At 43.4% G+C, this 288,358-nt stretch overlaps 1 protein-coding gene and 1 long non-coding RNA gene across 4 annotated transcripts; one reads left to right on the top strand and one right to left on the bottom strand.

The window, feature by feature from the left end:
• Window positions 1-46,815: 46,815 nt before the first annotated feature.
• Window positions 46,816-216,341, bottom strand: LOC129783150 (E3 ubiquitin-protein ligase UHRF2-like). Of its 3 annotated transcripts, XM_055792985.1 has the most exons (17): window positions 215,781-216,341; window positions 169,255-169,497; window positions 112,060-112,322; window positions 95,109-95,327; window positions 92,543-92,652; window positions 88,590-88,709; window positions 88,419-88,473; window positions 85,346-85,469; window positions 84,890-84,997; window positions 81,455-81,559; window positions 67,373-67,479; window positions 64,670-64,832; window positions 59,698-59,835; window positions 58,753-58,876; window positions 58,214-58,374; window positions 55,875-55,973; window positions 46,816-54,234 (listed from the first exon to the last, which is right to left on the bottom strand). In XM_055792985.1, exons 1-17 carry the CDS (start codon window positions 215,931-215,933, stop codon window positions 54,088-54,090), a joined length of 2,439 nt encoding a protein of 812 aa, XP_055648960.1. In that variant the 5' UTR covers window positions 215,934-216,341; the 3' UTR covers window positions 46,816-54,087. The 3 variants fall into 3 exon arrangements, with proteins under 3 accessions (XP_055648960.1, XP_055648957.1, XP_055648961.1); XM_055792982.1 differs by lacking the exon at window positions 88,419-88,473 and having other exon boundaries at window positions 88,523-88,709; XM_055792986.1 differs by lacking the exons at window positions 88,419-88,473; window positions 169,255-169,497 and having other exon boundaries at window positions 88,523-88,709.
• Window positions 216,342-232,565: 16,224 nt separating this feature from the next.
• Window positions 232,566-239,015, top strand: LOC129783171 (uncharacterized). Its single transcript, XR_008745145.1, has 3 exons — window positions 232,566-232,656; window positions 232,717-233,171; window positions 238,816-239,015. It is a non-coding gene; the product is annotated as an uncharacterized LOC129783171 (long non-coding RNA).
• The last annotated feature ends 49,343 nt before the right edge of the window (window positions 239,016-288,358 follow it).

Below are 288,358 nucleotides of genomic sequence, written 5' to 3' on the forward strand. Positions count from 1 at the left end.
GTCCATCCTCTAGAGAGGTATGGGGAGAGAGGCTGCCAGTGAATATTGAGGCAAAAAAGTTGTTGAGTACCTCAGCCTTTTCCTTGTCTGTTGTTACCAGTTTGAAAGTCTTGTTCATCAAAGAGGGTACACTTTCTCTGACCTTCCTTTTCTGGCTGACATACCCACCTCCAGGAAGGATTCTAATGAGACCTCTGTCTGTCCTCTTCTGGTGGATGGAAAGAGTTCAGAGTCCACAGTCCCTGAAAACCCTTAGTCTGTGATGTGGCACCTAGGCCTTGGAAACCACTTGCAACGCACACACAGAAAATGTTTTCCTTATACCCAGATGGGGCATCGAGAGGGCAGGAACCCAAGGAAAACACCTGCATTCTCTTGCCTGGTCAAAAAAGTAAAGCAAGGGATTTCCTCCCCTTCATACCCCATTGTCTGCTCTGTCACTATAGGTGCGATAAACTGAAGGAGCCTCCCTCGGTTGGGGGGGGGGGGGGGGCGAGAAAAACACAAAGGGACCTCATTAGTACCTGCTCACTACTGTGGGGAGTGGGGAGGAAAAGTATAGAAAGAAACCAGAGTTGGGTCCAGAGCCTTTTGTCACGCCAGGCAGCTTGTCTTCCCTCCTTGCCCCTCAACACCTCCTAGGCTCAGCGAGGGGAGAGAAAACCAAAACAAGAGATCCCAGTATGGGAGGGGATAAGGAGCTTTGCATGCAGTCACAGAGAACAGAACATCAGAAGGGGAAGATGACATAAAAGAGAAGCTCCCCTCCATCCCTACCCACTAGGTCTCCACCTCACCTGCTTGCCCCTGTAGAAGAGGCGCTGGCGGTCAGGGCTCACACAGAAGGTCTTCTGGATCTTCTCCCGCAAACATTCAATCTTGGTGAGACGGCTCAGATCATCAATAGTATGGGTCTCAGTGCCGTCTATGGTACGAACTTGGATCCACATGGTGTGCGTCTTTCACGAGCTCAGCCACCCACGGTGAAGGAGAAGTCTTGCTCTCCAAGCGTGTGATAACGGAAGACAGGACAGATTCCCTCACTTCTTTGTTCAGCTCAATGGAAGCAGGTTTTTTGAATCCCGCCGAACAGGCACAAGCCTCCCCGCCCGCAGGCCTCGCTCAGAAATGCGCAGAGAGGTAAAGGAGACCTGACCCAATCCTCATCTACTCCCCAAGTGTACTCCGTAATCACACAAACAGAACCATAAGCTCTCCAAGCCAGCACAACACGAAGCAAAGACTGGCGGGAATCGCCACAGGCAGGTCTAACGAACACCACCGAGAGCCATCACCAACCCTCAGAGAGCGTTTACTAGCCGCTACCGCTCTCGTACAGTGGTCACGGCGCCAATAGTGATCTCGCGAGAGCCCTCAGCCGTAAAGAGACAACATTGAGAAGGCGGGGGCGGATAGATAGCATCGTCACCTCTCCTTCCGCATTCGGCTTTACACAAAGTCACGCCCAGCTCAGCCCCACTCTTCGAGCGTTCTCTGGCTGTCATCTTTTTTTTCCTTCTTGCTCAGTAGTTGTATCAAGGCCAGGGTGGGCTGGGGTGCAGTTTAGCGCACACGTAAAGAAGCGGCCATTATCGTTCCTATGGGAGGCAAGCGGGAGCGTCTTCTCGTTCCCTCACAGGGCACAGTGTCTCTAGTCTCAGGCCTGCAAATTATACTAATGACATAGGAAGTGACTTTTTTCTTCCACCTTTACCTTTCAGACACACACAGAGTCAGGACTCGGCATGTCAGGTGTCACAGTGACACAAAAGCATGGACCTGAGATGGCATAAATAAAAGGCAAGTAAAAATGCTTTGCATCCACTGATGAAATTTAGGCCCCAATGTTTCCCAGTACAAAAGTGCCATCAAAACCTCAATTCAGCCAGATTTAGCTCTGCCTAATAAATCCAGAATAGTTCTGTCTGCTCTTATCATATTAGAAAAGTGCAGATGTGGGCCAGGACAAAAACATCAAGCTTCCATTTTTAACACAGATCAGATGTGTGGGTTTTATTTGCTACATTTTTGCTCAAGACTCCGAGTAACACTGAAAAAGTCTGGAGTTTTCATGTATACTGGTAAAATGGTACTATAAAAACATATCTGATGCAGTACCCGGTGAGATTCAGCTTATGGATATAGGTCTCTGTGATGCTATTATACCCTGGGAGCATTGAAGCCTACATTTTTGGGCAGAGTTCGCAGCAGCTTTGTTGCCTGAGTAGTAAAACTTTAGAGACTGAGATAACAAACTGACAGGTTCTAGATGAGAGAGATGTGGGTTTGTGACTTTTTTGTATCAGGATGATATCAGTGATCCCTATATATTATTTTCAGGTCTGACCTAATTCCCATTGTGGCCTTGGTTGAGTTACTTTTAAGGCCTGATTTATGGGCATTCCAGCACTTGCAAAGGCAGCTGAAATAAATGAGAGTTGCTTAATGCTCCTGAAATCTGTTCCCTGCCTTTTTATCTCCATTGCTTCATCTCTGTTGCTGAGATAGCACTCACCTTCCTGTAACTATACCTACTACAGCACGACACCAGAGTGTCAAAGAGACACAAGTTCAGAGTTTGGTTTATAGCTTGGTGGTGGTGTTACAAGCTCCAATTCAAGTAACGTAGTGCACATAACCTAGTCAAATCTTTGTGTGCCAGCCTTCTTGGCTTCCCTGAAACACTCAAAGATAATTAATGCAGAGGAATACAGTAGGAATGTGGATTAATAGTCATAACTAAAAATAGATAAATCAAGCTGTCTTCAGCTTTGCCCTAGTTCCACTCTACCATCATAGTAAAGGGAACAGAGTCCCAATATAACCCCTTTGCAGTGTCTTCTGTTTTGCAGATCACAATGTTTCTCTTGAAGCTACTGCTAACAACAGAATGTGCCTCTTTTCTGGAGTAGGGAGAAAAAAGTTCTAGAGGGGCTCTGAAATGGGGTCAGTTTTAATAGGTTGAGGAAATAGAATTTATATTTTGTGGGAGCCTATGTTGAAAGCACAGAATCAGCTTCCTGAAATAGGAAACACCTTTTGCTAGAGAGACAGAGACTGAAAGGGGATCAACCTGCTACAAAACCATATCTGGAAATCCATTACCTGCTCGGGGTTGTAAAGAAACAGAGATCAAGTTGCTGGCACAGGAGGTTACTGATTCGAAAGATCACATTGTTATGGACTGATTGTAGGTGGCCTGTTTTGTAACATGCAAAGTAGAATTAGAAACTAGAATATAAAGGGAAAGAAGGAATGTGAAAAGTATTTGACTGGTAGTCTGTGAGAGAATGTGAAAAGGGGAGGTTAGAGGAAAAATGAGCTAGTTATTTAGCAGGTGATAATGTCTGCATTGGGTATGCTAGTGACAAAATTATGTACTGATAAAAGAAAAATTAATTGATCAGCACAGTATGCATTATGGACTGGAATGAGGGTAGCAGAGACTAATTTCTCAGCAGAGAAATTACAGGACGGGCAGATCAGATGGCTGAGCTATCTGATATATTAAGCAATAATGCAGTTAGGTGGCAGCAAAGATAAGGATTGAGACAGTAGAAGTTATTAATAGAGTTGTTTTCTTGCAAGAAAATCCTATAATTGCTTGGATGACTGAAGGGGGGGATCTTCTTCTGCAGATGGGTCTGTGTGGTGTGCTGCGCATGGGTCAGAGCCCTGTTCAGTGCTACACAGATAGCAAATGGCTTGGGTTATCTGGCTCTTACAACAAGGCCCCAAATTATGTCAGGCAGTGTGTGAGAAAGGCATTACCCACTTCGGCTTAAATTTCCTTCTTAGGCGCTGGCCAGTTTTACCACTGGTTCCTAATATGATACTGTTTATAAATTGGCAGTACTGATGCTTTCTGTTTTCAGTATTTTATTTCTTCCCATGTTAGAAATACTTAAAAAGAAAAAAACCTCACACTTCAATACCTTAGTTTCCAGTATATTCGTCATAATTTTTATTCTATTAAATTTTGAATAATAATAATTTAGTTCATAAAGTTATAAAACCCCTTTAATGTATTAGCTAAAGAACATATGCAATTTTATTCCTTAAAAAAGTTCAGTTTCTATAAGAAAATAAAGTTTTGACAAGCAAGTAACAATCATAGAGTTTTCAACTTTTCCCCACATTTCAGTTTTAAAGAAAAAGTATTTGTTTTCTTTTTCCCCCTACATTTCTGGAAAAGGTATATCTAGACTAAGTTCAGTCATCATTATTTGCATTTTCTCTGTCTAACATATATCTGCTAACAACTGTTTCAAGGGTGCTAGTGGTATAATTTTTTGGTAGAGATCAGTGTCCCATCTGAGATAGGCAAAGACCTCCATAATAAAGAAAATACTCCCAAAAAAAGCTGTAATTCTCTCTCTTTTTATTTACTGCTACTTAGTTTCCCTCTTTTTATAGACAAAGGATGTAGACATCTCATTAACTCAAATGGAAATGAACAAGATTATCTCTTTTTCAAGTATGTAACATACCTCCTGTAAGCTGAAAATATTTTGTTATTAAATTGCTATCAGCATTTCACAAAGGTGCAATAAAATGTTATCAGAAAGTATAGGAGTACATTCAACAAGTGTTCTATAATATTACTTATGTAGATGTGGATGTGGTTTTGATATAAAAAGTAAACCATACCTTCATGGGACTGTGAATCCTTGGTTGATATTTCATGATGGCCATCTTCATCTAAGTCAAAATGAACTGGGTTTGAGTCTTCTGTCAGTATAAAACATTTCATTGTTGCTCACAGACTAAAAGTGAATTGTAAATGAATTTTCGTTAGTTTCACTAATAGTAGTAAAAAATATAAAATTCCCTACTAACAAATCAAGTGTATTCTTATAGCAACCTTTGCCTGATAATCTCTATGTACTTCACCAAAACTAAATGTGCCTTAGAGCAGCACAGGCATCATTGCAATGAAAAACATACAGTGGACATAGGCAGCTGTAGTTTTGGACTCGGTTGTGGTGTCAAAAAAGAAGAGTTCTGTGCTTGAATGTTTATGTCAATGAAGAGAACAAATGTATGCTGAGCCTTGGAGAGTTAAGGTATGTTAAAGCTCACAGTTTGAGAAAGTGGCTTCCAACTCAAGAAGGGAGTTAAGTCTGAGGAAAAAGTGTATAAAGCAGGACTCGAGCTTATAGATGGCTGTGTTGGAAGAGACTGATGGGGCTGAGGGACTGAGACACAGAGTGTACCTGAATTAGCAGTTAGTTGGTGAATGATGAGACAGAGGAAGCACATACAGTGTGGGAGACACCATTGTGTGGAGATAGAATAAGAGATGGATTGCACAAAGAAGCTTGTACTTGGAGAGAAGAGCAAAAGAGCTTGAGAGAAAAGTTCCAGTTTTTTTCATTCTGGAGGGAAGGGGGGAAGAGGTGAAACAGGAAAAAAAAACCAAACAGCCCACGTTTCTTACTGTTTCCAGGCTAGATTCCTCTGTTTCATAACTACCTACTTGCATATTTCCCAATTTTATACTTTTAGATCTGTCTATAGGGAAGGATTTTAGGGTGCATATGGCTACCTATAATACCAGCATTTATTTTGGACACCAGTCATCTCTCAAAGAGAAAACAAATCTTGAATAAATGCTGTCAGAAAAATAATTTAACTATAAGAAACATTAGGAGAATCCCCAGCTCCTGAGCTATACATATATGCTGACTCTTGGGCAGTATACAAGGGATTAACTGCATGGGTTAATAAGTGGCAAACAGACAACTGTACAATGAGATGTGTGAATTTATACCTGTGGGTTTGACATGTTGATATTTGTGTCACCTGGAGCATTGGGGAATAGAGGGAGCACAATGCCACAGTTGATCACTTAGCTCAAATTATTAGCACTACTTTACTTCCTGATCCCCTGTTCCTTGATGCTGTGTCTCCTGATGAGGAAGCCCTTGCTCAATGGGCCCATGAAAAATCTGAGCACCTGGGTGTCTATGGCATACATAGATGGACTTGAAGCCAGGGGATCCCGTGTACCTGAGAAGCTGTTTGGGAACTAGTACAGCGGTGTACAGTCTGTAAGCTTAAAAGTTGCCTCATCAGCTTTATGGGCAGATGCAACGAGGCCCTGTTCCTGGCCGTACATGGCAAATAGATTACATAGGGCTCTTACCAAAAGCGGTTACAGTATAATAAAAACAAAACAAAACAAAACAAAACAAAACTTTCTTAGCTGAACGGTTTACTAATATATTCTGTAACTTCTAAATATCTTTGGGAAGGGTAAACTGTATGTGAATCAAGGGGTGGAATGTAGTGATCCTGACCAGAAGAACATTGTATATTGAGGAGTTAGTGACCCACAGTACAGCTAACCTGATTAGGCCCAGGCCTGTGCTGCGCCGCACCTTGCTATACTACACATACAGCATGGCTTTCAGGCCTGTGTTGTGCTGCACAAATCCTTTGGCCGCAGGATAAACTCAGCCAGCTCATTGTAACAGGGGCCTGCAAGCAGCTCAGGCTTGGTACTGGTGATTCAGCCACCTGCGTGTCCTTGCCTTTAACAGTGCAGCAAGACGTTCTCATGAGAACTTCTTTTTGTTTGACAGCAGAAACGATAAACAGAGCTGTTTTCTTGCAAGAAAATCCTATAATAGTGTGAATGACGGAAAGGGGAGAATCTCTTCTATGGATGGGGTCTGTCCAGTAATGCTGCACGTGGGCTGGAAGCCCATTCAGTGCTACGCTGCTCAGGGTTCCCAGCATGTAGAGGGACGTAAGAGTGTCTGTGCTGTTCTCTCCTTAGAGTGTTAGCTCTAATAAATAGCATTTTAAATGATATTTTACAGAATCTGAGTGCCTTTCTTACTGGGATGATAATGGACCAGCACCTCCTGGTGCAAAACACTGAGGCATCAGAGATATGGTAAGACAAGAGTGTAGAAATAGCACTGAAATTGCTCAGAAGCGCGGCAGTTTGCAGGAAGTGTGCATTATTTCACTAGCTTCCTTGTTGCTTCTTTCATCATTGACTAGGAACGTCTGGTAAAGGCTGAGGGATTTGCATATGACCAGAAGATGGGAAGGGAGGGGAGGAGAGACTGTCCATACAGAGCAACGTGTGGTAAGACTGAAAGACGTGCATGTAGGAATGTATTAATGTCTGACATTCCAAGTGCCTAGGATGTTGGTTAAGGAGAGCAGTACTGACAAAGAAACAGAATTTATTGAAAATGCCGAAGCAATCCTGGTCATCCAAGCTCAACAAATTTTGAAACAATGTTTTCAGTATTAAAACAAGTAATAAAACTGTAATTTGAGAAAAATAAAAAGCAAGGACAGAAAGCATTTGCCTTACGCCACTTCTGATTTTATGGTTAGGGTATTTCACTTTTTGTTTCCCAAGTATGGTGTCAGCTGCTACTAGACGCAACTCTACAGCTTCAGATAGGACCTAGGTCTTGTCCAGTACAGTAGATTGAGCAGTGCCTTCCTGGAACAAATTTGCTGCTTTCAAATTCAGTACAAACCCTATACATTTGTGAGTCAATGCAGACCTATAAAGTAAACAAGTCCTATAAGAAAATTTGGCCTTTATTGGCCAAAAAAACAGGCTAGTGAAATAACAGAATGCACTAGCAACAACACAATGTTCTGAGAATGCTGGGCCTGATCAATCACTTCTTTATTCCCGTTTTACATTGATGACGTTCTTCTGAAATATCTGGGGGTTAGCAGTTGTTTCTGGGAAGCTTTCTTTCCATCCTCTCTGTTCAGGTTGAGCAGAAACTCTGTACATAAAATAAGATGTTAAAGTATGCAGGCAGATGACTAGGCCCTGGCCTGAGGTTCAGCTAACTGAACAGGACATGGAAAAATAATGTGACATGAGAAATTGCTGGACATGACAGATAACAGTGTGAGAAGTTTGTTGCCTACCGGGAGCCCTCATTCATGATGTCGCTGAGAGGCTGCCGAGCCTGGTGAACCCTACGTATTATCATCTGCTCCTACTATTCCAAGTAGGGTCTAATGATACTGCGACGAGGCAACTTAGAACCATCAAAGGAGACTATATGTCCCTCGGAACAATGTTAAAAGGATCAGGAGCACAGGTGGTGTTCTCCTCTATCCTCCCAGTAAGAGTAAGGGTTCAGGAAGGAGGAGATGAATTTAACAGGTGAATGCCTGGCTGTGTGGCTGTTGCCATACTTAAGGTTTTGGCTTCCATGATCATGGATCTACCTTTCAGAAGCTGGCTCTGTTGGGAGCTGATGGAATTCACCTGACCAAGTGGGGCAAGAAGGTCTTTGCCAACAAGCTGGCCAGATTTATAAGGAGAGCTTTAGACTAGATTTAGTGGGGGGAGGGGGTGTGGTTTTGAGCAGCAGAGAAGAGCCAGGGGCTTTTGATGTATTAGGAACAAACAGGGAAACGCCTCAAAGGAATTAGGGCTTGTTACACTAAAAAGGTGACAAGGTAGGTAGCCCAGCTGAAGTGCCTCAATACCAATGCACACAGCATGGGTAACAAGCAGGAAGAGCTGGAAGCCACTGTGCGGCTAGAAAGCTATGATCTGATTGTTGCCACTGAAATGTGGTGGGACGAATTGCACGACTGGAGAGCTGGAATCGATGACTATAAACTGTTCAGAAGGGAAAGGCAAGGAATGAGGGGTGGGGGGTTTGCCCTCTATGTAAAGGAATGGAGTGACGGCACAGAGCTGTCTTTGAAAAACAGCAACAAACAGGTTGAGAGCTTACGGGTAAAAATTAGGGCCCAAGCCAACAAAGGAAACCTTGTGGCTGGTGTTTACTACAGGCCGCCTGATCAAGGGGAGCCTGTTGACAAAGCGTGCTAACTTCAACTATGGGAAGCATCACGCTCGCAGGCTCTGATCCTGCTGGGGGACTTCAATCACCCTGACATCTGCTGTACGCAGTCCAGGAGACTCTTGGAGTGTGTTGCGGACAATTTCTTAATCAAGGTGATAGACAGCTTGACTGGAGGAGAAGAGTTACTGGACCTGTTGCTTACCAACATAGATGATTTAATTGGAGAGGTCAAGACTGGTGGCAGCTATGGCTGCAGTAATCATGCCTCATGCCCTGGTGGAGTTCATGATCCTAAGGGATATGGGCCAGGTGAAGAGTAGAGTCAGGACCCTGAATTTTAGGAGAGCAAACGTCTAGTTGTTTAAGGAATTAGTGGATGGGACCCCCTGGGAAACTGCCCTCGGATAAAGGAGCTGAACAGAGCTGGCATCTCTTCAAGAACATTATTCTCAGAGCACAAGAACTATTGATTCCTGTATGTAAGAAATCAGTCAAGGAAGGCAGGAGACCAGCATGGCTGAGTAAGGACCTCCTGGTCAAACTAAAGGTCAAGAAGGAAATGCACAGGCAGCAGAAGCAGGGGCATGATATCAAGGTGGGTGGAGGATGAACAAGCATTGGAAAATGGAGAAGGGAAGAATAAAAGGAGCAAGCTGCTGCTCTGTATGCTTATGTGAGCAAGTCCTGCATCCAATCACTGCAGTCTGTCCTATCTTCTTACTAAACTCTATTCCTAACTGTTTTCTGTGTGAGCTCACCCTCTATTCTGTGTATGTCTGTAAGCATACGTATATGTTCTGCTAGCAAATTTCAAGTTGGGCTTAGCCAGCAAGTAGGAGAACAACATCTGGAAATACCCATGGCCCGTGACTAAGTAAAGGGCCCAGGGTCTGGGCATGGCTACTGGGTGGACCTCAAGTCCAAGCCACTGTTCAAGGGATCTGCAAATGAAAGTATGAGGGTTCCACTACTGAACTTTAATCCTGATCAATCCTGTCAGGGCCCCGAGCAGCCTCGCCATTTGCCTCCACCTACAGCCTCTGTCTATGACCCCAGGAGCTGCATTTAAGCTCAGGCCTGGGCCCCTTGCTTTCTGTTTGAGCTATGTTGCAGGAGTAGTGGTCTCTAGCTCAACTACAGCTTTGCTTGTGCCTGGCTATCCATTGGGATCAATCTGGACCCTGACTTGTGGACTGATTTCTTTGTTTGGCATCAGACATATTATTGCTGTGGACCTGCCTGGTAATCATCGGGCTGTATCTAACCCTGTTTACCCTCACCAAACCTGATTCTGATCCTGGCCTGTAGATTAACCTTTTGGGTGTACTTTGGATCTGGCTCATCAACACGAACTTGCCTGATGATCTGGACTCTTGGTTTTATCTGGATTCCATCTCCAGGTCTGCCCTGCTCACTTTGCTTGCATACTATGGGGCTGTTCCCTAACTGGTGAGGCCCCTGCTCTGCTGGCTGTTACTGTTTTCTGTGCCCTATTCCTTATGGAACTGACGGCCCTTGCTCCTCTCTGACACTGGAAAGGAGGAACAGGATGGAGTGATCCGTGTTGTTTATGTGAGTGCTGCTGGTGCTTATGTGGGTGCTGGTAAAGCATTTGCTGTCTGCTTGTTGTGGTCTCTATGTGGTTGGTTGTGTCTATACTTTGTGTGTATATATTGCATTTTTTGAATGATTCCTTTGTGTGTGTTAGCCTTGGCTAACAGCCAAGCTCCCACCTAGCCACTCACTTCCCCAGCCTCCAGTGGGATGGGGGGGAAAGGAAATAGGAAGAACAGGAATGAAAAAAGCTCATGGGTTAAGATCAAGACAGGGAGATCACTTGCCAATTACTGTTGCAAGCAAACCAGACTTGACTTGTGGAAAAATATTTTAATTTATTGCCAATTAAAATATATTTGGATCATGAGAAACAAAGACAAAAATTAGAACACCACCTTTCCTCCCCCCTTTCCCAGGTTCAACTTCACTCCCTCACTTCAGACTCCTCTACACTCCCCCCCCCAAGCAGACCGGGGGAATGGGGGCTGTTTATGGTCAGTATGTAACAGTATGTAACAGTAGTTTCTCTCTGACGCTCCTTTTCTCATGCCTTTCCTCTGCTCCACTGTGTGTTCTCCATGGGCCACAGTCCTGTCAGGAAAATCTCTTCCAGTGTGGGTTCTCCATGGGCAGCAGTTCCTTCAGGAATATCCATCTGCTCCAGCATGGGTCCTTCATGGGCTGCAGGATGTGCGAGAAGTGCTCCATGGTCCTCCTCCTTCTCACCTTGGTGTTCCCTCTGTTGTTTCGCACACTTTTTCCCCCCCCTCTTCTGCCTGTCCACCATTTTCTCCCCTTTCTTCAATATGTTTTCACAGAGGCACCACCAACTTTGCTGATAGGTTTAGCTTTGTCCCACAGTGAGTCTCTTGTGGAGCTGACTGAAACTGGCTGTCCCTGGCACAGGGCAGCCCCTGACCTCTTCCCACAGAGGCCATCCCTGCAGCCCTGCCTCCCACCCCCAAATACCAAAACCTTGCCCTGTACACCCAGTCTTACTAAGTGCCTGGGCCTGGAAATGAAACAGCAGCAGCCTCCTATCTAACAGACTGGGAGGAGTAGAAGTCCACTGGATCTTAAAGTCCATTAGATTCAACTACTCCCTTAAACAAAGTAGACTAACAAAGCATGTCCTGAGTGCCTGAGTTGCACTTTTCAACACTGACAGGTTTGACACACCCTGTGTTTCACCTTTTTCATGTGCTAGATGGATCTATGCATGTGCAAACAAAGATCTTTCCTAGGTTGTCAGACACCTGGTTACCAAAAATCCAGAAAACATAGATTGTTTTTGTCAAGCAACAAGATAGGATCACAGGTTAAAAAAATTAGTATAGCAGATATTTTAAACGAAATCCCTACCGTATAATAGCTATACCATAAAACTATAATACTCAAAATAATAGGATTAGCAGACCTGTTGTGTTGCTTACTTCCCTCCAGTGAAATATAGATGTAGTGGGTTTGCGTGGCAAGGTTTGGGGGGTGGGGGGGGGTGTGTGTGCGCGCGCATGTGTGTGTGTGTGTTTTACAGGGGTAGTTTCTGTGAGAAGCTGCTAGAAGCTTCCCCCATGTCTGATAAAGCCAATGCCAGTCGGATCTAAGATGGGCCTGCTACTGGCCAAGGCTGAGCCAATCAGCGATGGTGGTAGCACCTCTGGGATAACATATTTAAGAAGGGGAGAAACCCCAAAAACCTGTGGGAACAGTAGCAGCAGAGAGAGGAGTGAGGATGTGTGAGAGCAAGAACTCTGCAGACACCAAGGTCAGTGAAGAAGGAGGGGGAGGAGGTGCTCCAGGTGCCAGAACAGAGATACCCCTGCAGCCCATGGTGAAGGCCATGGTGAGGCAGGCTGTCCCCCTGCAGCCTATGGAGGTTAACAATGGAACATATATCCATCTGCAGCCCATGGAGGGCCCCATGCTGAAGCTGGTAGATGCCCAAAGGAGGCTGTGACCCTGTGGGAAGCCCACACTGAAGCAGGTTTGCTAGCAGGACTTGTGGACCCATGGGGGACCTATGCTGGAGCAGTCTGTTTGTGAAGGACTGCACTATGTGGAAAGGACCCATGCTGGAGCATTTTGTGAAAAACTGTAGCCTGTGGGAATGACTCATGTTGGAGAAGTTCATGGATAACTGTCCCGTGGGAGAGACCCCATGCTGGAGCAGGGGAAGAGTGTGAGGAGGAAGGAGCAGCAGAGACAATGTGATGAACTGACTGGAACCACCATTCTCTGTCCCCCTGTGCTGCTCGGGGGGAGAAGGTAGAAAAGTTGGGAGTGAAGTTGAGCCCAGGAAGAAGGGTAGAGAAAAGGTGGTTTTAGATTTATTCTTATTTCTCATTATCCTACTGTCCTGGTTTCCGCTGGGATAGAGTTAATTTTCTTCTCAGTATCTAGTACAGTGGTGTGTTTTGGCTCTGATGTGAGAACAATGTTGATAGTACACTGATGTTTTTAGTTGTTGCTGGGTAATGTTTATACTAAGTCAGACTTTCTGGTTTCTTGGGCCCTGCCAGTGAGAGGGCTGGAGAGGCACAGGAAATTGGGATGGGACACAGCCAGGACAGGTGACCCAAACTAGCCAAAGAGGTATTCCATACCATATGACGTCACGCTGAGTATATAAACTGGGGGAAGAAGAAGGAAGGAGGGGACATTTGGCATTGTGGTGTTTGTCTTCCTGAGTAACTGTTATGTGTGATGGAGCCCTACTTTCCTGGGGATGGCTGAATGCCTGCCTGCTGATGGGAAGTAGTGAATGAATTCCTTGCTTTGATTGCATGCGCAGCTTTTGCTTTATTTATTAAATTGTTCTTATCTCAACCCTTGAGTTTTACATTCTTTTCTGATTCTCCTCCCCATCCCTCTGGGTGAGGGGGGAGTGTGCGATCGGCTGCATGGTGCTTGGTTGCTGGCCGAGGTTAAACCACGACACCTACTTTGTTTAATTGACAATAAATTAAAATAATTTCCTCAAGTTGTGTCTGTTTTGCCTGTGATGGTAATTGGTGAGTGATCTCCCTGTCCTTATCTTGACCCACAATCTTTTCATCTTAAATTCTTCCCCTGTCCTGCTGAGGAGGAGAAGTGATAGAGCAGCTTGGTGGGCACCTGACAGCTAGCCAAGGTCAACCTTTCACAACCTGTTATATATAAACTGCTCCAGATACTTAATTTTGTTGAGTTGTGCTTAATATGTCACCTTTCCCAGATTAAATATGTTTCAGTCATAGGAAAGAAATGCTTAATTTCTTTTTCCTCTTCAAGAGCGCTCTCTTATTCCTCAAATGAGATTAACTTTTATTAGGTTGCCTTTTGCTGGTAGGTGCTTCATAGGGCTTTTATTATCCTGAGTGCAGCAGCATTATCCAAGTGGTTGAGTGTTGGAAGAAGGGTTCGCCGGAGTCAAGAAGACGCTCAATATGAGTTATGCATCTTGCTCAACTTTATTAGTATCTAACACTACTTATATAGAATTGATACATATGCATATTCGTAAAGCAGAAATATAATTGGTTAGTAGTCTCTAAATGCGCGCGGTTCTCACACCCCTAATTATCATGACTAAAATAAGCATTCTATCCATGTAGCTAATTGTGTTGCTGTGCTTCAGCCTTGTAGTTTGTTACTCCCTATATTCCCACTCCGCTCCCTATCTTTCTTGGTCCTGCACCTGCTTTCCCAGCAGCTGTAGCTTGTTACAGCCACTGCCTGTTGGCACAACATAATTACTTGGTCTCAGGATTCAAGAATAGCTCAAGGCTACCTTTCTTGTTAACTTCAGCACAGCAACTTCAGTACAATTCTGATTACAGGCCTATTCTAATACCAGGCCTGGATTGTGCAGATCTTCAGAGATTCTAAGGCCACGCTTCTTAGCCATTCTTCTACAGTTGAGAAATCCTGGTAACCCAAATTGCCACTCTTTCAATTCAAATGATGGTAAATGTGTCATGATAATTCATATTTCAGATTACAACCAAGTTTATTATATATATACCTTTGATTTATGAAGTTCAAGGACAGCAAGATGAGTTGTTCATTGCTTGTATGTTGTAAGCCTTTGTCCTGAAAGGAAAAAGTGTTGTTTCCTGAATGATGGTAAGTTAATTAATTTCTTAATTTCCCCTAAGGCCTAGGAGTACATGTTTAAGCTGTGTTAGTTGGATGTATTTTTTAAAAAGATTTTCCCTTGGATAAAATTTCAATCACTTGTCTTGTTGCTCACTTAGATAAAGTAGGTAGATTGTGCCAGCTGGACCGAAAAAAAAAATACACCTTTTTGTCCTTCAAGATAGACTTTAGGACAGGGGTCCTCAAACTACAGCCCGTGGGCCGGATACAGCCCCCCAGGGTCCTCAATCCGGCCCCTGGTATTTACAGACACACCACCACCACCACCCCGCCGGGGGTTGGCAGGGGGAAACCAAGCAGCCGCAGATGACTGCCTGCCACTTCATCCGCGCGCTGGCCCCCTGTTTAAAAAGTTTGAGGACCCCTGCTTTAGGATAACTTCTAAAGCAGTCATAAGAAATTAATCACTAGCAATAGAGTAGCATGCAATGATGCCAACTTCAAAAGCATCATACTGACTTTAAAGAAGTGCATTTGCATTTGCCATGCTGTATTCTTAAACTGAGTTTCAAAAAAAATTTATTGGTGAATGAAGACTGGAGTTTCCAAATCCAAGGAATATATTAGATTTGTTTATAAATACTGTAGGTGAGAAAAACAAAAATCAACTTCCTACCATTAACTCATTTATATTTTCAAATGATTAATGTATTCTCTATAATTTTAATCATTTGAATTAAACATACACTGTATAGGTAGAAGACTATTTGGAGAAAATAACTACAAAAAGAATACTCTTGAGTTTGAAAGCTAGAGCTACAGAGTGATTTAAGTATTACCTAGAATAAATTATTTAGGGCAGGGGTCCTCAAACTTTTTAAACAGGGGGCCGGCGTGCAGATGAAGTGGCAGGAAGTCATCTGCGGCTGCTTGGTTTCCCCCCCTAACCCCCGGTGGGGGGGTTCTGTAAATACTGGGGGCCAGATTGAGGACCCTGGGGGGCTGTATCCGGCCCGCGGGCCGTAGTTTGAGGACCCCTGATTTAGGGAGAAGTTGGTATCTAAGAATGGAAGCTACACTGACTTAGGAACCAGATAATAGAATATAGGTTAGACTATTCCCTTTTTTTCAGAAGAGCCCTTACTTTGGATTGCAAGAACATTAAGCACTCTCCTGAAATTACCTCTGTCAGGGTCCTGAGTGCACTGATAGGTGTGAATTGTCCTGACTGTTCTCACCTGGAGCCTCTTCCCAGGGGCCTCACTTAAGCTCTGGCCTGGGCTTTTACTCCTATGACATATCTCTAGTAGGACTTCTGGTTTCCAACTCAGTTTTTACTGTTCCCTAGCACTCAGATAAAAGGTGATAATGACAAAATACAGGCTGAAGAACACATAGCTTTGGTTTTCTGCAGTTCCCTAGTGAGTTTGTTAGGCTGAAGAGAATAGGATGTCATGTGATGTGTGTAATTTAATCTTTTTACTTTGTATGGAATAATTAAATATCAATTAGGCCAGAGAGCTCATGACCCTGACACTAGTGTAATGATTTTTTCTGTGAAATCACATGTGAAAGAGAAGTTGTGTCTTCCCGTCTTTGCAAACTTTCCTATTAAGTATTTATCTAAAATTATAGGAACAAAGCCTCTCAATGGTAACTATAGTTACAAGACTATACAGTGTTGTCAGCTCCTGCTGAGCTAACCAGGTTCTTTATCAGGAATATTCTTACAACACAGTATGCAGAAAATGGTAAAACCTTCATTTAAATAAAGCTTTAGTATTGTGGTGTGTTAACTTTGGCTAGCTCTAGGTGCACTCTCCCACTCCCCCTCCTCAACAAGACAGGGGAGAAAATAGGATTAAAAAGTTTAGGTGCCAAAATAAAGACAGAAATTGGGAGAGGTAATGGGCAAAACTGGACATTTCCAGAGAGTGGAATAATTGTGGGGAAACTTTTGTTGTTGTAATGCAGAGAAGGGACAAGGAGTAGAGTTTTATTGTGTGAGTGAATTGTCCATATTTGTTGGTATTATGATGTTACTTTGGTGTGGGGGAGGTTTTTTTGTGCATAAGTGAAGCTTGTGATGAATGTATATTTTAATGATAGTTCTTAAATATGCGTTTCACAGAGATGAGGGGTGGAATGTATTGGGTTTACATGGCAAGGTTTTGGTAGCAGGGAAGCTACAGAGGTGGCCTCTGTAAGAAGAGACCAGGAGCTGCCCCTGTGCTGGACAAAGCCAGTTCCAGCTGACTCTTTAACACACCCACTGCTGGCCAAAGCTGAGCTAGTCAGTGAAGGTGGTGGCACCTCTGTGGTGCTGCTGAGTGAGTGTCTGGCAGCCAGCCAAGGTTGACCCACCACAAGTATGATCAACTATACTAGTATATTAATTTAAGGTGCCAGTTAATAACCCTTGGTATGTTACTGGTCTCTTGCAGACATGATGCTGGGAAGGGATATGTGGATTAAGGCTAGCTCAGATCCATCACACCTCTCTGCAGCAACTTTTGATCTTTAAATATCCAAATGCTGGGCTGAACCATGTGTACGCCTCCTGGTTGGCCTGTTAATTAGCTAGGGGTCACAGATCTAGTACTTTTCCACTCACAAAAATAACTTGTTATGATAAAGCATTTTGAAGGATGCCAACATCCCCACATAATTATCTTATGTGGTGGAGTGGGGGGTAGGGGCTTTCAGCTCTCTGATGTTACAGGAATAAGCTAATTTTGTGGACTTGCACATACTGATTTTTCAGGAGAAAAACACAATTCCTTCTTTTGTGGGTGCACAGTATAAGAGATCCTGGAGCAGTCATGAGGGTTAACAAAGAGAACTACTAGCAGTGGATGAGGATCAAGTCAGGGATTACTTAAGAGAACCTGACCCTTACAAGTCCATGGGAGTTGAGATGATGCATCCAAGGGGGTTGAGAGAACTGTCTGATTTCTATGCAAGGCCACTCCCTATTATCTTTGAAAGGTTGTGGATATGGGGGAGGTCTCCAACAACTGGAGACAAGGTAAATGCAGCACCCATCTTTAGTAAAGTTCAACCTGGGGAGCTACAGACTGGTCAGCCTCATTTTGATTCCTGAGACAAGCAGGGAGCATGTGTCAGGGCTCTGAGTGCACCAAGTGGATGAGGTTAGTCATCCACTTACATCCTCTGCTTATTGGTCAAGGTACTCCATTTAAACTTGGGCCTGGTTCAGATTGTGTGGTAGGTTCTATTTTATTTACTTGAGATAGAGTGGCTTTTTTTGTAGTAGTAGTAGTCCATGTGTTACTGTGCTTTGTATTTGTGGCTAAAGCAGTGCTGATAGCACACCAGTGTTTTGGATATTGCTGAGTACTACTTGCACAGTGTCAAGGCTTTATTTTCCCCTCCCCCTGTCTGCCCTGGTTCCCTATCCAAATGAGTAGTCTGGGAGCAGGCAAGAACTGGGGAGGGGATGCAGCTGGGACAACTGACATGAATAGACAAAAGGGATAATCTGTACTATATAACGTCATGATCAGCAATAAAACTGGGGGTACAAGAAGAAGGGGGGGATGTCTTCTGAGGTGGCCATTGCTCAGAGGCTGGCTGGGCATTGGTCTGCTTGTGGGAAGTGATGAGTAACTGCTTTTCCATCATTTGGTTGGGTTTGGTTGTTTTTTTCCACCCTCTTTATTTACTAAGCTGTCTTTATCTTGACCCATGAGTTTTCTCACTTTTGCTCTTCCTATTCTCTCCTCTGTGCTGTGGGGGAAATGAGTGAGCAGCTGTGTGGGTACTCAACTGCTGGCTTGGGTCAATCTACCACATAGATATACCTGTCTCTGGTTCTGATCTTGGCTAGACCTTGAACCTATGTTGTAGGTAGCTTATCTCTGGCCCCATGTCGTAGTTTAACCCTGGCTGGTAATTAAGTACCATGCAGCCATTTGCTCACTCCCCCCTCACAACAGAGAGATTGGGGAGGAGAGTTGGAAAGGAACTGCAGCCCATGCTGGAGCAGGGGAGAAGTGTGAGGAGGAAGGAGTGGCAGGAAGGAGCTATTATGTACTGACAGTAATCCCCTGTTCCCTCTGCACCACTTGGGGCGGTGGTGGTGGTGGTATAATGGGTAGAAGAGCTGGGAGTGAAGAAGTGAAGTTCCCCTGGGAAAAGGGGTAGAGGTTGAGGAAAGGTGTCATTTTAATAGTCATTTTTCTCACTACCCAAATACATTTTAATTGGCAATATATTAAGTTATTTTCCCCAAGTTGAGTCTGTTTTGTCCATAACAGTAACTGGTAAGCAATCTCCCCAGTTTTATCTTGACCCATGAGCTTTTTTGTCTTATTTTCTTCCCCTGTCCTGTTGAGGAGGAGTAGTGAGTAGCTGGGAGGGTGTCTGGCAGCTGATCAACATTAAGCAACCATGCAAGTGGAGTACTGCAGGGGTCTCTCCTGGAACCTTTCCTGTTAAATATAGAATCATAGAATGGTTTGGGTTGGAAGGGATCTTAAAGATTGTCTAGTTCCAGCCCCCCTGCAATGGGCAGGGACATCTTCCACTAGGCTAGGTTGTTCAAAGCAAAAACTAGCTTGGCCTTGAACACTTCCAGGGATGGGGCATCCACAACTTCTCTGGGCAATCTGTTCCAGTGTCACCACCCTCACAGTAAAGAATTTCTTCCTAATAGCTAATCAAAATCTACCTTCTTTCATCTTAAAACCATTGCCCATTGTCCTATCACTACAGGCCCTACTAAAAAGTCTATCCCCATCTTTCTTATAAGCCCCCTTTAGGTACTGTAAGACCATAATAAGGTCTCCCCAGAGCCTTCTCTTCTCCAGGCTGAACAACCCCAACCCTCTCAGCCTTTCTTCATAGGAGAGGTGCTCCAGCCCCCTGATCATCTTCGTGGCCCTCCTCTGGACTTGTTCCAACAGGTCCATGTCCTTCTTTTGTTGGGGGCCCCAGAGATGAATGCAGTACTCAAGGTGGGTTCTCATGAGAGCAGAGGGGGAGACACACTTCCCTTGACCTGCTGGACATGCTTCTTTTGATGCAGCCCAGGACACCTTTGGCTTTCTGGGCTGCAAGCACACATTGTCAGGCCATGTTGAGCTTTTCATCCACCAGCACCCCAAGTCCTTCTCCTCAGGGCTGTTCTCAATCCATTCTCCACCTAGTCTGCATTGATACTGGGGGTTGCCCCGACCCAGGTGAAGGACCTTGCACATGACCTTGTTGAACTTCATGAGGTTTGCATAGGCCCACCTCTCAACTTTGTTCAGGTCCCTCTGGATAGCATCCCTTCCCTCAGGCATGTAAACCGCACCACTCAGCTTGGTGTCATCTGTAAACTTGCTGAGAGTGCACTTGATCCCACTGTCCATGTCACCAACAATGATGTTGAACAGCACCGGTCCCAGTACGAACCCCTGAGAAACACCACTTGTCACCAGTCTCTACTTGAACATTGAACAATTGACCATGACTCTTTGAGTGTGACCATCCAGCCAATTCCTTATCCACTGAGTGATCCACCCATCAAATCCATGTCTTTCCAGTTTAGAGACAAGGATGCCATGCAGGACAGTGTCAAATGCTTCGTACAAGTCCACATAGAATGACATCAGTCACTCTTCCTTTATCCATCAATGTCTTTGTTAATGATCTGGTAGGAGGTGAAGGAGCATACTGTTGTCTTGTATTAGACAACCTGGTCTGAATTTAGTATTGACCCTGTGCTGAGCAGGTGATTGGAGTAGAGCCCTCCTGAGGTCCTCTCTTTACTGAATATTTTTGATTCTAAAAGGGGGTATCATTTTGTGATCTTTTGTGGCTCAGCTCTCCATTAAGTCTAATCTGGCAGGTAACCTCTGAAAACATCTACTGTATCAGGATCTGTAGGGAATGTAGGTACATATATAATACTAGTCTGTGAGTTTTGGTAGAGTTTTGCACCTAGCTGCTCAGCATTAATGAAGCACTTAGGCCAAGTTAAATCTAGAGATGCCCAGAAACAGACATTTAAATCCCTACAGAACAAGTACACTTCTAGTTTGACAGCACCTGCACATTGGTTCTGAGGATCTCCTCTGAATATAGGCATCTAGTAAAGCAGTCAGGCAAGAGCCCTCTACTGGCTTTGCCTAACTCCAGTATGTTAAGTAAATTTATATTGAAGTTAGTCCTAAATACATAACACACTAAAACATATTCTTTTCATTATATTTTTCCCCAAGATTACTTAATGACCTATACTGTGGTCATATAGACTAGGGTCGTAGTTTTGGTTGCATGAATCTCAGCACAGTGTAACTGTTCAATTGTTTACCCAGGTATTTGAAAGTGGTTTGCAACCTATTCTGAGCTCTGCACTGAAATACCTGAACTGCTACTGATTATGTGAGCTAATTTAAAGCAGATTTGTCCTATCTCTTGGACCTCATATTTAAAAAATATTAAAAATCTAGGCTGCATGGGCAAACTTATTATTGAATTTTTTCTGTTCAATAGGATTTATCTACCTACATCCATTTCTATATCTTTGCTCACCCATTAGTCCATTCATACATATTAAAATTATTTTAATAAGTGAATCTTCAGTATTACTTTTAAAGGAGTGAAACTTTTAAATGTTCCATTAAAATGTATAATGGAATGCATCTAAAAATAATTACACTTTTCTGTTTGTCTGAATTTCCCTTTTTAAAAAACCCCAAAGTTTGGCAAATATTAAATAAATATAAGCATTGGTGGCTTTTATTCTGAAAAAAGAAAAATTAAGGAATTGCAGGAAAAATGAAGGAATGGAACTACTGTTTCTACCTAGTCTGTCAAGGAACTGTTATGTATTACATATATTTTGTTTAGGAAATCATAGAATCATAGACTCATTTAGGAAGGAAAAGAGCTTTAATATCATCAGGTCCAACCATTTACCCAGAACTACCAAGTCTACCACTAAAACATGTCCCTAAGCACCACATCTACACATTCTTTAAACACCTCCAGGGATGGTGATTCCACCACCTCCCTGGGCAGCCTGTTCCAATGCTTGAATACCCTTTCAGTGAAGATATTTTTTCTTATATCCAATCTAAACCTCCCCTGGCGCACCTTAAGACCATTTCTTCTTGTCCTGTCACTAGTTACCTGGGAGAAGAGACCTACCCCCACCTGTCTACAACCTCCTTTCAGGTAGGTGTAGGGAGCAATAAGGTCCCCCCCTGAGTCTCCTCTTCTCCAAACTAAACAACCCCACTTCCCTTAGCTGCTCTTCATAAGACTTGTGCTCTAGACGCTTCACCAGCTTTGTTGCCCTTCTCTGGAAATGTTCCAGCAGTTCTACGTCCCTCTTGAACTGAGGGGCCCAAAACTGAACACAGTATTCGAGGTGTGGCCTCAGCAGTTCTGAGTATAGGGGTATAGGGGGACAATCACTTCCCTTGTCCTGCTGGCCATACTGTTTCAGATACAAGCCAGGATGCTATTGGCCTTCTTGGCCACCTGGGCACACTGATGGCTCATGTTCAGCCAGATGTCAACCAGCACCCCCAGGTCCTTTTCGGCCAGACAGATTTCCAGCCACTCTTCCCCAAGCCTGTAGCATTCTGTGGGGGTGTTGCAACCCAAGTGCAGGACCTGGCACATCTCCTTGTTGAATCTCATACAATTGGCCTCATCCCATTGGTCCAGCCTGTCCAGATCCCTCTGTAGAGCCTTCCTACCCTCAAGCAGATCAACACTCCCCCCCCAACTTGGTGTCATCTGCAAACTTACTGAGGGTGCAGTTGATCCCCTCATCCAGATCATTGATAAAGCTATTAAACAGAACTGGCCCCAATACTGAGCCCTGGGGAACACCACTTGTGACTGGCTGCCAGCTGGATGTAACTCCATTCACCACCACTCTTTGGGCTCAGCCTTCCAGCCAGCGTTTAACCCAGTGTAAAGTACACCCATCCAAGGTCCAGGTATAAAATATCCACAGCCTTTCCCTCATCCACTAAATGGGTCATCTTGTCATAGGAGGAGATCAGGTTCCTTCAAGCAGGACCTGCCTTTCATCAACCCATGCTGGCTGGGCCTGATCCTCCAGTTGTCCTGCATATGTCGCGTGATGGTGCTCAGGATGACCATGACCTTCCCTGGCACCAAGGTAAGGCTGACAGGCCTGTAGTTTCCTGGATCTTCCTTTCTGCCCTTCTTCTAGGGTGTCACATTAGCTAACCTCCAGTCTTTGAGACCTCCCAGAAATGTCTGCTTTAGTTCATTAAGCCTTCACTTGGTTCTGTCCAAGCATGTGAGCCAAATAAACAGGACATACACTTTGTGGCAAGAGCCACAAAGTTCTGCATGGAACTTAGACCTCATTTATAAATAACTAAGAGACACACTTGCGTTTCATATTTATAATTGTGGTATAGGTGGGTATCAGGGCTGTGCCTATGTGCACACTCAGTGCATTTAGTCATTAATTTTCACAATTAAGTATTTTTGACTAGTTGGTGCAGGAGGTCTTCAGGTGAAAATTTCAGACTGTCCTGAAGATGACCCATGGCAGTGCCTGCTGTGTACAGGCCTATTTCTATGCTTAAATGTGTTCAATAACATCCTGGGTGGATAATCTGTCTCTTCTTTCTAGACTCCCCTAGGTAGTTCCTGCTTGTAAATGGTCAAAAGAAACTTTTTCTGCAGATACAGAAATGGTCACAAGACAGTTGTTTGCGCATACTTAATTTTTTTTTCATTTTTTTTTGTGCATACATATTTTGTCTTTAATCTAAAACAATCTATAGTGATGGATAATGCATGTATTGGAGTATCTGCGTATAATCCATCTGGCCTGTGGGTCCTAAGAACTAAGCAGAAAAATGGTTTGAGTCTCAACCTATTCAACTGAAGATGCCATTGCAAGGACTCTTGCAATGGAGGCTCCTGTTACCATCTGAGCAGTGACCAACAGTTTTCTTTGAGAGATTTGTAATCATAGAACAATTGAGTTAGAAGGGACCTCTAGAGGTTTCTAGTCCATCCCCCTGCTCCTAGAAGGTCTAATTCAGGGGTCCTCAAACTACGGCCCGCGGGCCGGATACAGCCCCCCAGGGTCCTCAATCTGGCTCCCGGTGTTTACAGACCCCCCCCCGCCCCCCCCCCCCCCCCTCGCCGGGGGTTGGGGGGGGAAACCAAGCAGCCGTAGATGATTTCCTGCCACTTAATCCGCGTGCCGGCCCCCTGTTTAAAACGTTTGAGGATCCCTGGTCTAATTAGTCAGGTGCTCAGGGCCTTGTATAGCTGAGTCTTGAACACCTCCAAGGATGGAGTTTCCACAGTCTCTCCAGGATGCTGTTGGTATTTGAACCACCCTCATGGTGTTTAAAAAGAAAAAAAAAAAAGAAAGAAAAAACCCAACCCTTTCCCTTATATGCAAATGGAGCTTCCCATGTTCCGACTTGTGTCTGCTGCCTCTTGTTTTGTTGTTTAGTACCTCTGAGAAGAGTCAGGCTCTGTCTTCTCTCTCTACCCTATGGTCACAGTACTTGCAGACGGCAATACAATCTCCCACAGGCCTTCTCTTCTCCAGGCTGGAAAAAACAATACAGTTTCTCAGCCTCGCCTTCGATATCATTTGTTCCAACCCCTTGACCAGCTAAGCATTCTGCTAGACTTGCTCCAGTATGTCAATGTCTGTCTGGTAATGGAGGGCCCAAAACTGGACACAGTATTCCAAATGTGGTCTCACAAGTTCTGAATAGAGGGGAAGTATCATCTCCTCAACCTGCTGGCTACGCTCCCTTTCCTAATAATAATATATTATTATTTTACTTTTTTTAAGTGCATGTCTGTGGAACAGTTCTACAGCTGACAGGAAAGAGAAATTTACTCAGACAGAAAAATGTGGGCATGTTGTAGTGGCCCTGACCAGAGACCAATGTATGTTGAGGAGTTAGTGGTCCATATAACAGTTAAACTGAGTAGGTCCAGGCCTGTGCTGTGCTGCTCAAATACCTTGGCTGCAGGATAAACTTAGCCAGCTCATTGTAACAGAGGAGCCTGCAGGCAGCTCCCACTTGGTACTGGTGATTATGCCACCTGTGTGGACTTGCCTTTATCTAGCAAGAAGTTGTCATGAGAATATAGTTTCTGTTTGTCATGGTTTAACCCCAGCCAGCAACTAAATACCATGCAGCTGCTCCCTCACTCCCCCTGCCCAGCCCAGTGGGATGGGGAGGAGAATCAGAAAAAGGTAAAACCCATGGGTTAAGATAAGAACAGTTTAATAATTGAAATAAAGTAAAAATAAAAATAACAATAATAATTGTAATGAAAAGGAGAGGGAGAGAGAGGAATAAAACCCAAGGGAAAAATAAACAAGTGATGCACAATACAATTGCTCACCATCCACTGACCGATGCCCAGCCAGACCCCGAGCAGCAATTAGCAGCCCATGGCCAATTCACTCCAGCTTATATACTGATCATGATGCTCTATGGTATGGAATGTCCCTTTGGCTAATTTGGGTCAGCTGTCCTGGGTATGCTCCCTCATGGCTTCTTGTGTACTTGCTCACTGGTAGATCATGGGAAACTTGAAAAGTCCTTGATTTAGAGTAAGCACTACTTAGCAACAACTAAAACATCAGTGTGTTACCAACATTATTCTTATACTAAATCCAAAACACAGTACTGTACCAGCTACTAAGAAGAAAATTATCCCTGTCACATGAAAGCGGGGGGGTTGGGGGAAAGATTCCCTCAGCCCTGGGTGTTTGATCTGTCTATTAGCACCCCAGGAAAGCCGAGACCCTTGTGCCTGACCAGTCTGTCAGTGTCCCGTTACAGGGATCCTTCACTGAACAGTCCCACTGGATCAGAGAGCAATTTGACTGCCTTGTTCAGGGAAACATGCCAACAGCATCAGGGGGACCCCTCAGCGGGTTTTCCCACTTTATTTGAATATGTTACCCACTGCCGGCAACTGCTAGCACCCACAAAGTATTAATACTAACAATTTATGGAATAACACTTTTTATTAATATAAAATTGTGACAAATTAAGGTTCGTGATTGCCGGTGATAGAGACTATCTGCAAAAACAAGCTTGAAATTATATGCAACCAAACCACATTCAACTAAACTATAATCACTACTAACAGCTAGTATGAATTAGTTATTAAGCATGCATAAAACAAAGTTCTTACACAATAGACATCCCTATGGGGGGAGAAGACAGGTTTAGCCCGACCCCAGAAGTTACAATGGAATCTTCCCCTCACTTCTCCCCTCCTCTGTCCACTTTTTATACTTCATAGTACATTGCACATTCATTTATCATACACAGGACTGGTTACAAGTTTCTTGCTTCTAATGCAAATTAGTATGCATCCTCAGATAGCACTACTAAAGTTCTCTGCTAACTATGCATGCTCCTCAAGAGGGGTTTTGCCCTCTTTTGGGGGACTATTTGAGTTGGAGGTCGTGATCTCCCACTACCACAATTAACATTGTCCTATTTTCAACTAATTTTCTGTTGATGTCAATGGATTGCAACACCTTATGACCCTGCTTCCTCTTGTAGCTAGAACTTGCCTCACTTGAAGGCTTCTTTCTGCGTACCTTAGATAATGGTGTTCTTTCCACTATCTGTTCTGTGTTTCTCATCTTCCCCAAGGCTGACTACCTTGATTAGAAGTCCCTACATTCATAACAACTTTAGAGTGAGTCAGATAGACCTAGCTTTGTGAACACTGAATCAGAACTGGGTAATCCAGGAGTTTAGGAACCAATTCCCCCTACCCTGGACTTATTTTAGTCCAGGACTAGTTCATTTCCACCACATTTAGGTGGAGCTTGAGTGACTCTAGTCATACAGATTGTTGTTACTAACTGGTATCATGTGCCCAGTGAGGTGCAGTAGTACCTTGGAGGCAGGTAACTTTGAGATGGAGGTGTGTGTTAGTATTACAATGAGATCATTTCATCTGAGGAGAGTAATTTCAGCACAATGGCTGGCTCAGCCATGGACATCTCATGGATTCTTCATGTGACAACTTCTATGCAGCTTATCAGCTGTGTGATGTCATCAAGTTCCCATTCTTGCAGGGAGCATCACAGAGCATGGCCGCAGGGTCTCCGCTCTGCTCCACCCTCAGTCACTCCTATAAGTATGTGCTGAGTTGGCAGGATGTGTTGCTTAGGGAACTGTGGTGATGTAGACTCCATTCATGCCAACCACCCTGAAGGAGATAGCTGTATTTTACCCTAAAAACCTTTCTGTAATACTATGCTTCTATGAGGACCAAATTTTTCTCTAATTCCCCCCCTCAAGATGATTTTCCCACATAATCCACCCTGTGACTATAATCACTCAAGCTTCACATGAGGGCATTTAGAGGTGTCCTGGTTTCTGCTGGGATAGAGTTAGTTTTCTTCTTAGTAGCTAGTACAGTGCTGTTTTGGCTCTGATGTGAGAACAATGTTGATAGCACACTGACGGTTTTGGTTGTTGCTGGGTGATGTTTATACTAAGTCAAGGACTTTCTGGTTTCTTGGGCCCTGCCAGTTAGAGGGCTGGAGAGGCACAGGAAATTGGGAGGGGACACAGCCAGGACAGGTGACCCAAACTAGCCAAAGAGGTATTCAAAACCATATGATGTCATGCTGAGTATATAAACAGGGGGAAGAAGAAGGAAGGAGGGAACATCTGGCATTATGGTATTTGTCTTCCTGAGTAACCGTTACGCGTGATGGAGCCCTGCTTTCCTGGAGATGGCTGAACACCTGCCTGCTGATGGAAAGTAGTGAATGAATTCCTTGCTTTGCTTTGCTTGCATGTGTGGCTTTTGCTTTACTTATTAAATTGTTCTTATCTCAACCCTTGAGTTTTACATTCCTTTCTGATTCTCCTCCCCATCCCTCTGGGTGAGGGGGAATGAGCAAGCAGCTGCATGGTGCTTGGTTGCCGGCCAGGGTTAAACCACGACAAGGGGTTAATATTACGTGGAGTGTCAAGTGTATATATATTGGGAATATCAAACTTATGCATGCGAAATAGAAATAGCAGGTAGGATAAATGTTTCATCATACTCCAAAATTTTACGTGTAAAGCCTTCATTAAGATAAAAAGCAAAATAGTATCAATAAAACAACAACAGGGTGAAGCAGTCTGTTGAACATTCCAGTAGCAGCTGTTGACTGTCCAAAAAGTGTCCCACCATCAGTGTTCTCCATCCTTCTTCATTCTTTCTAGGACATAATGGATGTCTTCTGTATCATGATGGACTGTAATCAAAGTATTCTGTCCATTTTTCTTGATTTGTTTTAGCAGTTGAGTCAAATCCTCATGTTTTAGTAGTTTTCTCAACAACATAAGGTTCATTCCAATGGGGGTAGGTGGCAAATCTTGAATTAGTGCATAATTAGACTGTAACAGTTGGTCAGTTGTGATGGGAGCTGAATAATTAAAGTCACATCCCATAATCTTAAGAAAATTACAAACACAAATATTAGAGTGATTACTTGTATCTACCGTAGTGTTATCTACGACTAAAAAGGCACAAAGTATTCTCATACAAGCACATCCTTTACCAATATATATAAGTACAGTTTTAGGATTTTCATCAGGATATATTTCAAAATGACAAACGTTTTGTTCTGTGCCAAGACAAATATCTTGAGCTTTGATGGTGTTACTTTCACAAATGAATCCTTGTTGTTCTCGTACAATGCATGAATTGACATCAGCAGTTTGCCATTTATTCCCATTTCGTTGGGCCCATACTCTATGCTCGAATGGATAGAGTACAGTTTCATTGTGGTTCAGTCCTAATGCAATGATTGGGTATATGGTATATACCGAAGCATTGTGTATAGTCAGAACAAAAGCTGTGGCTATATTGCTGATGGGGTTATAGGTGAAACTGACCAAATACCACCAGGATTGGAATTTTTTTTCAAATTCAATTGCGTTATCCCAGATTACCTCTTGAATTTCAGTGGGCAATGTACCTTCTCCACCTTCCCTTATGATTGTAGCTGTCATTGATTGTATCCACAATTGAGCCTGGATACAGCTAAGAGCCAAAGAAACATTACTTTGGACTACACCAAGTGCATCTACCATCAACTGGTGGTCCTTTTGATCAATTCCCTCCCACTGAGGCAATATGTCCAATAAAAGCCATTGATTAGTTCCTAAAGCCAAAAGGGAAGATCACATTGGATGTTTCAATTTGTTTAAATCACTGGTTACTGTAACCAATTTGTTCATTAAGACTTCTGAGTCTATACCATTTAGAACTCCCAATCCTGTTCCCAGGATACCAGTCACATCTCTTTTTGGTCTTTTTGGGGGAAAGAGGGTTTGATTGTGCAGCCATGCTATCCATCCTGCATAAGAGGTCTTCAGGAACGGTGCACAAGCTGGGTGGATTGTAGAAATGTTAATTTGCATTGACAATTCTACTCTTTTGAGGGACCTTGATGGGTTGAACAACACCTGCTGTTGGCCTGTGTTCTTGATCACATATGGTCCAATTTTAGAAATTTATGGAGACAAAATGTCTTTATCTGTGGGTGTGGGATCTAGTATTGAGAGGTTTGGTATCAAGGTCAACACTGATGAGGTGGCTAGTGTTGTACTAGTCTCAATAATATCTATTTTAAATTTAAATGACAGTCCCACACCAAGCTGAGCCCAAAGGCATACTGTAAAAACAGGCTGCACTAGGGTAAAATTGTACCAACAGTCCAATTGTTCAGAGGAACAGAATTTTGTATCCTTCATTCTTGGGTCTGATGTACAATTAGATACTGTGACTTGGGTGGCTTTCTCATGTCTAGATCCATTGATCAGTCTACATCCACTGAGGATTTCTTCTCCAGCTGTTCCTACCAAGCGGGGAACCCAAATTTTATTACTCCATTTACACTCATGTCTCAAATATACATGTCTCTCTTCCAGAGAGGTCCTTTTGGCCGGTTGTTGTGTACAACACCTGTATAGCCCATCAAGGCTTCCTGTATGGCTGTTGAATGTCTCAGGAGCCACTCATAATCATCACCACGGACTGGAATACTGATATCTGCCGGTTCAGTCCCATCAATTTCAACAATCCTGTCTCTTCCTTTTCTCACCAAGGCTGCTACTGCTTCAGGATGACTTAAAATACGATGTATGGGTTGCAATGGCAAAAACAACCACTCTAAAATGATTGCCGTATTTTCCCCCTTTTTCTTTTGCCTTTGTAGAATAAGGGCAAAAGGTGAAGTGGCAACGTTACAAACCAAAAAAGATAACGGATGATTCACCATTCAGCGACCACACCAGCCAGTCTGAATCTTGTGGGACACAACTTCGAGGGCAGCCCACTGTTCTGGTGAACAAGTTCGAGGACAGTTGGCTTCAGAGCCATGCAACCAGGATCGGAACGGTTGCAAATCATCGTTAGTGAGTCTCTTTGTGTGTCATCAGGGTGTAAGAGAATCGTAAAAAAGACAGAACAGTCTTTCAAGTCTATCACAACAATTTTCCAAATCTGAGGGATCATCATAAAAGGTGGAAGAGCAGGTTGCAACACTCCCATTGCTAAAACCTGATCATTAACCTTCCATAAATCATGTCCCAGCTATGTGCATCAAGATTATTAATCAGTATTGGACAAGCTAACGAGCTGGTCACCTGCCACTCTCCCTCCAAAATAGCATCACGAATAACACCACACCAACTCTGTAAAATTGGATCTTTTCTCGAGTTCAGCATCGGTGGGGTAGTTGGGCTAACTGGAGGAATTACAGGTATTGAAGTAGTAGGCAGGTTCATTTTAACTCGCTTTTCCAGGTTTCTTAATTTATCTATTACCTCCTGTAAGGATTTCTCTGTATTGTTATCACAAAGTTTCTCCCCGCCTTCTTCCTCAAACCCGTCCGATGATGTTTCAGGACGAGGAGGGTACGACGTCGCACGGCGCTTTTGCCCGCCCTGACGTGATTGGTGCAGCAGGACTCGCTGCCCCGCCCTCCTGAGGAGGCTCGGCCGCCTTTTCCGGGTTCGGCTCAGTCACAGCAGGCTCTCGAGGAGTAACTTTCGGTTTGTCCGCTGTCTTATCTAAAAGCTCCGGCACTGTTGAACACGCAGGGGCGGACATACCCTTCATAGGATGAGTATGCCCAACTCCGAAAAGTGTAGCTAAGAGAGAAGGCTTAGGTGAATCACCCTTCTGCTCCACCGGCTTTTCTACACATCTCTTCCCAACGCTTCTATGGCTGCCGCCGCTACTTTTTTTTTTTTTTTTTTTTTCGCTTTCATAGTTTCCAGAGTGTTAACTATCGACCGCCACCCCAGAGGCAATTTCCCACTTCTCTCCATTCCCTTCTCTCCATTCCGCAATACTAAACAATAAGGCGGGCTCGGCGATCTTATTCTTTTTTCGTGCCCAGCGAACTAAGGTCTCCACTTCTGTCTCTTTAACGCCCTCCCCTCTCCCAAGGAGGATGCCAGTTAACAGTTTAATTGCCGCGTCTAATTCTATCGCGGTCTTCTCAGAGCTCTCCCCTTTCACAGAAAGGATATCAGCGCGGAGAAGCCCTGCCGCGACTTACTCGTCGCGGCCTTCCGTAGTGCCCCCCCCCCTCCCCCCCGAGAGGAATTTAGCGTAGAGTCCTGCTGCGATTTACTCTACGCCGTCTTACCACCGGCGGGGGTGCGATCTGCAGCTTTACACCGAACTCTGGACTCCGCTTTTCTCCAGCAGCTGGGGGGATCCGTGGCGGTGGGTGGGCGGGCGAGCGGGGCACGGCACGGCACGGCACGCTGGCGGGGCGCGGGGAACTGTGCTGGTGCAAGAAGAAACCTAGCCAGCGAAGCACAGTCACCGGGTGTCATAATTTCCGAGTCAAACAAATAATTCAACAAGTGTTTGACTGGTTCAGATTGTAATCCATATTGTGTAACGGCTTGTCGCAGCTGCTGCATAAATTTCTAATCAAAAGGTTTCCACGCTGCGGCTGCTGAACCATCTGGTAAAGTGGTGGTCCGCACCCGACATGCAACAGCAGAAGCAGCCTACCACTCTCCTTCCAATATAGCGTCTCGTATAACCCCACCCAACGACTTTCGGGAGCGGCCGGGTGGAGGATAACACCTTCCTGGGTCAGGATCGGCAGTCGGCAGATGGCATTCAGTCAATTGCTGCTGCAAGCGGTTTAGGGTCGGAGGGTTTGGTTCGGGGACGGGGGATCGGGGCATGTGCAGGTGGGGTGGGTTCAGTGTCTTTATCAGACTCTGCGTTCTCATTCAGAGGCGCACTCGGACCCGCCGTAGTACCCTCGTCCTCATCTAACAGGGGGGGTGGCTCTCGGTAGCTTTCAGGTCGGCACGGAGCACCCGTTGCGGCGGCACCCTGTGGTGTCGGTGTCGGGTGTAATAGCTCTGTCGCAGATTTTCTAATGGGCACAATTATGCCTTTTGCAGACAGAGCGCCTAGACCAAATAATCGGGTAGACTCCGACTTGGTTTCCCGACCGAGGAGGTCTGAGGCAGCCATAGCCGTTCTTTTCTCCGCAACCAGGGATCGTAAATGGCTTATGACCTCCCGGCAGGCAGTCCCCAAGTCCTTGGCTGACTTGCTGCCGCTAAGGTTCGCATTGCAAAGGGAATCCCCGACCTCTTGCCACTCAGTCACACTAAACAGCAATTGCGGGTCTTCTAAGTGTCGGTTTTAAGCCGCCCACCTACAGAGCTCATGGAGCTTCTTAGTGCTCACGCTAGCCTCTCGCTTAGCAAGAATATCAGTTAATAGCGTGAGTGTCGCTTCTCTTTCCATCATTGAGGAAAAAATGGTCTTACCGGTGCAGGTCCGCGCACAACGTCAATGCCAGATTCAGACGCCTTTACTCCTTACGGACGTCTTCCTGCTCGAACTCTTCACAGCGACTCTCAGTTTTGCAAACCCATACATCGTATTTTAAGTCATCCTGAAGCAGTAGCAGCCTTGGTGAGAAAAGGAAGAGACAGGATTGTTGAAATTGATGGGACTGAACCGGCAGATATCAGTATTCCAGTCCGTGGTGATGATTATGAGTGGCTCCTGAGACATTCAACAGCCATACAGGAAGCCTTGATGGGCTATACAGGTGTTGTACACAACAACCGGCCAAAAGGACCTCTCTGGAAGATTTTAGAACATTACCAGTGGATTGCGAGACCGTTACGCTCAAAAAGACCAGCTGAAGGGCCAATGGTGTTTACAGATGCAGGACGAAAGATGAAGAAGGCTGCGTGTGTTTGGCAATCTGATAATCAGTGGCAGAAACAAGTGATCACCGGTGAACCAGGGGACATCCTTCAAACCTTAGAACTTAAAGCAGTTGTTGAAAGGGCAAACCGTACCCTGAAGGATTATCTTCAGAGACAGAAAGTATCGCAGGACATAGATGTAACTAAACGGTTGACTAAGGTGTTCTTTACCTTAATCTCTCCCTTATGGAGGATAGAGAGGGACCACCTGTTGTTATACATCACCAAACTGCACAAGGGAACCAAACAACTACAGTTCCTGGTTTGAATCTTCTGTATAAAAATATGGCTTCAGGTGTATGGGAAGGACCTAATACGGTGTTATTTATCGGTAGAGGTTATTTTTGTATCTCCACAGATAAAGGACCTATATGGGTCCCTAGCAAGTTTGTGCAACCTGTATGTCAAGATCAGAAGATGGAAGAGAAGACTCAGAGCGAGCAGAGGGAATAAACGTTCTATGTTGTATGGGATGTAACCCGTGGGTATTGTGCCGATGTATGCTATGTGGGGTAAAACGGTTCTGTAAGCCAAAGCTTAAATGTAAATGGTGAAAAGAGTGTATGTGTTGATTAGTAACTGGGCATGAAACAAGAGAAAGCATACGACTAGTGTAATACCATTCTGATTGGAGACAGTATACATCATCAGAATCTGTGAAAGCACAGATTTGTAGAGTGGAATGTAAAAAAAAAAAAAAAAAAAAGGTGGAAATTGTAGGAGTAAACATGTTTGAGTGGTGGACTTGGTTTATGGTCTTGATGGATTTTTTACCCATTGGCCAAAGTATTTTTTGACATCTTGCCTAGGACAAACATATGGGTGACATGGGCAAATATCACGGGGGTAACAGACTTTTGTTTATGTTTGCAGCAAGCAGACAACCCCTTTAGAACTTGTTTAATTGGTATTCCCCTGCAAGAGAATGAAACAAATTTTGATGGTTTTTGGAATGTTAAAGCAGTGGATCTGACTTCCAATCAGAATGGTACATGTATGAGTCCGAATGGGCAATTTGTTTGGCCTTCTATGCGTAATGCAGCGTGGCAGAAAACGGTTATTGAAAATTTGAACCAACCATATCATTTGCCTTTGCAGGAATTAGACCTTTTAGGTAGCATTACACCCGTTAAATACGTTAACGTGACTGCAACGGGAATGCCAGTATGCAAGGACACGGTACCACTACTTCAACCTGTAAATGGCACTGGAGTAATTTGGTTTGGTGAACCATGACGATTGTGGCTAGCACGTCAAGGTGAATGGGAGTTTGATACAAGGTTTCAAAATTTAACCGGTTCACCTAATTGGGGTGAACTGAAAACTGGAGGCTTACATGTAAATGTATCAGGGGGCTACCAGTTGCCACCGGGAGTCTTTTTGATATGTGGAGATAGAGCATGGCCAGGGATTCCTTTGAATCCTGTCGGTGGACCATGTTATTTAGGGCGTTTAACCTTGTTTGCTCCACGTATGAAAGACTTATTGAAAATGACTCCACAATTTCATAGATCACGGAGGGCACTGCGCACCTTTGATGAAACATGTAATGACCGAGTCAATCTGCAGTCTGTAACAACAAATGTCTTAGCCTCCATATTTATGCCAGTAGCAATGACAGCATTAAACGCTAAGAATATACGAAGGTTAGCGTTTTGGGGAGAGAAGCAATTTAATCTTACATCGCAGATTTTAAGTTCGTTATTGCTTGACATAGATAGTGTTAGGCATGCTACATTACAAAATAGAGCTGCAGTAGATTTTTTGTTATTAGCACATGGACACGGTTGTGAGGATTCTGAAGGGATGTGTTGTGTGAACCTTTCCAATCATTCCATATCTATCCACAAGAAGTTGTCACAACTGCAGGGAAACATGAAGCATGTTCTTGTTGATGATAATCCCTTTGATGAATGGTTGAGAGGATTGGGGATAACAGGTTGGTTAAAGAGGTTATTGATGGAAGGAATATGCTTTGTTATAATCATTGTTGTAATGCTTTTAGTTTTTAGCTGTGTTTTTTCTTGTTTAAAGAGAGCAGTTTTTAACATAACCAATCAGGCCTGGCTTGTGCAAAAGAAAAAAGGGGGAACTGTAGAAGAATGGCTGCAGAAGCATGGCCTTAGAATCTCTGAAGATCTGCACAATCCAGGCCTGGTATTAGAATAGGCCTGTAATCAGAATTGTGCTGAAGTTGCTGTGCTGAAGATAACAAGAAAGGTAGCCTTGAGCTATTCTTGAATCCTGAGACCAAGTAATTATGTTGTGCCAGCAGGCTGTGGCTGTAACAAGCTACAGCTGCTGGGAAAGCAGGTGCAGGACCAAGAAAGATAGGGAGCGGAGTGGGAATATAGGGAGTAACAAACTACAAGGCTGAAGCACAGCAACACAATTAGCTACATGGATAGAATGCTTATTTTAGTCATGATAATTAGGGGTGTGAGAACCGTGCGCATTTAGAGACTACTAACCAATTATATTTCTGCTTTACGAATATGCATATGTATCAATTCTATATAAGTAGTGTTAGATACTAATAAAGTTGAGCAAGATGCATAACTCATATTGAGCGTCTTCTTGACTCCGGCGACCCTTCTTCCAACATAATACTACATTAGCATCTACATTAAAGACAACTATGGACATTCAAAGTGCCAACAATACTGACTTCTTTTGGATTAACATTATACAGAGGTAAGCAGTTACCCCAAATATCAAGGCTTTCAGTAAGATCCTTCATTCCCCAAATTCTTTGTCAAGGTCATACATTCACTTTTTCGCTATAATATCAGTTTCGAGGAAGGGCACATTAAACAAGGACTGGTTCAGTAAGGAGGCCACACCTTAGTGTTTGAGTTGACTGGCGGCAGCAGTGTTCCCACTATCTGGCACGCTAAGCTCAGGCCGCACACAGCGAGCAGGTATCCATCGCGGACCTTCATCTGTAGAAACACAAGCATAACCTCTTCCCCAAGTTAACAATTCATGCGGTCCTGACCAATACCTGGTACAAGGGTCTTTCATGCTTTTGCTTCTTGCACCTTCGTGCTTTTGCTGCTTGTCACCAATTGACACAAAGTGCCGCACAATGGGAGGCATGGCATGGTCAGCAGAGATTTTCAAACAGTTCAAAACATAACATGCTTTCTCTAATCATGACTCTGGGGTCATTCCCTTCATTCCCCCCCCCCCCCCCCCCCCTTTTTTTATTTCTTCTTTCTTTGTTTTGTTTCTTGGGTTTTTTTTTTCTCATAGCAAAATATATTTCAACCGCTGTAGTACAGTAGATTATGAACAGCTTTTCTGCGTGACAGAACACAGTCACCCTGTACTGTGAAACAGTTTTTTGCAAGTCCTGTATTACTTTCCAAGCAAATGGTGTATGAACATTAGGATTACCAGCAGCTGCATCTCCCATTATAACAGGTTATGCATGCGGCGCAGCGGTGGAAGGAGTAGTAAGACCAAGGAGTGGTCTGCCTATCAGTTCTACTAAATCCCAGTTTCCCTCTTTTTGAGCCCCATCTCTTATAGCCTGCCAAAATCGCCGAGGGTCGCGCGTCATTACCGTAACACTGGAAATTGAATTTTTACCATTCCAACTTCTTCATTGCCTGTGGCTGATAACGTTGTTGTAGCTGGACCCGAATCTGGGTTTTTGGCATTTCCATCCTGCATCGGAAGGGGAGGAGCAGAGGGGGCAGGCGAGAGGGGAGAAGAAGCCTGAGGAGGGAGTGTGGGCTGGCACAAATGTTGGGGGGAGTCAGGGGGGCTGGGATCGATCCACCGAGGTTTCTGCTTGTCGTCCTCCTCCTCGGAATCGGTATCGAGTATAGGTCGATGCCGTTTGACAGATTTAGGGTATTCAGGGCATTGAGGACTGGCGTCTGGTAAGGGGCACAGACTCTCCCCCTCCCCCACCCCCTCATCCTCTTGTCTGTATTCTGGTGGGGGATACAGGGGAGGTTTGAATGATACACCCCTGTGATAAATAACTTAGTCCCAAAATAGGATTACATTCAAAGTTTGCGATATATTAAGCAAATAGAGGCAAGCAAACAGCGCTGGGTGCCCCGGGAGTCTCCACTCCACCAAGACGCATGCTGTACAAAATTTATTTTCGGTTTATATTTCCTAAACTAATACATATTCATAGTTATTTCTAAGAAAGGATTGGTTTATTTAAATGGGTCCTTGGAATAGGCGTGTACTTCGTGGCACATGCTCTTTCTATCTCTGAGGGTCTTTTTGACTCCTATCTGGTGGTCGGTGGATGAAGTCAGCAGTCTTCCTCGGCTCACCCTTAGGATGACCCTAGATTTTACGCATGTGCCCTGTAAACTTCTCTTACTTAAGACGATTCAGTTAGCAGCTCAGCCTGCATATCAGGGTGTGTAACCAGATGTCCTTTGCAAGATACAGGAACTATATACATTGATCACTCTGTTTTTCTTAAGCGTGTGGTTATACAAGGGTATGTAAGACAGAAGGTTACATTTCATCATGCGGTCCTAGCATTGTTCTATATTGACACAAATCAAATGAACACATTTCACAATCCCCCATCTTCTTTTTATGGTATTGATTCATGTTTTCGTTTCCAATCGAGTCAACACTTGTCAAATTGGTATCAATTTTGGATCTTCTTTTGTTTTTATTATCATCAGGGAATGGGTTTTCTCTTTCCCTGGTTCTGGGTCAACAGGTACCACAGATATTTGTATCCCTTGTATATCCGAGTGTATTAAGCTGGTAAAACAAGGTATTAAACATGAAATGATTAGCAATCCTCCACATATCCCCAATACAATTATCCCAATTTTTGTAAGCCAATCACCACCCATAAATTTTCCCCCTAATCCTCCTAGATTGATTCCATTCCAAGTTTGAACTGTGACATGTGCAATTTTCTTCATTTCTTTTATCAGCTCATTTACAGCTTTTCCTTCATCATAAATCTCTAAAGAACAATTACTAAGGTTAAATTTTCCGCAGACGACTCCTTCTTGTGCTAACAAATAATCCAGAGCTAAGCGATTTTGATCTTGGTATTTTTTTTTGCAATTAATCCAAGTGCATCTCTGGTTTTATTTACAACTATTTCCACTACAGCTTGTAACCTAATCATTCTATTAAGCATATATATTGGGGTCCTATAACCCCAGGATCCGTCTTCTGCCCATGTAGCTGGATCATAATAGGCAATGATTCTCTCAGGAGGCCATTCATTATCTTTCCAATTTCCAATTTGTAAGCTTAATTTATGGCGCCTTTTTCTTAGCTCATCAGCTTCAGCATATACTGGGACTCCTAATCGCTCTCCCCGATTTATGGGTAACAGGAAAAAACCTGCGTCTTATAGTTCCTAATACACAGGATCCTGTCCAATTCCTTGGTAAATATGCATAGGCTAGTTTGCCACAAATCCAATAATGTCCTTCAGGAGTTGGCCAACCATTTGGTATGTTTGTTCCATCGGTCCAATTCTTAAATTGATTATTCATTTCCAGTGGGTTTCCCCATTTATCCCAACTATTCTGAGTTTCATTCCATAGGTAAACTCCTTCACACTCCAGGTTACCTACTTGTCTTCCTTTGTTTTTTAGATTTTGCCAACAACTCCTTCCAATTATACTCGTTTGGAGTACCCATTGTTGTTTTCTATTACCCTTTCTCATTGTTTCCCATACTTGGGGATTGCTTATGTTGCTCTCCATAGCCTCCCATGGCCATCGTTCACCTTGATTTGTTCCACCACAAGCATAACAATTAGTTATATTCAATGACTTAGTAATGTTTTCAGCAAGATTTATAAATAGATTTTTAGCAACTGTGGAAATTTCATATTTTACTCCTGTTTCTATTTCATGATAAAATGAGTTGAATAACAGTCTATGTTGCACTGACTCTTTTATCCTTTCTTTGATTTCAGTATTAATAACTACACCCAGGTCTTCACCAGGTCCATATATCTTAAGTCCAATTTTGGTTACTTTCTTCTGTTTCCAAATCTCTAAATTTGTAAGAGTTAAATTTACTAGATTGCAGGTACGGGTTGTACAATTACTGTCTGTTTGTACCCTTGTGATTGAAGCTTGTAAATTCCCACATTGATTATCATATCCCCAGCCTGCAGTATCCCAACATACACAGGACCATCCCCTTCTTCCACATAGGTGTGCCAATTGATACCTTGCTGTTTGACTAGGTACATAATCAGGGTTTATTTGACATTGATGTCCGCCGGGGCAGATGTATTTTGGTTGATTACTATAGTACCGTCTCCACTCTAAACTCCCACAATTAGTGTCTAGATCATCATCTATAATACCACATGCATCAAAGATTACTGACACTGATGTGTTCAAATTGGTTATAACCCCACTTGTTCCAATTAATCTACCTACTTCCGAATTTGTCTTAATTTCCACCCAATATTGATAAGGGAGTTCTTTTGGATCATAGCATACGGTCTTGTTACCTTTTCTGCACAGAGCATACTGGGTTTGGTTATGAATGCAGATTCCTATTTTCTGGTCTCTACAGTCACAGACCGTATGATGCACCAAGGTTTGGGAACTTACCTGTTCCCTTCTAGTAGTTACTATACATTGATTGCAGTTGTTTGTCGTAGCCTGTGTTAAGGAACTCACCCCAAGTAGAACTAGAAGAGGTCCGGTAAGGGCCGTAGTGATCGGTGGTCATAGCCCAAAGGGGTTACAGCCCTTGGCAGACCTTCCAAGCCGCAGCACCGGTTCCCTATCCGGTCTTGCCCTCTTCTTTAATCTTAAGGGATCGTCTCTTTAAAACAGCCAGATGAGATAATTTGTATGCTATGTCCCAAAAATTTTGGTATATATTGTGGATAGCTTATTATTGTCTCTTATTTCCTAAAAACACTTCTTGATTAAATCAACTATAAAACCTTACCCAGGGTAGGTTATATAAGGGGATGGTGGCTTTGCATTGAACACACCAAAACTCTAAGCTGTTATTTAGATAGTGTTCCTGTCCTCCTCCTGGGGAAGTAATATACTTAAAACATTTGGAACACTTAGCCCTTAAAAATAAACAACACTGTTTACACGATGGACAGGCACTAGTACCAGCTCCTCTCCAGGGGCTTGAGAGGGTATGACTTTTTGTCAATCCTCCTTATACGTTAATACATTACTGGCTCTTAACTGTTCCTGGTTACTACTTAATTCTACAGGAGTAATTACAATGAAATTCCCACAGGAATTTAGCTTATGCTCTTTGATGAAGGCTTCGTCAAGTTCTTCTGATGGTTAGTTTAGTTCTTCCTGGTTCAGATGTTATTTTCTACTCCTTCACCGGACCTTTTACTCGCGAAACATGTGTCCATCCTTTCTCAGCAGTTCTTACAGCTGTTTCTGTAGTTAATAAAACAAGAAAAGGTCCTTCCCAGAGGGGAGATAGGTTTTCTTCTTTCCATGTTTTTATCAAAACCTGATCTCCTGGTTTCAACTGATGAATTGCAAAACCTAAAGGTGGTGTTTGAGCCATCATCCAAATTTCTCTCAGCTCTTTTAATCTCTTTCCAATGGTAATGATATATTTTTGGATACTACGATCCTCAACTACACTGTTTCCTAGAGGTATCCCTTGAGAATAAGGCATGCCATATAACATTTCATATGGCGATAATCCAGTCTCACTGTGTGGTTTAGTTCTTATGTTTAAAAGTGCCAATGGTAAGCATTTCGTCCAGGGCATTTGTGTCTCAATCATTAACTTAGCTAATTGTTGTTTTATTGTTTGATTCATTCTTTCTACTTTCCCCAAGCTTTGTGGGTGCCACGGAGTGTGGTATTACCACTGAATACCTAATGATTGACATAATAATTTTATTATTTTGGAAGTAAAGTGTGTGCCCTGATCAGAATCAATGTACTGGATTATCCCGTATCTAGGTATCAAATGCTCTAATAAAATTTTTACCACCGTTTGTGCCGTAGCTCATTCTACAGGATAAGCTTCTACTCATTGTGTTAAATGATCTACTATTACTAATAGATATTTTATCCTCCCTACCTTGGGCAATTCAGTGAAATCAACTTGTACTTTCTTGAAAGGTCTGTAAGCTGTTTTTCTCCCCCCCCCCCCCCATGGCTACTTGTTGAAACACTTTCTTATTTATCTTCTGACAAGTTAAGCAACCCTGTGTGATTTGCTTTGCTATTTCAAAAATCCCAATGCAGCCAAATTGTTTAAGGAAATGATCACTTAACACCTTTGTACCCCAATGTGTTTGTGCATGCAAACGTTCCAATATTTGCCTAGCATAGGCTTTTGGCAACATCTCTCACCCATTGGGCAGTGTCCATTTTCCTTGTTCTAATTTAGCTCCTATTCTCTCCAATTTTGTTTGTTCCTTAGGGGTAAGCTTCTTTTCTCCTTCCTCTTGTCTTTCATCCTCCTGTACTACATTAATTTTAGCGACCTGAGTCCTCAAGGCTGCTTCCTGGGCTTCTTTATCTGCTAAATTATTTCCTCTGGTTCAGTAATCTAATCCCTTTTGGTGTCCTCTCACATGTACCACTGCTATCTTCCTTGGTTCTCTTAATGCCTTTAGAATTCTTATTATTAATTCCTGATGTATAATATTCCTCCCTTGAGTATTAATTAAACCTCTTTCTTCCCAATTTTTTCAAAAAGTGTGGACCACCCCATATGCATATTTAGAATCTGTAAATATAGTCCCACTTTTCCCCTTTAATAGTTCCAGGGCCCTACACAGGGCATACAGCTCACAAGCCTGAGCTGACCATGATGGACTCAAAGGTCCTGTATCCACAGGTTCTAGGTCCTTATTAATTATTGCATATCCTGATTTTCTTTTTCCTTCCACTACTCGAGAGGAGCCATCTACAAACAGTGTTTCTCCTTTCTCCAATTCAGTATCCCTTAAATCTGGCCTCACCTTAGTCTGGGTCTCAATTACCTCTAAGCAGTTGTGTTGTAATTTCTCCAATGGTTCTCCAAACAAAAATTGTGCTGGGCTCTGAGCAGAGGTTACCCTCAGTTCTAAGCCAGGGGAGTCAATTAGTATTGCTTCATACTTCAGGATCCGGCTATCCGTTAAACATTTTTCCTCTTTCTGTTGTAAAACACTTCTGACATTGTGTGGAGTATACACCTTTAAAGGAGCACTAAAGGTACTCTTCCTAACTTCCTCTATTAGTAATGCTGTAGCGACCAAAGCTTGGAGACAAGCAGGCCATCCTCTACTTACTGGATCAAGTAACTTAGAACAATACCCCATGGGTTTCTTAATTCCTGCCCAGTCTTGAGTAAGGACTCCATACGCTGTCTGGTTTGATGTATTCACAAAGAGAAAGATTTTCCCAGATCTGGGAGGCTCAATACAGGTACTTGTATTCATGTCCTTTTTATTTCCTCAAATTTCTGATCATCTTCTGTGAACCACTTAAGTTGGTTATTAGTTAATTTCTCATATAAGAATTTTACCTTTTTGCTGTAGCTTTCAAGCCATGGTCTACAATATCCTAATAATCCCAATATCTGCCAAATTTCCTTTTTAATTTGTGGGATTCTTAAGGATAGGATCCCAAATACCCTGTCAGGATCCAACTTCTTTCTTCCCTTACTCAGCCAATGCCCTAAATATTTTACTTCTTGTTCTACAAACTGTAATTTTGATTGAGACACCTCTAATCCCTTTTCTCCTAGAAAATTTAACAATTTAATAGTAGCTTCTCGGGTTCCTTCTTCAGTTTCTCCTGCTACTAATAGATTATCCACATATGGCAATAATTTTACCTCCCTGGGTAATGTAAAATCTTGTAAGATTTTCTCTAAAGTTTGCCCAAATAGATTTGGTGACTCTGTAAACCCCTGTGGTAGCAAAGTCCATCTTAATTGTTGTTTTCGTCACATTTTGGGGTCCTCCCACTCAAAGGCAAAATAATCTCTGGATCCCTCATCCAGAGGGCAGGCCCAAAAGGCATCTTTCAAATCTATTACACTATACCAAGTATGTTTGGGAGATATATGGCTCAGTAAAGTATAAGGATTTGCCACCATGGTGAATTTAGTGATTGTTCGCTGATTTACAGCTCTCAGGTCCCGTACCATCCTGTATGACTCATCCAATTTCTTTACAGGGAGGATGGGTGTATTATGAGGTGACATACATGGTTCTAAAATTCCTTTATCCAGAAGTCTGTCAACTACAAGTTTTAATCCCTTTCGACCCTCCATTGGTATAGGGTATTGTTTGACTCTAATTGGATAATGCGGATCTATTATTTGAACATTTATGGGGTCCATTTCTATCTTTCCAGTTTCCCCCTCCTTATACCATACTGAAGGGTTAATGGCTTCTTCATCCTCTTGTGTTAAAGTGTATAATTTAATCTGCAAATTGTCCCCTTGACTCTGAATGCTCAAGTTTAGTTTCAAAATCAAATCCCTTCCTAATAAGTTGTACTCCGCTTCAGGGAGCAAAAGTAAATCATTAAGACAATTTTTTCTCTGTCTCTACTTCTACATCCTTCAAGACAGGTACTTTAAAAGGCTCTCCTTTTGTCCCTACTACTGACATATAACTCTTCCCTTTTTCTACTCCTTTTGGAAGTTTTTGAATAGTGGATTTTTCATCCCCTGTGTCCACTAAGAATAAAACTTCCTCCTTATGGGGACCAATTAATAATTTTATCAAGGGCTCTGTTGATGTTGAAGTCCCCAGATGATATAGCCCCTGACACATCTATTCTTCTTACAACAGTTGCTCTGAACATGTCCCTTCTTGTTGCAATAGTAACAGATGGGAATTGTGGATCTTTCTCAATAAGATTGTCCCCTGGGTATTTTTCTCTATTCCTTTTTCCCTTCTCTCTTCAGATGGGGTCTTATTTCTCTGACTTTCTCTTACTGCTGCTACAAAGATTTTGGCTTTTGCTTTTTGTTTTTCCTCATCTCTCCTAACATATACTTTCTGTGCTTCCCTAAGTAACTCTTCTAATCCTCTCTCTTGCCAGTCTTCCAGCTTTTCTAATTTCCTTCTTATGTCCCCCCAGGATTTAGCTACAAATTGTGTTCTAAGGAGTGCAGTTCCGGCCACTGTATTCAGGTCAATTCCAGAATACATTTGTAGGCTTTTCCTTAATCTCTCCAACCATTCTGCTGGAGATTCATCTCTCCCTTGTTGTCCATTAAATGCTTTATTAATGTTTTGCCCTCGGGGAACCGCTTCCCTTATTCCCTGTATGATTAACGTTCTCAAGTCCCTCATATTCTCTCTTCCTTGGGGTTGTTGATGATCCCAGTGGGGATCCACATTTGGCCATTTTTGGTCTCCCAGGGGTCCTGCCTGATTCTGTTTTTCCCAAATTCTTATTCCAGCTTGCCTAATCATTCCCTTCTCAGCAGTAAATAAGATCCCTAAAATGGACTGTATTTCTTCCCAGGTATAAGTATTGGGGCCTAGGAATTGGTCCAGTTTTTCAGCTACTCTGAGGGGATCATCTAATAGGGTCCCCATTTCTTTCTTGAAATTTCTTACATCTGTAGTATTTAGTGGGACTGCCACAAACCCGATACCTCCCTGATTGCCTCCGAGGGGTACCTCTCTTAAGGGATATAGAGAAGCTCCCTCAGATATGGCAGTCCTACTTCTCGTACGTGCAGCCGGAGGTCGATCTAATTCCAGTGCTGTTGGTGGTGGAGGCAGGGGCAACGGTGGTACTGGTGGAGATACCACGGCCACCGGAGGGGGAGCTGCCGCCGGGGGTGGATTGTTAAGATATGGAGGTGGTAGGTTATCCAATGGCTCCCATTTATCATCTTTTTCTTTTTCCTGTTTTTCTTCTTCTGCTTTTAGTGTAAGTATTGAGGCTGGAAAAGGATGTGAAGTCCTGATCCATAATCCTGCATAATCACTTTCCTCCTGACTAAAAGGTTCCTTTGAATTAACATGTATATTTAAGGCCTGGCAAATCCAGTCTTCAAAGGAACCAAAAACAGGCCAAAAGGCACGTGGTCTTATAGGCTCCTTTGGCCATTCTACCATACAATACTGGATCATTTTTAGTTTACTTTTTCCTTTTCTGGGGCCCCTATCGTTCCAATTTCTAATCATTATTCCTAATGGACTTTCTGATGGTATGTCTGGTAATTTGCTCCCTTTCTCCTGGTCCCTGGTCTTTGATTTTGTCTGACCCATCTAGGAATTTTACTATGGCAATTCCTACAGCCCTTGGTTACCTTAGTAGGAGTGTCTTGCGGGGGGTTTAGGACCTATCACCCACCCGTGAATCCTATAGGAATCGCTTCGGTCCTTCACCGGCCAAGTCCCTCACAGGAGATTGGAACCGCGGTTAGAAGACCTCCACAAGCGCTTCAAAGCAAAGTTCCATCTCAGTCACGCTCTTACACACACAGGCAACCGAATCCCACCCAACTGAATGGTATACGCCTTAAATACTCACGACTCTGCCGTCTTCATTCGGATCTTCGCGCGCAGAATTGTGGGCAAAATATAGTGCTGCAGCCGGCTAGGGAGCTCATAAAAAAAAATATCATATTCTTTGCTTGCCTTTATTCAGGTTCAAAATGGTGTTAGTCCCGACCCGACTCGAACAGGAGCCACCAAATGGTGGGGCACCCCTCTTTGATCAAGTCAGAATTCAGGAACCAAAGCCATCCCGGATGAGCCCCCAATTGTAATAAATAACTTAGTCCCAAATAGGATTGCAATCAAAGTTTGCAATTTATTAGAGCACCGGGAGTCTCCGCTCCACCAAGACGCATGCTGTACAAAATTTATTTTTGGTTTATATTTCCTAAACTAATACATATTCATAGTTATTTCTAAGAAAGGGTTGGTTTATTTAAATGGATCCTTGGAATAGGCGTGTACTACGTGGCGCATGCTCTTTCTATCTCCGAGGGTCTTCTTAACCCCTTTCTGGTGGTTGATGGATGAAGTCAGCAGTCTCCCTCGGCTCACCCTTAGGATGACCCTAGATTTTACGCATGCACCCTGTAAACTTCTCTTACATAAGACTATTTGGTTAGCAGCTCAGCCTGCATATCAGGGTGTGTAACCAGATGTCCTTTGTCAGATACAGAAACTAGGTATGTAGCCAGATGTTCTTTGCAAGATACAGGAACTAGGTATGTAGCCAGATGTTCTTTGCAAGATACAGGAACTATATACATTGATCACTCTGTTTTTCTTAAGCGTGTGGTTATACAAGGGTATGTAAGACAGAAGGTTACATTTCATCATGAGGTCCTAGCATTGTTCTATATTGACACAAATCAAATGAACCCATTTCACAACCACCATTCTCATTTTGCTGACTTTTCAAGCCCCCACTCGCATTTTTCTGATTTTGCAAGCTCCCACTCACATCTTGCTGACTTTTCAAGCCCCCACTTGCTTCTTGCAGACTTTGCAAGCTCCTGCTTGCATTTTACTAATTTTGCAAGCCCCCACTCGCATTTTGCTGATTTTGCAAGCCCCCACTCGCCTCTTGCTGATTTTTGAAGCCCCCTACAACATGTCTAAGCAGTCCCCATGTAGGCAAAAGCCCCGGTGCCTTTTTGTCCCCTTTCTCCAGAGCTTCTGACAGTGTTGATCCTAATTTTCCCAGGTCAACACACTAAGAGCAGTCGTGGGGGATACTTCCACTCCATGTGTTTTGGCCCACAATAACATATTTTTTAACCAAAGCCCATCTAAAGTAATTCCACGCTTCTCTAATGCTAATTTCCACAGTGATAGCACTATGGTATCTTCTTTAGATAACTTCATCCTCATGTTGTCCCTGGTGGCTCACCTTACCGGTGTCATGTTCTCCCAGGATCTTGCAGCTGCTCGCTGCGCTACTCTGCTTCACCAGGCTCTGCCTCCCCAGCAACCCGCTGGTCACAGTCTCAGGATCTGCTCCTAACACCCCTTACCAGAGTCATGTCGGCACAGTCTCAGGGTCTCTTTTTGATACCCTTTACTGGGATCACATCGTCACGTCGGAGTCACCAAATGTGGTGACGCAAGTCGAGGTGGACTGAAAAAAACACTATGTCTGTGTGGCTGGGTTCGGACAAAATGGCCTTTATTGTTTATACAAACTATTTATATATCTTAGACAGTGCAGGTGTCAGACCCTGATAGGTTTTTGTGTCCTTCTTCTTGCTTGCTATTTGCTGTTGCTGTAGGTGCCCGTATGCTGCTGTTCTAAGTTCCGATTCTTCACATCCTGCTTACATACCTGACAATTTGTGGCTGTCTTAAAGGTACACGACTAAGTCTTTGAAGTCAACTAACTTGTCTGCAGACCCGCTGCAGACCCTAACAGCCAGTAGCCCCTACAGCTGTTACATGTTCATGACCCAATGGAGTTAAGTCTTGGTTTAATACTGAATAAGATGTCCCTGTATCCACCAGAAGTTCTATTTCATCATCTTTGGTCCCAGCTTTATTTTGACCAGTGGATCCACTTGGGTAGATTCCCCAGGTCCCTGTCAATCAGATTCCACATCAGCAACCATCACCAACTTGCCCAGTCTTGGGCAATCCTTTTTCTAATGCCCCATTTGCTTACAATAAGCACACTGATCTATCAGTTGTGCTCAATTTCCCTTAGGTGGAGCACCTACACCACATCTCGCAGCCTCTCTCCCTCCACCAGTGCTGCCTCCTGATGGGTTTTGAGGGAGCACCCAGCCTCCCGCGGTGTGCAAAGCAGCCACTGTAGCATTCCTGCCCATTGTTCTCTCCTTCTGACTATCTTCACTCCCGTACACTTGCCATGCAACCTCCAACAATTTCTCCAAATCTTTCGAATCCACTCCTTGCACTTTCTGTAACTTTCTTCTGATATAATTTCTGGCCTCTCTTACAACCATCTGCTTTTCTAACTCACTAAACACCACATCCAACATATCCTAAACCAACCTTTAAACATGTTTGACCAATGCTACAAGCCAAGCAACATCTTTTTAACTTCACATTCTTATTTTTCTCTTTTTCTAACACCAGGACCACAGGGTCCTGGGGTGCTAAAGTAATTCTACATTCCTTTTGCCACTCTGGGTGATTTCACAGAGTAAAGAACATATCTGCATAAATCACTTCATCCCATTTGCCTTCTCATCTTAGAAATAGCATAAGTTGTAACAGTATTATAATTCAGAGTTCCGTTTAAAGGCCATTTTTCTCCATCATCTAACTTATATAAAGGCCATCGCTGATTGCAACATTTTATCAGTTTTATGGTTCACACTCCCTCCAGGTGGTCCCCTGATATCTTTCCAATGAGCCAGAATACAGCCTAAAGGGCTCCTTTTCAAAACCTCACTCTGTTAGTTTCCCATTCTGAAATTTATATAACACAAGGACAGGGACTAAGACTCAAACACTTAAACACAGAGCTGACAATTTTTGTAAACACAACAGCTAAAACTCGACCCACATCCTCTGATCACACCACATACATTCCAAAATGAACAGAGGTCTGCAATTATTTTCTGGATGTGATGAACACTTCAGGTCCCCACACTTATTAATCACTTATCCTTTCTCCAGCTGTTTCCCTTGCAGGATAACAGAACCACAGATCAGAGCTCCGCACTTGCTTCCTACTATTCGTAGGTCTCTCACACACGCGCACACACACACACACGATCCCACAGTCACACTTAGCACATTTAAAACAAAACAGACCTACAAAAATCACACAGATAACACTCATAACTATTACAGTTGAAAACACCATATGCAATACCATTTTACCATTATCAATAGTATAAGAGGGATTCCAAAGTCAAAATGCCAATAAGTCAGTTAGCAAAACCAAATGTGTACCAAACTGGTGCTAACAACTGGGTATATGCCTTCCTATGGGAAACAAAATTCACATTTTACATAAAGCTTTACAAACAATTAACCATCTCTGTGCAGACATGCAATAAACAAATATCTGGGCTCTGTGTGTGGATCAGCTCTTGCATACCAGGTTAAGAACCCAGATTTGGGATAATTGGAGAGTGATATAAGAGTTAAAATAATTAGTCAATTATATTTTTTTTTTGTGCTAGCCATTTTTGAAATCTGAAAACAAGTTTTGACCTGCATTGATTACAAGTATGGAGATAAACATCTGGTTTGCACTTACCCACCAGTAAAAGTCTATTCTAAACAAAAGAGAGCATCTTCATAATATTGCTTCCAACTGTCTGGATTCACCTAATTCAGTCTACCAGGATGGCTTTCTCCCCCAGACATGCTTAGGTGATGTATATACTGTATATATTTCTGGTAATCTTTGTATTTATTAACAGAATCCCTGCTTAGATAACGTAAATACAATCAGTATATTAGATGAAAAAAACCCAAGTTGGTTCAATACTCATTTTCCATAGTAGTTGATGTTAAGGTTGCCTCAAATGCATGTTTTTATGTCCTTTGTGCTAAAACTTTAATTATCAACATCGTTTTCAAAGTGGTGTGTGCACTGGGACCCTTGCGGAAGACAATGTATTCAAGTTAGTTATCTTGAACAAGCCATGTCTTCTCTATTGGGCCTTGTACTTAGGGCTTGAGAAGCCTGTATGTTACTAATATAATCTGTAACTTATAATATCTTTGGAAAAGGTAAACTGTATGTGAATCAAGGGGTGGAATGTAGTTATCCTGACCAGGACACCACTGTACATCAAGGAGTTAGTGATCCACATAACAGTTAACCTGAGTAGGCCCAGGCCTGTGCTGTGCTGAGCTGCACAGCAGCACATCATGGCTTTTAGGCCTGTGTTGTGCCTCACAAATCCCTTGCCTGCAGGATAAACTTGGCCAGCTCATTGTAATGGGATCCTGCACACAGTTCCCACTTGGTACCAGTGATTAAGCCACCTGCATGGCCTTGCCTTTACCTAAAAGTGCAGCAGGAAGCCTTTATGCGAACACCCTTCCTGTTTGATGGTAAGAAAAGCCTATAATAGCTTGAATGACCAAAAAAGAGGAACCTTTCCATGGACGGGATCTGCCCAGCATGCTGTGGGAAAATCCATCGAGGATTGAGCTGATGCTGCATGAACTGTGGTTTCCAGCATTTGAAGGCATGTAAGATTTACTATCTGTATTCCTCTTGTTATTCTATCTTATTAAAACAGCTATTTTATTAAGCCATTTGTCGTCAGGCCTTTTTTATTGAGATCTAGGTGAACCCTGAACCCTCTCCCCACTCCTTTGCAGGATGCAAACCTTTTTATTCCAGATGCATCATAAGGCAATAGTAATGAATATCAACCACAGCAGTAATTGTTTATTTTCTAAAGACAGATGTATTATTTAATACACGTATTACCACTAGCATTGCTAGTGTTGATATTTCTTACCTGCTTTACCTACCAAATTCCAAAAAAGTCAGCCAGAATTAAGCATGTCATCTTTTGAACTCCAACTTTTAATCTTTAGCTAACAGAAGTATAAAATCTTTATGCCTTTTTTGTTTGATACTTCAGTTCTGATTTTTCAGAACTGCCACAGTAGCAGTAGGTTCTACACAAGGTAAAATACTGGCAGAATGTAATATTAAAGATCTGTGGGTTTTCCCCCACAAGCTACAATGTTCAGTTTTTACTGAGTGTCAAACCTATCTTTTTAAGTATCACATAATTTTTTCCTTATAGTTCCATATAAACCTCTCTTTCTAATCCAGGTAAAGTATGAAACAGCTTTTCTACAAATACTGAAATTGAACTTCTTATTCTGAGTTAAATCTCATCTAACAAAAGTACAATATTTTTACATGCATTTTTTCAGACCTCTTCATTTGAATAATGACTCTGGTTTAGACAGCATGCTCAACTTGCCTTTTTTCATTACATGGACTATAGCTTGCTTAAGATGGCTTCAGAACTTAAGCTCTGGCCCTCCAGGAATACTGAATGAGCACTTGAGATCAGACTCCTATTGCTCTACATAATGCCATGTAGAAGTAAAAAGTGGCCAAGACTGAAACCTTGAACAGGAACGTCTTCCCATCTGTTCCCATCAATCAGTTTATATAACAATTTGGCTTCTGAGACAGTCCATATAGTTGGTGGGATAGACTTTATATGTGATAACTTTATGATCAAGACACCAATGTAGAGTATTTGAAAGGAACACAAGAGGTTTTCTGGCATGTCTGTGCAGATACTTGAGTTCAATCGAGTTCCTTTGTAGCTGAGTTAGTCTGTCACTACATAAAGTAGTAGTGTTGCAGATCAGGAAATATGTACTGTAGTAGTATTTAGAGTAGAGAAATGACTGCACAATTTTACATCATATAAACAATAACCTCTAGAACTTTATGGTATACAGGCACATGAATGCCTGTAGACTTTCTTTGAAGTGACAAAAATGAGGTTTGTATTAATAAAGCTATTTTAGCTATTCTACTTTTGTGTCCTTTATGGTAAAGGTTTTGTAGTTGCAATTCTTCATTACATACTTAGTGACTTCCAATGGGAATTTAATTTGACAGAAGTTGCACCATCATATGAAAGTAACAGGAAACAGACAAGCCATTGTTGTATACAGAGGGAGATTCAGCATTAGAAAATTTTAGACTTCTTCAATAATATTGAAAAAGACATTTAATAGTCATCAGTATAGCACTAAGGGTTTACAAAATTACGAAATACTACTACAAACCAGACTTTTAATACAGGTGAAAGCAGTGGATGTGTTTGCAATTGCCACTAACTATGCAAAATCTTGTCAATCTGTTCATTACAAACAATTGTGCTTAAACCATTAAAATGGTCTGAAAAAAATAGTTAAGCCAAAACCATAAAATAATTTAGGAACTTCCTACAGTTGGCCTTAAACTTTGTGACAAATGGTACATTAAAAGTAAACTCACTGAATTAATATAGACTATGGAAAAAACTAGGTTCTCTAGTAATCAAGAGTCACTAATTCTTATGAATAAGAAAAATAAAAGTTAATAGTTGGAACAGTTTCTTGCTAAACATTTAACAGAGAAGGTGAATAGTTCCGATTTATATTTTCTAGATATTTGTGTGTTTTGATGAATGTTGCCAACCTCATTTTAAGACTCAGGAATCTAGATTAAAAGCTGCTCTTTCCAAAGCAGTTTTGATAAGACTTTTCTAATTAAGTGGTGCATTTATAGAATCTTACCTCACCAATTCAGTTTGGTAGCTTTTTACCAATTCAAAGGCCATTAAAAGGTATAAAATACTGTAGACTTTTGGTAGGTGCATATTACACAGATGCATGTGTTGATCACAAAGGTATAATTTTTGCCATAAAAAGCATTGGGTTACAATTTGGGAAATCTATGGACTGAGGAAACAGTCTACAGTACTCAAACTATATGCTTAATATTAATACAGTTGTTGCATAGTGCCTGAAACCTCATTTCCTAATAAGTATAGAAAAAGATCAAAAGCTGAAGTTTTAACTTCTGAGTTGTTCAACAATGCATGTCTTCAATATTATGTGATTCAAGATGCTCCCAACATTAAAGCGTTATGCATTAATACAGTGTAACTGAAATTCTTTGGCTAAAACTAACTGGGAAAAAAAATTTTAAAAAAAGCAATTACATACATGTGTCTGATTCATTATAGAGGTGAAGGCAAGGTTTTGAATCAGAGAATGTCATCATAAATGTGCACATACTTCTCCAATATGAATGTACATGTAGACAAGCACTCAAAATGGAATTATCACTTTACATAAAACTATTAACAAATCAAAGATAATACCTTATTGATATAATGCAGCCTCAAACAATATTTAATAGTAAACAATAAATAGTATTTCAAAGGTCTGAAATGAGAATTGACACAAAAAATAATATCTAGTTGTTATTTCCCTCCAACATCATGGCATATCTCCTTTGTACACTATACACTGTTAGTATCACCCCATGACTACTTAGACAACCCTTTTACCGATCACTGTGCTGGGATCCCACAACACACAATGCTAATGGGAAAGAAGAGCTCTCTCCTGCAGCAGGTCCCAGGACTCTTGCTCTGATATATAGAGCCAGGGCTACTTGTGCTTGTCTCAAGCATAGGCCTGAATAGCTGTACCTGTAGCACAAGCACTGCTACAAGATAAATATATCTCTGATATGTAAGACCCTGAATCAGGTTAGAATTTTTCTTAAGGCATGGTTGGGGGGGGGAAAAGTAGCTTAGAAATTCGTTTAAGCAAACATTCTTCTGTTTTCTTGATGAATGAATTAAGGTATATGAAGATTCAAGTTTGTAGAATAAGAAGCCTGCCTAAAGGAAATACACTGTAGTCTGAAAAAAGTGTCTTAATTTTAAATGTCATAATTTGACAAGTTTGGTTAATATAAACCCCACAAAATTAGCAACATTTCTGAATCATAAAATATTTAATAATGTATATTTTGGGAGGATTTATTATATATAAAATTTCAAGTCACTATATGAAGCAATTTAAACCCTTTTCAAGCTAGCACTGTCTTCAATGCTGTATAGATTTATTGCCACTGATACAAGACCTAGTAAAAGCATACATTTTAAGCTAATACAAAAGTGGCACTTTTTAATATGAAATTTTTGTACACAACTAATGTCTTGAATATCTAAGTGCAAAAAACCACAGATCACTTTACACTACTGTAGCAACTATGCATTCATATTGTTCATTAGTCCTTAGTAGTTAGCTTGCATAAGATACAAGAAAAAGCACAGTGAAGCTCACAAAAATAGACTAAAAGTCAGACTGTTCTTGCAAAAAAATACACTGTAATGGAAGAAAGACAAAAAAAGGACTATGTACACCACAGGTTTTGCTGTTCTTTAATCCAACTGACTTAAGTGCTGGGTTTCTTTTGTAGTTTTATTTTGGGTGTTTGGGTTTTTTGGCTTTTTCTGTTGAATCAAACCACATAGACTAGACACAAGTAAAATTAAGAAAACAGTGGGTAGCTAAAACTGTATATACTATTTTTTCTCCCCATAATTTGTTTTCCTCTACTTGAGGTAGTTACCAAAACAAATCATAACTTAAGCACCAGTTAGAACTCACCACTTAGACCTAAAGCTTCTGGTTTGGGGTTTTTTTTTCCTCCCTTTAAAAATTCTTTGTCAGCTCACCAAAACTACCTTTGATGTTAAAGACAGCAGAGATTTAGAGTTCTCACTACATGAAGAAAGATGGCGATGAGGAGGAAGAGGATTAGCTGATTCAAAAGGTGACAATAGATTCACTTCCATCAAGCTGGCTGTTTTACTATTGACTTTCAGATATTTATTCTCCTTTACTGTCTATAAAGTCAATGGGAGAAGTATGAAAGGATGTGAACACATCATCGTCCTTTGCTGTAACCAGGGAAGAACTGATCAAGTAGTGTCTGCAATATCTTGTTAGGAACCATGGTGTAGCTCTTTCCAAGGTCATAGCGGCAGGCAGGACAGGTAAAGACTTCAGCTCGGAAAGAGCGCTGTAAACAGCTCTAAGGCATACAAAGAAAAAGAAGTAAAAGTATTACAGCTTTTGCTTTGCATTGAACATTTAGCTAGTAAATATTAAGCAATTACTAGGAACCAAAGATGCAGTTTCCCACATTTCCAGAAACAGCAAGCTCTTATTGAGTTCTCTTGCCATATTTCTGCCTTTACAACTCAAATGATATACTGGGTCTGGCTGGGATGGATTTAATTTTCTTCATAGCAGCCTGTATGGTACTGTGTTTTAGATCTGTGATTAAACCAGTGTTGAGAATACTACCAGTGTTTTAGCTATTGCTGAACAGTGCTTGCACAGCATCAAGGCTTTCTCTGTTTCTTATTCTGCCTCCCCAGCAAGTAGGCTAGGGAAAGGCAAGAGGTCAGGAGGAGACACAGCTGGCCCAAACCGACCAAAGGGATATTCCATGCCATATAATGTCATGCTCAGCAATAAAAACTGGGAGGATGGTCTTTTCAAAGTACCCATTGCTCAGAGACTGGCTGGGCATTGGTCTGCTTGTGGTAGGTGGTGAGCAAATGCCTTTGCATAACTTTTTTTTTCTTTTCCTTTATTCTCTTTACTTATTAAACTGTCTTTATCTTGACCCGTGAGTCTTTCTTGCTGTGGGGAGGACTGAGCGAGCAGCTGGTGGGTGCTTATTTGCTGGTTGGGGTCAACCCATCACAAAGGACTTAACCAAAGAAATCTTGATTAGGAGGTAAAGCACTGATTTTGTCAGGAATTGAGTGTGTTACTACTGAGAGACTTCATTTTCACTAATGTGTTCCTGTGGATCAGTCCACAGTTTCTTTCTAGCATTTCTGTTAGAGTGCTGTAAGTATTCCAGAGCTTCATTCCAAGATGTAGCTGAACATACAGGTGTATAGCATTTTATCTAATAAGTCATAGCTACTTCATCTTTATGACAAGACTCAGTGTTTAAGCCTCAAAGACATGAGTAGAATAAAATAGGTTTCAGACTACAGTATCTAAAAGATGATTATTAATGTTGCCTTCTTTTTTTTGTTTTCCCAGACTGCAGACAGCCCAAGCATATAAGTTAAATATGAAATTTTTATGAGGATCGATCTTTGCCCAAACAACAACACTGTCTGTCAGTCTATACCTTTAAAATAGTAATTGGCTGTTACTTTATAATTAGCCATTGATAGCTTCAGATTCTATGCTTTGAAGTTGTTGCCATTAAATATTCTCCATGTTTTTTCTGACACTCTATATATTAACCCCCTCATAATACTTTACCTCTATGTAACAAGCAGTTCTTTGAAGGAGCAGTCTTGCTCCATTCTCATTTCTTAACTATATAAAATTAACTTAATCTTATTGTACCAACATCTAGCTCCTGGAACAAACCGATCCCTAGCATAGCTCCACTAATTACAATGGAATGATAAATTTGATACATCAGATCTATAAGAAATTATACTAAATACATTTCCACTTCTTTTTACATAAAATTAAGACTGATTATATGGCAGCCACGCAACTGGAAGCAAGCATGTTACATTTCTTTCTCAGACTGCTAGTCAATAATTATTGTCTTCCTAAAATATATGTTGGTTTTGGTGATCTGTGTCTCAGGGCCAAGAACACAGACCAGAGCAATACAGCGATTATTCTTACTTTACAGACGTTGTGGAGGCACTCCGTTGTCACTGGCTGGTAAACCAGCTCCTGACAGCAGACACACATAAAAGATTGTTCCAATTTCTTCAGGAAATTCTAGTATAGGGCAATATAAGAGAAAAGTAGAACTATTAGAGGCACATTCACAAATATGCAAACAAAAAAGGCCATTTTATTCAAAATTATTTTTTAAAAACCGTTTTGCCTAACTACTGTAATTGTTACCTATATTTAAATTAACATTTCACACCCAAATTCACAGACCTAAATTGAGTAAAAAATTTGGCCTTCATAGTATTTGGTAAACTCAGAGATACATTCATGAGATAATTGCTTAACACCCTTGTTACTCTTCCCAAACACACAGTTAGCATGGTCTAATAATGTTACACAACTGCTAGAAGTTGTTAAATCCATTATTCAGTGTGATAGGACAGCTTGATATTGCAAAGATTGCTTACACTGAAACTTTTCTAGTGTGATCTTCAGGTCTTAGTCCAAGTTACAGATTTCCTTCCAAAGCCTACCAACATTACTCCTGTATTCATGGACATTTACATACATTCCCACACCCTCTGCTATTACTTCTACCTATCTTCTGTTCATTCCCTATATTATTATTGTTCACAGCTTCTTGTTCATTCTTATTTCCTTAGAAGTGAACCTCTATTGTGTTTAATGCAAAGTATACATTTAATAAATTACGCTTATTACATTAATTTTTTTTGAAATCTCATCTTATATCCTTCACATTCATGAGAAGTAGTGTGGCTAACAAAGTATTTTGAAAGCAAGTCCATGTACAGTTAATTTCCCTGCTTTTCTAGAAGTCTGAGAACTAAGGTTTTGAAGGTTATTTGGTTGTACATTATTATCATTAAAAACAAAACAGAAGGCCCATCAAGCCTTATTCTTAGCACAAGTCAGAGAATTTGGACACTAATATTTGTATTTAGTGATCATCACTAGAATTTTGCACATCCATGATGGATAAGTGATTGTTGCTGTTCTGCAAAGGGAAAGCAAAGTACTGTATACCTCTTTCACTAAGAAATTCACCTCTGCACCTGCCGGAGGTGTTTAATTGGTTTCTTGAGTCCTCAATCTGAAATACTGTGCAATAGGTAAAAGAACCTTCCTTATTTCTCAGTCTTCTGTGAGCAACTCTGAAGAATATGGGATAAATTTTGTGCCATAGATTTTACACATACAAGCATGCTTACAGAAACCTTATTCTCTGGTATTTCATTAGTCTCAAGCATATTCACTCAAGTATAGAAGTGTAAAAAACAGATCTAAAGTTATTCAAAATACAGTTCTTTTCAATAATCTTTATAATATCAGATTCATCTCAACCCAAAACTTACAAAGTGGAAACATTGTTTCAAGCATTAAGGTATATATTTTCATTGCAGCTATCTAATGATAGTTGTGTGATTCCCATTGAAATTTCTATATGACTATCACCAAGTGCAATCAAAATTATGGGCAGGAATCAGCAGGAAAATAACTTTCTAATAACTGGATTTCTCTTAAAATACTGTTTTCTGTTGCTTTAGAAATGCATATCTACTGTATTTTGTCATATAACTAAGAGTTGAAAGTCTAATTACTTACAAACATCGGACAACCCACAGATAAACTTATAACTACAGCATCAGCTCCTATACAAGTGCAATAGTATTATAGCAATAGTAGTACTGTAAGTGGAAGAACAAGGAATTACCAGATGCTCTTTCTGTCAAAGAAGCAAAGTAAATAGACCCTGGCAATTCTCTAATGAAGTGATTTTGTACATTCACTTTTTAGGCATCCATTCTCCATCTAATATCTTTGTTCTTTCACTGACTTGATAGTGACCTTTACCATTCTGATATCTTAATTTCTTTTTTTCCTGCAAAACAGCTAAAATAACTATGAATTGGAACATCAATAAAGCTAATGTTCAAGGATATTTTGGAGTATATTCCATCAGAGACTAATAAAAAAACAGTCCACAAGTGTCTTCAAACTTGAACTATCCTTGCTATTTTCTTGACATCTGGGGGAGGGAAGTATTTCCTCTTTTTTACTTAAGATTCTTTCTATAGTGAGTGGAATAATCTGCTAAATTTGAGTTAAAAATATTTTCATTTGGTATCTAAGTCTCAATATGACATTATTTCTTCTATCTCCTTAAGTGAATGAAATTACATGCCCCATCAATTGTTTCTGAACAGATAGTATGTATTCAACATTTTTAAGCAAGTGAATTAGATTTTAACAAAGCCTTATTTCTCCTGACTCTATATAAAGTATGGTTAAAAATGAATAATTTAAGCAAGCTGCAAGCATACTGGTCCTTCCTTAAGAGAAGCAAGTACTTCATCCCACAATTTCTGGTTCATACAGTCTTCTTTAATCAGCCACTGCTGTTGCTGGGTCAGTTGGAAAGCCTCTCCTTTACCTCCATCTCCCATTCTCATGGCTTTGGATGTATTTTTAGTCTCCTCTATACCTGTTTAAAATTATGACAAGATACAGTAAAAGTGGTAGTTTGAACTACTAAAAAGGGAAGACAAATTTCTAGAAAGCTAAAACATTAATCACATCTATGTAATGATGCAATAAAGATCCAATTCAAATTTCCCAGCTTTATTTTGAGCTATAGATCATAACTACATAGAAGATTGTTCATTTTTCTGTGAAGTTTAAGAAAAAGAAACCTTACAAATATGGAACAGCACCATAAGATCCCCAGCTTCCCATTTTATTACTGAGCACTTAACACTTTACATTTGGATTCCAAATGACTTCCAACTTCCTTGTAGTTTTCATGCTATTGGCTTATTTATAACTTTACAGAGCTCTAACACAAAGAAGTAAAAAGAAATACCATCATCAATTGTCCTTTTCTGGTTTCCATTACTCCGGCTAGTTGGCTCCTGTTTCATAGTTTGCTTCTTAAACTTATCCTTTTTCTCTTTACTAGCCATGGCTTCCAAATAACCTTCTGGATACTAAAAAAAACCCCCAAAACCAGATTTAAAACAAAATCCACTGGCATCTTGGAAGTCCCAAATACTGGCAAGTCTATTTTCTAAAAGAATGTAAACCCCTATGACTACATATTTAAATAATATTAAAAATATTTTTCAATACCCTATATAAACAGGAAAAGTTTTAAGTTAATATATTTTTAGAAAACTCTTGTTAAGTCAAAGGATCTGATCTAGAATAGATTTTATTAAAAGGCATCTTATATCCATATCTACAACTCAAACTACACAAATCACAAAAGCTAAAATTGAAGATGATGTCATGTAGCAAAACAACCCATCCAAAGGAAATGATTGGTTTCCTGAGGAAAAAAAATACTACTTTGATTCTTCCTGTCTGCCACAAATTTCATAGTGCCAAAGTCCCTGCCTGAAATGTTATCTATAAAAGTTCCTCAATCATAGATTACAATTATAGAAAAATACATAAAAACATATATTTTTTAAAAATTCTAAGAGACTCTACTATTACAAGAGTTACTTTTATAAATCTTATCCAGCATAAGGATCACAAAACTGTATACAAAATCATAATTTTCTGTTCCATATATACAGTAATTTCCTGTTAAGGCAGAAAGCTTCATCCACAACTTTTTCTGCTTTGCCAATATCATAGTTTTTCAAGTTACAGATGATCTAAAATATTTTTTATGTTAGACCCTGCCTCATTGTAGTATATGAAAAATGGAGCTTAAATTTAATTCACATTCCTAATTTTACAATTTAAGACTCCATTTACTTGAAGAAAATATCAGAGCAACTTTGTGAACACTAATTCTGACCTGTACACTCAGACCCAGTTTCTTTGACCGTTCCATCCCTTCTGAAGTCCAAGGTGCGGGTTCAATATCATCTCTCCTCAGAAGATAGCGCCAAACTAAGAACCCACATTTCCCAATTTCTGGCCAATATTTTACCACCTAAGGATAAATAACAACAGGTTTATTCTTTTGCTATCACAGTAGATCCTCAAATCTAATATAAGAAATTCTACCCAAAAGTTCAACAGATATTCTACTAGGTATTCATTATTTTACCATAAGCCAAACACACGCAGGTAGTCATAAATTATTGGCTCAAGGCAAAGAGGAAATTTGAATGATATGTTACTATTTTAAAGTATCACTTCTTTCAGTTGGGAAATGTTTGCATTTTGAAAAATACAATGATGTTTTAAAAGATGCACATCTTTATTCCAGATGCTAAGAAGACATTAAGAATATGAAAAGCCAGAAAGGGAGCTGGAAGGAGTGAAGAAATCAATTGATTTCCAGGGATGAATATGACTCAGTGAGCACACACAAAAATAGATTACATATTCAACTTGATATGTCCTATTATAGATTGTGTCCTACTATCACTGCTCTGAATAGAATAATAAAATCATAGAACAGTCCAAGTTGGAAGGAACATTGAAAGATCATCTGGTCCAACATTTTGTGGGAAAGGAAGCCTACATGAGATTATCTAGCACCCTGTCCAATTACATCTTGAAAACCTCCAGTGATGGGGACTCTACCACATTCCTGGGGAGGTTGTTCAGTGAATGATTGTTCTCACTGTAAAAAAATTCTTATATTAAGATGAAATCTCTCCAAGTGCAACTTGTTCCTGTTGCACCTTGTCTTTTCCATGTGGCTCCTTGTGATGAGAGTATGGCCTGACAAGCACTGACTGGTATGATCAAGTCTCTGTCTCTGTTAATAATGCCCCTGCAGATGCAGGCCAAGATCCAATTTGCCTTTGTTGCTGCAGCAGCACATCGCTGACTCACGTTCAGTTTATTGTCCACCAGGACCCCAGGTCCCTTTCAGCAAGGCTGCTCCCCAGTCACACAGATCCTAGCCTGTACTGGGATATTTTGTTATTCTGAGCCAGGTGCAGGATTTTGCACGTCTTTGTTGAACTTCATACTGTTCTTGCTAGCCCACTCTTCCAGCCTGTCCAGTTCTCTCTGTAAGATGCCTCTCCCTTCTGATATGTTCACCTCACTACCCAGTTTACTGTCATCTGCAAACTTGGTGAGGGTGTTTTCAATCCCATCATCCAGATTATTTATGAAGATGTTTGCATTGGGTCTGGCTGAGATGGTGTTAACTTTCCCCATAGTAGCCCTCCTTAGTGCTGTGCTTTGTATTTGTACCTAGAAGGGTCTTAATAATAAACCAATGTTTTGGCTACTGCTGAGCAGTGTTCCCACAGCATCTAGACTGTCACTCCAATCACTTCCCACACCCTCACCCACAAAAGCCAGTAGACTGGAGTTGGGCAATAGGTTGGGAGGGGACACAGCCAGAACAGCTGACCCAAGCTGACCAAAGGGATATTCCATACCATGTGACATCATGCTCAGCAATAAAAGCTAAGAGAACAGAGGAGGAGCAGGAGGCATTAATTATTAAGGTATTTCTCTTCCTAAGCATCCACTATGCATACTGAAGCCCTACTTCCCTGTAAGTGGCTGGACATCGCCTATTGATGGGAAGTAGAGAATAAATATTTTTGTTTTCCTTTGCTTCCTTGCATAGCTTTCTCTTTTCTTTATTAAACTGCCTTTATCTTGACTCACAAGTTTTTTTATCTTTTTTTCTCCCCCTGTCTTGCTGAGGAGGTGGAGTGATAGAGCAGCTTGGTGGGTACCTGGTGTCCAGCCAAGGTCAACTCACCACAATGTTGAACAGCATGGGACTCAGTATCAATCCCTGGGAGGACCTCACTTGTGACCAGCTGCAGCCTGAATAAAAAACCGTTGATCACCACCCTCTGATTGCAACCTGTTAGCCAGTTTCCAATCCACCTTGCAGACTACCCATCCAGTCTGTATCTTGCCAGTTTGTCCAGGAGAAGGCTGTGGGGAAGTATTGAGTGCTTTGCTGAAGTCCAGGTAAATAACATCCACTGCTCTCCCAATGTCAACAGAAGATGTTATTTTGTTGTATAAGGTGATCAGGTTAGTCTGGCATGATTTGCCTTTGGTAAATCCATGTTGGCTTTTCCAGTCATGTGCTTCATTTGGCTGGTGACATTTTCTAGGAGGACACGTTCCATTACTTTCCCAGGGACTGAAGCAAGACTAATAGGCCTGTAGTTTCCTGGGTCCTCTTTTGGGCCCTTCTTGTAGATGGGTATGATATTTGCCCTCTTCCAGTCATCAGGGACATCACCCGATCTCCATGACTTTTCAAAGATTATGGACAGTGGCCTTGCAACAATGTCAGTCACTTCTCCTAACACCCTGAGGTGGATTTTATCCAGGCCCATAGATTTATACAGGTTGAACCTGCAGACCAGCCCTTTCTCCACTACTGGTGAGTCAACACGTGCATTGTTATAGCTACTTGATCCTGTGATTTGGGGCCCAGCTACGCTGATAAAGACAGAGGCAAAGAAGATATTGAGAATATCTGCCTTGTCAGCATTATTAGTGACTACTTTCCCCACACTGTTTAGCAATGGGCCTATATCTTCCCTGTGCTTCTGCTTAGTGCTCACATACCTGAAGACCACTTTCTTCTTGTTGACATCTCTGGACAATTACAGTTCTAGCTGAGCCTTAGCCTTCTTGACTGCATCTCTGCATGCCCTAGCAAGGTTCTTGTAGTCCTCAGTGGCTATTTGGCCACCTTTCCATAGCCAGTAAGCTTCTCTTTTTTGCTTTTAAGCAGTCAAAAGCCCATTGTTAAGCCAGGGTGGTCTCTTGTTCTGTCTTCTTTCTTTCCCTTTGCAGGGGATGGACTGTTCTTGTGCTTCCAGGAGGCTGTTTTTGAATAATTCCCAGCACTTAAAAGCTCCTTTGTCCTCCATGGACACTTCCTATGGAAACTCTCGCAGCTGGGCTTTGAGCATCTTGAAGTTGGCTCTTGTAAAATCCAGGGTCTTTGTTCTACTACTGGTCTTCAGTGTGCTCGGCAGAATCTTAAACTCCACAGTGTTGTGGTCACTGTATCCAAGGCTACCATTGGTAGTTGTGTTGTCAAGTAAATTTTCTTGGTTAGTGAGCAGTAAATCTAGCAATGTGCTGTTCCTAGTCAGCATATTCAGCACCTGTAGCAGGAAGCAGTCCTCAATGCATTCCAGGAACCTGATGGACAACTTGTGCATCACTGTGTTGTTTTTCCAACAAATGTCTGGGTAATTGAAGTCACCCATGAGGACCAGGTTCTTTTGGCCCAAGAATTCCTTGAGTGGCCAAAGTAAGGTTTTGTCAGCCTCATCACCCTGATTCGGAGGTTGGTAACAGATACCTACCATAAGATTGACGGTGACCATAATACCCTTGGTGACGATCCCTCCAATCCTGACCCCAAGGCATTTGATAGAACTTCCGTGGTCTCCATAGCTCACCTCCATACACTCAAATTTCTCTTTTACATAGAATGCAATTCTATCTCCTCTTCTTCCCTTCCTTTCTTTTCAAAAGAGCTTATACCCATCCATTGCAGTCTTCCAGTCGTGTGAGTTTTCTCACCAAGTTTCTATGATTCCTATGATGTCATAACTCTCCGACTGGACACAGAGATCCAGTTCCTCCTGTTTGTTGCCCAGGGTATTTGCATTGGTATACACACACTTGAGGTGGCTGGATCTGCATTGGTACTTGCATTGGTGAGCACTTGAGGTGGCTGGACTTAGGGTTCTTGCCTTTGGAGAGGGTTGGGGAGCATTCCTCACATCCTGGATCTTGGTTCCTGGCAAGCAGCAAACTTCCCTTGACTTTATATCAGGCTGGCTGATGGGAATGCCTCTGTGCCTCTCAGCAGAGTCACCCACTACTAGCACTCGCCACTTCCTTTTGCAGCTTTTAGTATGTGCTGCTGGTGTGGTTTCTCCCTGTGAATCCTGCTCATTGGTTTTGTCTGCTGCCAAGAGTTTGTATCTGTTGCTGGTTGGTACATATGAGGAAATGGGGACAGAGATGATATCCTGCTGCCATGAGTCACCAGAGAACATGGTGCCTCCTTCTCCAAGGTGCTGTCTGTCTGCTGTTGAAATTCTTTGGTAGTCTTTGGAGGTCATGGCCATGGGGCCCTAATATTTTTTGCAAAGTCTTGAATATACTCAATTTATTGTTCCCCCTCCCTTATACAGCACAGCCTGCTAGACTTCCTCCTGCAGCTCCTACACTTGTTGCCTGAGTGACTCCACCAGAGTAAACCTTGCACAGGTGGAGCTTGCACCCTCCTCCACCCAGGAGTGTGGGGTGCAGTCTTTGCAGCCCTCAACCTGGACAGTAACTACCCTGGTAGGAAGCTTTGTCTGCGTGGCTGTCTTCACTCATTTCAGGCTAGCCTGGGTAGGTAGCTGATTCCTGTTTGCTGCAGCCCTTGCCTGTTCTCTACCACTATGATTCAAACAATCTCAAAGCACTGCCTAATAAGCCCTTCTAATTCCCTGGAGACCTCAAGCTGCTGGGTAGGCTTGCACAGCCATCAGCTAGCTGGGGTAACCATCCAAGCTGCAGCTTAAGCCTGTGGGTGAGCAGAGCAGGAAGCAGCCTGATAACTGGCAGAGTATGCGGCCCTTCCCACACATAAATCCATGTGAACTGCCATGCAATCAGACAATGCCATGATTGAAATGCAATACTTCCATTTCATTTCACTACAGAACAAGGTAGGCTAAACTGTCCTCATGGTAACAAAAGAATTATTCCTTCAAAAGCAATAATCAAGAGTTTGCTATGTAACACAAAAGACTTAAAAAACACATCTTAAGAAAAATGTAATGCTCTATATACAGTAAAAATCATAATACCTTGTAAATACCATCATATCTGTTGCCTTCCTCTGGGGCATATTTACTGATCCGTCGTCCTTTTGAACTGCGTACTACTCGAACTGGCTTACCAGCTCTCCAATTCTTAGACTCTGCTCCATTTTTATCATCCAATGCAGCATCACAGTTAAGGGCCAATGCCCTGAAAATCACATTAGATATCTTCATAAAATATATTGCTTCATATAACATTATATTGAGAATCAGTGTGACAAAATCAAATTTTTTTGCCTTATACGATTATGTTTACTAAGCAGAAGAATTTGCAGTGAATTATTCAGTAGACTGCAATACCAATAGAAGAACTGAGATCAACTCTACCATGTGTGAGAATAGGTATCGGAATACAATATATTTAGTTCCAAATGTTGACAATGAAAATTCAGCTAATATAAATAAAAGAAACCAATCCCTTCAGGTTTAATATTTTTTAATTTTTAAAAACAATTATTTCTCAAGTAACATGGAAGGATTTTTAAAAGTTGTAACAATGGAAAATTATCTGACTATTCCACATTAGTGAATATTTTTAGGATTTTAAAGTGTGCATGAATTGAGAAACATTATGAAAAAGTAACATGGAAAAAAGTCCATAGCAACTATCCAAAAATATATCTGTAGCAAATATTACTCTTCTTAGTCCATTAGCTACCTAAGTTTAAGAGTTACATGCCATGAACTAATTCAGAGACAAGTAAACCATAATGTTCTTTTCTATGTACTTTGATCTAGAAGAGTATAGATGGATCATCAAAGAATCAGAAAAGAATAAATATCAGTAAACACCACAAAAATATTCTTCCTTGTTTAGTTGCAGCATCTCCCACATCACACGTTAGCTTTAAGAATGGATAAGAATAAGAAGTTATATGCATGAGGGGGGGGGAAGTATTGTTTTTGTCAGGAAGTTAAAATCTTTACGGATGAATCTTTATCCTTCCAAAAGTAACACAGGGGAATAAATCTCATGGAGAGAGCTGGCATTTCTTAGAGGAAAACTATAATGAAGAGGAACATAAACAACAGTATTTATATAGTTTAAATTTAGCTATTTGGATCTCCATGCAATTGATGAGCAGAAGTAGGCTCCAGCTTGCTCTCTCTCCTGAAGCATTCACTTTTATCCACTATTTATATAGGCATCCTATTCTAGACACTTGGAGTAAGATAGTATGAATCCCTCCCTGACTAAACAGTTTGAACATAAAATATTTTTATAGCCATACATTGATTTGAGTGTGGATGAACAAAAGTCTCTGGAATCAGGTTCAAACCCAACCATGGACCACAAAAGAAACAATGGCCCTCGGAAAAATATGGCAAAATTTACAGCCTGTGATATACAGAAAAGTAAGGAAAGGTGAAGTAATTCAGGTTTTAAAAATATTTCTTTTGCACAGGCAAAATAAGAAAACATTCTGGACAAACAAAAAAATTTTGATTCTATTACATGCAACCATACTGTCTGCCTTCAATCATCACAAGGGTTAAGAACATTAGATCCAAAGCACAGACTACCACCAGCCAATCAAAATGGATAACTGGTAGCACCACTTTATACTCCATGCACCTCAACTACTACAAAGCAACCAGACACAACACACTTTGCCAATGGCTTTCACAACCATTTGCTGAGAGCAGAGGAACAACAAGACTAAGGAGCCTAGGTTTTATTCCAGGTTCCAATAAAAAGTTTGCTTTATGATTAAAAGCCATTATAAACCTGCTGCCCAAATCTATTTTTTGTCTCACTCCTTTCCATGCTCTTGTTTCTGTTACATCTCCTCCTCTGTCAGTATCCCAGTCAGGCTTTTCTTCTTTCTCCTCCAAGTACCAACACAGAGCCTGAAAGAATGCCTCCCCACTCAATTTTGGTGCTTGACAGAAGCACAGTGCATCCAATGTCAGATCTGATAGAGAAAGTCCTAGTTGAACTTAGTACCCCATAGCCAGTGCACAGTTAGTTGCTTCATGCAGATGGTATACATATAGAAATGTAAAGGTATTAAGAATTCCTAGAGTTTAGGCAGGCTATTTATAGAACATAAATATACTTTAAGCAAATGTCTAATTTATTTTTTCAAACCTTTTTTTTTCTTCATTCAATTGTTTTTGCCTACAATTTGACAAAAAAATAGGCCAACTATTATCAGGGACATCAAAACACACAAGGCAAAGTAATAGTAATTCCTTGTTCTTCATACAAAATATGAAGGCACTAAAGGCTATCAAAAATATGTGAGATTTCTTTTACTATGGGCAAATGAATGGTTCTTCACACCTAACTTTCATAAATTCTTAAACAGTTTAAGATGAATCTTTATAAGAACAATCTGAGGCAAACACCCAGCACAGAAAATTTCAGTTTAAGAGGTTTAAGTTTGGCAAACTTATCAACTGAAAACCAAATCTTCTCATAAGAAGTGTTGGACAATTTCAAATAGATATATAGCCACCAGCTGAACCTGTAATACAGCAATATATTTTCATCAGTTACAAATAATTCTTTAAATCAACATAACACTATGTTTGACAAAATGCCTCTAAACAGCAGGAGGCACCACTGTTTACAGTAGCAAAAGATGCATAAGAGGGAACAAATTTTGCAAAATATAATTTTTAAATTAAAGGAACAAAACTCAACTCTGGATTTTTTTTTTTAATTTAGTCTTAAAACCTTACCTGTTCATGTGTGTTAATGTTTGATCAAATGTATGTTCTCCAATTCTTTTATTTCCAGAAAGATCTCTACCTCCACTCCCAGTATAAGTAAATTCATCTCCTCGGTCCTGTGTAAGAAGAATATTCTCCATTTTAGCATTCCATATTGAATCATCTTAACTGAAAACCTGCTCCTTCATTGATTCTATTTATTCAAACAAGAACAATTGTCTAAGGCAAAAAAAACATGTGCTCATTTTTAACATCATTCTCCTTTCAGAATAAGCAGACAGCAAAAAGTTATGGGTTCACATGCAACATATTAATCAGAAAGTGATTATAAAAAAATACATCTGCTTTAAAAAATTATTTGAACTCCTCAAGCATTGCTTTTAGTCACACAAATACTTCTGATAGAGGGAATTAATTCTAGCTAGTGTTTACTCATTCTCTAGCTTCATAGCTTACAAGAAAATCCCATTTGGAAAATATGTAATGCATCACTCAGAGGCCTCACTTCTGCTTGTTCATGGGACAGCAGTAATATGGCAAAGCACTTTGTACTTAAGTACAAGACAATGTATTGGGTCTGGCTGAGCCCCATAGCAGCCCTCATAGTGCTGTGCTTGTATTGGTAGCTAGAAAGGTGGTGATAACACACTGGTGTTTTGGCTACTGCTGAGCAGTGCTCCCACAGCATCAAGGCTGTCTCTCCAAACTTCCTGCCCCGCCAGTAGGCTGGGGGTGGGCAAGATCTTGGGAGGGGACAGAGCCAGGAAAGCTGACCCAAAATGACCAAAGGGATATTCCATGCCATATGATGTCTGCTCAGATATAAAAGCTAAGAGAAAGGAGGAGGAAGGCAGGGGGCATTCGTTATTTACAATGTTTGTCTTCTGGAGCAGCCGCTACATGTACTGAAGCCCTGCCTCCCAGGAAGTGGCCGAACATTGACTGCTGATGGGAAGCAGAGAATAACACCTTTTGTTTCCCTTTGCTTCTGCGCATGTGACTTCTGCTATTGTGTCATTAAACTGCCTTTATCTTGACCCACAAGTTTTTTCATCTTATTTTCCCCCTGCCCTGTTCTGCTGAGGAAAGGAGTGATAGAGTAGCTTGGTGGGCACCTGGCATCCAGCCAAGGTCAACCCACCACAGACAAGTACTTCAATAACACTATACTTATTTACTGTCAAGTAAAAACATTCAGGAAAAAAAAACAAAGAAAAAGTAGGTGGTTTTGGTTCTTTTTGCACTTGCAGAGGTCGTCCCCACCTTGATTTCAGTTGTTCTGAACTGCTAAGAGCTTAGAAGGCTCATTCAGATGCAAATGTTATGAACTGATACAATTCTGTAATAGTCTATATATATGATGAATTACATGAAATTGAATGAAGGTTGATTAAACGTTCCTTTAAAACAAATTTTTAAAATAATGAAAATATACATAGTGCTTAAGTGAAGCCACAATTATTATTTTATTTTTAACCTATCACAAATTCACAATACTCATAACAAATCCAAATATTTTAGAAAAGACACAAATATATTTATAATAATGTCTCTCTTTTAAAATGCAAATCTTTTACAAAGTATGAAGAACTGATATAAATGAATACTTAGCAAATTAGTAATTTTCATATGAAGTTTCAGAGCAAAAAAACTAAACATAGTGGTATGCAGTAGTAAAATTCAGTCAATTTCTAACCACTATTAAATATTTGACATCAGCATGGAACCAATACCAACCCACTGCAAGATTATTAACAGAAATTTTATGACGAGCAATAAAAGAACAAGCAAAGTGTCACAACAGAGAAATGTTGGTTGTACAGGGCCATGAAGTAATTACTGAAATGCTGTTTACTTTAAACTGTGTAGAAAAACCTTAATAAATAAAGCAACAGATCTAATAGAGTATTTCTCTTTCCTTTTTATTTAGATACAACAAAAAGAAAACACTAGAAAGTAAAAAATGTGGGTTGGAAAAAATACCGAAAATATACTATTTAAGGAAATTATAGCAATCAGAAACTGGGAGGTATTTTTATCTCTTTTACAGACTTGTCGAAACAAGTATTGGAATAGCATATTTAAAAGGACGCTAAAAAAATGGGATGGAAAAAAAGCAAAGAAATTAACAAGACTGGAGAAACTCAGAAGAGATAAAGGGTATAGTCTGCTTAGTTCAGCAAAAAATATTATGTACATTCATGATGGTACCTTCATGAATAATGAATACAAAATTATTTTTTATCTAACAGACAAACATAAATCACAGAATGGTCAGGGTTGGAAGGGACCTCTGGAGATCACCTAGTCCACCCCCCTGCTAAAGTAGGTTCACCTAGAGCAGGTTGCACAGGATCGCGTCCAGGTAGGTTTTGAATGTCTCCAGAGAAGGAGACTCCACAACCTCTCTGGGCAGCCTGTTCCAGTGCTGTGTCACCCTCAAGGTAAAGAAGTTATTCCTCATTTCAGAAGGAGCTTCCTGCGTTTCAGTTTGTGCCCATTGCCTCTTGTCCTGTCACTGGGCACCACTGAAAAGAGCCTGGCCCCATCCTCTTGGTACTTGCCCTTAAGATATCTGTAGACATTGATAAGATCCCCTCTCAGTCTTCTCTTCTCCAGATTGAACAAAGCCCAGTTCTCTCAGCCTTTCCTCATAAGGGAGATGTTCCAGTCCCCTAATCATATTCATAGCCCTCCCCTGGACCTTCTCCAATTTCCTGTCTCTCTTGAACTGGGAAGTCCAGAACTGGACACAGTACTCCAGGTGCAGCCCCACCAGGGCAGAGTAGAAGGGGACGATAACCTCTCTTGACCTGCTGGCCACACTCCTCCTAATGCACCCCAGGATCCCATTGGCCTTCTGGGCCACAAGGGCACACTGCTGGCTCATGGTCAACTTGCTGTCCACCATAACTCCCAGGTCCTTCTCTGTGGCAATGCATTTGGAAGAAAAGGGACATGTGGCCTATCAAAACTCACTCTTGCTTTAGCAGCTTGATATGAATAAAAGCTTTGTCTGCTCAGCAAGGCCGTGAGGTTGTGAGAAAGACACCAAGAACAAAGAAAACAGGATCTTTGGCAATTAAGCAGGCAGAAAAACAGGAGCTGAGTTGGGAGCTGATAACCACAGGAATGTCAATAATTTTAAAGATGGGACTAACTGCTTGTATGCTTTTAACCAGTTAGTATCTGTACAGCAGCATTTGAACAGTGTATGTAACCAATAGAATTAAGGTGTGACGTGTGTACAAATATGAAAATTGTATATAAGCTTGCAGAAATTTAAGTAAAATGTCTTCAACTAGGATCATATTGATATGTCGTTGAGTCCATTATTTCACTCCTGCACTTCTCCAAAGACCTGCCCCCCAGAAGGTCAACCCCTAGCCTGTACTGGTGCATGAGTTTGTTACTCCCTAGGTGCAGGACCCTACACTTGCCTTTGTTGAACTTCATTAGGTTCCTCCCTGCCCAACTGTCTAGCCCGTCCAGCTCTTGCTGAACGGCAGCACAGCCTTCTGGTGAATCAGTTACTCCTCCCAGTTTTATATCATCAGCAAACTTGCTGAAGGTACACTTTGTCCCTTCATCTAGGTCACTGATGAAGTAGTTGAACAGGACTGGACCCAGCACTGACCCCTGGAGAACACCGCTAGCTATGGGCCTCCAGCTAGACTGTGCCATTGATCACAACCCTCTGAGTTCTGCCATTCAGCCAGATCTCAGTCCACCTTACTGTCCACTCATCTAACCCACACTTCCTGAGCTTACCTATGAGGATGTTGTGGGAGACAGCATCTAAAGCCTTGTTCAAGTCCAGGTAGAACACTTCCACTGCTCTCTCTTCATCTACCCAGACAGTTATTCCATCATTGAAGGCTATCTGGTTGGCCAGGCATGATTTCCCCTTGGTGAATCCATATTAACTAATCCCAATAAACTTCCTCCACATGCTTCGAGATGACCTCCAGGATAAGCTCTTCCATCACCTTTCCAGGGTGTAGTTTCCTAGGTCCTCCTTTTTTCCCTTTTTGAAGATTGGAGTGACTTTTCTCCAGTCCTCAGGCACCTCTCCTGTTCTCCATGACCTTTCCATTTCCATGGGAAATGGAATTCTGAAACTTATGAAGCTATCAAAGTAAAATTAGATGACTCTGGAAGATATTCTTTAGTCAAAGATGGGTTTTAGCCATTTGGCTTAACAAAGAGATAAGATAGATATAAGGCCTCAGCATACATACTTACTTGTCCTATATTCCTTCAGTGTTCTACACATGAATGGGAAAAATGCTATTGATTAGGGGCAGACTGGAAATCCAGAAGAAGGAATGAGAGGGAAAAATGGAACCGTATCTTTTTAGCAGAATTACAGCTCTAAGCACTTTCACCTTAGCAATCTCAATGGGGGTAGGGGATGGAGATCCATGCAGTAGCAAAGATGCAAGGGTTGTTGATACATTAAAAAACATGGAAGTGCCTGGGAAGAGTCACAGGAATTAGGGCTTCTCCCCCCAAAAAGATGGCAGGATCAATAGCCCAACTGAAGTGCATCTGCACCAATGCACACAGCATGGGCAACAAACAGGAGGAGCTGGAAGCCATTGTGTAGATGGAAAACTATGGTGTAAATGCAATCAGGAAACATGGTGGGATGACTCACACAACTGGAGTGTTGCAGTGGATGTCTATAAACTCATTGGAAGGGACAGGCAAAGAAGGAGAGACGATGGGGTAGCCCTGTATGTTAGGGAGTGTTTTGACTGTCTAGACCTTGATGATGGTGACGAAAAAGTCGAATGTTTATGGGTAAGAATCAGGGGAAAGGCCAACAAGGCATATATCACGGTGGGAGTGTGTTATAGACCATCCAACCAGGATGAAGAGGCAGATTAAATAGTCTATAAGCAGCTGGGTGAAGACTCATGATTGCTAGCCCTTGTTGTCATGGGGGACTTCAACTTACAAGATATCTGCTGGAAATACAACACAACAGAGAGGAAACAGTCTAGGAGGTTCCTGGAGTGTGTGGAAGATAACTTCCTGACACAGCTAGTGAGTGAACCGACTAGGGAAGGAGCTCCACTGGATGTTTTTGTGAACAGAGAAGGACTTGTGGGTGATGTGATGGTTGGAGGTTGTCTTGGGCATAGCAATCACAAAAGAATAGTTTTCAGTTCTTGGAGAAGTGGATTAGCAGAACTGCCACCTTGGACTTCTGGAGGGCAGACTTTGGCCTGTTTAGAGGCATGGTTCACAGAGTTCTTTGGGAGGCAGTCCTAAAGGGCAAAGGAGTCCAGGAAGGCTGGAAATTCTTCAAGAAGGAAATTTTAAAGGTGCAGGGGCAGGTTTTCCCTATTTTCTGAAAGACAAGCCAGTGGCGAAGAAGATAAGCCTGGCTGAACAGAGAGCTTTTGCTGGAACTGCAGGGAGAAAATTAAAAGGGCCAAAGACAAACTAGTACTTGATGTAGCTACTGCTGTAAAAAAACAGTAAAAAATGTTTCTATAAATACATTAACAACAAAAGGAGGGCTAAGGAGAATCTCCATCCTTTATTGGATGTGGGAGGAAATATGAGGGTTGGCCAGGGCCTGCCGATCATTGCTCAGGGACTGGGGACTGGCTGGGCATCGGTCAGTGGGTGGTGAGCAGTTGTACTGTGCATCACTTGTTTTCCTTTCTCCCTTTTCCTTTGGATTTTATCCTTTTCCCAACCTTTCCATTTTAACTGTTATTGGTATTATTATTTTTATTGTTTTTGTTCTTTCTTTTTTATTCTGTTTAAATTATTAAAATTGTTCTTATCTCAACCCTCGAGTTTTACATTTCTTTCTGATTCTCCTCCCCACCCCTCTGGGTGGGGGGGAGCGAGCAAGGCTGCGTGGTGCTTGGTTGCTGGATGGGGTTAAACCAGGACAACACATTCTTATGTTTCCTTTCTTCCTTCCTCCTAACTTTTCCCCAATTTTTCTACCTTAAAATAGGTAATTTTATCCTAATTCTTTTCTGCTTTCCAAATCTTGATTTTGCTTCCTTGTACCAATATTTTCTGTCAGCAGCTAACAAGACTTTTTGGTATTCTCTCTTCTCTTAATGTTTTGCGTCTTTCATCCTCTTTCCTTAAATTGTTTCCATAAAATTATTTCTTAACTGTCCCGTTTGTAAAGTACATTGTTTTAGATCATATGAGCTTTTGCTCTGCTGTAGTAGGTTTACATGCAAGGTTTTGGTAGTGGGGAGCTACAGAGGTGGCTTCTGTGAGAAGATGCCAGAAGCTTCCCCCATGTCCAATGGAGCCAATTCCAGCCAGCTCCAAGATGGACCCATCGCTGTCCAAGGCCAAGCTAATCAGCAACAGGGGTAGAGCCTCTGTGATAGCATATTAAGAAGGGGAAAACAAATAATCTATGCCAGCAGAAGACAGAAGTGAGACTATGTGAGAGCAACAACTCTGCAGAATCTAAGGTCAGTGAAGAAGGAGGAGGAAAAGGTGCTCCAGGAGCCAGGGCAGAGTCCTCTGCAGCTCATGGTGAAGACCATGGTGAGGCAGGCTGTCCCCCTGAAGCCCATGGAGGTCCACAGTGGAGCAGATATCTACCTGCAACCCATAGAGGACCCCATGGCAGAGTAGGTGGATGCCCAAAGGAGGCTGTGACTCATGGGAAGCCTGCACTGAAGAAGGTTTGCTGGAAAGACTTGTGGACCCACAGGGGACCCATGCTGGAGCAGTGTGTGAAGGGCTCACATTGGAGAAGTTCATGGAGAACTGTCTCCTGTGGGAGGGACCCCATGCTGGAGCAAGGGAAGAGTGTGAGGTGGAAGGAGCAGCAGAGACAATGTGTGATGAACTGACTGTAACCCCTATTCCCCGTTGCCCTGCACTGCTTGGGGGGAGGAAGTAGAGAAATTGAGAATTAAATTAAGCCCAGGAAGAAGGGAGGGGGTGGGGGGAAGGTGTTTTTTATCTGATTTGAATGGTAATAAATTAATTTCCCCAGGTCGAGTCTGTTTTGCCTGTGATGATAATTGCTGAATGATCTCCCTGCCCTTATCTCGACCCACAAGCCTTTTGTTATATTTTCTCTCTCATGTCTGGTTGAGGAGCAGAGTGATAGAGCTGATAGAGCAGCTTTGGTAGGCACCTGGCATTCAGCTAGGGTCAAACCACCACATCTGCATAAATTTTCTTATTATCTCAGTAGAAGCACCAACTTTGGAGATATTAGAGCTGCGGGTACATTTTTCATAGGAGTGCCTCAACAAGCTACTCAGCCTCAGAGAATGACAGACACAAAATAAGTTTACATTAAAACATATTTCTCTGTTGCAATGTTGGTTCCTCTGTTGTATATCTGGTTTTGAATCTAACAAACAAGTAATGAAGAATCAAAGAAAATTACTTCAAATTCCACCAATGTCCTCAAGCATAGCATTCCTATTAGTTAGGCTCAACTTTGAAGTCATGCAGCAGTTCACAAGGATATTAGCTACTACAACTCATGTGAATTTAGGCTATCTGAAGATGGTGCCAAATCTATTTTTTTTCCATTTATTATTTATCTTCTGTAGTATGCTCAGATTTCAACATCTTTAACATTTTGATTAATGATCTGGATAATGAACTGGGAGGAGTGGCTGATACTCCAGAAGGTTGTGCTGCCTTCCAGACAAACCTTGAAGACTGGAGAAATGGGCTGATAGGACAACAAAGGGAAGTGCAAAGTCCTGCACCTGGGGAAGAACAACCCCATGCACCAGTATATGCTGGGAGCTGCCCAGCTGGAAAGGAGCTTTGAGAAAAGGACCTGGGGGTCCTGGTGGACACCAAGTTGAACATGAGCCAGAAATGTGCCCTTGAGGCAATGAAAGTGTAGTGAACCTGACTGGAAGACCACTGTACATCTAGGAGTTAGTGCTCCACGTAACAGTTAAATTGAATAGTCCCAGCCCCATGCTGTGCTGTATGTACAGCATGGCCTTCAGGCCTGTATTGTGCTGCACAAATCCCTTGGATACAGGATAAACTCAGCCAGCTCATTGTAACAGAGGAACCAACATGCAGGTCCTACTTGGTACTTACTAGTAATAACACAATCTCTGTGGTCTTGCCTTTATCTAACAGTGCAGCAAGAAGTTCTCATGAGAATGTAGTTTCTGTTTTAACAGTAAAAATCATGGAGTTGTTTCCTCATAAGAAAATCCTTTAATAGCTTGAATGACCAAAATTGGAGGATCTCTGCTATGGACAGTGTCTGTATGGTATATGTGTAGATCGGAGGTCCGTTCGATGCTACGCTGTTTGGGGTTCCCAATGATGACAAATGGCCAAAGGAGGAATGTGAAATAATCCAAGGAACTGATAAAGCTAACAGAATACAGACAGAACACAGACACAGTGACCCTGAAGAGTCTATGTTGTGAAACTAGGGTAAGAAAAACATTTGCAGACCCACTAATTGCTGAGATAAACTAACTGAAAGTAACCTATCCTCATTATAATATAATTATAATAGTAAAAGTAACTCCCCTTGAAGCAGAAATTTTAAAAAGGTAGCCCCCTCCAACCTCTGGAGCATGCATATAATATTATGTATGCACATATAAAATTATGCATGCATATATAATATTATGTAAAGAGTTATAGCAAATCATATTGTACAATGACTAACTTCCCTGTTTGTTGAACTGTATATAAACCTCCTAAAACCAAGAATAGGTGTGCTAGCTTTGTGGATTTACCACCTAGCACCCACCTCTGTGCAGACATGAAATAAACAAATAACTCTGTGTGAATTAGCTTTTTGTACACTGGGTGAAGAACCCTGATTTTGGGACAACACCAGCATCTAAAGAGACATTATCTATGCTATTGTCTCTATTATGAAAGGACTGGAGCATTTCTCCTATGAAGAAAGGCTGAGAGAGCTCGGACTGTTCAGCCTAGAGAAGAGAAGGCTCAGGGGGAATCTCATCAATGTATATAAATACCTGAAGGGAGGGTAGAAAGAAGACAGAACCAGGTTCTTTTCAGTGATGTTCAGTGACAGGACAAGAGGCAATGGACACAAACCGAAACAACAGGTTTTCTCTGAACATACGAAGAAACTTTTTTACTGTGAGGGTGACTGAGCCCTGGAACAGGTTGCTCAGGGAGGTTGTGAAAACCTCTCTTTTGAGCATATTCAAAAGCTACCTGGACATGGTCCTGGGCAACCAGATCCAGGTCACCCTGCTTGAGCAGGGGAGTTGGACCAGATAACCTCCAGAGGTCCCTTCCAACCTCAACCATTCCGTGATTCTATGACTTGTTTAGTCTCATATAGACACGAAAACCTGTATCTGTCAATATATAAGATATTATATGATTAAAGGTTAAGATTTTCTTTAGTATCACAAAAACAAAATAGAAGTCTTTTAAAAAAAAGAAGCTATTAAATCCATGACAAGTTTTAAATATAAGACTCTTGTTTGGAAGAATAAAATACAGTTTTTCAGCCTGTGAAAGTGATCTCCAACACAATGCAAGTACAGGCAAGGAGACAATGTGGGATTTGAAGATAAGGAGACAGGGAGAGATTTCACAAAATGATACAGGAAAGAATTTTTTTTTGTTTTAGCATTTTGTACAAACTGAAAGGTAACGACAGTATGGAACAATATGTAAAGGAAGGTGGAGAGGAGGCTATTGCAGAACAGAAAATAACAGTCTGCCTAAGAACCTGAAATACCAGTAACAAGAAAGTATATTTAAAAATACCATATAACAAAATAATATCAAATATGCCCTTAATATGATAGGTGGGAAGAAGAAACAGATAACAAATGTGAATATATGGGAAGATGCTTGCTAGCTATTCCCATAGTAGAGAGATCACTCAAAATGTCTCACATTGGAACACTAGTTCCAAACTAATAGGTGCCAACTCAGCATGGCAATTAAGAGATGTTGGAACCATGACAGTATCTATGAAAATGGATAGCAAGTGTGAGGTTTTCAGCTCCCTAATCATTTTAGGTGACTCACACTAGACAGATTGTTAGTGGAATGACTGTAATGAGTTTCTGATGTTGTATCCTCAGGAATATAAACAGAAATTAGAACATCTCAAAGGACCTGCACCCTTAGCAAGAGTCATCAGGGCATACTTCAAGACATTTATGTGATACAGCATTTCCTTGGCACCTAGCATATCAGTAAATTCTCACACTTAATCCAGATGATGTAGGTATCTAGCTAGCATAGATACAGATCATATATACCATTTTGACTATCAGTTTACCCCAGCTTTTGGATATAACAAGTGTTCACTCAAATCTGAAGCTCTTATTGACACTTAATTTGTATCTAAAATGATTTCAATGTCTTGGCAATGTATCTTTGGCACTGGTGGAACTGATCTAGCATTTTCATTAAAGAATAAACATTAAGCAATGGTTCAGAGGTTCTGGATCTTCATCATAAGATCCAGACAAATCTAGAGATCTAAATATTATTAATGCTGTAACTGTACAATTTCGAGGAAGTAGAACACAACCATACTGACACCTTGGAAATGATTACCCAAACACAAGATTGATGTGGGTACAGACTATCCAAAATGGACAGTGGACTGTTTCATAAAGCAGGTTATTAATAACACATTCTAGGTACTAGATTTGATTAACCTAGATTAAGCAAAGAATCCAAGCAACCAGTATATTAGCTTGGAGTCACTAGAACTATCCTATAAAATATATATGCAGAAGAATGGCTGCAGAAGCATGGCTTTAGAATCTCTGAAGATCTGCACAATCCAGGCCTGGTATTAGAATAGGCCTGTAATCAGAATTGTGCTGAAGTTGTTGTGCTGAAGTTAACAAGAAGGTAGCCTTGAGCTATTCTTGAATCCTGAGACCAAGTAATTATGTTGTGCCAACAGGCTGTGGCTGTAACAAGCTACAGCTGCTGGGAAAGCAGGTGCAAGGCCAAGAAAGATAGGGACCAGTATGGGAAAACAGGGAGTAACAAACTACAAGGCTGAAGCACAGCAACACAATTAGCTATATGGATAGAATGCTTATTTTAGTCATGATAATTAGGGGTGTGAGAACCGCGCGTGTTTAGAGACTACTAACCAATTATATTTCTGCTTTACGAATATGCATGTGTATCGGTTCTATATAAATAGTGTTAGAAACTAATAAAGTTGAGCAAGATGCATAACTCATATTGAGCGTCTTCTTGACTCCAGCGATGCCTTCTTCCAGCATATATATAGAGATATTTATATAGCCTCAGAATCTTCTGCAAGAGTATGTGAGTGAACACGCAGATACTATTCTCCAAGACACTCTAAACCTCCATGTTGAGGCACCATATGACTCTGTATGCAAAACCCACTTACAGAAGAAACAAACTTTGTTAATCTGAACAATCCTGAATGAAAATTAACATCTTAATAACACTATCTCAATCGAGCTGAAGTATGGATCTCAAAATTTATACACAAAGTAAACACGATTTTTGACCCCAACTCAAAAACAGTGACAACAACTAGGATATCATTTTTGCCACTCAGATAAAAAGTAAAATATCTTCAGCCACTTCATTTGATGAATAAATTATTTAAAATAATTTAACCATGGAGTTTGTGATCATATATTTCACAGTAGCTCAGAGTAACTAATATCTGGGATACAAATGTTTATCCATTCTGAAAAAAATCTTACTTTCAAATTCACAAAATAATTATTACTATTTCTCAGCTAAAATGACCATTTTAGTTATTAAATATCAACAACAGGACCACCAGATTTGCAGTTTTAACAAAATCAATACTAAATCTAAGCACTATAGTTCATGCATTTTAAATCAGGTAATAGAAGTAATTCAAGTCCTTGTCACTAAAATCCTAGGTTAAACATTCACAAGAGATATATTAACATATAAAAATTTTGATGTATGTAAGAAAATTTTACATATGAAGCTAATTTTTATTTGGCCTAATGTTCATTTTGCAAAGTACAACCTTATTCCTTTTCAGTTTTGAGGTGCAATCCTGTATTGAGGCAAGTTGTTATTACCAAGCATTCCAAACCCTCAGATGAGCAAATCCCTCACAAGTCTATGTTTTCAGGATCATGAGCTTCCAAATGTGAATCATAACAAAGACAAAACCTGAAAGTCAAACAGTGAATTCTATTTCCTGCAGTATATTTTTGAAACTACTCTTACCCCAATGATAAACTGTTCATCCAGAGCCAAAAAGAGAACATTAAAGAAGTAGCATGTTGGCAGTGAGTATAAAAAGTTTGAAAGAGATTATAAAATACAGTAAAATGTTATCCAAAATGTATTTATTTCATAGAATTATCAAATTATTTAGGTTAGAAGGGACTTCTCAAGATCTCTGAGTCCAACTCTCACTCAAAACAGATCCAGTTAGAACAGGTTACTCAGGGCTTTCTCCAGTCAAGGTTTGGATATCTCCAGGGATGGAGATCCCATAACTTCTTTGGGCTCCTGTTCCAGTGTCTGATTATCTGTATGAGGATTTTTTTTTCTTATACCTAACTGGAATATCCCATGTTCCAACTTGTCTCCATTGCCTCTTGTCCTTCCACTTTGCACCTCTAAGAGTCTGGCTCTGGTTTTAATAGGTGCTCCCATTACATAGCTGAAGACAACAGTAAGATCTCCCGGAGTCTTGTCTTCTTACAACTGTACAAACCCAGTTCTCTCCATGTATGTCATGTGTTCCAACCCCCAATCAGCTTGGTGACTCTCCACTGGACTTGCTCCATTATGCCTGTCTTGTATGTCCAAGTCACAGGCATTTGTTTGTCTTGACCTCACTAAACTTAAAATGTGATGTATTTAACTTTAGAGGTATAATGACTCCAAAAGAGGAGGAGGCATCTATCTAACTTGACAACAGTAAAAACAATGACCAGGACAGAACTTAAAGTATAGCACTTGTACATCACTTGATATATCAGAGGGTTGTGCTTCTATTCAGAGGGATCTCAACTTGAGAAATGAGCTGAGAGGAACCTCATGCAGTTCAACAAATGGAAATGTCAAGTCTTGCACCTGGAGCAAAATAACTTCAGACACCAGTACATGCTGGGGACCCATCACCTGGTAAGCAGCTTGGGAGGAAAGGCCCTTGGAGTCCTGGTGGACAAATTGAACATGAGCCAGCAATGTGCCCTTGTGGCAAGAAAGGCTGATGTCCTGGGCTGCATAGTGTTGCTAGCAGATGGAGGAAGGTGATCCTTCCCCTCTACTTGGCACTGGCGAGGCCACACCTGGAGCCCTGTGTCCAGTTCTGGGTTCCCCACTAAAAGAGAGTCATGGACATACTGGAGGGAGACAACGAAGGGCCACTAAGATGATTAAGGGACTGGAGCACTTCACATATGAGGAAAGGCTGAGAGAGCTGGGACTGTTTAGCCTAGAGAAGAGAAGGCTCATTGGGGAACTTATCAATGTGTAGAAATATCTGAAGGGAGGGTGCAAAGAGGACGAGTCAGGCTCTTTTCACTGGTGCCCAATGACAGGACAAGAAGCAATGGGCACAAACTGAAACACAGGTGGTTCCATCTGAAGATAAGGAAACACTTTTTACTGTGAGGATGGTTGAAAACTGGAACAGGTTGCCCAGAGAGTCTGTGGAGTGTCTATACATAGATATATTCAAAACCTGACTGGACACAGTCCTGCTCTAGGTGACTGCTTGAGCAGGGATTTTGGACTAGACCCTCTCAAAAGGTCCCTTCCAACCTCGGTGATTCTGTTATTTTGTGACTCGCAAAATGTAAGATTTTAAATGATAACAAATTCAGACTATATAAGCAAAATAAAACTTGACTTCCATAAACATTCTAAAATTCAGATGCAATTAATATGAGACTAAGAATATACTTTAAAAAAAATTATTCAAAAAATTATTCTAAACATAGTAACACATAGAAAATTAGATATTGGGTAGTAGTAATTTTTGCATACTCATATTTTCATAAGTACTATTTTTAGGATCAGCAACAGACACCGCTTTTCATCTTGATAAACTCTAAAATAACATATTAGTGATTTGACTAAATGACATACCACTTCATCTTCAAATCCTCCAGCTAGTACAAGTGAATAAGCTCCATCATTGCTGCGCCCATGAATTCCACCAACATGGGGTCTGTGAACACCTGCTTCACTCACCTTCAGTATTAAAAAATAATAAATTTTAAAATAACTTTTTGAAACAACTGTCCTTCTGCAATAATTTTTCTGCTTAAAAATTATTTCCATAAATATGTTTGTGTAACAAGATTGCCATTAAATAAACTAATTCAATGAATTTTTTAGGTTTTTTTTTTAAGGTAAAAAAACACAAAAGAAAGGACATCCAATGAAAAGAAAGGACAATATAGAACAGTGCTGACACAAAGATGAGCAGTACACTTTGCCCCTTAGGAAAAATCTTCACGATTCTTGCCATAAGCAACATTTAATACCAGATTTATGGTTGCTTAGGCCAACTCAAAGAAGATACAGATTATTTTTCTAATTCAGTAGTATATTAAATTTTCTTAGTTTCCAGCTATGTGTGGCCTTAGATTTCCTGAGCCAAAGGCATAATCTTTGCATTTAATGGAAAAAAAGTCAACCAATGATTATTAATTTATCTACTTGAGTTCTGAACTCTTAGCACACTCTTAGCTTTCACAATATCCTACAGGAAAGAGTTCACAGTATTGCTGCATATTGCATGAATTAGTACTGCTTCCATTCATTCTTAATCTAGCACCTGATCTTTTCATTTGATGTCCCCTCCTTTTGCATTAAAAAAGAACACACAGTTGTTCCCTATTCACCTTCTTCAATTTTAATAGACCTTTAGCATACCATCTTCCATACAATTTTTGTAAAAAAGCCATTCCATACCTTTAACCATCCTTGTTCTTCATAATTATATTGTTTTTCCTCTTCTTTTCTTAATAATTCCTAATACTTGATTTATGTTTCTGACCACTACTGAGCACAAAGATGACATATGCAAAAAATTATCTATTACAAGTTCTCTTTCCTAAATGATAATTAGGTGAAAGCCCTTTATCAACTATGAAAAGTTATGATTATTTTCACCCTCACCTTTACTATCCATGACAACTTAGCATTGTTACTTAACAGTCAGTTATTTGTCAACTTTTCCAGACCATTTATGAACATGTTGAACAGCACAGACCTCACTACCACTCTGTTCTTTCCCATTCCATTAAAAATAATTTCATTCATTCCTCCCTCCCCTCTTTCATTTTCATGAGGTATCCAGAATTTGACTTAAAAATTAGATTTCTGTCCTTTGGATGCTGTATCCAGAAACAGTTCTAAGTCAATTTCCTTCTAGGAAAAAGAGATTTGTAAGCCTTCAAACTACATGACCACAAATAACATATTTAAGTTATTTTTAACACATTTAAGTATTTTTAAGAAGCTTGTTGCATGAAAAAAGGAGGAAAACCATGACAGCATTAATGGCATTTTTATTCTAGATTCTCATAAATCTGCTATTTTCATACAAAAGAACAGCTGAATCAGAAATAAAAGTGTAACTTTTTATGTGGAAAAATGTTGATCTTTTTTAAAAGTATGTAGTTAACATGTAGCCATTGTTAAATAATTATGTACAGATGATAACTCTTCTTCTAATATCTGTTCTACATCATAAGTCTTATTTGCTTAATTTTATGAGAAAAACAAATATCTTTACTTATATTTCTGTTTGCAATCAGCATTTGAAAGTTCTGGAATCTATTTGATATATTTCACCAATGGAATCCTTAAAGAGATGAAATCCTAACTTTTATTCCTGCTGATACTGGCTGATCCAGTAACAATAAAATTTGATTCAGAGATCTTGAGTTTGCAGAACTGATTTTTAAAACTTCTTCTATCTAAGAGAATATAATTTACCTGGAAACTTATTTAAAGATTAATCATTAAAGAAGTACTTTTTCAGAATATAAATATGTTTTGAAGTATTTATTTTAGCTTGCTTCACAGAAAAGTTCTTTAAATATGGTAGGGATAGATCAAAATATCACAAAAAACCATAAGACTAGACATTAATTTTCTCAAACGAGTAGTTGTGTCTATAATCAATGAATAATTGACATTAACACTGCAATTTTACATTAGAGAATTAATTTGCTTTGCTATTCTCTAATATCTGTATTGACGATAGTCCTCACAGTGCCAAAGTCAGACAAGATTCAGGGAACTTGTTAAGTATTCAGCTGTTTCATTGTGAATTCTATTAAAATGAGAAACTGAGAACTGTTTCTAAGTGGTAAAACCTCTGCTGTTGACCATTTTAATGTGCTGTGACCTTTTTACCAAACCCAAAATTATTCAGACACATCTTCCATAAGAAAAAGTTTTTTTTATAAGTAGTATCTCTGGAGACAATGGGTGGGACGAAGACTTCAGAAAACACATTAGAAGAGGCTTTTGGTTCTTGCCATGTACCTTTTCCCCAAGGGGAAGAAAATGTTTCTGGCTATTCCTCTGGTTCTGGTGGGAATGCTCCTGAAATATGTTGTTCTCCACACTGCTAATACCTGCCCCCTTTGTAATGACACAGTATTTGTATAACCACAAAGTGAAAAATTACCCTCCCCCACAAAGTATTGTTTTTCTGACAGATTACTTTCTAATATAGCTTATCATATGGCCTGAGAAACATCTGTGACAGAAAACAGAAGAGACAGTGCAAGAAGTGGACATGGCTAGGTGGACTACTTTCATTAGTCAATACTGGCTTGTATTAGTTTAAAACATTCATCAGCCTAAATGAAGGTGCTGATGCCAGTTGTTTATGACCCAAAAGGAACAGGGAATCAATTTATAGTGATACAGTCAAAGGTGGCTCTTACCTTGGGGACAGTGGGTTCCGCCCCCAACAGAACTTTAGAACTCTCAGTAAAATTTTATTTCTTTCCTGTGTGAAGTATGGATAGCGTACACACTAGCACCAAGCCTGCCATCACAACACATTGGAAGAGAAGTATGCACTGAAACAGGAACTATATTGCACCTACACAGTAGCCCTCAGTGGGGATCCTGACCAGCTAATAAGCATTAGAGACACCACTGGATACAGTCAAATATTTTCTGAAATCTCTAATATATATCCATAAGTGGAATGGATTGGATCATGTTCCATAGCAGTAGACTTCAGAAAATATTCAACTTCCTCTAATTATTTCTGTTGGGAGTTTAACATGTGAGATATAACTCCATCCTAATTATAGCAGGTTCCCCTTTAAAAATAGTAAGTACTATTTTTATAATTGCAATTAAGTTGTATTTTCAAATCAGTATACTTCAAATTCCACTATAGTTGGCAGTATTTTGAATATAAGAATTAAAATACACTTTCTATATTTATTCTTAGTAAACATGACAATTACCAATCCAAAAATATTTTTTGTGCCCAAACTGTACCTATTATTCAGATTTATTTCAATACCAAATCTAAAAACATACCTGTACTCTGAATTTCCAGGTTGTCCCAACAGGGACCCCAGGTATAGGACCATAGTGATTAGAAGGGACAATAGTGCATTCCTTAGTGCGACCAACACAAGCCATGCCCTAAAAAACACATCAGAGAGAATGAATTTTATCATATTTAAAATAATTTGTAAAAAATGATGTAGATTCCAAGACATCCAACCATTATAATATACACTTCAAAATATATTAATATAAAAATTGTCAACAGCAGTTTTAATTAATTAATTAATTTTCATTTATTTATCTCTAGTCTTCTTAATAATTCTTCAGATGTTTTAACTTTCAGTAGACAGTATACAAGATTCAACATTGCTTCACAGTCTGTTCAAACCTGTACTGAATTTTGTGTAATGCATATATAAACATAGTTAAAAATGTAACATATATATGAATGGTAAGTTATTTTTAAATTAAAATACATTCTACCTTGCCCCAGTCTCTCTGGCTTTCAGTACTGGCAGATGGCATCTTTGCTTTCTTTTTACTCTGTTTGAGTTTTTCTCCAGCCTTTACAACTTCATTAGAATCATTTTTGCATGAAGGACAATACCTAAAATAAAAATTTCAGCAAATTCTTTATTACTTAGTAATAATAGCAATACATTTCTTCTAAGCAAAATAGTGTCAAATGTGTTGATCCTGACTGAATATTCGAAGTTAGCAAATATATGAGTTTTTAAAAGCTGAGGACTCAGGTTGAAAAATTAAACAAGAACGAATACTGTCCACTTCTAAAATGACTTTTTTTAAAGTAGGGTGGTATAGGCTCTTCTCATTCAATGTACGAGAGGTCCCCATGTTTCCTGTATTTCCTCCTCATTTTCTCTTCCTTTCCTTGCTTGTTGAGATCACATAGGGGAGAGGAGAAATGGGATTAGAATATACTGCTGCTAATGGTCACGGTTAATTTCCACATCCTACCCACTCATCATCTGCTTTTACTGCACCAAATCTCACTTCAGACATCTGGATGTAGAACAGTCCTAGGGTACCACAAAACATGCATACATGTACACATGCATCCTTATCCTACCCCACCATGTCTAAGGCATCAGGAACGTGACTCAGTACTCAACAAATGGGAAGAGTATTAAACTCTATATCTGTATATTTCTTTGACTCATATGGCATTGGGGGTAATTCCAGCCACCATAAAACCATTACGGTAGGAAAAGGATAGGAGATTGTAGTAAACAGTGGCTAAGGCAAAGGGAGGAAGGAATTACACAGATACTTTTATTGCTTCTAACAGCACTTTTTTCCCCCTCCAGTAGTGCTAAAGCAAAGGCAACTGCCATTGCTTCTGGCTTCCATGGGCTGAGTTTGGTCCAAAAGTCACTACTGAAAGAAGTCTGATCTATAATAACAACAATATATATAGTTTCCTACTACTACTAACGCCTTATTTTTACCATATACCTTTTATGGTTGAGTATCAACAGAAGAACTAGTTACCATAGGGCAACAAGTCACTGTGTACAGATATTTCACAAGAATCACCTGCGTACATGCTCTAAACCCTCTAAGAAGATGGGAGCTACTTCAAATCATGTTTTTATTTTCAACTTAGAATTCATACAGATACTTATTGCAGAACACAGTCACAATTCACAATTCAGTTTAACACTTGGGGTCTTAGTACTCTTAAAGCTGCTTATTACACCAAAACCCAAGCTATATTGTAAAAGTTTTCTAATTTTCTAAAAATTGAAAAATATAGACTAAAACAATAATTTCCAAATCATACTTGTTCAATTTAAAGGTAAAGAAGAAACTTTCCATAATTTTCCGCTAGGCAAACTCCACCTTGACATTGACATTCAGGCTATGTTCTTTCCTGTTCAAACACATTTTGAAGGTTGTTCTTTTTTAAAAAATTAAACTTAGAGCATGTGTATTTTCTTTATTGTAACCTTGTTGTGATTAGTATTGGAACATAAAATTACGTTTTGCTGCTGGAGTACTGATATAGAATCTTTTAGGAGTAAGGGGACCTGAAGAAGAATGGATTCACTGTCAGAGGACAGATCCTACATAATGTTTCCTTTAATATTCTGGATGACTGTAGTAAAAAAGCTTCTCAGTTGTTATACCCAAAAGTCAAGCAGTCACAAAAGAACAGTGTTTAAGGATTGTGACCAACTCTGAAGCACTATAGCAGAGAATGCTTTCCAACACATGATTTGGAAGCACTAAGATCTTCAGCTCACTTCCATAAGCTATTAGTAGGAAGTGAATGGATGTTGTGGCAGATTAATCTTCTGTGCACAAAAGTAGAAAACCTGGGGATAGCTAGGATTCCCATGCAGCCCAAAAAAGACTGCTGAATAAAGATTATATATACCTGTGTACACAATCATTTTCATATACAAGAAATGGGAAGCACACAGACAATAATTCCTATATTTAGTCCCAACAACTCATACATATATTTGCAAAATGTATTGAAAATATTTTCTAGATAGTGTTCAAATTCAGCAGTTTCTCCAAACAGAGCTAATATGATTAAAATTATTTTCAGTTCAGGATATTCAAAGGGAAATGTCTATTTCCTTTTAAATCAACAGAAGCATCTCAGTGTGCACATATACACAATGAAAAAACCCTCACCAAATGAAGTTGCACATAGGTATAAATATAACTGGAATCTGAGGAAACTGAAATATATTAGCCCAGGATAAAACAGTAAAGCATTAGACCCTGAACTATAAACAAACTTACTCAATATGAGGCAGCTGATGTAATATAGTACACTAAGTTATTTACTTCCATAGAATGTTAAAACTTCTGAAGTACTTAAAATATTTTATTTGAAGTGTGCGGTTTCACTAAAATCTATCACAAAGTGCAGTTCAAAGCTTTTTTTTAAAACATGTCCATAGACATCTATTGTATTCATAATGGAAAACAATTCTAAAGTTCTATTTATACTAGCACTTAATATATTTTACAAGCAGGTTAGAAGTACAAATGGTATAAGTTACACATAACTCATACAGGTGAGATGTGGCATATGATAAGCTTCAATGGGCTGATGCTGACTCCATGCAGAGTCAGCTCAGAAAGGAGTTAGCTGAGTCCACCAAGGCCTACTAGTTTGGCTGTCTTGCTGGTGGTGCTGGAGTTACTGGAAATGGGGAGGAGTGAAGTAGTCGTTTTCTCACAGCAGAAAAAATTAATGAGGCAGCTACAGGATATGGGAAGGGCAAGCAGGCAGCAATAAAGACTGAGATTGAGGGGAAAGAAAAGGATTAAAGTAGAAGCAACAATGAAGCCCGAATAAAACAAAAGGTTGGAGAAGCACCATTGTAGGTGGTGCTAATTAAGTCTAATAACATCAATTAATGTCACAGAGGTCATAACTTGAACAAGCTAATTTCTGAAATTCTATAACAAATAATAATACTCAATACCAATAGTTTATGAATTATATTTATAAATAGAATCTTAACATAAAATGTAAATATGTTTACAGACAGTGCAAGGATGAAAAACATACCAGAAATATAAAAGCTCTTCAGTAATTCCTCTAGTTGCAAATAACAAAGAGGTACCTTGTGTAGAATGGGAATATACATAAGTAAATCATCCTTGTATATTTACCAATCCTCATCTTCTGGTATCTTGCTTAAGGGAGGGTTCAGGCAGTATATATGATAAGCCATATTACATTCATCACAAAGGAGTTGCATGTGAGCATCCTGTTTTCCACCACACAAGTAACAAGAGCAAAAGCGACATTCCTTATCTGGGTCAGCCCGGCAGTGCTTGCATTCAGGGCCACTCTTTCCTATCAAAAAAGATAAAAAGCCACAGGTCTTAGAAAACTGATTTCAAATTTATAAATACAACACAGTAGCAGAAGAATATATATATGTGTGCCCATATGAACATGCCATGGATATAGTAGCTTTGCTATTACAATGAATTCTGGGTTTAAAAAGATCAAGTCAACAGGAACAGTTTATACCTGTATAACATTTATGTATTACTAAATGACTAAGCAACTACTGTCAATATCAACTTGTGTTCTTCAGCCTAACATTTATGAAAGGGTCATTGTAATTTTTCAGGTTAGGTTGCAACCTAGCCTGTTGCTCTGCTACACTGGCCATTGGGGGATGAGGGCATGGGGGATGTAAAAAAGAAAGAACATAGCTCTACACACTCAAACAGTGGCAACATAATTCACTGGCAGCTTGACTGCACCAAGTCCATTATAATAACTGACTAATTTTATGAAGACTTGGCATTCTTCATCAGGAATTTTCTTAAACGTAGTTATTAATAAATTCTATATTGATAACTTAAGACATGAAGATCAAATTACAACTCAGAAAAACTCCATCCCTCTAAAAAATTATTATCCATACGGATATAAGAATTTTTAATCAAGGGCAACAGATGATCCCAGATTACCAGTTTTCATACAGTTTCTTTTTACAGAAATGTTAATGCTATCCTTCTGTTTCTGCTCATTTGGGAATTTGGAACAACATATTCTTCATATAGTAACAGCATAGGTACTGGTTCCTCAGCTAAGGTAAAAAATGCCTTTATAGAAAAAGGAGAACATTTAATAGTCTTATATTAGATGCAAAGGAGAGAGTAGGTAAATTGATTACATGTAGCAGAATTAACTATTACAGAGTGTGTGAAACAAGTATAAGTTTAGAAGGAAGAGAAGACTTAAGAGCACTTGATCACAGCTCAATGAACTGTAACATTAAAGGAAAACAGTTTTGGAGTGATTATTTCTGTGTGAAAACCATCAAGAAAGACTATGGAAGTGAATCTGACAAACTAAACTACGATGATATGATACAGTATATAATAATAACAACAACAAAGTAATGTCCAAAGCACTTCCACAAAGTCCAGAGCACTTCCAGACAGCTGAAGGAACATTTTTCCTACTTCAGTGAATAAATGGGCCTTGAATAATAGGACAAGCAGGAACTAGAATGATTGTTTGAGAGTTTGGGTTGGAAATAGGAAGCTAGAGCAGTGGTCTCCAAAATTTTTGTTTGTGCACCCCATCAGTAAATAACTTTTGAGGATGCACCCTCAATATAAGTATATTTATTTATGTATTATATACTAATATATTATGTACATTATAAAACATACACAAACCCATACATTTAAAAAGGATGAGATAAAGATGAAATAAACAGTATTTTAAATTAAATTAAATTAAATTAAATTTTTTAACAGGACAAAAATTATTTTCTTCCTGCACCCCAATGGATTATCTTGCACACCCCCTGGGTTGCATGCACCCCACTTTGGTGTCCACTGAGCTAGAGAACCAAGACACCTTTGATAATAATGGGCAAATGAGTAGTATGAACCAAAGTTTAAATTAGCTTCTCTTTTCCCCATATCGCTTTTTCTTCAACCATCCTATGAAGTTTACATCTTGATCTTCTGGTTTTCTGGAACTACTGCAATATTTAATTATATTATTCACTTGGATAAACAGAACTGTTTTCTGACACTCCTAAGTAGCTCTAGACTGTCAGAAATGCTATAAATTAAGAATAACCTTTTATTTTTGTATGAAACCATCTAAAATATGTTCTAGAGCTCTTAATTTCAGCACATTCTCTGACTGCGCTCCATAACAAAGTCTACTATTCTATCTACTGTTATTAAAATACTAGTCTACTGTTGTTCTTAGCATAAAAATAAACTAAGTGAGCTGTATGTATTTACATGGCTAATTTGTAAATGTAGTGTCAGACTTGGTAGGCAAATACAGAGGAGCAATAAAGAAATCAGTTGAGCCATAAGCAATTAGAAAACTATAGTGCATTGTGCTTCACAGAACAAATTCAGGACAGTTTACCAAAAAAAAATTCAGAATAACAGCAGGAGAAAATGTAGTAAACAGTGTGGTGAGGAAGTTGGACTTTGGGTGGAAAAAAGTAGATGAAGACAGAGGAATAAAGTTACATAGCCAGCAGTAAATTAACAATTAAATCTTTGAGCTTAAATGTAAGTTAATATTGTTGTGTTACAGTTAATTATGATGGATTGTAAAAAATAATCTTGAAAGAAATTAAAAGGGGATCAAGAATTGCATAAAAACCATATAGGTGCAGATTTATACAAAGGTAACAATTATGTGAGAGGTTTGAGAACAGGTTACAAATAAGGAGACAATTAAAGAAATAAGACATGACAGTAGGAACTGAAAATGAGTAGGAACTGAAAACTTGATTCTTATACAATAAAATAGGGAGCCAGTGCAGGAAAATATAGAATGTAAAATAAATAAGGCCTGAAGCCTATTCCATGACCTAAAGGTAGTCAGTATTAAAGTAATCATTTACATAAAACAGGATTTACGTAAAACAGAACTTTAAACTTGGTTCCACTGCATGGTAGGGGTGTATGTAATTAAATAAAGCATGAGAAATTTACATACCCTTCAAAATCAGTTTCACAAAATAGAAATATACTTACTATATATATAAATTAGGTACATAAATGTGAAGCAGATATAACTTGGGTTTACACTCTCTAAATTTAAAAATTTCTCAAACTATCAATTTATCACAAAAATATTATTTTAAAATGTTGAGAATCACCCTTAAAGTGACTAAGAAACATAAATGGAATGGATGGTTTTCTTTCATTGACTAATCTGAGAAGAAATAAACAATAAACAATGAAAAAAATAGATTGCTTGAAATGCCTTCATTCATTGAAAATTACATTTCTACTTTTACAAATACATTTGCAAATGGAATTTTCTTTTTTTAAAAACTGATTTTTAATATGACAATTTCTTTAATAGTACACTGCAAATAAAGTCTTGTATATTAATGACACCTACAAATGACACAAATATTAGCCTTAGATTATAAACGAAAACTAAACTGCAATAAATCTGCTTATTTTAAACTTCAGTAATATCTATCAATAATGCCACAGATCAATCTCTCAGTGTTCCCACTATACACACTGTCTTATAACTCCTGTTCTTTAACTTTCACATATTTTTAAACTTAAGATATAATGTTAAACTGAGAACTGCCCTTTGGGGGAAGGAAGGTAGGAGATATGGTGTATTTAGTGTTCAGAAGGACATAAGTGGTCAAATAATAATCTAAAATCAATTATAAATGGGTTTTTTCATAGTTCTAGCAAGCTTGACACTTTCTTGCTCTACACAGCTAATTTTTCATTCTTAGATAATGCCAGGGTTAAAGATAGCAGTATTAACTCTTTAAGTCTTTTGCATCTGTTAAGAACTCAAATGAGATGTCAATTATGATAGTAAGTTTTGTGATTTGGATACCTGCCTAGGAACTTATCTCAGACTATGAACTCACTCCATACAGATCATCTAAAATATCAGTCTGCTTATGAGATTATATTCATAGCACTAATGTGTTGATATATTACATCAAAAATTTATTCTCAATATGCCATGCAATAGTTACATTATAGTAAAAACTTTTCAAACCAAAATTCCATGTAATTACATCCAATTATTTTATTACACAGATAAGAAACCTTAATTAAATTAATTCTGTGCTCTGATTTCTTAATTTGTAAATGTTATTCAAATATTTAACTAACATTTTTAATAATGCAATTAAAAAACCATACTTTTGAAATCTCCATCTCCAAATGTCAGTGGATAAGCTCCTGGCTTTTCAATCTTGTACATTTCCTCTATAAAAAGGATTCTGCAGTCATTTATTGAATCTTCTGGTTCTCTGAAAAATAAAGTACATTGAACTCTGTTTCTCAGTCTTAGTCTCTGTAATTGGCAAACCCTAAGCAAAGTAATATGGTTAACTGGCATCTGTTTTATCAATGATAAAATAGTTTTTATTGACTTCACAAACAAAATTCAATGCAGTGCTCTAACATGTAGCAAAATCAAAACACAGTGTACAGTTTTAAGGTTCAGGCTGTTGTTTGGAAAAATCAATAAAATGTGCTGAAGAAGGGAAACTGCCATTGAAGCCATAAGGGAGGAGCAGGACTGGGCGTAGGCCAGGTAGTTTCTCCTTTCTCAAGCCCTTGATCCCTACTGTACATATGTGATAAAAATGCCTTGCTCACACTCTCCATCTCAAAGGGAACAAAGCCCAAAAGATAAAAACTATCAATCATCTAAGGGGGAGCACACATCCAGTGTTGTAACACCTTTGTGTTATAGCTAAACTGATAAAAAAAAAGGCTTACTTATCAAAGTTATCCATACAAAAAGCCTACATGACTGCAAGGGTATAAAATCTTGACTCAGAGCACTCAATGGATCTCCCTCTTAGCCAGCCTGAGATTCCCCATCATCATCATGCTGTGCTTTCCCTCTGAGCAGGTCGTATGTCTATTTACTTTCTTTCACTTGTAGCTTATTATAATGTTTTAATCAACTCTGTAGTCTATTTTTTTTACCTTTCTGTGTGTTGTTTATTACAATACTTTTGAGGGTGATCAACATATGATCACTGTCTCCATTATATCAACAGGGATAGTGGTTTGCTTGTGGGCATTGATTTATGGTGTTTATTAAAGTAATCATATTAATGACACTGTGAGTCCTAGTGTTTGTTTGCACCGCCTGGACCCATAACGGGTGAAGTGGATTCCCTGCTCTGAGTAGCAGGTGGGAAGTCTGTTGGGTCACAACAGCCCCTTACACTTAAAGTTTTACATCTTATTCTTCATGATGTCCTCTGCAATGCTTCTTTCCATAAGGATGTGCACAATCCATTACTGTTCAGCCCTGGGGTTTTGGTATCTCCACTATCATCAACAGAGTCCAACCTTGAGTTCCCAACCATTTTGTTCTCACCCCTCTCTCCTTTCCCTATTCTGCAGCTACCAATGATCCTTAAGTCATCTATTGCAGAAGTTCCTCCTTTTGCCACCTTCACAAGCTCTTGTAGGTACTACAGTATGAGCATGTATTCCCCCTAGCAACACCATCACCACAGCTCTAATTACAGGGGTACTAGGACCAGTTTTGTATCAAGGAATTCTGAAAAGAGCAACTCAAATAACTACTTGCCACTTGGCTTGTAGCCTAGACAGGATGCATTTTGGTTTTTTCTTGTAGATTGCCTACTTTGACATTCTGCTACTCTGAAGAAGAAATCCCAATTTCCTATGATTCTTGATTCACTAATTTTTCAGGAAATGGGAAAATCTGGCTCATGGAATGCACTATATTAATATCGCCAGATCCGTGATCTATGTCGTGGATCATCAACAATGGGCCTGGCAAAGAACGAAAGGAGTATCGTCTCAGCATATTCATTGTGGTCTATTGAGAAATGACAGATTCCGCTAGGGGAATTAAGGCACTTATCAAAGGTTCTAAAGGAATTTTCTTCACATGTGAACCCCAGACCTGGCTCAGCTGCAGAAATACAGTATGTTAATGTTAATCTAATGATAAGTAGCACACAAAACCTAAAAGATTTAGGTTTTGTTTGCTTTTTGTAGCGGTGTGTTCCCCCACCCCCCCCACCCCCCCCCCGAGCTGCATCCAACTTACTGTGGACTTTGGGGGATGGATGGCAACATGGTAGCCAAGGGCTGTCTGGAATGGTAAACCAGATGTCTTGCTGGTATGCAAATATGACTATAAGTCAATCATCTTACTTTATAAATAGTGGACAGTCTTTTGAGCTCTCCTGCATGGCAGGGGGCTGCACACTAGGATCTCCCCAAGTAGAGACACCTCTCAAGGTTACTTCTCGAGGTTGAGAGATTCCTTGCTGCAACAGATCCTCAGTAAGTGATTTAACGAATGCTAAACTATGAAATCTTAGCTAAGTGATTGATTGTGCACATATAATCATTTAGGCATAAACTGTTGACCAAGTCTGGGACTAGGATTGGATCCAGCCGCACCTAGACTCCTCTCTAGGAAGGAATTTAGAAAGAAAAGGGGTCCTTTCTGAACCTCATGACTCAATGGGAGGTTCTCCCTGACAGTTTGTCTGATCCTGTCTTCTATGCAGTAAATAATCAAGTGTACCTTGCCATCAAATCTTGTTCAACCACTGTTGCATTTACCATTGAACTTTCTTAACTCACTGTTTTATATCAGTAAACATATTGCTGCCACTCTCTTACAAGTGAAGTGCATCACTCCATCCGTGACACTTGTTTAAAAATGTAAATAGACTTTCCATACTAGCCAAATAAACCTTACCCCAGTAGAATTTTAGCATAAACTTCTTTGTTAGTCCTTGAAATTTCTCTCAGAGAGGTAATTTCTGCATCAAACCAGAATCCTCTTTCTTCTGGAGCCTCAACATTGTAGTTAACCATCACCACATCACCCACTTTTAGTTCACTCCACTTCAGAATGGTTCTTGCTCGTGGTCTAAGATTTTTGGTGTCCATTTCTACTATGCCATTCTCTGGATACCTTTAAAGGCAAAACCGAACAGAAGTGACAATTAGTACTCCCAAAGTACTAAGAAGTAAGTTTAAGATGTTTTTCAAAAGCACAATTTTCAAAATAACTTTTGGGAGTGTTAAAGCTTAACTGTTTAAAAATTTGATCTAGTATGTTTTTTCTAAATTTTATATTAGTCTAAATGCAGACTAGTGACTTGATCGATCTCATAGAGGAAAAAGCATCCAGCAATGCAAAGAAAAAAAAATATCCATGAGTATTTGATGATTTCTTTTTAGAAGTTCAAGTTTCCATACAGGCACAGATCAAATTTGTTCTCAGTAAAGTCAAAGGATGCAATTAAGCCAACAGTGAAAAAGCAACAAAAATTAAAACTTGAATCTGCAAAACTGCTAAATTCTAGTTTAACTTGGCTTTCATACATTTGTTACATTTCCACCAATTTCAGTAATGACATAGCTAAGACAGTGTTAGCTCATTAAAAAAAAAAAATCAACCCTACAAACACAGCATGTATAAAACAAATCTCCTGATGAAGATTACACGAGTCCACATTCCATTTACCAAACAATGTTTTAAAAAATGGCTAACTGCAGAAATCTGTAACCAAAATCAGGACTATTTCTAAGAATCTCTAATAGACACAGCAGCTAATAGTTTTAAACTGTTTTCTCTCCTGAGTTATAAAATTAAAACCCCATTATCTTAAATCAGAGAAGCATTACTTCAGGATTTCTCTTAATGAGATACAGTAAGGGTTGCAAATTTATAAGAAATAAAAAATAGGCAGAAAGAAAAAAAAAAACAGTTAACCAAAAGACATTTATGAGATTTTGGGTTTTTTAGCAGTTTTTGTTTTCTTTTAACCAGAAACCTGATAATCCCAACACACCCCCCACCCCCCATCCTAGCTATATTATGAACAATTTCTAGCGAGCTATCTATTCCCTTTTCAAGTTGAGACACATTCCTTTAGAACAATTAAAGTAGGGCTATTTGAATAGGCTTGTACTACAATTAAAGAGCACAAAACAAATAAAAATAGAGGTGCTTCAGGTTTTGGAGGTGCCAATTGTGTTTAACAACACAATCTTAAATTCTCTGTGTAAAGCCATTTTGCAGTGACTGTAGAGGTTGCATAGTTTACCTATGTGCTGAAAAAACGTGCAATATGGACAAAAAAAAAACCACAGGAAAAGGAAGTTGTACTGTTATAAAAAGACAGAAATATAACCTCTTAAAGTAAAACATGTTATGATAGAATAGAACAGAATAGTTCAGTTTGAAGGGACCTACAATGATCATCTAGTCCAACTGCCTGACCAATTCAGGGCTGACCAAAAGTTAAGCATGTTGTGAAGGACAATGTCCAAATGCTTCTTAAACACTGACAGGCTTGGGGCATCGACCACCTCTCTAGGTAGCCTGTTTGACCACCCTCTCAGTAAAGAAATGCTTCCTAATGTCAAGTCTGAACCTCCCCTGATGCAGCCTTGAACCATTCCCATGAGTCCTATCACTGGATACCAGGGAGAAGAGATCAGCTCCTCCCTCTCCTCTTCCCCTCCTCAGGAAGCTGTAGAGACCAATGAGGTTGCGCCTCAGACTCCTTTTCTCCAAACTAAACAAGCCCAAAGTCCTTAGCTGCTCCTCATAGGACATGCCTTCCAGCCCTTTCACCAGCTTTGTTGCCCTCCTCTGGATGCATTTGAGTACCTTAACATCCTTTTTAAATGGAGAGGCCCAGAATTGCACACAGTACTCAAGGTGAGGCTGCACCAATGCTGAATACAGCAGGATAATCACCTCTTTTGACTGGCTGATTACGTTTGATGCACTCCAGGATGCGGTTTAGCCTCTTGGCTGCCGAGAGCACACTGCTGAGTCATATTGAGCCTGCTGTTGACCAGCATCCCCAGATCCCTTTCTGCAGGGCTGCTCTCCAGCCACTCCTCTCCCAATTTGTACTTGTGCCTGGCATTACTCCATCCTAGGTGCCAAATCAGGCATTTGGACTTGTTAAATTTCATCCCATTAATCATAGCCCAATGCTTCAATCTATCTAGATCCCTCTGCAAGGCCTCTTGTCCCTTGAGAGAGTCAACAGCACCTCCCAGTTTGGTATCGTCAGCAAACCTGCTAGGACAACTTGTCCAGAAGGATGTTGTGAGGGACAGTATCAAAAGTATCAAAAGCCTTGCTAAAATCGAGAAAAGGTACATCTACCACCTTCCCTTCATCCACTAAGCATGTGACCTTATCATAGAAGGATATAAAATTAGTTAGGATTTTTCCTTTGATAACCCATGTTGACTGTGCCTGATGATTGCATTGTTCTTTAAAAGCTTTTCAATAGCACCCAGTATGATCTTCTCCATAATTTTTCCAGGAACTGAGGTTAGACTAATAGGTCTGTAGTTCCCTGGGTCTTCCCTCACACCCTTCTTATGAGTTGGAATAACATTGGCTAGTTTCCAGTCAGCAGGCACCTCCTTAGACTCCTAAGTCCTTTAGTAGATGATCAAAAGGGGTCCTGCTGTAACATCTGCTAGCACCTTCTGTACTCTGGGATGAATCTCATCAGGCCCCATGGACTTATGTACATTCAGCTGATACAGCTGGTCCCTTACAATTTCAGTGTCCACAAATGGAAAGTCACTGTTCCCACAATCATGGTCCTCCAACTCAGTGGACCAGTCATCCCAAGGTCTATCAGTATTATTAAAGACTTAGAAAATAAAAGCATTGAATGCCTCCCACTTTTTCTTCATGCCTATTAGTCAGGTGACCATCTTCAACAAGTATTGGTCCAATGTTTTCCTTAGACCTCTTCTTGTTATTAATGTACTTGAAAAAGACCTTCTTGTTCCCTGCCACAATACTGGTCACTTTCAACTCTAGTTGAGCTTTGACCTTTCATATCTTCTCCCTGCATATATGAAACACAGTTCGGTAAACTTCCTGCGAAGCCTGACCTCACTTTCAGAGATAATACAATTTCTTTTTCCTCTTGAGCTACACGAGGAGTTCCCTGTTCAGACAGGATGGTCTTCTGCCCTACTTGCTTGACTTTTGACTGTGTTGGTTTGACCCTGGCTGTATGCCAGGTGCCCACCAAAGCTGCTCTATCACTCCTCCTCCTTAACTGGACAGGGGAGAGAAAATATAATGAAAGGCTTGTGGGTCAAGATAAGGACAGGACGAGATCACTCACCAATTATTGTCATGGGCAAAACAGACTCAACTTGGGGAAAACTAATTTAATTTATTACCAATCAAACCAGAGTAGGATAATGAGAAAATAATAAATAAATCTTAAAACACCTTCCCCCCACCCACTCATTCTTCCCAGGCTTAATTTTACCCAAATTCTCTATCTCCTCCCCCCAAGCAGTGCAGGGGGATGGGGAATGGGGGTTGCGGTCAGTTCGTCACACATTGTCTCTGCTGCATCTTCCTCCTCAGGGGCAGGACTCCTCACACTCTTCCCCTGCTCCAGCGCAGGGTCCCTCCCATGGGAGACAGTCCTCCACAAAGTTCTCCAGTGTGAGTCCTTCTGATAAGCTGCGGTTCTTCATGAACTGCTCCAGCATATGTCCTTTCCACAGGGTGCAGTCCTTCAGGAACGGATTGCTCCAGCGTGGGTCCCCCATGGGGTCAGATGTCCTGCCAGAAAATCTGCTTCAGTGTGGGCTCCTCTCCCCACAGGGTCACAGATACTGCCAGGACCCTGCTCCAGCACAGGCTCTTCATAGGGTCACAGACTCCTTCAGATACACCTGGAGCAACTCTTCTCCCTCCTTATTCACTGACTTTGGTGTCTGCAGAGTTGTTGCTCTCACATATTCTCACTCCTCTCTCTGCAGCTGTTTCTCCTGCAGGCTTGTTGGGTTTTTTTTATTATTTTTCCTTTTGAAATATGTTATGACAGAGGTGCTGCCACCGTTGCCGCTTGGCTCAGCCTTAGCCAAGGTGGGTGTGTTTTGGAGCCATCTGGCACTGGCTCTGTCAGACATCGAATCATAGAATCATAGAATGGTTTGGATTGGAAGGGACCTTAAAGATCAGCTAGTTCCAGCCCCCCTGCCATGGGCAGGGACACCTTCAACTAGACCAGGTTGCTCAAAGCCCCATCCAGCCTGGCCTTAAAGACTTGCAGGGATGGGGCATCCACAACTTCTCTGGGCAATCTGTTCCAGTGTCACCACCCTCACAGTAAGGAATTTCTTTCTAATAGCTAATCTAAATCTCTCCTCTTTTAGTTTAAAAGCATTATCCACTGACCTATCACTACAGAGCCTTGTAAAATGTCCCTCTCCAGCTTTCTTATAAGCCCCCTTAAGGTACTGGAAGGCTGCTGTGAGGTCTCCCTGGAGGCTTCTGTTCTCCAGGCTAAACAACTCCAACTCTCTCAGCCTTTCTTCATAGGAGAGGTGCTCCAGCCCTCTGATCATCTTCATGGCCCTCCTCTGGACTCGTTCCAACAAGTCCATGTCCTCCTTATGTTGGCAGCTCCAGAGCTGAAAGCAGTACTCCAGGTGGGGTCTCACAAAAATGGAGTAGAGGGGGAGAATCACCTCCCTTGACCTGCTGGACATGCTTCTTTTGATGCAGCCCAGGACACCTTTGGCTTTCTGGGCTGCAAGTGTACATTGTCAGACCATGTTGAGCTTTTCATCCACCAGCACCCCCAAGTCCTTCTCCTCAGGGCTGTTCTCAATCCATTCTCCACCTAGTCTGCATTGATACTGGGGGTTGCCCCGACCCAGGTGAAGGACCTTGCACATGGCCTTGTTGAACTTCATGAGGTTTGCACAGGGCCACCTCTCAACCTTGTTCAGGTCCCTCTGGAAGGCATCCCTTCCCTCAGGCATGTCAACTGCACCACTCAGCTTAGTGTCATCTGCAAACTTGCTGAGGGTGCACTTGATCCCACTGTCTACGTTGCTGACAAAGATTTTGAACAGCACTGGACCCAGTACAGACCCCCAAGGAATGCCACTCATCACCAGTCTCCACTTGGACACTGAGCTGTTGACCACAACTCTTTGAGTGCAACCATCCAGCCAATTCCTTAGCCACCGAGTAGTCCACCCATCAAATCCATGTCTTTCCAGTTTAGAGACAAGGATGTCATGCAGGACAGTGTCAAAAGCTTTGCACAAGTCCACATAGATGATGTCAGTTGCTCTTCCCTGATCTCTCAGTGCTGTAACCCCATTATAGAAGGCCACCAAATTTGTCAGGCACGATTTGCCCTTAGTGAAGCCATGTTTGCTGTCACCAATGACCTCCTTAATTTCCATGTGCCTTAGCATAGTTTCCAGGAGGATCTGCTCCATGATCTTGTCAGGCACAGAGGGGAGACTGACTAGCCAGTAGTTTATTGATTCTTCCTTATTTCCCTTTTTAGAAATGGGGGTTGCATTTCCCCTTCTCCATTCCGTAGGAACTTCACCAGACTACCACAACTTCTCAAATATGATGGACAGTGGCTTAGCCACTTCATATCATATGCCAGTTCCTTCAGGACTCGCAGATGTCTTTCATCAGGTCCTATGGACTTGTGCACCTTCAGGTTCCTTAGATGGTCTTGAACCTGATCTTCTCCTATGATGGGTGGTTCTACATTCTCCCAGTCCCTGCCTTTGACTTCTGTGACTTGGGTAGTGTGGCTGGAGCACTTGCTGGTGAAGACCAAGGCAAAAAAGTCAGTGAGTACCTCAGCCAGAATTCTCCATGTCCCAGGTAACCAGGTCTCCCGTTTCCTTCCGGAGAGGGTCCACGTTTTCCCTAGTCTGCCTTTTATCACTGACATACCTATAGAAGCTTTTCTTGTTGCCCTTGACATCTCTGGCCAGATTTAATTCTATCAGGGCTTTCGCTTTCCTAACCTGATCCCCTGGCTGCTTGGGCAGTTTCTCTGTATTCCTCCCTGGCTACCTATCCTTGCTTCCACCCCCTGTAGGCTTCCTTTTTGTGTTGGATTTTGTCCAGGAGCTCCTTGTTCATCCATGCAAGCCTCCTGGATCTCTCTCTGATAGAAGCCACTCCTGTAGCCCCTGTCCACTACCAAAACCTTGCCACGCAAACCTAATACATCGACACAATGGGATTGCTTGCTCCTGTGCTTCTAAAAGGTGGTTCCTAAAAACTGATCAGTACTTTAGGACTCCTAAGTCCTCAAAATCAGATCCCCAGGGGACACTGCTAAATAGCTCCCTGAATAGCTTAAAGTTTGCTCTCCTGAAATCCAGGGTAGCAACTCTGTTATCCTTTTTTCTCATTGCACTGAAATTTTTAAACTCAACCAATTCTTGATCCCTGTGACGAAGACAGCCACCTACCATCATATCTCTCATGAGTCCATCTCTATTCAGAAATAGCAAGCCTAGGAGGGCATCTTTCCTAGTTGGCTCTCTAAGTACTTATGACATGAAATTATCTTCCACAAACTTCAATAAATTCCCAGACTTGTTTGTTACAGCAGTTTGGTATTCCCAGATGATGCCTGGAAGTTGAAATCTCCCATAAGAGCAAGTGCTATCAATTCAGAGATTTCTCCTAACTGCCTATAGAATAACTCATCAGTGCTTACATCCTGCCTGGGTGATTGGTAGTGGATGCCCACTACAACATCTCCTTTGTTTTCCATCCCCCTAATCCTCACCCAGAGCCTCTCAACCACATCATCAGTAACTGTAAAGGCTGTACAGTCAAACCTCTCCCTTACATATAGTGCAACTCCTCCACTTCGCCAGCCCTGCCTATGTCTCCTGAACAGCCTGTAGCCCTCCATCCCAGCACTTTGATCATGGGACTCATTCCACCAAGTCTCACTAATACCAATGATATTCTAGCTCTGGGAGCTGACCAACACTTCCAGTTCATCCTGTTTATTTCTCATACTGCGTGCATTGGTGTATAAGCATTTCAGATGTGCTCCTGAGCTTTCTGTGCTCCCAGGAGCAGCATAAATGTTCCCACTAGCATTGCCACCCTCTGGTGACACCATGCCTTGGCTTACCTTCAGCTCTCCTGTTGGTATCCCCTTCCCCCATCAATTCTAGTTAAGTTCATTTCTGATGCTGCACAGTAAAAACAGGCGTCCACCATAAAAATAGTACTAGCTTTTAAAACTATATGTTCTAATCATGTCACAGCACAGGTTTAAAAACTGAAAAGAAAGTACCTACTACCTGGAGACAACTGCTATTATAAACACTTTTATTTAAGGAATATTAATATGAATGATAAATCTTATATTAATTCCCATTATTTATTTATTTATGGAAATTTTAACAAGCACACACATACTTTATTGTATTAATGTCCTATAACAAGTAGCCTAGTTTGTTAGACCATAATGGCAAAACTCTAATCTTATTAAGGAAGCATGATTCAGTCACTTTCCAACATGCCTATCTGTAGTGAACAATATAATTCAAAGATCTTCAAAAAAATATACATTGTAGCTTACTTCATTGTTGCATAAAGAAATTTCTGCTGTTGACAGCAGCTTAAATGTGAGGGCTCTGACAAAGTTGTATGTCTACTCTTCAACAGTTGATTCAAGGTCCACTGACATGAATTGAAACATTCTCTTTAAATGGGTTTTGCCTTTAGATATCTTCTATTAAATCTTACACCCTGGTTTGTTACTGCATAGATGAATTAGGGAAAAAACTGAGAACTAATACCCTGTCTCTAGTATTGTTTACCTTCTACTGGGCAGCTACACAGAATTTGGCTTGAATTTGTTGAAACATTATTCAAGTTGATTTGGGGGGTGGGAAGCACACCACACCAGGAACCACAACAGTTTAAATGTGTTTGTATCTCTATATAAACCAATGGCCCAATATAAACACATCTATCTTTAATAACAAAGCTAAAGCAAAAGAGTGGTTTTCCCCACCATTTGCTGCTCCTTTCTAATTTATCAAACTGTAGGATATGAATAATGTCATAAGAGAGGTACTTGTGATAGAACTGCTATTCAAATGACAGTATCATGGGACATAACTCTATGATTTATAAAACTTTTTTTACTTGCTTTTTGTGTTTACCTTTTGTCTTGCAGTTTTCCTTCAAAAGAACAGCTATTCTACAGCTATGAGATAATCAAAATAGCTACTTTGAATTAAAATATGCACAGAATCAATAAAACAGATTTATCTACAGGTAATAAAAATTATCTATAAAGCAACTGTAAGATAATTACTTTTTTATTGCAAAGCCTGGAAAATGGCAGAACATTATAGTCCAACAGACTTCCAAAAACTAAAACAGATGAGTTTAATATACTGATTGGAATTAGCCCCTATCTTGCAACAAAACTTTTTGCAAAATTATTTAAAGAATCATGGAAAAAGATAAAGTAGCACATAGTGGAGGGAGAATCAGTTTAACTGCACATTTGAAACAGGACTTAAACTTCAGAATACTAAAGATGATGATAGATAAAAACAAAGCAGAAATAGTTTATTCACACAGTAGAAAAATCTACTGAAAACTCACTGTAAACAGTATATATAAGTGTGGCTAGAAAGATAACCAACATAAATTGAGAGGATTCTGATGTCATTATCAAGCAAATTATTTAAACAAGTGTGATTTATAGCTTTTCTGGTACATAAGTTACTCAACACTAAGAGCTGTGTTGTCCCAGATTCAGTTCTGTGCCATCTTTCTTATCCCAGTAAGAACTCTGAAAAAAATCTTTCACGATGTATTACTGATGCACTTCTAGCATTTTTATCCCAAACAGCTATTCCATCTCTGTTCTGAGACACATCCAATGAAAAGATTCTAAAAAAAGAAGGTTATTGGGCATCACGAATAGAATAAGATCATGTATCAAAACCAGGCACCCAAAATATCTGATTTTATAGACAGAAGAGAAAATAGCTACTCTCCAGAAAAGAAAAAAGAAGGTAGTTATCACTGAGCTTCTTCTGTTACTGCCTGCTCAGAGACTTAAGTTGAGAAACATTCCTTTGAAGGAACAGATAACTTAAAGATGGGTGAAACTTTCCCTCTCAGCATCTAGTTTTCTGGTTCCATGTGTAGAATGCTGTAAAGATTTGACTTTATGTTTTCACAAGATGCTTGATGACTCAAGAGGCCTTTTACATACTTCTCTAATGGATGCTGCTTACAAGTGCATGTCTCAAGGTCTATTAATTTCTTCTGAAATTAATTGTTTTTCAGATGGCCACAGAAAAAAATTCCTAGAAATCATGCACATTCTAGAATGGAACATCCAACTACCAAATAATCAGGCTTTTGAAAGTGATTTTTTTTTTTTTTATAACTCTTCCATCAGCTCTGAACTACATGTCTTCCACTACATGTCTTCCAGGAGTCTATTAAGAAACTTAACAAAACCAAAGCACACTTGGGAGATTGGGAGCCCTTATCTTCACTCATTTGTGCTTGACTTCTGAACTTCCAGGCCACAGGAGAACTGTAAAGGAACAATATTCATTCTTATTACTCCATGCTTTTCTCTGCTCTGGATGCCAAGTTAGTCCTGAAGTAATTATATGAGAAGTCACAGTCATTTTTTTCCCTTCCTCTCTTCCAGCACAGACATGCATCTGATCTCAGATAGTATTATCAATTTAAGAAAAACGTTCCTGATTTATGAAAAAGGAAAAATTCAAGGTGACATGGTCTGAGGAAAGTATAATTGTAGTTTCTTTAGAAAAATACCTATGTGTAACCTTTTAACAATTCACCTAATGAAATTAAAAAGTCAGTCTACTTGAATAATGAAGACATTAATCTGGTTTTAGTCTAAATCTACACCTCTGTTATCTAGAAGCTGGAACAGGGATAAAAAGCAAGTATGTTCTTAAGTACTGCAAAACCCACACTGTTTACATGACTTCTTCATCTCTCTGTTCTACAACATTTAGTAATGGGGTGATCTAGCTTTATAGATATGAGGGCAAAAAGGTTGTCAACTGAATATATCTTCCCCCTCTAGGTGTCACAAATTCTGCCCAACATGTAAGAAATCTCATTGTTAAAAGACTAACAGGTGCAGAGGCTTTTACAATTGTTACCACACACATTAAGCCTAGTCTAAGGAATCCTTTCAATAGCCTAAGGCACACCAATATTTATATTGAATGGGACACAGGAGAGAAGAAGATAACATTCATATTTGTCCATACCAAACATCACAGAATGAACATCCAGATACTTTTTTATAACTGGAACACCATTTGTCACAAGACTTTGAGACTGAATCTAACTCACACATTTAGAATCATGTCCAAGTACATTAAGCATGAAAATGCTGTTCCTTAGTACATCACATAAAGAATAAATTGTACTTTTATAGTAAACTTCTGACCTCAGATATATCTAATACTGTAATTCCACCAAAAAAATATCTTTCCCATCTTATGACCTCCACCATAAAGACTATTTATCTCTTTCCCTTTCAATTGTCCTAAATAGCAAACCAAAATAAGCATGGAGAAAATAGATTCAGTATAGGTAGTGCTACTTACTCCATGTCAAATTTCATCCTATATTTAAACATGTTATTTATAAGAAAGACCACAATATTAAATTAAAACATACACTCTCAAATATACAAGATGAGTATGTAACTAAGGCAGCAGAAAATGGGAATATGAAGGGTTATGTAAATAAAGCTAATATAATAAAACCTCCATACACCTAAAAGGCTGAAGAACTAAGAAAATACTGTAAAATTTTCAGTTTACTCACTTTCACTAAAGAATCCATGTCAGTAAAACCTGAATAAAAAAATATTACTAGATACAACTATGGTTAGTAAAGGTGTTTTCTTATTTATTGACTTTCTTTTAAAATCCTATGGTGATCCTCAAGAGTCAACTGAAGTTACATGCAGTAACTCCTTCAGTTTATCGCACCTATAGTGACAGAGCAGACAATGGGGTATGAAGGGGAGGAAATCCCTTGCTTTACTTTTTTGACCAGGCAAGAGAATGCAGGTGTTTTCCTTGGGTTCCTGCCCTCTCGATGCCCCATCTGGGTATAAGGAAAACATTTTCTGTGTGTGCGTTGCAAGTGGTTTCCAAGGCCTAGGTGCCACATCACAGACTAAGGGTTTTCAGGGACTGTGGACTCTGAACTCTTTCCATCCACCAGAAGAGGACAGACAGAGGTCTCATTAGAATCCTTCCTGGAGGTGGGCTTTGGACTATGCCCAGGCACAGCGGCAGCCTGCATCTCCTTGCACTCCCGAGTGCCCTTGTATTGAAGTTGTGCATGAGTTTAGCATTCTAGTCCTTTTAGGTGCTGCAAACAGCTTTTTACAGAGAAGGATGTCAGTTGTAGGTGATATCTCAAGAAGTGCTTAATCTACACCTGGTTCCAATGATAGTGGAGATCACTGGTTAAAAGTTTTTTTCTGTGATATTTTCTCACCTTATCAGTGTGGGGCACATCTCTATCCAAAGAGATTGTCTTGGGCTGTATTTTTGCTGATGAAAGGTGTAATGTCTTTTAAGCTGCTTTAAATAAATATGTACAGTGTTTGAGTATTAGAGTGAGGCGTAAGTATTATGTTAGGGGGGAAAAAGGAGTATCTGATGTGTTGTATTTTTAGGGAGCTTGACTCTTAAGATGAGACTTTTTACTATAAATGAGCATAGCAATGCTAGCTTAAGCTGAGCAATGTAAGATGGGGCAAGATTTCTGTCCTGTAACAAATGAAGCACATACCTGTATGAACAAGAATAACTGTGAGAAATAACAGTTTGCTATCACTAAGAGGTGATCATTCATGACCAGAGTGTGAACTTGCACTCTGAAATGTACTTAAAACCAGAAGGAAACAAATAGGTTTTGTGTCATGTTGGTTATGTTTTGCACAATCTTGTTACTGCCCAACAAGGCACATAAGGGCCAGGTTTTGTGAGGGTATGTCAAAGCAGATGGCTGCAGACAAACCCATGCTGCTCAGATGAAGTCGGATACAAACAGCATCGGTCTTGAAGTGTGAGTCAGCATATGTATGTGTTCTTGTATATTGTTAAGGATCTCATCACAGATCACTAATGGGAGTGTTTAGAAGCTTGATAATTCAGTTTAAAACAAAATTTGACTAGGCTGATGTACATTAACCACATTTTGTGGTAATGTCTAACTTTTTACTTATTACTACATATTTAAAGCAGGCAGTTCTTAACAAACATATTGTGCGTGTAAGTCAGTTGTGAGTATGCAGTACCATGAAGTTGATAGCATGTAATCCTCAGTGGTCTTAGTCATGAGGTGATCAGGCTCCAGAGCTCTGACAAGAGAAGCTGGAACAGAAGTAGGTGACTTGACTGTTGTCTGTCATCCCTCCCCTCCCCATTTCTGATCTTGTAGTTCTGTAAGATGTTTGGGTTTCTAGACAGACAGTTCTTAGCCTTTGGCTTCTGTCCCTGGTCTATGTACTGCCCAGTGCTGGGGGTGTGTGGGGCACCAGAGGCAGGGACTAATTTCCCAGTAGTAGACACCTAATGCCAAGCTCTGGTTCACTCAGCTAGTTCTCATACCAAGTTGATAACAAGCCTCTGTGTGATCTTGCAGTTCACATAAAGCATGTGGTCTGTTACTACCAATGCAATACTGTTCTTCCTGGGTACAATAATACTTACATGTTTACTAATTATGCTATATAATTGTGTTTGAGTTTAAAACAGGCTGATATTAATTAAATCCTGCTTAGCGTGCTTCTACTTTTGTGAGTGCACAAGGTCTCTTCTCTGGCTATTTGTGGAAAACAGTTTACTTGAGAAGTAGAGAAAATGAGCCTGACTTCTGATTCTCGAAGTAGACTGTCAGAGGTCAAACAAATTAGTTATCTGTATTTCAGCCATTACGTTAGTATGGCATGTTTTAATTTCAAAAGTGGAATAACAAGATCTTATAGCTGAACTAGTCTGCATGGATGGGTGATAGTTTAGGGCACAGTTGGGATCATCAGTAAAGCTAGCTAGAGTTGTAGAGTCTTCATTAAGTTTGACTTTTTTTTTTTTTTTTTAATCTTCATAATGAGTTCTAAAACTTCCTTGATTTAGGTTTGGTTGATCTGGTAGCTGTTCTCATGGTACTTGCAACTAGAAGGGGGAAACTGAGGATTGCTCCCATACATTTAAAACTGGATGTAGAGGAAATACTAGCAGAGCGATATGTAAACCACTGCTGTAAGAGTCTCAGGGATGTGATGGAGATGTACAGGTGTAATGGAAACAGAAAGCAATGCTTTGTGCTAAAGGAATAAACTGTGAGGGGTTAGTCCTGAGATGGACTTAACCCCCCCTGTACATGATCTGGCTGGGATGGAGTTAACTTTCTTCATAGCAGGCTTGTATGGTATTGTACTTTGGTTTTGTGACCAAAGCAGTGTTGATAACACACAGGTGTTTTGGCTATTGCTGAGTGTTAATTGCACAGCATCAAGATCTTCTGTTTCCCGCTCTGTACCTGCAGCAAGTAGGCTGGGTGTGTGCAAGCAGTTTGGAGGAGACACTGCTGGGACAGCTGAGCCAAACTGACCAAAGGGATATTCCATGCCACATGACATTGTGCTGGGCAATAAAAGCTCAGGGGAAGAGGAGGAAGGGGTGGGGGATGTTTGTGGTTATGACATTTGTCTTCCCAAGCAACCTTTATTTGTACTGCAGCCCTGCTTTCCAAGAAGTGGTTGGATATCTGCCTGCTGATGGGAGTTAGTGAATGAATTCTTCTTTTTGCTTGGCTTGTGTGCACAGCTTTTGCTTCACCTTTTAAACTGTATCTCGATGCACAAGTTTTCTCACCGTGGGAAAATCACTTGGAGGGTGGAAACTATAGAAAACTGGGACCTAATAGAAGTTGTAGTATTATAACAACCTTTTTAGGGAAAAATACAGTTGCCACTTTCTCAGATGGTTGGCATGCATGGAATCTACTCCACCATGGTTCCCTAGGCAACACAACCTGCTATCCTAGAGGAGCAATGGAGGGTGGAGTGGAGACACCTCTCCAGGCTCTGCTGTACTCCCTGCAGGACTGGGAACTTGATGATACCATACAGCCAATAAGCTGCATAGCATCTGTCAAATGGAAAATATATGAGATGATGTCTGTTGCTGGGCCAACAACTGTGGTGAAACTATTCTCCTCTAGATGAACCTTGCTCATTATAATCTCGTTATAATACTAACACACACCTCCATCCCAAAGTTACCCATCTGTAAGGCACGACCACCCCTCACCGAGCATGCACTTTGTATTTCTTATAAACTATGTCTTTAAATGAAAGCGAGAGAAGTTTACACCAATCAATAATGAAAGAATGTATAACTAGACTCACTTAAGCTCCACCTGAGAGTAAAGAAGAGTATAAAATTGAATGAATGAGGGGGGAAGTTAGGGAAGACTCCATCGTAACTTCTGGGATCAGTCAACAGATTGAACCTGTCTTCTCCCCCATAGGGATGCCTATTGGGTAACAAGTTTGTCTTATGCGTGCTAAATAACTAACTCACACTAGCTGTTATTAGTGATTATAATTTAGTTGTATGTAGTTTGGTTACATATAATTTCAAGTTTGTTCTTGCAGACAGTCCCTATCACCGGCAATCATGAATCTTAACTTGTCACGATTTTATAATAGTGTTATTCCATAAACTGTTAGTGTGAGTCCTTTGTGGGTGCTAGTGGTTGCCAGCAGTGGGTAACACATTTAAACAAAGTGGGAAGACCTGCTGAGGGGTCCCCCTGATGCTATTGGCATGTTTCCCTGAACAAGGCAGTAGAATTGCCCTCCGATCCAGTGGGACTGTTCAGTGAAAGGTCCCTGTAACGTGACGCTGACAGACTGGTTGGGCACAAGGGTCTTGGCTTTCCTGGGGCGCTAATAGACAGATCAAACACCTGGGGTTGAGAGGATTTCCCCCCACCCTTTCATGTGACACTCACCTTCTACTTTCTCCCTGTCCTGTAGGAGAGGGGAGTGAGTGAGCAGCTGTGTGGGTACTTGGCTGCTGGACAGGGTCAACCCATTATGTGACAATACAGGCTGAGGAGTGACTGGTTGGGTAGCAGCGCTGCAGAAAAGGACGTGGGGGTCCTGCTAGACAGCAAGCTGAACACGAGCCAGCAGTGTGCCCTGGCAGCAAAGGCGGCCAACAGCATTCTGGGCTGTGTCAACAGGAGCATAGGCAATAGTTTGAGGGAAGTGACTATTTCCCTTTACTCAGTGCTTGTTAGATCATATCTAAAATATTATGTCTGGTTTAGGTCCCTTAATGCAAGGAAGATGCTGACAAGCTGGCATTAGCCCAGTGGAGGGCTGTCAAGATGTGCTCTGTGAGGAGAGGCTGGGGAAGGCTTGTTCAGTCAGGTGAAGGAAAAGCTTGATGGGGGACGGTGGTGGTGGCAGCTAATAGCAGCCTTTCAATACCTACAAGGAGGTTCGTAGGACCTCTTAGCATGATCTCCACCCCCCCCACCCCCCCACCCCCAAAGAAAAGCACAGTCATGCTCCAGTATAAATAAAGCTGATTAAGGTTCTCAACTACAGAGGTGTGAGATATATTATGTTGGAGAGCATTCAACTTGCTCTTGAACTGATCATTGTCAATACTGATGGGAAAACAGGGAGAAAAATGGAGATCTAGAGCTGTTTCTTTCTAAGTGGAGACCTGTGGGATCTTTGGGGTTTGAAGACAGCTAGGAGAAATAGACCTGTACTAGGATGCTTGGTCTGGAGAATTAGATCTATGGCAGTGGAGGGCTTCATGTTGAGATCAAGGGTGAATTATTAAAACCAACAAAACTTGAAATCAATACTTCAAGTTTTCAAATTTTTTTTATCCTCAACCAGAATAATACTGAATATGCTTCTGTGTAAAGTAAATGTATGTTCCTTTACCTTTAATCTCACATGCCAAAGTGCAATATTTTTGTTGATCTCTGTAATAAAAAATTCTCATTGATGCCATTAGTTTAGAGGCTTAGTTAGCTGCTTCAGCAAATGAAGGCATCATTTAAAAAATAGGATCTGATTTATGTGAATACATCAGTGCAAAAGCTGGTGATGAGAAATCCCTGCAAATCCCACTGAGTTTACTGTACAAAGCCTCTACTCTAGCACATCTGTCATAGGTTCTGAAATTTGCTTGTACCACAGATTTAAAAAATAAAAAATGCCTTTGTACCCTCACTCCAGCTCAAAACTAGTTTTATGTTCCCAGTCACCAGATTCTCTACAAGAAACCTCTATGTGAAACACAGACCTGTCATCTCATGCATAAATATTACTTTTAAAACAAAATTTAAACAATTCAAGCACCAGAATTTGCTCCCATGAAACACTTGTTTAGACTTCAATGGAAGGAAGTGAATATGAGTAGAGTAGTTTTTAAAGAAAATATTAACTTATATTTTACATAGCAAAACAAGTACAGAAAAATCCAATGCATAGTTTCCTTTCCTTGGAGATAGGGATTCCAAGTTTCATAAAGTCAAGATAAAGTTAATACTTCACAGGAATTTGTGAATAAAAGAAAAAAAACAACCACCCTCAGGATATTCATTATATCTGACTGAAAGACGTTATGGCTTTTAAATATTTATTTCCTTGGTTGCAATATTGAACTTGCTCTCTTTGATTCCAAGTTTCTTCAACAAAATTATTTGTTTATACACACCAAATCATAACATATGATGTCCTCAAAATAATATCAGAAGCACTTACTCATCATACTTGATATGATAAATAGCTTCTTCATCGGTGTCCATGCAGTCTGAGTAAGATGTGGATGGTGTACTGTCCAAATAATTTGCATTCTCTCTAGAATGATCTTGACTTAAGTTTCCATTAGTCCTTTTGTAAGAATTGCCACTCTTTACTTGAGCTTTACCGTTCTTTTGTCCTTTTGTTGCTCGAGTAACATTTTCTATATGAGCTTCAAACCAGGCTCCAATGCTGACATCACGGGCATCCACCAATTCATTTATCTAAAAGGAAAATTTGATAATGAATATTTATTTCCTATGATCCTGGTTAAGAACAGAAAGGAAAACTGGCTAAACTATTTAACTGTCAGTGAAAAACTTCTACACTGTTAATTTCAACTGGTTTGGGCTTGGGTAAGTTAGAGCAATGTTCGGTCATTAAAGTGTTGTGCTTCAAGCATTTTATTCTTCTAATCTTAATAAGATCTGTTATGAACACAATTTGTAAAATAAAATAGAATTTAAAGTTGAGTCTGATTTTTTTTTTTTTTTTTTTTTTTTTTTTTTACCTGCAAATTAGCTTAATCTCTCTTTCCACTGAACTTTTTCTTCAGGTAATTTTTCCTTATGACTAAAATAAGCATGTATACTTAAAATATTAGCCCACAACCAGATTTTAAGATTTCCCTGGACTTCCAAATTAGAATTATTACTTAACCCTGATTCTTTTTGACCTGCACTGCTGATGAATCCTTTGATATTTGAGAAAGGAGGGGGGAGGGAAATGGGCTCTCCAAGTCTAACAAGGCTGCTATCATAACCAATCGAGTCTGGTGCTTCCATCATTTTTTTGACTGTAAGAAATGGGAGTATCTCGTGACTCTTCTCCTTTCTGTGCTCACAATAGTGCTGGTAGTAAGTTATGAAACTACTCTGTTGTAGAGCATGTTTCATTCATTCATTATCCTCACAGATTTTCTCAAGCCTTCAACTAATTACATGCATATTACTCCAACAGTACAGGGGTTTTCCTGTGATTAGAGTTAAACCACTGAGGTATACATTGCTTCAGTTACGCAGTCATTCTTTTAACTACTGTAGTGTATAAACAGTTATTTTCTTTGAAATATTAACTGGAATAAAAAAAGTAGTAACCCCCCCCCACCCCACTTAAGGAACACATTTGTTCGTTGCACATCAAGTATAAGAAAACATTATTGCAATAGAACTGTTATGGAGTCATACCAAGTGAAGAAGGCATATGGAAGAGAACTCTAAGATGAAAAATTTAAAGTAAATTCTAAAAATGCTCTGAATAAGTTCAATTACTGTAAAATCAAATTGGGGGAACTACTTTTCATGCTCATTTTGGAAATAATATTTTAACAGGAATATTTCACAGATGTATTTTTAGTTTTACTTTATTTGCAAAGCATCCTTTTATTCTAATTTTTTTTACATAAAGAAGAGAATTTACCTTATAAAGACCATCTAAATGTCCCTTAAACAAACAAAAAAACCCCAAAAAACCACACACCAAAAAAAACCCCAGAAAAACTGAGCCCAAAAGATAACACATTGACATAGTGGCCAACCTCAGGGCATGAATAAACTTGTTTTACCACACTGTGATGCATACAAGAGAATTGTGCATTTCCAAAATGTTTAATAAGCAGCCTCTGTACTGATACATAGATAGAACAATTATAAAACTCATTTTTCTGGGATAAATTTATAAGGCTGAATTGCTTCAGGGGCTGTATTATGTGTTTACAGTTTTTTAAAATGAGGACAGCTTAATTTGCTACAGATGCGTATGGTTTAATTTATAGCCTTAATCAAGCAGCAAGACAGTGACAGAGATGGATATTTATTCCTACTACACTCAAACACCAGCATCTATAAACAAAACAACATGAATTAATTTAATTATCAGTATCTTAACTGAATCAATCATTAGGTAATTTGAAGTATAAACAAAAGCAATTCCTAAACTAACAAATTTACTGAGAGATAGAGGGTGAAAGGTAAGAATATAATGAATAAAGTACATATCATAGTGAGCTTATTTTTTCTTACTTTTCACATGCTTCCTTGAAAGAAAAAAAAAACATATAAAAAAAATCAAACTCCCCCCCCCCCCCCCCATGTAAAAACCTGGCATCCAAGTTAAATCTTTATTCTCAACTCCCACAGTATTAAAAGTATACCTTTTAAAAAAGTAAAATTATAATAAAAAAATGAAAGCTCTACCTTGTTTTAAGTCACTCTGTTGACTAATTTTGAACATAAGGAGCAGGTATTTCTAGAAGGAAACCTCAGGAAAACGTCCCTATGTAACCTTAGGCATTTCAGTTAGTTCTAGCTTTAAAGTGAATTGCAACTTCCTCCTCCTGAAAATGCAGTTGAGACACAGATGTTATTGAGGTTTCCCCATCTGCAGCTACTTCTTGAGACTAGCTACTAAGATAACAAAGAAGCCATGTTATTCAAGCCGAAAAAACATTAGAGCCAGAAAGAAGTCTCCTGTGATCGTTCCTCCCAAATGCATCTTTCTGTACTGTGATGCTCACACTTGGACAATAGACTTCCCAGCCTTGTAGAGAATAAAGGCAAATAATTATGAGTATAAACCCTTGAGGACTATATCACAGTTATTTTATATACCATCCTATTTATACCTGATGAACTAAAGATGTAGACAATAGCAGAGGGGTTCAAAGAAAAACTAAGGCATTCAGTAGAAGAATGTTAATCAAAGCCTTTCTAATCTGTAACTCTGTTATGAAAATAATTTTAATTGGTAAATCAATATGGACACTTTAAGCTTAAAGGCAGCCAATGATACAGAGCGCTTTAAACTAGACTTAGCAGGGGAAGGGGATGGATGCGGTTTTGAGGAACAGAGAAGAGCCACGGGCTTTTGATGTATTAGGAACAAACAGGGAAACGCCTCAAAGGAATTAGGGCTTGTCCCGCTAAAAAGGTGACAAGGTAGGTAGCCCAGCTGAAGTGCCTCAATACCAATGCACGCAGCATGGCTAACAAGCAGGAGGAGCTGGAAGCCTCTGTGCGGCTAGAAAGCTATGATCTGATTGTTACCACTGAAATGTGGTGGGACGAATTGCACGACTGGAGCGCTGGAATCCATGGCTATAAACTGTTCAGAAGGGAAAGGCAGGGAATGAGGGGTGGGGGGTTTGCCCTCTATGTAAAGGAATGGAATGACGGCACAGAGCTGTCTTTGAAAAACAGCAACAAACAGGTTGAGAGCTTACGGGTAAAAATTAGGGCCCAAGCCAACAAAGGAAACCTTGTGGCTGGTGTTTACTACAGGCCGCCTGATCAAGGGGAGCCTGTTGACAAAGCGTTCTTACTTCAACTATGGGAAGCATCACGCTCGCAGGCTCTGATCCTGCTGGGGGACTTCAATCACCCTGACGTATGCTGGAAGAGCAGCACAGCAAGCTGTAAGCGGTCCAGGAGACTCTTGGAGTGTGTTGAGGACAATTTCTTAATCAAGGTCTCTCCAAGGGATGTGAAGAATAACAAGAAGGGCTTCTACAGGTACGTTGGCCAGAAAAGGAAGACAAAAGAAATTGTACACACCCCGATCCCCACTCCCCAATAAATAGGACAGGATATCTCGTGACAACTGACATGGAGAAGGCAGAGGTACTCAACAATTTTTTTGCCTCAGTTTTCCCCGACTCTTCCCACATCTTTCGGGTCCCTGAATCTCAAGGCAGGCACTGGGGGAATGAAGTCCCACCCATCATGGGGGAAGATCAGGTTCAAGGCCACCTGAGGAACCTGAACATACACAAGTCCATGGGACGTGACGAGATACATCCCGGGGTCCTGAGGGAATTGGCTGATGTAGTTGCCAAGCCATTCCCCACGATATTTGAAAAGTCATGTCAGGTGAAGTCCCCAGTGACTGGAGAAAAGGGAAACATCACACCCATTTTAAAAATGTAGGCCCTGGGAACTACCGACCAGTCAGCCGCACCTCTGTGCCTGGTCAAAATGATGTAACAGATCCTCCTGGAAGTTATGATGAAGCATATGGAAAACAGAGATGTGATTAGGGACAGCCAACATTGCTTCCCCAAGGGCAAATCATGTCAGACTAGTCTGGTGGCCTTCTACGATGGAGTGACTGCATCGGTGGACAAGGGAAGAGCTACTGATGTCATCTACCTGGAGTTCTGTAAGGCCTTTGACGTATTCCCCCACAACATCTTTGTCACTAAATCGGAGAGAGGTGGGTTTGATGGATGGACTCTTAGATGGATAAGGAACTGGCTGGATGGCCGCATCCAAAGAGTTATATTCAATGGCTCAGTGTCCAAGTGGAAACCAGTAACGAGTGATGTCCCTCAAGGGTCCGTACTTTTATGATTGCTTCTCCATTTTGTTCTAACAGACAACACAGCAAGTTTGCAAAGAAATAAATAGGGTAAAACTAGAAAACCTCCCTGTGGCTTCAAATTCCCAATTGGCTTTATCTTTCTACAGGAAACCATTTCCGGCTCAGGGGTAAACTTATTTGAGAATACACAAAATGTTGCCAGCATTGCATCTGAGTATATGAACCCTCCTGAAATCTGCAACACTGGGTATCCCAGTGCAGAGACACTTTCAGTGATTCTATAGGAGTCAGCTTGGACAGAGCCCAGTTAAGAAGTTCTGCTTTGACACTGCCCCCAAGGTACTCCTACAAAATGAGATTATCCAATATGGGTAATTTCTCAAGCCTGTCAAGGTCCCTCTGGATGACATCCCTTCCCCCTAGTGAATCAACTGCATCACTCAGCTTGGTGTCATCTGCAAACATGCTGAGGGTGCACTCAGTCTCACTATGTCATGGATGAAGATATTAAATAGTATTGGTCCCAGTACAGACCCCTGAGGAACACCACTCGTTACTGTTTTCCTTTTGGACATTGAGCTGTTGACTATAACTCTTTGGATGCAGCCATCCTGCCAGTTCCTTATCCATCTAAGCCAAGATCTGAAAGTAATGAGCAAGAGAGATTACATTTGGTGGTGGGTTCACCTTGGCTGGCTGCCAGACTCTCTCACTCCCTCTCCTCAACAGGATGGGGGGAGAAAATAAGATAAAAAAGCTCATGGGTTGAGATAAGGACAGGGAGATCATTTACCAGTTACTGTTGTGGCCAAAACAGACTCGACTCTGGGAAAATTAATTTATTTTACTGCCAATTAAAATAGAGTAGGATGGTGAAAAACAAAGACAAAAACTAAAACACCTTCCCCCTGCTCCCCCTTCTTCCCAGGCTCACTCTTTTTGTTCCCAATTATTCTATCTCCTCCCACCCTGAGCAGCACAGGGGGGAGATGGGGAACATAGGGTTGCGGTCAGTCTCTGCTGCTCCTTCCTCCTCATGCTTTTCCCCTGCTCCAGCGTGGGTCCTCTCCATAGACTACAGTCCTTCAGGAAAAGACTGCTCCAGCATGGGCTCTCCACAGGTTTGTGGTTATGACATTTTTCTTCCCGAGCAACCATTACACATGCTGAGGCCCTGTTTTCCAGGAAGTGGCAGGACATCTGCCTGCCAATGGGAAGTAGTGAATAAATTCCCCTTTTTGCTTTGCTTGTGCATGTGGCTTTTGCTTTCCCTATTTAACTGTTGTTATCTCTATCTAGAAATCTTCTCGCCTTCCTTTGTGTAGATGCTCACATGCCCAAGAACCGCATCACTGAGGAACATCAAAACAACAAGCAGGTAGACCAGGCTGCCAGAATTGGAGTGACTCAGGTGAACCTGGGCTGAGAAAGTAAGAGTGAGCTATTCATAGCTTGGAGGGCCTATGACACATCAGGATATCTAGGGAGGGGTGCAATGTACAGATGAGCTTGTGATTGAGGGGTGGACCTGACTGTTGAGGCCATCACACAGGTCACCCATGAATGCAAAACACGTACCGCAATGAAGCAAGCCACATGAGTAAAGCGTCCCTGGAATAGCGGGCGGTGGCTGGCATATCAATATGTCAATTGCCTATACTGCCACAAACTTGCCAAGGCAAGTGCTGCGTGGAAGCAACTACTGGGTGGCTAGAAACATACACTGTAAACCATGCCACTGCTCAAAACACCATCCTGGGCCTTGAAAGGCCAGTTCTGTGGCAACAGGACACCCCAGAAAGAATCGAGTCAGACAATGGGACTCATTTCCAAAACAACCTCATAGACTCCTGGGCCAAGAAACACAGCCTTGACTGGGTGTATCACATCCCCTATCACCCACAAACCTCTAGAAAGATTGAATGATATCATGGACTGTTAAAGACTGTGTTGAGAGCATTGGGCGCTGGGGCACAGAAGCACTGGGATGTAAAATTAGAAGCTACTTTGGCTAGTTAACACCAGAGGATCTGATAACTGACCTAGTCCTGCCCAAATACAGCCCCTACATATGGTGGGAGGAGATAAGACCCCTGTAGTGCACATAGGGAAGTGGCTGGGAAAGGCAGTGTGGGTTGCTCCTCCCATGGGAAAAGGAAAACCCATTTGTGGGATTGTCTTTGCTCGAGGACCTGGGTGTACTTGGTGGGTAACGCAGAAGGATGGGGAAACCCATGCACCCACCACCATACACAAAATCATCCATTCCTTCACGTGGCACATCCACCTTTAAATAACAGTAACTCAATGTTTAGCAGATTCTTAGGCCAATTGTCACAGAGTTATCTTAAAATATCATTTTACAATGAATTAGTGTTCTATTCTCTGCCCAAGTAATATTTTTTTTTTAAAAATCAGTCTTCTTTACAGGAGTATTCTATAGCTATAGACTATTCTATGGCTAGTAATGCCACATTTAAATCTGCAAGTAGAACACCAGAGAGGAGACTGCTGCAAGCATGCTTCTCTAATGATTTAAAAGGTGTAAAGCACTGTGTGGTATTCACCAGTAATGATACTCAGGGCAAGAATATCTGTTTCTGGTATGAGCAAAAAACCAAGTTCCTAGAATATCAGCAAATGTGCAAACTCAGAGCAAGTCAATTAATCTGCAACAGCGCCCATCTTTGGGGACAAAAACCTGAAAATTATCAAAAAATAAATTACATGCTCAAGTTATTACGCTACCCGATTTAACAGTAACTTATTTGTATATCCCTACCCATCGTTATTGCTTCATTAAGATTTAAAAGAATAACATAAGTTGGAAGACAATCAGTACTTGAGGTGCTCTACTTTGTTATAGGAGGAGAGAAAAGCTACAAGAAGGTGTGGTTTCTTGAAGTACACACACTATACTCAAGTTAACATTACAAGGGGCTCGTAACGAGTAAGGTTACATTCTCATAGCCAGCTACTGCAAGGAAGCAGCTATACCCACAACATAGTACCACTTTCTCCAGCATACCCTTCCCTCTGCAATTAAGATAACACCTTCTGGTCTGCTCCAACTTTCCAAGTTGTACTAAAGGAATGTCAGATACAGAAAATTCAGGATATAGCCCCAGGTCTATATATGAACAAACAAGGACAATCTGTGCACATTCAAAGGAAATTAATAGAATAGATGCTTTAAATCCTTGCTGAACACAATATTACTTATGAAAAAATTCTTCTTCCCAGTAGTCATTTCCTACATCACCAGAATTCATGAAAGCATTACTGAAATGAGTCACAAATCATCCTTCAGACAAATTAAGTATTCAACCTAAAAACCTGGCAATTTTCATCAAAAGAAGTACTGCAATTTGCCTCTGAAACAGCTTTGGGGAATGGGTGAACAGCAAGTCCCCCAATCAGCTTGATAGGACATTCAATCCAACAACAATTTAGATAGCAGATTGAGAAAAACTTTGCTCAAAGACAGCTCCCCCAAAATGAAGGTGCCTAGGCAAAGTATTAAACTAAAAGATATACATTTGGTAAATAATCTTACATGATATTTTTAAGAACATTTGTCGCCAGTTCATTATTTACATTTATGAAGTTGACAGGCAAATAATTAGTCAAGCTGTATTTCATATAAGTCAATAATGACTCTCTAAAGGGATATTAGAATATGTACTAAAGCAAGAGTAACTTGCTTTAGAGCAAGAATAACAGATTTTTTTATTTCACTAGCTCTTCTAACTCCAGTAATTTAGAAAACAGTCAAGTTACCTTAGTAAATGTCACTCCCATTTTTTCTTCCTGTTTAGCATGCTTCTAAAACTTAGGGCCTCATTAATATCTTTTGATTGATGCACCACCAATAAACAGCTACACCTGGTGCATCTGTCATCACTCTTTCAGTATACTGAGCATCTACAAGTACAAAAAAAAAAGATGACATCTTCCAAACACATAGAAATTCCTAGCCTCTACAAAGCATGCAATGATTTTGTTATTTAGTTGCTCCTTAGGGAGTGCAGCAGCCCAGAGCACTGCAAACAGAGGTGCAGCCACTCACTAGCAGGGGCAGTTTGTGGCGCAAAGCACCTGGGATGCTGCAGGGGCTGCTCTCAGTTTGCACGGCAGTTTGCACACAGAAAGGCTGACTCCTCATTAGGGAGGATCCGGCTCACAGAGAGCAGCAGATACTAACAACACGGCTGTGGTGCAGAGGGGACGCTGAGGACTGCATGGAGCTGCTTGGAGATTGTGCAGTGATGGTCTCAACATAAAGCAGGGCACGCTCCCTAGCACTGACTGGTGATAATGCCCTTGGCACACTGGAGGCCTTGATCCAAACAGAGTTGGGGTGGGGTGGGAGGATGCCACTTCCCAGATCTCGGGCTGCAGAGTGCGCCTGGGGCCTCTCTGTGGGACTAGGGGCAGTGGTGGCATCTCCTGTGAGAGAGGTGCTCTGGTTGAGGTGCTGAGCGAAGGAGGTGCAGGAAGAGGTGAGCAGGCTGCAAATCATCAGGGAGGACAATGAGGAGATTGACAGGGTCTTTGCAGAAACTCTGCAGAGACAACAGCCTGAGCCACACAGAGCAAGGAAGGAGGGACAGCTAGAGGCCATGGTCAAACAGGTAGCTGAGGGTGGCTGTCAAGGTGGAGAAGGCTGGAAGCTTGTGACTTTTGGCAAATGGAAGAAAGGTTCCTGCTCCACCTGCAGACTTGCAACTGCCCTGAGTATAGTGCCCTGGGCACTGGTGAGGACAAACAAGACCCTTCAGGGTATGCATCAGAGTCAGCTGAGCCCAAACCTTATGTCTGCACAAAGGGAAAAAGGAAAGGGACCCTCTCCTGTGGGGGACAGAGGCACCTACCTGCTGACCCAAACTGATGTCTTGGGAGGCTTTTTGCTTGCCAGGGGCCAGGATACGGGATGTTGCAAAGGGACTGCCAAGGCTTGTCTGGCCCTCAGACTATTACCATGTGGGCACCAATGTTACTGCCAGGGATAACCTGGAGTATTTCCACAAGTGACTACAGAACTCTGGGGGTGAGGGTGAAGGGCATGGGGACCCAGCTGGTATTCTCCTCCATACTGCCAGTAAGGAGGAAAGGCTCAGGTAGAAGTGGACTCATCCAGTGGGTCAAGACCTGGCTGTGTGGCTGGTGTCACAGGCAGGGCTTTGGCTCCTATGGCCATGGGACCCTCTTTGAGGAGTGAGGGCTACTGAGCAAGGATGGGATACATCTGACAAAGTGGGGCAAGAGTGTTTTTGCAAACAGGCTTGCTAACCGAGTGATGCGGGCTTTAAAGTAGATATGCCGGGGGAGGGTTTCCGTAACCTGAAGAGAAGTGAAGGCACAAGGGGCAGAACAAACATATCTGGGGGACAGCATGACAAGGGAGGCTCTCACACTTGCCCTGTAAAAGCAGCATGACTTGGGGCCCATCTCAAATGCCTGAACAGAAATGCGTGTAGCATGGGGAACAAGCAGGAGGAATTAGAAGTCTGTACACAGTTGCAGAGCTATGACCTCATTGGGATTATGGAGACGTGGTGGGATAGCTCTCCTGATTGGAGTGCTCCAGTGGAGGGATACATGCTCTTCAGGAAAGATAGGGTGGGCAGGCGAGGAGGAGGGGTTGAGCTCTACACAAAGGAGCGGCTTGAATGCATGGAGCTTTACCTTAGGACAGGTGACAAAGCAATTGAAAGCTTGCGGGTAAGGATTAGAAGACAGACTGGCACAGGTGATGCTGTACTAGATGTCTGCTACAGACCTGATCAAGAAGAAGAGGTAGATGAAGCCTTCTTTAGGCAGCTGGAGAAAGCTTCACAGTCACAGGCCCTGGCACTCATGCGGGACTTCAACCACCCCAGTATCTACTGGAAGGACAATACAGCAGGGTGCAAGCAATCCAGGAGACTTCTGGAGAGTATGGAAGACTATTTCTTGATGAGGGTGATCAATGAACCAACTAGGGAAAACGCACTGTTGGACCTGCTACTCACAAACAAGGAAGAACCGGTTGATGGTGTGAAGGCTGAGGGCAGCCTTGGCTGCAGCGACCACGAGACTGTGTAGTTTAAGATCCTGAGAGGCGTGATCAAGACAAACAGCAGAATTACAGCCCTGGACTTCAGAAGAGCAGACTTTGGCCTGTTCAAGGACCAGCTTGGCAGGATCCAATGAGAAATTGCCCTGGAGGGCAAGGGTGCCCGGGAGAGCAGGTTGATCTTCAAGGACAAACTCCTCAGAGCACAAGAACGGTCCATTTGCAATGTGCAGGAAGTTGAGCAAGTGTGGCAGAAGGCCAGCATGGATGAGCAGACAGCTCCTGACCGTGCTCAGACACAAAAAAGAAGTACACAGGAGGTAGAAGCAGGGGCATGCTACTTGGGAGGGATATAGAGACCGTGTGCACAAATAGAAATGCAGTCAGGAAAGCCAAAGCTCAGCTGGAGTTGAAGCTAGCAAGGGAGGTGAAGGGCAACAAGAAAGTTTTTTTTTAAGTAAATCAGTAGCAAAATGAAGACTAAGGAAAGCATGAGCTCATTGTTCAATGGGGCAGGGGATCTCGTGGCAAGCGACAGGGAAAAAGCTGAGGTACTCAGATGCCCTTTTTGCCTCATTTTTCACAGTAAGGTATGCCCTCAGGCCTCCCAGTTCCCTGAGAATCCTAGCAGAGTGTGTGGGGGTGAAGCGGTAGCCACAGTGGAGGAAGAAAGCCTTAGGAATCACTTAACCCACTTGGACATACGCAAGCCCAATGGGATCAGATGGCATGCATCTGGGGGTGCTGAAGGATCTGGCCAGTGTCACTGTGAGGCTGCTCTCTATCATCTGTGAAAAGTCATGTAACAATTGGAAGAGGTTCCTCATGACTGGAAAAAGGCAGATATCACACCCATCTTCAAGAAGGAGGATCCAAGGAACTACAGGCCAGCCAGCCTCACCTCAGTCCCTGGAAAGGTTATGGAGCAAATCCTCTTAGAAGCCATTTCTAAACACATGAAGGACAGGAAGGTGACTGGGAGCAGCCAAAATGGCTTTACCAAGGGCAAATCATGCCTTACCAACCTCATTGCTTTCTATGACGTGGTGACTGGTTCTGTTGACAAGGGGAGGGGAGGGGATGTTGTGTACCTTGACTGAAGAAAGGCTTTTGGCACACTCTCTCGCAGTCTCCTTTCCACCAAATTGGTATGATATGGGCTGGATAAGTGGGTGATAAGACGGGTGGAAAATTGACAGGACTGCTGGGCTCAAAGAGTTTTGATCAGTGGTGCAAAGTCCAGCTGGGGTCCAGTAACTAGTAGGGTCCCTCAGAGATCAGTACTGGAACCAATACTGTTTAATGTCTTCATTAACAACCTGGATGAGGGGACAAAGTGCACTCTTGGCAAGTTTGCAGATGACACCAAATTGGGGGGAGCAGTCAATGTGCTGGAGGGCAGGGCTGACCTTCAGAGAGACCTGGACAGGCTGGAGAAATGGGCTGACAGGTACTTCATGATGTTCAACAGAAACAAATGCCAAGTCCCACACCTGGGCTGGAATAACCCTGTGCAACAGTACAGGCTGGAGGCTGACTGCCTAGGAAGCAGCTCTGCAGAAAAGGACCTGGAGTTCCTGGTGGACAACAAGTTGAACATGAGCCAACAGTGTGCCCTTGCAGCAAAGGAGGCCAACAGCATCTTGAGCTGTATTAGTAACAGTGCAGCCAGCAGTTCCAGGGAAGTGATCCTTTCCATCTCTTGTCTTGGCACTTGTGAGACCTTATCTGGAGTAGTGTCCACTTTTGGTCGGTCCCCAGTACAAGAAAGACATGGGCGTACTGGAGCAAGCCTAGTTCCTTTGTGTGCCTGGACATGGCTTCCAGGAGGATTTGCTCCCCAACCTTCCCAGATTGACCAGTCTTCATCTCCTTGGATTCTCCTTCTTGAAGATGGGTGTGATGTTTGCCTTTTTCCAGTCATCAGGAACCCTCAGGGTCATCTTGTCTGGTTCCATGGACTTGTGTATGTCCAGTTGGCTGAAGTGCCCCCTAACTCAGTCTTCCTCTACCGTGAGTAATACTTCCCTGCCCCAGAGTCTGCCACTAGGCTCAGGGATCTGAGAGACCTGAGGGCCAACCTTACGGAGCTCCTTAGTCTTTTTGATGTCCTTAGCTATTAGATTACGTGCTCCAGTGAGCAGTGGGCAATGTGTTTTCCTTAGCTGATGCTGTACTTGTAGAAGGCCTTCTTGTTGCCCTTTACATTTCTTGCTAGTTCCAACTCCAGCCAAGCTTTGGCTTTCCTAACTAAATCCTTGCATGTGTCTCCATATTCCTCCTGGGTAGCCATTCCCTGCTCCCACCTTCTGTGTACTTCCTTTTTGTCTTTGAGCTCAGTCAGGAATCCCCTGTTCATCTATGCTGGCCTTCCGCCACACTTGCTCGACTTCCTGCATGTCTGAGTGGATTATTCTTGTGCTTTGAGGAGGTTGTCTTTCTGAGGATCAACCAGACCTCCTGAGCCCTTTGATCCCTTAGGACAGTCTCTCATAGTATCCTGCCAAACAGGTCCTTTAACAAGCTGAAATCTGCTCTCCTGAAGTCCAGGGTTGTAATTTTGCTGTGTGCCTTGCTCACTTCTTTCAGGATCTTCAACTTCATCCTCATCGTGGCTGCTGCCAAGGGTGCCATTGACCTTTATGTCCCCAACCTGTTCTTTGTTTGTGGGTGACAGGCCCAAGATCTTCCCCTAGTTGGCTTGTTATCTCCATCAAGAGCTTGTATTCAACACACTCTAAAAAATTCCTCGATCGTTTTTTGTCCTTTCATGTTGCCTTTCCATCAGATATTGGTGTTAGATATTGGTTAGAAAAAAAAACGGTCAAAGTCCCTCATGAGTACCAGGGCCTGTGATTGTGTGGGCTTTTTCCAGTTGCATAAAGAAGGCTTCCTCTACTTCCTCTTGATCAGGTGGTCTATAGCAGCCATCTCTCCAGTGTCGTGGTTTAACCCTGGCTGGCAACTAGGCACCACACAGCTGCTTGCTCAATCCCCACCCAGTGGGATGGTAAAAGTGAGAAAACTCGTGGGTCGAGATAAAGACAGTTTAACAGGTAAAGCAAAAACTGCGTGCACGAGCAAAAAGCAAAATAAGGAATTCACTCACTACTTCCCATCAGCAGGCAGGTGTTTAGCCATTTCCAGGAAAGCAGGGCTCCATCATGCATAACAGATACTTAGGAAGATACACCCTGTAATTCTGAATGTCGTGTGTCCCCCCCTTCCTTCTTCTTCCCCCAGCTTTATATGCTGAGCATGACATCATATGGTATGAAATATCCCTTTGGTCAGTTGGGGTCACCTGTCCGGGCTCTGTCCCCTCCCAACTTCTTGTGCACCCCCAGCCCACTGTCCTGGTTTCGGCTGGGATAGAGTTAATTTTTTTCTTAGTAGCTAGTGCAGTGCTGTGTTTTGGATTTGGTGTAAAACCAATGCTGATGGCACACTGATGATTTTAGTTATTGCTGGGTAGTTTTTGTGCTAGGTCAAGGACTTTTTAGCATCTCGGGCCTTGCCAGCGAGAGGGCTGGAGGGGCACAGGAAGTTGGGAGGGGACACAGCCGGGTCAGCTGACCTGAACTAGCCAAAGAGATATTCCATAACATGGGATGGCATGCTTGGTATATAAATGGGGGGCTCTGTGTAAATGGGGGGCTCTGTGTGTGTGTGTGTGTGTGTGTGTGTGTGTTGGCTGTGGCCTGCAGATTGTTGCTCGGGGACTGGCTGGGGATCGGTCAGCCAGTGGTGAGCAGTTGTATTGTGCATCACGAGCTTTCTTTTCTCCCTTCCCTTTGGATTTCATTCCTCTCCCCTTCCCCCTCCTTTCCATTATAACTGTTGTTGTTGTTATTATTATTTTATCTCAATTATTAAACTGTTCTTATCTCAACCCTCGAGTTTTACATTCCTTTCCAATTCTCCTCCCCACTCCCCTGGGTGAGGACAGAGTGAGCGAATGGCTGCATGGTACTTAGTTGCTGGCTGGGGTTAAACCATGACAGTCCTTTTTGGTGCCCAACGTGGGGCTCGAAGGGTTGAGATAACAACAGGTCCAACCAGACTGTGTTAGAATTAAATTGTTGTCAGTATTCATTGGACTGGGTTAATAATCATCGGCCGCAATGCCGACTTCCCTGCTCTTGAAGTTACTGCCCACGGTCTCAGGGTTGCGTTATTTAATTTACTTGCAGTAAGTGTTCCCCATTGTGCTGTTTGTTCTCCTTGGGACCTGGGCTAAAGTTATCATAGTGTTGTACTATATAGTACTGGTTTATGATATGATGCACTCGCTGGTCGTAAAACTAATCTGGTCTGTGTATGCGGTGTTGTTGTCACCCCTGTGTGTCGGGTGGCCCCTGGGGGGAGGGGAATGCCAACAACTGCACCTTTGGCTTTTTTTTCCCAGAGAGTCAGCCTATGGGTGGGGTAGACACCTCCCCCTTCTCCCCAGGGCTAATTACTGAAGCAGTTAGGAGTTTTGGAAATCTGAATATCTTTGGTCTATTGGAGGCACCGTAGCGCAGGTCCTGACCCTATTGCTAGGAATAATGAATGTGGTTTTCACCTCCTGGTCCTGGTGGAGATTTAAGCGACTAATTGTAACTACTCTAGCCTCCATGGCAGAAACAGCAGCTGCTCCAGCATCACCTGAGGCTACTCCAGCCCCCACCGCAGGTGCTGCGGCTGCTCCAGCCCCTGTGGCGGGCACTGCAGCTACCTTGGCCCCCGCACCGAGTGATGCAGAAGACCAGCCCATGTCAGTATCAGTGGCTCCTATACATAAGAAGAAATGGAAACAGAAGCAGCTCATTTGGGAAAGGGGGAGGATGAAGCAGGGACATCACAGGATCAGGATGAAGGCGGCGAACAAGAGGTAACCTCTCAATCCCTATCCCTGAATGAACTGTGGGATATGCGGAAAGATTATGCCCGTCAATCAGGTGAACACCTGGGTGCTTCGATGCTGGGATAATGGGGCTAATAGTGTAGAGTTGGAGGGTAGGGAAACCAAGCAGCTGGGAACACTTTCTAAAGAAGGGGACATTGACAAGGCAATTGGAAAAGGAACGGAAACCCTCAGCCTCTCAAAGCAACTCCTGTCAAGCGTTAAGGTATCCCTACAAGGAGGATATTACACATCGCCCAGGCAAGTGGACTGCAATAGAGAAAAGTATCCAGTACTTGAGGGAATTAACCATCAAAGGGATGATTTATTATGACCAGGATGATCCACAGTCACCCACGGATCCCAATGAAGTTCTGTGCACACGACCCATGTGGAGGAAATTGGTACAGAGCATATACCATCATCATATGCACACTTATTGGCAATAATGGGTTGGAAAGATGACACACCACCAACGGTGGATGAAGTGGTTCGCCGTCTCCAGTACTATGAAGACAGCGTCTCTACCTCCATCATCTCAGCTGTGGAGAGGCTGGTCCAGCAACTCGACGAGGATATATCCTACTCTCGACCTGTACAGACCCACATCTCAGCTATCAACCGTAGACGCCCTTCTGTTTGGGAGGGAGTATACAGAAGATACGCACCATGAGGTACCCTGTGGTTTGACCTGCAGGACCACGGAGGGGACATGAGGAGGTGGGATAGAAAACCTACCTCAACACTGGAGGCACGAGTGCGTTGAATTACAAGGATAAACAATCATAAATAAGGATTCTTCCAGGAAGGTTGCTGCTCCAGTCTCCAGAGAACAGCTACCCAGACAGAGTGACAGGGCTGGCTTTACTCTTGATCCTGTGAAAAAGAATCCTAATCTATTCTGGCAAGATATAAGTCTGCAGAACTACTACATGCTACATCCATTTCGCACCACTTGCCGTCCCGGTGGGCAACCCTACGACCAGGATTAGGGGGACCCTGCCTCCAGTCAGGTGGAGGACAGGGATAACCAGGTTTACTGGACTCTGTGAATATGATGGCCTGGCACATCAGACCCACAGGAATATAAAGCTCTAGTAGGTACTGGTGCACAGTGTACTCTACTGCCATCAAGCTATGAAGGGGCAGAACCAATTAGTATTTCTGGAGTGACAGAGGGATCTCAACAGCTAAGTGTATTGGAGGCTAGAATAGGCGTGACTTGGAACGAGTGGCAAAAACATCCCATTGTGACCTGCCCAGAGGCTCCATGTATCCTCGGCATAGACTATATCAGGAGAGGGTATTTCAAGGATCTGAAAGGGTATCGGTGGGCTTTCTGTATAGCTGCCTTGGAAACGGAGGAAATTAAGCAGCTGTCTACTTTGCCTGGCCTTTCAGAAGACCCGTCTGTGGTGGGGTTACGGAAAGTCGAAGAACAGCAGGCGCTGATTGCTACTACAGCGGTGCACTGGCAGCAATACCGTACCAACCGAGACTCCCTGATTCCCATCCATAAGCTGATTCGCTGACTAGAGAGGCAAAGAGTGATTGGCAAGACCCGTTCGCCCTTTAATACCCCATATGGCCAGTGCAAAATTCTAACAGAGAATGGAGACTAACAGTGGACTATCGTGGCCTGAATGAAGTCACGCCGCTGTTGAGTGCTGCTGTACCAGACATGTTAGAACTTGAATATGAACTGGAATCAAAGGCAGCCAAGTGGTATGCCACCACTGATATCGCAAATGCATTTTTCTCAATCCCTTTGGTGGCAGAGTTCAGGCCACAGTTTGCTTTGATTTGGAGGGGCATCCAGAACACCTGGAATCGACTGCCCCAGGGGTGGAAACACAGCCCTACCATCTGCCATGGACTGGTCCAGGCTGCACTGGAACAGGATGAAGACCCTGAACCATCTGCAACACATTGATGACATCATCGTATGGGGCAATAAAGCAGAAGAAGTTTTTGAGAAAGGGGAGAAAATAATCCAAATCCTTCTGAAAGCTGGTTTTGCCATAAACCAAAGTAACGTCAAGGGACCCACACAGGAGATCTAGGTTTTGGGAATAAAATGTCAAGATGGACCTCGTGAAATCCCAATGGATGTGATCACCAGAATAACAGCTATGTCTCCATCAACTCATAAGAAAGAAACTCAGGCTTTCTTAGGTGTTGTGGGTTTCTGGAGAATGCACATTCCAAATTACAGTCTGATTGTAAGCCCTCTCTATCGAGTGACCCGAAAGAAGAGTGATTTTAAATGGGGCTCTGAGCAACGACAAGCCTTTGAACAAATTAAACGGGAGACAGTTGAAGCAGTAGCCCTTGGGCCAGTACAGACAGGGCAAGAGGCAAAGAATGTGCTCTACACTGCAGCCATGGAGAACGGCCCTACCTGGAGCCTCTGGCAGAAAGCACCGGGGGAGACTCGAGGTCGACCCTTGGGCTTTTGGAGTGGGCGTTATAGAGGATCTGAGGCCCACTGTACTCCAACTGAAAAAGAGATACTGGCAGCTTATGAAGGGGTTTGAGCTGCTTCAGAAGCGATTGGTAGTGAACCGCAGCTCCTTCTGGTGCCCCGTTTGCCAGCGCTGGGCTGGATGTTTAAAGGGAGGGTTTCCTCTATACATCACACAACTGATGCTACGTGGAGTAAGTGGGTCACGCTGATTACAGAACGAGCTCAAATAGGAAATCCCAGTCATCCAGGTAACTTGGAAATTATTAAGGACTGGCCGGAAGGTAAAGATTTTGGAATGACACCAGAGGAAGAGGTGACACGTTCTGAAGAAGCCCCATTGTATATAATGAACTGCCAGAACATGAGAAGCAATATGCCTTATTTACTGATGGGTCCTGCCGTATTGTAGGAAAGTGTCGGAGGTGGAAGGTGGCTGTATGGAGTCCCCTACGACAAGTTGCATAAACTGGTGAGGGAGAAGGTGAATCTTTTTGCAGAGGTAAAAGCTATCCAGCTGGCTTTAGACATTGCTGAATGAGAACAATGGCCAATACTTTACCTCTATATTGACTCATGGGTGGTGGCAAATGCCCTGTGAGCGTGGTTGCAGCAATGGAAGCAGAGCAAGTGGCAGCACAGAGGTAAGCCCATCTGGGCTGCTGCACTGTGGCAAGATATCGCTGCTCGGGTGGAGAACCTGGTTGTGAAGGCACGTCACGTAGATGCTCACGCACCCAAGAGTTGGGCCGCTGAAGAACATCTAAAGAACCAGCAGGTACATAAAGCAACCAAGACTGAAGTGGCCCAGGTAGATTTGGATTGGGAACACGAAGGTGAATTTTTTATAGCTCGATGGGCCCATGACACCTCAGGCCATCAAGGAAGAGATGCAACATATAGATGGGCCCGAGATCGAGGGGTGGACTTAACCATGGACACTGTTGCACAGGTGATCCATGAATGTGAAACATGCACTGTAATTAAGCAAGCCAAGTGGTTAAAGCCTCTCTGGTATGAAGGACAACGGCTGAAATATAAATATGGGGAGGCTTGGCAGGTTGACTATAACACACTCCCACAAAGCTGCGCAGGCAAACACCATGTGCTTACAGTGGTGGAAGCAGCCACCGGATGGCTGGAACATATCCTCTGCCCCATGCCACGGCCCAAAACACTATTCTGGGCCTTGAAAGACAAGTCTTGTGGCTACATGTCTCCCCAGAAAGAATTGAATCAGACAACGGAACTAGTTTCTGAAACAATCTCATAGACACTTGGGCCAAAGAGCATGGCATTGAGTGGGTATATCACATTCCCTATCATGCACCAGCCTCTGGGAAAACTGAACGATGTAACGGACTGTTAAAGACTTCAGTGAAAGCAATGGGTGGTGAAACTTTCAAACATTGCGATACACATCTAGCAAAAGCCACCTGGTTAGTCAACACTAGAGGATCTGCCAGTCACGCTATCATTGCTCAATCAAAGCTTTTACGTACTGTATAAGGGGATAAAGTTCCTGTAGTGCACATAAAAAATATGCTGGGGAAAACAGTCTGGGTTATTGCTGCCTCAGGCAAAGGCAAACCCATTTGTGGGATTGCTTTTGCTCAGGGACCTGGGAGCACTTGATGGGTAATGCAGGAAGATGGGGAAGATCAATGTGTGCCTCAGGGGGATTTGATTTTGGGTGAAAATAGCCAATGAACTGAGTTGTGTGATGTTAATTGTTGCACAATATTGTATATTGCCACTTCTATATAGATATTAGTACAGTGTGTGCCTTGTGACACCCATCTCTACCACATTGGATTTGAAGATCTGAACCTGATTCCTGGTCAATCGCCACACCAACGAAGAATGACTTTGGTGAAACCAGATCAGTGCAGCTGTAATAGAATCAGAACTGGCTTCCAAATGCAACAATCCCACACCTCATACCATCTTCCCTGCCTAGAAAGACTGTTATAATGGTTGGAGCCCAACATCATGGACTAAATCAACTCAATGGACTTTAGAGAGATGGTCCATAGACTAAGGGAATGCTCTCTGTGTATTCATGTTAAAGGACAGGAGAGGTGATTATGTATTGGAAAATGTTTCATGACATAAATGGTATGGAATAAGGGCTGGATACCATCCTCATTTCATCTGGGACAGAGTTAATCTTCTTAGTAGCTGGTGCAGTGCTGTGGTTTGGATTTGGTGTGAGAACAAGATTAATAACACACTGATGTTTTTTAGTTGTTGCTGAGTAGTTTTTGTACTAGGTCAAGGACTTTTTAGTGTCTTGGGCCTTACCAGCGAGAGGGCTGGAGGGGCATGGGAAGTTGGGAGGGGACACAGCCGGGTCAGCTGACCTGAACTAGTCAAAGAGGTATTCCATAACTTGGGGCGGCATGCTCGGTATATAAACAGGTGGGGTGGGGGTGGGGTGTTGGCCGGAGCCTGCAAATCATTGCTCGGGGACTGGTGGGGCATCGGTCGGCGGGTGGTGAGCAGTTGTATTGTACATCACTAGTTTTCTTTTCTCCCTTCCCTTTGGATTTCATTCCTCTCCCATTCTCCCTCCTTTTCATTATAGCTGTTATTATTATTATCATCGTTGTTCTTTTTGTTATATTTTATCTCAATTATTAAACTGTTCTTATCTCAACCCTCGAGTTTTATATTCCTTTCCAATTCTCCTCCCCACTCCCCTGGGTGAGAAGGGAGTGAGCGAGTGGCTGCATGGCACTTTAGTTGCTGGCTGGGGTTAAACCATGACACCCACTCGCTGGCTGGGTGGTGTGAGAAGCAGAAAAGGCCTTGATGCTGTGTAAGCACTGCTCATCAATAACTAAATCATCAGTGTGTTATCAACACCGTTGTTTTCATCGCAAATCCAAAACATAGCCCCATGCAGGCTACTATGAAGAAATTTAACTCTATTGCGGCCACAACCAGTATACTCGGACATCACCTGTGTTGGTCTGTCCTCCACTCTGTACTCACATTCTCTTGACTGTCTCCTCCCCCACTCCAGGGGAAAACTGTATGTTTGAGCTACTCCTTTTGCACAGAGCACAACCCATCCCTGCCTCTTGTCTAGCCTGTCCTTTCTGAAGGGCTTCATTCATCCATGGCTGCACTTCATTTATGTGACCTATCCCCCACATCTCTGTAATCCCAATGAGAACAGAGCCCTGCAACCGTGCCCAGAATATTGATTTCTCTTGGTTTTGTTGTGTGTGTCCCCCTCCATGCTGCATGCGTTTATGTGCAGGCGCTTGAGATGGGCTCCCACTTGTGCTGCTTTCACAGGGAAAGAGAGGGACTATCTATCCCCTGGGTACTTTCTCTATGCCCCTGTTCCTTTATTTCTCTTCAGGCTTTGGTCATCATGACCTGTCAGACCTAGTTCAAAGTCCTCCTCCCCAAATTGGCAAAGATGTCCCACTTTGTCAGGTGGTTCTTGTTCCTTCTCAGCAGTCCTCATCAATCAATTAGGATGCCATGGGCACTGGCTGTGCAGCCAGGTGTTAACCTATAGGATGCATCTGCTCCTACCAGAGCCTTTTCCCTTAACCTGCAGTATTGAGAAGAACACCTGGGCTCCCATGTGCTTCACCCTTGTTCCCAGACCTCTTTTGTCACTCACGATTTGCTCTAGGTCTCTTTTTTGCAGTGTTACCAGCATCCAAACAAATGAGCAGTAAGGGGTAATAGGTGAAAGGATTGGACGAGCCGTAGCAGCCTCTCTGTAGTATCCTGTATCTGGGCCTCCAGCAAGCAACAAACCTCCTGTGACAGATCCTTTCCTACAAGAAGACAGAACCAAGCTCTTCACAGTGGTGCATGATGGAAGGATGAGAGGCAATGGTCATAAGCTGAATCAAGAGAGGCTCTGACTGAATATGAGAAAACTTTTTCACAATGAAGTCAATCAAGCAGTAGAGCAGGTTGCCCAGAGGGGTTGTGCAATCTCTGTCTTTGGATGTTTTCAACACCTGACTGGATAAAGCCCTGAGAAACCTGGTCTGAATTCAGTGTTGACCCTGCTTTGAGAAGGATGTTCGACTGGGACCCTTCTGAGGTCCCTTCCAACTTGAACTATTCTATGATCCTATGTCTGGTCAGCAGATGGGTCCCCTGCAGAAGGGAGACTCCAACTGCATCTCACCCAATGTTCCCTCTTGGTGCTAATGCACAGTTCTATTGGGTGTACTGTGGCAAGGTTTTGGTAGCCAGGGGTGGGACTTCAGGGGTGGCTTCTGTGAGAAGAGACCAGGGGCTGCCCTGTGCCAGACACAGACAGTTCCACAGCGGACCCACCGCAGGCCAGAGCTGAGCCAATCAGCAAAGCTGGTGGTACCTCTATGAAAGCATATTTAAGAAAGGGCAAAACACCACATGGCAGAGAGAGGAGTGAGGAAAAAAAAATGTGAGAAACATCCCTGTGAACACCAAGGGTGGAGAAGGAGGGGGAGGAGGTGCTCCAGGTACCGGAGCAGATATTCCACTGCAGCCCATGGAAGAGACCACAGTGGAGCAGGGATTTCCTTGCAGCCCATGGAGAGGAGCCATGCTGGAACAGGGGAAAAGTGTGAGGAGGAAGGAGTGGTAGAGACAAAATGTTATTAACTGACCACAGCCCCCAAATATCCATATCCTTGTACTGCTCAGGGGGATGGGGAGGAGTCAGGAATAAAGGAGTGAAGTCGAGCCTGGGTGGGATGGGGTCAAGATGTTTTAATTTTTGTCTGTTTCTCACCATCCAACTCTATTTTAATTGGCAAGAAAATTAAATTTATTTTTTCCCCAAGTTGAGTCTGTTTTGCCTGTGACGATAATTGGTAAGGAATTTCCCTGTCTTTATCTTGACCCACGAGCTTTTTCATCTTATTTTGTCCCCCTGTCCTGTTGAGGAGGGGGAGTGAGAGAGCAGCTGGGTGGGTGGACATCTGGCAGCCAGGCAAGGTTAACCTACCACAACAGTTCGGGCCCAGCTGGCTCTGAAGCCTCCCTCAGAGCTTGTTTCTCCTCTTTGGCTACCAAGGTACTCTATTGGTTCTGTAAACCCAGATCTGCATGTAGAGAAGGAGCCTTTCTCCTGCTACCAGAAGTCACAAGCTTCCAGCTCCAATCCCACCCCCACCCCCCACCCCCCACTTGGGCGCATCCATCCTGCTCTCGTTCAAGCACGACTGACCGCTAGCCACCCCTCCTTCCTTGCATCATGTGGCTCAGGCTCTTGCCTCTATAGAGTCTCTGTGAGGACCCTGTCCATCTCCTGCTCATCCTCCTCGATGCTACACAGCCTGCTCCCCTCTTCCTATAGCTCCTTCACCTGCTGACTCAGTGGCTCAACCAGAGCATGTCTCTCACAGGTGATGCCACCATCACCCCCAGCCCCAGGGAGAGGCTCCAGACACTCCTTGAAACACCAGACCTGGGCAGCTGCATCCTCCCTCTAGGGCTCTGTGTTTGAGTCAAGCGCTCTGCCATACCAGGGGTACTTGCTCCACACAGTGCTGGGGACCAAGCCCTGTGGCTCGTCACTGCCATTGTCACACAACTTTAAGCTGCTCCTATACTCTCTCTGGAGCAGTTTCTGGGCCTCCTTTGTGCCCCCTGCTGTGCCAGCTGCCAAGACTCTTAGCTGTGCTCTGCAAATTTGCTTAGTGGTTAAATAGGTGCTCCCCTGTAGCAGATAAGTTTAGTCTGACCAACTTTGCTGTCATTTTAGTCTATCTATTTAGGGAGTTAGTTATCTTTCTCTTTTAGTCTTTGTTACTGAATTGGTCATCCAGGGATACACTTTGAGGTGTGCTTTGACAGCAAGTTTACTGCTTGACAAAATACACAATATCAGCAGCTTTGACATATGTAGTATGGCAATGAAGACATTTTTCTGATAGTCATGATGGCATACGTATCATCATGATTGCCAAATGAAATGACAGTACCTTCTGTATCTCCATTAGGTGGTTATACATCAGTCCAATAACTTGCTGTCGTGTTTTAACCCCAGCTGGTAATTAAGTACCACGCAGCTGCTCACTCCCTCACCCCTCACCCAGAGGGATGGGGAGGAGAATTGGAAAGGAATGTAAAACTCGATGGTTGAGATAAGAACAATTTAATGGGTAAAGCAAAAGCCATGAACGCAAGCAAAGCAAACCAATGAATTCACTCACTACTTCCCATCGGCAGACAAGTGTTCAGCCATCCCCAGGAAAGCAGGGCTCCATCACGCGTAACGGTTACTCGGGAAGACAAATGCCATAATGCCAGATGTCCCCCCTTTCTTCTTCTTCCCCCAGTTTATATACTCAGCATGACGTCATATGGTATGGAATACCTCTTTGGCTAGCTTGGGTCAGCTGTCCTGGCTGTGTCCCCTCCCAATTTCCTGTGCCACTCCAGCCCTCTGGCTGGCAGGGCCCAAGGAACTGAAAAGTCCTTGACATAGTATAAACATTACCTAACAACAACCAAAACCATCAGTGTCCTATCAACATTATTCTCACACCAAATCCAAAACACAGCACTGCACCAGCTACTAAGAAGAAAAATTAACCCCATCCCAGCTGAAACCAGGACACTTGCATAGAAAATATTAGACTCCTAGTCTAGACAATCAAGGATTAAGCCCTTAGGTGCTTTGAAATTTTGCTTGTCACTTACTTTGCCTGTGAATTAAGGCATATTAGCGCAAATATTTTTATCAACTACTTTTTCCTTAGCAAAAACTAAGAACGTTAAAATATTTGCCTTTTCTTGCATGATTTGAATATTTTCATTCCTGTCCAGCCCAGACAGTAGTAATCAAGCAACTTGGGAAGAGAATAAGTACTTCAAAGTATTTCTAAAAAGAAGAAATAAAAAAATATTAGCTGAAGTTTGAGACTGATATCTATATTGAGTAGTCTTCCAAAGTATTTTGCTCTGTAGCACTTTCTAAATGGAGTAGTTCCCACTCATATATATGGGTGCCAAAGAATAATTATAATGACATGGTATCAGGAATTATCTAAGGTTCTGGGAGATGTATATCTGGACTACAGTAGCATTGTTCATTGGGTAATTAGCATCGCTGCCAGAGCTACTTAACTCTACTGGAAACGGCATTGCACTAATACAACTATATTGTTCTATTTCCAGCACTAAATTGGAATGTCTGTACTGTACTCTGTTGTGTGGTGGAGATGGGCTATATATTTTTTTATTTTTGCTTGCACCTTATATTTTTCTTTTGTGCAAGGAAGGCCTTCCTCAGATTAGACGGCTGTCTGGCATCATCTTTACAACATATGATCTTAATATGTTGCTTGCCTTAGTTTTGTTTTCTGTTCTGACATCTTTTTGAGTTTATTGATGTTTCTTTAATTTCTTTATTGTATGGCTCTTTGCATGTTAGTAATATGAGCTACTTAAGTATTTATTGTCTTTCCTCTTACCCCTCAGGCCCTTCTCATTTCAAGGTTCTCTTTCCTAAGAAATAAGATGGAGTCCGCTGGAACTTCTTCCTGTAAATATCTATGCGGTATACTTGCACATAATATTTTTATCTTGGTTCTGAATGTATGCTGGTTAATTTATTTGGTGATAATTTGTTCTGTATTCTTACCAATGAGTTTGCAGTAGTGGTTTGGGTTGAAATCTTGGAAGCATTTTTGCATGACTCACTTAAGCACACTTCCGTGGTAGCTGAATGTTATCCTGAACTGCATACCGCTACGTCTTTAAGTTTAGGTATTGGTAATGGCTTATTTCTTATGTAGACTGATAATAAACTTCTGTTGCAGTGAAAATAAGGGTATAGCTCCTCTAAACGTTTCAAAGGAAAGCAGACGTAATGTGACAGTAAAATAGCTCATAATGTTTCAAATTATCAAGGTCAAGCCCAGCAGAGGTCCACCAAGATGGTCAGGGGGCTGGAGCACGATATGCAGTGAGAGGCTGAGAGCTGGGTTTGTTGAACCTTCAGAAGAGAAGGTGCCAGGAGACGTTATTTCTGTCTGCAACTACCTGACCAGAGGATACAGAGAAAACGAAGCCAGACTCTTCTTGGAGGTGCACAGTGATAGGATGGGGGGCAATGGACACATGTTGGAACATGGGAAATTCTGATTAGATATTAGGAGTTTGTTTGTTTGTTTGTTTTAACCATGAGGGTGTTCAAATACTGGAAGAGGAGCACAGAGAAGCTCCTTTGATCTTTTTCTGAACCCCACCGCCACAGACAGACACAGACTCTCTCCCCCCCACCCCACCCCAATACCTGCATCTAACAATTAAGATGAAACTACATAGAGAGCGTAGTAGAGGGGGGGGGTTGTTTGTTTTTAAACTTGAGAAGAATAGATGATGGCAAATTTTAATCTGCCCGGGCCTTACATGCTCCCTAAAACAGAATTCTTGAATTTCTTTTGTCTTTTCTAAGACATTAGGATAGATAGCTTCAAGTTGAATAAGAAAACTTTGGTTAAGGATCCTTTATAGAAGTTATCCACACTAAATCCATCATAAATAATGTTATTTTGAATAAATTAATCTAGAAGTCCCATTGGGTGCCCACATAAGTGAAATTCAGTGGAGCTTTTAGAATTTCTACTATACTCAATCTCATGATTTATGTACAGAACTTGCTCTTCCTGCCATGCAAGAAGGTTGCTGGGATTGTTGCTTCCATCTAACCTTTTCCAGAAGTTAAGGAGTTCAGGATTTTTGATTCCTTGAGCACATAGCAGGAGAGTTCCCCGTTGAACGTGCTCAATGAAGGCTTTCCTCCGGTCAAAAGTTGCATCAAGTAACTGTCTTGTACAGAAGTGTAGCACTTGGCCAATGCATTTACCTGGCCAAGAGCTATATTTCTGTTCCTTTCAAGGGTGCTTCAGAGGAGCCCTAGAGTAACAGAGCTGCAATAAAGAATATCACCAGAAAACTAAATTAAAAAGTTGTCAGTATCCACCTATAGTATATAAACAGAGCATGATCCCAACATCAATTTGAACACCACAGGTCTAGTCACCTAGGCTATGTATTTGGACATACCTCCAAACAGCTTTTACAACTCAAAAAGTTAAGTGAAAAATTTAAACCAGCTTTTATGAATGTAACAGTCATTCTTGGAAGAAAAGAGCACCCTGTTAGGTTATGTGATAAAAAAAACTTGTCTCCAGAGGAACACTGGTAGGTGAGGGAACCTGAAGAATAACCTGCCACGGCCCATCGCAGGAGAGCCATCAGCCCATCAAAGGCTCATCTCCACACACACAGAAGGGAGCACAGAGGCACAATGGCAGTCAGGGGAACCCCAATAACACAGTCAGAGTAAGGGACACCCTGCCCCGGCTCCTCCCAGGGCTGTCTCAGGAGAGCCTCAGCCCCATTGTCATTGTCCAGGGGTGACACTCATCACGACAGTGTCAAGATGGTGACAGTTGGACTTGATGATCTTAAGGGCCTTTTCCAACCTAAATGATTCTATGATGCTAAGATGAGTCAATGGGAGAGGCTCTCTGGATCACCTCAGAGACTGGGGTGGGTGGGTGGTGGGGTTGGTGTGTGGGTACTGCCTAGGGAATATGGGACACATTATGGGATGCAGGGGAAGAGCATTTTCGGATCACACAAGAGTCATTATGGGATGCTTAGGGGAGGAAGCAAAGGCAGGGGAAGGGAGGGATATAGGTGGTTTGGGGAAAAACAAGCATGGGAAAACAGGGATAAAAGGGGCCAGTCACAGGTAAACAAGCTGCTGGTCAATATGCTTGTCTGGCCATACCCTGTACCTGATCAGCAGAGTCTGTCCTGTCTTTTCATTAAAATCCATTTAAACTCTTTTCCTGGATGAGGGAACTCTCTATTCTGTGTATACTTGTGTGCATGGAGGCCTAAATGCTAGCAACTAGAGTCAGACCATGGGTCATAGGGGCCTATGTGTCTGGGGTGCCAGCAACTGGAGCGAGTGAGGGTACGCATGTTGGTGCGTGACCACCTAACTAGCTAGCGAGTGGGTTAAGTGACCTGGGAGACAGGTGTGCATGTGTGCCCCTGGGGATGAGACAACCAGAGGAGTTGTCTACTGGAGGGACCAGGGTGTTCAGGCCAACTGCTGGAGAGAACATAGGGTCTGGGGGTTGACTAAGAGACCCCTTTATACACATGTCTGTGCATGAGGCAACTGGGGAGAGCAAGGATACAGCTGCTGGATGGACTGAGTGTCTGCCCAGTTACTGGAGAGATCCACAGCACATGTATCTGTGTTGGTGTGTGTTAAGGGAGGTCTGTACCAGCAGCTGGAGTAGGGCTATGGGTCTCGGGGGCTCATATGTCCAGGTACCAGCAACTGAGGAGACCAGGGATCCAGGGGCCAGCTACTGCATAGACCGAGTGTCTAAGCCCAGATACTGGAGGGATCCACATGGTATATACGTATATATTTCCTACTAACAGACCTTCATTCTGATCAGTTAGAGAGGGGAACAGGACGAGGCCATTGGTGTTGGTTGGGTTTATGTGAATGCTGAGTGGTTTTGCCTGTGTTGATCTGTGTGACCAGCCGTGTGTGCATGTATGCATGCTGTATATGTGTGAGGCCTACTGGGAATACAGGCTCAGTCTCGCTACTGGTTGGACCCAGGGGTATGGAGCTGTGGCAGCCTTGCCTCCATTAGATTATCAGATTCAGCAACCCCTAACACACAGTTTTAGGAAATGTCAAAAGCCTTTAGGTAAGCTATATTGGCCCATGACAAGTGTCCACAAGCTAAATGGCTAAACAGTTTTTGTTTATGCTTTCAACACTGAAGGGCACCTGACCTCGGTGCTGGGGAAGGTTATGGAGCAGATCATCTTGAGTGCCATCACATGGCACATGCAGGACAACCAGGTGATCAGGCCCAGTCAGTATGGGTTTATGAAAGGCTGCTTGACTAACTTGATCTTCTATGACAAGATGACCCGCTTAGTGGATGAGGGAAAGACTGTGGATGTTGTCTACCTGGACTTTAGTAAAGCCTTTGACACCGTTTCCCACGGCATTCTCCTGGAGAAACTGTCTGCTCATGGCTTGGACGGATGTACGTAAGCGTAGGCAAGTGAAAGGTCCTGCACCTAGAGAGGAACAACCCCACGCACTAGTACAGGCTAGGGGTTGACCTGCTGGAAGGCAGCTCTGTAGAGAAGGACCTGGGAGTCCTGGTGGACAGCAAGTTGACCATGAGCCAGCAGTGCGCCCAGGTGGACAAGAAGGCCAATAGCATCCTGGCTTGGATCAGAAATAGTGTGGCCAGCAGGACAAGGGAAGCGATTGTCCCCCTGTACTCGGCACTGCTGAGACCGCACCTCGAATACTGTGTTCAGTTTTGGGCCCTTCACTACAAGAAAGACATTGAGGTGCTGGAGCACGTCCAAAAAAGAGCAACGAAGCTGGTGAAAGGTCTAGAGCACAAGTCTTATGAGGAGCAGCTAAAGGAACTGGGGTTGTTTAGCCTGGAGAGGAAGAGGCTGAGGGAAGACCTTATTGCTCTCTACAACTACTTGAAAGGCAGTTGTATCAAGGTGGGTGTCAGTCTCTTTTCCCATGTAACGAGAGGAAACGGCCTCAAGTTGTGCCAGGGGAGGTTTAGATTGGATATTAGGAAAAATGTCTTCACCAAAAGGGTTGTCAAGCATTGGAACAGGCTGCCCAGGGATGTGGTGGAATCACCATCCCTGGAGGTATTTAAAAGATGTGTAGATATGGCACTTAGGGACATGATTTAGTGGTGGACTTGGTAGTATTATGTCAACAGTTGGACTCGATGATCTTAAGGGTCCTTCCCAACCTAAATGATTTTATGATTCTAAGGTAAAACTGGACGAATCAAGGCTTGGAATACAGTAGCTGAAGGGAACATTTTAGGATTCCAGGAGCTTTAAACATAAATATGAACCATATCTGTAGCACCATATACAATGTTAAGCTTTAAAACACATTTGTACCAGATCCATTTCCTGAAGTACAGTTATCTCAACTCTCACCAAACTGAAAAATAAATAAAAGGGAATTCAGGGGCTGACTATACGAGGGAAATTATCATCTTTACACGAATTACAGCGCTTAAGACATGCTCTTTTAATGTGTTCACAGTTCCAGGAGACCCACTATATCCTCAAGCAACACTACTTATGACAGATGTTCCAACTCCCATATAGGCTGCTCTATCAAAAAGCGTTTATCTCTAGATCCATTGTGCAGTCAAAAATAGATTCTTGTCCTATTGTTCTCTATTTGGCATTCATGATTGATTCCCCCTAGTTCTCCCATTCTCCTTGCTGCTGGGATTTCTTGCAAAAAAAAAGATTCTAACAACAACAGAGAATCATAAAATGGTTTGGGTTGGAAGGGACCTTTAAAGATCATCTAGTCCAACCCCCCTGCCATGGTCAGGGACATCTTTCACTAGATCAGGTTGTTCAAAGCCCTACCCAACCTGACCTTGAACACTTCCAATGATGGGGCATCCACAATTTCTCTGGCCAGCCTGTTCCAGTGTCTCACCACCCTCATCGTAAAGCGTTTCCTTCTTATGTCCAATCCAACTCTACTCTCCTTCAGTTTAAAACTGTTGCCCCTTGTCCTATCACTAACAGGCCCTCTCTGGTGAAAAGTCTCTCTTCATCTTTCTTAGAAGCCCCCTTTAAGTACTGAAAGGCCACAATAAGGTCTCCCTGGAGCCTTCTTTTCTCCAGGCTGAACATCCCCAACTCTCTCAGCCTTTCCTCACAGAAGAGGTGTTCCATCCCTCTGATCATTTTTGTGGCCCTCCTCTGGACCTGCTCTAATGGGTCCATGTCTTTCTTGTGCTGGGGACCTCAGAGCTGGATGCAGTACTCCAGGTGAGGTCTCATCAGAGCGGAGTAGAGGGGGAGAATCACCTCCCTCGACCTGATGGCCCTGCTTCTTTTGATGCAGCCCAGGACACGGTTGGCTTTCTGGGCTGCAAATGCACATTGCCAGCTCATGTCCAATTTTTCATTTCACCGGTATCCCCAAGTCCTTCTCCGCAGGGCTGCTCTCAATCCATTCAGCCCCCAATCTGTATTGATGCTGGGGATTGCCCTGACCCAGGTGCAGGACCTTGCACATGGCCTTGTTGAACTTCATGAGGTTTGCACGGGCCCACTCCTCAAGCCTGCCAAGGTCCCCTCTGGATAGTATCCTTTCCCTCAAGCACCACTCAGCTTGGTGTCATCTGCAAACTTGATGAGGGTGCACTTGATCCCAATGTCTATATCATTGATGAAGATATGCAACAGTATTGGTGTCAGTATGGACCCCTGAGGAACACTGCTTGTTACCGGTTTCCATTTGGACATTGAGCCATTGACTGTAACTCTTTGGATGAGACCATCCAGCCAGTTCCTTATCCATCTAACAGTCCATCCATCAAACCCATCTTTCTCCAATTTAGCAACAAGGATGTTGTGGAGGACCGTGTCAAAGGGCTTACAGAACTCCAGGTAGATGACATCTGTAGCTCTTCCCTTGTCCACCAATGCAGTCAGTCCATTGTAGAAGGCCACCAGACTAGTCTGGCACAATTTGCCATGAAGCTCTCAACCTGTGTACTGCTGTTTTTCAAGGACAGCTCTGTGCAATCAATCCATTTTTTTTTTACGTAGAGGGCAACACCCCCCCCCCCTTTCCTTCCTTGCCTGTTCCTCCTCAACAGTTTATAGTCATCGATTGCAGTGCTCCAGTCGTGTGATTCATCCCACCAAGTTTCAGTGACAGTGACAAGATCAGAGGTTTCCAGCTGCACAGTGGCTTCCAGCTCCTCCTCTTCATCACCCATGCTACGTGCATTGGTATAGTGACACTTCAGTTAGACTGTCGACTGTCTCACCTTTTTGGTGGAAATATATTTAGAAGGGTTGGGGGGGCATTCCTCACTACTCCGGTAGGTGCGCTCATCCACCCTGTTGCTTGTGAGTACACAAGTGTCACGGCTTTGAAGCCCAGCCCCCAAGTTTGTTGGTTTAAAGCACAATTCACTAAGTCAGCCAATATGCCAGTGAAAATTCTCCTTCCTCTTCTAGATAGGTGGATCCCATCTCTCCCCAACAGGCCATATTCATTGAAGAATGTCCCATGACCAAAGCCCTGGTGATGACGCCAGTCACCAAGCCAGGTGTTGATCTGCATGATGCGTTGATTTCTGCCCACACCCCTATCCTTGACTCTCAAGATAGAGAAGATCACTTGTGCCCCCAGAACTCCGAAGTCCTGCTTGATCTTGCCCAGGCTATGCTTTACTGTGTCATTGGTGCCCACATGGAAAAAAGTAGGGGATAGTAGCCTGCACTTTTAACCAGTTGTGGCAGTCTCTTTGTGACATCCTGGATTTTGGCTTCTGGCAAGCAGCAAAGTTCCCTTGACTGTATATCAGGCCGGCTGATGGGTGCGCCTCTGTGCCTCTCAGCAGAGTTGCCCACTACTAGCACTCACCGCTTCCTTTTGCGACTTTCAGTGTGTGCAACTGGTGCGGTTTCCCCCTGTGAGTCTTGCACATTGGCTTCATTCACTGCCAAGACTTTGTATCTGTTGCTGGTTGGTACATATGAGGAAATGGGGGCAGAAGTGATATGTCATGCTGCCACAAGTTACCAGAGGCCATTGGTGAAACACTGGAACAGGTTGCCCAGAGAGGTTGTAGATGCCCCATCCTTGGAAACATTCACGGTCAGGTTGGACAGTGCTCTGAGCAACCTGATCTAGCTGAAGATGCTCCTGCTCATTGCAAGGGGGGCTGTGTGTGGACTAGAAGACCTTTAAAGGTCCCTTCCAACCCAAACCATTCTATGATTCCACGGTACCTTCTTCTCCAAGGTGCTGTCTGTTTGTTGTTGACACTCTTTGTCTGGTAGGCCTTGGAGGTCAGTGCCATGGAGCCCTAATATTTCTTCTTGCAATGCCTCAAATAATACTCTCTTTCTTGTTCCCCCTCCCTAATACAGCATAGCCTGCTGACTTCCTCCTGCAGCACCTCCACCCACTGCCTGAGTGATTCCACTGGAGGGCACCTTGCACAGGTGGAGCTTGCACCCTCCTCCACCCAGGAGTGTGGGGTACAGACTTTACAGTCCTTCACCTGGACAGCAGCTTCCCTGATAGGAAGCTCCATCTGGGTGGCTGCCTCCACTCATCCCAGGCTAGCCTGGCTAGATAGATGGGCTCCCAGCTGCTGCAGAGCACAGCCCTCCCCTAGTCTCTGCCACCATGCTTCTGACAATCTCAAAGTACTGCCTAATAAGCTCTTCTAATTCCCTGGAGACCTCAAGCTGCTGGGTAGGTTTACACAGCCACCAGCTAGCTGGGGTGACCATTGGGGCTGCAGATTAAGCTTGTGGGTGAGCAGAACAGTCAGCAGCCCGACAACTGGTAGAGTGCACCACCCTTCTCACATGAAGCGCCACACCGCTCCCCTCAGGAGCTGCTCCCTGTTTGCACACCCTTGTAGCTAGCGCTCCGCTCCGTAGGGACTGGTTATATGAGGCTTCCCACGGTTTGAACTGGCCACAGGGACCGTCGGGACTGCCCAACTCTCGCCCGCCCCTCTCGCGAGACCTGTCACCTGCCAGCCAGTCCCTACACACACACAACCCAAGGGTACCGGGGCCCAGAAACTCCCTCAAACATCCCCCGGGGACCTCAGAAACCTCGCACTCATCTCAGCATGCGGCAACAACTGCTGCTGCTACTGCTAGCACTGGCTTCCCATGTTTTGAACTGGCCACAGGAACTGCCAGCATCCACATCTTTAACATCCATCAGTCTCTTACAAATATTAATTACAGCAAAGGTTTAGCTTCCTGAGGCAAAACAAGCTTGATCTTGCTGGATGAGAAATACTTCAGGTTGCTTGTCATCAGTGTTTTTCACCATTTACATACAGGGACAAAGCCCTGAATGAAAGCAGAGCCCAATCAGAGAGGGACTGACATTTTAAAACCATGCATTTATATTGCTTGGCACTAGAAACACTTCTAACAAAACTCTGTGCAAATTGAAGTCCTGCCATCAATTACATGTTCACAAAGATTCAGGGTTAACTTTTTATTTCTCAAAAGCTTAGACTTCTTGGGTTGATGTTGAGACGACTGGATAGATCAGAATGACAGGTCATTCCCTTATTTTAAGGGGGATAATTTTCTTTCTGTTGTGCCAGCAACTGGACCAAGTGGGTGTCTAAGTGCAACAGGAGTGAGGAACATAGATCAGAGGGCCCATGTGTCTTTTTACGCTCTGGTTGATATAATTCTCATGGAGAACAAGATCTGTCCTGTATCTTTCCAACTCTTGCCATTACGCTTACCCTTTTTCTTAATTATCTGTAGTTTTAAAATTTGGGATAAATATATTAGTTGGTAATGTTTTCTTTTTTTAGTGGACTAAATTAGTAACAACAACTTCTTATACTTGTAATTGTACTGGGTTTGGCTGGGATAGAGTTAAATTCCTTCACAGTAGCCTGTATGTGGCTATGTTTTGGATTTGTGGTGAAAAAAGTGTTGATAACACAGGGATGTTTTAGTTATTGCTGAGCAGTGCTTACACAGTGTCAAGGCCTTTTCTGCTTCTCACACTGCCCTGCCAGTGAGTAGGCTGGGGGTGCACAAGAAGTTGGGAGGGGAAACAGCCAGGACAGCTGACCCCAACTGACCAAAGGGATATTCCATACCATATGACGTTACGCTCAGCAATAAAAGCTGGGGGAAGGAGGAGGAAGGGGGGGACGTTTGGAGTTATGGGGTTTGTCTTTCCAATTAACCGTTACACATGATGGAGCCCTGCTTTCTTGGAGAAGGTTAAACATCTGCCTGCCAATGGCAAATAGTGAATGAGTACCTTATTTTGCTTTGATTATGTGCGCAGCTTCTGCTTTACCTGTTAAACTGTCTTTATCTCAACCCATGAGTTTTCTTATTTTTACCCTTCCAATTCTGTCCCCCATCCCACTGGGAGGGGGAGTCTGTGAGGGGCTGTGTGGTGCTTAGTTGCCAGCTGGAGTTAAACCACGACAGCAATGCGTAAGGATTCTTATTAGAATGTTGTGGGGGACCATATCAAAGGCCTTACAGAAGTCCAGGTAGATGACATCCATAGCTCTTCCCTTGTCCAACAAAGCAGTCACTCCATCGCAGAAGGCCACCAGACTAGTCTGGCACAATTTGCCCTTGGTCACTGGGCACAGAGGTGAGGGTGGCTGGTATGTCGTTCCCATGGTCCTCCTTTTTACCCTCTTTAAGAATGGGTGTGATATTTCCCTTTTCTCCAGTCACTCAGGACTATGCCTGACTGCCACGACTTTTCAAATATGATGGAGAGTGGCTTGGCAATTACATCAGCCAATTCCCTCAGAACCCTGGGATGCATCTCGTCGTGTCCGGTGGACTTGTGCATGTTCAGGTTCCTCAGGTGGTCTTGAACCTAATCTCCTGTGATGGGTAGGACTTCACTCCCCCAGTGCCTGCCTTGGGATTCAGGGACTCAAGAGATGTGGGAAGAATGATTACCATCGAAAACTGAAACAAAAAAATTGTTGAGTACCTCTGCCTTCTCCATGTTGGTTGTCACCAGATTCCCTGCCCTATTTATCAGGGGGGTATGATTTCTTTTGTCTTCCTTTTCTGGCCAACGTATCTGTAGAAGCCCTTCTTGTTATTCTTCACATCCCTTGCCAAATTCAGCTGCAGCTGTGCCATAGCTTTCCTGATCCCATCCCTACACAGCCAGGCAGCGTCTCTATATTCTTCCCAGGATGCGTGCCCCTGCTTCCACTGCCTATGCATTTCCCTCTTGAGTTTCAGTTTGACCAGGAGGTCCTTACTCATCCATGCTGGTCTCCTGCCTGCCTTGCTTGATTTCTTGCACATAGGAATCAATAGTTCTTGTGCTCTAAGAAAAATGTCTTTGAAGAGCTGCCAGCTCTGTTCAGCTCCTTTATCCCTGAGGGCTGTTACCCAGGGAGTCCCATCCACTAATTCCTTAAACAACTGAAAATTTGCTCTCCTAAAATTCAGGGTCGCCCATATCCCTCAAGACCGTGAATTCCACCAGGGCCCCCAATACTTGCTACTTTGTTCTCGAGCTTCAACTATATAAATAATTATGTATACACATAGCCACACATATATATTAACTTGCTCATTGTAGAATCATAGAATGATTTATGTTGGAAAAGACCTTTAAGATCATCAAGACCAACTGTTAACTCAGGACTGCCAAGTTGACCACTAAACCATGCCTCTAAGCACCACATCTACGTGTTTTTTGAACACTTCCAGGGATGGTGATTCCACCACCTCCCTGGGCAGCATGTTCCAATGCTTGACCACCCTTTCCGTGAAGAAATGTTTCCTAATATCCAATCTATACCTGCCCTGGCGTAATTTGAGGCCATTTTCTCTTGTCCTATCGCTTGTTACATGGGAGAAGAGACATACCCCCATGTGTTGGGTCTGGCTGAGCCCCATAGCATCCCTCATAGTGCTGTGCTTGTATTGCAAAAGCTAAGAGAAAGGAGGAGGAAGGGGGGGGGGAGGGGGGGGGGTGGCATTTATTATTTACAACACTTTTCTTCTGGAGCAACCACTACACATACTTAAGCCCTGCTTTCTGGGAAGTGGCCAAACATCATCTGTTGATGGGAAGTAGAGAATAACATCTTTTGTTTTCCTTCGCTTCCACGTGTGTGACTGGCTATCGCTTCATTAAACTGCCTTATCTTGACCCACAAGGGTTTTTTCCATGTTTTTTTCTCCCCCCATGTTCTGCTGAGGAAGGGAGTGATAGAGCGGCTTGGTGGGCGCCTGGCATCCAGCCAAGGTCAACCCACCACACCCCAACTGTCTACAACCTCCTTTCAGGTAGCTGTAGAGAGCAATAAGGTCCCTCCTCAGCCTCGTCCTCTCCAGGCTAAACAACCCCACTTCACTTAGCTGCTCCTCATAAGACTTGTGCTCTAGACCTTTCACCAGCTTCGTTGCTCTTTTTTGGACGTGCTCCAGCACCTCTACGTCCCTCTTGAAGTGAGGGGCCTAAAACCGAACACAGTATTCGAGGTGCAGTCTCAGCAGTGCTGAGTACAGGGGGACAATCACTTCCCTTGTCCTGCTGGCCACACTATTTCTGATACAAGCCAGGATGCTATTGGCCTTCTTGGCCACTTGGGCGCACTGCTGGCTCATGTTCAGCTGTCTGTCGACCAGCATCCCCAGGCCCCAGGTCCTTTTCTGCAGGACAGCTTTCCAGCCACTCTTCCCCAAGCCTGTAGCCTCGCATGGAGTTGTTGTGACCCAGGTGCAGGACTCGAGGCACTTCTCCTTGTCGAACCTCATCATACAATTGTCCTCGGCCCATGGGTCCAACCTGTCCAGATCCCTCTGTAGAGCCTTCCTACCCTCAAGCAGATCAACACTCCCGCCCCCCCCCCCCCCAACTTGGTGTTGTCTGCAAACTTACTGAGGGTGCACTCCATCCCCTCGTCCAGATCATCAATAATGATATTAAACAGGACTGGCCCCAATAATGAGCCCTGGGGAACACCACTTGTGACCGGCTGCCAATTGGATATAACTCCATTGACTACCACTCTTTGGGCTCAGCCATCCAGCCAGTTTTTTACCTAGCATAAAGTACACCCGTCCAAGTCATGAGTAGCCAGTTTCTACAGGAGAATGCTGTGGGAGACAGTGTTAAAGGCTTTACTAACTTCCAGGAAGACAACATCCACAGCCTTTCCCTCATCCACTAGGCGGGTCATCTTGTCATAGAAGGAGATCATGTTCATCAAGCAGAACCTGCCTTTCATCCAGCCATGCTGGCTGGGCCTGATCCCTTGGTTGTCCTGCACATGCTGTGTGATCGTAGTCAGGATGATCTGTTCCATAACCTTCCCCGGCACCGAGATCAGGCTGACAGGCCCGTAGTTCCCTGGATCCTCCTTCCTGCCCTTCTTGTAGATGGGTGTCACACTGGCTAACCTCCAGTGTTCTGACCTCCCTGTTTAGCCAGGAGTGCTGATAGATGATGGAGAGTGTCTTGGCGAGCATTTCCACCAGCTCCCTCAGTACCCTCGGGTGGATCCCATCCGGCCCCATAGACTTGTGCATGTCTAAGTGGAGCAGCAGGTCACTAACTGTTTCCTCCTGGACTATGGGGACTTCATTCTGCTCCCTGTCCCTGTCTTCCAGCTCAGGGGACTGAGTACCCTGAGGATGACTGGTCTGACTATTAAAGACTGAGGCAAAGCAGGCATTAAGTACCTCAGCCCTTTGTGGCAATGTTTCCCCCCGCATCCAATAAAGGATGGAGATTATCCTTGGCCCTCCTTTTGTTTCTAATGTATTTGTAGAAACATTTTGTTCTTATCTTTGATGGCAGTGGCCAGCTTAAGTTCTAGCTGGGCTTTCGCCTTTCTAATTGTCTCCCTGCATAACCCAATAACATCCTTATAGTCCTCCTGAACTGTCTGCCCCTTCTTCAAAGGTCCTAAATTCTCTTTTTTACCCCTGACTTCCAGCCAAAGCTCTCTGTTCAGTCAGGCTGCTCGTCTTTTGGTACATGGGGACGGCCTGCTCCTGTGCCTTTAAGACTTCCTTCTTGAAGAATGTCTAGCCTTCCTGGACCCCTTGGCCCTTCAGGACTGTCTCCCAAGGGACTCTGTCAACCACTCTCCTAAACAGGCCAAAGACTGCCCTCTGGAAGTCCAGGGCAGTGTTTTTGCTGACCCCCCTCCTTACTTCTCCAAGAATCAAAAACTCTTGTCATTTTGTTATCGCTATGCCCAAGACAGCCTCCGACCACCACATCATCCACCAGTCCTTCTCTGTTCGTAAACAGCAGGTCCAGCGGGGCATCTCCCCTGGTTGGCTCACTCACCAGCTGTGTCAGGAAGCCACACACTCCAGAACCTCCTAGAGTCTTTCCTATCTGCTGTGCTGTATTTCCAGTGGACATCTAGTAAGTTGAAGTCCCCCACGAGGACAAGGGCTAGCAATTGTGAGACTTCTCCCAGCTGCTTGTAGAATGTTTTGTCCGCCTCTACATTTTGGTTGGGTGGTCTGTAATAGACTCCCACCAAGATGTCCGCCTTGTTGGCCCTCCCCCTGACCCTTACCCATAAACATTCAACCTTGTTGTTACCATCATTAAGCTCTAGACAGTCAAAACACTCCCTAACATACAGGGCTACCTCACCGCCTCTCCTTCCCTGCCTATCCCTTCTGAAGGGTTTGTAGCCATCCATTGCAGCACTTCAGTCAGGCGAGTCATCCCACCATGTTTCTGTGATGGCGACTATGTCATAGTTTTCCTGCTACACAATGGCTTCCAGCTCCTCCCGTTTGCTGCCCATGCTTTGGGCATTGGTGTAGATGTACCTCAGTTGGGCTATCGATCTTGCCTCCAACACTGGCATGCTGCCCCCAGGCTCATCTCTAGCGAGCCTGGTTTTATCCCCTTCCACCTTCAAATCTGGTTTAAAGCTCTCTCAATGAGCCCTGCTAATTCCTGACCTAGAATCCTTTTCCCCCTTTTAGACAGGTGAACCCCATCTGTTGCCAGCAGGCCTGGTGCCGTGTAAACTGACCCATGATCAAAAAAACCAAAATTCAGCCAGTGACACCAGGCCCGGAGCCAGGTATTGATCTGTGTGATCTTCCAATTACTTGCACCATCAATACCCTGCAACTGGCAGGATAGAAGAAAACGCTACTTGAGCTCCTGATGCCTCAACCAGTTGCCCCAAGGCCTTGAGGTCTCTCTTGATTGCCCTCAGAATTCTTGTTGCTTGGACTTTATCGCTGCCCACCTGAAAAAAACAGTAATGGATAATAATCAGAGGGCCCTACTAGACAAAGGAGTTCTCTAGTAATGTCCCTTACCTGGGCCCCAGGGAGGCAGCAGACTTCCCTATGGGTTGGGTCTGGTTGGCATATCGGGCCCTCTGTTACTCAGAGTGGAGTCACCAATGACAACCACCTTTTTTTTTTTTTCTTAGCAGAGCTGGGTGTGACACATGGGGTTTATTGACTCTCACCAGGCAACTCCACCAACCTGGACAGCCCTTTGTCCACATCATCATTTTCTTCACCCTCGATTTCCAGAACCTCATACCCATTGTAGAGGGGTACCTGGGAATGTGACATAGGCCGAGAGGGGATTCACCTGCTGTCTCAAGCTGGGACTTGTTTCCATTCCTCCTCATCTCTTAGGTCCCCTCTTTCTGTCTGGTGACTAGACGGTAGGGGTTCCTTCGCTTCTTGTGATGTGTACATAAGCTCCCTACAGCTCCCTATGGTCCCTCAGTGTGATCCTCCACTCCAGAGCACTTCTGCTGCAGTAATATGCCTCAGGGTGTTCCTCTCGTTAAAGCAAGCAGTATATAAAAGGTTAGTCCATTTTGAACCTATTTTAAAGAAGTGGTAGAGATGATGTTGAAAATTATATATCATTGATTAAATAATCACTGTTTAACTTACCCGGCAATAATTTTAAAGAAATTACCTCCTTAGGTCCTATGGGTTTCTAAATATGTTACACATCTGTACACTACGTTTCTGTTGTGCTTTAATACCAGCCAGCAACTAAGTACCATGCAGCCACTTAGTCACTCCAGCTACCACACCTGGTGGATGGGGAGGAGAACTGAAAAAAGGTACACCCATGGGTTCAGATAAGAACAGTTTAATAATAGAAATAAAGTAAAATATAACAATAATGATAGTAAAGGGAGATAACAAAAAGAGAGAAAGGAATAAAATGCAAGATAAACAGGTGATGCACAATACAATTGCTTCCCACCAACTGACCAATTCCCAGTGAGTCCCCAAGCAGCAGTAGTCCACTTCCAGCCAACTCCCCCCAGTTTATATACTAAACATGCTACATGCTATTCTATGCAATGGAATATCCCTTTAACTATTTCGGCTAAGCTGTCCTGGCTATGTTCCATACTGGCTTCTTGTGCACATTCTCACTGGCAAAACACGGGAAACTGAGAAGCCCTTGACTTAAACACTAATTAGCAACAACTAAAACATAAATGTGTTATCAACTTTATTCTAATACTAAATCCCAAATAAACCACTACACTAGATACCAGGAAGAAAATTAATTTTATCCCAGCCAAAAGCAGGACAGCATCCACCCCTTATTCCATACCATTTACATCATGCTTAGATCCTACACTTTACATTACATCCCACTTCACCACCACCACATTACCTGTCTTTTGATATATATACACAAAGATATAATTTCTTTAGTCTATGCGCAATCCTTATAAAATGTCCACTGAGTTCATTTAATCCATGACTTTGGGCTCCATCTGTCATAAAAGATGTTCAGGGTTAGAAAGAAGGTGTGTGGCATTGGATTGCTGCAGGTTGAAGCCAGTTCTGACAACACCAATACTGAACTGGTCCGCTTTCATCAAAGCTCATTCTTCATTAATCTGGGTGATTTTTACAATAATACTCTTGATATGGCAAAGAGCCACCACAGAACTGATGATATACACTGTTATATAGCAGTTAAAACCATAAATTTAAGTCATTGGCTATTTTCACCCAAAATCAAATCCCCCTGAGGCACGCATTGATCTTCCCCATCTTCCTGCATTACCCATCAAGTGCTCCCAGGTCCCTGAGCAAAAGCAATCCCACAAATGGGTTTGCCTTTGCCTGAGGCAGCAATAACCCAGACTGTTTTCCCCAGCATATTTTTTATGTGCACTACAGGAACTTTATCCCCTTATACAGTACGTAAAAGCTTTGATTGAGCAATGATAGCGTGACTGGCAGATCCTCTAGTGTTGACTAACCAGGTGGCTTTTGCTAGATGTGTATCGCAATGTTTGAAAGTTTCACCACCCATTGCTTTCACTGAAGTCTTTAACAGTCCGTTACATCGTTCAGTTTTCCCAGAGGCTGGTGCATGATAGGGAATGTGATATACCCACTCAATGCCATGCTCTTTGGCCCAAGTGTCTATGAGATTGTTTCAGAAACTAGTTCCGTTGTCTGATTCAATTCTTTCTGGGGAGACATGTAGCCACAAGACTTGTCTTTCAAGGCCCAGAATAGTGTTTTGGGCCGTGGCATGGGGCAGAGGATATGTTCCAGCCATCCGGTGGCTGCTTCCACCACTGTAAGCACATGGTGTTTGCCTGCGCAGCTTTGTGGGAGTGTGTTATAGTCAACCTGCCAAGCCTCCCCATATTTATATTTCAGCCGTTGTCCTTCATACCAGAGAGGCTTTAACCACTTGGCTTGCTTAATTACAGTGCATGTTTCACATTCATGGATCACCTGTGCAACAGTGTCCATGGTTAAGTCCACCCCTCGATCTCGGGCCCATCTATATGTTGCATCTCTTCCTTGATGGCCTGAGGTGTCATGGGCCCATCGAGCTATAAAAAATTCACCTTCGTGTTCCCAATCCAAATCTACCTGGGCCACTTCAGTCTTGGTTGCTTTATGTACCTGCTGGTTCTTTAGATGTTCTTCAGCGGCCCAACTCTTGGGTGCGTGAGCATCTACGTGACGTGCCTTCACAACCAGGTTCTCCACCCGAGCAGCGATATCTTGCCACAGTGCAGCAGCCCAGATGGGCTTACCTCTGTGCTGCCACTTGCTCTGCTTCCATTGCTGCAACCACGCTCACAGGGCATTTGCCACCACCCATGAGTCAATATAGAGGTAAAGTATTGGCCATTGTTCTCATTCAGCAATGTCTAAAGCCAGCTGGATAGCTTTTACCTCTGCAAAAAGATTCACCTTCTCCCTCACCAGTTTATGCAACTTGTCGTAGGGGACTCCATACAGCCACCTTCCACCTCCGACACTTTCCTACAATACGGCAGGACCCATCAGTAAATAAGGCATATTGCTTCTCATGTTCTGGCAGTTCATTATATACAATGGGGCTTCTTCAGAACGTGTCACCTCTTCCTCTGGTGTCATTCCAAAATCTTTACCTTCCGGCCAGTCCTTAATAATTTCCAAGTTACCTGGATGACTGGGATTTCCTATTTGAGCTCGTTCTGTAATCAGCGTGACCCACTTACTCCACGTAGCATCAGTTGTGTGATGTATAGAGGAAACCCTCCCTTTAAACATCCAGCCCAGCGCTGGCAAACGGGGCACCAGAAGGAGCTGCGGTTCACTACCAATCGCTTCTGAAGCAGCTCAAACCCCTTCATAAGCTGCCAGTATCTCTTTTTCAGTTGGAGTACAGTGGGCCTCAGATCCTCTATAACGCCCACTCCAAAAGCCCAAGGGTCGACCTCGAGTCTCCCCCGGTGCTTTCTGCCAGAGGCTCCAGGTAGGGCCGTTCTCCATGGCTGCAGTGTAGAGCACATTCTTTGCCTCTTGCCCTGTCTGTACTGGCCCAAGGGCTACTGCTTCAACTGTCTCCCGTTTAATTTGTTCAAAGGCTTGTCGTTGCTCAGAGCCCCATTTAAAATCACTCTTCTTTCGGGTCACTCGATAGAGAGGGCTTACAATCAGACTGTAATTTGGAATGTGCATTCTCCAGAAACCCACAACACCTAAGAAAGCCTGAGTTTCTTTCTTATGAGTTGATGGAGACATAGCTGTTATTCTGGTGATCACATCCATTGGGATTTCACGAGGTCCATCTTGACATTTTATTCCCAAAACCTAGATCTCCTGTGTGGGTCCCTTGACGTTACTTTGGTTTATGGCAAAACCAGCTTTCAGAAGGATTTGGATTATTTTCTCCCCTTTCTCAAAAACTTCTTCTGCTTTATTGCCCCATACGATGATGTCATCAATGTGTTGCAGATGGTTCAGGGTCTTCATCCTGTTCCAGTGCAGCCTGGACCAGTCCATGGCAGATGGTAGGGCTGTGTTTCCACCCCTGGGGCAGTCGATTCCAGGTGTTCTGGATGCCCCTCCAAATCAAAGCAAACTGTGGCCTGAACTCTGCCACCAAAGGGATTGAGAAAAATGCATTTGCGATATCAGTGGTGGCATACCACTTGGCTGCCTTTGATTCCAGTTCATATTCAAGTTCTAACATGTCTGGTACAGCAGCACTCAACAGCGGCGTGACTTCATTCAGGCCACGATAGTCCACTGTTAGTCTCCATTCTCTGTTAGAATTTTGCACTGGCCATATGGGGTATTAAAGGGCGAACGGGTCTTGCCAATCACTCTTTGCCTCTCTAGTCAGCGAATCAGCTTATGGATGGGAATCAGGGAGTCTCGGTTGGTACGGTATTGCTGCCAGTGCACCGCTGTAGTAGCAATCAGCGCCTGCTGTTCTTCGACTTTCCGTAACCCCACCACAGACGGGTCTTCTGAAAGGCCAGGCAAAGTAGACAGCTGCTTAATTTCCTCCGTTTCCAAGGCAGCTATACAGAAAGCCCACCGATACCCTTTCAGATCCTTGAAATACCCTCTCCTGATATAGTCTATGCCGAGGATACATGGAGCCTCTGGGCAGGTCACAATGGGATGTTTTTGCCACTCGTTCCAAGTCACGCCTATTCTAGCCTCCAATACACTTAGCTGTTGAGATCCCTCTGTCACTCCAGAAATACTAATTGGTTCTGCCCCTTCATAGCTTGATGGCAGTAGAGTACACTGTGCACCAGTACCTACTAGAGCTTTATATTCCTGTGGGTCTGATGTGCCAGGCCATCATATTCACAGAGTCCAGTAAACCTGGTTATCCCTGTCCTCCACCTGACTGGAGGCAGGGTCCCCCTAATCCTGGTCGTAGGGTTGCCCACCGGGACGGCAAGTGGTGCGAAATGGATGTAGCATGTAGTAGTTCTGCAGACTTATATCTTGCCAGAATAGATTAGGATTCTTTTTCACAGGATCAAGAGTAAAGCCAGCCCTGTCACTCTGTCTGGGTAGCTGTTCTCTGGAGACTGGAGCAGCAACCTTCCTGGAAGAATCCTTATTTATGATTGTTTATCCTTGTAATTCAACGCACTCGTGCCTCCAGTGTTGAGGTAGGTTTTCTATCCCACCTCCTCATGTCCCCTCCGTGGTCCTGCAGGTCAAACCACAGGGTACCTCATGGTGCGTATCTTCTGTATACTCCCTCCCAAACAGAAGGGCGTCTACGGTTGATAGCTGAGATGTGGGTCTGTACAGGTCGAGAGTAGGATATATCCTCGTCGAGTTGCTGGACCAGCCTCTCCACAGCTGAGATGATGGAGGTAGAGACGCTGTCTTCATAGTACTGGAGACGGCGAACCACTTCATCCACCGTTGGTGGTGTGTCATCTTTCCAACCCATTATTGCCAATAAGTGTGCATATGATGATGGTATATGCTCTGTACCAATTTCCTCCACATGGGTCGTGTGCACAGAACTTCATTGGGATCCGTGGGTGACTGTGGATCATCCTGGTCATAATAAATCATCCCTTTGATGGTTAATTCCCTCAAGTACTGGATACTTTTCTCTATTGCAGTCCACTTGCCTGGGCGATGTGTAATATCCTCCTTGTAGGGATACCTTAACGCTTGACAGGAGTTGCTTTGAGAGGCTGAGGGTTTCCGTTCCTTTTCCAATTGCCTTGTCAATGTCCCCTTCTTTAGAAAGTGTTCCCAGCTGCTTGGTTTCCCTACCCTCCAACTCTACACTATTAGCCCCATTATCCCAGCATCGAAGCACCCAGGTGTTCACCTGATTGACGGGCATAATCTTTCCGCATATCCCACAGTTCATTCAGGGATAGGGATTGAGAGGTTACCTCTTGTTCGCCGCCTTCATCCTGATCCTGTGATGTCCCTGCTTCATCCTCCCCCTTTCCCAAATGAGCTGCTTCTGTTTCCATTTCTTCTTATGTATAGGAGCCACTGATACTGACATGGGCTGGTCTTCTGCATCACTCGGTGCGGGGGCCAAGGTAGCTGCAGTGCCCGCCACAGGGGCTGGAGCAGCCGCAGCACCTGCGGTGGGGGCTGGAGTAGCCTCAGGTGATGCTGGAGCAGCTGCTGTTTCTGCCATGGAGGCTAGAGTAGTTACAATTAGTCGCTTAAATCTCCACCAGGACCAGGAGGTGAAAACCACATTCATTATTCCTAGCAATAGGGTCAGGACCTGCGCTACGGTGCCTCCAATAGACCAAAGATATTCAGATTTCCAAAACTCCTAACTGCTTCAGTAATTAGCCCTGGGGAGAAGGGGGAGGTGTCTACCCCACCCATAGGCTGACTCTCTGGGAAAAAAAAGCCAAAGGTGCAGTTGTTGGCATTCCCCTCCCCCCAGGGGCCACCCGACACACAGGGGTGACAACAACACCGCATACACAGACCAGATTAGTTTTACGACCAGCGAGTGCATCATATCATAAACCAGTACTATATAGTACAACACTATGATAACTTTAGCCCAGGTCCCAAGGAGAACAAACAGCACAATGGGGAACACTTACTGCAAGTAAATTAAATAACGCAACCCTGAGACCGTGGGCAGTAACTTCAAGAGCAGGGAAGTCGGCATTGCGGCCGATGATTATTAACCCAGTCCAATGAATACTGACAACAATTTAATTCTAACACAGTCTGGTTGGACCTGTTGTTATCTCAACCCTTCGAGCCCCACGTTGGGCACCAAAAAGGACTGTCATGGTTTAACCCCAGCCAGCAACTAAGTACCATGCAGCCATTCGCTCACTCTGTCCTCACCCAGGGGAGTGGGGAGGAGAATTGGAAAGGAATGTAAAACTCGAGGGTTGAGATAAGAACAGTTTAATAATTGAGATAAAATAATAATAACAACAACAACAGTTATAATGGAAAGGAGGGGGAAGGGGAGAGGAATGAAATCCAAAGGGAAGGGAGAAAAGAAAGCTCGTGATGCACAATACAACTGCTCACCACTGGCTGACCGATCCCCAGCCAGTCCCCGAGCAACAATCTGCAGGCCACAGCCAACACACACACACACACACACACACACACACAGAGCCCCCCATTTACACAGAGCCCCCCATTTATATACCAAGCATGCCATCCCATGTTATGGAATATCTCTTTGGCTAGTTCAGGTCAGCTGACCCGGCTGTGTCCCCTCCCAACTTCCTGTGCCCCTCCAGCCCTCTCGCTGGCAAGGCCCGAGATGCTAAAAAGTCCTTGACCTAGCACAAAAACTACCCAGCAATAACTAAAATCATCAGTGTGCCATCAGCATTGGTTTTACACCAAATCCAAAACACAGCACTGCACTAGCTACTAAGAAAAAAATTAACTCTATCCCAGCCGAAACCAGGACAGTGGGCTGGGGGTGCACAAGAAGTTGGGAGGGGACAGAGCCCGGACAGGTGACCCCAACTGACCAAAGGGATATTTCATACCATATGATGTCATGCTCAGCATATAAAGCTGGGGGAAGAAGAAGGAAGGGGGGGACACACGACATTCAGAATTACAGGGTGTATCTTCCTAAGTATCTGTTATGCATGATGGAGCCCTGCTTTCCTGGAAATGGCTAAACACCTGCCTGCTGATGGGAAGTAGTGAGTGAATTCCTTATTTTGCTTTTTGCTCGTGCACGCAGTTTTTGCTTTACCTGTTAAACTGTCTTTATCTCGACCCACGAGTTTTCTCACTTTTACCATCCCACTGGGTGGGGATTGAGCAAGCAGCTGTGTGGTGCCTAGTTGCCAGCCAGGGTTAAACCACGACACTGGAGAGATGGCTGCTATAGACCACCTGATCAAGAGGAAGTAGAGGAAGCCTTCTTTATGCAACTGGAAAAAGCCCACACAATCACAGGCCCTGGTACTCATGAGGGACTTTGACCGTTTTTTTTTCTAACCAATATCTAACACCAATATCTGATGGAAAGGCAACATGAAAGGACAAAAAACGATCGAGGAATTTTTTAGAGTGTGTTGAATACAAGCTCTTGATGGAGATAACAAGCCAACTAGGGGAAGATCTTGGGCCTGTCACCCACAAACAAAGAACAGGTTGGGGACATAAAGGTCAATGGCACCCTTGGCAGCAGCCACGATGAGGATGAAGTTGAAGATCCTGAAAGAAGTGAGCAAGGCACACAGCAAAATTACAACCCTGGACTTCAGGAGAGCAGATTTCAGCTTGTTAAAGGACCTGTTTGGCAGGATACTATGAGAGACTGTCCTAAGGGATCAAAGGGCTCAGGAGGTCTGGTTGATCCTCAGAAAGACAACCTCCTCAAAGCACAAGAATAATCCACTCAGACATGCAGGAAGTCGAGCAAGTGTGGCGGAAGGCCAGCATAGATGAACAGGGGATTCCTGACTGAGCTCAAAGACAAAAAGGAAGTACACAGAAGGTGGGAGCAGGGAATGGCTACCCAGGAGGAATATGGAGACACATGCAAGGATTTAGTTAGGAAAGCCAAAGCTTGGCTGGAGTTGGAACTAGCAAGAAATGTAAAGGGCAACAAGAAGGCCTTCTACAAGTACAGCATCAGCTAAGGAAAACACATTGCCCACTGCTCACTGGAGCACGTAATCTAATAGCTAAGGACATCAAAAAGACTAAGGAGCTCCGTAAGGTTGGCCCTCAGGTCTCTCAGATCCCTGAGCCTAGTGGCAGACTCTGGGGCAGGGAAGTATTACTCACGGTAGAGGAAGACTGAGTTAGGGGGCACTTCAGCCAACTGGACATACACAAGTCCATGGAACCAGACAAGATGACCCTGAGGGTTCCTGATGACTGGAAAAAGGCAAACATCACACCCATCTTCAAGAAGGAGAATCCAAGGAGATGAAGACTGGTCAATCTGGGAAGGTTGGGGAGCAAATCCTCCTGGAAGCCATGTCCAGGCACACAAAGGAACTGGGCTTGCTCCAGTACGCCCATGTCTTTCTTGTACTGGGGACCGACCAAAAGTGGACACTACTCCAGATAAGGTCTCACAAGTGCCAAGACAAGAGATGGAAAGGATCACTTCCCTGGAACTGCTGGCTGCACTGTTACTAATACAGCTCAAGATGCTGTTGGCCTCCTTTGCTGCAAGGGCACACTGTTGGCTCATGTTCAACTTGTTGTCCACCAGGAACTCCAGGTCCTTTTCTGCAGAGCTGCTTCCTAGGCAGTCAGCCTCCAGCCTGTACTGTTGCACAGGGTTATTCCAGCCCAGGTGTGGGACTTGGCATTTGTTTCTGTTGAACATCATGAAGTACCTGTCAGCCCATTTCTCCAGCCTGTCCAGGTCTCTCTGAAGGTCAGCCCTGCCCTCCAGCACATTGACTGCTCCCCCCAATTTGGTGTCATCTGCAAACTTGCCAAGAGTGCACTTTGTCCCCTCATCCAGGTTGTTAATGAAGACATTAAACAGTATTGGTTCCAGTACTGATCTCTGAGGGACCCTACTAGTTACTGGACCCCAGCTGGACTTTGCACCACTGATCAAAACTCTTTGAGCCCAGCAGTCCTGTCAATTTTCCACCCGTCTTATCACCCACTTATCCAGCCCATATCATACCAATTTGGTGGAAAGGAGACTGCGAGAGAGTGTGCCAAAAGCCTTTCTTCAGTCAAGGTACACAACATCCCCTCCCCTCCCCTTGTCAACAGAACCAGTCACCACGTCATAGAAAGCAATGAGGTTGGTAAGGCATGATTTGCCCTTGGTAAAGCCATTTTGGCTGCTCCCAGTCACCTTCCTGTCCTTCATGTGTTTAGAAATGGCTTCTAAGAGGATTTGCTCCATAACCTTTCCAGGGACTGAGGTGAGGCTGGCTGGCCTGTAGTTCCTTGGATCCTCCTTCTTGAAGATGGGTGTGATATCTGCCTTTTTCCAGTCATGAGGAACCTCTTCCAATTGTTACATGACTTTTCACAGATGATAGAGAGCAGCCTCACAGTGACACTGGCCAGATCCTTCAGCACCCCCAGATGCATGCCATCTGATCCCATTGGGCTTGCGTATGTCCAAGTGGGTTAAGTGATTCCTAAGGCTTTCTTCCTCCACTGTGGCTACCGCTTCACCCCCACACACTCTGCTAGGATTCTCAGGGAACTGGGAGGCCTGAGGGCATACCTTACTGTGAAAAATGAGGCAAAAAGGGCATCTGAGTACCTCAGCTTTTTCCCTGTCGCTTGCCACGAGATCCCCTGCCCCATTGAACAATGAGCTCATGCTTTCCTTAGTCTTCATTTTGCTACTGATTTACTTAAAAAAAAACTTTCTTGTTGCCCTTCACCTCCCTTGCTAGCTTCAACTCCAGCTGAGCTTTGGCTTTCCTGACTGCATTTCTATTTGTGCACACGGTCTCTATATCCCTCCCAAGTAGCATGCCCCTGCTTCTACCTCCTGTGTACTTCTTTTTTGTGTCTGAGCACGGTCAGGAGCTGTCTGCTCATCCATGCTGGCCTTCTGCCACACTTGCTCAACTTCCTGCACATTGCAAATGGACCGTTCTTGTGCTCTGAGGAGTTTGTCCTTGAAGATCAACCTGCTCTCCCGGGCACCCTTGCCCTCCAGGGCAATTTCTCATTGGATCCTGCCAAGCTGGTCCTTGAACAGGCCAAAGTCTGCTCTTCTGAAGTCCAGGGCTGTAATTCTGCTGTTTGTCTTGATCACGCCTCTCAGGATCTTAAACTACACAGTCTCGTGGTCGCTGCAGCCAAGGCTGCCCTCAGCCTTCACACCATCAACCGGTTCTTCCTTGTTTGTGAGTAGCAGGTCCAACAGTGCGTTTTCCCTAGTTGGTTCATTGATCACCCTCATCAAGAAATAGTCTTCCATACTCTCCAGAAGTCTCCTGGATTGCTTGCACCCTGCTGTATTGTCCTTCCAGTAGATACTGGGGTGGTTGAAGTCCCGCATGAGTGCCAGGGCCTGTGACTGTGAAGCTTTCTCCAGCTGCCTAAAGAAGGCTTCATCTACCTCTTCTTCTTGATCAGGTCTGTAGCAGACATCTAGTACAGCATCACCTGTGCCAGTCTGTCTTCTAATCCTTACCCGCAAGCTTTCAATTGCTTTGTCACCTGTCCTAAGGTAAAGCTCCATGCATTCAAGCCGCTCCTTTGTGTAGAGCTCAACCCCTCCTCCTCGCCTGCCCACCCTATCTTTCCTGAAGAGCATGTATCCCTCCACTGGAGCACTCCAATCAGGAGAGCTATCCCACCACGTCTCCATAATCCCAATGAGGTCATAGCTCTGCAACTGTGTACAGACTTCTAATTCCTCCTGCTTGTTCCCCATGCTACACGCATTTCTGTTCAGGCATTTGAGATGGGCCCCAAGTCATGCTGCTTTTACAGGGCAAGTGTGAGAGCCTCCCTTGTCATGCTGTCCCCCAGATATGTTTGTTCTGCCCCTTGTGCCTTCACTTCTCTTCAGGTTACGGAAACCCTCCCCCGGCATATCTACTTTAAAGCCCGCATCACTCGGTTAGCAAGCCTGTTTGCAAAAACACTCTTGCCCCACTTTGTCAGATGTATCCCATCCTTGCTCAGTAGCCCTCACTCCTCAAAGAGGGTCCCATGGCCATAGGAGCCAAAGCCCTGCCTGTGACACCAGCCACACAGCCAGGTCTTGACCCACTGGATGAGTCCACTTCTACCTGAGCCTTTCCTCCTTACTGGCAGTATGGAGGAGAATACCAGCTGGGTCCCCATGCCCTTCACCCTCACCCCCAGAGTTCTGTAGTCACTTGTGGAAATACTCCAGGTTATCCCTGGCAGTAACATTGGTGCCCACATGGTAATAGTCTGAGGGCCAGACAAGCCTTGGCAGTCCCTTTGCAACATCCCGTATCCTGGCCCCTGGCAAGCAAAAAGCCTCCCAAGACATCAGTTTGGGTCAGCAGGTAGGTGCCTCTGTCCCCCACAGGAGAGGGTCCCTTTCCTTTTTCCCTTTGTGCAGACATAAGGTTTGGGCTCAGCTGACTCTGATGCATACCCTGAAGGGTCTTGTTTGTCCTCACCAGTGCCCAGGGCACTATACTCAGGGCAGTTGCAAGTCTGCAGGTGGAGCAGGAACCTTTCTTCCATTTGCCAAAAGTCACAAGCTTCCAGCCTTCTCCACCTTGACAGCCACCCTCAGCTACCTGTTTGACCATGGCCTCTAGCTGTCCCTCCTTCCTTGCTCTGTGTGGCTCAGGCTGTTGTCTCTGCAGAGTTTCTGCAAAGACCCTGTCAATCTCCTCATTGTCCTCCCTGATGATTTGCAGCCTGCTCACCTCTTCCTGCACCTCCTTCGCTCAGCACCTCAACCAGAGCACCTCTCTCACAGGAGATGCCACCACTGCCCCTAGTCCCACAGAGAGGCCCCAGGCGCACTCTGCAGCCCGAGATCTGGGAAGTGGCATCCTCCCACCCCACCCCAACTCTGTTTGGATCAAGGCCTCCAGTGTGCCAAGGGCATTATCACCAGTCAGTGCTAGGGAGCGTGCCCTGCTTTATGTTGAGACCATCACTGCACAATCTCCAAGCAGCTCCATGCAGTCCTCAGCGTCCCCTCTGCACCACAGCCGTGTTGTTAGTATCTGCTGCTCTCTGTGAGCCGGATCCTCCCTAATGAGGAGTCAGCCTTTCTGTGTGCAAACTGCCGTGCAAACTGAGAGCAGCCCCTGCAGCATCCCAGGTGCTTTGCGCCACAAACTGCCCCTGCTAGTGAGTGGCTGCACCTCTGTTTGCAGTGTTCTGGGCTGCTGCACTCCCTAAGGAGCAACTAAATAACAAAATCATTGCATGCTTTGTAGAGGCTAGGAATTTCTATGTGTTTGGAAGATGTCATCTTTTTTTTTTGTACTTGTAGATGCTCAGTATACTGAAAGAGTGATGACAGATGCACCAGGTGTAGCTGTTTATTGGTGGTGCATCAATCAAAAGATATTAATGAGGCCCTAAGTTTTAGAAGCATGCTAAACAGGAAGAAAAAATGGGAGTGACATTTACTAAGGTAACTTGACTGTTTTCTAAATTACTGGAGTTAGAAGAGCTAGTGAAATAAAAAAAATACGTTATTCTTGCTCTAAAGCCTGTAATTCCTTGGATCCTCCTTCTTGAAGATGGGTGTAATGTCTGCCTTTTTCCAGTCATGGGGAACCTCAACCAATTTTCGGTTGGTAATGCTTGTTTCTGGATAATACTAATAATTTTTGCTGGGTAATGTTTATACTAAGTCAAGGACTTTTTAGCGTCTCGGGCCTTGCCAGCGAGAGGGCTGGAGGGGCACAGGAAATTGGGAGGGAACACAGCCAGGTCAGCTGACCTGAACTAGTCAAAGGGGTATTCCATACCATATGACGTCATGTTGAGTATATAAACTGGGGGAAGAAGAAGGAAGTGGGGCCATCCGGCATTATGGTGTTTGTCTTCCTGAGTAGCTATTATGTGTGATGGAGCCCTGCTTTCCTGGAGATGGCTGAACACCTGCCTGCCGATGGGAAGTAATTAATGAATTCCTTGCTTTGCTTTGCTTGTGTGTGTGGCTTTTGCTTTACTTATTAAATTGTTCTTATCTCAACCCCTGACTTTTACATTCCTTTCTGATTCTCCTCCCCATCCCTCTGGGTGAGGGGGAGTGAGCATGTTACTGTGTGGTGCTTGGTTGCCGGCCGGGGTTAAATCATGACAGACCTTCAGCAACCACATAATAGAAGGTTCCTCTAATAGAATAGGAAAAGTAGACATCTGCTTATTTTCCTCCATCTCCAAGGAGCTATACCAAAAACTCACTGTCATGGTTTAACCCCGGCCAGCAACTAAGTACCACGCAGCTGCTCACTCCCTCACCCCTCACCCAGAGGTATGGGGAGGAGAATCGGAAAGGAATGTAAAACTTAAGGGTTGATATAAGAAAAATTTAATAGGTAAAGCAAAGCAATGAATTCATTCCATCAGCAGGCAGGTGTTTGGCCATCTCCAGGAAAGCAGGGCTCCATCACACATAACGGTTACTTGGGAAGACAAACGCCATAATGCCAAATGTCCTCTCCTTCTTTCTTCTTCCCCCAGTTTATATACTCAACATGGTGTCATATGGTATGGAATACCCCTTTGGCTAGCTCAGGTCACCTGTCCTGGCTGTGTCCCCTCCCAATTTCCCATACCCCTCCAGCCTTCTTGATGGCAGAGCCCAAGAAACTGAAAAGCCCTTGACTTTGTATAAACATTACCCAGCAGCAACCAAAAACATCAGTGTGTTATCAACAATGTTCTCACACCAAATCCAAAACACAGCACTGCACCAGCTACTAATAAGAAAATTAACTCTATCTGGCTGAAACCAGAGGACCCACCAATACCCTTTCAGATCCCTGAAATACCCTCTCCTAAGGTAGTCTATGTCAAGGATACATGGAACCTCTGGATCAGTCACAATGGGATATTTTTGCCACTTATTCCCAGTAAAGCTTATTTCAGCCTCCAATATAGTTAGTTGTTGAGATCCCCCTGTCACTGCAGAAATACAAATGGATTTTGCCCCTGTATAGCTTGATGGTATTAGGGTACACTGTGCACTGGCATCTACTGGAGCCTTATCCTCCTGTGGGTCTGATGTGCCAGCCATCTGATCCACACAGTCCAGTAAACCACATGGCTGGAGGCAGGGTCCCCTTAACCCTGATCATAGGATTCTCCACTTCTTGTTAAAACGTATTAGAATTCACTTCCCTAGGATCAGAAGTAAGATCAGCCCTTCCACTCTGTCTGGGAAACTGCCCACTGGAAACTGGAGCAGTAGTTTTCCTGGAAGAATCCCCATTTGTGATTGTTTTTCCTTGAAATTCAAGTACCTGTGCCTCTAGGGTCAAGGTGGATTTTCCATCCCACCTCCTCATGTCCTCTCCGTGTAAAACCACAGGGTACCCCGTGGTGTGTACCCTCTATATCCTCTCTCTTGAGCAAAGGAATACTTGCTGTTAACAGCTGAGCTACTGGTCCATACAGGTGGGGAGTTGGACCTATCATCTTTTTGTTGCTAGAACTCCTGGAACAGTTATTCACACTTTTCAGACAGTTTTTCCACAGCTGAGTTGCAATTCCATAAGGAGGAAGAGATTTTCTTCGTATTGCTGGAGTTGGCAACCCACTTCATCCACCATTGGTGCCTTTTGGTCTATAGGTCATTACTACCAATGAGTTGGCATATGATGATGGTGCACTCCATAAAAATTTCAGCTACATGGGTTGTGTGCATCAGACTTTGTTGGGATCTGTGGGTAACTGCATGCTGTTCGGGTTATAATAAATCATCTCCAGTGCAGCTAATTCCTTCAGGTATTGGATACCTCTCTCCATGGTGGGCCATTTGCTTGGATGACATATAACATCTTCCTTGAAGGGATACCTTTCCTTCATGCTTGACAGCAGTCACCTCCAGAGGCTGAGGACTTGCATCCCTCTTTCAATTGCCTTGTCAATATTCTCTTCCCTAGAAAGTGATCTCAGCTGCTTGGTTTCACTACCCTCTAATTCCAGGCTACTAGCCTCATATCCCAGCATCAGAGCAGCCAGGTGATAATGTGCTCACCTGGATGATGGCTGAAATCTTTTTGAATATCAAACAGCTCACTTGGGGATAGGGATTGAGTGGATACCTCTTGTTCTGCCTCTTCCTCCTGTTCTTGTTATGTCCCTGTTTCATCCTCCTTTACTAAACAACCCGTCTTTTGTGTCTCTTTCTTCTTGTGTATAGGGGAGATTGATACTAGCATGGGTTAGTCCTCTGGTTCAGCTGCATCACCCACTGCCAGGGTCTGAGTAGCTGCAGTGCCTGTCGCTGGGGTTGGAGTAGCTACAGTGCTTGTTACAGGGGTTGGAATAGCTGCAGTGCCTGTTGCCTGGGTCTGAGTAGCCACAAATAGTTGCTTAAACCTAAACAAGACTGAACAACATTCATGGTTCCTAGCAATAGGACCACTCTGGTTTCAACATCCCAGGGATATTAATTTTTTTCAAAATTTTCAAATGCTAATGTAATTAGACTGGAGGAGAAGGGGAAGATGTAGGAAGATGTCTCCATAGGTTGGCTCTCCAAGGAGACAAGTCAAAAGGTGTAATTATCAGTAGTTTCCAATAGATGGCTCCCGAAGTAGAGAGGTGACAGCAATGCTGAGTACAAATACCAGATTAGTTTCACAACCAGCAATTCTGTCATATCATAAGCCGGTATTACAAAGTACAACAAAATTATAACCTTAGCCCATGCCCCAAAGGCGATAAATACCAAAAGAGTAAGCATATGCTGTAAGGTGTTACATAACTCTGAGACCAAGCGCCACAACTCTGAGAACAAATACATCAACATTGTGACCAGCAAGTATTAAACTAATATATTAAATGCTTATAACAGATTTGTTTTAACATGCTTTGGTCAGATCTGTCATTATGTCAAGCCTTTGAGCCCCATGTTGGGCACTAGAAAGTACTGTCATGGTTTAGCTGCAGCCAGCAACTAAGTACCACACAGCCACTCGCTCACTCCCCACCCCATTGCCCCCAGTGGGATGGGGAGGAGAATCGGAAAAAGGTAAAACCCGTGGGTTGAGATAAGAACAGTTTAATAACTGAAATAAAATATAATAGCAATAATAGTAATGAAAAGAGATAACAAAAAGAGAGAAAGGAATAAAAGCTGAAGGGAAAGAACAAGTGATGCACAATATAGTTGCTCACCACCCGTGGACTGATGCCCAGCCAGTCCCTGAGCAGCAATCAGTGACCCCTGGCCAGCTCACCCTGTTTATATACTGAGCACGATGTTCTATGGTATGAAATATCCCTTTGGCTAGTTCGGGTCACCTATCCTGGCTATGCTCCCTCACGGCTTCTTGTGCACCTGCTCACTGGCAGAGTATGGGAAATTGAAAAGTACTGGACTTAGGGGAAATACTACATAGCAACAATTAAAACATCAGCGTGTTATCAACATTATTCTCATCCTAAATCCAAACCACAGCACTGTAGCATCTATTAGGAATAAAATTAACTCTATCCCAACTGAAACCAGGACAGGTTATTAAGCAGTATGTGTTAGCTAATAATATATTCCAATTGCATCTGTTCACAGAATCACAGAGTCATTTAGGTTGAAATGGTCTTCTTGAGATCACCTAGTATAACCTCTCTGCTCATGCAGGGTCAGCTAGAATGGGTTGCCCAGGACCATGATCCAGTCAGGTTTTGAATATCTCCAAAGGTGGAGACTCCACCACCTCTCTGGGCAACCTTTTCCAGTGTTCTACCAGTTTTAGCTTCTAAACATTAAATGCTTTTTTAACACAGTTTAAGATTTATTTTAAACTGCACGATGCAAACTAATATTGACTCTCTCAGTCCCACTGTCATAAAGCCGGTCATGAAAGAAAACTGTTTGAAGATACAGGCCTGTATAAGCAAAAAAAGTGATAGAAGCAAGATAAGGCCCCTACTTTCAAAACTTGCACATACCTTGTACAATCCAATGCCAGGATCTATAAGAAACAAGTGAGTTGATGTAGATGGCTGATTCGGTGATCTGCTACTGGCTGCTATTTTGACTTTGTTTTTACATTTGGAAACAGCACATGGATTGACCTCTCCACTCTGATTTGTCACAGAAGTGGTAGGAGCTTCAGATTCAGAGCGTATCAACAGTTGAACTATGTCATTTAGTCCAACATCGTAGTCAAATAAAGTGTGTCCATCTTCCAGCTGTCAAGAAAAAAACAGAATACTGGTAAAGTTCCACTTTGATATTAGTATGTAGTCCTCCTCTTAGAGAGGATAATTTCAGAAAACATATTTCCTTCAAACTTCAATAGAAAAAAGACATGTATTTCAGGCAAATCTAAGAAATCATGTCTTGAGTGAACTCAACAACTCATGAAGCACAGTGGACTCATGACTTCTGCCCAATGACAGCTCTTAAATAAACATATCTTTAGAGAATCAAGATGCTTTAATCATGGAAATAAATTTAAAGTACCACAGATAATTTCAACCCCATGTGTCACACCCAGCTCTGCTAAGAAAAAAAAAAAGGTGGTTGTCATTGGTGACTCCACTCTGAGTAACAGAGGGCCCGATATGCCAACCAGACCCAACCCATAGGGAAGTCTGCTGCCTCCCTGGGGCCCAGGTAAGGGACATTACTAGAGAACTCCTTTGTCTAGTAGGGCCCTCTGATTATTATCCATTACTGTTTTTTTCAGGTGGGCAGCGATAAAGTCCAAGCAACAAGAATTCTGAGGGCAATCAAGAGAGACCTCAAGGCCTTGGGGCAACTGGTTGAGGCATCAGGAGCTCAAGTAGCGTTTTCTTCTATCCTGCCAGTTGCAGGGTATTGATGGTGCAAGTAATTGGAAGATCACACAGATCAATACCTGGCTCCGGGCCTGGTGTCACTGGCTGAATTTTGGTTTTTTTGATCATGGGTCAGTTTACACGGCACCAGGCCTGCTGGCAACAGATGGGGTTCACCTGTCTAAAAGGGGGAAAAGGATTCTAGGTCAGGAATTAGCAGGGCTCATTGAGAGAGCTTTAAACCAGATTTGAAGGTGGAAGGGGATAAAACCAGGCTCGCTAGAGATGAGCCTGGGGGCAGCATGCCAGTGTTGGAGGCAAGATCGATAGCCCAACTGAGGTACATCTACACCAATGCCCAAAGCATGGGCAGCAAACGGGAGGAGCTGGAAGCCATTGTGTAGCAGGAAAACTATGACATAGTCGCCATCACAGAAACATGGTGGGATGACTCGCCTGACTGAAGTGCTGCAATGGATGGCTACAAACCCTTCAGAAGGGATAGGCAGGGAAGGAGAGGCGGTGAGGTAGCCCTGTATGTTAGGGAGTGTTTTGACTGTCTAGAGCTTAATGATGGTAACAACAAGGTTGAATGTTTATGGGTAAGGGTCAGGGGGAGGGCCAACAAGGCGGACATCTTGGTGGGAGTCTATTACAGACCACCCAACCAAAATGTAGAGGCGGACAAAACATTCTACAAGCAGCTGGGAGAAGTCTCACAATTGCTAGCCCTTGTCCTCGTGGGGGACTTCAACTTACTAGATGTCCACTGGAAATACAGCACAGCAGATAGGAAAGACTCTAGGAGGTTCTGGAGTGTGTGGCTTCCTGACACAGCTGGTGAGTGAGCCAACCAGGGGAGATGCCCCGCTGGACCTGCTGTTTACGAACAGAGAAGGACTGGTGGATGATGTGGTGGTCGGAGGCTGTCTTGGGCATAGCGATAACAAAATGACAAGAGTTTTTGATTCTTGGAGAAGTAAGGAGGGGGGTCAGCAAAAACACTGCCCTGGACTTCCAGAGGGCAGTCTTTGGCCTGTTTAGGAGAGTGGTTGACAGAGTCCCTTGGGAGACAGTCCTGAAGGGCCAAGGGGTCCAGGAAGGCTAGACATTCTTCAAGAAGGAAGTCTTAAAGGCACAGGAGCAGGCCGTCCCCATGTACCAAAAGACGAGCAGCCTGACTGAACAGAGAGCTTTGGCTGGAAGTCAGGGGTAAAAAAGAGAATTTAGGACCTTTGAAGAAGGGGCAGACAGTTCAGGAGGACTATAAGGATGTTATTGGGTTATGCAGGGAGACAATTAGAAAGGCGAAAGCCCAGCTAGAACTTAAGCTGGCCACTGCCATCAAAGATAAGAACAAAATGTTTCTACAAATACATTAGAAACAAAAGGAGGGCCAAGGATAATCTCCATCCTTTATTGGATGCGGGGGGAAACATTGCCACAAAGGGCTGAGGTACTTAATGCCTGCTTTGCCTCAGTCTTTAATAGTCAGACCAGTCATCCTCAGGGTACTCAGTCCCCTGAGCTGGAAGACAGGGACAGGGAGCAGAATGAAGTCCCCATAGTCCAGGAGGAAACAGTTAGTGACCTGCTGCTCCACTTAGACATGCACAAGTCTATGGGGCCGGATGGGATCCACCCGAGGGTACTGAGGGAGCTGGTGGAAATGCTCGCCAAGACACTCTCCATCATCTATCAGCACTCCTGGCTAAACAGGGAGGTCAGAACACTGGAGGTTAGCCAGTGTGACACCCATCTACAAGAAGGGCAGGAAGGAGGATCCAGGGAACTACGGGCCTGTCAGCCTGATCTCGGTGCCGGGGAAGGTTATGGAACAGATCATCCTGACTACGATCACACAGCATGTGCAGGACAACCAAGGGATCAGGCCCAGCCAGCATGGCTGGATGAAAGGCAGGTTCTGCTTGATGAACATGATCTCCTTCTATGACAAGATGACCCGCCTAGTGGATGAGGGAAAGGCTGTGGATGTTGTCTTCCTGGAAGTTAGTAAAGCCTTTAACACTGTCTCCCACAGCATTCTCCTGTAGAAACTGGCTACTCATGACTTGGACGGGTGTACTTTATGCTAGGTAAAAAACTGGCTGGATGGCTGAGCCCAAAGAGTGGTAGTCAATGGAGTTATATCCAATTGGCAGCCGGTCACAAGTGGTGTTCCCCAGGGCTCATTATTGGGGCCAGTCCTGTTTAATATCATTATTGATGATCTGGACGAGGGGATGGAGTGCACCCTCAGTAAGTTTGCAGACAACACCAAGTTGGGGGGGGGGGGGGGCGGGAGTGTTGATCTGCTTGAGGGTAGGAAGGCTCTACAGAGGGATCTGGACAGGTTGGACCCATGGGCCGAGGACAATTGTATGATGAGGTTCGACAAGGAGAAGTGCCTCGAGTCCTGCACCTGGGTCACAACAACTCCATGCGAGGCTACAGGCTTGGGGAAGAGTGGCTGGAAAGCTGTCCTGCAGAAAAGGACCTGGGGCCTGGGGATGCTGGTCGACAGACAGCTGAACATGAGCCAGCAGTGCGCCCAAGTGGCCAAGAAGGCCAATAGCATCCTGGCTTGTATCAGAAATAGTGTGGCCAGCAGGACAAGGGAAGTGATTGTCCCCCTGTACTCAGCACTGCTGAGACTGCACCTCGAATACTGTGTTCGGTTTTAGGCCCCTCACTTCAAGAGGGACGTAGAGGTGCTGGAGCACGTCCAAAAAAGAGCAACGAAGCTGGTGAAAGGTCTAGAGCACAAGTCTTATGAGGAGCAGCTAAGTGAAGTGGGGTTGTTTAGCCTGGAGAGGACGAGGCTGAGGAGGGACCTTATTGCTCTCTACAGCTACCTGAAAGGAGGTTGTAGACAGTTGGGGTGTGGTGGGTTGACCTTGGCTGGATGCCAGGCGCCCACCAAGCCGCTCTATCACTCCCTTCCTCAGCAGAACATGGGGGGAGAAAAAAACATGGAAAAAACCCTTGTGGGTCAAGATAAGGCAGTTTAATGAAGCGATAGCCAGTCACACACGTGGAAGCGAAGGAAAACAAAAGATGTTATTCTCTACTTCCCATCAACAGATGATGTTTGGCCACTTCCCAGAAAGCAGGGCTTAAGTATGTGTAGTGGTTGCTCCAGAAGAAAAGTGTTGTAAATAATAAATGCCACCCCCCCCCCTCCCCCCCCCCTTCCTCCTCCTTTCTCTTAGCTTTTGCAATACAAGCACAGCACTATGAGGGATGCTATGGGGCTCAGCCAGACCCAACACATGGGGGTATGTCTCTTCTCCCATGTAACAAGCGATAGGACAAGAGAAAATGGCCTCAAATTACGCCAGGGCAGGTATAGATTGGATATTAGGAAACATTTCTTCACGGAAAGGGTGGTCAAGCATTGGAACATGCTGCCCAGGGAGGTGGTGGAATCACCATCCCTGGAAGTGTTCAAAAAACACGTAGATGTGGTGCTTAGAGGCATGGTTTAGTGGTCAACTTGGCAGTCCTGAGTTAACAGTTGGTCTTGATGATCTTAAAGGTCTTTTCCAACATAAATCATTCTATGATTCTACAATGAGCAAGTTAATATATATGTGTGGCTATGTGTATACATAATTATTTATATAGTTGAAGCTCGAGAACAAAGTAGCAAGTATTGGGGGCCCTGGTGGAATTCACGGTCTTGAGGGATATGGGCGACCCTGAATTTTAGGAGAGCAAACTTTCAGTTGTTTAAGGAATTAGTGGATGGGACTCCCTGGGTAACAGCCCTCAGGGATAAAGGAGCTGAACAGAGCTGGCAGCTCTTCAAAGACATTTTTCTTAGAGCACAAGAACTATTGATTCCTATGTGCAAGAAATCAAGCAAGGCAGGCAGGAGACCAGCATGGATGAGTAAGGACCTCCTGGTCAAACTGAAACTCAAGAGGGAAATGCATAGGCAGTGGAAGCAGGGGCACGCATCCTGGGAAGAATATAGAGACGCTGCCTGGCTGTGTAGGGATGGGATCAGGAAAGCTATGGCACAGCTGCAGCTGAATTTGGCAAGGGATGTGAAGAATAACAAGAAGGGCTTCTACAGATACGTTGGCCAGAAAAGGAAGACAAAAGAAATCATACCCCCCTGATAAATAGGGCAGGGAATCTGGTGACAACCAACATGGAGAAGGCAGAGGTACTCAACAATTTTTTTGTTTCAGTTTTCGATGGTAATCATTCTTCCCACATCTCTTGAGTCCCTGAATCCCAAGGCAGGCACTGGGGGAGTGAAGTCCTACCCATCACAGGAGATTAGGTTCAAGACCACCTGAGGAACCTGAACATGCACAAGTCCACCGGACACGACGAGATGCATCCCAGGGTTCTGAGGGAATTGGCTGATGTAATTGCCAAGCCACTCTCCATCATATTTGAAAAGTCGTGGCAGTCAGGCATAGTCCTGAGTGACTGGAGAAAAGGGAAATATCACACCCATTCTTAAAGAGGGTAAAAAGGAGGACCATGGGAACGACATACCAGCCACCCTCACCTCTGTGCCCAGTGACCAAGGGCAAATTGTGCCAGACTAGTCTGGTGGCCTTCTGCGATGGAGTGACTGCTTTGTTGGACAAGGGAAGAGCTATGGATGTCATCTACCTGGACTTCTGTAAGGCCTTTGATATGGTCCCCCACAACATTCTAATAAGAATCCTTACGCATTGCTGTCGTGGTTTAACTCCAGCTGGCAACTAAGCACCACACAGCCCCTCACAGACTCCCCCTCCCAGTGGGATGGGGGACAGAATTGGAAGGGTAAAAATAAGAAAACTCATGGGTTGAGATAAAGACAGTTTAACAGGTAAAGCAGAAGCTGCGCACATAATCAAAGCAAAATAAGGTACTCATTCACTATTTGCCATTGGCAGGCAGATGTTTAACCTTCTCCAAGAAAGCAGGGCTCCATCATGTGTAACGGTTAATTGGAAAGACAAACCCCATAACTCCAAACGTCCCCCCCTTCCTCCTCCTTCCCCCAGCTTTTATTGCTGAGCGTAACGTCATATGGTATGGAATATCCCTTTGGTCAGTTGGGGTCAGCTGTCCTGGCTGTTTCCCCTCCCAACTTCTTGTGCACCCCCAGCCTACTCACTGGCAGGGCAGTGTGAGAAGCAGAAAAGGCCTTGACACTGTGTAAGCACTGCTCAGCAATAACTAAAACATCCCTGTGTTATCAACACTTTTTTCACCACAAATCCAAAACATAGCCACATACAGGCTACTGTGAAGGAATTTAACTCTATCCCAGCCAAACCCAGTACAATTACAAGTATAAGAAGTTGTTGTTACTAATTTAGTCCACTAAAAAAAGAAAACATTACCAACTAATATATTTATCCCAAATTTTAAAACTACAGATAATTAAGAAAAAGGGTAAGCGTAATGGCAAGAGTTGGAAAGATACAGGACAGATCTTGTTCTCCATGAGAATTATATCAACCAGAGCGTAAAAAGACACATGGGCCCTCTGATCTATGTTCCTCACTCCTGTTGCACTTAGACACCCACTTGGTCCAGTTGCTGGCACAACAGAAAGAAAATTATCCCCCTTAAAATAAGGGAATGACCTGTCATTCTGATCTATCCAGTCGTCTCAACATCAACCCAAGAAGTCTAAGCTTTTGAGAAATAAAAAGTTAACCCTGAATCTTTGTGAACATGTAATTGATGGCAGGACTTCAATTTGCACAGAGTTTTGTTAGAAGTGTTTCTAGTGCCAAGCAATATAAATGCATGGTTTTAAAATGTCAGTCCCTCTCTGATTGGGCTCTGCTTTCATTCAGGGCTTTGTCCCTGTATGTAAATGGTGAAAAACACTGATGACAAGCAACCTGAAGTATTTCTCATCCAGCAAGATCAAGCTTGTTTTGCCTCAGGAAGCTAAACCTTTGCTGTAATTAATATTTGTAAGAGACTGATGGATGTTAAAGATGTGGATGCTGGCAGTTCCTGTGGCCAGTTCAAAACATGGGAAGCCAGTGCTAGCAGTAGCAGCAGCAGTTGTTGCCGCATGCTGAGATGAGTGCGAGGTTTCTGAGGTCCCCGGGGGATGTTTGAGGGAGTTTCTGGGCCCCGGTACCCTTGGGTTGTGTGTGTGTAGGGACTGGCTGGCAGGTGACAGGTCTCGCGAGAGGGGCGGGCGAGAGTTGGGCAGTCCCGACGGTCCCTGTGGCCAGTTCAAACCGTGGGAAGCCTCATATAACCAGTCCCTACGGAGCGGAGCGCTAGCTACAAGGGTGTGCAAACAGGGAGCAGCTCCTGAGGGGAGCGGTGTGGCGCTTCATGTGAGAAGGGTGGTGCACTCTACCAGTTGTCGGGCTGCTGACTGTTCTGCTCACCCACAAGCTTAATCTGCAGCCCCAATGGTCACCCCAGCTAGCTGGTGGCTGTGTAAACCTACCCAGCAGCTTGAGGTCTCCAGGGAATTAGAAGAGCTTATTAGGCAGTACTTTGAGATTGTCAGAAGCATGGTGGCAGAGACTAGGGGAGGGCTGTGCTCTGCAGCAGCTGGGAGCCCATCTATCTAGCCAGGCTAGCCTGGGATGAGTGGAGGCAGCCACCCAGATGGAGCTTCCTATCAGGGAAGCTGCTGTCCAGGTGAAGGACTGTAAAGTCTGTACCCCACACTCCTGGGTGGAGGAGGGTGCAAGCTCCACCTGTGCAAGGTGCCCTCCAGTGGAATCACTCAGGCAGTGGGTGGAGGTGCTGCAGGAGGAAGTCAGCAGGCTATGCTGTATTAGGGAGGGGGAACAAGAAAGAGAGTATTATTTGAGGCATTGCAAGAAGAAATATTAGGGCTCCATGGCACTGACCTCCAAGGCCTACCAGACAAAGAGTGTCAACAACAAACAGACAGCACCTTGGAGAAGAAGGTACCGTGGAATCATAGAATGGTTTGGGTTGGAAGGGACCTTTAAAGGTCTTCTAGTCCACACACAGCCCCCCTTGCAATGAGCAGGAGCATCTTCAGCTAGATCAGGTTGCTCAGAGCACTGTCCAACCTGACCGTGAATGTTTCCAAGGATGGGGCATCTACAACCTCTCTGGGCAACCTGTTCCAGTGTTTCACCAATGGCCTCTGGTAACTTGTGGCAGCATGACATATCACTTCTGCCCCCATTTCCTCATATGTACCAACCAGCAACAGATACAAAGTCTTGGCAGTGAATGAAGCCAATGTGCAAGACTCACAGGGGGAAACCGCACCAGTTGCACACACTGAAAGTCGCAAAAGGAAGCGGTGAGTGCTAGTAGTGGGCAACTCTGCTGAGAGGCACAGAGGCGCACCCATCAGCCGGCCTGATATACAGTCAAGGGAACTTTGCTGCTTGCCAGAAGCCAAAATCCAGGATGTCACAAAGAGACTGCCACAACTGGTTAAAAGTGCAGGCTACTATCCCCTACTTTTTTCCATGTGGGCACCAATGACACAGTAAAGCATAGCCTGGGCAAGATCAAGCAGGACTTCGGAGTTCTGGGGGCACAAGTGATCTTCTCTATCTTGAGAGTCAAGGATAGGGGTGTGGGCAGAAATCAACGCATCATGCAGATCAACACCTGGCTTGGTGACTGGCGTCATCACCAGGGCTTTGGTCATGGGACATTCTTCAATGAATATGGCCTGTTGGGGAGAGATGGGATCCACCTATCTAGAAGAGGAAGGAGAATTTTCACTGGCATATTGGCTGACTTAGTGAATTGTGCTTTAAACCAACAAACTTGGGGGCTGGGCTTCAAAGCCGTGACACTTGTGTACTCACAAGCAACAGGGTGGATGAGCGCACCTACCGGAGTAGTGAGGAATGCCCCCCCAACCCTTCTAAATATATTTCCACCAAAAAGGTGAGACAGTCGACAGTCTAACTGAAGTGTCACTATACCAATGCACGTAGCATGGGTGATGAAGAGGAGGAGCTGGAAGCCACTGTGCAGCTGGAAACCTCTGATCTTGTCACTGTCACTGAAACTTGGTGGGATGAATCACACGACTGGAGCACTGCAATCGATGACTATAAACTGTTGAGGAGGAACAGGCAAGGAAGGAAAGGGGGGGGGGGTGTTGCCCTCTACGTAAAAAAAAAATGGATTGATTGCACAGAGCTGTCCTTGAAAAACAGCAGTACACAGGTTGAGAGCTTCATGGCAAATTGTGCCAGACTAGTCTGGTGGCCTTCTACAATGGACTGACTGCATTGGTGGACAAGGGAAGAGCTACAGATGTCATCTACCTGGAGTTCTGTAAGCCCTTTGACACGGTCCTCCACAACATCCTTGTTGCTAAATTGGAGAAAGATGGGTTTGATGGATGGACTGTTAGATGGATAAGGAACTGGCTGGATGGTCTCATCCAAAGAGTTACAGTCAATGGCTCAATGTCCAAATGGAAACCGGTAACAAGCAGTGTTCCTCAGGGGTCCATACTGACACCAATACTGTTGCATATCTTCATCAATGATATAGACATTGGGATCAAGTGCACCCTCATCAAGTTTGCAGATGACACCAAGCTGAGTGGTGCTTGAGGGAAAGGATACTATCCAGAGGGGACCTTGGCAGGCTTGAGGAGTGGGCCCGTGCAAACCTCATGAAGTTCAACAAGGCCATGTGCAAGGTCCTGCACCTGGGTCAGGGCAATCCCCAGCATCAATACAGATTGGGGGCTGAATGGATTGAGAGCAGCCCTGCGGAGAAGGACTTGGGGATACCGGTGAAATGAAAAATTGGACATGAGCTGGCAATGTGCATTTGCAGCCCAGAAAGCCAACCGTGTCCTGGGCTGCATCAAAAGAAGCAGGGCCATCAGGTCGAGGGAGGTGATTCTCCCCCTCTACTCCGCTCTGATGAGACCTCACCTGGAGTACTGCATCCAGCTCTGAGGTCCCCAGCACAAGAAAGACATGGACCCATTAGAGCAGGTCCAGAGGAGGGCCACAAAAATGATCAGAGGGATGGAACACCTCTTCTGTGAGGAAAGGCTGAGAGAGTTGGGGATGTTCAGCCTGGAGAAAAGAAGGCTCCAGGGAGACCTTATTGTGGCCTTTCAGTACTTAAAGGGGGCTTCTAAGAAAGATGAAGAGAGACTTTTCACCAGAGAGGGCCTGTTAGTGATAGGACAAGGGGCAACAGTTTTAAACTGAAGGAGAGTAGAGTTGGATTGGACATAAGAAGGAAACGCTTTACGATGAGGGTGGTGAGACACTGGAACAGGCTGGCCAGAGAAATTGTGGATGCCCCATCATTGGAAGTGTTCAAGGTCAGGTTGGGTAGGGCTTTGAACAACCTGATCTAGTGAAAGATGTCCCTGACCATGGCAGGGGGGTTGGACTAGATGATCTTTAAAGGTCCCTTCCAACCCAAACCATTTTATGATTCTCTGTTGTTGTTAGAATCTTTTTTTTTGCAAGAAATCCCAGCAGCAAGGAGAATGGGAGAACTAGGGGGAATCAATCATGAATGCCAAATAGAGAACAATAGGACAAGAATCTATTTTTGACTGCACAATGGATCTAGAGATAAACGCTTTTTGATAGAGCAGCCTATATGGGAGTTGGAACATCTGTCATAAGTAGTGTTGCTTGAGGATATAGTGGGTCTCCTGGAACTGTGAACACATTAAAAGAGCATGTCTTAAGCGCTGTAATTCGTGTAAAGATGATAATTTCCCTCGTATAGTCAGCCCCTGAATTCCCTTTTATTTATTTTTCAGTTTGGTGAGAGTTGAGATAACTGTACTTCAGGAAATGGATCTGGTACAAATGTGTTTTAAAGCTTAACATTGTATATGGTGCTACAGATATGGTTCATATTTATGTTTAAAGCTCCTGGAATCCTAAAATGTTCCCTTCAGCTACTGTATTCCAAGCCTTGATTCGTCCAGTTTTACCTTAGAATCATAAAATCATTTAGGTTGGGAAGGACCCTTAAGATCATCGAGTCCAACTGTTGACATAATACTACCAAGTCCACCACTAAATCATGTCCCTAAGTGCCATATCTACACATCTTTTAAATACCTCCAGGGATGGTGATTCCACCACATCCCTGGGCAGCCTGTTCCAATGCTTGACAACCCTTTTGGTGAAGACATTTTTCCTAATATCCAATCTAAACCTCCCCTGGCACAACTTGAGGCCGTTTCCTCTCGTTACATGGGAAAAGAGACTGACACCCACCTTGATACAACTGCCTTTCAAGTAGTTGTAGAGAGCAATAAGGTCTTCCCTCAGCCTCTTCCTCTCCAGGCTAAACAACCCCAGTTCCTTTAGCTGCTCCTCATAAGACTTGTGCTCTAGACCTTTCACCAGCTTCGTTGCTCTTTTTTGGACGTGCTCCAGCACCTCAATGTCTTTCTTGTAGTGAAGGGCCCAAAACTGAACACAGTATTCGAGGTGCGGTCTCAGCAGTGCCGAGTACAGGGGGACAATCGCTTCCCTTGTCCTGCTGGCCACACTATTTCTGATCCAAGCCAGGATGCTATTGGCCTTCTTGTCCACCTGGGCGCACTGCTGGCTCATGGTCAACTTGCTGTCCACCAGGACTCCCAGGTCCTTCTCTACAGAGCTGCCTTCCAGCAGGTCAACCCCTAGCCTGTACTAGTGCGTGGGGTTGTTCCTCTCTAGGTGCAGGACCTTTCACTTGCCTACGCTTACGTACATCCGTCCAAGCCATGAGCAGACAGTTTCTCCAGGAGAATGCCGTGGGAAACGGTGTCAAAGGCTTTACTAAAGTCCAGGTAGACAACATCCACAGTCTTTCCCTCATCCACTAAGCGGGTCATCTTGTCATAGAAGATCAAGTTAGTCAAGCAGCCTTTCATAAACCCATACTGACTGGGCCTGATCACCTGGTTGTCCTGCATGTGCCATGTGATGGCACTCAAGATGATCTGCTCCATAACCTTCCCCAGCACCGAGGTCAGGTGCCCTTCAGTGTTGAAAGCATAAACAAAAACTGTTTAGCCATTTAGCTTGTGGACACTTGTCATGGGCCAATATAGCTTACCTAAAGGCTTTTGACATTTCCTAAAACTGTGTGTTAGGGGTTGCTGAATCTGATAATCTAATGGAGGCAAGGCTGCCACAGCTCCATACCCCTGGGTCCAACCAGTAGCGAGACTGAGCCTGTATTCCCAGTAGGCCTCACACATATACAGCATGCATACATGCACACACGGCTGGTCACACAGATCAACACAGGCAAAACCACTCAGCATTCACATAAACCCAACCAACACCAATGGCCTCGTCCTGTTCCCCTCTCTAACTGATCAGAATGAAGGTCTGTTAGTAGGAAATATATACGTATATACCATGTGGATCCCTCCAGTATCTGGGCTTAGACACTCGGTCTATGCAGTAGCTGGCCCCTGGATCCCTGGTCTCCTCAGTTGCTGGTACCTGGACATATGAGCCCCCGAGACCCATAGCCCTACTCCAGCTGCTGGTACAGACCTCCCTTAACACACACCAACACAGATACATGTGCTGTGGATCTCTCCAGTAACTGGGCAGACACTCAGTCCATCCAGCAGCTGTATCCTTGCTCTCCCCAGTTGCCTCATGCACAGACATGTGTATAAAGGGGTCTCTTAGTCAACCCCCAGACCCTATGTTCTCTCCAGCAGTTGGCCTGAACACCCTGGTCCCTCCAGTAGACAACTCCTCTGGTTGTCTCATCCCCAGGGGCACACATGCACACCTGTCTCCCAGGTCACTTAACCCACTCGCTAGCTAGTTAGGTGGTCACGCACCAACATGCGTACCCTCACTCGCTCCAGTTGCTGGCACCCCAGACACATAGGCCCCTATGACCCATGGTCTGACTCTAGTTGCTAGCATTTAGGCCTCCATGCACACAAGTATACACAGAATAGAGAGTTCCCTCATCCAGGAAAAGAGTTTAAATGGATTTTAATGAAAAGACAGGACAGACTCTGCTGATCAGGTACAGGGTATGGCCAGACAAGCATATTGACCAGCAGCTTGTTTACCTGTGACTGGCCCCTTTTATCCCTGTTTTCCCATGCTTGTTTTTCCCCAAACCACCTATATCCCTCCCTTCCCCTGCCTTTGCTTCCTCCCCTAAGCATCCCATAATGACTCTTGTGTGATCCGAAAATGCTCTTCCCCTGCATCCCATAATGTGTCCCATATTCCCTAGGCAGTACCCACACACCAACCCCACCACCCACCCACCCCAGTCTCTGAGGTGATCCAGAGAGCCTCTCCCATTGACTCATCTTAGCATCATAGAATCATTTAGGTTGGAAAAGGCCCTTAAGATCATCAAGTCCAACTGTCACCATCTTGACACTGTCGTGATGAGTGTCACCCCTGGACAATGACAATGGGGCTGAGGCTCTCCTGAGACAGCCCTGGGAGGAGCCGGGGCAGGGTGTCCCTTACTCTGACTGTGTTATTGGGGTTCCCCTGACTGCCATTGTGCCTCTGTGCTCCCTTCTGTGTGTGTGGAGATGAGCCTTTGATGGGCTGATGGCTCTCCTGCGATGGGCCGTGGCAGGTTATTCTTCAGGTTCCCTCACCTACCAGTGTTCCTCTGGAGACAAGTTTTTTTTATCACATAACCTAACAGGGTGCTCTTTTCTTCCAAGAATGACTGTTACATTCATAAAAGCTGGTTTAAATTTTTCACTTAACTTTTTGAGTTGTAAAAGCTGTTTGGAGGTATGTCCAAATACATAGCCTAGGTGACTAGACCTGTGGTGTTCAAATTGATGTTGGGATCATGCTCTGTTTATATACTATAGGTGGATACTGACAACTTTTTAATTTAGTTTTCTGGTGATATTCTTTATTGCAGCTCTGTTACTCTAGGGCTCCTCTGAAGCACCCTTGAAAGGAACAGAAATATAGCTCTTGGCCAGGTAAATGCATTGGCCAAGTGCTACACTTCTGTACAAGACAGTTACTTGATGCAACTTTTGACCGGAGGAAAGCCTTCATTGAGCACGTTCAACGGGGAACTCTCCTGCTATGTGCTCAAGGAATCAAAAATCCTGAACTCCTTAACTTCTGGAAAAGGTTAGATGGAAGCAACAATCCCAGCAACCTTCTTGCATGGCAGGAAGAGCAAGTTCTGTACATAAATCATGAGATTGAGTATAGTAGAAATTCTAAAAGCTCCACTGAATTTCACTTATGTGGGCACCCAATGGGACTTCTAGATTAATTTATTCAAAATAACATTATTTATGATGGATTTAGTGTGGATAACTTCTATAAAGGATCCTTAACCAAAGTTTTCTTATTCAACTTGAAGCTATCTATCCTAATGTCTTAGAAAAGACAAAAGAAATTCAAGAATTCTGTTTTAGGGAGCATGTAAGGCCCGGGCAGATTAAAATTTGCCATCATCTATTCTTCTCAAGTTTAAAAACAAACAACCCCCCCCCTCTACTACGCTCTCTATGTAGTTTCATCTTAATTGTTAGATGCAGGTATTGGGGTGGGGTGGGGGGGAGAGAGTCTGTGTCTGTCTGTGGCGGTGGGGTTCAGAAAAAGATCAAAGGAGCTTCTCTGTGCTCCTCTTCCAGTATTTGAACACCCTCATGGTTAAAACAAACAAACAAACAAACTCCTAATATCTAATCAGAATTTCCCATGTTCCAACATGTGTCCATTGCCCCCCATCCTATCACTGTGCACCTCCAAGAAGAGTCTGGCTTCGTTTTCTCTGTATCCTCTGGTCAGGTAGTTGCAGACAGAAATAACGTCTCCTGGCACCTTCTCTTCTGAAGGTTCAACAAACCCAGCTCTCAGCCTCTCACTGCATATCGTGCTCCAGCCCCCTGACCATCTTGGTGGACCTCTGCTGGGCTTGACCTTGATAATTTGAAACATTATGAGCTATTTTACTGTCACATTACGTCTGCTTTCCTTTGAAACGTTTAGAGGAGCTATACCCTTATTTTCACTGCAACAGAAGTTTATTATCAGTCTACATAAGAAATAAGCCATTACCAATACCTAAACTTAAAGACGTAGCGGTATGCAGTTCAGGATAACATTCAGCTACCACGGAAGTGTGCTTAAGTGAGTCATGCAAAAATGCTTCCAAGATTTCAACCCAAACCACTACTGCAAACTCATTGGTAAGAATACAGAACAAATTATCACCAAATAAATTAACCAGCATACATTCAGAACCAAGATAAAAATATTATGTGCAAGTATACCGCATAGATATTTACAGGAAGAAGTTCCAGCGGACTCCATCTTATTTCTTAGGAAAGAGAACCTTGAAATGAGAAGGGCCTGAGGGGTAAGAGGAAAGACAATAAATACTTAAGTAGCTCATATTACTAACATGCAAAGAGCCATACAATAAAGAAATTAAAGAAACATCAATAAACTCAAAAAGATGTCAGAACAGAAAACAAAACTAAGGCAAGCAACATATTAAGATCATATGTTGTAAAGATGATGCCAGACAGCCGTCTAATCTGAGGAAGGCCTTCCTTGCACAAAAGAAAAATATAAGGTGCAAGCAAAAATAAAAAAATATATAGCCCATCTCCACCACACAACAGAGTACAGTACAGACATTCCAATTTAGTGCTGGAAATAGAACAATATAGTTGTATTAGTGCAATGCCGTTTCCAGTAGAGTTAAGTAGCTCTGGCAGCGATGCTAATTACCCAATGAACAATGCTACTGTAGTCCAGATATACATCTCCCAGAACCTTAGATAATTCCTGATACCATGTCATTATAATTATTCTTTGGCACCCATATATATGAGTGGGAACTACTCCATTTAGAAAGTGCTACAGAGCAAAATACTTTGGAAGACTACTCAATATAGATATCAGTCTCAAACTTCAGCTAATATTTTTTTATTTCTTCTTTTTAGAAATACTTTGAAGTACTTATTCTCTTCCCAAGTTGCTTGATTACTACTGTCTGGGCTGGACAGGAATGAAAATATTCAAATCATGCAAGAAAAGGCAAATATTTTAACGTTCTTAGTTTTTGCTAAGGAAAAAGTAGTTGATAAAAATATTTGCGCTAATATGCCTTAATTCACAGGCAAAGTAAGTGACAAGCAAAATTTCAAAGCACCTAAGGGCTTAATCCTTGATTGTCTAGACTAGGAGTCTAATATTTTCTATGCAAGTGTCCTGGTTTCAGCTGGGATGGGGTTAATTTTTCTTCTTAGTAGCTGGTGCAGTGCTGTGTTTTGGATTTGGTGTGAGAATAATGTTGATAGGACACTGATGGTTTTGGTTGTTGTTAGGTAATGTTTATACTATGTCAAGGACTTTTCAGTTCCTTGGGCCCTGCCAGCCAGAGGGCTGGAGTGGCACAGGAAATTGGGAGGGGACACAGCCAGGACAGCTGACCCAAGCTAGCCAAAGAGGTATTCCATACCATATGACGTCATGCTGAGTATATAAACTGGGGGAAGAAGAAGAAAGGGGGGACATCTGGCATTATGGCATTTGTCTTCCCGAGTAACCGTTACGCGTGATGGAGCCCTGCTTTCCTGGGGATGGCTGAACACTTGTCTGCCGATGGGAAGTAGTGAGTGAATTCATTGGTTTGCTTTGCTTGCGTTCATGGCTTTTGCTTTACCCATTAAATTGTTCTTATCTCAACCATCGAGTTTTACATTCCTTTCCAATTCTCCTCCCCATCCCTCTGGGTGAGGGGTGAGGGAGTGAGCAGCTGCGTGGTACTTAATTACCAGCTGGGGTTAAAACACGACAGCAAGTTATTGGACTGATGTATAACCACCTAATGGAGATACAGAAGGTACTGTCATTTCATTTGGCAATCATGATGATACGTATGCCATCATGACTATCAGAAAAATGTCTTCATTGCCATACTACATATGTCAAAGCTGCTGATATTGTGTATTTTGTCAAGCAGTAAACTTGCTGTCAAAGCACACCTCAAAGTGTATCCCTGGATGACCAATTCAGTAACAAAGACTAAAAGAGAAAGATAACTAACTCCCTAAATAGATAGACTAAAATGACAGCAAAGTTGGTCAGACTAAACTTATCTGCTACAGGGGAGCACCTATTTAACCACTAAGCAAATTTGCAGAGCACAGCTAAGAGTCTTGGCAGCTGGCACAGCAGGGGGCACAAAGGAGGCCCAGAAACTGCTCCAGAGAGAGTATAGGAGCAGCTTAAAGTTGTGTGACAATGGCAGTGACGAGCCACAGGGCTTGGTCCCCAGCACTGTGTGGAGCAAGTACCCCTGGTATGGCAGAGCGCTTGACTCAAACACAGAGCCCTAGAGGGAGGATGCAGCTGCCCAGGTCTGGTGTTTCAAGGAGTGTCTGGAGCCTCTCCCTGGGGCTGGGGGTGATGGTGGCATCACCTGTGAGAGACATGCTCTGGTTGAGCCACTGAGTCAGCAGGTGAAGGAGCTATAGGAAGAGGGGAGCAGGCTGTGTAGCATCGAGGAGGATGAGCAGGAGATGGACAGGGTCCTCACAGAGACTCTATAGAGGCAAGAGCCTGAGCCACATGATGCAAGGAAGGAGGGGTGGCTAGCGGTCAGTCGTGCTTGAACGAGAGCAGGATGGATGCGCCCAAGTGGGGGGTGGGGGGTGGGGGTGGGATTGGAGCTGGAAGCTTGTGACTTCTGGTAGCAGGAGAAAGGCTCCTTCTCTACATGCAGATCTGGGTTTACAGAACCAATAGAGTACCTTGGTAGCCAAAGAGGAGAAACAAGCTCTGAGGGAGGCTTCAGAGCCAGCTGGGCCCGAACTGTTGTGGTAGGTTAACCTTGCCTGGCTGCCAGATGTCCACCCACCCAGCTGCTCTCTCACTCCCCCTCCTCAACAGGACAGGGGGACAAAATAAGATGAAAAAGCTCGTGGGTCAAGATAAAGACAGGGAAATTCCTTACCAATTATCGTCACAGGCAAAACAGACTCAACTTGGGGAAAAAATAAATTTAATTTTCTTGCCAATTAAAATAGAGTTGGATGGTGAGAAACAGACAAAAATTAAAACATCTTGACCCCATCCCACCCAGGCTCGACTTCACTCCTTTATTCCTGACTCCTCCCCATCCCCCTGAGCAGTACAAGGATATGGATATTTGGGGGCTGTGGTCAGTTAATAACATTTTGTCTCTACCACTCCTTCCTCCTCACACTTTTCCCCTGTTCCAGCATGGCTCCTCTCCATGGGCTGCAAGGAAATCCCTGCTCCACTGTGGTCTCTTCCATGGGCTGCAGTGGAATATCTGCTCCGGTACCTGGAGCACCTCCTCCCCCTCCTTCTCCACCCTTGGTGTTCACAGGGATGTTTCTCACATTTTTTTTTCCTCACTCCTCTCTCTGCCATGTGGTGTTTTGCCCTTTCTTAAATATGCTTTCATAGAGGTACCACCAGCTTTGCTGATTGGCTCAGCTCTGGCCTGCGGTGGGTCCGCTGTGGAACTGTCTGTGTCTGGCACAGGGCAGCCCCTGGTCTCTTCTCACAGAAGCCACCCCTGAAGTCCCACCCCTGGCTACCAAAACCTTGCCACAGTACACCCAATAGAACTGTGCATTAGCACCAAGAGGGAACATTGGGTGAGATGCAGTTGGAGTCTCCCTTCTGCAGGGGACCCATCTGCTGACCAGACATAGGATCATAGAATAGTTCAAGTTGGAAGGGACCTCAGAAGGGTCCCAGTCGAACATCCTTCTCAAAGCAGGGTCAACACTGAATTCAGACCAGGTTTCTCAGGGCTTTATCCAGTCAGGTGTTGAAAACATCCAAAGACAGAGATTGCACAACCCCTCTGGGCAACCTGCTCTACTGCTTGATTGACTTCATTGTGAAAAAGTTTTCTCATATTCAGTCAGAGCCTCTCTTGATTCAGCTTATGACCATTGCCTCTCATCCTTCCATCATGCACCACTGTGAAGAGCTTGGTTCTGTCTTCTTGTAGGAAAGGATCTGTCACAGGAGGTTTGTTGCTTGCTGGAGGCCCAGATACAGGATACTACAGAGAGGCTGCTACGGCTCGTCCAATCCTTTCACCTATTACCCCTTACTGCTCATTTGTTTGGATGCTGGTAACACTGCAAAAAAGAGACCTAGAGCAAATCGTGAGTGACAAAAGAGGTCTGGGAACAAGGGTGAAGCACATGGGAGCCCAGGTGTTCTTCTCAATACTGCAGGTTAAGGGAAAAGGCTCTGGTAGGAGCAGATGCATCCTATAGGTTAACACCTGGCTGCACAGCCAGTGCCCATGGCATCCTAATTGATTGATGAGGACTGCTGAGAAGGAACAAGAACCACCTGACAAAGTGGGACATCTTTGCCAATTTGGGGAGGAGGACTTTGAACTAGGTCTGACAGGTCATGATGACCAAAGCCTGAAGAGAAATAAAGGAACAGGGGCATAGAGAAAGTACCCAGGGGATAGATAGTCCCTCTCTTTCCCTGTGAAAGCAGCACAAGTGGGAGCCCATCTCAAGCGCCTGCACATAAACGCATGCAGCATGGAGGGGGACACACACAACAAAACCAAGAGAAATCAATATTCTGGGCACGGTTGCAGGGCTCTGTTCTCATTGGGATTACAGAGATGTGGGGGATAGGTCACATAAATGAAGTGCAGCCATGGATGAATGAAGCCCTTCAGAAAGGACAGGCTAGACAAGAGGCAGGGATGGGTTGTGCTCTGTGCAAAAGGAGTAGCTCAAACATACAGTTTTCCCCTGGAGTGGGGGAGGAGACAGTCAAGAGAATGTGAGTACAGAGTGGAGGACAGACCAACACAGGTGATGTCCGAGTATACTGGTTGTGGCCGCAATAGAGTTAAATTTCTTCATAGTAGCCTGCATGGGGCTATGTTTTGGATTTGCGATGAAAACAACGGTGTTGATAACACACTGATGATTTAGTTATTGATGAGCAGTGCTTACACAGCATCAAGGCCTTTTCTGCTTCTCACACCACCCAGCCAGCGAGTGGGTGTCATGGTTTAACCCCAGCCAGCAACTAAAGTGCCATGCAGCCACTCGCTCACTCCCTTCTCACCCAGGGGAGTGGGGAGGAGAATTGGAAAGGAATATAAAACTCGAGGGTTGAGATAAGAACAGTTTAATAATTGAGATAAAATATAACAAAAAGAACAACGATGATAATAATAATAACAGCTATAATGAAAAGGAGGGAGAATGGGAGAGGAATGAAATCCAAAGGGAAGGGAGAAAAGAAAACTAGTGATGTACAATACAACTGCTCACCACCCGCCGACCGATGCCCCACCAGTCCCCGAGCAATGATTTGCAGGCTCCGGCCAACACCCCACCCCCACCCCACCTGTTTATATACCAAGCATGCCGCCCCAAGTTATGGAATACCTCTTTGACTAGTTCAGGTCAGCTGACCCGGCTGTGTCCCCTCCCAACTTCCCATGCCCCTCCAGCCCTCTCGCTGGTAAGGCCCAAGACACTAAAAAGTCCTTGACCTAGTACAAAAACTACTCAGCAACAACTAAAAAACATCAGTGTGTTATTAATCTTGTTCTCACACCAAATCCAAACCACAGCACTGCACCAGCTACTAAGAAGATTAACTCTGTCCCAGATGAAATGAGGATGGTATCCAGCCCTTATTCCATACCATTTATGTCATGAAACATTTTCCAATACATAATCACCTCTCCTGTCCTTTAACATGAATACACAGAGAGCATTCCCTTAGTCTATGGACCATCTCTCTAAAGTCCATTGAGTTGATTTAGTCCATGATGTTGGGCTCCAACCATTATAACAGTCTTTCTAGGCAGGGAAGATGGTATGAGGTGTGGGATTGTTGCATTTGGAAGCCAGTTCTGATTCTATTACAGCTGCACTGATCTGGTTTCACCAAAGTCATTCTTCGTTGGTGTGGCGATTGACCAGGAATCAGGTTCAGATCTTCAAATCCAATGTGGTAGAGATGGGTGTCACAAGGCACACACTGTACTAATATCTATATAGAAGTGGCAATATACAATATTGTGCAACAATTAACATCACACAACTCAGTTCATTGGCTATTTTCACCCAAAATCAAATCCCCCTGAGGCACACATTGATCTTCCCCATCTTCCTGCATTACCCATCAAGTGCTCCCAGGTCCCTGAGCAAAAGCAATCCCACAAATGGGTTTGCCTTTGCCTGAGGCAGCAATAACCCAGACTGTTTTCCCCAGCATATTTTTTATGTGCACTACAGGAACTTTATCCCCTTATACAGTACGTAAAAGCTTTGATTGAGCAATGATAGCGTGACTGGCAGATCCTCTAGTGTTGACTAACCAGGTGGCTTTTGCTAGATGTGTATCGCAATGTTTGAAAGTTTCACCACCCATTGCTTTCACTGAAGTCTTTAACAGTCCGTTACATCGTTCAGTTTTCCCAGAGGCTGGTGCATGATAGGGAATGTGATATACCCACTCAATGCCATGCTCTTTGGCCCAAGTGTCTATGAGATTGTTTCAGAAACTAGTTCCGTTGTCTGATTCAATTCTTTCTGGGGAGACATGTAGCCACAAGACTTGTCTTTCAAGGCCCAGAATAGTGTTTTGGGCCGTGGCATGGGGCAGAGGATATGTTCCAGCCATCCGGTGGCTGCTTCCACCACTGTAAGCACATGGTGTTTGCCTGCGCAGCTTTGTGGGAGTGTGTTATAGTCAACCTGCCAAGCCTCCCCATATTTATATTTCAGCCGTTGTCCTTCATACCAGAGAGGCTTTAACCACTTGGCTTGCTTAATTACAGTGCATGTTTCACATTCATGGATCACCTGTGCAACAGTGTCCATGGTTAAGTCCACCCCTCGATCTCGGGCCCATCTATATGTTGCATCTCTTCCTTGATGGCCTGAGGTGTCATGGGCCCATCGAGCTATAAAAAATTCACCTTCGTGTTCCCAATCCAAATCTACCTGGGCCACTTCAGTCTTGGTTGCTTTATGTACCTGCTGGTTCTTTAGATGTTCTTCAGCGGCCCAACTCTTGGGTGCGTGAGCATCTACGTGACGTGCCTTCACAACCAGGTTCTCCACCCGAGCAGCGATATCTTGCCACAGTGCAGCAGCCCAGATGGGCTTACCTCTGTGCTGCCACTTGCTCTGCTTCCATTGCTGCAACCACGCTCACAGGGCATTTGCCACCACCCATGAGTCAATATAGAGGTAAAGTATTGGCCATTGTTCTCATTCAGCAATGTCTAAAGCCAGCTGGATAGCTTTTACCTCTGCAAAAAGATTCACCTTCTCCCTCACCAGTTTATGCAACTTGTCGTAGGGGACTCCATACAGCCACCTTCCACCTCCGACACTTTCCTACAATACGGCAGGACCCATCAGTAAATAAGGCATATTGCTTCTCATGTTCTGGCAGTTCATTATATACAATGGGGCTTCTTCAGAACGTGTCACCTCTTCCTCTGGTGTCATTCCAAAATCTTTACCTTCCGGCCAGTCCTTAATAATTTCCAAGTTACCTGGATGACTGGGATTTCCTATTTGAGCTCGTTCTGTAATCAGCGTGACCCACTTACTCCACGTAGCATCAGTTGTGTGATGTATAGAGGAAACCCTCCCTTTAAACATCCAGCCCAGCGCTGGCAAACGGGGCACCAGAAGGAGCTGCGGTTCACTACCAATCGCTTCTGAAGCAGCTCAAACCCCTTCATAAGCTGCCAGTATCTCTTTTTCAGTTGGAGTACAGTGGGCCTCAGATCCTCTATAACGCCCACTCCAAAAGCCCAAGGGTCGACCTCGAGTCTCCCCCGGTGCTTTCTGCCAGAGGCTCCAGGTAGGGCCGTTCTCCATGGCTGCAGTGTAGAGCACATTCTTTGCCTCTTGCCCTGTCTGTACTGGCCCAAGGGCTACTGCTTCAACTGTCTCCCGTTTAATTTGTTCAAAGGCTTGTCGTTGCTCAGAGCCCCATTTAAAATCACTCTTCTTTCGGGTCACTCGATAGAGAGGGCTTACAATCAGACTGTAATTTGGAATGTGCATTCTCCAGAAACCCACAACACCTAAGAAAGCCTGAGTTTCTTTCTTATGAGTTGATGGAGACATAGCTGTTATTCTGGTGATCACATCCATTGGGATTTCACGAGGTCCATCTTGACATTTTATTCCCAAAACCTAGATCTCCTGTGTGGGTCCCTTGACGTTACTTTGGTTTATGGCAAAACCAGCTTTCAGAAGGATTTGGATTATTTTCTCCCCTTTCTCAAAAACTTCTTCTGCTTTATTGCCCCATACGATGATGTCATCAATGTGTTGCAGATGGTTCAGGGTCTTCATCCTGTTCCAGTGCAGCCTGGACCAGTCCATGGCAGATGGTAGGGCTGTGTTTCCACCCCTGGGGCAGTCGATTCCAGGTGTTCTGGATGCCCCTCCAAATCAAAGCAAACTGTGGCCTGAACTCTGCCACCAAAGGGATTGAGAAAAATGCATTTGCGATATCAGTGGTGGCATACCACTTGGCTGCCTTTGATTCCAGTTCATATTCAAGTTCTAACATGTCTGGTACAGCAGCACTCAACAGCGGCGTGACTTCATTCAGGCCACGATAGTCCACTGTTAGTCTCCATTCTCTGTTAGAATTTTGCACTGGCCATATGGGGTATTAAAGGGCGAACGGGTCTTGCCAATCACTCTTTGCCTCTCTAGTCAGCGAATCAGCTTATGGATGGGAATCAGGGAGTCTCGGTTGGTACGGTATTGCTGCCAGTGCACCGCTGTAGTAGCAATCAGCGCCTGCTGTTCTTCGACTTTCCGTAACCCCACCACAGACGGGTCTTCTGAAAGGCCAGGCAAAGTAGACAGCTGCTTAATTTCCTCCGTTTCCAAGGCAGCTATACAGAAAGCCCACCGATACCCTTTCAGATCCTTGAAATACCCTCTCCTGATATAGTCTATGCCGAGGATACATGGAGCCTCTGGGCAGGTCACAATGGGATGTTTTTGCCACTCGTTCCAAGTCACGCCTATTCTAGCCTCCAATACACTTAGCTGTTGAGATCCCTCTGTCACTCCAGAAATACTAATTGGTTCTGCCCCTTCATAGCTTGATGGCAGTAGAGTACACTGTGCACCAGTACCTACTAGAGCTTTATATTCCTGTGGGTCTGATGTGCCAGGCCATCATATTCACAGAGTCCAGTAAACCTGGTTATCCCTGTCCTCCACCTGACTGGAGGCAGGGTCCCCCTAATCCTGGTCGTAGGGTTGCCCACCGGGACGGCAAGTGGTGCGAAATGGATGTAGCATGTAGTAGTTCTGCAGACTTATATCTTGCCAGAATAGATTAGGATTCTTTTTCACAGGATCAAGAGTAAAGCCAGCCCTGTCACTCTGTCTGGGTAGCTGTTCTCTGGAGACTGGAGCAGCAACCTTCCTGGAAGAATCCTTATTTATGATTGTTTATCCTTGTAATTCAACGCACTCGTGCCTCCAGTGTTGAGGTAGGTTTTCTATCCCACCTCCTCATGTCCCCTCCGTGGTCCTGCAGGTCAAACCACAGGGTACCTCATGGTGCGTATCTTCTGTATACTCCCTCCCAAACAGAAGAGCGTCTACGGTTGATAGCTGAGATGTGGGTCTGTACAGGTCGAGAGTAGGATATATCCTCGTCGAGTTGCTGGACCAGCCTCTCCACAGCTGAGATGATGGAGGTAGAGACGCTGTCTTCATAGTACTGGAGACGGCGAACCACTTCATCCACCGTTGGTGGTGTGTCATCTTTCCAACCCATTATTGCCAATAAGTGTGCATATGATGATGGTATATGCTCTGTACCAATTTCCTCCACATGGGTCGTGTGCACAGAACTTCATTGGGATCCGTGGGTGACTGTGGATCATCCTGGTCATAATAAATCATCCCTTTGATGGTTAATTCCCTCAAGTACTGGATACTTTTCTCTATTGCAGTCCACTTGCCTGGGCGATGTGTAATATCCTCCTTGTAGGGATACCTTAACGCTTGACAGGAGTTGCTTTGAGAGGCTGAGGGTTTCCGTTCCTTTTCCAATTGCCTTGTCAATGTCCCCTTCTTTAGAAAGTGTTCCCAGCTGCTTGGTTTCCCTACCCTCCAACTCTACACTATTAGCCCCATTATCCCAGCATCGAAGCACCCAGGTGTTCACCTGATTGACGGGCATAATCTTTCCGCATATCCCACAGTTCATTCAGGGATAGGGATTGAGAGGTTACCTCTTGTTCGCCGCCTTCATCCTGATCCTGTGATGTCCCTGCTTCATCCTCCCCCTTTCCCAAATGAGCTGCTTCTGTTTCCATTTCTTCTTATGTATAGGAGCCACTGATACTGACATGGGCTGGTCTTCTGCATCACTCGGTGCGGGGGCCAAGGTAGCTGCAGTGCCCGCCACAGGGGCTGGAGCAGCCGCAGCACCTGCGGTGGGGGCTGGAGTAGCCTCAGGTGATGCTGGAGCAGCTGCTGTTTCTGCCATGGAGGCTAGAGTAGTTACAATTAGTCGCTTAAATCTCCACCAGGACCAGGAGGTGAAAACCACATTCATTATTCCTAGCAATAGGGTCAGGACCTGCGCTACGGTGCCTCCAATAGACCAAAGATATTCAGATTTCCAAAACTCCTAACTGCTTCAGTAATTAGCCCTGGGGAGAAGGGGGAGGTGTCTACCCCACCCATAGGCTGACTCTCTGGGAAAAAAAAGCCAAAGGTGCAGTTGTTGGCATTCCCCTCCCCCCAGGGGCCACCCGACACACAGGGGTGACAACAACACCGCATACACAGACCAGATTAGTTTTACGACCAGCGAGTGCATCATATCATAAACCAGTACTATATAGTACAACACTATGATAACTTTAGCCCAGGTCCCAAGGAGAACAAACAGCACAATGGGGAACACTTACTGCAAGTAAATTAAATAACGCAACCCTGAGACCGTGGGCAGTAACTTCAAGAGCAGGGAAGTCGGCATTGCGGCCGATGATTATTAACCCAGTCCAATGAATACTGACAACAATTTAATTCTAACACAGTCTGGTTGGACCTGTTGTTATCTCAACCCTTCGAGCCCCACGTTGGGCACCAAAAAGGACTGTCATGGTTTAACCCCAGCCAGCAACTAAGTACCATGCAGCCATTCGCTCACTCTGTCCTCACCCAGGGGAGTGGGGAGGAGAATTGGAAAGGAATGTAAAACTCGAGGGTTGAGATAAGAACAGTTTAATAATTGAGATAAAATAATAATAACAACAACAACAGTTATAATGGAAAGGAGGGGGAAGGGGAGAGGAATGAAATCCAAAGGGAAGGGAGAAAAGAAAGCTCGTGATGCACAATACAACTGCTCACCACTGGCTGACCGATCCCCAGCCAGTCCCCGAGCAACAATCTGCAGGCCACAGCCAACACACACACACACACACACACACACACACAGAGCCCCCCATTTACACAGAGCCCCCCATTTATATACCAAGCATGCCATCCCATGTTATGGAATATCTCTTTGGCTAGTTCAGGTCAGCTGACCCGGCTGTGTCCCCTCCCAACTTCCTGTGCCCCTCCAGCCCTCTCGCTGGCAAGGCCCGAGATGCTAAAAAGTCCTTGACCTAGCACAAAAACTACCCAGCAATAACTAAAATCATCAGTGTGCCATCAGCATTGGTTTTACACCAAATCCAAAACACAGCACTGCACTAGCTACTAAGAAAAAAATTAACTCTATCCCAGCCGAAACCAGGACAGTGGGCTGGGGGTGCACAAGAAGTTGGGAGGGGACAGAGCCCGGACAGGTGACCCCAACTGACCAAAGGGATATTTCATACCATATGATGTCATGCTCAGCATATAAAGCTGGGGGAAGAAGAAGGAAGGGGGGGACACACGACATTCAGAATTACAGGGTGTATCTTCCTAAGTATCTGTTATGCATGATGGAGCCCTGCTTTCCTGGAAATGGCTAAACACCTGCCTGCTGATGGGAAGTAGTGAGTGAATTCCTTATTTTGCTTTTTGCTCGTGCACGCAGTTTTTGCTTTACCTGTTAAACTGTCTTTATCTCGACCCACGAGTTTTCTCACTTTTACCATCCCACTGGGTGGGGATTGAGCAAGCAGCTGTGTGGTGCCTAGTTGCCAGCCAGGGTTAAACCACGACACTGGAGAGATGGCTGCTATAGACCACCTGATCAAGAGGAAGTAGAGGAAGCCTTCTTTATGCAACTGGAAAAAGCCCACACAATCACAGGCCCTGGTACTCATGAGGGACTTTGACCGTTTTTTTTTTCTAACCAATATCTAACACCAATATCTGATGGAAAGGCAACATGAAAGGACAAAAAACGATCGAGGAATTTTTTAGAGTGTGTTGAATACAAGCTCTTGATGGAGATAACAAGCCAACTAGGGGAAGATCTTGGGCCTGTCACCCACAAACAAAGAACAGGTTGGGGACATAAAGGTCAATGGCACCCTTGGCAGCAGCCACGATGAGGATGAAGTTGAAGATCCTGAAAGAAGTGAGCAAGGCACACAGCAAAATTACAACCCTGGACTTCAGGAGAGCAGATTTCAGCTTGTTAAAGGACCTGTTTGGCAGGATACTATGAGAGACTGTCCTAAGGGATCAAAGGGCTCAGGAGGTCTGGTTGATCCTCAGAAAGACAACCTCCTCAAAGCACAAGAATAATCCACTCAGACATGCAGGAAGTCGAGCAAGTGTGGCGGAAGGCCAGCATAGATGAACAGGGGATTCCTGACTGAGCTCAAAGACAAAAAGGAAGTACACAGAAGGTGGGAGCAGGGAATGGCTACCCAGGAGGAATATGGAGACACATGCAAGGATTTAGTTAGGAAAGCCAAAGCTTGGCTGGAGTTGGAACTAGCAAGAAATGTAAAGGGCAACAAGAAGGCCTTCTACAAGTACAGCATCAGCTAAGGAAAACACATTGCCCACTGCTCACTGGAGCACGTAATCTAATAGCTAAGGACATCAAAAAGACTAAGGAGCTCCGTAAGGTTGGCCCTCAGGTCTCTCAGATCCCTGAGCCTAGTGGCAGACTCTGGGGCAGGGAAGTATTACTCACGGTAGAGGAAGACTGAGTTAGGGGGCACTTCAGCCAACTGGACATACACAAGTCCATGGAACCAGACAAGATGACCCTGAGGGTTCCTGATGACTGGAAAAAGGCAAACATCACACCCATCTTCAAGAAGGAGAATCCAAGGAGATGAAGACTGGTCAATCTGGGAAGGTTGGGGAGCAAATCCTCCTGGAAGCCATGTCCAGGCACACAAAGGAACTGGGCTTGCTCCAGTACGCCCATGTCTTTCTTGTACTGGGGACCGACCAAAAGTGGACACTACTCCAGATAAGGTCTCACAAGTGCCAAGACAAGAGATGGAAAGGATCACTTCCCTGGAACTGCTGGCTGCACTGTTACTAATACAGCTCAAGATGCTGTTGGCCTCCTTTGCTGCAAGGGCACACTGTTGGCTCATGTTCAACTTGTTGTCCACCAGGAACTCCAGGTCCTTTTCTGCAGAGCTGCTTCCTAGGCAGTCAGCCTCCAGCCTGTACTGTTGCACAGGGTTATTCCAGCCCAGGTGTGGGACTTGGCATTTGTTTCTGTTGAACATCATGAAGTACCTGTCAGCCCATTTCTCCAGCCTGTCCAGGTCTCTCTGAAGGTCAGCCCTGCCCTCCAGCACATTGACTGCTCCCCCCAATTTGGTGTCATCTGCAAACTTGCCAAGAGTGCACTTTGTCCCCTCATCCAGGTTGTTAATGAAGACATTAAACAGTATTGGTTCCAGTACTGATCTCTGAGGGACCCTACTAGTTACTGGACCCCAGCTGGACTTTGCACCACTGATCAAAACTCTTTGAGCCCAGCAGTCCTGTCAATTTTCCACCCGTCTTATCACCCACTTATCCAGCCCATATCATACCAATTTGGTGGAAAGGAGACTGCGAGAGAGTGTGCCAAAAGCCTTTCTTCAGTCAAGGTACACAACATCCCCTCCCCTCCCCTTGTCAACAGAACCAGTCACCACGTCATAGAAAGCAATGAGGTTGGTAAGGCATGATTTGCCCTTGGTAAAGCCATTTTGGCTGCTCCCAGTCACCTTCCTGTCCTTCATGTGTTTAGAAATGGCTTCTAAGAGGATTTGCTCCATAACCTTTCCAGGGACTGAGGTGAGGCTGGCTGGCCTGTAGTTCCTTGGATCCTCCTTCTTGAAGATGGGTGTGATATCTGCCTTTTTCCAGTCATGAGGAACCTCTTCCAATTGTTACATGACTTTTCACAGATGATAGAGAGCAGCCTCACAGTGACACTGGCCAGATCCTTCAGCACCCCCAGATGCATGCCATCTGATCCCATTGGGCTTGCGTATGTCCAAGTGGGTTAAGTGATTCCTAAGGCTTTCTTCCTCCACTGTGGCTACCGCTTCACCCCCACACACTCTGCTAGGATTCTCAGGGAACTGGGAGGCCTGAGGGCATACCTTACTGTGAAAAATGAGGCAAAAAGGGCATCTGAGTACCTCAGCTTTTTCCCTGTCGCTTGCCACGAGATCCCCTGCCCCATTGAACAATGAGCTCATGCTTTCCTTAGTCTTCATTTTGCTACTGATTTACTTAAAAAAAAACTTTCTTGTTGCCCTTCACCTCCCTTGCTAGCTTCAACTCCAGCTGAGCTTTGGCTTTCCTGACTGCATTTCTATTTGTGCACACGGTCTCTATATCCCTCCCAAGTAGCATGCCCCTGCTTCTACCTCCTGTGTACTTCTTTTTTGTGTCTGAGCACGGTCAGGAGCTGTCTGCTCATCCATGCTGGCCTTCTGCCACACTTGCTCAACTTCCTGCACATTGCAAATGGACCGTTCTTGTGCTCTGAGGAGTTTGTCCTTGAAGATCAACCTGCTCTCCCGGGCACCCTTGCCCTCCAGGGCAATTTCTCATTGGATCCTGCCAAGCTGGTCCTTGAACAGGCCAAAGTCTGCTCTTCTGAAGTCCAGGGCTGTAATTCTGCTGTTTGTCTTGATCACGCCTCTCAGGATCTTAAACTACACAGTCTCGTGGTCGCTGCAGCCAAGGCTGCCCTCAGCCTTCACACCATCAACCGGTTCTTCCTTGTTTGTGAGTAGCAGGTCCAACAGTGCGTTTTCCCTAGTTGGTTCATTGATCACCCTCATCAAGAAATAGTCTTCCATACTCTCCAGAAGTCTCCTGGATTGCTTGCACCCTGCTGTATTGTCCTTCCAGTAGATACTGGGGTGGTTGAAGTCCCGCATGAGTGCCAGGGCCTGTGACTGTGAAGCTTTCTCCAGCTGCCTAAAGAAGGCTTCATCTACCTCTTCTTCTTGATCAGGTCTGTAGCAGACATCTAGTACAGCATCACCTGTGCCAGTCTGTCTTCTAATCCTTACCCGCAAGCTTTCAATTGCTTTGTCACCTGTCCTAAGGTAAAGCTCCATGCATTCAAGCCGCTCCTTTGTGTAGAGCTCAACCCCTCCTCCTCGCCTGCCCACCCTATCTTTCCTGAAGAGCATGTATCCCTCCACTGGAGCACTCCAATCAGGAGAGCTATCCCACCACGTCTCCATAATCCCAATGAGGTCATAGCTCTGCAACTGTGTACAGACTTCTAATTCCTCCTGCTTGTTCCCCATGCTACACGCATTTCTGTTCAGGCATTTGAGATGGGCCCCAAGTCATGCTGCTTTTACAGGGCAAGTGTGAGAGCCTCCCTTGTCATGCTGTCCCCCAGATATGTTTGTTCTGCCCCTTGTGCCTTCACTTCTCTTCAGGTTACGGAAACCCTCCCCCGGCATATCTACTTTAAAGCCCGCATCACTCGGTTAGCAAGCCTGTTTGCAAAAACACTCTTGCCCCACTTTGTCAGATGTATCCCATCCTTGCTCAGTAGCCCTCACTCCTCAAAGAGGGTCCCATGGCCATAGGAGCCAAAGCCCTGCCTGTGACACCAGCCACACAGCCAGGTCTTGACCCACTGGATGAGTCCACTTCTACCTGAGCCTTTCCTCCTTACTGGCAGTATGGAGGAGAATACCAGCTGGGTCCCCATGCCCTTCACCCTCACCCCCAGAGTTCTGTAGTCACTTGTGGAAATACTCCAGGTTATCCCTGGCAGTAACATTGGTGCCCACATGGTAATAGTCTGAGGGCCAGACAAGCCTTGGCAGTCCCTTTGCAACATCCCGTATCCTGGCCCCTGGCAAGCAAAAAGCCTCCCAAGACATCAGTTTGGGTCAGCAGGTAGGTGCCTCTGTCCCCCACAGGAGAGGGTCCCTTTCCTTTTTCCCTTTGTGCAGACATAAGGTTTGGGCTCAGCTGACTCTGATGCATACCCTGAAGGGTCTTGTTTGTCCTCACCAGTGCCCAGGGCACTATACTCAGGGCAGTTGCAAGTCTGCAGGTGGAGCAGGAACCTTTCTTCCATTTGCCAAAAGTCACAAGCTTCCAGCCTTCTCCACCTTGACAGCCACCCTCAGCTACCTGTTTGACCATGGCCTCTAGCTGTCCCTCCTTCCTTGCTCTGTGTGGCTCAGGCTGTTGTCTCTGCAGAGTTTCTGCAAAGACCCTGTCAATCTCCTCATTGTCCTCCCTGATGATTTGCAGCCTGCTCACCTCTTCCTGCACCTCCTTCGCTCAGCACCTCAACCAGAGCACCTCTCTCACAGGAGATGCCACCACTGCCCCTAGTCCCACAGAGAGGCCCCAGGCGCACTCTGCAGCCCGAGATCTGGGAAGTGGCATCCTCCCACCCCACCCCAACTCTGTTTGGATCAAGGCCTCCAGTGTGCCAAGGGCATTATCACCAGTCAGTGCTAGGGAGCGTGCCCTGCTTTATGTTGAGACCATCACTGCGCAATCTCCAAGCAGCTCCATGCAGTCCTCAGCGTCCCCTCTGCACCACAGCCGTGTTGTTAGTATCTGCTGCTCTCTGTGAGCCGGATCCTCCCTAATGAGGAGTCAGCCTTTCTGTGTGCAAACTGCCGTGCAAACTGAGAGCAGCCCCTGCAGCATCCCAGGTGCTTTGCGCCACAAACTGCCCCTGCTAGTGAGTGGCTGCACCTCTGTTTGCAGTGTTCTGGGCTGCTGCACTCCCTAAGGAGCAACTAAATAACAAAATCATTGCATGCTTTGTAGAGGCTAGGAATTTCTATGTGTTTGGAAGATGTCATCTTTTTTTTTTGTACTTGTAGATGCTCAGTATACTGAAAGAGTGATGACAGATGCACCAGGTGTAGCTGTTTATTGGTGGTGCATCAATCAAAAGATATTAATGAGGCCCTAAGTTTTAGAAGCATGCTAAACAGGAAGAAAAAATGGGAGTGACATTTACTAAGGTAACTTGACTGTTTTCTAAATTACTGGAGTTAGAAGAGCTAGTGAAATAAAAAAAATACGTTATTCTTGCTCTAAAGCAAGTTACTCTTGCTTTAGTACATATTCTAATATCCCTTTAGAGAGTCATTATTGACTTATATGAAATACAGCTTGACTAATTATTTGCCTGTCAACTTCATAAATGTAAATAATGAACTGGCGACAAATGTTCTTAAAAATATCATGTAAGATTATTTACCAAATGTATATCTTTTAGTTTAATACTTTGCCTAGGCACCCTCATTTTGGGGGAGCTGTCTTTGAGCAAAGTTTTTCTCAATCTGCTATCTAAATTGTTGTTGGATTGAATGTCCTATCAAGCTGATTGGGGGACTTGCTGTTCACCCATTCCCCAAAGCTGTTTCAGAGGCAAATTGCAGTACTTCTTTTGATGAAAATTGCCAGGTTTTTAGGTTGAATACTTAATTTGTCTGAAGGATGATTTGTGACTCATTTCAGTAATGCTTTCATGAATTCTGGTGATGTAGGAAATGACTACTGGGAAGAAGAATTTTTTCATAAGTAATATTGTGTTCAGCAAGGATTTAAAGCATCTATTCTATTAATTTCCTTTGAATGTGCACAGATTGTCCTTGTTTGTTCATATATAGACCTGGGGCTATATCCTGAATTTTCTGTATCTGACATTCCTTTAGTACAACTTGGAAAGTTGGAGCAGACCAGAAGGTGTTATCTTAATTGCAGAGGGAAGGGTATGCTGGAGAAAGTGGTACTATGTTGTGGGTATAGCTGCTTCCTTGCAGTAGCTGGCTATGAGAATGTAACCTTACTCGTTACGAGCCCCTTGTAATGTTAACTTGAGTATAGTGTGTGTACTTCAAGAAACCACACCTTCTTGTAGCTTTTCTCTCCTCCTATAACAAAGTAGAGCACCTCAAGTACTGATTGTCTTCCAACTTATGTTATTCTTTTAAATCTTAATGAAGCAATAACGATGGGTAGGGATATACAAATAAGTTACTGTTAAATCGGGTAGCGTAATAACTTGAGCATGTAATTTATTTTTTGATAATTTTCAGGTTTTTGTCCCCAAAGATGGGCGCTGTTGCAGATTAATTGACTTGCTCTGAGTTTGCACATTTGCTGATATTCTAGGAACTTGGTTTTTTGCTCATACCAGAAACAGATATTCTTGCCCTGAGTATCATTACTGGTGAATACCACACAGTGCTTTACACCTTTTAAATCATTAGAGAAGCATGCTTGCAGCAGTCTCCTCTCTGGTGTTCTACTTGCAGATTTAAATGTGGCATTACTAGCCATAGAATAGTCTATAGCTATAGAATACTCCTGTAAAGAAGACTGATTTTTAAAAAAAAAATATTACTTGGGCAGAGAATAGAACACTAATTCATTGTAAAATGATATTTTAAGATAACTCTGTGACAATTGGCCTAAGAATCTGCTAAACATTGAGTTACTGTTATTTAAAGGTGGATGTGCCACGTGAAGGAATGGATGATTTTGTGTATGGTGGTGGGTGCATGGGTTTCCCCATCCTTCTGCGTTACCCACCAAGTACACCCAGGTCCTCGAGCAAAGACAATCCCACAAATGGGTTTTCCTTTTCCCATGGGAGGAGCAACCCACACTGCCTTTCCCAGCCACTTCCCTATGTGCACTACAGGGGTCTTATCTCCTCCCACCATATGTAGGGGCTGTATTTGGGCAGGACTAGGTCAGTTATCAGATCCTCTGGTGTTAACTAGCCAAAGTAGCTTCTAATTTTACATCCCAGTGCTTCTGTGCCCCAGCGCCCAATGCTCTCAACACAGTCTTTAACAGTCCATGATATCATTCAATCTTTCTAGAGGTTTGTGGGTGATAGGGGATGTGATACACCCAGTCAAGGCTGTGTTTCTTGGCCCAGGAGTCTATGAGGTTGTTTTGGAAATGAGTCCCATTGTCTGACTCGATTCTTTCTGGGGTGTCCTGTTGCCACAGAACTGGCCTTTCAAGGCCCAGGATGGTGTTTTGAGCAGTGGCATGGTTTACAGTGTATGTTTCTAGCCACCCAGTAGTTGCTTCCACGCAGCACTTGCCTTGGCAAGTTTGTGGCAGTATAGGCAATTGACATATTGATATGCCAGCCACCGCCCGCTATTCCAGGGACGCTTTACTCATGTGGCTTGCTTCATTGCGGTACGTGTTTTGCATTCATGGGTGACCTGTGTGATGGCCTCAACAGTCAGGTCCACCCCTCAATCACAAGCTCATCTGTACATTGCACCCCTCCCTAGATATCCTGATGTGTCATAGGCCCTCCAAGCTATGAATAGCTCACTCTTACTTTCTCAGCCCAGGTTCACCTGAGTCACTCCAATTCTGGCAGCCTGGTCTACCTGCTTGTTGTTTTGATGTTCCTCAGTGATGCGGTTCTTGGGCATGTGAGCATCTACACAAAGGAAGGCGAGAAGATTTCTAGATAGAGATAACAACAGTTAAATAGGGAAAGCAAAAGCCACATGCACAAGCAAAGCAAAAAGGGGAATTTATTCACTACTTCCCATTGGCAGGCAGATGTCCTGCCACTTCCTGGAAAACAGGGCCTCAGCATGTGTAATGGTTGCTCGGGAAGAAAAATGTCATAACCACAAACCTGTGGAGAGCCCATGCTGGAGCAGTCTTTTCCTGAAGGACTGTAGTCTATGGAGAGGACCCACGCTGGAGCAGGGGAAAAGCATGAGGAGGAAGGAGCAGCAGAGACTGACCGCAACCCTATGTTCCCCATCTCCCCCCTGTGCTGCTCAGGGTGGGAGGAGATAGAATAATTGGGAACAAAAAGAGTGAGCCTGGGAAGAAGGGGGAGCAGGGGGAAGGTGTTTTAGTTTTTGTCTTTGTTTTTCACCATCCTACTCTATTTTAATTGGCAGTAAAATAAATTAATTTTCCCAGAGTCGAGTCTGTTTTGGCCACAACAGTAACTGGTAAATGATCTCCCTGTCCTTATCTCAACCCATGAGCTTTTTTATCTTATTTTCTCCCCCCATCCTGTTGAGGAGAGGGAGTGAGAGAGTCTGGCAGCCAGCCAAGGTGAACCCACCACCAAATGTAATCTCTCTTGCTCATTACTTTCAGATCTTGGCTTAGATGGATAAGGAACTGGCAGGATGGCTGCATCCAAAGAGTTATAGTCAACAGCTCAATGTCCAAAAGGAAAACAGTAACGAGTGGTGTTCCTCAGGGGTCTGTACTGGGACCAATACTATTTAATATCTTCATCCATGACATAGTGAGACTGAGTGCACCCTCAGCATGTTTGCAGATGACACCAAGCTGAGTGATGCAGTTGATTCACTAGGGGGAAGGGATGTCATCCAGAGGGACCTTGACAGGCTTGAGAAATTACCCATATTGGATAATCTCATTTTGTAGGAGTACCTTGGGGGCAGTGTCAAAGCAGAACTTCTTAACTGGGCTCTGTCCAAGCTGACTCCTATAGAATCACTGAAAGTGTCTCTGCACTGGGATACCCAGTGTTGCAGATTTCAGGAGGGTTCATATACTCAGATGCAATGCTGGCAACATTTTGTGTATTCTCAAATAAGTTTACCCCTGAGCCGGAAATGGTTTCCTGTAGAAAGATAAAGCCAATTGGGAATTTGAAGCCACAGGGAGGTTTTCTAGTTTTACCCTATTTATTTCTTTGCAAACTTGCTGTGTTGTCTGTTAGAACAAAATGGAGAAGCAATCATAAAAGTACGGACCCTTGAGGGACATCACTCGTTACTGGTTTCCACTTGGACACTGAGCCATTGAATATAACTCTTTGGATGCGGCCATCCAGCCAGTTCCTTATCCATCTAAGAGTCCATCCATCAAACCCACCTCTCTCCGATTTAGTGACAAAGATGTTGTGGGGGAATACGTCAAAGGCCTTACAGAACTCCAGGTAGATGACATCAGTAGCTCTTCCCTTGTCCACCGATGCAGTCACTCCATCGTAGAAGGCCACCAGACTAGTCTGACATGATTTGCCCTTGGGGAAGCAATGTTGGCTGTCCCTAATCACATCTCTGTTTTCCATATGCTTCATCATAACTTCCAGGAGGATCTGTTACATCATTTTGACCAGGCACAGAGGTGCGGCTGACTGGTCGGTAGTTCCCAGGGCCTACATTTTTAAAATGGGTGTGATGTTTCCCTTTTCTCCAGTCACTGGGGACTTCACCTGACATGACTTTTCAAATATCGTGGGGAATGGCTTGGCAACTACATCAGCCAATTCCCTCAGGACCCCGGGATGTATCTCGTCACGTCCCATGGACTTGTGTATGTTCAGGTTCCTCAGGTGGCCTTGAACCTGATCTTCCCCCATGATGGGTGGGACTTCATTCCCCCAGTGCCTGCCTTGAGATTCAGGGACCCGAAAGATGTGGGAAGAGTCGGGGAAAACTGAGGCAAAAAAATTGTTGAGTACCTCTGCCTTCTCCATGTCAGTTGTCACGAGATATCCTGTCCTATTTATTGGGGAGTGGGGATCGGGGTGTGTACAATTTCTTTTGTCTTCCTTTTCTGGCCAACGTACCTGTAGAAGCCCTTCTTGTTATTCTTCACATCCCTTGGAGAGACCTTGATTAAGAAATTGTCCTCAACACACTCCAAGAGTCTCCTGGACCGCTTACAGCTTGCTGTGCTGCTCTTCCAGCATACGTCAGGGTGATTGAAGTCCCCCAGCAGGATCAGAGCCTGCGAGCGTGATGCTTCCCATAGTTGAAGTAAGAACGCTTTGTCAACAGGCTCCCCTTGATCAGGCGGCCTGTAGTAAACACCAGCCACAAGGTTTCCTTTGTTGGCTTGGGCCCTAATTTTTACCCGTAAGCTCTCAACCTGTTTGTTGCTGTTTTTCAAAGACAGCTCTGTGCCGTCATTCCATTCCTTTACATAGAGGGCAAACCCCCCACCCCTCATTCCCTGCCTTTCCCTTCTGAACAGTTTATAGCCATGGATTCCAGCGCTCCAGTCGTGCAATTCGTCCCACCACATTTCAGTGGTAACAATCAGATCATAGCTTTCTAGCCGCACAGAGGCTTCCAGCTCCTCCTGCTTGTTAGCCATGCTGCGTGCATTGGTATTGAGGCACTTCAGCTGGGCTACCTACCTTGTCACCTTTTTAGCGGGACAAGCCCTAATTCCTTTGAGGCGTTTCCCTGTTTGTTCCTAATACATCAAAAGCCCGTGGCTCTTCTCTGTTCCTCAAAACCGCATCCATCCCCTTCCCCTGCTAAGTCTAGTTTAAAGCGCTCTGTATCATTGGCTGCCTTTAAGCTTAAAGTGTCCATATTGATTTACCAATTAAAATTATTTTCATAACAGAGTTACAGATTAGAAAGGCTTTGATTAACATTCTTCTACTGAATGCCTTAGTTTTTCTTTGAACCCCTCTGCTATTGTCTACATCTTTAGTTCATCAGGTATAAATAGGATGGTATATAAAATAACTGTGATATAGTCCTCAAGGGTTTATACTCATAATTATTTGCCTTTATTCTCTACAAGGCTGGGAAGTCTATTGTCCAAGTGTGAGCATCACAGTACAGAAAGATGCATTTGGGAGGAACGATCACAGGAGACTTCTTTCTGGCTCTAATGTTTTTTCGGCTTGAATAACATGGCTTCTTTGTTATCTTAGTAGCTAGTCTCAAGAAGTAGCTGCAGATGGGGAAACCTCAATAACATCTGTGTCTCAACTGCATTTTCAGGAGGAGGAAGTTGCAATTCACTTTAAAGCTAGAACTAACTGAAATGCCTAAGGTTACATAGGGACGTTTTCCTGAGGTTTCCTTCTAGAAATACCTGCTCCTTATGTTCAAAATTAGTCAACAGAGTGACTTAAAACAAGGCAGAGCTTTCATTTTTTTATTATAATTTTACTTTTTTAAAAGGTATACTTTTAATACTGTGGGAGTTGAGAATAAAGATTTAACTTGGATGCCAGGTTTTTACATGGGGGGGGGGGGGGGGGGGGAGTTTGATTTTTTTTATATGGTTTTTTTTTCTTTCAAGGAAGCATGTGAAAAGTAAGAAAAAATAAGCTCACTATGATATGTACTTTATTCATTATATTCTTACCTTTCACCCTCTATCTCTCAGTAAATTTGTTAGTTTAGGAATTGCTTTTGTTTATACTTCAAATTACCTAATGATTGATTCAGTTAAGATACTGATAATTAAATTAATTCATGTTGTTTTGTTTATAGATGCTGGTGTTTGAGTGTAGTAGGAATAAATATCCATCTCTGTCACTGTCTTGCTGCTTGATTAAGGCTATAAATTAAACCATACGCATCTGTAGCAAATTAAGCTGTCCTCATTTTAAAAAACTGTAAACACATAATACAGCCCCTGAAGCAATTCAGCCTTATAAATTTATCCCAGAAAAATGAGTTTTATAATTGTTCTATCTATGTATCAGTACAGAGGCTGCTTATTAAACATTTTGGAAATGCACAATTCTCTTGTATGCATCACAGTGTGGTAAAACAAGTTTATTCATGCCCTGAGGTTGGCCACTATGTCAATGTGTTATCTTTTGGGCTCAGTTTTTCTGGGGTTTTTTTTGGTGTGGGGTTTTTTGGGGTTTTTTTGTTTGTTTAAGGGACATTTAGATGGTCTTTATAAGGTAAATTCTCTTCTTTATGTAAAAAAAATTAGAATAAAAGGATGCTTTGCAAATAAAGTAAAACTAAAAATACATCTGTGAAATATTCCTGTTAAAATATTATTTCCAAAATGAGCATGAAAAGTAGTTCCCCCAATTTGATTTTACAGTAATTGAACTTATTCAGAGCATTTTTAGAATTTACTTTAAATTTTTCATCTTAGAGTTCTCTTCCATATGCCTTCTTCACTTGGTATGACTCCATAACAGTTCTATTGCAATAATGTTTTCTTATACTTGATGTGCAACGAACAAATGTGTTCCTTAAGTGGGGTGGGGGGGGGTTACTACTTTTTTTATTCCAGTTAATATTTCAAAGAAAATAACTGTTTATACACTACAGTAGTTAAAAGAATGACTGCGTAACTGAAGCAATGTATACCTCAGTGGTTTAACTCTAATCACAGGAAAACCCCTGTACTGTTGGAGTAATATGCATGTAATTAGTTGAAGGCTTGAGAAAATCTGTGAGGATAATGAATGAATGAAACATGCTCTACAACAGAGTAGTTTCATAACTTACTACCAGCACTATTGTGAGCACAGAAAGGAGAAGAGTCACGAGATACTCCCATTTCTTACAGTCAAAAAAATGATGGAAGCACCAGACTCGATTGGTTATGATAGCAGCCTTGTTAGACTTGGAGAGCCCATTTCCCTCCCCCCTCCTTTCTCAAATATCAAAGGATTCATCAGCAGTGCAGGTCAAAAAGAATCAGGGTTAAGTAATAATTCTAATTTGGAAGTCCAGGGAAATCTTAAAATCTGGTTGTGGGCTAATATTTTAAGTATACATGCTTATTTTAGTCATAAGGAAAAATTACCTGAAGAAAAAGTTCAGTGGAAAGAGAGATTAAGCTAATTTGCAGGTAAAAAAAAAAAAAATCAGACTCAACTTTAAATTCTATTTTATTTTACAAATTGTGTTCATAACAGATCTTATTAAGATTAGAAGAATAAAATGCTTGAAGCACAACACTTTAATGACCGAACATTGCTCTAACTTACCCAAGCCCAAACCAGTTGAAATTAACAGTGTAGAAGTTTTTCACTGACAGTTAAATAGTTTAGCCAGTTTTCCTTTCTGTTCTTAACCAGGATCATAGGAAATAAATATTCATTATCAAATTTTCCTTTTAGATAAATGAATTGGTGGATGCCCGTGATGTCAGCATTGGAGCCTGGTTTGAAGCTCATATAGAAAATGTTACTCGAGCAACAAAAGGACAAAAGAACGGTAAAGCTCAAGTAAAGAGTGGCAATTCTTACAAAAGGACTAATGGAAACTTAAGTCAAGATCATTCTAGAGAGAATGCAAATTATTTGGACAGTACACCATCCACATCTTACTCAGACTGCATGGACACCGATGAAGAAGCTATTTATCATATCAAGTATGATGAGTAAGTGCTTCTGATATTATTTTGAGGACATCATATGTTATGATTTGGTGTGTATAAACAAATAATTTTGTTGAAGAAACTTGGAATCAAAGAGAGCAAGTTCAATATTGCAACCAAGGAAATAAATATTTAAAAGCCATAACGTCTTTCAGTCAGATATAATGAATATCCTGAGGGTGGTTGTTTTTTTTCTTTTATTCACAAATTCCTGTGAAGTATTAACTTTATCTTGACTTTATGAAACTTGGAATCCCTATCTCCAAGGAAAGGAAACTATGCATTGGATTTTTCTGTACTTGTTTTGCTATGTAAAATATAAGTTAATATTTTCTTTAAAAACTACTCTACTCATATTCACTTCCTTCCATTGAAGTCTAAACAAGTGTTTCATGGGAGCAAATTCTGGTGCTTGAATTGTTTAAATTTTGTTTTAAAAGTAATATTTATGCATGAGATGACAGGTCTGTGTTTCACATAGAGGTTTCTTGTAGAGAATCTGGTGACTGGGAACATAAAACTAGTTTTGAGCTGGAGTGAGGGTACAAAGGCATTTTTTATTTTTTAAATCTGTGGTACAAGCAAATTTCAGAACCTATGACAGATGTGCTAGAGTAGAGGCTTTGTACAGTAAACTCAGTGGGATTTGCAGGGATTTCTCATCACCAGCTTTTGCACTGATGTATTCACATAAATCAGATCCTATTTTTTAAATGATGCCTTCATTTGCTGAAGCAGCTAACTAAGCCTCTAAACTAATGGCATCAATGAGAATTTTTTATTACAGAGATCAACAAAAATATTGCACTTTGGCATGTGAGATTAAAGGTAAAGGAACATACATTTACTTTACACAGAAGCATATTCAGTATTATTCTGGTTGAGGATAAAAAAAATTTGAAAACTTGAAGTATTGATTTCAAGTTTTGTTGGTTTTAATAATTCACCCTTGATCTCAACATGAAGCCCTCCACTGCCATAGATCTAATTCTCCAGACCAAGCATCCTAGTACAGGTCTATTTCTCCTAGCTGTCTTCAAACCCCAAAGATCCCACAGGTCTCCACTTAGAAAGAAACAGCTCTAGATCTCCATTTTTCTCCCTGTTTTCCCATCAGTATTGACAATGATCAGTTCAAGAGCAAGTTGAATGCTCTCCAACATAATATATCTCACACCTCTGTAGTTGAGAACCTTAATCAGCTTTATTTATACTGGAGCATGACTGTGCTTTTCTTTGGGGGTGGGGGGGTGGGGGGGGTGGAGATCATGCTAAGAGGTCCTACGAACCTCCTTGTAGGTATTGAAAGGCTGCTATTAGCTGCCACCACCACCGTCCCCCATCAAGCTTTTCCTTCACCTGACTGAACAAGCCTTCCCCAGCCTCTCCTCACAGAGCACATCTTGACAGCCCTCCACTGGGCTAATGCCAGCTTGTCAGCATCTTCCTTGCATTAAGGGACCTAAACCAGACATAATATTTTAGATATGATCTAACAAGCACTGAGTAAAGGGAAATAGTCACTTCCCTCAAACTATTGCCTATGCTCCTGTTGACACAGCCCAGAATGCTGTTGGCCGCCTTTGCTGCCAGGGCACACTGCTGGCTCGTGTTCAGCTTGCTGTCTAGCAGGACCCCCACGTCCTTTTCTGCAGCGCTGCTACCCAACCAGTCACTCCTCAGCCTGTATTGTCACATAATGGGTTGACCCTGTCCAGCAGCCAAGTACCCACACAGCTGCTCACTCACTCCCCTCTCCTACAGGACAGGGAGAAAGTAGAAGGTGAGTGTCACATGAAAGGGTGGGGGGAAATCCTCTCAACCCCAGGTGTTTGATCTGTCTATTAGCGCCCCAGGAAAGCCAAGACCCTTGTGCCCAACCAGTCTGTCAGCGTCACGTTACAGGGACCTTTCACTGAACAGTCCCACTGGATCGGAGGGCAATTCTACTGCCTTGTTCAGGGAAACATGCCAATAGCATCAGGGGGACCCCTCAGCAGGTCTTCCCACTTTGTTTAAATGTGTTACCACTGCTGGCAACCACTAGCACCCACAAAGGACTCACACTAACAGTTTATGGAATAACACTATTATAAAATCGTGACAAGTTAAGATTCATGATTGCCGGTGATAGGGACTGTCTGCAAGAACAAACTTGAAATTATATGTAACCAAACTACATACAACTAAATTATAATCACTAATAACAGCTAGTGTGAGTTAGTTATTTAGCACGCATAAGACAAACTTGTTACCCAATAGGCATCCCTATGGGGGAGAAGACAGGTTCAATCTGTTGACTGATCCCAGAAGTTACGATGGAGTCTTCCCTAACTTCCCCCCTCATTCATTCAATTTTATACTCTTCTTTACTCTCAGGTGGAGCTTAAGCGAGTCTAGTTATACATTCTTTCATTATTGATTGGTGTAAACTTCTCTCGCTTTCATTTAAAGACATAGTTTATAAGAAATACAAAGTGCATGCTCGGTGAGGGGTGGTCGTGCCTTACAGATGGGTAACTTTGGGATGGAGGTGTGTGTTAGTATTATAACGAGATTATAATGAGCAAGGTTCATCTAGAGGAGAATAGTTTCACCACAGTTGTTGGCCCAGCAACAGACATCATCTCATATATTTTCCATTTGACAGATGCTATGCAGCTTATTGGCTGTATGGTATCATCAAGTTCCCAGTCCTGCAGGGAGTACAGCAGAGCCTGGAGAGGTGTCTCCACTCCACCCTCCATTGCTCCTCTAGGATAGCAGGTTGTGTTGCCTAGGGAACCATGGTGGAGTAGATTCCATGCATGCCAACCATCTGAGAAAGTGGCAACTGTATTTTTCCCTAAAAAGGTTGTTATAATACTACAACTTCTATTAGGTCCCAGTTTTCTATAGTTTCCACCCTCCAAGTGATTTTCCCACGGTGAGAAAACTTGTGCATCGAGATACAGTTTAAAAGGTGAAGCAAAAGCTGTGCACACAAGCCAAGCAAAAAGAAGAATTCATTCACTAACTCCCATCAGCAGGCAGATATCCAACCACTTCTTGGAAAGCAGGGCTGCAGTACAAATAAAGGTTGCTTGGGAAGACAAATGTCATAACCACAAACATCCCCCACCCCTTCCTCCTCTTCCCCTGAGCTTTTATTGCCCAGCACAATGTCATGTGGCATGGAATATCCCTTTGGTCAGTTTGGCTCAGCTGTCCCAGCAGTGTCTCCTCCAAACTGCTTGCACACACCCAGCCTACTTGCTGCAGGTACAGAGCGGGAAACAGAAGATCTTGATGCTGTGCAATTAACACTCAGCAATAGCCAAAACACCTGTGTGTTATCAACACTGCTTTGGTCACAAAACCAAAGTACAATACCATACAAGCCTGCTATGAAGAAAGTTAACTCCATCCCAGCCAGATCATGTACAGGGGGGGTTAAGTCCATCTCAGGACTAACCCCTCACAGTTTATTCCTTTAGCACAAAGCATTGCTTTCTGTTTCCATTACACCTGTACATCTCCATCACATCCCTGAGACTCTTACAGCAGTGGTTTACATATCGCTCTGCTAGTATTTCCTCTACATCCAGTTTTAAATGTATGGGAGCAATCCTCAGTTTCCCCCTTCTAGTTGCAAGTACCATGAGAACAGCTACCAGATCAACCAAACCTAAATCAAGGAAGTTTTAGAACTCATTATGAAGATTAAAAAAAAAAAAAAAAAGTCAAACTTAATGAAGACTCTACAACTCTAGCTAGCTTTACTGATGATCCCAACTGTGCCCTAAACTATCACCCATCCATGCAGACTAGTTCAGCTATAAGATCTTGTTATTCCACTTTTGAAATTAAAACATGCCATACTAACGTAATGGCTGAAATACAGATAACTAATTTGTTTGACCTCTGACAGTCTACTTCGAGAATCAGAAGTCAGGCTCATTTTCTCTACTTCTCAAGTAAACTGTTTTCCACAAATAGCCAGAGAAGAGACCTTGTGCACTCACAAAAGTAGAAGCACGCTAAGCAGGATTTAATTAATATCAGCCTGTTTTAAACTCAAACACAATTATATAGCATAATTAGTAAACATGTAAGTATTATTGTACCCAGGAAGAACAGTATTGCATTGGTAGTAACAGACCACATGCTTTATGTGAACTGCAAGATCACACAGAGGCTTGTTATCAACTTGGTATGAGAACTAGCTGAGTGAACCAGAGCTTGGCATTAGGTGTCTACTACTGGGAAATTAGTCCCTGCCTCTGGTGCCCCACACACCCCCAGCACTGGGCAGTACATAGACCAGGGACAGAAGCCAAAGGCTAAGAACTGTCTGTCTAGAAACCCAAACATCTTACAGAACTACAAGATCAGAAATGGGGAGGGGAGGGATGACAGACAACAGTCAAGTCACCTACTTCTGTTCCAGCTTCTCTTGTCAGAGCTCTGGAGCCTGATCACCTTATGACTAAGACCACTGAGGATTACATGCTATCAACTTCATGGTACTGCATACTCACAACTGACTTACACGCACAATATGTTTGTTAAGAACTGCCTGCTTTAAATATGTAGTAATAAGTAAAAAGTTAGACATTACCACAAAATGTGGTTAATGTACATCAGCCTAGTCAAATTTTGTTTTAAACTGAATTATCAAGCTTCTAAACACTCCCATTAGTGATCTGTGATGAGATCCTTAACAATATACAAGAACACATACATATGCTGACTCACACTTCAAGACCGATGCTGTTTGTATCCGACTTCATCTGAGCAGCATGGGTTTGTCTGCAGCCATCTGCTTTGACATACCCTCACAAAACCTGGCCCTTATGTGCCTTGTTGGGCAGTAACAAGATTGTGCAAAACATAACCAACATGACACAAAACCTATTTGTTTCCTTCTGGTTTTAAGTACATTTCAGAGTGCAAGTTCACACTCTGGTCATGAATGATCACCTCTTAGTGATAGCAAACTGTTATTTCTCACAGTTATTCTTGTTCATACAGGTATGTGCTTCATTTGTTACAGGACAGAAATCTTGCCCCATCTTACATTGCTCAGCTTAAGCTAGCATTGCTATGCTCATTTATAGTAAAAAGTCTCATCTTAAGAGTCAAGCTCCCTAAAAATACAACACATCAGATACTCCTTTTTCCCCCCTAACATAATACTTACGCCTCACTCTAATACTCAAACACTGTACATATTTATTTAAAGCAGCTTAAAAGACATTACACCTTTCATCAGCAAAAATACAGCCCAAGACAATCTCTTTGGATAGAGATGTGCCCCACACTGATAAGGTGAGAAAATATCACAGAAAAAAACTTTTAACCAGTGATCTCCACTATCATTGGAACCAGGTGTAGATTAAGCACTTCTTGAGATATCACCTACAACTGACATCCTTCTCTGTAAAAAGCTGTTTGCAGCACCTAAAAGGACTAGAATGCTAAACTCATGCACAACTTCAATACAAGGGCACTCGGGAGTGCAAGGAGATGCAGGCTGCCGCTGTGCCTGGGCATAGTCCAAAGCCCACCTCCAGGAAGGATTCTAATGAGACCTCTGTCTGTCCTCTTCTGGTGGATGGAAAGAGTTCAGAGTCCACAGTCCCTGAAAACCCTTAGTCTGTGATGTGGCACCTAGGCCTTGGAAACCACTTGCAACGCACACACAGAAAATGTTTTCCTTATACCCAGATGGGGCATCGAGAGGGCAGGAACCCAAGGAAAACACCTGCATTCTCTTGCCTGGTCAAAAAAGTAAAGCAAGGGATTTCCTCCCCTTCATACCCCATTGTCTGCTCTGTCACTATAGGTGCGATAAACTGAAGGAGCCTCCCTCGGTTGGGGGGGGGGGGGGGGCGAGAAAAACACAAAGGGACCTCATTAGTACCTGCTCACTACTGTGGGGAGTGGGGAGGAAAAGTATAGAAAGAAACCAGAGTTGGGTCCAGAGCCTTTTGTCACGCCAGGCAGCTTGTCTTCCCTCCTTGCCCCTCAACACCTCCTAGGCTCAGCGAGGGGAGAGAAAACCAAAACAAGAGATCCCAGTATGGGAGGGGATAAGGAGCTTTGCATGCAGTCACAGAGAACAGAACATCAGAAGGGGAAGATGACATAAAAGAGAAGCTCCCCTCCATCCCTACCCACTAGGTCTCCACCTCACCTGCTTGCCCCTGTAGAAGAGGCGCTGGCGGTCAGGGCTCACACAGAAGGTCTTCTGGATCTTCTCCCGCAAACATTCAATCTTGGTGAGACGGCTCAGATCATCAATAGTATGGGTCTCAGTGCCGTCTATGGTACGAACTTGGATCCACATGGTGTGCGTCTTTCACGAGCTCAGCCACCCACGGTGAAGGAGAAGTCTTGCTCTCCAAGCGTGTGATAACGGAAGACAGGACAGATTCCCTCACTTCTTTGTTCAGCTCAATGGAAGCAGGTTTTTTGAATCCCGCCGAACAGGCACAAGCCTCCCCGCCCGCAGGCCTCGCTCAGAAATGCGCAGAGAGGTAAAGGAGACCTGACCCAATCCTCATCTACTCCCCAAGTGTACTCCGTAATCACACAAACAGAACCATAAGCTCTCCAAGCCAGCACAACACGAAGCAAAGACTGGCGGGAATCGCCACAGGCAGGTCTAACGAACACCACCGAGAGCCATCACCAACCCTCAGAGAGCGTTTACTAGCCGCTACCGCTCTCGTACAGTGGTCACGGCGCCAATAGTGATCTCGCGAGAGCCCTCAGCCGTAAAGAGACAACATTGAGAAGGCGGGGGCGGATAGATAGCATCGTCACCTCTCCTTCCGCATTCGGCTTTACACAAAGTCACGCCCAGCTCAGCCCCACTCTTCGAGCGTTCTCTGGCTGTCATCTTTTTTTTCCTTCTTGCTCAGTAGTTGTATCAAGGCCAGGGTGGGCTGGGGTGCAGTTTAGCGCACACGTAAAGAAGCGGCCATTATCGTTCCTATGGGAGGCAAGCGGGAGCGTCTTCTCGTTCCCTCACAGGGCACAGTGTCTCTAGTCTCAGGCCTGCAAATTATACTAATGACATAGGAAGTGACTTTTTTCTTCCACCTTTACCTTTCAGACACACACAGAGTCAGGACTCGGCATGTCAGGTGTCACAGTGACACAAAAGCATGGACCTGAGATGGCATAAATAAAAGGCAAGTAAAAATGCTTTGCATCCACTGATGAAATTTAGGCCCCAATGTTTCCCAGTACAAAAGTGCCATCAAAACCTCAATTCAGCCAGATTTAGCTCTGCCTAATAAATCCAGAATAGTTCTGTCTGCTCTTATCATATTAGAAAAGTGCAGATGTGGGCCAGGACAAAAACATCAAGCTTCCATTTTTAACACAGATCAGATGTGTGGGTTTTATTTGCTACATTTTTGCTCAAGACTCCGAGTAACACTGAAAAAGTCTGGAGTTTTCATGTATACTGGTAAAATGGTACTATAAAAACATATCTGATGCAGTACCCGGTGAGATTCAGCTTATGGATATAGGTCTCTGTGATGCTATTATACCCTGGGAGCATTGAAGCCTACATTTTTGGGCAGAGTTCGCAGCAGCTTTGTTGCCTGAGTAGTAAAACTTTAGAGACTGAGATAACAAACTGACAGGTTCTAGATGAGAGAGATGTGGGTTTGTGACTTTTTTGTATCAGGATGATATCAGTGATCCCTATATATTATTTTCAGGTCTGACCTAATTCCCATTGTGGCCTTGGTTGAGTTACTTTTAAGGCCTGATTTATGGGCATTCCAGCACTTGCAAAGGCAGCTGAAATAAATGAGAGTTGCTTAATGCTCCTGAAATCTGTTCCCTGCCTTTTTATCTCCATTGCTTCATCTCTGTTGCTGAGATAGCACTCACCTTCCTGTAACTATACCTACTACAGCACGACACCAGAGTGTCAAAGAGACACAAGTTCAGAGTTTGGTTTATAGCTTGGTGGTGGTGTTACAAGCTCCAATTCAAGTAACGTAGTGCACATAACCTAGTCAAATCTTTGTGTGCCAGCCTTCTTGGCTTCCCTGAAACACTCAAAGATAATTAATGCAGAGGAATACAGTAGGAATGTGGATTAATAGTCATAACTAAAAATAGATAAATCAAGCTGTCTTCAGCTTTGCCCTAGTTCCACTCTACCATCATAGTAAAGGGAACAGAGTCCCAATATAACCCCTTTGCAGTGTCTTCTGTTTTGCAGATCACAATGTTTCTCTTGAAGCTACTGCTAACAACAGAATGTGCCTCTTTTCTGGAGTAGGGAGAAAAAAGTTCTAGAGGGGCTCTGAAATGGGGTCAGTTTTAATAGGTTGAGGAAATAGAATTTATATTTTGTGGGAGCCTATGTTGAAAGCACAGAATCAGCTTCCTGAAATAGGAAACACCTTTTGCTAGAGAGACAGAGACTGAAAGGGGATCAACCTGCTACAAAACCATATCTGGAAATCCATTACCTGCTCGGGGTTGTAAAGAAACAGAGATCAAGTTGCTGGCACAGGAGGTTACTGATTCGAAAGATCACATTGTTATGGACTGATTGTAGGTGGCCTGTTTTGTAACATGCAAAGTAGAATTAGAAACTAGAATATAAAGGGAAAGAAGGAATGTGAAAAGTATTTGACTGGTAGTCTGTGAGAGAATGTGAAAAGGGGAGGTTAGAGGAAAAATGAGCTAGTTATTTAGCAGGTGATAATGTCTGCATTGGGTATGCTAGTGACAAAATTATGTACTGATAAAAGAAAAATTAATTGATCAGCACAGTATGCATTATGGACTGGAATGAGGGTAGCAGAGACTAATTTCTCAGCAGAGAAATTACAGGACGGGCAGATCAGATGGCTGAGCTATCTGATATATTAAGCAATAATGCAGTTAGGTGGCAGCAAAGATAAGGATTGAGACAGTAGAAGTTATTAATAGAGTTGTTTTCTTGCAAGAAAATCCTATAATTGCTTGGATGACTGAAGGGGGGGATCTTCTTCTGCAGATGGGTCTGTGTGGTGTGCTGCGCATGGGTCAGAGCCCTGTTCAGTGCTACACAGATAGCAAATGGCTTGGGTTATCTGGCTCTTACAACAAGGCCCCAAATTATGTCAGGCAGTGTGTGAGAAAGGCATTACCCACTTCGGCTTAAATTTCCTTCTTAGGCGCTGGCCAGTTTTACCACTGGTTCCTAATATGATACTGTTTATAAATTGGCAGTACTGATGCTTTCTGTTTTCAGTATTTTATTTCTTCCCATGTTAGAAATACTTAAAAAGAAAAAAACCTCACACTTCAATACCTTAGTTTCCAGTATATTCGTCATAATTTTTATTCTATTAAATTTTGAATAATAATAATTTAGTTCATAAAGTTATAAAACCCCTTTAATGTATTAGCTAAAGAACATATGCAATTTTATTCCTTAAAAAAGTTCAGTTTCTATAAGAAAATAAAGTTTTGACAAGCAAGTAACAATCATAGAGTTTTCAACTTTTCCCCACATTTCAGTTTTAAAGAAAAAGTATTTGTTTTCTTTTTCCCCCTACATTTCTGGAAAAGGTATATCTAGACTAAGTTCAGTCATCATTATTTGCATTTTCTCTGTCTAACATATATCTGCTAACAACTGTTTCAAGGGTGCTAGTGGTATAATTTTTTGGTAGAGATCAGTGTCCCATCTGAGATAGGCAAAGACCTCCATAATAAAGAAAATACTCCCAAAAAAAGCTGTAATTCTCTCTCTTTTTATTTACTGCTACTTAGTTTCCCTCTTTTTATAGACAAAGGATGTAGACATCTCATTAACTCAAATGGAAATGAACAAGATTATCTCTTTTTCAAGTATGTAACATACCTCCTGTAAGCTGAAAATATTTTGTTATTAAATTGCTATCAGCATTTCACAAAGGTGCAATAAAATGTTATCAGAAAGTATAGGAGTACATTCAACAAGTGTTCTATAATATTACTTATGTAGATGTGGATGTGGTTTTGATATAAAAAGTAAACCATACCTTCATGGGACTGTGAATCCTTGGTTGATATTTCATGATGGCCATCTTCATCTAAGTCAAAATGAACTGGGTTTGAGTCTTCTGTCAGTATAAAACATTTCATTGTTGCTCACAGACTAAAAGTGAATTGTAAATGAATTTTCGTTAGTTTCACTAATAGTAGTAAAAAATATAAAATTCCCTACTAACAAATCAAGTGTATTCTTATAGCAACCTTTGCCTGATAATCTCTATGTACTTCACCAAAACTAAATGTGCCTTAGAGCAGCACAGGCATCATTGCAATGAAAAACATACAGTGGACATAGGCAGCTGTAGTTTTGGACTCGGTTGTGGTGTCAAAAAAGAAGAGTTCTGTGCTTGAATGTTTATGTCAATGAAGAGAACAAATGTATGCTGAGCCTTGGAGAGTTAAGGTATGTTAAAGCTCACAGTTTGAGAAAGTGGCTTCCAACTCAAGAAGGGAGTTAAGTCTGAGGAAAAAGTGTATAAAGCAGGACTCGAGCTTATAGATGGCTGTGTTGGAAGAGACTGATGGGGCTGAGGGACTGAGACACAGAGTGTACCTGAATTAGCAGTTAGTTGGTGAATGATGAGACAGAGGAAGCACATACAGTGTGGGAGACACCATTGTGTGGAGATAGAATAAGAGATGGATTGCACAAAGAAGCTTGTACTTGGAGAGAAGAGCAAAAGAGCTTGAGAGAAAAGTTCCAGTTTTTTTCATTCTGGAGGGAAGGGGGGAAGAGGTGAAACAGGAAAAAAAAACCAAACAGCCCACGTTTCTTACTGTTTCCAGGCTAGATTCCTCTGTTTCATAACTACCTACTTGCATATTTCCCAATTTTATACTTTTAGATCTGTCTATAGGGAAGGATTTTAGGGTGCATATGGCTACCTATAATACCAGCATTTATTTTGGACACCAGTCATCTCTCAAAGAGAAAACAAATCTTGAATAAATGCTGTCAGAAAAATAATTTAACTATAAGAAACATTAGGAGAATCCCCAGCTCCTGAGCTATACATATATGCTGACTCTTGGGCAGTATACAAGGGATTAACTGCATGGGTTAATAAGTGGCAAACAGACAACTGTACAATGAGATGTGTGAATTTATACCTGTGGGTTTGACATGTTGATATTTGTGTCACCTGGAGCATTGGGGAATAGAGGGAGCACAATGCCACAGTTGATCACTTAGCTCAAATTATTAGCACTACTTTACTTCCTGATCCCCTGTTCCTTGATGCTGTGTCTCCTGATGAGGAAGCCCTTGCTCAATGGGCCCATGAAAAATCTGAGCACCTGGGTGTCTATGGCATACATAGATGGACTTGAAGCCAGGGGATCCCGTGTACCTGAGAAGCTGTTTGGGAACTAGTACAGCGGTGTACAGTCTGTAAGCTTAAAAGTTGCCTCATCAGCTTTATGGGCAGATGCAACGAGGCCCTGTTCCTGGCCGTACATGGCAAATAGATTACATAGGGCTCTTACCAAAAGCGGTTACAGTATAATAAAAACAAAACAAAACAAAACAAAACAAAACTTTCTTAGCTGAACGGTTTACTAATATATTCTGTAACTTCTAAATATCTTTGGGAAGGGTAAACTGTATGTGAATCAAGGGGTGGAATGTAGTGATCCTGACCAGAAGAACATTGTATATTGAGGAGTTAGTGACCCACAGTACAGCTAACCTGATTAGGCCCAGGCCTGTGCTGCGCCGCACCTTGCTATACTACACATACAGCATGGCTTTCAGGCCTGTGTTGTGCTGCACAAATCCTTTGGCCGCAGGATAAACTCAGCCAGCTCATTGTAACAGGGGCCTGCAAGCAGCTCAGGCTTGGTACTGGTGATTCAGCCACCTGCGTGTCCTTGCCTTTAACAGTGCAGCAAGACGTTCTCATGAGAACTTCTTTTTGTTTGACAGCAGAAACGATAAACAGAGCTGTTTTCTTGCAAGAAAATCCTATAATAGTGTGAATGACGGAAAGGGGAGAATCTCTTCTATGGATGGGGTCTGTCCAGTAATGCTGCACGTGGGCTGGAAGCCCATTCAGTGCTACGCTGCTCAGGGTTCCCAGCATGTAGAGGGACGTAAGAGTGTCTGTGCTGTTCTCTCCTTAGAGTGTTAGCTCTAATAAATAGCATTTTAAATGATATTTTACAGAATCTGAGTGCCTTTCTTACTGGGATGATAATGGACCAGCACCTCCTGGTGCAAAACACTGAGGCATCAGAGATATGGTAAGACAAGAGTGTAGAAATAGCACTGAAATTGCTCAGAAGCGCGGCAGTTTGCAGGAAGTGTGCATTATTTCACTAGCTTCCTTGTTGCTTCTTTCATCATTGACTAGGAACGTCTGGTAAAGGCTGAGGGATTTGCATATGACCAGAAGATGGGAAGGGAGGGGAGGAGAGACTGTCCATACAGAGCAACGTGTGGTAAGACTGAAAGACGTGCATGTAGGAATGTATTAATGTCTGACATTCCAAGTGCCTAGGATGTTGGTTAAGGAGAGCAGTACTGACAAAGAAACAGAATTTATTGAAAATGCCGAAGCAATCCTGGTCATCCAAGCTCAACAAATTTTGAAACAATGTTTTCAGTATTAAAACAAGTAATAAAACTGTAATTTGAGAAAAATAAAAAGCAAGGACAGAAAGCATTTGCCTTACGCCACTTCTGATTTTATGGTTAGGGTATTTCACTTTTTGTTTCCCAAGTATGGTGTCAGCTGCTACTAGACGCAACTCTACAGCTTCAGATAGGACCTAGGTCTTGTCCAGTACAGTAGATTGAGCAGTGCCTTCCTGGAACAAATTTGCTGCTTTCAAATTCAGTACAAACCCTATACATTTGTGAGTCAATGCAGACCTATAAAGTAAACAAGTCCTATAAGAAAATTTGGCCTTTATTGGCCAAAAAAACAGGCTAGTGAAATAACAGAATGCACTAGCAACAACACAATGTTCTGAGAATGCTGGGCCTGATCAATCACTTCTTTATTCCCGTTTTACATTGATGACGTTCTTCTGAAATATCTGGGGGTTAGCAGTTGTTTCTGGGAAGCTTTCTTTCCATCCTCTCTGTTCAGGTTGAGCAGAAACTCTGTACATAAAATAAGATGTTAAAGTATGCAGGCAGATGACTAGGCCCTGGCCTGAGGTTCAGCTAACTGAACAGGACATGGAAAAATAATGTGACATGAGAAATTGCTGGACATGACAGATAACAGTGTGAGAAGTTTGTTGCCTACCGGGAGCCCTCATTCATGATGTCGCTGAGAGGCTGCCGAGCCTGGTGAACCCTACGTATTATCATCTGCTCCTACTATTCCAAGTAGGGTCTAATGATACTGCGACGAGGCAACTTAGAACCATCAAAGGAGACTATATGTCCCTCGGAACAATGTTAAAAGGATCAGGAGCACAGGTGGTGTTCTCCTCTATCCTCCCAGTAAGAGTAAGGGTTCAGGAAGGAGGAGATGAATTTAACAGGTGAATGCCTGGCTGTGTGGCTGTTGCCATACTTAAGGTTTTGGCTTCCATGATCATGGATCTACCTTTCAGAAGCTGGCTCTGTTGGGAGCTGATGGAATTCACCTGACCAAGTGGGGCAAGAAGGTCTTTGCCAACAAGCTGGCCAGATTTATAAGGAGAGCTTTAGACTAGATTTAGTGGGGGGAGGGGGTGTGGTTTTGAGCAGCAGAGAAGAGCCAGGGGCTTTTGATGTATTAGGAACAAACAGGGAAACGCCTCAAAGGAATTAGGGCTTGTTACACTAAAAAGGTGACAAGGTAGGTAGCCCAGCTGAAGTGCCTCAATACCAATGCACACAGCATGGGTAACAAGCAGGAAGAGCTGGAAGCCACTGTGCGGCTAGAAAGCTATGATCTGATTGTTGCCACTGAAATGTGGTGGGACGAATTGCACGACTGGAGAGCTGGAATTGATGACTATAAGCTGTTCAGAAGGGAAAGGCAAGGAATGAGGGGTGGGGGGTTTGCCCTCTATGTAAAGGAATGGAGTGACGGCACAGAGCTGTCTTTGAAAAACAGCAACAAACAGGTTGAGAGCTTACGGGTAAAAATTAGGGCCCAAGCCAACAAAGGAAACCTTGTGGCTGGTGTTTACTACAGGCCGCCTGATCAAGGGGAGCCTGTTGACAAAGCGTGCTAACTTCAACTATGGGAAGCATCACGCTCGCAGGCTCTGATCCTGCTGGGGGACTTCAATCACCCTGACATCTGCTGTACGCAGTCCAGGAGACTCTTGGAGTGTGTTGCGGACAATTTCTTAATCAAGGTGATAGACAGCTTGACTGGAGGAGAAGAGTTACTGGACCTGTTGCTTACCAACATAGATGATTTAATTGGAGAGGTCAAGACTGGTGGCAGCTATGGCTGCAGTAATCATGCCTCATGCCCTGGTGGAGTTCATGATCCTAAGGGATATGGGCCAGGTGAAGAGTAGAGTCAGGACCCTGAATTTTAGGAGAGCAAACGTCTAGTTGTTTAAGGAATTAGTGGATGGGACCCCCTGGGAAACTGCCCTCGGATAAAGGAGCTGAACAGAGCTGGCATCTCTTCAAGAACATTATTCTCAGAGCACAAGAACTATTGATTCCTGTATGTAAGAAATCAGTCAAGGAAGGCAGGAGACCAGCATGGCTGAGTAAGGACCTCCTGGTCAAACTAAAGGTCAAGAAGGAAATGCACAGGCAGCAGAAGCAGGGGCATGATATCAAGGTGGGTGGAGGATGAACAAGCATTGGAAAATGGAGAAGGGAAGAATAAAAGGAGCAAGCTGCTGCTCTGTATGCTTATGTGAGCAAGTCCTGCATCCAATCACTGCAGTCTGTCCTATCTTCTTACTAAACTCTATTCCTAACTGTTTTCTGTGTGAGCTCACCCTCTATTCTGTGTATGTCTGTAAGCATACGTATATGTTCTGCTAGCAAATTTCAAGTTGGGCTTAGCCAGCAAGTAGGAGAACAACATCTGGAAATACCCATGGCCCGTGACTAAGTAAAGGGCCCAGGGTCTGGGCATGGCTACTGGGTGGACCTCAAGTCCAAGCCACTGTTCAAGGGATCTGCAAATGAAAGTATGAGGGTTCCACTACTGAACTTTAATCCTGATCAATCCTGTCAGGGCCCCGAGCAGCCTCGCCATTTGCCTCCACCTACAGCCTCTGTCTATGACCCCAGGAGCTGCATTTAAGCTCAGGCCTGGGCCCCTTGCTTTCTGTTTGAGCTATGTTGCAGGAGTAGTGGTCTCTAGCTCAACTACAGCTTTGCTTGTGCCTGGCTATCCATTGGGATCAATCTGGACCCTGACTTGTGGACTGATTTCTTTGTTTGGCATCAGACATATTATTGCTGTGGACCTGCCTGGTAATCATCGGGCTGTATCTAACCCTGTTTACCCTCACCAAACCTGATTCTGATCCTGGCCTGTAGATTAACCTTTTGGGTGTACTTTGGATCTGGCTCATCAACACGAACTTGCCTGATGATCTGGACTCTTGGTTTTATCTGGATTCCATCTCCAGGTCTGCCCTGCTCACTTTGCTTGCATACTATGGGGCTGTTCCCTAACTGGTGAGGCCCCTGCTCTGCTGGCTGTTACTGTTTTCTGTGCCCTATTCCTTATGGAACTGACGGCCCTTGCTCCTCTCTGACACTGGAAAGGAGGAACAGGATGGAGTGATCCGTGTTGTTTATGTGAGTGCTGCTGGTGCTTATGTGGGTGCTGGTAAAGCATTTGCTGTCTGCTTGTTGTGGTCTCTATGTGGTTGGTTGTGTCTATACTTTGTGTGTATATATTGCATTTTTTGAATGATTCCTTTGTGTGTGTTAGCCTTGGCTAACAGCCAAGCTCCCACCTAGCCACTCACTTCCCCAGCCTCCAGTGGGATGGGGGGGAAAGGAAATAGGAAGAACAGGAATGAAAAAAGCTCATGGGTTAAGATCAAGACAGGGAGATCACTTGCCAATTACTGTTGCAAGCAAACCAGACTTGACTTGTGGAAAAATATTTTAATTTATTGCCAATTAAAATATATTTGGATCATGAGAAACAAAGACAAAAATTAGAACACCACCTTTCCTCCCCCCTTTCCCAGGTTCAACTTCACTCCCTCACTTCAGACTCCTCTACACTCCCCCCCCCCAAGCAGACCGGGGGAATGGGGGCTGTTTATGGTCAGTATGTAACAGTATGTAACAGTAGTTTCTCTCTGACGCTCCTTTTCTCATGCCTTTCCTCTGCTCCACTGTGTGTTCTCCATGGGCCACAGTCCTGTCAGGAAAATCTCTTCCAGTGTGGGTTCTCCATGGGCAGCAGTTCCTTCAGGAATATCCATCTGCTCCAGCATGGGTCCTTCATGGGCTGCAGGATGTGCGGGAAGTGCTCCATGGTCCTCCTCCTTCTCACCTTGGTGTTCCCTCTGTTGTTTCGCACACTTTTTCCCCCCCCTCTTCTGCCTGTCCACCATTTTCTCCCCTTTCTTCAATATGTTTTCACAGAGGCACCACCAACTTTGCTGATAGGTTTAGCTTTGTCCCACAGTGAGTCTCTTGTGGAGCTGACTGAAACTGGCTGTCCCTGGCACAGGGCAGCCCCTGACCTCTTCCCACAGAGGCCATCCCTGCAGCCCTACCTCCCACCCCCAAATACCAAAACCTTGCCCTGTACACCCAGTCTTGCTAAGTGCCTGGGCCTGGAAATGAAACAGCAGCAGCCTCCTATCTATTATCTACTTAATTACCAGCTAGGGTTAAATCACAACACAATGGTTTCCTACAACACAACAGGATTCATCAGTAAACAAAGCATAACACTTTTCATCTTCTGATAACTCATGATATGGTGGTACCTCTTGGGCATGAGCCACCTCCTCAGGCAATGTTCCAAAATCTCTCCCTTCTGGCCAGTCCATGATCTCTTCCAAGATTCCTGGGCAGTTGGGTTTCCCCAGTTGATCTCATTGTGTGATCAACGCTGCCTACTTACCCCATGTAGCACTGGTTGCATGATGAGTAGAGGGGATGTTTTCCTTGAACATCCAGTGTAGCACAGGCAATTGCACTGCCAAAAAGGAGATGTGCTTCTGTACCAACAACTTCTGAAGTGGCTCGAGCCCCCTCATATGCTGAAAGTATCTTTTTTTCAGTTGGGATGTAGTGGGTTTCTGATCCTTGATGCCCCCAGCTCCAAAACCCTAATGGTTGACCTTGGGTTTCTCCTGATGTTTTCTACCAGAGGCTCCAGGTGAGACCATGCTCCCCAGCTGCAGTGTAGAGTATATTTTCCACAGCTGGTCCTGTTCTGACAGGCCCAAGTGCTACCACATTAGCTATCTCCTGTTTGATCTGCTCAAAGGCTTGTTGTTGCTCAGGGCCCCACTCAAAATAGTTCTTCTTTTGGGTTACTCGATAGAGAGGGCTCACAAGCTGACTATAACCTGGAATATGCATTCTCCAGAACCCCACAAAGCCTAGGAAAGTTTGTGTTTCCTTCTTGTTAGCTGCTGGAGATATAGTTGCTATCATGTTGACCACATCCATAGGCACATGATGACATCCATCCTGCCATTTTATTCCCAAGAACTGAATCTCCTGTGAAGGTCCCTTGACCTTGCTTTTCTTTATGGCAAAACCTGCTTTCAGAAGAATCTGAATTACTCTTTTTCCTTTCTCAAATGCTTCTTCTGCCTTGTTGCCCCACACAATATCGTCGATGTATTGTAGATGTTCAGGGGCATCACCCTTTCCCAGTGTAGTTTGGATTAGTCCATGACAAATGGTAGGGCTGTGCTTCCACCTGCAGGAGCGGGCTGGAAACTAGGACCATGCATGGCAATCAGTTAGCTGAGGGGAATGTGCTCGAGCTTGTCTAGACAACAATTAACATGATGAGGATTGTTTGCAGAGCACAGGGGAGTGGGAGAGGGATGGCGCCAAGGAAAGGTAACACCTTGCTGTTAATTGATGGTAGTTAACCACCAATCAGGGATTGCCTAGTATGCAATTAGCTTCAAGAACCAATCTGTTTAAAACGTGCACCTTCTGAAAGTGTATAAAAACTCGTGCTTCTGTACAATAAATTGACATTTGCTTGCATCAAGCTGCGTCCCGTCTCTTCATTCGCCGCAAATTGGTGACCCCGACGTGATGCGTTTAAGGATCTAACGTGAAGGGCTCTTGAATCGCCTATCTGAGCGACATGCAGCGAATCCCACAGAACTTTGAATGATCTGCTGAAAGGAAGCAGGAGCCGGCCTTAAATCCCTCTGGAGTTGAGAGGTGAGCTGTGGGAAATCCGTAACGGGAAATCAGGCTTTGTCCCCAGAAAGAGACGTATATGGACTCATGAAGGGTCTTCTAGTCAGATCAGGGAGTCCGTGCCTCAATCTCCTCAAATGATGACCCCTATGGTGGTGTTCCGAAGCCTTGGAAGAATAAGGACGGAACTGGTCGATAAAAAAGACAGCTCGTGGAAGAGGGCTGTGTTCCGGAGGAGACGTCTTGGCTGAACGATCGTCTTGCTGTCTGGACCAGGCGGACAACCTAAACCCCGAGGATAACACCTGTATTCATCGAGACAGGTGAGCAGCCAAGAAACTTTAGAGACTTTGAAAGAATGAAAGTGTGTACATACAGCAGCCAATTGTATGATGCTGCTGCGGAGGGGAACTCCGTGTCGGGAATGCATTTAACATCATGGTGGCAAATTCTGACTACTCTTTGCCAAGTGTGGACTAATTCTACTAACGGTGCTAAACCAGAGGAGGCTGTAAATTCCACCAACAGCGCGCACTCTTCTCAAGACACCGTCAGTGATGGCGATTCCGTCCACACCTCCTCTGCCCCCAAAGCTTCTGTCACTGATTGCAGCGACCCTCACAACACAGGACCAAGCACGGGAACAGGACAACTCGGACAATGATTCCATTGACACTGATAAACCTTTTGATCCAGGTCCTATAGATCTGGAAAAGGAGCTAGACCTTTTCCCCACCCCCTCGTCTCTCCTGATGCATTGATTGTATTTTTGGGGCGGGTGAAAGGGAGTCTGAGGGATTGGTGGCAGGAATGCAAGTGGGAAGGGAGGATTCATAATACATTTGCTATGTCCCTTCTTGAAGTGATGGCAGAGCCTTATACGCTCACACTGCATGATTGGAAGTCATTGCTTTGTATGGTACTAACTGATACAGTATATGATGTGGTTATTTGATTTTTGTGAGCTATGTGTAGTGGCCTTGACTGAAAACCTTATTTGGGGAATTGCTGTTAACTATGAGCAGTTGGCTGGAGAAAATAATTGTGCCGATTCTGTGACTCAGGCAAGGTATCCCAGGGACAACTGTTTGCAAATGAATGAGATGGCTATTAAAGCAGTCCGGATGCGGGAGTCTTGCCACAGTCTTGCAGGGTCCTAGAGAGTCACTCACTTTAATACTAACTTTATTGATTGGCTTCAGAATATTTTGCAACAAGTCGAACATAAGGAAGCTCAAGGGTTGCTTTTAAAACAACTAGCTGTGATAATGTCAATGAAAATTGTAAACGGGCAACTTTCACAATCGCAACACCAACATGTGTCAAATGATTGTAATGCAGAACTCACAGCAGACTGTAATTCTCAGGCTGAGTTCTGGAATGCAGCATAACACATTTTTGCTTCTCTAATCTCTTCTGTAAGAATAGTACACGCTTTTAACTTGCTTAGCTGATATGGAGAAATAGTGTGAAATGGGGACAATGGACACAGACTGTGATTGTATACGTCTGCTCGGGAATGTGGGTATGGTGACTGGTCATGGGTGCGGTGTCTGGTCACATAGGCACACAGCTTTGAGGAGACAACTACAGTTTTGAGGAGACGCCTGCCCTTCTTCCTCTAACAAAGGGGCTATTTAAAAAAGAATGAGAAAAGGATGAGAGACATTCCAAGGCTATCTAGAGGAAGGGAGTGCTAAGTCTCCTCGCTGGAGACGATCGGATGGTCACATGAATCACCTACAAACCTGCAAGACCACCACATTCCAGGCAAAGGACTGATAAGCTAATTAACATACGAAGCGAGAGTAAGCGGTTTAGGTAACAAATATGTATAGGCGTTAATTGAATATTCATTTGTTTTATTGTATAAATGTGAGATGGTTCGTCACTTCGGGCATGCACGCTTGTGGAGGAGCGATCCCCCGTGCATCTGCGCGCAATAAACATACCTACTTTATAACTTTCGAGTTATAGAGTCTAATTCCGTACGTCATTTTGGCGAGCCAGGCAGGAGGATTTCTGCTCAGCTGAGGGACCAGCTGCAGAGCGGACACTCCTAGGCGCGCCCTGGGAGATTTCCTCGGAGGAGCCTCCTCTTCTCAGCTGTTCACCCGGGAGCAGAAGAGAAACCCCTGGATCCACGGATAAAACGGTATGTTTAGTAACAGGGCGGCTGGTGAGACGCACGGAGACGTCCGGCGCGCAGCGTAGTCCCCAGGAGGAAAGGTACCTTGGGAGGGGGATTTCTGACCAAGGGGTGGCCGCTAGCGATCTTGGGGGCAGATCGAGCAAACCCGAGGTTACTGCCATTCCTAAAAGCCCGGAGGCCTCGTGACGGAAAGCGGGGGGCGGGACGTAATAAGGCGGAATCTCACAGTAGCAAGAGGGACCTCATAGCAAAAGGGAAACTTTTGTGTAGGAAAAAAAAGGAAAAAAAAAAAAGGGGGGGGGGGAGCTAAAAACTTCCTTTAGGTTGTCTTAAGAACTGGGGAATTCCTAGAATGTAACAACTGAAATAGCGCTCTGTGTCTTGTTTGTTCTATGTGTTGTCTTGTTACATGTTCAAACTTGGAGTTATGAAATGTATGTTGAAAAATAATAATATTCTGGTAATTCTAGGCAAATAGCGGAAAACTTAACACTCTGCATAAGACCAGGAAAAATTTGTTTTTTTGTTTGTTGTTTGTTTTTTGGCAATTGCTCATTGAAATGCATACTTTGTGAACTGTCAACGTTCCTAAAAGTTGTACATAAGTGCATGGTACCGTATAACATATTGCTTGTGTGACTGAGGGCTGCCCGGAGAGTGTGAATGGTGTGGTTGAGATGCGCATTTTGATTTTCCGTGTATAGCTTAATTATTTTGACTGAATGTGAGTGCAAGAGTGCTTGAGACGCGGGTTTGAGTGCAAAGCGAGTAAGGAGCTCTATCCGCGTTTCCGACCTTGGGTGGCTAAGGCAGCCGGAGAAAAGCAAAGTAATTAAAATTGCAAAATAGGAAATGGAAGGACTAAGCCCTGTGAAAAATCGCCCTTGGGCTGTATATTAAAACATTGGAGGGATATCGTAGGACAGGGTGGTACTGAAAATAGAAGGAAATTGATTAAATATTGTAATCAGTGGTGGCCTTTGTATAAAGTGGGGAGTGATGCGAAATGGCCTCAGGAGGGAGGAACGTTAGATTATAACACTCTCCTGCAATTAATGTTGTTTCTGAGAAGAGAGGGAAAATGGGACGAAGTATCGTATGCAGACATGTTCTTCGTCCTCCGGGACAAACCTGAGTGGCAAAAGGACTGTGAATTAGTACCCCCTCGGGATCCTATGGTAGTAGCACTAGAAAGAGTGCGGGATTAACATCACCTGATCTTTGATTGTGGCTCTAGAAAAGGATAGGAAAAAACCCTGAGACCTAAACTAGAAAGATGTTCTTGTTGAAATTTTTGTGTTCAAAAGCTCGGGTTGTGGTTCCTTCTGTGGAGCAACCAGAATGAAACACGTTGTAAGATAAAAACTTGTACTAACGTATGTAAAACCTGAGGCGCGCGCGCGCGTGTGTGTGTGTGTGTGTGGAGAATCAAAGACCTTGTGAAAGTGTTGGGGTGAGTTTGTACAAACCCCCGTACCCCCTCGAAGGTGCGACTGAATCATGCTGGGATGTATGGCAGGATGTTCTCTGTTTGCCTGCAAAGGCATGATATGTAAGAACACAGACTTAAAGCAACAAGGAGCAGATTTGCATTCAGGGTAAGAAAGAGTTAAAACAGAAGTGCTGTAGCAGAGGCAGGCTTGTGTAACCAGCAGAGCAGGAAGAGCATCTCCTGCCCCGAACCCTTCTGCTGGTAAGGAGGAGGGGGTTGCTGTTGCTGACAATTGAGCAGAAGGACCTGACAATGTCACCCCAATTGCTGCAGCATTTGCAGTACAACAGGACCGGTAACGGCCCCTTTAGGGCAGGCAATGGGTATGAGGTGGAATTTTAGTGAATACAAAAACAACTTATTTGTTAAACTTCAGTAAAAAAAAAATTAAATAAATAAAAAAAATTGTTACTGTTGTGGGAGCTGCTGGCCACCAGGAAAACATCCTGCAACCTTTAAAGTACAAACTAAAAAAAAAATAAAATAAGAATGCCAAATTCACCAAAATCTTTGTTGGGATGAGATTTATTAGAACATCTAGACGTTTAAAGAAGGGGAAATGAAATTAAAAGTTAAATATGATCAAGTAATTGAAATATTGAGCTTATCTTTAATTGAACAGAAAAGAGGAAAAGAGGACCTCCCTGAAGTAAAAGAAATTTTTAACCAGGTGTATCTGAAAATAAATTCCAGGAAAGGTGAAAAATGCTTTACCTGTTACAGTAAAAATGATAAGGGGGAGGCTTGCCCAGTTCAGATAAAACAATATCCCTTGGTCAGCAAGGCTGTGGGGATATTGGCAGAAAAAGTGAAATAAAGTATACTCTGTAGTAGATCTACTAATGTAAATCTCTGTGTTTTGCCATGACAGTGACTTGTTATGGGATGTGCAGATGAAACTGCATTGACAACGAAGTACAAGGAATAAGGTTGGTCAGGTGCCTCCTACCATAGTCAAGGGCAAGACTGGGTTGGCCTCTGTGTTTGCCACTGTAAGAAACTATGGACTAGGGTATTGTTTATTAAGATTTATGTTAAGCCCAATGTAAAGATTAGGCAACAAAAGATAAGATAACCGCCAGGTGTCCAGGATGCCGCTTGTGAAAGATAAGATAACCGCCAGGTGTCCAGGATGCCACCAGATGTCCAGGAACCGACAGAAACAGGACAGACAACCCCATATAAGGACATATGAGTGAAGGGTCAACACCTCCACTACTTCATGAACACGAAAGTAAAAAAAAGTATAAAAAGGGACTGTTTGAACTGCTCAGTACGGCAGTTGGCGAAGCGCAGACTCCCCTGCCGTCCAGCGCTGTCTTTGCTCATATTCTACTTGCTGTAATTAATAAAAATTTTAATTGGATTATGATCTATTGTGGTCTCAATTTATAACAATTCTGGTGCCGTGACTCGGATAAGGAACGGTGGGCTTTGGTCCTCCGGGGAGGCGCCCCGCGACATTTCGCGGCCCCGCGACCAACAGCTTACTCCAACCTTACCGACGAACCTAAATTCTAGAACAATGAGCAAAGGAGAAACCGGTAAAATCCCATAAAATTCTGTGCACGGGAGTCCGGACGAAGACGCAGGACGCGTAAGTATATTGCGAATTTGTTCGCGGGTTTGCCGTTCGGGTGGGATTGGGTTTCCTGGAATATAACGAGTGAGAGGTTTGATATACTGAACCAAGCGAGTGCGGGCTGTTAAGTACTGCGTTTCCCATCTCCCACGAGGGACTGGGCCAGGAACAAGGGGAGCGAGTGAGTGTATGTTTGTGGATATTCCAGAAGATGGGGGCGAAGGGCAGCAAGCCTTCGACTCCCATGGGAAGGGTACCCATTGTACCTAAGAATACCCCTCTGGCATATATCTTAGACAATTGGAGATATTTCCCTGGAACTCTAGGGAAAGATAAGCAGAAGATGATAGAATATTGTACTAAGATATGGGGAGGGAAGAAAATTTCGAAAAATGTCTTTTGGCCAGTCTATGGGTCAGAAGAAGATTGGGTAAGACAGCAATTAAACCTCTGGGTTAATAATAAAAAACCCCTTAACCCGGAGGAGACTCAATATGCGGAAGTGTGGCTAGAAAGACCGGGAGCTAGACTTTACCCACTGAATGAAATAAAAACTAAACAAAAGAAAAAGCAGGAAGAGTTGGACGAAACCCTTCTAACCCCCCCTCCTTACATTCCTCCTCCTGCTCCCGCAGAGGTCCCCAGAGCGCCCACTCCCCCACCAGAGTCGGAACAAGGGTCTCCCCCTCTTCCTAGACACGTAACTAGAAGTCAGAAAGGGGCAGCTCAGATGTGCCCCCTAAGGGAAATACCCATGGGGGGACCTCAACCTGTGATCGGATATATTTCCGTACCCCTAAACTCGGCTGACCTACGAGATTTTAAAAGAACCGAGATGGGAAACTTAATTGAGGACCCACTCGGAGTGGCAGAAAGATTAAATCAATTTTTGGGACCAAACCTTTGTACTTGGGATGAGATGCAATCTATCCTTGGTCAATTATTTACTACCGAGGAAAGAGATATGATTAGACGAGCAGGAATGAGACTGTGGGATGCTCAGCATGCCCAGGGACCCCAAGCAGATATTAAATGGCCACTCCAAAGACCTAATTGGGATAATCAGGATCCAGTGCATAGAACTCATATGCAGGACCTGAGAACTATAGTAATTCAGGGGATTAGGGAAGCAGTACCCCGTGGCCAGAATATCAATAAAGCACTTAATGAAATGCAAAAGAAAGATGAAAGCCCTACTGAGTGGCTGGAACGACTGAGGAAAGCCCTTCAGCTGTACTCTGGGGTAAATCCAGACGACCCTTTAGGGCAAGCGCTCCTCAAAACTCAGTTTGTGGCAAAATCATGGGAAGATATCAGAAAGAAGATTGAAAAGTTAGAAGACTGGCAGAATAGAGGGTTGGATGAATTATTGAGGGAAGCTCAGAAAGTCTACGTAAGGCGGGAAGAAGAGAGCAGCAAGCGACAAGTAAAAATGATGGTAGCAGCGGTCAGAGAGGATCGCAAAGGGCAAACTGGTGAACACAGATCTGCTGGAACAAAACAAGGGAACGTAGTAGTAAAGAAGGAACAGAGATGTTGTTTTTACTGTGGAAAGAAGGGACATATAAAAAAGAATTGCAGAGAAAGGATCAGGGATGAGGAAATATTGAAAACGGAATAGGAGAGTCAGGGGCTCTATATCTTAGGGGACCGGAGTCATCATGAGCCCTTGATAAAATTAAAAATAGGTCCCCATAAACAAGAGTTCACCTTTTTAGTAGACACTGGGGCTGAGAAATCAACTATTAAGCAAATACCTGAGGGATGTAAAGTTTCCCCTGAAAAAGTACAAGTAATTGGGGCAAAAGGAGAACCCTTTAAAGTAAGCAAAATCAAAAATGTGGTATTCGAAACTGAAAATAAATTTGGAATGGGTGAACTCTTGCTCGTCCCTGAAGCAGAATTTAATCTGTTAGGACGAGATTTAATTGTTGAATTGCAATTAGAAATTAAAGTGAAAAATCAAGAGCTAACGGTGTCTGCTTATCCTTTGACCGTGGATGATCAAAAACAAATTAACCCCGATGTCTGGTACTCTCCAGACACAATTAGTAGACTGGAAATCCCACCGATTAAAATTCAAATTTCCGAACCCCACATACCTGTGAGGGTAAGGCAATATCCTATATCCCTAGAAGGACGGAGAGGATTAAACCCAGAAATTGATCGATTGTTAGCACAAGGAATCTTAGAGCCTTGTATGTCACCCTTTAACACCCCCATTCTGCCTGTAAAGAAACCAAATGGGAAATATCGGCTCGTACATGATTTAAGGGAAATAAACAAAAGAACTATCACCCGGTTCCCTGTAGTAGCAAATCCATACACACTGCTAAGCAAGCTAGGACCCCATAACTCCTGGTATAGTGTGGCTGATTTAAAAGATGCCTTTTGGGCCTGTCCACTGGCAGAAGAATGCCGTGATTATTTTGCCTTTGAATGGGAAGACATAGAGACAGGCCGTAGGCAGCAATTGAGATGGACCGTGCTCCCCCAAGGGTTCACTGAGTCCCCTAATCTGTTTGGACAGGCCCTGGAAGAGCTCTTAAAAGAATACCAGGTACAAACGGGAAACGTGCTGTTACAGTATGTAGATGATCTGCTCATAGCAGGGAATAATAAGGAGGATGTAAGGAAAGAAAGCATTCGACTCCTAAACTTTCTTGCACAAAAGGGACTACGGGTATCACAAGAAAAGTTACAATTTGTGGAGGAAAAAGTGAAATACTTGGGGCATTATTTGTTTAACGGCGAGAAGATATTAGATCCAGAGCGCATTAAAGGAATTCTGGAATTACCTATGCCTGTCACTAAGAGGCAAATTCGGCAGGCATTAGGGCTATTTGGGTATTGTAGGCAATGGATAGAGAACTACAGCTTTGAAGTTAAATTCTTATATGAACAACTGTCTAAAGACAAAATGCCCAAGTGGACCCCTCAGGATCAAGAGCAGTTTGCCAGTCTCAAAAGGGAGCTAAGCCAAGCACCGGTTTTAAGCCTCCCAGATTTTAAGCGGCCATTCCATTTATTTGTTAACATACATGAAGGAACGGCATTCGGAGTATTAACTCAGGAATGGGCCGGACAAAAGAAACCGGTGGCATACCTATCAAAGCTGTTGGACCCTGTGAGCAGGGGTTGGCCGAGTTGTTTACAAATCATTGTTGCTGCTGCCTTATTACTTGAGGAAACGAATCGCATTACCTTTAATGGAGAAGTTGTCTTATATGCGCCTCATAATATCAGGGGAGTGTTACAACAAAAAGCAGAAAAATGGCTTACAGATAGCCGATTATTAAAGTATGAGGGAATACTTATAGAATCCCCTAAACTATCTTTGAAAACTATTGGAGCAGTTAACCCTGCTGAATTTTTGTACCCAGGAGAAGGTAATGAACTATTGCACAATTGTTTTCAAACAATTGAACAGCAGACACGCATTAGGCCAGACTTAGAAGAAGAAGAACTACAATGTGGAGAAGTATTATTTATAGATGGGTCATCACGAATAGTGGAAGGTAAACGATTGTCCGGATATGCCATCGTTAAGTTGGAAAAAGGAGAATTTAAGACAATAGAATCAGGCCCCCTGAGTGCCAGCTGGTCGGCTCAAGCCTGTGAACTGTATGCATTGTGGAAAGCATTAGTGTCACTGAAGGGAAAGGATGGAACTATATATACAGACTCACGCTATGCGTTCGGAGTAGTACACACTTTTGGGAAAATATGGGAAGAAAGAGGATTCGTTAACTCACAGGGAAAAGAACTGATACACCCGGAATTAATTCGGTGAGTTCTGGAGGCATTAAAAATGCCGAATAAAATAGCAGTTGTACATATAAAGGGACACCAGCGAGGTACAAGTTACCAAGTTAGGGGAAATAATGCAGCTGATACAGAAGCAAAACGAGTGGCAGGCAATTATAGTATGATTTTAACTATACAACAAATACCTGTTAGTAAAAATTTGAGTTTTGAGTCTGCAGAAAAGGAAAAACTAGAACAAATGGGAGCTAAGGAACAGGATGGTAAGTACATATTGCCAGATGGGAGAGAAGTTTTGCCGAAGGGCATAGCACTTGAAATATTTTCAAAAATACATAGTAAAACACACTGGGGAACCCAGGCGTTAGTTGATCATTTCAATCAACAGTTTGCCTGTATAGGCGTATATAACATAGCAAAGACAGTCACGGCAGCCTGCGAGACCTGTAAAAAGGTTAATCGAAACAACATGAGACAAAAGCCTCTTGGAGGACGTTCCCCAGCATACAGACCTTTCTCACACATACAAGTGGATTTTACTGAACTACCCAGGGTAGGGCGTTACAAATATTTATTAGTAATGGTGGATCATTTAACACATTATGTTGAGGCTTTTCCTACCTCCAAGGCAACTGCTAACCAAGTTACTAAAGTGTTACTTGAACACATTATACCTCGATATGGAGTACCTGAAGTAATCGACTCGGACAGAGGAACACACTTTGTGTCAAAAATTGTTAGAGATCTAACAGAAAGCTTGGGTATTAAGTGGGAATACCATACGCCATGGCATCCACAAAGTTCGGGAAAAGTTGAAAGGATGAATGGAGAAATCAAAACTATTTTGACTAAATTAATGATAGAAACCAAATTATCATGGATTAAGTGCCTACCCATGGCACTATTAATTCTCAGAACCAGACCCCAAGCAGATGTAGGAATATCAGCGTTTGAAATGGTGTATGGAATGTCCTATAGAATTGAAAGTCCACAAACAAATGTTTTAATTTGAGACCGTGTGATTAATGAATATGTTTCACAATTAGCAAAATATCGTAACAAGCTTTGGGAACATGGACTGATTGTACAACGACCACTGTTGGACTTAAAAATTCATAATCTTAAACCTGGGGACTGGGTATTGGTTAAAACGTGGAAAGAAGAAACCCTAAAACCCAATTGGGAGGGACCTTATCTTGTTTTGCTTACAACAGAAACCGCTGTCCGGACTGCTGAGCGTGGATGGACTCATGCCAGTCGCATTAAAGGCCCAGTGACGAGACCCCACTGGAAAGTAATCAGTACACCAGGTGACACCAAGATAACATTGAGAAGATAAAGTTATGATAGAGATTTTATTTGATTATTTTGACGCATTACCTTTTGGTATAAAGTGTGTATTATTGTTTACATTTGCTATAGTTATCTCGCTTTTTATCTATTATATATGGAAGTGTAAGAAGTGTAATTGCTAAGCTCATGCAGCCACACAATATTGAATATAGAAAATATGCTGATGTTAATGATATATGCATTTTGGATATACGAATTAGGTGTAATAATTTGAACTGCAATTATTATCCATTTGCTTGTTTTAAATGTAAGGTATGCCAGGATAAATGGTGGACACACTGTGAATTCGGATACCCTCCGACAGGAGTTTGCACACAGTGTTGGAAAATCCAAAGAACTCTTACTGGGTGGAAATTAAAACAATTAGAGTCTAAACAAGAAATTATTTGAGAAGCCCATGAGTGGTGGGAAATTTTTGCCAAAGGAATAAACCCTCAATATTATTGTTACCACTCCACCGAACCAGTCCCCTTTGTAGCTGAAATCTTGGCTATAAAGTGCAAAAGGGAAGTATTAACCGTGTCTTGCTTTGCCCCATTAGTTAAAGCTGCAAAGTGGGAAGCCTATGTAAACAGGCAGAAAGCCCAAAGCAGCTGTTCTCCTGAAGAATTCCCTTGCTGCCGAGAAGATGGTACACCTCGTGGCTCGAAGCAACCGAGTCGACGGGCAAGGCAGAGGAGGAACATACTGCGGAGAAAAGAACCAGAACAATGGGATGCAAAAGCAGCAATGGCCGAACTTCCCCAGGACTGGTAATATATTTGGATTGACAAAATTGACAGACACCCTTTTTCCTGGTATACCGTTAGTTTTGTTATTGATAATAACCCAAGCAAATGGAAACCCTCATGAACCTTTTAAATGGACCTTAATCAGGTGGGAAGGACAAGTAACCATTCAGACTCAAGTTACTCCAGGAGCCCCTAGTTTTCTCTGTGCGCTGTGTGATCTCATACCGGTAAAACCCTGCCTGAACAAACATGGATTTTATTTTTGCCCTAGTTCGAACCATGAGAAAGGATACTGTAATTACCCAGGACTTTATTATTGTGCCTACTGGGGTTGTGAAACAGTAGCCTCAGACTGGGAGGTTGACCAAGACAAGTATTTATGTGTAGGGTGGGGTCCTTTCGGATGTGACCCACCGAAACATGGAAGAAATGGAGGTTTTTTGAATGAGGGTACATGTGACAAAATCTACATTAATGTGACACGCCCAGAAGATGCAGGTTGGTTGATAGGAAAAACATGGGGGGCTAGACTTTGGGAATCAGGAACCGATAGGGGAGCACATTTCCTTATCAAAAAGGAACCGATACCTCACGATCCTTTACCAGTAGGACCAAATCTGGTCCTGAATCCACCCGCTTCATCTGAAGAAAAGGTTGCCCCCATAATTGTCGTAACCCTTTCTCCAGACTCCCTTTCGAAAAAAAACCTAATGACACTGTGACTGAATTCTCCTTATCCAGGGATCTAGAGTTGTCAGAATCCAAAGACCCCTTATGGAATCTCATGCAAGCCTCTTATCGTACCCTTAATGAAAGCAAACCAAATTTAACTAAGGAATGCTGGTTATGTTATAATGTTAGACCACCATATTTTGAGGCAATTGGAAAACCAGGTAGGATTCAATGGTCTAATGGTTCAAACCCACGAGAATGCCCATGGGATGACCAGAGGAACCATACGCAAGGAATTACTATTCAATTAGTAACAGGTCAAGGAAAATGTATAGGTACAGTGCCCGAAAAGTATCAGCCTTTGTGCAACCGAACAGTCACTAACACCAATATAGAGAAACACAAGAATCAAAATGACAAATGGGCTATCCCGACACCAGGAGCTAAATGGGTTTGTTCAGACATCGGAGTAACGCCTTGCCTATCCCTAAACGTGTTTAATCAATCTCAGTTTTGCGTACAGGTGATTATTGTTCCTCATCTGATCTATCACACCTCTGAGGAGGTGTTACGCCACTTTGAAGGAGACCTGAATAGACATAAACGAGAGCCAATTACAGTGGTAACCCTAGCTACACTGCTGATAGCGGGCGGAGTTGGAGCAGGTACAGGCATAGCCTCCCTAGTAAAAGGTCAGGAATTACAAAGTTTGCAGATGGCTGTAGATGAGGATTTAGCAAAAATAGAACAATCTATCCAAAATTTAGCCACTTCAGTAAAGTCTCTATCAGAAGTAGTGCTGCAAAATAGAAGAGGATTAGATCTATTGTTCTTAAAGGAAGGAGGGTTATGTGCAGCTCTCAATGAAGAATGTTGTTCTTTTGCTGACCATACAGGAGTAGTCCAGGACACCATGTCTGAACTCCGGAAAAGGTTAGATCAACGTAAGAAAGATCGTGAGGCGGGCAGGTCATGGTATGAAAACTGGTTTAATATCTCACCTTGGCTAACCACTTTGTTGTCTGCTTTAGCAGGACCACTTATTATGTTGATTCTGGGACTTATATTTGGGCCTTGTATATTACGCTATATTTTACACTTTATTAGAAAACGGTTTGACATAGCTAAATTGCTTATTTTAACTACGAGGTCTAGGGCAAAATATAAGACTGTATCTATTAATGAGGATGAAGATTGTTGCGAATGCGTTATGCCACGTGAAAACTATGCCTATTGTAATTGTGAGGTATTACCTTGTGAGTGTTATGATAAATGTTGGGATTGTGGAAAAAGGTTTGTTCGCAGTGCCGAGAATGAAAGCAGCGTCTAATAAACAATAATAGGATAAAAAGAAAAAAGGGGGGATTGTAAGAAACTATGGACTAGGGTATTGTTTATTAAGATTTATGTTAAGCCCAATGTAAAGATTAGGCAACAAAAGATAAGATAACCGCCAGGTGTCCAGGATGCCGCTTGTGAAAGATAAGATAACCGCCAGGTGTCCAGGATGCCGCCAGATGTCCAGGAACCGACAGAAACAGGACAGACAACCCCATATAAGGACATATGAGTGAAGGGTCAACACCTCCACTACTTCATGAACACGAAAGTAAAAAAAAGTATAAAAAGGGACTGTTTGAACTGCTCAGTACGGCAGTTGGCGAAGCGCAGACTCCCCTGCCGTCCAGCGCTGTCTTTGCTTGTATTCTACTTGCTGTAATTAATAAAAATTTTAATTGGATTATGATCTATTGTGGTCTCAATTTATAACACCACCAAGAAGAATCTTGAGCTCCGCTGTTGGCTGCAACCCAGTAGGTGTTGAGCGGTGGGAACATATGCCATGCCAGACCTTGATGTGAGGAATGGCCCACTCTGAGGCACTGATTTGGAAATTGGAAACTGCCTGGCCGACCATGAGGCCAGACGAGTGACAGAGGAGGTAGGAAAGGAGGAATTATCCTTAATAACAGACGATAATATCCAAACTGTAAGTACAGATCAAGAGCCAAACTATTCTAAAGAAAACTTAAAGGTAATTCAGGACATGAATGATAAAATAAAATTAAGTAAGTGGACTTATTTAAGGGATGGTCGTATAGTGGTACCATCCAATTCATTTGTTTTATTGTATAAATGTGAGATGGTTCGCCACTTCGGGGATGCACGCTTGTGGAGGAGCGATCCCCCGTGCATCTGTGCGCAATAAACATACCTACTTTATAACTTTCGAGTTATAGAGTCTAATTCCGTACGTCATAGTAAATTAGGCTGCTAGCTTGCTAAACAAAGTAATACTACAAATACTGTTCTTTTTTTTTCTGGCTTATTAACAGATGTTGATTCTGTCCATCATATGTTGCTACAGAACCGAGTTGCTATTGATTTTTATTATTAGCACAGGGACACAAGTGTGAAGACTTTGATAGGATGCGTTATGTGAATCTGAGTGACCACTCTGAATTAATTCACAAAAGCATACAAAACTTAAAGGCCTTAAACAAAGACCTGCAGCAGAGCCAGGGGCGGGATGCCTTTGGTCTCTTCTCATGGCTGGGAAACTTTGGGCCATGACTCAAAAGTATTACAGGATTTATTATAATTATCTTTAACCACCTTATTGATGTTTGCCTTATGTCTCCCATGCCTTTTTTTTTTCCTGTATTCAGTGTTTAGTTTATTGTAACATAAAGCAGGTCATGGTCACCCAGCTACACACACCCTTTGCCTCGTCGCAATTAACAAGCAAAGAAGAGGGTAGAGAATGTCTGAAGAGAGATAGGAGAGGAAGCTGGAGAATATTTGACCTAACAAGAGATGAGAGAGCAGCTAGGTATTGTGAAGGAGAATAGGAAAGATAAACATGGTTATCTAGTGTTTAATAGGTGTCTGCATGCTTGTAGTGATATATAGCTATGTAACTACATGAATGATTTCTGCCCTGAGCCTGGTGGAGCATACAGCTGCGGTTTGTGTCCGGGCTCAGAGATGTAAATAGGGGCTTCTCTGTTATGGTAAAAGTGTTTCTCTTTGCATAAAAAAAGAGGGAATGAAGGGAATTACCCCAGAGGTATGTTCAGAGAAGGCATGCGATGTTTCGAACTTTTTGACTGAACCAGTTCTTGTTTGGTGTGCCCTTCCACCTATGTATAATGTTAATCCAAAAGATGATATTGTTTACACTTTGAATGTCGATAATTGTCTTTCTGTAGATGCTAATGTAGTAGGAGGCTATGATGGGAACGTGTCGCAGCGGTTCTTCTCTTATCCAGAGTAACAGCAGGGAAAGCATTAAAGAGTTAAATCACCTTGTTTGGTAGGCAGTTCAGAATGTGAGTCAAAATTGCCACTGCTTTTTGTTGTTGGTTCAAGGACATGGCTGTGAGGATTTTGATGGTATGTGCTGAATGGATTTTAGGCGCCCCATTGCAGCAACATGTTATCAAAATCTGAGAAAATGTCAGCCTTTTTGGCATCCATTCACTCAATTGGCAGTATTGTTTGTTTGGTATTACCTTGGTTGCTGTCATGTTTGCAAGGGCCCTGCAGAACATGGCAAACCTGGTACTAGCTGTTCAAAAACAAAAAGGGGAAATTGTAAAATTTTACGGAACAAAGACTGTGGGTTATTTTGACTAATAATATGTCTCAGTTGGTTTTTTATTTGTTCTATTACTTATACCTTGTTTTTACTCATTCGGTTTCAAAGGTTCTTTTTGTGCAACAGGAAGGGGGAGATGCACGATCGGGCTGGAAACTAGGACCATGCATGGCAATCAGCTGAGGGGAATGTGCTCGAGCTTGTCTAGACAACAATTAACATGATGAGATGTGTTTACAGAGCACAGGGGAGTGGGAGATGGATGGCGCCAAGGATGGCGCCAAGGAAAGGTAACACCTTGCTGTTAATTGATGGTAGTTAACCACCAATCAGGGATTGCCTAGTATGCAAGGCTTAGCTTCAAGAACCAATTAGTTTAAAACGCGCAGCTTCTGAAAGCGAATAAAAACTCGTGCTTCTGTACAATAAATTGACATTTGCTTGCATCAGTCTGCGTCCGGTCTCTTCATTCGCCGCATCCACCCCTGGGGCAGTCGATTCCAGGTGTATTAGACATCCCTCTGGGTGAAAGCAAACTGTGGCTGGCACTCTGCTGCCAAAGGGATTGAGAAAAATGCATTGGCAATGTCAATTGTAGCATACCACTTGGCTGCCTTTGACTCCAGTTCATGTTGGAGCTCTAACATGTCTGAGTACAGCAGCACTCAGTGGTGGTGCCACTTCATTCAGGCCACAATAGTCTATTGTTAGCCTCCACCCTCTGTCAGACTTTTACCCTGGCCATATGGGACTATTAAAAGGTGAGTGAGTCTTGCTGATCACTCATTGGCTCTCCAGTTGATGCATCAGCTCATGGAAGGGATCCAGGGAGTCTCGGTTTGTACAATATTGCCGCCAGTGCACCGTCCTGGTAGCAATTGGCCCCTGCTGGTTTTCAACTTGCAACAGCCTCACAAGGAAGGGATCTTCTGAGAGGCCAGGCAGGGTAGATAGCTGCTTGATCTTCTCTGTATTCACAGTGGCTACACCAAAAGCCCATCAGTACCCCTTTGGGTCCTTGAAGTGCCCTCTCCTGAAGTAGGCTATGCTAAAGACACGAAGGGCCTCTGGGCCAGTCACAATGGGGTGCTTTTCCCACTTGTCCATTGTTAAGCTCACCTCAGCCTCCAATACAGACAATTCTTGGCATCCCCCTGTCACTCCAGAGATGTAGATGGGTTCTGTGCCCCTATACCCTGATGGCACCAGCACACACTGTGCACCAGTGTCTACCAAAGCCTTATACTTCTGTGGGTCTGATGTGTCAGGCCATCGAATCCACATGGTCCAGCATACCTAATCATCCCTTTTGTCTTCCTGGCTGAAGGCAGGGAGCCTCTATTCCTGTTCCTGGTCAGAGTATTCACTGTCTGACCAGAAGTCCCCTCACCAGGATCAAGGGAGGCGATTTCAGTTCTTCTGTGTCTGGGAGAGTATTGATTGCCTTCTTGTGTCTCTACAGCCACTACGCTGACAAACTTTTTAGATGACCCATTCTTAACAGCTGTCTTCCCTCTCAGTTCACGTACATGGGATTACAGTTTAAAGGTGGGTTCACCATCCCACTCTCTCATGTCCTCCCCCTGGTCACTCAGGAAGAACCACAGTGCACCATGCGGCATGTCCTGGGGCTCCCTTTCCCTCAGACTGGAGCAGGAGAGGACTGTTTTCTTGGGGCGCCCCTGATAGCCAAGGTGCTGGCCCATAGGGATAAGGGAGTACAGAGATTTTCTTCAAAGTTTTGGAGCCAAGAAGACACTTTCTCCACAGTTGGCGTATCCATATCTTAGCAATACTACATCGCTGCCAAGATGTTAGAATATGATGTTGGGGCACTTTGAATCACCTTCCTCCCCATGGCCCATGTGCACAGGGCATCCTCTGGATCTTTGGAGACCTCACCATCGTCTAGATCAATGTAGATGACTTCCAGTACCACTAGTTCTCTCAGGTACTGGATGCCTTTGTCTGCAGTGGTCCACTTTCCTGAGGAGTTCACAAGATCATCCTTGAACGAATATCTCACCCTCACATTTGAGAGGAGCCATCTCCAGAGACCGCAGATTGCTGCAACTTTTCCAATTCCTCTCTCAGTTCCCTGGTTGCTAGCAAGGGATCCCAGCTGTTGGGCTTCCTTGCCTTCGAGTTGCTGACTATTGGCCCTGTTATCCCACCATAGGAGCGGACAGGCAGCAATCTGCTCACCTGGCTGGCAGCTGTAATTTTTCTACATATCTTGAAGCTCTGATGAGGTCAGGGACTGGGTAGTTTCTGCTTCCTGTCTAAATTCTTTGACTCCTTCCTCCAGTTTCTTTGTCAAAGGACTGGTCTCTTGATCAAAACTTTCTTCTTCTTCCTTCTCCCTTACTAATCGATGATATGGCCCCATTGTTCTTGTCCACTGTTTCTTTTTCACTACTGGGTCAATTACTCTAGTTGTTGTTTGTATCCCTAACTTAACCATGGTGTCCTCAGATGCAGTTTGGGTCCCTGCCTCAACCACAGTTCTCTAAGAGTGCTTAACTGTGGCTTGATAGGTACAGGCCAGGCCCCAGTACAGTGCTAGAAGCTGTTGGTTTTCATTGGGGTAGGCAAGGCACCCTTCTGTCAGTGTGCCAGGGTTGCTTGCCTGTTCAGGTGTAAAGTCCCAGGCTATGGGAGATGATAACCATCCTAGGAATCTGTCCAAATCCTTCCACACACCCTGCCACCCAGGGACCAGCCACCTCAAGGTGCATTTCAGTATTGCCTCACCCAAAAGCTGTCTCATCTTACATCAGGATGAGACCAAATTCCACAAACACCATAATATGCCAAAAGTATTAATTAACAGTACTAAACAGCTCACATAAGGGTGAACAAGGACCTCAGGAGCCTGCATAACAAAACCATTCACATCAGTCCTGGGCAGGGAGAGGGAGATGTATTCCCTCATCTTCTCCACAACATAGCTCCCCCAGTACAGCAAAGCCATCAATGCCAGGGCAAAGCACATAGCCATTATTTCTATTAACATGTTCCGAAGCTTAGCAAAATAGGGTGTATTGGGTCTGACTGAGCCCCATAGCAGCCTTCATAGTGCTGTGCTTTTATTGGTAGCTATAGAGGTGGTGATAACACACCAGTGTTTTGGCTACTGCTAAGCAGTGCTCACACAGCATCAAGGATAACTCCCCAGCCTTCCCCCCCCGCCACCTCAGCAATAGGATGCGGGTGGACAAGATCTTGGGAGGGGTCATAGCCAGGAAAGCTGAGCCAAAGTGACCAATGGAATATTCCATAGCATATGACATCTGCTCAGATATAAAAAGCTAAGAGAAAGGAGGAGGAAGTGGGGCATTTATTATTTATTACGTTTGTCTTCCGGAGCAACCGCTATGCATACTTAAGCCCTGCTTCCTTGGAAGTGGCCAAACATCACCTGCTGATGGGAAGTAGAGACTAACATCTTTTGTTTCCCTTTGCTTCTGCGCGTGTGACTTTTGTTATTACTTCATTAAACTGCCTTTATCTTGACTCACAACTTTTTTTTCCATCTTATTTTCTTACCCCCCACCCCCATTCTGCAGAGGAGGGGAGTGATAGAGCAGCTTGGTGGGCACCTGGCATCCAACCAAGGTCAGAGAATGGGACTAATTTCTGAAACAACCTCATAGACACTTGGGCCAAAGAGCATGGCACTGAGTGGATAAATCACATTCCCTATCATGCACCAGCCTCTGGGAAAATCGAATGATGTAACGGACTGTTAAAGACTACACTGAAAGCAATGGGTGGTGGGACCTTCAAACATTGGGATACATATTTAGCAAAAGCCACCTGGTTAGTCAACACTAGAGAATCTTCCAGTCGCGCTATCATTGCTCAATCAAAGCTTTTATGTACTGTATAAGGAGATAAATTTCCTGTAGTGCACATTAAAAATATGCTTGGGAAAACAGTCCAGGTTATTCATGCCTCACATGTCATGTTAAGAAGGGGGTTTTCCTCAAACCCTTTATGTTTGATCAGCCTGTCAGTTTCCCAAGAAAGATGAGACCCTTGTGTCTGACCAGCCTGTCTGCTACCTGCATTTTGACAGCCCACTGTATCGGAGGGTGATTTGACTAACCTATTCAAGGACCCCCGCTGACAGCATCACTGAATCAAATCCCTTAAAATAATTACTCAAATTTCTGGAGACTTATACAAAATAAACTTCAGCTGAAAAATTTTATTATACAAAATACAAGTTTGTGACAGAGTAAGGTTCAAAGATTGCCAGTGATAATACACTGATTGCAAAGCAAGCTTAAAACAATACACTTAATAAGAGCTAGCATGAATTAGTCATAGAATAAATTTCTTACCCAATAAGCATCCCTATGGGGGAGAAGACAGGTTCAGCCCATCGACTGATCCCAGAAGTTACAATGGAGTCTCCCCTAACTTCTCCCCTCATCTGTCCACTTTTTATACTTCATAGTACATTGCATATTCATTCATCATACACAGGATTGGTTACAATTTTCTTGCTTGTAATGTAAATTAGCACACATCCTCAGATAGCACTGCTGAAGTTTTTTCCTAACTACGCATGCTCTCCAAGCAGGGTTTTGCCCTCTTTCAAGGGAGCTATTTGAGTCGGAGGTCACCATCTCCCACTACCACAATTATCTTTGTCCTATTTTCAACTAATTTTCTGTTGATGTCAATGGATTGCAACACCTTATCATTCTGCTTCCTCTTGCAGCCAGAACTTTCCTCACTTGAATGTTCCTTTCTTAGATAATGGTGTTCTTTTTATCATCTGTTCTTTGTTTCTCATCCTCCCCATGGCTGACTCCCTTGATTAGAAGTCCCTTCATTTGTAGAGAGTGAGTCAGCTTGACTTAAATTTGTGCACAGATGTGTTTAACATATAGCTAAACACTAAATCGTTTTGGTAATCTGGGAGTTTAGACAACAACACACCCCCACTCCCACCCCCTTTGGACTTATTTCAGTCCAGGACTAGTTAATTTTCTTTACATTTAGGTGGAGCTTGAGTGACTCTAGTCATATGTATTTTTTGTTACTGATTGGTATCACGTGCCCAGTGAGGTGTGGTAGTACCTTGGAGGCAGGTAACTGTGGGATGGAGGTGTGCATTGGTATTACAGTGAGATTAGTTCATCTGAGGAAAGTAATTTTGCCACAATGGTTGGCTCAGCCACGGACATCTCATGGATTCTTCATGTGACAACTACTATACAGCTTATCAGCTGTGTGGTATCATCAAGTTCCCCTTCCTGAAGGGAGTACAACAGAGCCTGACCGTGGTGTCTTCACTCTGCTCCACCCTTTAGGAGATTGAGGCACGGACTCCTGAATTTGCCCAGAAGACCCTTTATTAGTCCAAAATCCATGCTTATATATCCTCGTTTGTTGATCACGTGCAACGTACTAAAATATCATTGGTTAATCAATACTGTTCACACACTTCTTGGCTACATATAATTTGTTAATTACTGAGTTACAAACACACTGAACTTGTTGCATTTTTTTTTTTCTCTCTTCTTTCTTATCTCTGTGAATTTCATGTTCTCAGCCAGCTGCCGATGTGGCATCGTGCATCCACTCCAGCCTCACTCATATCCGGTTTTTCTTCCAGGCATTCAGCCTTTTCAGATTTTCTTACTTTCTTTCTTCTTTAGCCTTCAAGGTCCTTCACAGGCATTGCAGCCTCCAGCACCTGCCACAAAGCTCTCCACACACTCGCCATTACTCCTATGAGCATGTGCTGAGCTGGCAGGATGTGTTGCTTAGGGAGCCATGGTAAAGTAGATTCCATGCATGCCAACCACCCTGAAAGTGATAGCTGTCTTTTACCCTAGAAAGCTTTCTGTAATACTATGCTTCTGTTAGGTCCCAGTTTTCTCTAATTCCCCCCCCCCCAAATTAATTTCCCCACACTCAGGCAAAGGCAAACCCATTCCTGGGATTGCTTTTGCTCAAGAACCTGGATGTACTTGGTGGGTAATGTGGGAGCATGGGGAAGTTCAATGTGTGCCTCAAGGGGATTTGATTTTGGCTGAAAATAGACAATGAATCAAATTGTATTAACTTAATTGCTATTCAGCACTGTATATTGTCACTTCTATATGCTTGTGGCACCCATCTCTGCCATTCTGGGTCTGGAGAGCTGAACCTGACTTCCTTCTGATCACCACATTAATGAAGAACAAACTTTTATGAAACCACACCAATGCAGCAGTAATAGAATCAGAACTGGCTTCCACATGCAGCAATCCAACACCTTTCTTGCCTTGAAGGACTGTTATGACAGATGAAGCCCAATGTCATGGACTAAATGAACTCAATGGACTTTTAGAGGGATGGCCCATAGACTAAGGGAACGATATCTGTGTATTTATATCAAAAGACAGGAAAGGTGATAGTGTATTGGGAAGTGTGGCCTAACATAAATGATATGGAATAAGGGGTGGATATCGCCCTGGTTTCTGCTGGGCTAGTGTTAATTTTCTTTTCAGTAGCTGGTACAATGCTGTGTTTTGGATTTAGTATGAGAATAATGTTGATGACACACTGATGTTTTTGGTTGATGCTGGGTAATGTTTATACTAAGTCAAGGGCTTTTCAGTTTCTTTGGTCCTGCCAGCGAGAAGGCTGGAGAGGCACAAGAAATTGGGAGGGGACACAGCCAGGACAGCTGACCTGAACTAGCCAAAGAGGTATTCCATAACATGTGATGTCATGCTCAGTATATAAACTGAGGGGAGTTGGCTGGGGCTGGTCGATCATTGCTCTGGGACTGGCTTGGCATATGTCAGTGGGTGGTGAGTAACTGTATTGTGCATCACTTGGAGTTTTTTACGTTTTGGACTTTAGTACTCATTCCCTCTCTCCTTTTCATTATAAGTGTTGTTGCTGTTATTACTAGTAGTATATTTTATTTTATTTTATTTAAGTTATTAAATTGTTCTTATCTGAAACGACAAGTTTTTACCCTTTTCCTAATTCTCCTCCCCATCCCTCTGGGCATCAGGGAATGAGTGATCAGCTGGGTGGTACTTAGTTGCTGGCTGTAGTTAAATGACAACAAGGCCCCAAATACCAGGTTAGGCTCAAGGTCAGTGCTTTTATCATAGATCTTCCAGGCAAAAAACAACCAAGTGCGAAACAGCACAGCAAAATGCAAAAGTCAAAAAAAGCCTTTAGCAAGATCTCACATTTCATGTACAGAAAAAAAGGGAGGGTGGCACGGATCAGATAAGGAAACAGAAAACCAGTGTTGAGAATAAATAAGTCAACATCATGACTAGCAACTGTTAAACAGATAGAATAATTATAAGTTCCTTCTAATACACTCTAGTCAAAGCTGTCATTATCTGAAACCCTTCAAGCCCCATGTTGGGCACCAAAAAGAACTGTTGTGGTTTAAGTCTGGTAGGCAGCTAAGGACCCCACATCTGCTCACTCCCTCCCCCCCAAAGCAGGGTGGGAAACAGAATTGGAAGGCCAAAAGCAGGAAAACTCATGAGCTGAGATAAAGATATTCAGTTTAATAAATAAAGAAAATGGAAAAGAAGTTTAATTAGGAAAAAAAGAAACAAGAAAAAAACTGAACCAAGAAAACAAGTGATACAAAAAACCCTCTAACAATTACTTACCACCCAGCCAGTCCCTGAGCAATGGCAGCCCTGGTAAACTTCCCCTTACATTTTTTATTACTGAGAATGATGTCATATAGTATGGAATATACCTTAGTCGGTTGGGGTCAGCTCTCTGGGCTCTGTCCCCTCCTAAATTCTTGGGCACCCCCAGAGGCAGCATAAGAAACTGAAAAGGCCTTGACCCTGTGTAAGCACTGTTCAGCAATAGCTAAATCAATGGTATGTTATCAACACTGTTTTCATCACAATTCAAAAACATAGAACCATACAAGCTCCTATGAAGAAAATAAACTCTATCCCAGTGTCCTTGTTTCAGCTGGGATAAATTTTCTTCTTAGTAGTTAGTACAGTGCTGTGTTTTGGCTCAGAAGTGAAGAACAATGTTGATAGGACACTGATGTTTTTAGTTGTTACTGGGTAAATATCTATACTAAGTCAAGAACTTTTCAGTTCCTTGGGCCCTGCCAGCCAGTGGGCTGGAGGGGCATGGGAAACTGGGAGGGGACACAGCCAGGACAGCTGACCTGAACTAGCCAAAGAGGTATTCCATACCATATGATGTCATGCTGAGTATATAAACTGGGGGAAGAAGATGGAATGGGGGGACATTTGGCATTATGGTGTTTGTCTTCCTGAGTAACCGTTACGCATGATGGAGCCCTGCTTTCCTGGGGATGGCCAAACACCTGCCTGCCCCTGGGAACTGGTGAATGAATTCCTTGCTTTGCTTTACTTGTGTGTGCAGCTTTTGTTTTACCTATTGTTCTTATCTCAACCCTTGAGTTTTACATTCTTTTCCGATCCTCCTTCCCATCCCTCTGGGGGGGGGGAGTGAGCAAACAGCTGCGTGGTGCTTGGTTCTGGCTGGGGTTAAACCACGACAGACTTTTTTGGCACACAACGTGGGGCACGAAGGGTTCAAGATAACAATAGATTTGATTGGAATGTGTTAGTTTGAATTTATAATTGTTATTGCTGTTTAGCTATTAAGGGGCATGTTTCTGTGCTTAACATGGGGCTTCCTTGCCTTACTGTATATTAGAGTCTACTGCTTGTTAGTGGCTGCTTCTTGCTTCCGCTGCTTGCTGTACTGCTTATCATCTTACTGTGCTGTGCCTGGGAACATTTTGAAAACAGCAATGGTGCACCAGTGGACGCAGAAGGCTCGGACACAACTTATATGACCAATGTGATTAAATTAGTGCCACTTTATTAAGGCATACACAGCAATTTATACACTAGCACAAAGCATACGCATTGCTTCTAGATTGCTAATAGGCTAAAGCTGCTTGTCTATTCACTCTCCTGCACTCTATGATTGCTCACGGCGTGGTATCCATGCTCCTCACCTACATTCTGTTTTGACATTCTATTTTCTTATTTTTCAGCCCAACTCCTCTATCTCTTTCCCACATACAGTTCCTTAATAGTCCAACTTTCTTATCTTTCTGCCAGTACACACTTTCTTTGTCTCTCTTGGCCTTGCATATGTCCTTCACAACAGCTGCAGCTTGTTACAGCTTTGGCCTGCTCGGCCTGCTATTGCAACAAAGTTACTTAGTCTGGATTGCTCATAATATGTCCGTTGTCTTCCAGCCATTCCACAAATCCCCCTTTTTGTTTTTGAGTGATCCAGACCCATTTTATTATTCTGTTCATAATTCTCACAAAGCAATTCCACACACAGCCCAATATCATTAAAAAGATTACAATGGCAGTTAATACCGTTATCCCATGCAGAAACAAATAGAAGGTTCCCTTGCAGAACTGCTTTGCTGCTCTGCAGACTGAATAGGAAAGACCCATCACATCAGGAGAGAGGCTGGAGCTGAGTAAGGCAGGCCAATCTGCCTTTCATATAACAACCAGCTCAACTAAGAAAAGGCGAGAGTAATAGGTGGCTCTTTTCTGAGAGGTATGGAGGCACCTCTTTGCCGACCTGATGTGCTCTCTAGAGAGGTGTGCTGCTCACCAGGAGCTCATATCAGGGATGTTACTGAGAGATTACCAAGTCTCGTACAATCCACTGACTATTATCTACTGCTGTTGGTTCATGTGGGCACCAATGATACAGCCACGAGTAGTCTGAGGAACATCAAGAAGGTTTACTGAGCTCTGGGAGTGGCAGTAAGGGACTCTGGAGCACAGGTAGTTTTTTCATGAGTCCTCCCAGTCAAAGGGAAGGAGTTTCCAAGGACCATCTGAATCTGGCAAATCAACAAATGGTTACAAGACTGGTGCCACAGCCAGAGGTTTGGCTACTTAGACCATGGGACTTGCTTTGAGAAACCTGGTCTACTGGGGGATGATGGGGTCCATCTGTCAGAGAAGGGGAAGAGCATCTTTGGTCATAAGTTTGCCAAGCCGGTGAAGAGGGCTTTAAACTAAAGTTGCCAGGAGATGGGAGCCTTAATCCATCTCACTCCTATGAGTTTGATACCAGTGCCAGCAAGAGATGCCCAGAGCCCAGAGAGGAATTGCAGGGCAGCAGGAGAGCACCTGAAGAGCAGCACAAAGAAATTCCAGCCACTCCAGCCAGTAAGTCAGCTTCATCAGGGGCCCAACTCAAATACCTCTATGCAAATGCATGTAGCATGAGAAACAAACAAGAGGAGTTAGAGATGTGCACACGTCTGCAGGGCTATGATCTGATTGGCATCACAGAGACATGGTGGGATGACTTTTATGACTGGAGTGTTGAGATGGAAGGATATATGCTCTTTAGGAAGCAGAGGCAGGGGAGACAAGGAGGGGGTGTCACCTTCTATGTCAAGAACCAGCTAGAGTGCATGGAGCTCTGCCTGGGCATGGATGAGAAGCCAACTGAGAGCGTATGGGTCAGGATTAAAGGGAGGGCAGGGGCAGGGACAGGTGACATTATAGTGGGGATCTGTTACAGACCACCCGACCAGGAAGACCATGAAGATGATGCCCTTTACAGGCAGACAGGAGCAGCCTCATGTTCACAAGCCCTGGTCCTCATGGGGGACTTCAACCATCACAATATCTGTTGGAGGGAGAACACAGCAGGGCATAAGCAATCCAGGAAGTTCTTGTAATGCATTGATGATAACTTCCTTTTCCCAGTGCTAGAGGAGTCAACGAGGAGAGTTGCTATGCTGGATCTTGTTCTCACCAGCAAGGAGGGGCTGGTGGGGAATGTGAAGCTCAAGGGCAGCCTTGACTGCAGGGACCATGAAATGATGGAGTTCAAGATCCTTAGGGCAGCAAAGCTGGTGCACAGCAAGTTTGCTACCCTGGACTTCAGGAAAGCAGACTTTGGCCTCTTCAGGGATCTGCTTGGTAGAGTACCATGGAATAGAGCCCTGGAGGGAAGAAGTGCCCAAGAAAGCTGGTTAATATTCAAGGATCAGCGATGCCTCCCAACAAAGATGAAGTTGGGCAAAAAAGCCAGGAGGCCTGCATGGATGAACAAGGAGCTCCTGGACAAAATCAAACACAAAAAGGTAGCTTCCAGGGGGTGGAAGCAGGAACAGGTAGCCTAGGAGGAATACAGAGAAACTGTGCAAGCATCCAGGGATGAGGTTAGGAAAGCTAAAGCCCTGATAGAATTGAATCTGGCCAGGGGCATCAAGGGCAACAAGAAAAGCTTCTATAGGTATGTCAGTGATAAAAGACAGACTAGGGAAAACATGGACCCTCTCCGGAAGGAAACGGGAGACCTGGTTACCTGGGACATGGAGAAAGCTGAGGTACTCACTGACTTTTTGCCTTGGTCTTCACCAGCAAGTGCTCCAGCTACACTACCCAAGTCACAGAAGTCAAAGGCAGGGACTGGGAGAATGAAGAATAGCCCACTGTAGAAGAAGATCAGGTTCAAGACCATCTATGGAACCTGAAGGTGCACAAGGGACCCGATGAGAGACATCTGCGGGTCCTGAGGAAACTGGCATATGAAGTGGCTAAGCCACTCTCCATCATATTTGAGAAGTCGTGGCAGTCTGGTGAAGTTCCCACTGACTGAAAAGAGGAAACTTAACTCCCATTTTTAAAAAGGGAAATAAGGAAGACCTGGGAAACTACCAGCCGGTCAGTCTCACCTTGGTGCCTGGCAAGATCATGGAGCAGATCCTCCTGAGAACTATGCTGAGGTACATGGAAAACAAGGAGGTCATTGTTGACAACCAACATGGCTTCACTAAGGGCAAATCATGCCTGAAAAATTTGATGGACTTCTATGATGGGGTTACAGCATTGACAGATAAGGGACAAGCAACTAACTCCATCGACCTGGACTTGTGCAAAGCTTTTGACGTTGTTCCGCACAACATCCTTGTCTCTAAACTGAAAAGACATGGATTTGATGGATGGACAACTCAGTGGATAAGGAATTGGCTGAATGTTCACACTCAAAGAGTTGTGGTCAACAGCTCAGTGTCCAAGTGGAGACTGGTGATGAGTGGTGTTCCTCAGTGGTCGATACTGGGACCAGCACTGTTCAAAATCTTTGGCAGCTACATGGACAGTGGGATCAAGTGCACCCTCATCAAGTTTGCCAATGACACCAAGCTGAGTGATGCAGTTGACATGCCTGAGGGAAGGGATGCCTTCCAGCGGGGCCTTGACAGGCTTGAGAGGTGGGCATGTGCAAACTTCATGAAGTTCAACAAAGCCAAGTGCAAAGTCCTTCACCTGGGTTGGGGCAACCCCCAGTATCAATACAGTCTCGGTGGAGAATGGATTGAGAGCAGTCCTGAGGAGAAGGACTTGAGGGTGCTGGTGGATGAAAAGCTCAACATGGCCTGTCAATGCACTTGCAGCCCAGAAAGCCAACTGTATCCTGGGCTGCATCAAAAGAAGCATGGCCAGCAGGTCAAGGGAGGTGATTCTCCCCCTCTACTCCATTTTTGTGAGACTCCACCTGGAGTACTGCTTTCAGCTCTGGAGCTGCCAACATAAGGAGGACATGGACTTGTTGGAACGAGTCCAGAGGAGGGCCATGAAGATGATCATGTTACTGAAATCTCGGAATGAAGAACTTATCGACACCAATGTGATGTAGATAAGCAGACACTTCTTTATTAACGGCCGGGTGCGTGAGCGAGTCCTCTTACGATCAACGCACGCCAGGTCTCAGAATCAGACACCATATATAGAACTTATTCATACATATTCATTAAGTATTCATGCATAACCATGATATTTCCCGTAAATCATTAACATATTCTCCTCCTATATCCGATTCTGCGCAGTAGAGCTTAGAAAGGTCCAGAAATGGGTCTGGGGTACGATTTGGGTAGGTGGTATATGAGTCGGTGGTCGCTATCTCCCCCTGCCGGAATTACCTTTTACTAAAGTTCACGATTTCTTGGCAGGTAACTACAAGCTGTTCCAGTCGACTCTCCCCGGTTTCCATTAATCTCATATTCTGACATCTCAATACACTTCTACATGCAGAAGACTGGTCAAATACAAAGAAACCTTTCAAACCCTAAAGTTATTACCTAAGTTTTAACAATGGTTCTAGCCCCTTCTTCTAGCCTTGGTACAAGATGTACAGAAGATCTCATAGCAGCTTTTACTGTGCAACTATAAGTTTCATTAAAAATATTTCTTATCCTTCTATTTTTCAATTTTATAAAATGATTTTATAAAATCAATTAATCAATTAAATAAAGTCAATCAATCTTAACTTATTAACAAATCGGTAACATTTCCCCACTTTGAAAGTGTTGAAAATCATTATTTCAATACTTTCACATTATTCATATATCTTTTGTTTCAACATATTTTGGTGATGGATCATGTCTTGATAAAATAGTTGGTACTTCTCTCATAATCATACGATTGACTGCAATTCTATTGGTAAACTGTTTCTTCAAACATGCATATACTAGCATGCTCATCAAAAAAACAATTAGTAACAGAAACAAAGTTTTAATTATAGATTGTATCCAAGAGCTCAAATTCCATCCCAGTTTGTTAAAAATTTTCCCAAGCCAATCTTCTGACATATCCTTTTGAATTGTTTCAGTTTCTTTTTCAATTTTTCCTAATAGGTCTAGATCATGTTCCACATCCTGAGTGACATTTGGAATGTGGATACAACAGTGGTCCAATTTATCCTTGAGATACCCACATACTCCATGCTCTTTAAGTAAGAGCATATCTAATGCCATTCTATTTTGTAAAGTCATTCTAGAGGTCACCTGTAATTGTATGTTCAATTCCTTAAACCCCTTTTTAGTAACGTTTGCTAATTTTTCCACTTGACCAGTTAACTTATAAAGCCATGCTCTGTTCCTGTATGATGCTATAGGATTTAAAAGTGATTCAAGTGCCCAGCCAATTTTCACTCCTGTAGATGGTTCATTCCAATTATCATCATTTGTCTCAGATCTCTTTATTCGTTTCAGTTCTAAATTTTCTAGGGATCCTCTAAATGGTGATTTCTTCCAAATCGGACACAATGTTGGCATGCCTAAAGTAATTTGTTTCACTTTACCATCTAATGGTAGATGAGTTGTCCAGGTTCCATCGCTCAATGCCCAAATTAAATGTCCAGGACTTTGAATAGTAGCTTTTCTGCAACTAAACAAAGTTCCTCTTCTAACTGTAAAAGTGCTGGTTAAATTGAGAGTATTCTTTAGACCTCGACAAAAACAACCATATTTTAAAGCAGCAGCCAAAGGAGGGATTCTTTGAATTATTAAGTCTACATTGTTGCAATCATACACTTTTTCACATTTCCACCATGGTACTATTTTATTCTCTTTTTCTCCTAATGAAGTTGATCTGTCATTGACCCAGGGTAATACTGAAAACACTTTTCCCTCCCATGTAAAACACCAAGGAGTTTTTGCCATATACTGAAAATGGGAATATAAGGTCATAGACCAAACTGAATCCCAAACTACTTCCTTTTCCTGTAGGGTTTGATTCTTTTTCTCACATTTTATCTCGGTTACCCATACACTGGTGTTTGTTGTAGCCATTTTAGGATAATAACACCATCCCTTGTTCCCTAAATCTCCCTCTAATCCCGGTTTAGCTACAAATCGTCCTTTACATTCCCACATGGTTGAATATACTGGTGATTCTTCTCCAACTTTAACCTTTTACAATTTCCAAGTTTCCCTAGGTTCTTGTTTACAATCCACAGTCTCATTTCCATATTCTAATTTGGTCAAATTCATGGTTAAGATTCCCCATGGAATAGATTCACCTGCTGCCCTCGGTACTGGTAAACAAGCAGTGATTTGCGTAACATTTTGTAAATTGGCAAATTCTTTAATCAATCCTACCATCAAATTTTCCTCAGCCGTTTGTTTGGCAATTTCAATTACTTGTTCTGTCTCTATTTGTCTTTTGTTCCTGTCCACCAAGTCAGCCCACGATACTGTCAACACTATCAACCAACATAAAATCCCAAAAACAATTATAATATGATATAAAAAATTAGACATGTTTTAAAGTCAATTTTAAAGTCTTTGGGTCACGGTTGATAATCTTCCATGGAATAGGTGCTTTCTTCACTCGTATTCCACCAGGAATGTGCAGAAGAGAGAAGTACATAGGTACTTCACTCCATTTGAACACTTGCGAAATAATATCCACCATGACATGATATTATCTTGAAAGTCACACAATGTTACTTTCTCCCTTGCTCGCTCTTCTATATATTTGCTCAGATGAGATCTAGTGGTATTTTAGCATATAAATACAATGAACTACAGAGCTCAGCCAGTGGCAAACATGACATCAGAGAGATTCATTAAGAAAACTGTGAAGAGATGCTAGCAATTAGCAAATTGTCTAGGACAGAATATAGATTCTAGCCTGGATGTAAACTCAACTACTATGACAGTAAAAATAAGGGTTTGGTACTTCCTTAAATCTTAGAATTATTTAGAGTAGAAGGGACCTCTGGAGGTCTGTAGTCCAACTCCCTGCTCAGAGAAAGTCTAATTAGATCAGGTTGCTCAGGGCTTTGTCCAGTCAAGTCATGAACATCTCTGAGGGTAGATATTCCACAAACTCTCTGGGCCCGTGTTTCAGTGTTTTACTACTCTCATTGTTGCAGATTATCTTAAGGTTTTACTGAATCCTTCTATATTTTGTGTATGTGAAACAGTTAGCTAGGAGAATTTTGATTTTAAGAAGTTAACCTCCATGTTAGAATTATGTTAGCACTTTTTAACCAATGACGTATGAATCGCTGTGCTGCTTGTTATCCGAGACTGTTACTTGAAGTCCCTATGCTATAGACCATAATACCCTTAGTCCTTATTCTCTAGACCATAACCAGAGCACCTAGGTTCTATTGTGTATAGGATGAGTTACTGGACAGCTTGGCAAGGCCAATATCCATTTGAATATTATTTGTTCTGTTGAGTGTGTGAGTGGGCGATTGAGACATGCACAAAGCAAATGTGGAGTCCCAGTCTGCTGTTCTAACGACCCATGAGAGATTTCGTTGGAGAATGATGAAGTGTTTGATTTGGTCATTATATATATAAGGTAATAATAATAATAATAAAATAATAAAAAAATTGGTAACATGGCAACAAGACTTGTAAAATTATTTAAAAGTAAAATTGTGGGGAATTTAACATTGGATGAAAAGATACCGAAAACTTGCCGTTAGGATGTTTGTTAACACATTGGGGTGAATTACATGAAGATTTACAAAAACGTCAAGTGATAGAATATTGTAATAATTGGTGGCCATTGTATGTTTTAGAAGATCAGGAAAAGTGGCCAACTAATGGAACACTAAGTTATAATACCATATTGCAATTGATGTTGTCTTGTAGGAGAGAAGGAAAATGGAATAAAGTACCATATGTGGGTTTGTTCTTTTATCTGAGGTAACAAACAGATTGGCAAAAGGAATGTAAATTGATCAATTGGGATGATCTAGTTATGACATTAACCTCAGAGAACAGGAAAAGGAAAACTTGTTGTTCTGCTTGTGACATTGGCAAGAGATGTATTAGATGTACAGTACCGAGGGAGGATGAAATGGAATTGGAACTTGAAGTAGCCCCCCAGGGAGAAATCAGAAAGAACCAGAATTAAGGATAGCTGAACCAGATAGTAGTGGTTGAAGGGAAAGAGAGGCAGAAGATTTATCAGAGGCAGGACCTTCGGGAATTTATTCACAAGGATCTTGAAGAACTAGACAACAATCCCAATTAATAGCTCCTTTAAGACAGGGAGTAGGGCAGCAGGGGCCAGCATATATGAAAGTGCCGTTTTCTGTTATGGATTTGATGGTATGGAAACAGACAACAGGAATGTATAGGGAGGAAAAACTGAAAAGACACAGGCAGAAACTGCACATACCAATGGTTTACTTGCCAGAACAATGGAGCAAAATTTTCCCACAGGAGACCCTCAATGGGATCCAAATGTACCAGAGAACAGGAGGAGATTAAGTCAGTACCAAAAGTGGGTGCTGTATGGGGTGAAGCATGCAATGCCAAGAGCTTTAAATTGGTCTTAATTATATGAAGTGAAACAAGACAAAAATTAATCACCCTCAGTGGTTTTAGGGAAACTAAAAGAAACAGCCAGAAAGTTTACTGATTTGAAATTAGAGTCAGAAGCAGAACAATTGGCTTTAATGTTCATGGGACAATCAACACCAGATATAAAGACTATTTTAAGCTGGGAAATGAAGGAGTCAAATTTCTGGTTGATACTGGAGCAACATATTCTGTTTTAAATGTTTATAAAGGAAAATTGGGAAATAAAACTGTAAGAATAATTGAACAACAGGGAAAGAGGAAAACAGGCCATTCCTTCAACCCTTAGATTTAAAATTTTGAAGTAAAATAATTACATATAAGTTTTTATATATACCAGATTGTCCGATACCTTTGTTAAGGTGAGATTCGCCCAGGATATAATACTCCAGTCTTGCCAGTAAAGAAACCTTCAGGTGAATACAGACTAGTTCAGGATTTAAGAGCTATAAACCAATTAGTTAAAGATATACATCCTGTTGTTGCAAACCCATATACACTCTTAACTGCATTAAGAGAAAATTATCAATGGTTTACAGTGCTTGATTTAAAAGATACTTTATTTTGCATACCCTTGGAGAAGGAAAGTTGAAAACTGTTTGCTTTTGAATGGGAAAATCCACAGACAGGACAGAAGATCCAACTGACATGGACAAACTTATCCCAAGGATTTAAAAACAGTCTGACAATCTTGGGTAACCAGTTAGCAAAGGAACTTGAACAGTGGAAACAAAATGAGTCAGAACTGAAGCCTGGACATTTACTTCTACAATATGTGGATGACATCCTGATTACTACAGAAACAAGATTTACTTGTGTGAAGGTAACAATAGACCTTTTAAACTCTCTTGGACTAAGTGGTTATAAAGTATCTAGAGATAAGGCTCAAATAGCGAGCCAAACTGTAACATACTTGGGCTTTGAGATTTCTAAGGGACAATGTCAATTGGGAACAGACTGAAAGGAGGCAATATGTGGTATCCATTAACCTAAAAATGTACATGAATTGAGAGCTTTTCTAAGAATGGTGGGGTGGTGTCAACTTTGGATAATTAATTATGGTTTGTTAGCAAAGCCATTATATGAAGTACAAAAGATTATACCATTTGTGTGGGGCCCAGAACAACAAAGGGCCTTTTGGGACTTAAAACAGGCTTTGATGACAGCACCAGCATTGGGACTTCTGGACCTAACCAAAGACTTTCAGTTGTTTGTTCATGAAAGACAGCATCTTGCACTTGGGGTGCTAACCCAGAAGATGGGAAGTTAGAAGTTCCAAACAGCTGGACGTTGTAAGTAAAAGGTGGCCTAGTTGCCTTTGAGCGGTTGCTGCTACAATAATATTGATACAAGAAGCTCGAAAATTAACCCTGGGAAGGATGATAACAGTATATGTACCTCATATGGTAATCACCATTTTAGAACAAAAGGGGGGTCACTGGCTATCCCCTAGCAGAATGATGAAATATCAAGTAGTCCTGACAGAACAGGATGATGTGATTCTGAAAACAACTAACCTGACCAATCCTGCAGTATTTTTGAGTTCTATACAGGAAGAAGAACAACTAGAACACGACTGTCTAGCGACCATCGAACATGTGTACTCCAGTTGGGAGGACCTAAAGCAGGGGTCCTCAAACTTTTTAAACAGGGGGCTGGTGCACAGATTAAGTGGCAGGAAGTCATCTGTGGCTGCTTGGTTTCCCCCCCCAACCCCTGGCGGGGGGGTGGGGGAGGGGGCAGGGGGGTTCTGTAAATACCGGGGGCCAGATTGAGGACCCTGGGGGGCCGTATCTGGCCCGCGGGCTGTAGTTTGAGGACCCCTGACCTAAAGGATACACCATTGGAGGATCCTGACTGGGAGCTGTATACAGATGGCAGCAGCTTTGTGGAGAATGGAATTCGATATGCAGGATATGCAGTGACAACTGAAAACTCTGTCATAGAAGCAAATTCTTTACCTTGCACAACTTCAGCTCAAAAGGCAGAACTGATAGCCTTAAGAAGGACACTAGAACTGAGCAAAGAAAAAGAGTAAATATTTGGACTGATTCAAAATACGCCTTTGGTGTAATACATGTCCATAGAATTCTGGGGAAAGAAAGATTACTATCTTTCCAGGGAACAAGGAAATTATTAAATATAAGGAAGAAATTTTGAAATTAATACAAGCAGTTCAAAAGACAACTAATGTGGCAATCATGCACTGTAAAGCACATCAGACAGGAAATACAAAAGAAATATTGGGAAACAAACTAACAGATAGAGTAGCTAAAAGGGTAACAAAGAAAGATGCCTTTCAAATGGCATTAATTTCTGCTAAGACTGTTACTCTACCCAGAGAAAAACCTAAGTATTCAGAGGAAGATGAAAAATTAGGAAAATTACTAAATGCAAAAAAGAATTTAACAGGATAGTTGGTGACAACAACAGGACAAGTAGTGATCCCACCACTTTTAATGAGAGAAATTATACAGACAAAACATAGGGAATGTCATTGGGGAGCAGAAGCATTAATCACCTTCCTGAAAAGGCAAATTGTATCAGTAAAGATGCTAGAAATGGCAAAGAAAACAACTGCAAAACGTGAAATTGGTTTAAAAAAAATAATCCATTAATGAAGAAAAAACCCACAGATGGGAACACTGAGATCAAGAACAGAACCAGGGGATTATTGGCAAATAGATTTTTCAGAATTACCCAGACAAAATGGGTATTGATACATTCTGGTAGGGGTTAATAATTTTTCAGGATGGCCAGAAACCTTTCCCTGTCGGACAAATCAAGCAAAAGAAGTTATTAAATGCTTGTTACAAGAAATCATTCCGAGATTTGGAGTACCTAATGGAATTTCATCAGAGGTCAACATTTTATTACAGAAGTAGTACAGAATATTAATAAGGTGTTGGGAATTACTTGGGATTTACATATACCTTGGAGGCCACAATCTAGTGGGAAGGTAGAAAGAATGAATCAAACATTGAAGAGGCAAATTAATAAAATATGTCAAGAAACCAATTTAAAATGGCCTCAAGTTCTTTCATTGGCCCTTTTACGGATTCAGGTTCAACCAAAAAGTGAGACATCAATTAGTCCTTATGAGCTATTATATGGAAAACCTTATGAATCTCCTGAACCAAATGTAAACATGCATTTAAAAGGGAATCAAGATGTATATAACTATCTGCTTTCTCTAGGAAATACTCTAACTGCGCTTCGCAGTGTGATTGTGTGGAACAGACCTGTCTTTAGAAAACCCAGTACACGATTTTCAAGCAGGAGATTATGTTTATATAAAGATCTGGACTTCTGAACCTCTCCAGGAATGTTGGAAAGGACCTTTCCAGGTGTTGCTAACTACATTTACCGCCATCAAAATCGCTGAATCAGATGCATGGATACATTATACAAGAGTAAAGAAAACTCCGCCAGCGTGGAGGATTGTTAAAAGGGATGCGGAAACTTCAAAATTGACCCTGAAATATGTCTAATTTTGGATATCAGTTTGTAATGATTGTGGAATTAATACTGATCCAGGAATTATCGTTAGTGGGAGCCTGGTTTGAGAAAAAATAAATGAAGTGTCAAAAGGATATGGAGATGCCGATCTTAGGGAGAGAAAAATTAGAAGTAAAAGACAAACAGAACAATTGATATATCTCCCAAGGAAAACTCAGGAAGAAAATTTAATGTTAGGATTAATCAAGGAGTTTGCCAATTTGAAAAATGTGTCATAGATTACAGCTTGTTTACCAATACCAAGGGCAGTGAGTGAGCAAATTTCATGGGGAATTTTAACTATGAATCTGACTAAATTAAAAAATAAAAATGGGCCGCTGACTTGTAAACAGAAACCTAGAGAGACTTAGGAATTACAAAAGGTTAAAGTTGGGGAAGAATCACCAGTATGTTCAACCATTTAGAAATATAAAGGACGATTTGTAACAAAACCCAGATTATATGAAAGTTTAGGAAATAAGGATGGTGTTATTACCCTAAGATGGTTCCAACAAACACCAGTATATGGATAACAGAGATAAAATATAAAAAGAATAACAAAACTCTATAAGGAAGAAAATAATTTGGGGTTTGGTTTGGTCCATGTGGATATCTAAAAGATAGAGTGGACCACTGCTGTATACATATCCCAAATGTGACTCAAGATGCGGAATATGATTTAAACTTATTGGAGAAAATAAAAACTGATACCCAAAAACTTCAACAAGACATACAAGAAAATTGGATAGATAAAATTTTCAGTGGACTGGGATGGAATTTGAGTTCATGGGTTAAATCATTGATTAACACTGCATCAGTTTTGTTAATAATCTTTCTGACAATATTTCTGATTTTTTATTGTCTAAAGAAAAAAATAAACAACAAGAATGCCTTTATTCGGATGATAATCCAGGTGGTGACCAGACAACAAGATGAAAAAAGAGTGATTCTAAAACTCCCACCAACAAATAATGAATAAAAATATATTAATAGACACATTTTAGAAATTGGGATGAAAGTCCTGAAATTATTTTCAAAACTTTTAAAGGGGGAAAATGTTGCAGATTATCTTAAGGTTTTACTGAATCCTTCTATATTTTGTGTATGTGAAACAGTTAGCTAGGAGAATTTTGATTTTAAGAAGTTAACCTCCATGTTAGAATTATGTTAGCACTTTTTAACCAATGACGTATGAATCGCTGTGCTGCTTGTTATCCGAGACTGTTACTTGAAGTCCCTATGCTATAGACCATAATACCCTTAGTCCTTATTCTCTAGACCATAACCAGAGCACCTAGGTTCTGTTGTGTATAGGATGAGTTACTGGACAGCTTGGCAAGGCCGATATCCAGCCGTCCAACTTGGCAGCAAAACTTACTGTAAAACTGTAAAAAACTGTAAAAAGGTGTCCTGAAGTGAACTAACTTCATTATAATACTAAAACTCACGCCCACAGGTCAAGACAACCCTTGCCCAGGTGAAGACCCTTCCCCTGCACAAGCGTAGTAACAGAAAGGGATGACACAACAAATATTATAATTATATGCAAATTACTAACCAATCATTGTAACTGGGAGTGTACGACCTTGTAATTTTGTGTATAAATGTAACAGTAAAATCTACACAGGTGTGCTTGATTTGTGGAGATGCCACCAAGCACCCAGCGCTGCAATAAAGGAGTGCCTGCTTCTTAATACTACATTGGTGTTAAGAGGTTTGATTCCCAATTTCGGTGACAAGACTGCAGTCCAACCCACAGAAGGGCTCCACGCATCCCTTCACATAAAGGGCAACCCCCCTCATCTTCCTGCTTGTTTCCCAGGCTGCATACATTTGAGGTGGGTGCTCCTTTAGCCTGTTTTATCATTCCTGGTGTCTCCCTTGTTTCCATCATCCTGCACCCTTTCCTTTTGGCAGCACTCACCACATCCTCACTTGACTGTGGATTGTGTCATCTCTCTGTTCTGTCATTCCTAATTTAAAGCTCTCATCACCAGGGTTGACCAGCCTGTTGGAAAAGATGCTTTTGCCACACTGTCAGGTGGATCCCATATCTCTCTAGTAGTCCTCAGAGAGATCACTGTAAAAGCTAAATCCCTGCTGACTACACCGTGTGATCAAATGTTGACCTATGGGATCCATCCACTCCTCCCCAAGCCCTTCCCATTCACCAGCAGGACCAAGGTTTATAATAGCAATCAAATTGACAATCTCACTATTAAAAAAAAAAAAAAGGTTAGCCTCTTGCTCCCCACTAATTAAGAAAATACTGTTTATATTCTCTAGGTTTTAAAGTTGTTTTTTTTCTGTGATAGCTTTTTAGGAAAATTCCTTAAAGACATGCTTTGATGCATTGTAGCTCTCAGTAACAGTGCACCTATGCCCAATTTCTAAACTAAGTAAATAATCTTTAACACAAAAATATTCAAATTCACTTACATTTATAATATCTCAGGTTGGAAGGAACATCAGGAAGTCTCTTCCTCTACAATTATGTGGTAAGTTAATGATAAAAATCTCTCCTCACCAAAATAAATTAATTTCTCACACTGAAAAAAAATCCAAACAAACAAAAAGCCATGAGCTTGAAATATTTGAGGCCAGTTTTTTAAATAGCTATAGCTATATAACAGCTGTGGTTGTTAGACCCACCTCCTTGATGTACTACAAGCATCTTGCCTGTCCAGCAGTAGCTACAACACTGAAAATAACATTCTGGAGGACTGAGAGCTATTTAGATTTAAATTAATAAATATTAATAAATTAATACTTATTTTTAATCCCAGTTTCCACTCTAGGAGAACATTTGCAGTGATAAAGGTTAAACGTTTTGGTTTTTTAAAGTTAAAATCCAGATACAAACAATACCTGAGTAAAAAAACCACACACTTACTCTATTTCCACTGGCCAAGTAGAATTTTCAAAACAATTTCAGTGTATATAGGAGACTATTTTGAATTTAAATATATATATATCATAAATATATTAAAGGAATGCTATTTTGTTGCTGAAGTGAAATGTTATAAAGCTAGAAAATGCCATACTACAGTACTCTTATGTAACCTGTGGTGCATTAACGTTGGCTGGATGCTAGGTGCCAACCAAGCTCCCCTCTCACACCCCCTTCTCAAAAGGGGATGTAAGGAGAAAATAAGACAAAAAAAGGTCAGGGGACAAAATAAAGACAGGAATATCACTCATCAATTACCATCACAGGCAAAACAGAGAAGATTAACTTATTGCCATTTAAAGAATAGAATGATGAGAAACAAAGACAAAACTAAAACCACCTTCCCCACACACCCCAGTTCTTCCCAGGATCAACGTCACTTCTTTCTTCCAAACTCTACCTCCTCCTGCTGCTGAGCATCACAAGAAGGATGGGGAATGGGGTTCGTTCATAACACTTCATGTCTGCTGTTCCCCTGCTCCAGTGTGGGGTCCCTACCACAGGATATAGTCCTTCACAAACTACTCCAACATGGGTCCTTTCCACAAGATACAGTCCATCAGGAACAGATTGCTTCAGCATGGGTCCCCCCCAGATCACAGTTCCTGCCAGAAGCCTCCTCCTCCATGGGCTGCAACTTCCTTCATGGCATATCCACCTGCTCTGATGTGGGGTCCTCCATGGGCTGCAGGATGGATATCTGCTCTGGCATGGCCCTCCATGAGCTACAGAGGGACAACCTGCTTCATGTACTTCTGTTAAAACCATATTTTATGAAATAGGCTGGATTTATTAGGTTACCTTGCTGGATTACCCACTGTAACATATGCAATTCTGTCAAATTAAGAGAAGTTGTACTAAGTGTAATTGCATTACTTCTTTAATTCCAGTGTAGCATAATACCTAGTGTGCTTTGATTCACCAAGGAATTGCTTGGTACTCAAAGCTGCTCAGTCATTGTTATACTTAGGACAAGTTTCCTAGCTTGTAGCATTCACTGCACTATTTCCTTTAAGAAAATGCTTATGTTTTGAAATGGAAACTGACAGAGATATGTGTTACATCTGAAAACTGAATTATCTTCAAATGAATTTGCTTTCAAGAAGTCCTGGATATTTTTGTGGTTTTGTTTATAAATTGCTATAAGAAAATAAAAAAGAAATTGTGGCCTAGAATAACAACATGCAGTGTTTAGATTTTTTTTTTTAAGAAGTGCGTGTGTGTGTCCAAATGTCATGTTATCAAGTTTTTGCAGTGTTAATGTCATTTTGGGGGGGGAGGGTGGATTTTTTTTTAAGCTTATTTGCACTAAGTTTGATGAGCTCAGGGAATTAATCACACAGACAGAGAATGAACTTGTGCATCTGGAGGACATGAAAAAGAAATTGGTATGTGACTGTGGTGACGCAAGTCGAGGCGGACTGAAAAAACACTATGTCTGCGTGGCTGGGTTCAGACAAAATGGCCTTTATTGTTTATACAAACTATTTATATATCTTAGACAGTACAGGTGTTAGACCCTGATAGGTTTTTGCGTCCTTCTTCTTGCTTGCTATTTGATGTTGTTGTAGGTGCCCGTATGCTGTGATTCTAAGTTCTGGTTCTTCACATCCTGTTTACATACCTGACAATTTGTGGCTGTCTTAAAGGTACACGACTAAGTCTTTGAAGTCAACAAACTTGTCTGCAGACCCCAACATCTGACAAAAAAGAAAACTCTTTTATGCATATAAATCTATTCCAGTTATTTGCTGAAGCTTGTCAACAGAAGACTTTGTCTCATCAGGAATTGCATGGAACCCCATAAGGTTGATGTCTGGAAAAACTATATTTATTTTCATCATCTCTTTATATATAGTGCTCAATGTTGTCATAAGCAAAACTGATAACTACATATAAATGTTTTTGCATTGCTCAAATTGAATGTGGATAGTGGCAGTATCTTAGAGTTAATTCACACCTATTAATCATGTGGCTATTTCTCAAAGCCAGATTCTGCTTAACCAAGCAATGATGGGGTAGAGTAGTCATGTTTGCTTATGCAGTGCTGAACAAATATTCTCATGCATTAACACTTTCATGTCATTTAACATGATTCTTGACACATCCTCTTTTGAAAGCAATTATATTTGGCTTTTTCCCTATGCAATTAGATGGTCCAGGAAAGACGTCCTTTCTGGTTCTAGATCAAAGACTGATGGGAAAAAAATTCCTAGCATATATTGGATCACCTCATAGATGTTTTAGGACATTTGGTATCCAAGATAGGAAGTTTTAGGTACTATGCCCTAAACTTCCAGCAGAAGCCGTGCCTGCTACTGACAGTCACATGCCCTGCTTACCCTTGGAAGTCCCTACTGTCTTCTGGTCACATAGTCTGTTTACTTCCTTTTCCTCCTAAGGGTTAGGGTTAGTCCTCTTAGAGAGAGGATTAGGGTGAAAGTTAGGGTTATGGTTTGGATTAGGTTTAGGGTTAGGTACATGCCATGCACAGCTGAGGGATAGAGTAAGGGTTAGGGTTAGGGTTAGGGTTAGGGTTAGGGTTAGTCCTCTTAGAGATAGGATTAGGGTGAGGGTTAGGGTTATGGTTTGGGTTAGGTTTAGGGTTAGGTACATGCCATGCACAGGTGAGGGATAGAGTTCGGGCTAGGGTTCGGGTTTGGGTTAGGGTTAGGGTTAGTCCTCTTAGAGCCAGGATTAGGGTGAGGGTTAGGGTTATGGTTTGGGTTAGGTACATGCCATGCACAGCTGAGGGATAGAGTTCGAGAGGTTTAGGGTTAGGTACATGCCATGCAAAGCTGAGGGATAGAGTTCAGGTTAGGGTTAGGGTTCGGGTTAGGGTTAGGGTTAAGGTTAGGGTTAGAGTTAGGGTTAGGGTTAGTCCTCTTAGAGATAGGATTAGGGTGAGGGTTACGGTTATGGTTTTTGTTAGTTACATGCTATGCACAGCTGAGGGATAGAGTTCAGGTTAGTGTTAGGGTTAGGATTAGGGTTAGGGTTTCGGGTTAGGGTTAGTCCTCTTAGAGATAGGATTAGGGTGAGGGTTAGGGTTATGGTTTGGGTTAGGTTTAGGGTTAGGTACATGCCATGCACAGCTGAGGGATAGAGTTCGGGAGGTTTAGGGTTAGGTACATGCCATGCAAAGCTGAGGGATAGAGTTCACGTTAGGGTTTGGGTTAGGGTTAGGGTTAGGGTTAGGGTTAGGGTTAGAGTTAGGGTTAGGGTTAGTCCTCTTAGAGATAGGATTAGGGTGAGGGTTATGGTTATGGTTTGGGTTAGGTACATGCCATGCACAGGTGAGGGATAGAATTCAGGTTAGGGTTAGGGTTAGGGTTCGCGTTAGGGTTAGGGTTAGGTTTAGGGTTAGGGTTAGTCCTCTTAGAGATAAGATTAGGGTGAGGGTTAGGGTTATGGTTTGGGTTAGGTTTAGGGTTAGGTACATGCCATGCACAGCTGAGGGATAGAGTTCGGGTTAGGGTTCGGGTTAGGGTTAGGGTTAGGGTTAGGGTTAGTCCTCTTAGAGATAGGATTAGGGTGTGGGTTAGGGTTATGGTTTGGGTTAGGTTTAGGATTAGGTACATGCCATGCACAGCTGAGGGATAGAGTTCGGGTTAGGGTAAGGGTTAGGGTTAGGGTTAGTCCTCTTAGAGATAGGATTAGGGTGTGGGTTAGGGTTATGTTTTGGGTTAGGTTTAGGATTAGGTGCATGCCATGCACAGATGAGGGATAGAGTTGGGGTTAGGATTCGGGCTAGGGTTAGGGTTAGGGTTAGGGTTAGGGTAAGTCTTCCTAGAGATAGGATTAGGGTGAGGGTTAGGCTTATGGTCTGGGTTAGGTTAAGGGTTAAGTACATGACATGCACAGCTAGAGGGAAAGAATTTGGGTTAGGGTTCGGGTTCGGGTTAGGGTTAGGGTTAGGGTTAGTCCTCTTAGAGATAGGATTAGGGTGAGGATTAGGGTTATGGTTTGGGTTAGGTTTAGAGTTAAGTACATGACATGCACAGCTAGAGGGAAAGAATTTGGGTTAGGGTTTGGGTTAGGGTTAGGGTTAGTCCTCTTAGAGATAGGATTAGGGTGAGTGTTAGTCTTATGGTTTGGGTTAGGTTCAGGGTAAGGTACATGACATGCACAGCTGAGGGATAGAGTTCGGGTTAGGGTTAGGGTTAGGGTTAGACGGATTAGAGATAGGATTAGGGTGAGAGTTAGGCTTATGGTTTGGGTTAGGTTTAGGGTTAGGTACATGCCATGCACAGCTGAGGGATAGAATTCGGGTTAGGGATAGGGTTAGGGTTAGGGTAAGGGTTAGGGTTAGGGTTAGTCCTCTTAGAGATAGGATTAGGGTGAGGGTAAGGGTTATGGTTTGGGTTAGGTTTAGGGTTAGGTGCATGCCATGCACAGCTGAGGGATAGAATTCGGGTTAGGGTTAAAGTTAGGTACATGCCATGCACAGCTGAGGGATAGAGCTCGGGTTAGGGTTCGGGTAGGGTTAGGGTTAGGGTTAGTCCTCTTAGAGATAGGATTAGGGTGTCGGTTAGGATTATGGTTTGGGTTAGGTTTAGGGTTAGGTACATGCCATGCACAGCTGAGGGATAGAGTTCGGGTAAGGGTTAGGGTTAGGGTTAGGTTTAGGGTTAGGGTTAGGGTAAGGGTTAGGGTTAGGGTTTATGGTTAGGGTTAGGGTTAGGGTTAGTCATCTAAGAGATGGGATTAGGGTGAAAGTTAGGGTTATGGTTTGGGTTAGGTTTAGGGTTAGGTACATGCCATGCACAGCTGAGGGATAGAGTTCGGGCTAGGGTTAGGGTTAGGGTTAGGGTTAGTCGACTTAGAGATAGGATTAGGGTGAGGATTAGGGTTATGGTTTGGGTTAGGCTTAGGGTTATGTACGTGCCATGCACAGCTGAGGGATAGAGTTCGGGTTAGGGTTAGGGTTCGGGTAGGGTTAGGGTTAGGGTTAATCCTCTTAGAGATAGGATTAGGGTGAGAGTTAGGGTTAAGGTTTGGGTTAGGTTTAGGGTTAGGTGCATGCCATGCACAGCTGAGGGATAGAGTTCGGGTTAGGATTCGGGCTAGGGTTAGGGTTAGAGTTAGGGTAAGTCATCCTAGAGATAGGATTAGGGTGAGGGTTAGGCTTATAGTCTGGGTTAGGTTAAGGGTTAAGTTCATGACATGCACAGCTAGAGGGCGAGAATTTGGGTTAGGGTTCGTGTTAGGGTTCAGGTTAGGGTTAGGGTTAGGGTTAGGGTTAGGGTTAGTCCTCTTACAGATAGGATTAGGGTTCGGGTTAGTGTTATGGTTTGGGTTAGGTTCAGGGTAAGGTACATGCCATGCACAGCTGAGGAATAGAGTTCGGGTTAAGATTCGGGCTAGGGTTAGGTTTAGGGTTAGGGCTAGTCCTCTTTGAGACAGGATTAGGGTTAGGGTTAGGGTTATGGTTTGGGTTAGGTTTAGGGTTGGGTACATGCCATGCAAACTGAGGGATGGAGTTCGGGTTAGGGTTAGGGTTAGGGTTAGGGTTAGACATATTAGAGATAGGATTAGGGTGAGAGTTAGGCTTATGGTTTGGGTTAGGTTTAGGGTTAGGTACATGCCATGCACAGCTGAGGATAGAGTTCGGGTTAGGGTTAGGGATAGGGTTAGAGTTAGGATTAGGGTTAGGGTTAGGTTTTAGGGTTCAGGTTAGGGTTAGGGTTAGTCCTCTTAGAGATAGGATTAGGGTGAGGGTTAGGGTTATGGTTTGGGTTAGGTTTAGGGTTAGGTACATGCCATGCACAGCTGAGGATAGAGTTCGGGTTAGGTTTGGGGTTAGGGTTAGGGTTAGGGTTAGGGTTAGGGTTTAGGGTTAGGGTTAGGGTTAGGGTTTGTGTGAGTCCCCTTAGAGATAGGATTAGGGTGAGGGTTAGGGTTATGGTTTGGGTTAGGTTTAGGGTTAGGTACATGCCATGCACAGCTGAGTAATAGAGTTCGGGTTAGGGTTAGGGTTAGGGTTAGGGTTAGGGTTAGGGTTAGGGTTAAGGTTAGTCCTCTTAGAGATAGGATTAGTGTGAGGGTTAGGGTTATGGTTTGGGTTAGGTTTAGGGTTAGGTGCATGCCATGCACAGCTGAGGGATAGAATTCGGGTTAGTGTTAAAGTTAGGTACATGCCATGCACAGCTGAGGGATAGATTTCAGGTTAGGTTTCGGGTAGGGTTAGGGTTAGGGTTAGTCCTCTTAGAGATAGGATTAGGGTGTCGGTTAGGATTATGGTTTGGGTTAGGTTTAGGGTTAGGTACATGCCATGCACAGCTGAGGATACAGTTCGGGTTAGGGTTCTGGTTCGGTTTAGGGTTAGGGTTAGTCTGCTTAGAGATAGGATTAGGGTGAGGGTTAGGGTCACGGTCTGGGTTAGGTTTAGGGTTAGGTACATGCCATGCACAGCTGAGGGACAGAGTACGGGTTAGGATTAGGGTTAGGGTTAGGGCTAGGGTTAGGGTTAGGGTTAGGGCTAGTCCTCTTAGAGATAGAATTAGTTTTAGGGTTAGGGTTCTGGTTTGAGTTAGGTTTAGGGTTAGGAACAAGCCATGCAGAGCTGAGGGATAGAATTCAAGTTAGGGTTAGGGTTAGGGTTAGGGTTAAGGTTAGGATTAGGGTTAGTCCTCTTAGAGATAGGATTAGGGTTAGGGTTAGGGTTATGGTTTGGGTTAGGTTTAGGGTTAGGTACATGCCATGCACAGCTGAGGGAAAGACTTCGGGTTAGGGTTATGGTTCGGGTTATGGTTAGGTTTAGCGTTATGGTTAGGGTTAGAGTTAGGGTTAGGGCTAGGGTTAGGGTTAGGGTTTAGGGTTAGGGTTAGGGTTAGGGTTAGATGGATTCGAGATAGGATTTGGGTGTCGGTTAGGATTATGGTTTGGGTTAGGTTTAGGGTTAGGTACATGCCATGCACAGCTGAGGGATAGAGTTCGGATTAGGGTTAGGGTTAGGGTTAGGCTTAGGGTTAGTTTTAGACCTCTTAGAGATAGGATTAGTGTGAGGCTTAGGGTTAAGGTTTGGGTTAGGTTTAGGGTTAGGTGCATGCCATGCACAGGTGAGGAATAGTGTTCGGGTTCGGGTTAGGGTTCGGGTTAGGGTTAGTCCTCTTACAGATAGGATTAGGGTGAGGGTTAGGATTATGGTTTGCGTTAGGTTCAGGGTAAGGTACATGCCATGCACAGCTGAGGGGTAGATTTCGGGTTAGGGTTAGGGTTAGGGTTAGGGTTATGGTTAGGTTTAAGGCTAGTCCTCTTAGAGACAGGATTAGGGTTAGGGTTAGAGTTATGGTTTGGTTTAGGTTTAGGGTTAGGTATATGCCATGCACAGCTGAGGGATACAGTTCGGGTAAGGGTTAGGGTTAGAGTTAGGGTTAGGGTTAGGGTAAGTGTTAGGGTTAGGGTTAGTCCGCTTAGAGATAGGATTAGGGTGTGGGTTAGGGTTATGGTTTTGGTTAGGTTTAGGGTTTGGTACATGCCATGCACAGCTGAGGGATAGAGTTCGGGTAAGGGTTAGGTTTAGGGTTAGGGTTAGGGTTAGGGTTAGGGTTAGTCATCTAAGAGATGGGATTAGGGTGAAAGTTAGGGTTATGGTTTGGGTTAGGTTTAGGGTTAGGTACATGCCATGCACAGCTGAGGGATAGAGTTCGGGTTAGGGTTAGGGTTCGGGTTAGGGTAAGGGTTAGGGTTAGTCCTCATAGAGATAGGATTAGGGTGAGGGTTAGGTTTATGGTTTGGGTTAGGTTTAGGGTTAGGTACATGCCATGCACAGCTGAGGGATAGAGTTCGGGTTAGGATTCGGGCTAGGGTTAGGGTTAGGGTAAGGGTTAGGGTTAGGTTTTAGGGTTCAGGTTAGGGTTAGGGTTAGTCCTCTTAGAGATAGGATTAGGGTGAGGGTTAGGGTTATGGTTTGGGTTAGGTTTAGGGTTAGGTACGTGCCATGCACAGCTGAGGATAGAGTTCGGGTTAGGTTTGGGGTTAGGGTTAGGGTTAGGGTTAGGGTTAGGGTTAGGGTTAGTCCTCTTAGAGATAGGATTAGTGTGAGGGTTAGGGTTATGGTTTGGGTTAGGTTTAGGGTTAGGTACATGCCATGCACAGCTGAGGGATAGAGTTCGGGTTAGGATTAGGGATAGGGTTAGAGTTAGGGTTAGGGTTAGGGTTAGGTTTTAGGGTTAGGGTTAGGGTTAGGGTTAGGGTTAGGGTTAGGGTTAGGGTTAGGGCTTACGGTTAGGGTTAGAGTTAGGGTTTGGGTGAGTCCCCTTAGAGATAGGATTAGTGTGAGGGTTAGGGTTATGGTTTGGGTTAGGTTTAGGGTTAGGTACATGCCATGCACAGCTGAGGAATAGAGTTCGGGTTACGGTTAGGGTTAGAGTTAGGGTTAGGGTTAGGGTTAGTCCTCTTAGAGATAGGATTAGGGTGAGGGTTATTGTTATGGTTTGGGTTAGGTTTAGGGTTAGGTACATGCCATGCATAGCTGAGGATAGAGTTCGGGTTACGGTTAGCGTTAGGGTGAGGGTTAGGGTTAGGGTTAGTCCTCTTAGAGATAGGATTAGCGTGAGGATTAGGGTTATGGTTTGGCTTAGGTTTAGGGTTTGGTACATGCCATGCACAGCTAGAGGAAAACAATTTGGGTAAGGGTTCGGGTTAGGGTTAGGGTTAGGGTTAGGGTTAAGGTTAGTCCTCTTAGAGGTAGGATTAGGGTGAGGGTTAGGGTTATGGTTTGGGTTAGGTTTAGGGTTAGGTACATGCCTTGCAAACTGAGTGATAGAGTTCGGGTTAGGGTTAGGGTTAGGGTTTAGGGTTAGGGTTAGTGTTAGGGTTAGTCCTCTTAGAGATAGGATTAGCGTGAGGGTTACGGTTATGGTTTGGGTAAGGTTTAGGGTTAGGTACATGCCATGCACAGCTGAGGGACAGAGTTCGGCTCAGATTTAGGGTTAGGGTTCGGGTTAGGGTTAGGGTTAGGGTTAGGGTTAAGGTTAGTCCTCTTTGGGGTAGGATTAGAGTGAGGGTTAGGTTATGGTTTGGGTTCGGTTTAGGGTTAGGTACATGCCATGCAAACTGAGGGATAGAGTTCGGGTTAGGGTTAGGGTTAGGGTTAGGGTTAAGGTTAGGGTTAGTCCTCTTAGAGATAGGGTTAGCGTGAGGGTTAGGGTAATCGTTTGGGTTAAGTTTAGGGTTAGGTACCTGCCATGCACAGCTGACGGATAGAATTCGGGTTAGGGATAGGGTTAGAGTTAGGGTTAGGTTTAGGGTTAGTCCTCTTAGAGATAGGATTAGGGTGAGGGTTAGGGTTATGGTGTGGGTTAGGTTTAGAGTTAGGTACATGCCATGCACAGCTGAGGATACAGTTCGGGTTAGGGTTCGGGTTACGGTTCAGGTAAGGATTAGTGTTAGGGTTAGGGTTAGGGTTAGGGTTAGGGTTAGTCCTCTTAGAGATAGGATTAGGGTGAGGGTTAGGGATATGGTTTGGTTTAGGGTTAGGGTTAGGTACATGCCATGCACAGCTGAGGAATAGAGTTCGGGTTAGGGTTAGGGTTAGGGTTAGGGTTTCGGGTTAGGGTTAGGGTCAGGGTTAGTCCTCTTAGAGATAGGATTAGCGTCCGGGTTAGGGTAATGGTTTGGGTTAGGTTTAGGGTTAGGTACATGCCATGCACAGCTAGAGGGATAGAATTTGGGTTAGGGTTCGGGTTAGGGTTCGGGTTAGGGTTAGGGTTCGGGTTAGGTTTAGGGTTACTCCTCTTAGAGATAGGATTAGTGTGGGGGTTAAGGATATGGTTTGGGTTAGGTTTAGGGTAAGGTACATGCCATGAAAACTGAGGGATAGAGTTCGGGTTAGGGTTAGGGTTAGGGTTAGCCCTCTTAGAGATAGGATTAGGGTGAGGGTTAGGGTCATGGTTTGGGTTAGGGTTAAAGTTAGGTACATGCCATGCACAGCTGAGGGATAGAGTTCAAGTTAGGGTTCAGGCTACGGTTAGGGTTAGGGTTAGGGTTAGGGTTAGGGTTAGGGTTAGTCCTCTTAGAGATATGATTAGTGTGAGGGTTAGGGTTATGTTTTGGGTTAGGTTTATGGTTAGGTACATGCCATGCACAGCTGAGGGACAGAATTCGGGTTAGGGATAGGGTTAGGGTTAGGTTTAGGGTTAGTGTTAGGGTTAGTCCTCTTAGAGATAGGATTAGGGTGAGGGTTAGGGTTATGGTTTGGGTTAGGTTTAGTTTTAGATACATGCCATGCACAGCTGAGGGTTGGAATTCGGGTTAGGGATAGGGTTAGGTTTAGGGTTAGGGTTAGGGTTAGTCCTCCTAGAGATAGGATTAGGGTGAGGGTTAGGGTTATGGTTTGGGTTAGGTTTAGGGTTAGGTACATGCCATGCACAGCTAGAGGGATAGAATTTGGGTTAGGGTTAGGGTTAGGGTGAGGGTTAGGCTTAGGGTTTAGGGTTAGGGTTAGGGTTAGGGTTAGTCCCCTTAGAGATATGATTAGGGTGAGGGTTAGGGTTATGGTTTGGGTTAGGTTTAGGGTTAGGTACATGCCATGCACAGCTAGAGGGATAGAATTTGGGTTAGGGTTCGGGTTACGGTTCAGGTTAGGGTTAGTGTTAGGGTTAGGGTTAGGGTTAGTCCTCTTAGAGGTAGGATTAGAGTGAGGGTTACGGTTATGGTTTGTGTTAGATTAAGGGTTAGGTACATGCCATGCACAGCTGAGGGATAGAGTTCGGGTTAGGGTTAGGGTTAGGTTTAGGGTTAGTCCTCTTAGTAATAGGATTAGGGTGAGGATTAGGGTTATGGTTTGGGTTAGGTTTAGGGTTAGGTACATGCCATGCACAGCTGAGGGATAGAGTTCGGGTTAGGGTTAGGGTTAGGGTTAGGGTTAGGGTTAGGGTTAGTCCTCTTAGAGATAGGATTAGAGTGAGGTTTAGGGTTATGCTTTTGGTTAGTTTTAGGGTTAGGTACCTGCCATGCACAGCTGAGGGATAGAATTCGGGTTAGGGATAGGGTTACGGTTCGGGATAGGGTTAGGGTAAGGGTTTGGGTTATGGTTTGGGTTAGGGTTAGGGTTAGGGTTAGTCCTCTTAGAGATAGGATTAGCGTGAGGGTTACGGTTATGGTTTGGGTTAGGTTTAGGGTTAGGTACATGCCATGCACAGCTGAGGGACAGTGTTCGGGTCAGATTTAGGGTTAGGTTTCGGGTTAGGGTTAGGGTTAGGGTTAGGGTTAAGGTTAGTCCTCTTTGCGGTAGGATTAGGGTGAGGGTTACGGTTATCGTTTGGGTTCGGTTTAGGGTTAGGTACATGCCATGCACAGCTGAGGATAGAGTTCGGGTTAGGGTTAGGGTTAGTGTTAGGGTTAGGGTTAGGGTTAGGGTTAGGGTTAGTTCTCTTAGAGGTAGGGTTAGGGGGAGGGTTAGGGTTATGGTTTGGGTTAGGTTAAGGGTTAGGTACATGCCATGCACAGCTAGAGGGAAAGAATTTGGGTAAGGGTTCGGGTTAGGGTTAGGGTTAGGGTTAAGGTTAGTCCTCTTAGAGGTAGGATTAGGGTGAGGGTTAGGGTTATGGTTTGGGTTAGGTTTAGGGTTAGGTACATGCCTTGCAAACTGAGGGATAGAGTTCGGGTTAGGGTTAGGGTTAGGGTTTAGGGTTAGGGTTAGGGTTAGGGTTAGTCCTCTTAGAGATAGGATTAGCGTGAGGGTTACGGTTATGGTTTGGGTAAGGTTTAGGGTTAGGTACATGCCTTGCAAACTGAGGGATAGAGTTCGGGTTTAGTTAGGGTTAGGGTTTAGGGTTAGGGTTAGGGTTAGGGTTAGTCCTCTTAGAGATAGGATTAGCGTGAGGGTTACGGTTATGGTTTGGGTAAGGTTTAGGGTTAGGTACATGCCATGCACAGCTGAGGGACAGAGTTCGGGTCAGATTTAGGGTTAGGGTTCGGGTTAGGGTTAGGGTTAGGGTTAGGGTTAAAGTTAGTCCTCTTTGGGGTAGGATTAGGGTGAGGGTTAGGTTATGGTTTGGGTTCGGTTTAGGGTTAGGTACATGCCATGCAAACTGAGGGATAGAGTTCGGGTTAGGGTTAGGGTTAGGGTTAGGGTTAAGGTTAGGGTTGGTCCTCTTAGAGATAGGGTTAGCGTGAGGGTTAGGGTAATGGTTTGGGTTAAGTTTAGGGTTAGGTACCTGCCATGCACAGCTGAGGGATAGAATTCGGGTTAGGGATAGGGTTAGAGTTAGGGTTAGGTTTAGGGTTAGTCCTCTTAGAGATAGGATTAGGGTGAGGGTTAGGGTTATGGTGTGGGTTAGGTTTAGAGTTAGGTACATGCCATGCACAGCTGAGGATACAGTTCGGGTTAGGGTTCGGGTTACGGTTCAGGTAAGGATTAGTGTTAGGGTTAGGGTTAGGGTTAGGGTTAGGGTTAGTCCTCTTAGAGATAGGATTAGGGTGAGGGTTAGGGATATGGTTTGGTTTAGGGTTAGGGTTAGGTACATGCCATGCACAGCTGAGGAATAGAGTTCGGGTTAGGGTTAGGGTTAGGGTTAGGGTTAAGGTTAGTCCTCTTTGCGGTAGGATTAGGGTGAGGGTTACGGTTATCGTTTGGGTTCGGTTTAGGGTTAGGTACATGCCATGCACAGCTGAGGATAGAGTTCGGGTTAGGGTTAGGGTTAGTGTTAGGGTTAGGGTTAGGGTTAGGGTTAGGGTTAGTTCTCTTAGAGGTAGGGTTAGGGGGAGGGTTAGGGTTATGGTTTGGGTTAGGTTAAGGGTTAGGTACATGCCATGCACAGCTAGAGGGAAAGAATTTGGGTAAGGGTTCGGGTTAGGGTTAGGGTTAGGGTTAAGGTTAGTCCTCTTAGAGGTAGGATTAGGGTGAGGGTTAGGGTTATGGTTTGGGTTAGGTTTAGGGTTAGGTACATGCCTTGCAAACTGAGGGATAGAGTTCGGGTTAGGGTTAGGGTTAGGGTTTAGGGTTAGGGTTAGGGTTAGGGTTAGTCCTCTTAGAGATAGGATTAGCGTGAGGGTTACGGTTATGGTTTGGGTAAGGTTTAGGGTTAGGTACATGCCTTGCAAACTGAGGGATAGAGTTCGGGTTTAGTTAGGGTTAGGGTTTAGGGTTAGGGTTAGGGTTAGGGTTAGTCCTCTTAGAGATAGGATTAGCGTGAGGGTTACGGTTATGGTTTGGGTAAGGTTTAGGGTTAGGTACATGCCATGCACAGCTGAGGGACAGAGTTCGGGTCAGTTTTAGGGTTAGGGTTCGGGTTAGGGTTAGGGTTAGGGTTAGGGTTAAAGTTAGTCCTCTTTGGGGTAGGATTAGGGTGAGGGTTAGGTTATGGTTTGGGTTCGGTTTAGGGTTAGGTACATGCCATGCAAACTGAGGGATAGAGTTCGGGTTAGGGTTAGGGTTAGGGTTAGGGTTAAGGTTAGGGTTGGTCCTCTTAGAGATAGGGTTAGCGTGAGGGTTAGGGTAATGGTTTGGGTTAAGTTTAGGGTTAGGTACCTGCCATGCACAGCTGAGGGATAGAATTCGGGTTAGGGATAGGGTTAGAGTTAGGGTTAGGTTTAGGGTTAGTCCTCTTAGAGATAGGATTAGGGTGAGGGTTAGGGTTATGGTGTGGGTTAGGTTTAGAGTTAGGTACATGCCATGCACAGCTGAGGATACAGTTCGGGTTAGGGTTCGGGTTACGGTTCAGGTAAGGATTAGTGTTAGGGTTAGGGTTAGGGTTAGGGTTAGGGTTAGTCCTCTTAGAGATAGGATTAGGGTGAGGGTTAGGGATATGGTTTGGTTTAGGGTTAGGGTTAGGTACATGCCATGCACAGCTGAGGAATAGAGTTCGGGTTAGGGTTAGGGTTAGGGTTAGGGTTGGGGTTAGGGTTAGGGTTAGGGTTTCGGGTTAGGGTTAGGGTCAGGGTTAGTCCTCTTAGAGATAGGATTAGCGTCAGGGTTAGGGTAATGGTTTGGGTTAGGTTTACGGTTAGGTACATGCCATGCACAGCTAGAGGGATAGAATTTGGGTTAGGGTTCGGGTTAGGGTTCGGGTTAGGGTTAGGGTTAGGGTTAGGTTTAGGGTTACTCCTCTTAGAGATAGGATTAGTGTGGGGGTTAAGGATATGGTTTGGGTTAGGTTTAGGGTTAGGTACATGCCATGAAAACTGAGGGATAGAGTTCGGGTTAGGGTTAGGGTTAGGGTTAGTCCTCTTAGAGATAGGATTAGGGTGAGGGTTAGGGTCATGGTTTGGGTTAGGGTTAAAGTTAGGTACATGCCATGCACAGCTGAGGGATAGAGTTCAAGTTAGGGTTCAGGCTACGGTTAGGGTTAGGGTTAGGGTTAGGGTTAGGGTTAGGGTTAGTCCTCTTAGAGATAGGATTAGTGTGGGGGTTAAGGATATGGTTTGGGTTAGGTTTAGGGTTAGGTACATGCCATGCACAGCTGAGGGACAGAATTCGGGTTAGGGATAGGGTTAGGGTTAGGTTTAGGGTTAGTGTTAGGGTTAGTCCTCTTAGAGATAGGATTAGGGTGAGGTTTAGGGTTATGCTTTTGGTTAGGTTTAGGGTTAGGTACCTGCCATGCACAGCTGAGGGATAGAATTCGGGTTAGGGATAGGGTTAGAGTTAGGGTTAGGTTTAGGGTTAGTCCTCTTAGAGATAGGATTAGTGTGAGGGTTAGGGTTATGGTTTGGGTTAGGTTTAGGGTTAGGTACATGCCATGCACAGCTGAGGATAGAGTTCGTGTTAGGGTTTGGGTTACGGTTCGGCGTAGGGTTAGGGTAAGGGTTTGGGTTATGGTTTGGGTTAGGGTTAGGGTTAGGGTTAGTCCTCTCAGAGATAGGATTAGCGTGAGGGTTACGGTTATGGTTTGGGTTAGGTTTAAGGTTAGGTACATGCCATGCACAGCTGAGGATAGAGTTCGGGTTAGGGTTAGGGTTAGGGTTAGGGTTAGGGTTAGGGTTAGGGTTAGGGTTAGGGTTATTTCTCTTAGAGGTAGGGTTAGGGGGAGGGTTAGGGTTATGGTTTGGGTTAGGTTTAGGGTTAGGTACATGCCATGCACAGCTGAGGAGTAGAGTTCGGGTTAGGGTTAGGGTTAGGGTTAGGGTTAGGGTTAGGGTTAGGGTTAGGGTTTAGGGTTAGGGTTAGTCCTCTTAGAGATAGGGTTAGCGTGAGGGTTAGGGTAATGTTTTGGGTTAGGTTTAGGTTTAGGTACATGACATGCACAGCTAGAGGGATAGAATTTGGGTTAGGGTTCAGGTGTAGGGTTCGGGTTAGGGTTGGGGTTAAAGGTTAGACCTCTTAAAGGTAGGATTAGGGTGAGGGTTAGGGTTATGGTTTGGGTTAGGTTTAGGGTTAGGTACCTGCCATGCACAGCTGAGGGATAGAATTCGGGTTAGGGATAGGGTTACGGTTCGGATTAGGGTTAGTGTTAGGGTTAGGGTTAGGGTTAGTCCTCTTAGAGATAGGATTAGGGTGAGGGTTAGGGTTATGGTTTGTGTTAGGGTTAGGGTTAGGTACATGCCATGCACAGCTGAGGAATAGAGTTTGGGTTAGGGTTCGGGTTACGGTTCGGGTTAGGGTTAGTGTTAGGGTTAGGGTTAGGGTTAGGGTTAGTGTTAAGGTTAGTCCTCTTTGCGGTAGGATTAGGGTGAGGGTTACGGTTATGGTTTGGGTTCGGTTTAGGTTTAGGTACATGCCATGCAAACTGAGGGATAGAGTTCGGGTTAGGGTTAGGGTTAGGGTTAGGGTTAGGGTTAGTGTTAGGGTTTAGGGTTAGGGTTAGCGTTAGGGTTGGTCCCCTTAGAGATCGGGTTAGGGTGAGGGTTAGGGTTATGGTTTGGGTTAGGTTTAGGGTTAGGTACATGCCATGCACAGCTGAGGGATAGAGTTCAAGTTAGGGTTAACGTTAGGTACATGCCATGCACAGCTGAGGGATAGAGTTCAAGTTAGGGTTCAGGCTACGGTCAGGGTTAGGGTTAGGGTTAGGGTTAGGGTTAGTCCTCTTAGAGATAGGATTAGTGTTAGGGTTAGGGTTATGGTTTGGGTTAGGTTTATGTTAGGTGCATGCCATGCACAGCTAGAGGGAAAGAACTTGGGTAAAGGTTCGAGTTAGGGTTTGGGTTAGGGTTAGGGTTAGGGTCAGGGTTAGTCCTCTTAGGGGTAGGATTAGGGTGAGGGTTAGGGTTATGGTTTGGGTTAGGTTTAGGGTTAGGTACATGCCATGCAAACTGAGGGACAGAGTTCGGGTTAGGGTTAGGGTTAGGGTTAGGGTTAGTGCTCTTAGAGACAGGATTAGGGTGAGGGTTAGGGTTATGGTCTGGGTTAGGTTTATGGTTAGGTACATGCCATGCACAGCTGAGGGATAGAATTGGGGTTAGGTTTAGCGTTAGGGTTAGGGTTAGGGTTAGGGTTAGGGTTAGGGTTAGTCCTCTTAGAGATAGGATTAGTGTGAGGGTTAGGGTTATGGTTTGGGTTAGGTTTAGTGTTAGGTACATGCCATGCAAACTGAGGGATAGAGTTCGGGTTAGGGTTAGGGTTAGGGTTAGGGTTAGTCCTCTTAGAGATAGGATTAGGGTGAGGGTTAGGGTTATGGTCTGGGTTAGGTTTATGGTTAGGTACATGCCATGCACAGCTGAGGGATAGAATTGGGGTTAGGTTTAGCGTTAGGGTTAGAGTTAGGGTTAGGGTTAGGGTTAGGGTTAGTCCTCTTAGAGATAGGATTAGTGTGAGGGTTAGGGTTATGGTTTGGGTTAGGTTTAGTGTTAGGTACATGCCATGCACAGCTGAAGGATAGAATTCGGGTTAGGGATAGGGTTAGAGTTAGGGTTAGGGTTAGGGTTAGTCCTCTTAGAGATAGGATTAGGGTGAGGGTTAGGGTTATGGTTTGGATTAGGTTAGGTTTAGGTACATGCCATGCATAGCTGAGGATAGAGTTCGGGTTACGGTTAGGGTTACGGTTAGGGTTAGGGTTAGGGTTAGGGTTTAGGGTTTGGGTTAGGGTTAGGGTTGGTCCCCTTAGAGATAGGATTAGGGTGAGGGTTAGGGTTATGGTTTAGGTTAGGTTTAGGGTTAGGTGCATGCCATGCAAACTGAGGGATAGAGTTCGGGTTAGGGTTAGGGATAGGGTTAGGGTTAGGGCTAGGGTTAGGGTTAGAGTTAGTCCTCTTAGAGATAGGATTAGGGTGAGGGTTAGGGTAATGGTTTAGGTTAAGTTTAGGGTTAGGTACATGCCATGCACAGCTGAGGGATAGAGTTCAAGTTAGGGTTCAGGCTACGGTCAGGGTTAGGGTTAGGGTTAGGGTTAGGGTTAGGGTTAGGGTTAGGGTTAGTCTTCTTAGAGACAGGATTAGTGTGAGGGTTAGGGTTATGGTTTGGGTTAGGTTCATGTTAGTTGCATGCCATGCGCAGCTAGAGGGAAAGAATTTGGGTTAGGGTTCGGGTTAGGGTTAGGGTTAGGGTTGGGGTTAAATGTTAGACCTCTTAAAGGTAGGATTAGGGTGAGGGTTAGGGTTTTGGTTTGGGTTAGGTTTAGGGTTAAATACATGCCATGCAAACTGTGGGATAGAGTTCGGGTTAGGGTTAGGGTTAGGGTTGGGGTTAAAGGTTAGACCTCTTAAAGGTAGGATTAGGGTGAGGGCTAGGGTTATGGTTTGGGTTAGGGTTAGGGTTCGGGTTAGGGTCAGGGTTAGCGCTCTTAGAGATAGGATTAGGGTGAGGGTTAGGGTTATGGTTTGGGTTAGGTTTAGGGTTAGGTACATGCCATGCACAGCTGAGGGATAGAGTTTGGGTTAGGGTTAAAGTTAGGTACATGCCATGCACAGCTGAGGGATAGAGTTCAAGTTAGGGTTCACGCTACGGTTAGGGTTAGGGTTAGGGTTAGGGTTAGGGTTAGGGTTAGTCCTCTTAGAGATAGGGTTAGTGTGGGGGTTAAGGTTATGGTTTGGGTTAGGTTTATGTTAGGTGCATGCCATGCACAGCTAGAGGGAAAGAATTTGGGTAAGGGTACGGGTTAGGGTTTGGGTTAGGGTTTGGGTTAGGATTAGGGTTAAGGTTAGTCCTCTTAGAGGTAGGATTAGGGTGAGGGTTAGGGTTATGGTTTGGGTTAGGCTTAGGATTAGGTACATGCCATGCAAACTGAGGGATAGAGTTCGGGTTAGGGTTAGGGTTAGGGTTAGTCCTCTTAGAGATAGGATTAGGGTGAGGGTTAGGGTTATGGTTTGGGTTAGGTTTAGGGTTAGGGACATGCCATGCACAGCTGAGTGATAGAGTTCGGGTTAGGGTTAGGGTTCGGGTTAGGGTTCGGGTTAGGGTTAGGGTTTTTCCTCTTAGAGGTAGGGTTAGGGGGAGGGTTAGGGTTATGGTTTGGGTTAGGTTTAGGGTTAGGTACATGCCATGCACAACTGAGGAATAGAGTTTGGGTTAGGGTTAGGGTTAGGGTTAGGGTTAGGGTTAGGGTTAGTCCTCTTAGAGATAGGATTAGCGTGAGAGTTAGGGTAATGGTTTGGGTTAGGTTTAGAGTTAGGTACATGCCATGCACAGCTGAGGGATAGAATTGGGTTTAGGGATAGGGTTAGGGTTAGGGTTAGGGTTAAGGTTAGGGTTAGGGTTAGTCCTCTTAGAGATAGGCTTAGGGTGAGGGTCAGGGTTAGGGTTTGGGTTAGGTTTAGTGTTAGGTACATGCCATGCACAGCTGAGGGATAGAATTCGGGTTAGGGATAGGGTTAGAGTTAGGGGTAGGGTTAAGGTTAGTCCTCTTAGAGATAGGATTAGGGGGAGGGTTAGGGTTATGGTTTGGGTTGGGTTTAGGGTTAGGTACATGCCATGCATAGCTGAGGATAGAGTTCGGGTTACGGTTAGGGTTAGGGTTAGGGTTAGGGTTAGGGTTTAAGGTTAGGGTTAGGGTTAGGGTTGGTCCCCTTAGAGATAAGATTAGGGTGAGGGTTAGGGTTATGGTTTGGGTTAGGTTTAGGGTCAGGTACATGCCATGCACAGCTGAGGGATAGAGTTCAAGTTAGGGTTCAGGCTACGGTCAGGGTTAGGGTTAGGGTTAGGGTTAGGGTTAGGGTTAGGGTTAGGGTTAGTCCTCTTAGAGACAGGATTAGTGTGAGGGTTAGGGTTATGGTTTGGGTTAGGTTCATGTTAGTTGCATGCCATGCGCAGCTAGAGGGAAAGAATTTGGGTAAGGGTTCGGGTTAGGGTTTGGGTTAGGATTAGGGTTAAGGTTAGTCCTCTTATAGGTAGGATTAGGGTGAGGGTTAGGGTTAGGTTTTGGGTTAGGTTTAGGATTATGTACATGCCATGCAAACTGAGGGATAGAGTTCGGGTGAGGGTTAGGGTTAGGGTTAGTCCTCCTAGAGAGCGGATTAGGGTGAGGGTTAGGGTTATGGTTTGGGTTAGGTTTATGGTTAGGTACATGCCATGAACAGCTCAGGGATAGAATTGGGGTTAGGGTTCGGGTTAGGGTTAGGGTTAAGGTTAGGGTTAGGGTTAGTCCTCTTAGAGATAGGATTAGGGTGAGGGTTAGGGTTAGGTTTTGGGTTAAGTTTAGTGTTAGGTACATGCCATGCACAGCTGAGGGATAGAATTCTGCTTAGGGATAGGGTTATAGTTAGGGGTAGGGTTAGGGTTAGTCCTCTTAGAGATAGGATTAGGGTGAGGGTTAGGGTTATGGTTTGGGTTAGGTTTAGGGTCAGGTACATGCCATGCACAGCTGAGGGATAGAGTTCAAGTTAGGGTTAAAGTTAGGTACATGCCATGCACAGCTGAGGGATAGAGTTCAAGTTAGGGCTCAGGCTACGGTCAGGGTTAGGGTTAGGGTTAGTCCTCTTAGAGGTAGGATTAGGGTGAGGGTTAGGGTTATGGTTTGGGTTAGGTTTAGGGTTAGGTACATGCCATGCAAACTGAGGGATAGAGTTCGGGTTAGGGTTAGGGTTAGGGTTAGGGTTAGGGCTAGGGTTAGGGTTAGGGTTAGTCCTCTTAGAGATAGGGTTAGGGTGAGGGTTAGGGTTATGGTTTGGGTTAGGTTTAGGGTTAGGTACATCCCATGCACAGCTGAGGGATAGAGTTCAAGTTAAGGTTCAGGCTAGGGTTAGGGTTAGGGTTAGGGTTAGGTTTAAGGTTAGTCCTCTTAGACATAGGATTAGTGTGGGCGTTAGGGATATGGTTTGGGTTAGGTTTAGGGTTAGATACATGCCATGCACAGCTAGAGGGAAAGAATTTGGGTAAGGGTTCGGGTTAGGGTTAGGGTTAGGGTTAGTCCTCTTAGAGGTAGGATTAGGGTGAGGGTTAGGGTTATGGTTTGGGTTAGGTTTAGGGTTAGGTACACGCCATGCAAACTGAGGGATAGAGTTCGGGTTAGGGTTAGGGTTAGGGTTAGGGTTAGTCCTCTTAGAGATAGGATTAGGGTGAGGGTTAGGGTTATGGTTTGGGTTAGGTTTAGGGTTAGGTACATGCCATGCACAGCTAGAGGGATAGAGTTCGGGTTAGGGTCGGGGTTAGGGTTAGGGTTAGTCCTCTTAGAGGTAGGATTAGGGTGAGGGTTAGGGTTTTGTTTTGTGTTAGGTTTAGGGTTAGGTACATGCCATGCAAACTGAGGGATAGAGTTCGGGTTAGGGTTAGGGTTAGGGTTAGGGTTAGGGTTAGTCCTCTTAGAAATAGGATTAGGGTGAGGGTTAGGGTTATGGTTTGGGTTAGGTTTAGGGTTAGGTACATGCCATGCACAGCTGAGGGATAGAGTTCGGGTTAGGGTTCGGGTTACGGTTCGGGTTAGGGTTAGTGTTAGGGTTAGGGTTAGGGTTTAGGGTTAGGGTTAGGGTTAGGGTTAGTCCTCTTAGAGATAGGATTAGGGTGAGGGTTAGGGTTAGGGTTTGGGTTAGGTTTATGGTTAGGTACATGCCATGCACAGCTGAGGTATAGAATTCGGGTTAGGGATAGGGTTAGAGTTAGGGTTAGGGTTAGGGTTAGGGTTAGGGTTAGTCCTCTTAGAGATAGGATTAGGGTGAGGGTTAGGGTTATGGTTTGGGTTAGGTTTAGGGTTAGGTACATGCCATGCACAGCTGAGGATAGAGTTCGGGTTAGGGTTCGGGTTACGGTTCGGGTTAGGGTTAGGGTTAGGGTTAGGGTTAAGGTTAGGGTTAGGGTTAGTCCTCTTAGAGATAGGATTAGGGTGAGGGTTAGGGTTATGGTTTCGGTTAGGGTTAGGGTAGGTACATGCCATGCACATCTGAGGAATAGAGTTCGGGTTAGGGTTCGGGTTAAGGTTAGGGTTAGTCCTGTTATAGATAGGGTTAGGGTGAGGGTTAGGATTATGGTTTGGGTTAGGTTTAGGGTTAGGTACATGCCATGCACAGCTGAGGGATAGAGTTCGGGTTAGGGTTAGGGTTAGGGTTAGGGTTAGGGCTAGGGTTAGGGTTAGGGTTTAGGGTTAGGGTTAGGGTTAGGTTTAGTCCTCTTAGAGATAGGATTAGGGTGAGGGTTAGGGTTATGGTTTGGGTTAGTTTTAGGGTTAGGTACATGCCATG

The sequence above is a fragment of the Falco peregrinus genome, chromosome W (assembly GCF_023634155.1).
Source record: "Falco peregrinus isolate bFalPer1 chromosome W, bFalPer1.pri, whole genome shotgun sequence".
Taxonomy (NCBI): Eukaryota; Metazoa; Chordata; class Aves; order Falconiformes; family Falconidae; genus Falco; species Falco peregrinus.

Coding starts and splice junctions, on each gene's coding strand:
- LOC129783150 (XM_055792982.1), bottom strand. CDS start 215,933: ATGTGGATCCAAGTTCGTACCATAGACGGCACTGAGACCCATACTATT. Junction 88,710..92,542: donor TGGAGATGGAGATTTCAAAA/GTATGGTTTTTT, acceptor CTTTTTTGATAG/GAAAGAGTGGCCCTGAATGC. Junction 64,833..67,372: donor ACATTAACACACATGAACAG/GTAAGGTTTTAA, acceptor TGTGATTTTCAG/GGCATTGGCCCTTAACTGTG.